Source organism: Drosophila mauritiana, chromosome 3R, assembly GCF_004382145.1.
Source record: "Drosophila mauritiana strain mau12 chromosome 3R, ASM438214v1, whole genome shotgun sequence".
In the NCBI taxonomy this organism is placed as follows: Eukaryota; Metazoa; Arthropoda; class Insecta; order Diptera; family Drosophilidae; genus Drosophila; species Drosophila mauritiana.
This window is the reverse complement of record NC_046670.1, coordinates 15,913,280-16,149,585: the sequence shown is the minus strand read 5'-3', so window position 1 is coordinate 16,149,585 and position 236,306 is coordinate 15,913,280. Positions and strand designations below refer to the sequence as shown.

At 42.9% G+C, this 236,306-nt stretch overlaps 38 protein-coding genes and 1 long non-coding RNA gene across 65 annotated transcripts; 16 read left to right on the top strand and 23 right to left on the bottom strand.

Annotated features, from left to right (window-relative positions):
• Nucleotides 1–10,853: 10,853 nt before the first annotated feature.
• On the bottom strand, nucleotides 10,854–11,528 carry LOC117144144 (mitochondrial import receptor subunit TOM20 homolog). The gene has a single exon (XM_033309172.1). It carries the CDS (start codon nucleotides 11,422–11,424, stop codon nucleotides 10,981–10,983), a length of 444 nt encoding a protein of 147 aa, XP_033165063.1. The 5' UTR covers nucleotides 11,425–11,528; the 3' UTR covers nucleotides 10,854–10,980.
• A 1,640-nt stretch (nucleotides 11,529–13,168) lies between these two features.
• LOC117143367 (tachykinin-like peptides receptor 86C) lies at nucleotides 13,169–25,945 on the bottom strand. Of its 2 annotated transcripts, XM_033308043.1 has the most exons (8): nucleotides 25,764–25,945; nucleotides 17,328–17,473; nucleotides 16,915–17,128; nucleotides 16,688–16,822; nucleotides 14,934–15,014; nucleotides 14,454–14,801; nucleotides 14,184–14,302; nucleotides 13,747–14,036 (listed from the first exon to the last, which is right to left on the bottom strand). In XM_033308043.1, exons 1-8 carry the CDS (start codon nucleotides 25,943–25,945, stop codon nucleotides 13,747–13,749), a joined length of 1,515 nt encoding a protein of 504 aa, XP_033163934.1. The 2 variants fall into 2 exon arrangements, with proteins under 2 accessions (XP_033163933.1, XP_033163934.1); XM_033308042.1 differs by having other exon boundaries at nucleotides 13,169–14,302.
• Nucleotides 25,946–29,024: 3,079 nt separating this feature from the next.
• On the bottom strand, nucleotides 29,025–31,362 carry LOC117143869 (synaptic vesicle glycoprotein 2A). 5 transcript variants are annotated; one of them, XM_033308739.1, is made up of 9 exons: nucleotides 30,846–31,362; nucleotides 30,585–30,763; nucleotides 30,345–30,526; nucleotides 30,084–30,283; nucleotides 29,836–30,033; nucleotides 29,700–29,774; nucleotides 29,363–29,485; nucleotides 29,183–29,310; nucleotides 29,025–29,118 (listed from the first exon to the last, which is right to left on the bottom strand). In XM_033308739.1, the coding sequence occupies exons 1-9, from the start codon at nucleotides 31,235–31,237 to the stop codon at nucleotides 29,063–29,065; spliced, it is 1,533 nt and encodes a 510-aa protein (XP_033164630.1). In that variant the 5' UTR covers nucleotides 31,238–31,362; the 3' UTR covers nucleotides 29,025–29,062. The 5 variants fall into 5 exon arrangements, with proteins under 5 accessions (XP_033164630.1, XP_033164626.1, XP_033164625.1 ...); XM_033308735.1 differs by having other exon boundaries at nucleotides 29,363–29,522; nucleotides 29,700–29,814; nucleotides 29,877–30,033; nucleotides 30,846–31,331; XM_033308734.1 differs by having other exon boundaries at nucleotides 29,183–29,522; nucleotides 29,700–29,814; nucleotides 29,877–30,033.
• A 602-nt stretch (nucleotides 31,363–31,964) lies between these two features.
• On the bottom strand, nucleotides 31,965–35,017 carry LOC117145496 (synaptic vesicle glycoprotein 2B). Its single transcript, XM_033311176.1, has 9 exons — nucleotides 34,767–35,017; nucleotides 33,998–34,433; nucleotides 33,764–33,942; nucleotides 33,520–33,701; nucleotides 33,070–33,456; nucleotides 32,696–32,813; nucleotides 32,473–32,632; nucleotides 32,288–32,415; nucleotides 31,965–32,213 (listed from the first exon to the last, which is right to left on the bottom strand). Exons 1-9 carry the CDS (start codon nucleotides 34,810–34,812, stop codon nucleotides 32,158–32,160), a joined length of 1,692 nt encoding a protein of 563 aa, XP_033167067.1. The 5' UTR covers nucleotides 34,813–35,017; the 3' UTR covers nucleotides 31,965–32,157.
• Nucleotides 35,018–35,665: 648 nt separating this feature from the next.
• On the bottom strand, nucleotides 35,666–36,621 carry LOC117145204 (mediator of RNA polymerase II transcription subunit 7). Its single transcript, XM_033310768.1, has 2 exons — nucleotides 36,210–36,621; nucleotides 35,666–36,148 (listed from the first exon to the last, which is right to left on the bottom strand). The coding sequence occupies exons 1-2, from the start codon at nucleotides 36,537–36,539 to the stop codon at nucleotides 35,816–35,818; spliced, it is 663 nt and encodes a 220-aa protein (XP_033166659.1). The 5' UTR covers nucleotides 36,540–36,621; the 3' UTR covers nucleotides 35,666–35,815.
• A 264-nt stretch (nucleotides 36,622–36,885) lies between these two features.
• On the top strand, nucleotides 36,886–42,401 carry LOC117143155. Of its 3 annotated transcripts, none has more exons than XM_033307661.1 (9): nucleotides 36,887–37,221; nucleotides 37,445–37,626; nucleotides 37,876–38,078; nucleotides 38,705–39,627; nucleotides 39,826–40,049; nucleotides 40,119–40,254; nucleotides 40,312–40,862; nucleotides 40,914–41,108; nucleotides 41,181–42,401. In XM_033307661.1, exons 1-9 carry the CDS (start codon nucleotides 37,194–37,196, stop codon nucleotides 41,562–41,564), a joined length of 2,826 nt encoding a protein of 941 aa, XP_033163552.1. In that variant the 5' UTR covers nucleotides 36,887–37,193; the 3' UTR covers nucleotides 41,565–42,401. The 3 variants fall into 3 exon arrangements, with proteins under 3 accessions (XP_033163550.1, XP_033163552.1, XP_033163551.1); XM_033307660.1 differs by having other exon boundaries at nucleotides 39,790–40,049; XM_033307659.1 differs by having other exon boundaries at nucleotides 36,886–37,221; nucleotides 38,705–40,049.
• On the bottom strand, nucleotides 42,274–43,436 carry LOC117143156 (general transcription factor IIF subunit 2). Its single transcript, XM_033307662.1, has 2 exons — nucleotides 42,807–43,436; nucleotides 42,274–42,741 (listed from the first exon to the last, which is right to left on the bottom strand). Exons 1-2 carry the CDS (start codon nucleotides 43,341–43,343, stop codon nucleotides 42,445–42,447), a joined length of 834 nt encoding a protein of 277 aa, XP_033163553.1. The 5' UTR covers nucleotides 43,344–43,436; the 3' UTR covers nucleotides 42,274–42,444.
• Nucleotides 43,437–43,827: 391 nt separating this feature from the next.
• Nucleotides 43,828–52,938, bottom strand: LOC117143671 (protein anoxia up-regulated). Of its 5 annotated transcripts, none has more exons than XM_033308452.1 (7): nucleotides 52,724–52,938; nucleotides 48,741–48,767; nucleotides 47,730–48,221; nucleotides 47,478–47,590; nucleotides 46,951–47,081; nucleotides 44,759–44,960; nucleotides 43,828–44,693 (listed from the first exon to the last, which is right to left on the bottom strand). In XM_033308452.1, the coding sequence occupies exons 1-7, from the start codon at nucleotides 52,796–52,798 to the stop codon at nucleotides 43,877–43,879; spliced, it is 1,857 nt and encodes a 618-aa protein (XP_033164343.1). In that variant the 5' UTR covers nucleotides 52,799–52,938; the 3' UTR covers nucleotides 43,828–43,876. The 5 variants fall into 5 exon arrangements, with proteins under 5 accessions (XP_033164343.1, XP_033164344.1, XP_033164345.1 ...); XM_033308454.1 differs by lacking the exons at nucleotides 43,828–44,693; nucleotides 44,759–44,960 and adding exons at nucleotides 45,888–46,086; nucleotides 46,652–46,819 and having other exon boundaries at nucleotides 52,724–52,937; XM_033308453.1 differs by lacking the exons at nucleotides 46,951–47,081; nucleotides 47,478–47,590; nucleotides 47,730–48,221; nucleotides 48,741–48,767; nucleotides 52,724–52,938 and adding an exon at nucleotides 45,106–46,061.
• A 2,182-nt stretch (nucleotides 52,939–55,120) lies between these two features.
• Nucleotides 55,121–56,312, top strand: LOC117143868. Its single transcript, XM_033308733.1, has 5 exons — nucleotides 55,121–55,302; nucleotides 55,354–55,486; nucleotides 55,562–55,715; nucleotides 55,774–55,960; nucleotides 56,025–56,312. Exons 1-5 carry the CDS (start codon nucleotides 55,208–55,210, stop codon nucleotides 56,236–56,238), a joined length of 783 nt encoding a protein of 260 aa, XP_033164624.1. The 5' UTR covers nucleotides 55,121–55,207; the 3' UTR covers nucleotides 56,239–56,312.
• Nucleotides 56,313–56,326: 14 nt separating this feature from the next.
• LOC117143866 lies at nucleotides 56,327–57,777 on the bottom strand. Its single transcript, XM_033308732.1, has 4 exons — nucleotides 57,644–57,777; nucleotides 57,418–57,573; nucleotides 57,198–57,364; nucleotides 56,327–57,143 (listed from the first exon to the last, which is right to left on the bottom strand). Exons 1-4 carry the CDS (start codon nucleotides 57,775–57,777, stop codon nucleotides 56,476–56,478), a joined length of 1,125 nt encoding a protein of 374 aa, XP_033164623.1. The 3' UTR covers nucleotides 56,327–56,475.
• Nucleotides 57,778–58,106: 329 nt separating this feature from the next.
• Nucleotides 58,107–59,645, bottom strand: LOC117145080 (39S ribosomal protein L37, mitochondrial). The gene is made up of 4 exons (XM_033310597.1): nucleotides 59,384–59,645; nucleotides 58,974–59,321; nucleotides 58,636–58,916; nucleotides 58,107–58,580 (listed from the first exon to the last, which is right to left on the bottom strand). Exons 1-4 carry the CDS (start codon nucleotides 59,557–59,559, stop codon nucleotides 58,156–58,158), a joined length of 1,230 nt encoding a protein of 409 aa, XP_033166488.1. The 5' UTR covers nucleotides 59,560–59,645; the 3' UTR covers nucleotides 58,107–58,155.
• Nucleotides 59,646–59,914: 269 nt separating this feature from the next.
• LOC117146065 (RNA-binding protein 1) lies at nucleotides 59,915–61,936 on the top strand. Of its 2 annotated transcripts, none has more exons than XM_033312005.1 (3): nucleotides 59,915–60,013; nucleotides 60,090–60,456; nucleotides 61,657–61,936. In XM_033312005.1, exons 2-3 carry the CDS (start codon nucleotides 60,140–60,142, stop codon nucleotides 61,745–61,747), a joined length of 408 nt encoding a protein of 135 aa, XP_033167896.1. In that variant the 5' UTR covers nucleotides 59,915–60,013; nucleotides 60,090–60,139; the 3' UTR covers nucleotides 61,748–61,936. The 2 variants fall into 2 exon arrangements, with proteins under 2 accessions (XP_033167896.1, XP_033167895.1); XM_033312004.1 differs by lacking the exon at nucleotides 61,657–61,936 and adding an exon at nucleotides 60,937–61,643.
• A 35-nt stretch (nucleotides 61,937–61,971) lies between these two features.
• Nucleotides 61,972–63,756, bottom strand: LOC117146064 (protein arginine N-methyltransferase 1-B). The gene is made up of 4 exons (XM_033312003.1): nucleotides 63,647–63,756; nucleotides 63,308–63,583; nucleotides 63,012–63,241; nucleotides 61,972–62,881 (listed from the first exon to the last, which is right to left on the bottom strand). The coding sequence occupies exons 1-4, from the start codon at nucleotides 63,647–63,649 to the stop codon at nucleotides 62,260–62,262; spliced, it is 1,131 nt and encodes a 376-aa protein (XP_033167894.1). The 5' UTR covers nucleotides 63,650–63,756; the 3' UTR covers nucleotides 61,972–62,259.
• A 316-nt stretch (nucleotides 63,757–64,072) lies between these two features.
• LOC117146063 (DNA replication licensing factor Mcm5) lies at nucleotides 64,073–66,713 on the top strand. The gene is made up of 4 exons (XM_033312002.1): nucleotides 64,073–64,354; nucleotides 64,409–65,519; nucleotides 65,578–66,399; nucleotides 66,463–66,713. The coding sequence occupies exons 1-4, from the start codon at nucleotides 64,203–64,205 to the stop codon at nucleotides 66,577–66,579; spliced, it is 2,202 nt and encodes a 733-aa protein (XP_033167893.1). The 5' UTR covers nucleotides 64,073–64,202; the 3' UTR covers nucleotides 66,580–66,713.
• A 1,698-nt stretch (nucleotides 66,714–68,411) lies between these two features.
• LOC117146066 (abnormal spindle-like microcephaly-associated protein homolog) lies at nucleotides 68,412–69,150 on the top strand. The gene has a single exon (XM_033312007.1). The coding sequence runs from the start codon at nucleotides 68,553–68,555 to the stop codon at nucleotides 68,967–68,969; it is 417 nt and encodes a 138-aa protein (XP_033167898.1). The 5' UTR covers nucleotides 68,412–68,552; the 3' UTR covers nucleotides 68,970–69,150.
• Nucleotides 69,151–69,583: 433 nt separating this feature from the next.
• Nucleotides 69,584–78,824, bottom strand: LOC117146061 (nucleoporin nup211). Its single transcript, XM_033312001.1, has 18 exons — nucleotides 77,594–78,824; nucleotides 76,776–77,495; nucleotides 76,599–76,715; nucleotides 76,146–76,541; nucleotides 75,993–76,091; nucleotides 75,817–75,939; nucleotides 75,511–75,756; nucleotides 75,359–75,442; nucleotides 74,977–75,297; nucleotides 74,876–74,914; nucleotides 74,359–74,802; nucleotides 74,153–74,299; nucleotides 74,013–74,090; nucleotides 73,802–73,954; nucleotides 73,691–73,744; nucleotides 71,202–71,291; nucleotides 69,877–71,136; nucleotides 69,584–69,805 (listed from the first exon to the last, which is right to left on the bottom strand). The coding sequence occupies exons 1-18, from the start codon at nucleotides 78,798–78,800 to the stop codon at nucleotides 69,654–69,656; spliced, it is 5,730 nt and encodes a 1,909-aa protein (XP_033167892.1). The 5' UTR covers nucleotides 78,801–78,824; the 3' UTR covers nucleotides 69,584–69,653.
• A 300-nt stretch (nucleotides 78,825–79,124) lies between these two features.
• LOC117145664 lies at nucleotides 79,125–82,325 on the bottom strand. 4 transcript variants are annotated; one of them, XM_033311395.1, is made up of 9 exons: nucleotides 82,091–82,325; nucleotides 81,927–82,031; nucleotides 81,729–81,872; nucleotides 81,577–81,679; nucleotides 80,789–80,922; nucleotides 80,442–80,582; nucleotides 80,186–80,386; nucleotides 79,716–80,066; nucleotides 79,125–79,617 (listed from the first exon to the last, which is right to left on the bottom strand). In XM_033311395.1, exons 1-9 carry the CDS (start codon nucleotides 82,289–82,291, stop codon nucleotides 79,240–79,242), a joined length of 1,758 nt encoding a protein of 585 aa, XP_033167286.1. In that variant the 5' UTR covers nucleotides 82,292–82,325; the 3' UTR covers nucleotides 79,125–79,239. The 4 variants fall into 4 exon arrangements, with proteins under 4 accessions (XP_033167286.1, XP_033167287.1, XP_033167289.1 ...); XM_033311396.1 differs by lacking the exons at nucleotides 79,125–79,617; nucleotides 79,716–80,066; nucleotides 80,186–80,386; nucleotides 80,442–80,582 and having other exon boundaries at nucleotides 80,855–81,051; XM_033311398.1 differs by lacking the exons at nucleotides 79,125–79,617; nucleotides 79,716–80,066; nucleotides 80,186–80,386; nucleotides 80,442–80,582 and having other exon boundaries at nucleotides 80,889–81,028.
• Nucleotides 82,326–82,587: 262 nt separating this feature from the next.
• On the top strand, nucleotides 82,588–84,444 carry LOC117144924 (probable tubulin polyglutamylase ttll-15). The gene is made up of 4 exons (XM_033310375.1): nucleotides 82,588–82,745; nucleotides 82,813–83,978; nucleotides 84,035–84,248; nucleotides 84,307–84,444. The coding sequence occupies exons 1-4, from the start codon at nucleotides 82,692–82,694 to the stop codon at nucleotides 84,421–84,423; spliced, it is 1,551 nt and encodes a 516-aa protein (XP_033166266.1). The 5' UTR covers nucleotides 82,588–82,691; the 3' UTR covers nucleotides 84,424–84,444.
• Nucleotides 84,445–94,181: 9,737 nt separating this feature from the next.
• LOC117142454 (cadherin-86C) lies at nucleotides 94,182–116,327 on the top strand. Of its 4 annotated transcripts, none has more exons than XM_033306430.1 (12): nucleotides 94,188–95,081; nucleotides 105,023–105,801; nucleotides 106,355–106,438; nucleotides 106,515–106,640; nucleotides 106,705–106,854; nucleotides 106,911–107,025; nucleotides 108,903–109,095; nucleotides 109,996–111,313; nucleotides 111,377–111,507; nucleotides 112,201–112,291; nucleotides 112,750–112,946; nucleotides 113,015–116,327. In XM_033306430.1, exons 2-12 carry the CDS (start codon nucleotides 105,025–105,027, stop codon nucleotides 115,647–115,649), a joined length of 5,817 nt encoding a protein of 1,938 aa, XP_033162321.1. In that variant the 5' UTR covers nucleotides 94,188–95,081; nucleotides 105,023–105,024; the 3' UTR covers nucleotides 115,650–116,327. The 4 variants fall into 4 exon arrangements, 2 of the variants coding, with proteins under 2 accessions (XP_033162321.1, XP_033162320.1); XM_033306429.1 differs by having other exon boundaries at nucleotides 111,359–111,507; XR_004459563.1 differs by lacking the exon at nucleotides 112,201–112,291 and having other exon boundaries at nucleotides 94,182–95,081; nucleotides 113,015–113,107.
• A 677-nt stretch (nucleotides 116,328–117,004) lies between these two features.
• On the top strand, nucleotides 117,005–118,980 carry LOC117145215 (protein midgut expression 1). Its single transcript, XM_033310782.1, has 4 exons — nucleotides 117,005–117,077; nucleotides 117,143–117,230; nucleotides 118,473–118,676; nucleotides 118,737–118,980. Exons 2-3 carry the CDS (start codon nucleotides 117,196–117,198, stop codon nucleotides 118,663–118,665), a joined length of 228 nt encoding a protein of 75 aa, XP_033166673.1. The 5' UTR covers nucleotides 117,005–117,077; nucleotides 117,143–117,195; the 3' UTR covers nucleotides 118,666–118,676; nucleotides 118,737–118,980.
• Nucleotides 118,981–119,818: 838 nt separating this feature from the next.
• On the top strand, nucleotides 119,819–120,787 carry LOC117144760 (probable histone-lysine N-methyltransferase set-23). The gene is made up of 2 exons (XM_033310119.1): nucleotides 119,819–120,557; nucleotides 120,612–120,787. The coding sequence occupies exons 1-2, from the start codon at nucleotides 119,903–119,905 to the stop codon at nucleotides 120,764–120,766; spliced, it is 810 nt and encodes a 269-aa protein (XP_033166010.1). The 5' UTR covers nucleotides 119,819–119,902; the 3' UTR covers nucleotides 120,767–120,787.
• LOC117144762 (lysophospholipase-like protein 1) lies at nucleotides 120,563–121,604 on the bottom strand. The gene is made up of 2 exons (XM_033310120.1): nucleotides 120,811–121,604; nucleotides 120,563–120,749 (listed from the first exon to the last, which is right to left on the bottom strand). The coding sequence occupies exon 1, from the start codon at nucleotides 121,519–121,521 to the stop codon at nucleotides 120,814–120,816; it is 708 nt and encodes a 235-aa protein (XP_033166011.1). The 5' UTR covers nucleotides 121,522–121,604; the 3' UTR covers nucleotides 120,563–120,749; nucleotides 120,811–120,813.
• A 44-nt stretch (nucleotides 121,605–121,648) lies between these two features.
• Nucleotides 121,649–123,618, top strand: LOC117144763 (thioredoxin domain-containing protein 9). The gene is made up of 3 exons (XM_033310121.1): nucleotides 121,649–121,756; nucleotides 121,956–122,192; nucleotides 122,495–123,618. Exons 2-3 carry the CDS (start codon nucleotides 122,016–122,018, stop codon nucleotides 122,966–122,968), a joined length of 651 nt encoding a protein of 216 aa, XP_033166012.1. The 5' UTR covers nucleotides 121,649–121,756; nucleotides 121,956–122,015; the 3' UTR covers nucleotides 122,969–123,618.
• A 391-nt stretch (nucleotides 123,619–124,009) lies between these two features.
• Nucleotides 124,010–125,239, top strand: LOC117144759. The gene has a single exon (XM_033310118.1). The coding sequence runs from the start codon at nucleotides 124,255–124,257 to the stop codon at nucleotides 125,080–125,082; it is 828 nt and encodes a 275-aa protein (XP_033166009.1). The 5' UTR covers nucleotides 124,010–124,254; the 3' UTR covers nucleotides 125,083–125,239.
• An 86-nt stretch (nucleotides 125,240–125,325) lies between these two features.
• Nucleotides 125,326–127,723, bottom strand: LOC117144755 (thiamine transporter 2). Its single transcript, XM_033310114.1, has 5 exons — nucleotides 126,818–127,723; nucleotides 126,452–126,753; nucleotides 126,063–126,388; nucleotides 125,767–126,008; nucleotides 125,326–125,704 (listed from the first exon to the last, which is right to left on the bottom strand). The coding sequence occupies exons 1-5, from the start codon at nucleotides 127,024–127,026 to the stop codon at nucleotides 125,443–125,445; spliced, it is 1,341 nt and encodes a 446-aa protein (XP_033166005.1). The 5' UTR covers nucleotides 127,027–127,723; the 3' UTR covers nucleotides 125,326–125,442.
• An 83-nt stretch (nucleotides 127,724–127,806) lies between these two features.
• LOC117144756 (thiamine transporter 1) lies at nucleotides 127,807–130,527 on the bottom strand. Its single transcript, XM_033310115.1, has 5 exons — nucleotides 129,735–130,527; nucleotides 129,593–129,675; nucleotides 128,975–129,276; nucleotides 128,357–128,918; nucleotides 127,807–128,302 (listed from the first exon to the last, which is right to left on the bottom strand). The coding sequence occupies exons 1-5, from the start codon at nucleotides 129,858–129,860 to the stop codon at nucleotides 128,041–128,043; spliced, it is 1,335 nt and encodes a 444-aa protein (XP_033166006.1). The 5' UTR covers nucleotides 129,861–130,527; the 3' UTR covers nucleotides 127,807–128,040.
• Nucleotides 130,528–130,623: 96 nt separating this feature from the next.
• Nucleotides 130,624–135,989, bottom strand: LOC117144764 (methionine-R-sulfoxide reductase B1). Of its 4 annotated transcripts, none has more exons than XM_033310126.1 (4): nucleotides 135,798–135,989; nucleotides 134,126–134,293; nucleotides 133,841–134,005; nucleotides 130,624–131,141 (listed from the first exon to the last, which is right to left on the bottom strand). In XM_033310126.1, exons 2-4 carry the CDS (start codon nucleotides 134,235–134,237, stop codon nucleotides 130,918–130,920), a joined length of 501 nt encoding a protein of 166 aa, XP_033166017.1. In that variant the 5' UTR covers nucleotides 134,238–134,293; nucleotides 135,798–135,989; the 3' UTR covers nucleotides 130,624–130,917. The 4 variants fall into 4 exon arrangements, with proteins under 4 accessions (XP_033166017.1, XP_033166013.1, XP_033166015.1 ...); XM_033310122.1 differs by lacking the exon at nucleotides 135,798–135,989 and adding an exon at nucleotides 135,345–135,606; XM_033310124.1 differs by lacking the exon at nucleotides 135,798–135,989 and adding an exon at nucleotides 135,345–135,602 and having other exon boundaries at nucleotides 130,624–131,108.
• A 93-nt stretch (nucleotides 135,990–136,082) lies between these two features.
• Nucleotides 136,083–137,912, top strand: LOC117144758 (tetraspanin-33). The gene is made up of 2 exons (XM_033310117.1): nucleotides 136,083–136,937; nucleotides 136,995–137,912. The coding sequence occupies exons 1-2, from the start codon at nucleotides 136,388–136,390 to the stop codon at nucleotides 137,315–137,317; spliced, it is 873 nt and encodes a 290-aa protein (XP_033166008.1). The 5' UTR covers nucleotides 136,083–136,387; the 3' UTR covers nucleotides 137,318–137,912.
• A 353-nt stretch (nucleotides 137,913–138,265) lies between these two features.
• LOC117144757 (alcohol dehydrogenase class-3) lies at nucleotides 138,266–139,792 on the bottom strand. Its single transcript, XM_033310116.1, has 4 exons — nucleotides 139,669–139,792; nucleotides 139,510–139,599; nucleotides 138,979–139,440; nucleotides 138,266–138,925 (listed from the first exon to the last, which is right to left on the bottom strand). Exons 1-4 carry the CDS (start codon nucleotides 139,687–139,689, stop codon nucleotides 138,359–138,361), a joined length of 1,140 nt encoding a protein of 379 aa, XP_033166007.1. The 5' UTR covers nucleotides 139,690–139,792; the 3' UTR covers nucleotides 138,266–138,358.
• A 431-nt stretch (nucleotides 139,793–140,223) lies between these two features.
• LOC117145143 lies at nucleotides 140,224–143,084 on the top strand. The gene is made up of 2 exons (XM_033310683.1): nucleotides 140,224–140,778; nucleotides 141,039–143,084. The coding sequence occupies exons 1-2, from the start codon at nucleotides 140,632–140,634 to the stop codon at nucleotides 142,167–142,169; spliced, it is 1,278 nt and encodes a 425-aa protein (XP_033166574.1). The 5' UTR covers nucleotides 140,224–140,631; the 3' UTR covers nucleotides 142,170–143,084.
• Nucleotides 143,085–143,851: 767 nt separating this feature from the next.
• Nucleotides 143,852–145,620, top strand: LOC117144888 (sorbitol dehydrogenase). The gene is made up of 6 exons (XM_033310309.1): nucleotides 143,852–143,995; nucleotides 144,047–144,080; nucleotides 144,415–144,884; nucleotides 144,945–145,163; nucleotides 145,223–145,344; nucleotides 145,416–145,620. The coding sequence occupies exons 1-6, from the start codon at nucleotides 143,942–143,944 to the stop codon at nucleotides 145,597–145,599; spliced, it is 1,083 nt and encodes a 360-aa protein (XP_033166200.1). The 5' UTR covers nucleotides 143,852–143,941; the 3' UTR covers nucleotides 145,600–145,620.
• Nucleotides 145,615–146,832, bottom strand: LOC117144889. Its single transcript, XM_033310310.1, has one exon. It carries the CDS (start codon nucleotides 146,751–146,753, stop codon nucleotides 145,884–145,886), a length of 870 nt encoding a protein of 289 aa, XP_033166201.1. The 5' UTR covers nucleotides 146,754–146,832; the 3' UTR covers nucleotides 145,615–145,883.
• A 192-nt stretch (nucleotides 146,833–147,024) lies between these two features.
• LOC117144134 (mitochondrial thiamine pyrophosphate carrier) lies at nucleotides 147,025–149,712 on the bottom strand. 2 transcript variants are annotated; one of them, XM_033309160.1, is made up of 3 exons: nucleotides 149,449–149,712; nucleotides 149,109–149,349; nucleotides 147,025–148,644 (listed from the first exon to the last, which is right to left on the bottom strand). In XM_033309160.1, the coding sequence occupies exon 3, from the start codon at nucleotides 148,540–148,542 to the stop codon at nucleotides 147,544–147,546; it is 999 nt and encodes a 332-aa protein (XP_033165051.1). In that variant the 5' UTR covers nucleotides 148,543–148,644; nucleotides 149,109–149,349; nucleotides 149,449–149,712; the 3' UTR covers nucleotides 147,025–147,543. The 2 variants fall into 2 exon arrangements, with proteins under 2 accessions (XP_033165051.1, XP_033165050.1); XM_033309159.1 differs by having other exon boundaries at nucleotides 149,109–149,712.
• A 248-nt stretch (nucleotides 149,713–149,960) lies between these two features.
• Nucleotides 149,961–152,589, bottom strand: LOC117144133 (arrestin domain-containing protein 2). The gene is made up of 4 exons (XM_033309158.1): nucleotides 152,313–152,589; nucleotides 151,099–151,466; nucleotides 150,508–151,039; nucleotides 149,961–150,447 (listed from the first exon to the last, which is right to left on the bottom strand). The coding sequence occupies exons 1-4, from the start codon at nucleotides 152,425–152,427 to the stop codon at nucleotides 150,089–150,091; spliced, it is 1,374 nt and encodes a 457-aa protein (XP_033165049.1). The 5' UTR covers nucleotides 152,428–152,589; the 3' UTR covers nucleotides 149,961–150,088.
• A 444-nt stretch (nucleotides 152,590–153,033) lies between these two features.
• LOC117142287 (arrestin domain-containing protein 17) lies at nucleotides 153,034–164,151 on the top strand. The gene is made up of 3 exons (XM_033306173.1): nucleotides 153,034–153,578; nucleotides 161,406–162,794; nucleotides 162,876–164,151. Exons 1-3 carry the CDS (start codon nucleotides 153,464–153,466, stop codon nucleotides 162,932–162,934), a joined length of 1,563 nt encoding a protein of 520 aa, XP_033162064.1. The 5' UTR covers nucleotides 153,034–153,463; the 3' UTR covers nucleotides 162,935–164,151.
• Nucleotides 154,921–159,834, bottom strand: LOC117142288 (GTP:AMP phosphotransferase AK3, mitochondrial). Of its 3 annotated transcripts, none has more exons than XM_033306175.1 (2): nucleotides 159,745–159,834; nucleotides 154,921–155,920 (listed from the first exon to the last, which is right to left on the bottom strand). In XM_033306175.1, exon 2 carries the CDS (start codon nucleotides 155,884–155,886, stop codon nucleotides 155,236–155,238), a length of 651 nt encoding a protein of 216 aa, XP_033162066.1. In that variant the 5' UTR covers nucleotides 155,887–155,920; nucleotides 159,745–159,834; the 3' UTR covers nucleotides 154,921–155,235. The 3 variants fall into 3 exon arrangements, with proteins under 3 accessions (XP_033162066.1, XP_033162067.1, XP_033162065.1); XM_033306176.1 differs by lacking the exon at nucleotides 159,745–159,834 and adding an exon at nucleotides 156,638–157,164; XM_033306174.1 differs by lacking the exon at nucleotides 159,745–159,834 and adding an exon at nucleotides 156,631–157,163.
• Nucleotides 157,409–161,184, bottom strand: LOC117142286 (tetratricopeptide repeat protein 14 homolog). 3 transcript variants are annotated; one of them, XM_033306171.1, is made up of 9 exons: nucleotides 161,038–161,184; nucleotides 160,585–160,987; nucleotides 160,306–160,517; nucleotides 160,031–160,242; nucleotides 159,745–159,963; nucleotides 159,174–159,640; nucleotides 158,757–159,054; nucleotides 158,663–158,674; nucleotides 157,578–158,508 (listed from the first exon to the last, which is right to left on the bottom strand). In XM_033306171.1, the coding sequence occupies exons 2-9, from the start codon at nucleotides 160,850–160,852 to the stop codon at nucleotides 157,578–157,580; spliced, it is 2,619 nt and encodes an 872-aa protein (XP_033162062.1). In that variant the 5' UTR covers nucleotides 160,853–160,987; nucleotides 161,038–161,184. The 3 variants fall into 3 exon arrangements, with proteins under 3 accessions (XP_033162060.1, XP_033162062.1, XP_033162063.1); XM_033306169.1 differs by having other exon boundaries at nucleotides 157,409–158,508; nucleotides 160,585–161,183; XM_033306172.1 differs by lacking the exon at nucleotides 158,663–158,674 and having other exon boundaries at nucleotides 160,585–161,183.
• Nucleotides 164,152–188,607: 24,456 nt separating the features above from the next.
• Nucleotides 188,608–194,096, bottom strand: LOC117144716. The gene is made up of 3 exons (XR_004459654.1): nucleotides 193,742–194,096; nucleotides 193,161–193,673; nucleotides 188,608–188,830 (listed from the first exon to the last, which is right to left on the bottom strand). It is a non-coding gene; the product is annotated as an uncharacterized LOC117144716 (long non-coding RNA).
• Nucleotides 194,097–223,512: 29,416 nt separating this feature from the next.
• Nucleotides 223,513–225,064, top strand: LOC117143732 (endonuclease G, mitochondrial). The gene is made up of 3 exons (XM_033308542.1): nucleotides 223,513–223,839; nucleotides 223,892–224,068; nucleotides 224,123–225,064. Exons 1-3 carry the CDS (start codon nucleotides 223,681–223,683, stop codon nucleotides 224,921–224,923), a joined length of 1,137 nt encoding a protein of 378 aa, XP_033164433.1. The 5' UTR covers nucleotides 223,513–223,680; the 3' UTR covers nucleotides 224,924–225,064.
• Nucleotides 225,065–236,306: the final 11,242 nt, after the last annotated feature.

Genomic DNA, 236,306 nt, shown 5'->3' with positions numbered 1-236,306 from the left:
TTTGGTTCACTCTTGTTATTATTTGATACGAATTGTACTCCTCAACGCCTTTGTTTGCAAGTAGACACTTTACGGTCGGGAAGCCAGAAATGTTTGCTATTATTCTGCTGAGCCAAATATAAAACCCTCCGCCGGTATATCCTGTTGAAATCCAGAACAATCTCGGCCTTTATTTTCGGAATAGCTGTGGATTAAATTCCCCTTTTAGCCACAATCTGATTATGGTCCTGTTTTGTTAGACGATTCCTAGAAATACCATAGTTCAAGTGTCGTCGACAACTGTCGGGTCTAATTAAAATGCAAACTTTTTGGTCGAAAGTTCGGCCATGTGAGAAGTGCTTTTGGGACAACTGAAGGCTTAATTAACTGACGATTTGGGTTTTATGGCCTGTGACTTTGACCAAGTTTTGTTGCCCGCCACTAAAAGTTGGCCACAGTGCCTCTGGTTGTTGCTCGGTGGTCATTTATCTTCGGTATACATTTTGGCTTCTCTGACAGACAGCCGCATTAAAGGCAGGAACTTGGCCAAAAGAAAAAGGGCTCATTTGGGCCCATTCAGCTAGACATTGACCAGTCCATTTGGCCATGTCAGTTTATCTGTGTTTGCCCCATCGATCTGGCCATTACATTTGAAGTGTTATGGCTTGGACATCAGCACGTAACACGGGTTCTTTTTGGCCAACTTCGACTTGGGCTATGGCTATCTGCCTATCTGGCTTCAATGGAGTGGAAGCAAACTGGAAAAAATGGCTCAGCAAATTCAATTAAAGAGTGCGTCTAGGAAAGTTAAATTACCATGTTTAAAGAGCTATTTTTTCTCTCTTTTTCTTTCAAGTTACTCTTGCTACTGCAGAACTTAACATCTCGTCTTTTTTTGGCTAATTAAATTTGCAAAAGCTCCTGCTAGGACAACAGTATCCTTTTAGTTTTTAGAGTCCTGGCTCACACTCAATGACCTCTTGGCCGTTCTACTAATTAGTCTAGAAAATGTTTGTTATTTTAAGCTCCTCAGCCAGCTGACCCATGTTTATTATTTAGGAGGGTCTTAGCAGGACAATTTATTTGCCTTTCGTGTTCTAAAGTGCAACAAGTGCTGTTCCGACCTGAAAAATTCAGCCAGAGGCGATGAGAAAACCCCACATTTTGTTGGAATTAGTGGGTGACTGCGAAAGGTCCCTCGGGCCATTTAATACTTTCACGCTTCTCTTTGGCAACTATTTTCCATGGGTTTTTCCTTAAGTCCCAGTGAAAAGCAGGAAAAGGAGAGCGCGTTAATGAAAAATGCCTTAAATAGTAATTATGCTGGGCGAATTCCCGCTTGTGTCTTTTAAAGTTCACAATTTCCCCTTTCCTTGGAAGCCATGACTGCATAAATTTGCAATTTTAGTTCATAATCAATTTGCGTTATCACCAGGGGGAAACATTTACGGAACGTGACTCTTTTCATTTCCCAAAAAGAACTTCACTCCTTTATTAACCGCTTTGATACGCATTGCTCGGTTAGCAATTTCACTTGTCATGTGCGGGAATTATATCATTTAATGCCTTTTATGAAATATCACAAGCTGGCGACACATTTCCGCAGCCGAAAACTGCACCCACATTTGGAGGCACATACAATTCCGATTCGGATCGTTTGCCCTTTTTATGATCCCATCAAAAGGCGCGCAATTAAAGCGCTTATGTGACGGGCTCGAAAAGCGTTGGAAAACCGAGTAGAGTAAAAAAAAGCAGGCTGACATATGAGTGGGCGGTTTTTTCCTGCCCGCTAAGCTCGCAATTTGTCAAATTAAGTTTACGACTCTGTCGCGGCACAAAGCATTCCATTTCAATCACACAAAAACGCAAATTGCGTGTCGAACAAAACGAGACTGGGCCCAACACTTAACCCTTTCCCGCCCAACGGCTTTCACCCCTAACTTGGAAACAGGGAAAAGCAGTTAAAACGCTTAATTTATGCTTTCGGGGTCTCAAAGTGCTCCCCTTTCGAGGGGCCTCGTAAAATATCAGCCAGCTTTCAGCAGGCCGAACAAATTGAATTATGTCGACTTTGCCGGCGATTTGACGGTGTGTCGTCTGGCTGAGAAATTTTGAAAGGGAACTGCCACAGGATGGAAGTGTTCGTAGGTATGCTGCACTGAACAAAATTAAGTATTGAAACTTGAAATTGAAACTAGCATAAGCATAGCAAAGTTTAAAGTAAAATTATAGCGGAAAAGAACACAGAACAGTTGATGTATTATTCAACTAGTTTTTCTTCTTCTGTATAATTCGATGCAATTTCAGTTATTCAATTAATTCTATTAAGATATATATTTATTCTAGCCCTTTTCCTTTTTCTGTATGTATATAGCAAAAAAATTGGTGTCTTTGCCGGGTTTGGTCTCACAGCTCAACGGCTTCCTGTTCAAGTTTTTACGGCAGGACTTTCAAGGCTGCTCCTGTCGCCAGGAACCTTTGTGGGCCAAGTTTGCTTTGTTGAGGTCGCAGCCGGGTTGGAAATGAAAAAAATATATGTTCTGCGTAAAAAAGTTAGGAAAGTTTCTAAAGATTATTAAAATTTGGAAACGGAGGAAATGGCAAAGTGGTAGGGCAGCTAGAAGGACTTTCAATAAAGGCAATTGTCTATAACCTTGAGCAAAATTGATGCAACACTTGTTGAAAGCGCCCACAACATCGCCCCATTAAACTTGGCAAAACACACCTCGAACGTGAGGCAATCTCAGGTGCTTTGTCAATTATTTTCCTGTCCAAGCATATGTACATGCTAGTTAGTATGTACGTAAGTGCGCTGCGTTGCGGTGTGGTTTGTTTTCGATTTGTCACGTTTGCAGCGTAAATTTGCATACTCATGTAAACGAATCTGGGCGGTCCCATCTGGCCCAAATACTACATGCTAATCCCGCAGCAATGTCGCTTCACACACTCAGTTTCTCAGTTCAGGTTCACCTAATTGCCTTTTTGGCCAAATGGCTTAGGCGCAAGTTGTTGATGACGCAGGTGGAGGTCCTGTCTGGGGAAAGAGCATCGTTAATGGGAAAGACGGTGAGTTTACACAACGCCATCATGTATATATTCCACAACATTCTCCTTCCACCGACAACTCAAATGGGCACCGAGCATTAACGACAAAGTTACGCAAAAGTTACAAAACTCTCTGCCGCAAAGAGCTGTAAAATACGATGGGTCTCGTCCCCAGCGAAAATTGCTCGCCCCTGCGGCTTTCTATTTAAATGAAATGTAAAACATGATGACCTGACTACAAAATTTCTCCTGGCTGGGCAAATATTCCAGCTCAATCCCAGCTTACCGCACTCGTTGCTGAAATATTCAAAGTTTTGTGCCAGCCATCATCAATCAAGCGTCAAACGAATCAGGAATGTTGAATATGAGATTTCTAGTTTCGATTTTGTTCAAATTATTTTTCACATTTAACTGAATTCCCTGACCAGACGAGAATAGGACCACCGTCAGAGTATCAAAGCCCAGTTATGGTGAAAATCAAACGAAGTATTTAAACCCAAGGATTTCGATGGTTTCCTTGGTTTCCAACCAAGGATTTAGATTGGAATTAGTGACAGCCACAAAATTGTATGCAATTCATAAAGTGGTTTGCTCACATTTCGAAAGAAGCTACGTTATTTAAAAATCAAAATAAATTGATGTATTTTTGGTAAAATCATAGCTTAAGCACATTTAACGCCAATTTAACAAGTTCGTATAAATAGAAGCTTATAAATTATAACGTCAAATGCATTTTTCATGAAGGACATTTGCTTTGTGTAATCACAACCCACTTACCATTTCCTTTTAATTGTTCGCAAAAGTTTACCCACTCAGTTTATCGCAACTACCACGCATGTATAGAATGTGTGAAAGTGGTGTTCCATTCAAAAAGTTTTTCAAACTTTGTCCACCATCCTCATCTTGGCCCAGTCGCATTGTGATGGCTAATAGCTGGCATCATAAACAACCTCAAATTTGTCCAACGCAATGACAGAGGAAAAACAAACGGCCAAAACTTCCGCACTCACTTAAGCCATGTCATTTCAATTATTTTAGCAACTTTATGATCAACAAGAGCCATAAAAGCGCGTAAGCCGAAAATAAAAATTTCAGTTGTCCCAAGCAAAGGCATTAAACTGCGATGTGAGGATGAAGGAATTCACTAAATAAGTAAACTTAATTTGCCAAATTCCTGCGTTCAAGCCAAGAGGCATTAAAAAACTTGACGGCCCGCTTTTGGGGCGAAAAGCAATTGTTGTTATAAATATTAAATCAACGTTATGCTCGGCTCATAAATTCTCCAAACAGGATGGAGTAATACAAAAGTAAACCGAAATAAAATCAACCGCAGGTCCGTCTCGCGCTGACTTATTTGGCAGACAACATGACGTATACGCCACGTGAACCGCCAGCTTGTCTGCCCACCGCTCACTGCCTATGCCCCATTCAGAGTTCACAATTTGCACTGTGGCCATATTATTTCACCTTTCTTCTGGCATATGCCAGTATTAAAACAATATTCACACGCTGCAATTCGAGGGGCAGAATATTCTGGCTGGCCATGTTAATAATTGATATATGTGCCACCTGCAGGGGCGTCACAAAAAAGAGCCGCATTGTGTGCTAGAAAGCGCTTAATTGCCACATTTTAAAGCTCTGAAAATAGAGAATCCAGGGAACGATATTGGCAATTACGCAAGCCAACGGCCTTTGTCTTTGTCTTCGACATGTGGCTCACGTTTACCGCTTGTAAAAGGACATTGAACATTGAACGTGACCCTTGCAAGCAACTGGTCACCTGGCCGTTGAAATGGCTTATAGAAACCCGTAAGAGGATTGCGCTGAGAGGCCACTGAATATTTAAGAGCGTTCAACTAGCTCAGCATATTTCTGTCTTTCTGTTCTAGTGAAAATTCATATTTATATTCAAAAGTTCAACGTAAGACTTAAACCCTTGATTACAGCGTTTCGCATTTCTTACATTCAAATTATTCAATCTAAGCTTCTTGGCTTTAAAATAAAGTACTGCATAAGCACTTTCGTTTGCCTACCAAATAAACAGGTAAATATTTAATCCGAAAACAAACCTCACGACTGAGCTCCTTTTGCAGCAGTTGTGTAATTAAATGAATGCTCATTTATAGTGCTTGTTTAGCTAATGAATGTATCGTATTACGTTGGTGTGATTTCAAGTTTTAACAAATCACGAGCTGCGCACACGTTCTTATTAGCACAATTACCTAAGCTGCAGCAAATCCTTTTTAAAGTTCAGTGGTTGAAAAAACTTGTTACGAATGCAAATTAAATAGGTGCCATTTAAAATCCGCCATAACAGCCGGTTAAATAATTAACGTGTTACCTAACCTAATCCCTTGGAACATTAATTTTCGTTGTTGTTGGCTGCAATGTAAAACATTGGATAAAATGAGTCGAAATGGCTCTTTAATAGCCGCGCCAATATAAAACCGATTTTGGTTGATTTAGTCGTAAAATGAAATAATACTTTTTAATACTTTCTAATGGGAAAACGACTTGTTGGCGCCTGGAAAAGCTCAAAACTTTTCCATACATTTGTTTACGCCGTCTAGGCCCGAGAATCATAAATATTTATGGGTCGCTATTCGAAATACAGACCTGCGAAGCGATAACATTTGACAGAGCTTATCATGTGACATTATTGTTATTGTTATCTTGTTTATTATGAATAAATATTCGGAATCATTCCCATCTGCCTGTTCATTTGCATTTGAAATTTTCCAAGCCCGCTCTGCGACGAGAAATCTAATATGCCGTGCAGCCTTCATTTCGTATGAAATTCCTTCCATTCAAATGAACTGTAACAGTAGGCGACTTATATTGTTTAGACATCTGCAGAGGTGTAGGTATCCTTGTATCCTGGTATCCTTGGTGTTTGAGCTTGTGATTCGGTGGGTGTTCCAAAGACGCAGATAATGAACTAAGGCACAAAAGCAACCAGCCCTGCCAGCCGCGTCCTTGAAACTTTTTCTTTTGCATGGCAAATTAGAAGGCAAACTGAGTTTATTATTTTGATTAAACTTCTCACACAGCGCCAGACTTTGTGTGGTCGTGAATGATGATAAGGCAGGATCTTTGCTGTGATTTCATTTTAGGCCAAATATTTTTGTAGCTTGAAAATATATTGTGGAAAAGGAACAGATCGAAATCTTTTAAAAAAGCACAAAAGCAAAATTGTAAGTGGAGAAAACATTAGGAAAATATTTAATTTTACTATCTATTATAAAGAAGTACAAGGGAATTGGTTGAAATTGTTATCATTGTCAGTTATCAAATTCGAAGTTAAGACTTTTATTCAGAACCAAAATGCTTTTGAACTTCATTTAATTTACAGTTCAAGGCGATTCTAGCACTCAAGTTTAAATAAAAGTCGCACACCAAATGTTTGCGGAGAATGCCACCCGTTGTCTTGGAATACACGAGCCCTGCAAGTTGAATGTCCTGTTCGTCATTCCACATCTGACTTTTCGGATCCCTGGAGCCGCTGTTAGCCACTACAAACATGCGGGCACATTTTTCAGGACCCACAGGGTTCCAGGCACCCGTACTTTTCAGTCCAGACTACCATGTTGTCAGAGGCAGGGCTACACTTGAAGAAATGGAAATTCCCCTATAAAAAAACACTTTTATTAGTTATATTAAATCACATTTATAATTTGGCAGTCGAATAATTTGATGATATAATTACAAGTAGTCAGTAAAAATCCACGTCAATGATTTTACGTTATATAAATTTCTTTTCATGCATTGCGACCTAAGGGATGACCGCCATTAATCTTCGTGCCACTCCAATTGTCGTTGTGGTGTCCGGCCTCAGGTGCACATCATTTCCCAGCACACGGACTACAAATTGGAGAGTGGTATGTGGAAGTGGCAGCGGAACTGGGCCGGAAGCTCGGCCAGTCAAAGGATCTATTTAGATTGGCCGGCCTCAATTAAAAAAGTTCCGCTGGATTCCAGCAAAGTCTGCCATTCGGCAGCTGAATGAAGCCTTTGCAATACATTTTGACTTCGCCGAATCGAAAGATTCGTACTGGGGCTGGGTAAAAATTGCTTTCCCAGCTGTTGCTCTGTGTGTGGTAAAAGTCTTGTGACGCAAATCCTTTGACGACATTCCCAGCATGGCTCTGGATCCAGGACTTGGGGCTTGTGGCACGAAAATTGTGGGGGGCACAATGAGAGAGCCTTCATGGCAAGTGGTTCCTGGGCGGCTGTGCAAACAGAATGCAATGTGTTGGCAGGACTAGCGTGTAGGACCGCTATTGCTTCGCCATCTGGTTTGGGCTCCCTCTGAAAACACCACACCCGCCCACACCTTAAACATACTTATAAAAGTAACAAAGTGGTAGAAGTAAAGGCAGCCAGTGCATTTCCTTTTTCGAAACTTGCAGACCCTGTCCCAAACAATATATCTGCAGCGTTGCCGCCTGATGTCGGCAGGATTTATATATATACGTATATATTGTATGTGTACGCATTCCTGTTGTTGGCTTTGGCTTAGTGGAAATTGCAGCAATAAAATAGTCCTTCCCCTAATTCCACTTAACAATGATGTGAACCTGTGATAGTCGAGTTGAGTCGAGTGAGTGCAGAAAGACAGTTGTTGAATGCTTGAAAGCCATACATATCCAGTTTATTATTCAGGTAAAAGACCAATATAGGAGATATTCTCGTAGCTTTTGTGTTATGCTCAAGTAAAGTACTCAAATAAAAATGCAATAAGTTGATGTGAAAGCCCGACGGAATACTTAATTAAAGTGACAGCAAATAGAATTCATAAAAAGTTCTCATTCAACGAATTCAGTGCCAGATATTCTTCTATAGTTATTTATCTCTCTGTGTGCTTAAAAAGGGTCCTGTAAGCAATCGTGTTCTGAGTTTAAAAATTCCAATTGTCTGAATGCGATTGAACATTTTGCTTGGCTAACTCGTGCAAGAAAAGTGCTTGTCTTTAAATCTGTTTTCTTGTAGTAAGTCCTTGTATACTCTGTTTTCAAGAAAGCTTACAATAATCTCTTCTCTTCAAGTGTAAGCTGTAAAACTAGCAATATGCACACACAACGGTTGTTTGCATCGCTTCGAACGTGTTGGAAAATCGCTCTAGATTGCCGAGAAGCTCGTGTTCCAATTGTTTGCCGAAAACCTTCTAGCTGCGGGCTCATTTTTTCCTGGCAAACATGGCGTATACGTAATTCATTCGGTGTACTGAACCTACTCTTTACTACATGCATATGGTCGCATTTTTCTGTCCCAATGCTCGCAAAGCAAACATTCAAATGAAATTCAAAATAGCTGAGGGTAAAAATTGTGAAACGTGCGAAAAAATTCCAGGCTATGATATAGAACTTAACACACACACTCACGTAGGCAGACGCAACAACCACTTCCGCTGACAGGAAATGAAAGTCTCCGTGCGTGTGAGCAAGCGTTCTATAGGTGCTTGTTTTGGTAGGAACAGCGGTATTTGTGTGAGTGCCAATGTGACATTGTGTTGCCAAATGGTTTATGAAGTGGGTAACGGGGGCCTTGAATCCTTTTTTGTACCTCTGCCTTCTGTCGTCCTTTTAGCCTTATACGGCTTATGGGAAATTTCTGTTTAGTCAAGCGTAAGGTATGAAAAAATACCGAAAACAAAAAAACAAGAGTAAACACGGTGTTTTCCCCCGTGCCCCAGCAAACTATGCTAAAGCCATTTTCGGAATTGGATTGCTGAGGTTTCACGGCTTACAGGGCGTATACGTGATATATTAGTCACAATGGAAACAGTTGAACCATAAGATTTGACAACATTTTCGTCATCTCCTATCTGGAGAGATGTTTAATGACATTTGCGCGCCATGGAATAATTAGACATCGGCGATAATGACACTTCCCCCTCCCATGCATAAGTCTCCGTGCCACAGTTCCTGGTCGCTGTGGCTGCCCCGAACCAATTAGCCTGTTTGATGTGGCTCCACATCGCAGACTGCCAACACTACACGCACGTTCAAGATATTCATTGCTGTCTCGATTTCCATTTAGACCGAACTACTTTTGCTTAGCAACCCAGTTAGATTAAGTGCAAAAAATTCTGTATTCAAGAAAGCATCTAAAAATAAAATAGTATAATGCTTGTAGTAAAATAATTAATTTATGTCAGTCTCAACGCTTGTGAGCCTAATTAATATCTTTTTACTAATGGTCATCTCATCGAATTCGAAAAGAAATCAGCTGTTAATAACATATACAAGCATGTAACTAAAAGGTACACCAATTAAAAAAATAAATTAATCAATTACATTAATGAAATGCTGACGTTTGCCAAAAAGATTTATATTGATTTTATCCTGCGGAACTTCCGAGGAGAAATACCAAAAGGTCAATTACCTTCTTTTAATTTGCCAATATTCCAAATGAGATGGAATAATTGAGCACTGTTCTCAGCCCAGACATTCTTGCTCAGTATTCTGCCAGGAGATTTCATTGAATTAGCCGTCGCTCTTGGGCAAAATCTTTGATGCCGGACTGCTTCAAAGCAAAAATCATTATAGCCCGATGTTTAGCCTGAAAATTAGTGCCGGGCAACAAAGCTGCCATTCCCCCGTCCGTCTGTCTGTCTATTTTATCTGGTAATTACTGAACAATGGTTGGCAGCAAGGAAAAGCACCGCAAAAGGTCATTATGTAATTACAGTCAATGGGAACCTGAATCGGATGGGAATCAGTTGAACTTTCCACTCATTAAATGCTGACAAAGGGGCGCTAAAAGATTGTTTGCTTTCAGATGGTCCGCCGCTTATTTCAGCCTTAAGCACACTATAAAACGGTTAGGGAAGGGTTTTACAAAACTAGAATTTATATATTTTTATGCAGTGGAATATTTTATATGTATATGCATGTTATATTTCATTTTTTAAACCAAGTTTATGTTCATAAAATCGATGACCTAGGGAAGTGTTGGGCAGAGTTTAAATGTATATGCAGATGAATGACCCTATTGTTCTTCCCTTGTTTAACTTTAACTTCGTGATTTCTCCAGGGTTTCAAAGCAGAATCAAAATGCCTCTAATGGTTAAAACGACAGTTTAAAATGAGAAGACGTTTCGGCCATTTTGGCCAATTGGCGGAACCACAAGACCATCAATCAAATTGTCAAACGTCCGGGTGACAAATTCACGGCTATGCGTTCCCGGCAAATTATGCACACAGACCGCAGAACAACGGCGGGAATTCCCCGAAGCCCAGTTTATTTGCCTGTCATTGTTGGCCAGACACACACATGCCTACACAGATAACTACGCACACATGCAAATGCTGCATAGCCGGAAATGGGATGTCGGATACTTCGTTCGTGCTCACTGAGCATTCAACCCTTGCCAATCGACATCAGATATGCAGTTAGCCGTACATCTCAATTGTCATGCTAATCTCGACTGTCGGATGAAATCCGTGCTGAGAATTGAATTGATAAGCCCAATGATTTTTCAAGCCAGAATGGGTGAGTTAATTGAGACTTGATGACTAGTTAGATCGCTCAAAGAGAAATATTAGTGTTCTTTTAATTTGTAATGTTCATTATTCAGATATAGATTTTGTCAAAATTGCTGAGATGTTTTAAATTCCCTTGACATGGTTACTGCAGCTTTGAAGCAGCTCGTTTGAACTAAGAAATTCCTCTTGCTAAAAATAAAAACAGATAAAATGGCAAAACGTTACGCTCGACATTATAATCGAGGTCGTTAATTTGCCAACTTGGCTAATGGCTGCAAAGTTCCCTCATCCCACAAATTGATTGCCAAGTTGGCCCTGGCAACGAATAAAACGAGATACGAGTATACATTGTACGTATTTGCCCGAGATACGTGAACCAAAGAAATGTATTTCGCCACTTGAGACGCAGCTCTCAAAAAAGTTATCGTTTTGTTCGAGAAAAAACAGAGACCATCAATTTTGGAGTATTTCAAAGGCTACTGGTAGCCTCATCATCCACTAAAAAGGGCAAACAGCGGTGCGAGGCCTCGTAGGCGTTTAACTTGATCAGCATCGCCTTGAAGATATCCACGGGCAAGGTGCTCTGGAGCAACTGCAGCAGTTTTGCCGGCTGGCCGCAGACGAGCATCGCGTTGATTAAATGCTCCACGCCTCCCTCAACATCGCCGTTTGTGATCAGGGTCTCGCCCTTGTGTATCTGGGTCATGAAGTACAATTCGACGTCCCGCTCGCTCATGGGAACCGATGCCGCTGACTTCACGGATGCCAATGAGCGTTGGATCCTGCGGTCGTGCAACTTCTTCTTGAAATCCGGATCACTGCGACGCTGTTTGTCGAAGTACACGCAATAGCCCATGAACAGTATGCCCGATATGGCCGCCAGCACCTTGAAAGTTCCCGTGACTCCAATCATTTTCGAATTTAATTCTTTACGTGTTTCTGTTTCTCCTTGTTGAAAAGTCAAAACCTGGACAACGGGTCACTGACTTGTGTATTGAAGAATGTGTTCAGTAGAAACTGAAGTGATAGGAAATGGCTTGAAAGATAATTCGAAACTAACACGATCTATCAAGCCATCTTCAAAAACAGCATAATCGTCTATTCGAATCAGCTACGAGGGTGCAAAATGATGATATCCTTCTCATAAGGATAGTAATGGGTATCGGATAGTTGACTTGCTCAACTACACTGTCTTCTGTAATCTTTTTTGGTACTTATCCCTCTTTATTAGGGCAATAACAGGCTGCTCTTAAACGCACGTGTATATAGAAATTGATGACCATTTAATTCGATACGATACTTATCAAATGAGCGACCTAATTCGATGTCAGACCACTCCAACTTGCTCTGGCTGTTTGCGGTGTGACCCCAGGACTTGGCCACAGTCTGTTGCCAAGGAAACGATGAACCATATGAACATGGATGGTAATAGAATCTTTTCAACTGATTTTCGGTTTGCCTTTTCAATCGTTAAAGGCTTTTTTGCGGCTGCCATGACAATGGAAAAGGAGTCTGACAAGTGGGGCAACTGCGCAACAAACATCAACTTATTATGCAAATTGTTATTCAGCGAATGGGGCTCTCGCAGTTCCCGTAGCTCCGAAACCATCAAATCCTATTACCTCGAATAAAAAACTCTGGCCATCGATTTCACTGGGAGTTCACTGTGCAACAAGCAATTTAACGCATTAGCGCGACTTTCTCCTTTCTCCCCCGACTGCCAAATCGTGCCAATAAAAATGTAGCTCTCTGTTTGCTGGTGTCTGGTTTTCGGGTTGGATTTTGATTTCGGTTTGCGTTTGGGCTTGAGTTTCGTCTCTATATATCGAATGTCCTGCGTTGAAACTGTTTGTGATTCAATTAGATAGTTGAATGTTTCCCAAGAGGATTGTGATGGGGTTAGGTTCTGTTACTGGTTAGAATTTCAATTACACTCTGTAATCGCTTACCATTATGCGAATATATGTTCCGCCTTGAAGCTCGGCTTCTGTTTGCTTTTGGGTGTATAAAAGCGAAATCCTTTAAAATTGAACTACTGAAAAGAAGGTGAAAGGGATGACGCGGGAAAAAGACTGAAGATTATATGATTTGAGAGTATTTGAAAGGATTCGCTTTTTGCGAATTTGCATTGAAGGGACCTCCTTCTGCCATCGCCACCCAGTTTTTGGCCATATTTGAGTAATAACTACACCCACATTAGTATGAATTCGTGCATGGCCAACTGGGTTGAATGGAAGTGGACTCTCAGCTTTGCATAAATAATGCGACTGGCAACATAATGGAATGCAAATTCCCTTTTGGGATTGCTCTAATGATATTAGCAGCACACTTTTGCAGCCAAATTAGTATTTATTCAAGCAAATTAATCCCAGCTTTGTGCTCATTGCCAATTTCCATCTAAAATATTTACCTAACCCTTGAGCTGAATGGCAAGCCCTGAGGTCATCTTTATACGGGCTGTTAACAATTGAGGACAGTCCTGTTTACTGAGCATGCCTCAATTGTCTCTAATTGACAAACGATAACTAAATATTGTCTTGACTTGCCACTTTATAACAATTTAATATATGTACTATGTCAACAGCTGACCACAATTTGCTCTTCAGTTAATTGGGTGCGAATAAAACAACTTAAAGTGAGAAATTCCATGACTCGTGTAATTCTTTTACTCAAATAGCACAACATATACGCAGATGCATTTATCAGTTATACACAGAATGTATTTACAAACTTGGCTTAGCCTAGATGTTTACAACAGTTAAAACTTACAGCTCTTCGATGGTTAAAGTGTCGATAGATTCTTCTATACAAATACATACAAATTCAATTTATTGGTAAGTTTTTCCTTCTCGCTGAAGCATTTTCTTTTGACAACCGGAAATTCGACTTTGACTTCGCAATAGGGTGGCTCGATTTGCAGAAGTGCAATAGAACTTTAAGTGAAATAAGAAATTTATACAGCGGACAGAAGGGGAATAATAATTCATTGGGAACGAAACTACTTTACATAACTAAGCACAGAGGCTAACGATTTAATAGTTAATATTCAGTACTTAAAGTTCCCACTTAAAATCGACCCACCCTGCTATGCAAACATGTTTCATCTCTTTGTGAATGTGAGTATATGTACAGAGTAGAGCAAGCAGTGGCAAATTGCATTTCCCCCGCAGCGAAACGAGGCGAAGGCCAGGAGGATTCACAATCCGTTCCAGTGGCAGGACAAATCGGGATAACATCACAGCTGCTTGGGACTGAGCTCCACGGGATTATTGTCCTCGTCACAGGAGATGTATTTGATTTTCACGCGCTGCCGCTCACCGATACTGTTGTTGATCGAAAGGCACAGCGGCGAACTGGACCCATCCGCCGGCCGTTCCATGATGCACTCGACGGCTGCCCGATTGGTTCCACTTCCGGGCGGCTGCTGCTGCTGTGCACTCCGCTGCTCCCGGCAAGAGCTGGTGACCGGCGCCTGCTGGATCTGCGTCTCCATCGTGCTGCGCTTCCACTGACTCTTTGTCTCCGCTGCGGAAGGTTGCGTGGGATGTGGTGAGTAGTGGGACAAGAGCAACTGGGTCTGAGGCATAGGCTGAGTCTGGGCCAGGACGGCCAAAATAGTTTGGGTGGTCGGGGGGGAGGAGTTGGGGAGCGAGTGGGCGACGGTGTACCCACCTCTTGTGTGCCGGTGCGAGCTGTTCTTGTTCGTCAGCCGGCTCTTCGGCGAGTCGAATCGATGGCGGGTGAGGCCCACGCAACAGCAGCAGATGATCCGCTGGAAGTACATCCGGAACCTAAAAATGAGAATATAAATTTGGAAAATATATTAACATATATATATTCTAGCACATGCGAAGAATTTTTACTACAAATTTCTTTAGTGCCGGAAAGAAGTGACATCACATATCTCTCCCTAATTTCATTTGTTTATTCATTGCCAATTACCTCTTATTCATCCAGTAGTAAATGAGCGGATTGACCATGGCATTGGACATGGCCAGCCAGTAGAAACCGAGATACATGTGCTGCACGTACTTCGTGGATGCCACCTGGTTGTTGTGGTAGGCGTAGATGAAGAACAGGTGATACGGCAGCCAGCAAATGGCGAAGATGGATACGATGGCGATGAACATGCGCACCACCTTCCGCTTCGACTTCATTGACTCCATCTGGCGATCCGTGTTCTCGCCGATCGATCTACTGCCCCACAGGACGCGACCCATGAGGGAGTAGCAAATGAGCATTACAATCATGGGAATTCCGTAGGTCAGAACCAGGATGATCAGGTTGTATCTGCAATTTAATATTTGTAGTATTTGATCAGCTTATCCCATTAGTATGTTATCATCAAGTGTGCTTATAAACATAATGATCATTTTATTATTCTAAAAATTCAAAATTCATTTAGCATTATGTTAAACTTACGCATAATCCGCCATAGAAGTGGGATATCGTCCATCTGGCCACATCATGAAGCAGACTGTCCTCGATTTTCCGTTGTAATAGCTGCAAAAGGCCCATTTCAGTAGGTTAACATGGCCCCAATAAAGAATTCACTTAAATATGCAAATTTCGAAACCTGATAAATCAAAATTTCATAATTTAATTACTCCCCAGATTTCCCTTGAACATAAAAAGCCGTCAGGTTTCACACTTCGCCAGTTTTAAGCACCGAGGAAGTGGCAGAATGGAAGCTGCCTGTTACAAGCATGACAAATTTCACGTTTGGCCCGTCATCAAATTGAAAACTTAATTTGCCAAATTATGAGGTCCTTCATGGCGCAGTATTGTCGAGCACTTAAAAGGGACGTTGTCTCGAGTCCACACAAAAATCCCCTGTACCTGTCTGCTTACCCGTACTTTTCCGACCATTAATAACACGGCTATGGCAACTGGTTGTGGCAGACAGGTCATAATTTGACCAACAATTATGGGGAAAGTGCCCGGGAGCGTTTGTCTGACAAATCACGGGTACCCTTCACACCCAAAATGATTGATTCAAATGGAAAATTGTGGTAAATTATTTGGGGAATTGATTTAAGATCTGCGTGATTTGATTTGTCACGCCCGAATATTAACTTCAAAATGAATATATTTAGTAAAGCTTTTAAAATTGTTATGCAGATCTAGCCAATTGTATATCCTCTTCCAATTACTACTTAGGCTCTCAGGAATTCCAACTTGCTAAGACATTTATTAACGAAATGAATCCCTTTACTTTCTGACATCTATTTTCAGGCTTATCTGAGCTTGACTGGTTTACTTTACATCACTCATACGCCTCGAAGCCTTTTAACTGTCTATATCCCCGGGGGTTTCTTCGAAAACGTTCAGGATATATATATCCTTACAGCCATATATCCTTCATTTTCACTCCCCTTTATATGCTCTTGTCGGAATTTGCCATCGTTCGACTCTCTTGAGCTTCACCTTGGCTATTCTTTATCACATTTTGATATATGAACTTGCCATCTTTATTATGCCTGAAGTCTGTTACCCCGGGAGACCTTTTATCCCGGTTGTGTTGAGAGCCCAAAATAAAAAATGCTTCAATTCTATTAAACAGGACACCCAGACGCTCCAGTTCGGCAGAAATTCACCGACCGAATGTTGCGAATTTGCGTAAAATTCAAATGAAGCCGTCGGAGCTGAGGCGACATGGTGATTTAGATGGATGCGAATGCTTATATCAACATCGAAAATGGCCGACCAAAAATAGGGAGAAATGGATAAAATATGGAAGTAATTCTTGAAGGTGCGCGGAATTTCATTTTATATTTGCTTGGCCTCTCAAATCGATACCTGGAGCTGCGGGAGATGCTACACTACCACTCCACAGGGAGCCTCGCCAACTCGTAAGCCAAGGCTTACAAACTTGTTTATGCATTGCGTTTTGTGTTTCACGCGGAAACAGAAACAAAGGGAAGACTGTGTTTTTGGTAACGAACTTTAAGTACCGTAGAACAAAACCTCTTATTGTATAGTAGGATTTAATTGATTCAATAAATTATACAAACTTTTCCAAATATTTTAAATATCTACATTTTCAGTTAAATGCTAAACTTAATGAGCATTTTCTAGTGACCTCTAAGAAGATTTTAGCTGTGCAATCTGCTAGTCAGAGCACTAATACCCTATCTTGAGAGAAGCCCTCGATTCGGGTCCAATCGCCCACTTACTGCTTGGTCATGATGCTGGAGTAGAGCAGACATGGCGCCGACAGCACACAGCTGAGTGCCCAGATCAGGACCAGGATGATGCGCACCTTCCGACGCGACGTGCGGCGCTTCAGCGGATGCACAATGGCGATGTATCTGCAGGATGGCAGGAAGCGGATGTGCCGACGCACCGATTAGAAGTCGATGGAGGAGAATTGAGGGCAGGAGTTGGGGAAAGCGTAACTCACCTATCGAAACTTATGGCCACGAGCGTGAAGACCGACGTGGAGACCGTGACGTTGGCCACGAAATTGTTGATTGTGCAATAAATCGAACCGAATGGCCAATCTGAGTTCAGCATGAATATAAAGTTGAAGACGCAGTTCAGCGACGACATCAGCAGGTCGGCGATGCTCAGGTTCAGCAGGAAGTAATTTGTGACCGTCCTCATGCTGCGATGTCCTGCAGAGACATTTGGCATAAGAGAAGCAGGGGATTAGAGGGAAAAAATCGGGGAAACGAGAAAATGGGAAATGGCAAAGCAGACACGTGATGGCCAAGACAAAAAATGCTAGAAATTAGAGGGAAGGCTATCGCCAATGCAGCGTATACGTGCTTTTGCAAAGTGCTTTAAATCCGCTTTTTTTTTTTGCAAGCTTACCTGTAACGATCCAGAGAACAATACCATTGCCGGCAATGGCCACAAACATCATCAGACCGAAAATGATGGCCCAAATCGTTTTCTGCTCCCATGGCAACTCGTACGGTCTTGTCGGCGATGGAAACAGACACTCGGTCAGAAAGTCTCTGTGGAATATTGAAAATATCATCAAATTTGTATTGCAAAATTTCGGAAAATATCAAGCCAGAGGCAGTTGGTGTTATTTTGTTTAGGGAGAAGCAATTATGATGGTGTACAAATATTTTCTAAGAAATAAAGTTTTTACTTTTCAGACATTCTATTCACAGAATTTCTAGTATACTAAATCCAGCTCAAAATCTTAATTCAAATTTAATAAGTCTCAGGGATTGGTAATTTATTCCTTAACTTAATGGCATATTTTGCAGAGAGAATGCCTTTGAAGAAATCCCATCTTAAATTTAACTTTTCGCCACCCTTCGGGCAAACAATATTTGGAAATTCAATCACAGACTGCCTGAAACTTTGTGATTTGGCAAACCTCTTCAGAACTGCGTGCTCGTCTTCGCCTTAACAATAACAATAAGAAATCAATGAAGCAAAAGCTTGGCGAAAAATCCTTAAAGGAAACTTGCCACAAAAGAAGCGTCCTTATCGATATGGAAACAGCAGCAGAACTATATAGCAGAAAATATGCTGTAATTTCATTGGACCGACATCCGTCGGCCAAAGGAAACGAGTTGGAGGTGGATCCATGGGGTCTGGATCCATGGAACTGGAACTGGGGATCCGATTATCATATCAGGCATTATGCTAATCATGGCAGCGAAAGACTTGTGATGCGACGAACATGTCGCTAATTATTTCGAGGGCTGTCTTTGTCATTGGTTCGTTGGTTGTGGAGCTTCCTTTTGATTAGCCCGTAGTTGAATGAATGGTAAATCCTATTAATTAGGGGAACCTTGTTCGATTATAGTCATGGCCATCCATATCCACAGACCATGTTCTCTACACTTCCGTAGCCAGTCGGTGGCTTTTGTTTGCGCGCCACAGGGCGTATGAGCAATATCAATGAGCCGTGCCTCGCCCTTTTTTTTCCATTTCTATTTTTACCACCCTGCTCAAAATGCAGCAGACACAATTCCAACGAAAATTCAATAAGCGAATTGTTCACATTCATCCATTTCCACTCCTATTGCCAGTTGTCTCTCGGGCATCAAATTTGCCCACTTTGTCTAACCATGATTGATGCCCTGATTGATTGGTATTGTTCAACCCACAAAATACTTTTGACTAACCCCCACATTAGATTTAAATAATTTGGGTTCCGTGGTCCCAATTAAATGCCCGCAAAACTGATGGAATAGCGTTGCCAAATATTTAGCTCTAAAACTTTTAAATTACCAAAAATTGTTGCATTGTTTTTTCTAGTTTTTTTACATTTGCGTTGCGAATGTTGTCAAACTCTCTGCTTAGTTAGCTGCAGTTTGCCATGTAGAAACATTTGTTCATAACCAATCAACAATATTGAAATTCTGGTCAATAAGCCGTTGAATTGTGAAGTGGCGAAACCCAATTGTGGGAAATATTTTGTATATGTAGCTTTGTATTCACTTACTCCTATTATTTGTACTTAAAGTCTGGATTTTCTTGCTAAGCATATTATAAATTAATTACGTATTTAATTCCGCACACATCGTTTACTAACTAAACTAAATTTAATTAATGAAATTCATTCAGACCGTATGCAACTGAAATGCTTGAGAGCTCTTCACATAATTATCGACCGTTCATATTACAAGTTTGGTTGGCCATAAATCTGCTTACAGATGGCTGAGTTTTTGTTTTTGCGGACTGGCCTGTGATACACGTATCGCATTACATTCGAAGTATTTATTTGCGATTCGACTATCGATTTCCCATTTAATTAGATATTTTGCGATGTGCAGAAGCAAACAAGAACTCCATTAATTACATACACACAAAGCCCATGTAACAATGACTCATAATCAACATTAAATGAACATGATGTAATTCCTGAAAATATAAAATTACGTTATATAAATTTTGGCTAAATTTGTTTACGTGAGCTTCCACTTCCAAATTTTAGATATAATTAGTATGTACAAATTCAAATGGGCTATAATTAGCATTTCATTTATTAAAGAGAAATTATGCACGCATTTTATTGGGTTCAGTGCATGTGAAATTCAAACAGAATTCGCCAATAATTTCAATTTGCATTTGCATTATGCTTCAATTCCGTTAAATATGACAAACAAACGCGCCCACCTTTAATTAAATTTAAACAATTTTCGCTGCATACTTTTTGGAGCTTCCCTACTTTCGCTTGTTTTTTCCAATTATGATAATTGCTGTTGTCTGAGAAACTTTTCACTTTTTACAAATACGGGCGAAAAGTTCCCAGCAGATTTATGGTCTCCTGCCATTGCAGCTGACTTTTAAAGCACCAGGATAACGAAGGACAAAGGAGGCAGTTCCAGCCCCGCCTCGGATGGTGTACATTTTCAGCCTAATTTAAGCAAATTTAACTTGATTAACGTAATTTGTGTTTTTTCCTTTTTGCCCCCGCTTCCTTTAGGGCCACCAAATTAGGTTTACTGCTATTGTAAATCCGTGCTAAACTTCAGTTTGTTCCTGTTATTAAAATAATCATTATTCATGGACGGAAGTGTTTGGCCATCAGAAGTGAACTAATTACATCCGTTGGTAAGATTTTTTACTTTGTACTTCCGTGCACACTTATAATTTTTGTTCCGTTTACTAGAAATTCGCCTAATGACAGCACAATTTTCCCCGGCAATTTTGGCATTATAACTGCTGGAAGTTGGCATCGCTCGACTTTCGTAATATATATTTGGCCCTGAGTATGCAAATTTTCGTTGGTACAAATTCCGCAAATTCCTTAAAAATTGTGCAGAGCATTTGGCAGGCAAGGGAATTCGACTTTTTTTTTATTATTTGATTGCTTCCGCAAAAGTCCCAAAAGTGTCAGCTGCTTTGATTCGTTAAAGTGAAAGAATTTCGAGTGGCTTTTTCACGAATCGCCCAGAATCAATACGTGTGGCAAAATTATTTATTTTCAGCATTTTCGATCTGATTGAATTTGCAGTTGTTTACTTTGTCTCTATGTGAGTGCATTCATCCATTTTTACCATAAACCAGATTTCCGCTCAACTGAATTGGCCTTATGTTTAAATGATGACCTTTACTGGGTGATAAAATGTGGTTATTATCTGAAATCAATGAGCTATTATTGTAATCAATGGAGAACAGATTTTAAATATAATGCATGTGTAATTTGCACTTTAAATTATCATAAAGATTAAAGAAGACTCATTTTTACTCTTAACTAATAATCCTATTATTCAAGTCTAGTTGTTTTATAGGTTTCTACTAAATCACAGCGGTATGAATTGAGTTTTCCCGAGTTAATTAGACACATTAAAGAAATTATCATCGATTATAGTTTACCCTTTCGTAATTTCCTGTTCATGGGGGGCACCAACAAATTGCCCGGTCATTATGTGGCAGTTAGACGAGTTTATCGTCGCACTCAAGAAGGTGAGTTACCCACATTAACTCGACTAATAGTCGTCGACCCCCTTTTAGAGCCTCCTGGGGGTCTCAGCCCCCATGTAACCTCCGTTTGACGTCCTGGCAATTTGCGCACTATGTATTTCCTTGGAGCCGCTTCAGCTAACATGTTTCGCATTCGCATTTCGCTCTTTATTATATTCCACTGAATATTTTATGCATGACGAACCGGGCAATGCAACCCAAATTGGCGGTCTTGCGGCTGCTTTATTTCCCTAGCTATGTATTTTGTGCCTGCTTCTCTGGTTGCCTTGTCTCCGGTTCCCTGGCTCACTGGTTCCATTGGGTGTCCTTTTCGGTTACTGCACTGCTGCGATGGCGGAAAGCAGGGTAGATCAAGGTCCCAAGTACTCAACAAGGACCTCATTGGGCATGCCGCACGCAGGTTGCAAGTTGGCCCACCGTGTGTTTATACTTCTGGGCGATAACTTCTGCTGCCAAAGGCAGTTGCCAAAGTGGGAAAAGTCGGCAAAGTTACGGAACTGCAAGTGTCACGTAGTTTAAAGGCTTTCCGCATAAAGTTGGTGAAATACAAATTAGACGGCGCGACGAAGCGACTTCGAGGGGGCTTATAAGTGCTCGGTAATTGGTTTTCTTCTAAGTAAATACTTTGCAATTCATATTTTGAAACAGAATGTATGAACGCTCACTTTTGGCTGCCCTAAGGCAAAATGTTTTAATGCAAGGCAAGAATATTTGAGGCATGAAACAGTTAAATAGCACGTATATCACTATATCCCCTTTAAGTTCAAATAGAAAACGTTTCCCTCAGTGTTATCCTTGATCATGTGTGTTGTGTCGGAGACAGTAGATAAGTTGGGTCTAATGCTCATCGATGCCTGACAAATGGAGGCTGTCACAGGCACCTTTCCAATCCGCCCCCAAAGTAATCATCGTTGAACGAACAAAAACAATGCGAGCTTAAAGTGGGGCAGCAGTCACTTGAATTTTCGACACGCTTCGCAAATGAGGCCATTTTCAATTTCAGAATTTATGAACGGAGGTGCTTCACATGTCCCTCAATTTCCCGCCAGCCCTTCGACCGAGAGCCCCAGTTTCTGCCACCACACTCTGTATGCTGCAGAAATGAACTTGACAGAGCAATCGGGAGTGTTGATGACGATGGTGGCAGGACAATGCGTAAATGAAACTGTTCATGTTGTTTGCCATCGAGTGGCCATTAAATTTTCATGCCCCTGTCCGAATATCTGTTTCATTGGCCTCGCTTGCCATATTAATGTTGCCATCTCCTCACCCACTGACGGAATATCCGCATCCGCACTGGAAACTTGTTTTATGTTTGGCGAGAAAAAGGTAATTGAAAAATTTGTCATATGCAAATTACTCAGCTTGTACAGATTGCGCTCTTCTCGTCCAGTCCCCTCGAAATGGCCAACATTATTTTTTCGAAATCCATTCCTAGGCTCCATAGCCATTTCTACTGAGCTGCGGCTTAGCCATCGATGAATAGACATAAACAAACTGTTCCCGGCTGCGAGACAAGGAATCATCCTTGTGGGCTTCCTATTCCTCCGTTCCGGACCTAATCCAAACCATTTCTTTCGAATTTCCTTCGAAATGTCACAGTTCGTGGCGTCTCGAAGGGGTTCCTCAGCTAAACAATCTGGCTACATGAGCCACTTCTGTCTCAGCCAGATAAATGACCCAGTTTAGAGGGATTTTGAAACTGGCTGGGTTTTTATCCCCGTAAAATAATAGTAAATAAAGAGGAAAAGTCGCAAAAATCGTATAAAAATCATACTATCATAATTTTACTGTAACCTAACCTTTTAATAAGTACTCTACTATTAATACACCTTTAGTACAGTAAAATTAATAAAATTACGGAAAATTTTAAAACATTTTCCCATAGACTGCAGCTATATGATATTTTTTTTTAAGCACCATCTACTCTAATTTTGGTAAAGCATTCGAAATTCGATGCTCGCCAATATCGATGAACACTTCTTGTTTTTATGTGGCCCATTCATTCTGATTGGATTTGAGTCTGGCCATAAAAATGCCATGGCCCCGATGGACACCAACAGCAGCTACAGCCGTCAGGATGTGCACTAATGTCGTGTGTCCTTTGTTGTGCTGTGCTGTTATCGTTGGGCAAGTATCAAAATCAATAAGCGTACGAAACGCCATAAACATCAAATTCGAAAGGATGCGATCTCTTTAAATCGACTCAAGCAAGCCATTCCATCGGTTTGTTATATACTATGACATTGCGTATACGCAGCGTGGTCCGCCAACGCGCACTGAAGTGTATGGACAATGTGGGCAAATCCCATACGCGTTTCGAAGGCGAAGCTGTCAAGTTCCTTCCATCAATAATCCATGGGAAATGTCCGAAACATTTGCTCTGATTGAAGCAAACATAATGAGCTTAACCCGAGACAAACGCCAGGCAATTCACCTGCTCAAATGCCCGCGCATAAACAAAGGAAATGCACAGTAAACAATTTGGTTGCACCAAATTAAATTAAATTTTTAAATTAGTGGAGAATGTGTTCTTGGTAGCAGTAGTCGTTAAAATATTTTACTTTGAATTTTTAAATTTGAATGTATCCACCATGTTCAATAAATAGGGTCATGCCTTACCCCTTTTTCTAGCTGTGCACATTTCCACTTTCACTTACTTTCTCTTTCACAAAGAGCATTAAACCTCGAGGCTTAGGGACCAAATATAGAACATCGAACAACAATTGGAAGTTCGTTTTGTTTGTGTCAAAGTTTTTCGAGGATTTAGTTTGGGTGGCCAGCAGAGAGCTTTGCATTTGTCGGAATTTAATTATTTTTTCACTATTTTCCCCCTTTCGAGTAGTTTGTCACCTAAAAGAGGATGTTGGGGTGGAAAGCAATTAGTAAGCTTGTGTGTGAATGACTACTTTCAGCTTATTGTGGCACTGGGCTATTCTAGACTAAAAGGAAGCAATTACAATGGAGTTTGCAGGGGGGAAAATAACTTTAAATAGCAAATTATGGTTGGGAAACCACGACCAACTTCATGCTAAAATATAAAATATTTCTGCTAGACTGCATTTTCCCCAGTTATAACATTAACTTTAAGGCAGCCCCCGAGTAACTTTGTTCTCTAAAACATAACCAGTAATCAAAAGAATTACTCTCGAGCCCACACCTACTATGTTATATATTTATTAGTTGTCAGTCAATTCGCAGAAATCGTTTTAACTGAAACACAAAGCGCCCGCTTAAAGTGCAAAGTTAGAGGAGAAATTTTGGTATATAGGTATATTTTCATGGAATTTGAATACAGGTGTTTTAACTAAGCACTATTATTTTCATTGTCAAACATGTCATAACTTTTAAATCGATACATAAACTTTTCCCACTAACTTTTATATATAAACCAGTTTGTACAGTAACTTCATCTCCTCTTGAATTTTCCGCCAAAAACAATTAAAGGATATCCAGCGAAAACAAAAGCCCCTGTAAAGAGGCTGAAAAACAGTTTAAGCGCTTAATTAACCAGTTCCAAAAATGACCGAAATCCATCACTGGTATAATTAAGGCGAAGTCGAGTGAATATTTATCCGCCGGCTGGAACTTTCAACGATTGCCCTTATTTTTTATTATTTTGTTATGGCGCAAACTTTTGAGTTATTACGCAATAGTCGCAATTGCGGCAAGTCATTAATTTAACTTTGTGGTTAGCTTTCGATACAAATGAAAACGCTGGTATTTATAGTACACGCGGTTTTCTTAGTCAACTTAAAATAATTGCCCTGATTAAAAACATACCAACAGCGCATTCAATTTGGCTTTACCAACTCCTTCAGAGGCTAATCATCAATTCAATTACCACGGACCCAAATTTCTCGTTCATTTGATTATATGCCGAACCTATTTAGCCAAACTGTGATATTTCAACACTGTAAGTGCTTGTCAAACTAAACCAATTAAGTTAAATCTATTATCATAATTTTAATGAAATTGCGCTTATTGGTCGTTACATAATACGTACAAAAAGCTATTAGAGCTGTGGAATCTGTTTTTAATTAAACTGTCATAACCTAATCACCACTTTCGCTTTAAAAACTATGCGCTAAATTAAAAAAATTGAAAACAAGAGTCTTCCGAATAAATAATTATTATTTGCAGCATTCCTTTGTTCTCGCGTTTAAATAAGGGATATGCACTTTGCAGAATACAATTTAATTACACAACGAAACCTATTGCATTAAAGTACGAAACATGCAGCGCATGTAAATTTTAATTGAAAGTCAACTAAAGAATATTGAGTGTGAATACCACGATTTGTTTTCGGTATTTAAGAAATACGCGAACTTAAAGCATTAATGATATAAGCGTGACCTATGGATATATTTTCTAAAGCAATCAGATTAGGCCTAAACAAATGTACACAATTTTCTTACTGCTACCAATGGAAGGGCTTTCAAGATTTTAGACTAAGAATGTTTACTCTTGCAAAACAACACTGAAAGAAATTGTGATCAAGAATAAAAGTATGCAGTAAAATTTAAAAGCTGTGTATCCTAATTTGTATAAGTAACTCCAACTTTTAGTCCGAGTGCACCGATTTAACCGGACGAACGCCAAACACGCTTATCAGCTGCCAGACCCGCGTAACTTTATTCAATTTAAGCCCTCGCCGCGAGTAATCAGTTGGCCCTCATCAGGGAAACCTGGCCGCTTCCGCGAATCGCTCTTAACTCTACCGTTTAATTTGCATAACTTTGTGCGGGGGCTGCTAGAAGATCTCTGCGCAAATAAATAAAGGACGCACGCGAGCGTGGAGTCGGAGTACCTGGAAGGCTAAATAAAAGGACGCAGTACTTCCTGCCCACTCACTTGGCCTCGTTGATGCTCTCGAGATTATCCCGATTGTCGATAATGCTCGACAAGAGGCTGACCACCTCGGTTCTGTTGAGACTGCCCAGGAGCGTGGTGTTCACAATGCTATTCAGCTCGAATCGCCGGACGGCGAGGATGGTGCAGTTGACCAGCAGCTCGGTGTCGACAATCTCCGACATTTTGCCGTCCGTAATCAGGATAGAGGGTGGTTTCCGTAATGATCCCGCTGCACTTATGCCACATTTAATAACGCGGCGCCATAGAAACCATTCTGAGCTCCACGGATTTCTCCCAGAAGCTGACTCTTAATTTCTTCGTAAATGCTGTGCTTTCAGTGGATCCTCTTTTGTGGCGGTTTTTCCAAAGAGTTCTCCGTTTTATGTTCTTTGAACTGCCAGCCACATGCAACACACTTTTAATTTTGGCCTGTGGTCAAGGACGAGTTGGGTTTAACGATGCATGTGGCCATTTGGTCACAAAACTGTCAACCTTGCAGTTAAAAATAAGTTTATGTGTCGAAGTAAATTATCTAAAGTTTAAACGCACACGGATTTTAAGTAAATATGGTTAAATGTATAATTTGGATTACAATAGTTTAATAATTCAGCTTGATATTTGATTCCATAAAAGGGTTGCATTTATTTATATTGTTTCACTTTAATACTTCGTTTAATTGTATTCAACTATTATTCACACTTATCCACAAGATTACGAACTAATAAAAGCTTAATCCGCATTTCGCTTTGATATGAAGCTCCGTTTTTCAGAAACCATTTCTATTTATTCTCCATCAGAACAAAAAATATGCTTTTAATCACTTGTTACTAAAGTTGTCGCACAATTTGATGCTATAAATAGCTTTAAATTGAATTTCTTAAATCACAATACTGCACAAATTTTGCCTCCCACTTGTGTTTACATTACAAACTTTTTGCACACTTTGTAGCCTCTTTTTTTGGCCACTATTTTGCATTGCTCTTTTCGCAGGCTTTAAGCCAGCACAACACCCATACAGTGGCAACAAGCCCACACGCACACACTACGAAAACACCGTTAGTTGGCAACACTCTTATTTTCTTAAAATGGCTCCCGAGTTTCCGCTCGCTCTGCTGCGCACGTCCTTAGCGCTGCAAGTGCCGCCGCCGACTGGTTCGTGAAAATACCAATTCTGCAGGGTTCCTCTGCCGACGTCGTGCTGACAGAGGCTGGCTGGAAACATACCTGTTGAGAGAACCTAGCAACATTACTTTGCTGGCAACATGTTGCAGGATATGTTTTTATAGCATGTAATAAAAAGGTTCAATGTATATCTTATAAGAATATTTGGTATTTTTGTTTTTAAAAAGTAACTAGGGCAAATTTATCCTTTGTCCTTATAACTCTTGTGTGAAAATAGGATTTACCTAAGGCTTCCTAAACTTTCTTGAGTGCTGGCCAAAAGTAAATTATCGAAGGTTTACCAAGTTGTTATTTTCATTGTAGAAACTTCAAAATTCGCTAAAAAACCCCTTGTTCGGCTCACCTGATACCCCAAACTACATAAACATGGTGGGAGGGTGTAAATTTCGGTTCACTTCGTGGTGCTGTGATGAATGACCTGTAAATGATGGCAGGGGACGCGGTTCACACCCCACTTACACAATACCCAACTGCGGAACACCCACACACTTGCGCGAACAAAGAACAATTCAAGGACCGTTCAAATGACCCATTGTGATTGTGTGCGTTTGTTTGTCGTATTTTGTGCTTGCTAATGTCTGCCAATGTTTGTGTCTGCCGCTCCATCTGCCCCGCAAGTCGGCCTTTTTTCGGCCCTATGTGATTATGACTGCCCATTCAGGCGGATCTCCTCCTTCGTCCTTACAGATTCCCCCCAAAAACGTGGCACTATGTACCTCATTTCTGCCCGGGGCACGCACACACTTACAAGCGTATGCATTTCCTTGTTTAGCTTTTTTTACGATCTTGTTTCGTTTAGTTTATAGCTTACATTTGGCCCCGCCCCCAAAAAGAACACATCCTACCATTAGGCCGCCCTAAGCATATTTCAGCCCTGTTTATATTCACGGCGATTTATACATGTTTATTATGATAAATTTATGCGCATTTGTTGTTTGGCCGTTTTTATAGAGCGCACGAGTAGCCAGAGGTATTTTTTTTTCTTTTTACATTTTCAAAATAGAGAGCTTCATAAAAATACGGAGCAGTCTGCAGAAGTTTTGGGGAATACATTTATGCATTAAGCTTTTAGTCAAATTTATCAGCCAGCAGATAGAGTGTGAAAAAGTGTGTTCTAAATTAAAGGCTAAATTTTGATACCCGCTGCATAAATCGCGAAACTGAACTAAATGTTTGTTGCAGTCAGTTCCAAAGTGTAATTAAGTGCATAGTTTCGGGCAAATTTAAATAGTTTCATTTGACTGGTATTTATTGGTTTTGTGGATATTAAAAACAAACCTTATACCTAACATACTACACATTTTAAATTATTCACAACCAAACTGATGCCCAATTGGCTATGAATTTAGAATACCCCTCACGGCACAAGTGCTGAGTAGGAAAAACATACTACAGATGACTCAAGGCAGCACAAACTGCCTTCATAGTCTTGTGTGGGTTGGTTTGACACCATCTATAAATTGAACCGAAATAAGTGCAGCCCGAACTACGGACATGACTCAATATGCAGAGGAACCATATGTGCGATCTGGGAGCCATAGCACCAACAACTGGCAAGGGAAACGCCCCAAGTCAACATGTGTCAATTACCGCTTGACTTTGTTTTGACAGCCAGTGAAATAGGTTAGTTTCCCGAGTCGAGAAGGAAAGTGCCCGGAAATAGGATATTCTCGTTGCCGGTTCTTGGTGCGAAATCAAGTATACGCCGTGTGTGCATCACGGGCAGATTCCCATTGATTCTGTCGCCAGTCGATGGCAACCAACTTTAGTGCTGATTTATGGTTGCGGTGCGGTTAGAAAAATATGCAGGGGAAAAGTTTTCGCCAGACAAAGGGCATGTGCTGGTGGAAATCCTTTTGGCAGCCAGCGAAGCGCGAATCGCGAGTCAGCATTGCATATGCAAATTAATTGGTAACCGCAAAAACATAATTACCGGCAGATATATATGTTTTCCATACCAATCAAAAGGCTTCAAGAAATTAATCAGAACCGTCTGGCATGTGTTTGCCTGTGATTCAAAGGTAATTAAGTTGAACTAACCACACAGTCGACTGTTTGTTATTATTTTTATTCGTTCTCCCAGAATTCATCGACAGGGAGACAATTAATTACAGACATTAGTTCAGCGATTGCTCATCGTCGACTTTAAGGAACAGCGAAAACAGAAAGGCAACTGTGGTAAGGGGATGGGGATTATCTCAGAATTACTTCATCTATTTAAATGTAATACTACGCACTTGACATCAGTGAGCAAAGCCAGAGAAACGGAGCCAAGCAGCTGAGTTGCATGAAAGCCGGCAACAACATATTGCCACTTACAGATCCAAGTCTCCCAAAGGTCATGATCAGCAGCAAAACCATCGTCCTGGCAAATAGAGAAAGATGTTAATCTTGATTTCTTATTATGGATATCAAACCTCATCAGGGTGGGAAATATCACCACAGACATTCCAATGATTGTAGTGGCACAAATGCCCATCATGGTCAGGTAGACGGCGGAAACTATCATCGTCACCAGCGAAGTCTTCACAAAGTACAGGCTGCCCACCAGGAAAATGCAGATGAATAGGAACACCTCTGTCAGGAGCTCACATAAATAAATAATTCAAATGGAGATGCAAATTCGAATTGGAAATGGTTCAAATTGACGTTATTATGAAACGGGCAATAAATCAATGTTATTAGCATAGTTATTAAGGTATTTTATAATTTTTGAGACTCGCTTTGCATCCCAAGTATAAGTACAGTACTCACTCAGTATGTGATTCGAGACAACTCGGAATCTCATTAAGGGAAAAATGATCAGAAAACCGACCAGACCAATTCCAGATACCGTGATGTTATTCAAGTAGCTATCCGGGTCATGATGCTGAACGATGGAAATTATTACCTTAGATTCTGGTAACCCATAACAAGCGATCTCCTACCCACTAGAGCGCACTCCACCCTCTTCTCCTCCTCATCCATGGACTTTGCATTTGCATTGTGTTCCAAAACGGCGCACATGCTCGTATCATTCGCACCCAAAGTGTCCATGGCGTTCATCGTGGCGAAGATCTGTGGCAGCCACAGACGCACCGAGTTGACACTAGGATAATGTGTATGTAAAATGCAAGTACATATACCTAATATACCTACCACATAATCTGGCAGAAATGCAGGCAATAAACCTGCAGTGAAATGGCCAAGTAGGGACTGGAGAACATAGGCTTCAGCTGCTTGAATCCATCGATGAACTTTCTCTTGGCCCGACTAAATCTTTCCTGGAGTGTTGATGGCCGACCAGTACCATCAATATCATCAGACCGATCGGGCGTGGGATCGGTGAGATGTTTTATCTGTTAAATAAATAACAAATTATTTAAAAAATAAGAATATTTATAGAAAAATGGTAAGTACCGGGTAGCTCTCTTTGCTCTTCCGCTTGTTCAGCTTGTAGATGCGCTGCAAGGAGTCCAGAGCCTTCTTATAATTTCCCTGAGACATAAGGAACTTGGGGCTCTCGGGCAGGAAAATGTGCAGGAAACCGCTGAGCAGGCTGGGCGCCGAGCTGACCGCCAGGAAGACCTGCCAGGTGCGAACTGCTGGCAGAAGGTAGAGTTCATAATTTAGGTCAGATGGTGAAGGACTCTCACCCACACTTCATCGAGGAGACCGTGAAAAGGATGGGCACCGGCAGCAGCACGTAGGAGAGCAGGGGCAAAATCATCGATCCAATGGAAACACACAGACCCACAAATAACATGATGTAAGGCCGGTGCTTTTTGCCATGGAACTCGGCCAGGTAGCTGACCACAACCGCAAATGGACCGCAGATGCTAGAATGAAAGTTCATAGCATTAACGATTACATTTTAATAGTAGGCATTAAATTTGGAATGAAAGAAACTAAATCGCTTACATTAAACCATCGAAGAACTTGAAGGCCATCAGTTGGGCAGTATTCTGGCTGAGCGAAGCGCACAGGACGAAGAAGCCATCAAGCCAGCCGCCCGAAATGAGGACGGGTCTGCGTCCAATGGTGTCCGCTATGAATCCCCAGGGCACCGCCGAGATGATCATGCCCGCATAGGTCACCGCATGCAGCATTCCCTTGTCCACGATGCTCAGGTCGAGGTCACACTCGGCGGAGGGCATCACATAGGACAGCGCCGAGGCCGAGAAGACCATCGCCGTGAGGCAGGGCACCGCGCTGCACAGGATGAACACGTTGAAGAGGCCAAAGCCACACTCCGCGATTGCCGTCTCGAAGTCAGCAGGCTCATCGGCATTATCCCTTGCTCGATTCGCCATCTCTACAAACTAAGAAGAATATTTTGTTTGGGGGAGGAGCAGTGAAAATTTTGAAAATTACTAGAAAGACTCCTGGATAGTTACGAAATGGGGAAAGGCAATTCCACATATTGTGGCATATGGGATTTTACAATTTATAAATTCATGGTTCGACTAATCAAATATATGCATTCTTAACTAAGCAAAATTTAATCAAATATTATCATTGTTTCAGTGCATTATCTTGTTCTGTTCCTATTTCTATACAATTTGAGAGATACTTGTGCATTTCCAGAAATAAAAGGCATGCCAGCACTTATAAATAGCAATTCCTGGTATTTTAAGATTAGGAGGCTGCTCCAAAATGACTAAAATTGAGTGCTCATTCGGTGAAAGTTCGTGTTGTTCGGGTTTCACTAATGCACTCAATCTGATAAATAGCACACACTTAAAGGATGCCACGATAAGTCAATTCACGCAGCACTAATTTCCACTTTGCCCTTTTGCATGCTTTGTAAATCCGTTTAATGTTATCTGTAGTGATCATTCACCTGCCAATTCACCTGCCAACACAGCCACCCACCCAACGAAACACCGCCGGATACACTTAATTAGTGCTAATGAGATTTGCATGTCTCAACTTCCGCCGACTTTTGTCCTTGCCCACCAGTGGAGTCCTTTGAGGGATCCGCCGATATGTATTTCGGCTTAAGCACGTAGGAAGTTGAATGGAGCTCTCATAACATCGTAATTTGTACAACAATAAAGATATATTTGGTTTGATTACTTAAGGTAAATATAAATAGTTGTTCAGCGCCTATCTAATCCAGTTGAGTCGTTATCTCTAATTTGTAAAACTAAACAAAAGCTAATGTCGCAAGATCCGATTCTAAGTAAATGGGCATTCCTAGGTCTAGTTTTTATTGTATTATTATTTTCTTCTAAGAAAACGTTGCCTTTGCTGGGTCAGGCAGAAATATTGACAGGATGCCAGATACTGCAATAAAATGAAATAGTAATAATAATATATTAGTAAAATAATTATTAGAGAGCAAACTAACTTCAACTTACATATCAGCACTGAGGAGACCATTATAAATGGTGGCAAACATCCGATTTGAACGAAGACGGGGAAGAGTAAATTTCCGGACAGGGCACCAAAGCGTCCGCACATCATGGCAATGGCAACCACAACGGTTCTGCAAATGTTAACCTATCATTTAATACGATTTCGATGGCATTAATGGAAAACCTACCTCAATTGTGTGGGAAACAGGGCCACCACAGCACCCAAAAGTGAGGAGACAGCAATTCCCGTAATCGTAAGGAAAGTGGCAGACACAATGAGTGTCATTAGACTGCTCACGGAGAAGTAGAGCATCAGGCCAAAGGTTCCCGACAGAAACAATCCGTAAGCTGGAGAGTACGTTATATGTAGTTATATCACCAATAAGATATACAATTTCGGGAGCAACTTACTCATCATGCGTTTTGGACCCAGAGCCCGCACGATTCCACCGGCAAAGAAGTAGCCCACAAAGCCCGTGGCCGAAACAATAATGTTATTCAGATACATGTCCATCGAAATTACCTTGGGCTATAAAAATAAATTAAGGGGCTAATTTTAGAGGCTTTATCAAGAAAGATCACTTCCAGTTTGCATGTAACTATCAAACAAACTTGTATACTACTTCCACATTTATGAACGATTATGGTTATCTTTCGCTTTGTGTGCAGAGATAGCCACGTCACGATCACGATGACGAGGCGTTAAGTGAGCTGCCAGATAAGCGCAATCTGAAGATCCAGACCAGATCTAGATCTGCTATCTCCAAGCACCATCTGATACCTACCTCGGAACAGGCGTCGGCGTAATTCAGAGCTGTCTCAGCCGTCCGATTGACGCTGAACTCGAGGATGGTGCACATGCTGGCATCCAATCCGTCGCCGGCGTGCAGGGCCTCGTACTCCGCCATGGAGGCGAAGAGCTGCGGCAGCCACAGACGGATGGTGTTCATGCCCAGGAAGATGCCGAACTGCATCACATAGCAGCAGATGGCCAAACCCAGCAGGGGCTTCCTGGCCAGCGGCTTCATCTGCTGCAGCCCGGCTCGGAGGCTCTCCGCCAGGGTACGGGACTGTCGCTTGGTTGGCACCTCTCCGGATTTCTCCTCGATGGTGTAGATAACCTCGTTCTGGCCAGCCTTACGATTGGGAGCTTCCTGAATAAGAGCTTTTATCTGTAAGGAAATGATTTCGTATTAAATTTAAACACTGCATCATATGTTAAAATATTTTCATACTGGATAGCTATCCTTGGGCTTGCGAGTGTTGACATGGTATATCTGCTTAAAGGCCTGGAGCGCCTCCTCGTTGCGTCCTTGGGCCATTAAGAACCGCGGACTCTCCGGCATGCTGCAGAAGATCAAACCGCTAATCAAACTGGGAATGCCCAGCACAAACAGGTAAATTTGCCAACTGCGGACTGAAGTAAACGTACATTAAATTAGAATATTCTAAAATTTCAACAAGTACGGCGGTACGTACCTTGCAAGCCCCAGAACTCAAAGTCCCAATCTCTGGGGAAAATTCCCCAGGCCAAAAGAGGTAGCGAAACCGTCGCCGTAGAGGTGACCATGCCCACGATCATCAGAACGGAAGATCGGTGCTTGGGTCCGTGCATTTCAGTCAGATAGGTGAACAGCACAGCTGCCGGCCCATTTACCCTTTGATAAAATATAAATTAAAGTCTAAATTATAAAAAGATTACTCATTACTTACACCAAGCCCCCCAGGAACTTGAACATGACCAGCATACTGAAGTTCTGACTCAAGGCACTGCCAAACACGCACACAGCATCGATCAGATAGCCCCAGTAGAGGATCTTTTTGCGACCCTTCGTATCCGCCAGATAGCCCCAGGCAATGGCCGAGATGGTCATGCCCGCGTAGGCCACAGCATTCAGCACACCTTTGTCCTCCAGCGTCAGGCGAAGATCGCACTCGGCAATTGGCAGGATGTAGGACATTGAGCTGGACTCGAATATGGCGGCACTCTGGGCGGGAATGGAGACGATCAGCAGCATCAGATTGAAGATTCCGAAGCCAGCTCCTTCGATCGCCTTGTCGAAGGTGGCAGGACCTTCTTCCGTGGGCGTAACTTCCGCCTCCGCCGTACTATCTGAATTGCCATCAGCATCCTTGTCAGTTTCTAGTCCTGAATCGATTAAAAGGGTGTTTTAGTACGCACATTAACTTATTCCATGGAGCTATAATTTCATCCCACTAGCACTGAACTTTTCCACACTTGTTTAAGGCAGTTATGACAAATTTCTGGAAACTGAGATTACGACGTATCACATAATTTTACGACTATTTTTCATTGTCATAAAAGGTTACGATTAAATTTGTCACAATAAACACATTTCAGCTAATTTACGGCTGGTTTTTAAATGATACTTTTTAAAAACAATTCACTTTTTAAGGAAGCTTTGTTTTTTTTTTTAAACTTTATCCTAATTGGTTGCAAATTATTTTTTAACCACTTTACCTTTGCTGTTCTCTGGATTCGCTGTTTTAATATTCTTTTCCGACATCTCAGCAATTACTGTTTGCCACCATGGGTTTTCACAATTGGCTTGCTCTTGAAATTGATTGTTCAATTAATACGCTGCGGTTCTTAATTAAAAAGCGCAACCACAAGTTCTTTAAAAAATTAAGCTCAAAGTCACTGAGTTAAGGGTTTTCACAATATTCCTTTTCGACCGACTTGCACACTTGCAATGCTGCACGAGAAATGATCTTCTAGAGCGCATGGCACCTGCTTTTATCGGAGATTACCTCAATAAAAGTGAAGATTCACTTAACTACATCTCTCTTATCGCGGGCTTTACAATCTAAGAAAGCTAATAAACGTATTAAACCATGTTTATTTAGAAAAACACGTTGGATTTTGTAAAGGGAACAGTGAGTTTAAAAATGTTAAGGGAAAACATGATACTCCAGTTATGAATGAAGATCTCTATTGGCTTTTTAATCATGTTTATAAAACAAATTTAGTAGTTTTGATAAAAACCATATATATTCATTAAAACCACCTTGGTATATGTACATTATGAAACGTACTGTACGAGCATATTTCGGCTAGCCACGATGATGCCATGCGGAAGCACCCATAAAAAAGTAAGAAAACGTGTGGTGTTCATGTCTCCTTTGCAATTTTTACAATTAAATATATACATTTATATTGTTCTCCTCATCCTGAAGATATTGTTCTAGATAGATTATTTAATTTATGACATTTGACTAAATTATTACTCCACGCTGACTACGTCATTTCAATGGTGAAATTTGTGGGATGCTTAAAAGTGTGCCTTTATCTCGGATCTTATCTGTGTAAAGCTTATCTCAAAGATGACTTAACACATTGATGCCCAGTGAATGAATTACTCATTAGACGTGCAAGATTCTCATCACACGATTGGGGTTTTATTTCTTACACTAAAAGCAGTTATAAATATGAGGAGCTCTTTTTTCCAAGCCATTCACAATGATTGACACTATTTCCAGCGTCGATGTCCAGTCTTCTGCCAACTCAGCTTACTCGATGGCGTCCACCAGCTTGCACAACATGCGGTCATGCTGGTAACTGGGATCATTCTTGGCCGCCGCATTCGCCTCCAACGGATCCACCTCCGTCTTAATCTTTGCTCCGCCGCTATCGTCGTCATCATCTAGAACCGGCAGAGCTGAGAAGGCGGTATTAACAATCTCGCGCACACGTTCCAAGTGCTTTTGGAAACGGGTGGCGGTCTCCACGCGCTGCCGCTTCTGCATTTCCATCATGACGCGCAGCGTTTCCCTCGCCTGATGTGGGCGAAACTCATTGAGGAGGTGATGCATGTTGACGAACAGCAGACTGATATCGTCAATCTAAGATATCAAATGAGTGTAATACAATAGATGCTACATTTTAATGGGCGAATTGAGTCACCTTTTCCGTGCGCCGCGGGCTGTCAGGATTCAGGATAAGAAAGTCAATGAGATCTAGGAAGTTGACCAAGAGGGAGTGGTTGAGCTTCTTGAGCTCCTTGCGCCGGTCAAAATGAATGGGGATCAGTCGCTTGATGTTCTGGGACTCCAAGCTGCGGATCATCTCGTCGTTGTTGTACTGGATGCCAAACATGCTATATACTTCGTGCTGCGCCGGCGGTGGCGGTGGGCGTGGCGCTCGGTTGCGGCGGATATTCTCGTCCGTGTAATTGGCGATGTACCGCTCCGGCGGCATCGGCAGGCTGGATACCTGGGTCTCCTGGTTGGACATTTTGAGAGAAACAAGTGCGGATATAAAGAAAATAATAAATGATATTTGTTTTGAAGAAGTGATGGCACTTGACACAGGCGAATCACTCACAATAGTGATGACACTATCGCCAAAAAATTGTTTTCCTAAAAATGACCAAAATAAAGGTTTGAAGCAGGACCTAAGCAGAATTTCGTGAATTTTCTATATAGCGTATTATAATATGTTTTGAGATCCTTACAAACAATTTACAATTAAATAAATTAAATTAGATATTCATCGAACTCGAAACAATAAACGTGACCGACTATCGATAACTTAAAGGTGACCATGCCTACACGCGCCCCCTACAGCATTGCCATAGCAATTTTTCTCCGTCTCTTCTCTCATTCGCTTCTCGTCGGCAGAGCACAACAAAATAAGAAATACATATATCTTGTCGTGAATATGAAATTGTCCCTGCACCGATTCGCGCCAATATTCCTGCTCCTGCCAAGGAAATGAAAACAAAACGTAAAACCATAACATAACTGGACCCAACTAAGACAAGCCGTGCCTCCACCATTTTGATTTCCCCACTCGTCGTGCGTGCGTGCTGCGGACTGGTCCATGATGCCAGTAAAATGTGCAAAACCGAACATAAAACAAATTTATCCTATTGTTATCTAGTAAGCCATGGAGCGGGTTTTTCCTGAAGACGCGGGTAAGCATCTATAGCTTAGGTAACCAACCCAGAACAGCCCCAGGCGTGATCTTCGTTTCCCATTGATTAAGTCAGCGCTATTTCCAGTATACCGCGTGTGTTGGTGCTTCTGTGCAATTGTGTGCGTGTGGGGGGAGGGCCGAAATAAACAACAAAGCGGATCTGCGATTGGGTGTGTGGTTTTTGTTTAAACAAATCCATTCGGTTTCTATTCAATTCACAGCCCACTTGAGCGAAGCGAGGAAGCAGATATTGGAAGTAGCCAGGAATCGGCCGGGAACCCAAGTGGCCAAGTGCATCCGCGCCTACGATGAGCAACAGGAGCTCGCCTTGCTAGTTGTCCTCCTGGAAGAGCTCTCCAAGAACACGGACTACTCCACGGATCTACGGATATCACTGGGATATGTGAGTGTTCAAGCCCACTACTATCAAGATAAGCAAAACCGTCGAGGAACAGAAAGATCAAGACAAAAGTGTGACGCAACGTGCGTGGGCTTTACAGTCAAGCCTCGATAACTGGTATTTGAAATGGGTTTCCAAGTCAGAACTCAAAGGCAGAACTCGAAGATCATAATCTTTAAGGAAAATGTATTATTTAATTTACAGTGAACACAAAAGCCTGCAGATCCTCAAATACATTGCTTATCTTTTCAGTATATTGAAGAGCTACTGCGCCACTGCTTGGGACGAAATGATGTCTCCCGAAGATCGGCCATTGTGGCCGCGGGAAGTGCCCTCCAGTACTGCGGCAAGATCTATGGAGACCGAGTGGAGTACTTGTACCAGGTGGTGGAGCACCAGATCGAAGCCCTGCTCACATCGGAGTTGCAGAAGGAGACGCCCAGCGGAAGTGCTGCGTAAGTTTAACTCAGAACTGAAGAGTAAAGAAGATGGAGAAAGACAAAGCCACGTGCTCCCCAATTGTCTGACGGGGCGTCGGCTCTTATCAGTCCAGAATTCCGCTTATCGAGCTTTACTTTACGCCCCCATCTTCGGCTTTGTTTGCGTTAATATCACAGAAGCCGGCTTGCCGTTTAATCACATGTTAATAAATGATGGAGCACGTTTTTGTGCTTCCAAAAACAAATAACAAACTAGAGTATATGAAGAAATGAGTAATAAACCAGACAAGTAAAGAAAAAACGTAGACAGCTAAGATCATTCATAAAAATAACATGAGAGGTATTCAAAGATAGATCACATCCTAAATAAATATTTTTACATTATAAACCTTTAAGTCTTTCAAAACCACTTAAACTCTTTCTTATCAGCCGGCATTAAATAATTTGGCGAGATTATTTGACCTAAATGTTGAAAGTCTAATCAATTTTAAAGATAGCACCAGTATTTTGATTAAACAAGAGATGATTTCATTATATTACATATGTATATTTCGTAATAATCAGTCCCTTTAAAGAAAGACCTTATCCCCTTTTAATCTGCATTTAGCGATATAATAATCGTTTTGCTTTCATATTTACAGACCGGAGAAAAACGAGCGCAGGCCGGAGGAAACGCGCAAACGTCCCGCTAAAAAGCTAACTAACAAGGAAGTTGATCCCTATTTGCTCACGTTGGAACCGAAAAGGTTTAAGACCATGTCGGACGACAAACGCTTTAGCGCGGCGGGCTTTGTAAAGTGCACGAGAAATCGGACGATAGAATACCTTTATCAGGATCACACGCCGCCCAATCTGTGGAAACATGCGCCAATTGTGGATCCTCACAATCCCTACGACCAGGATGAGAAAAAACAGTACAAAATGTTTACGTACCACGTAGAGCATAGATACAATACGCTTCTGCCAGATATTCCCTTTGAAAGGCTGAATCTCATTAAGGAATATGTGCACACAAATCAGGTGAACACCACGGAGATTCTTAATGAGCACATGACCACAAAGGAATATCTGGACGAGTATATTGCGCTGGAGAATCAAATGCTAGCAGCCCGCTATGGAGCCATTGTCACAACGAGAAGAAGATTGTTTGATTCAGTGAGATTAATGGAGGACAATTTGGATGAGGGACTGGCGAATGAAATGTGCATGGACAAGAATCTGACAATGGACACGGACGAAACTGTTCCTATTGACCAATCTTTGGTGGATGAAAACAGCAGGTCCTTAACCACAGCCGACTCCACGATGGACGTCAGTCAGGTGGAGAACTCTACTTTAAACATTAGCGGAGTCGAGGCGACTTTAAGCGTCAGCCAGGCAGAAAACTCCTTAAGCGTTAGCCAAGAAGAGAATCCTCCGCTGAGCAGCACATTAGCCATTAACGAGTCTAGTGTTCTGGACAGCACGAGAGTTGATCCCATTAAAGATCTCACTCTAGAGGAACTGCTGCTAATCGATTCAGGGATCGGTTTGGAAGAGTTTTCCGATATTCAAATGCATACAGGTAAAGCAATGGCATTCCAACGCTCGGCAAGCGTACTAAGGATAAGGGTTTTTTTTAATCCTTTGTTTATGGTTTCAAATACTTACATATTTGTTTTTCTTTACTCTTTTATTTTGGCACTTGTCAAACACTTGCATCCCTGCATTGCATTTGTCACGGCAGGCCAGTCTTTTGATGATGAGGGTGTTGTTCTTTCAGATTTAGAAGATCAACGCCAGTTGTCGCCCATGTTGCAGTTGATTAGCCAATCGGTAGAGCCAAAAACCATTAATATCATTGAGATGGATGCCGATCTTATCATGAATGTTCCAAGGGAGGTAAGCTATCCCATTCTGCTGAATGTTATGGGTCTCCCCATAAAACGCCTGCGTCGGAAATGCATCTTTAAACTTCCACCTGAGTTCGACTTATTCAGGCAAGCAGTAAGTGTTTTAAATAGTTACATCACTGTTGGAAAAAATCTTGACCTGCATCTGTGTTTTATTTTTAAGCGACTTCCTACCAAGCGAGAGGCGCATCCAAAATCCCCAACCACTCCCAGAGCTGTATTGCAAATTGCACGAGAGGCTTCCCTAAATGAAAGAGAAACCGGCTCCCCCAGTAACTTAGAGTTTGATAGGGATTTTAGTAAGTTACTTTGCCACACTTTCTCACGTCGCGTAACTATCTAACATATCTTACCAGATTTTCTGGGTTTCTACCAACGCCGAACCACATTTGACTCGGGCTTCGATATCAACGAGGTGCGTGTCTCAGGTTGTGTCTCCACCATCGGAGAAGTTAAAACTGAGCTTGAAGACGAGCCTGAAGCCAACACCAATAACTTAACTGATGTGAGCGCCAGCGACGCCTTGAATGAGAATGTGAACGCCACAATGGAAAGTGGGCTTGGAGATTCACTAGTGCAGGAATTAAACGCTTCCACAGAACCCAATGCGGAGAACAATACCGCAAATTCATCGCAACTTGAAGTGACTGCAACAGAATCGTCCGGAATGCTAAGCGGACTGGAAACCACAGTGGATTTAGGAATGGAGAGCGCGTTAGTTAGTTCTGTATTGGATTTAAGTACTGAACCGAGTGCAATGGACAGTAATATTCTAAATGTCCCCCAACCTGACAATTCAGACCTAGACATTTCAACTGTGCAGGACCAAGATACCTTACATGACGAAGCAGATGCAAATGATTTGCCTGCTGAAACAGCCAATCCAGGTGTCGACGACAGCTCATTGGTAAATATTGGATATAAAATTAAAAAAAAAATACTAACGTTGTCCATTTAGATCCGGGACTGGCATAGACGATTGGCTCCTGCTTTGGAAGCAGCCCATGAACGGCAGAATTTCAACATTAGGGACTTGGGCACCGAGATCTTGGGCATTTGCAAGGCGGGCAACGGAACAGCCACGTTGGCCGATGTCATGGCTGACAAGGATCCTAGTATCATGTGTCGCTACATGCTGGCTTCCCTGGTACTGGTAAGTGAATGCGTTCAATCTAAATGCTGCCCTCCGATAAGCAATCACTTTTACACTCCATTACATTTGCAGACAAACCACGGAAACGTATCTCTGGATTTTGGAAATCGCGATAAAAGTAAGCCCATCGACATGTCTCAGTTTCGAATGCATTTAAAGAGTATGAAGCGAATGGAAATTAATCCCGAGGACGATGTGGGCAACATAAATGCGGCCCAGACCAAATCGACGCAGAGAAGTAAAGAGCTAAATGATTCAGCTAACAAGCCAGGAACACAAACGACGGCATCTGCAGCCACAAAACGAAAGTCTGCGGAAGCGTCTTTATCCGAGGTGTTTGCTAAAACTGTGCGATTGATACAGCCCATCCCAAAGATGTGGCCGACTCCTTCTGATGCCGACTCGGGGATATCTTCGATGGGCTCCTCATTGGCATCGACAGCCCGCCTGAATTAGTAGCCGTGTTTCGTCTTAAATGTGCTTAGTAGTGCTTTGTAGAAAATATCCATTGCGTCCCGACCCAGTAGTAGTTTTTGTGCCCCCTTATTCGAATCCCATTTTTATGTTTATTATTTTCAGGCCGAGAGATCAATGCCCTTTTCCACGCGGTACAACAAGATCAAGATGCTGCATTAGATATAAGTTCTTGCCAGATTATTTACCCGCAATTGTGTACAAATGTAAGTTTTAGTTACGTATTATTAGGAAGCTTGCAATAGAAAGAATGCTTTAGATTAGGCTTATCGATGTAAGAAACAATATTTCTGTAGAGTAGTAGGCCAGTATTATCTAAGCTCGATTTTCCTTAGCATGAAGACGTTTTTTAGTTTTTGTTTCCTTCATTTTTTCACTTATTACGCTTTTAGTTGCTTTTGAAATTTTCACATTTTTATTAATTTCTATTTCTTTTGAACATTTTTGATTTATTTTACTTTACCTACGAATAGATTTACTTCGTATTATTATTTCTATGATTTCCTAGAAATTTTACACTCCTTTGATTTAGAACAGAAATAGACAAATGATTTTTTTGATTGACGAAGCACGTGTTTTGGAAATCCTTATGAGCTGGTAGTACTAAATTCAAGTACCTGATCTCGTCTGTACAAAAGTATAAACATAAGAACTCTTCGGAAATAAGTCAAAGTTCAAGATAAATTAAGGATAAAGTGTATATATGTATGTATTTACCAGAGTGCAAGCTAGTGTCTATTTACAATCATTTTAAGATATAATGTTTTTTCGTAAGTATAAAGTGTAGTTCTTAAGGAATAAAACGGAACCATGCAATCACTTAATGTGTTTTAATGAAAGTAAGTCGGCGATTCTCGTAATGCTATTCCGAATCGCTGCTGCCTGACTTGTGCTCTTCCTCTTTTTTCTCTTCAGTCTTGTAGTGGCGATATTCCTTCTTGAGCTCCCACATGTTCTTGTGCGGGTTCTTCATGTTGTAATCGCAGACATCCTTGAGAATCTCCTTCAGGTAGCTAATCGGCTGGTTGGTGATCTTGACCAGATCCTTTATGTTATAGTATTGATGCTTCTCGAATGCGTGGAAGAGCATGTCCATCACGGCATTCTTGTCGTCGCGCGCCTTCTTGCCCTCGGCCTTCTTGCGCTCCCGATATTCGATCTGCAGGAATGGAGGAGTTATATATACATATAGATTACTGAAACAGAGTGTATAGTAGTTCTTACGTTGTGTGCATGGTCTTTCACGGGCTTAAAGTTCTGCACGATCTTATCGATGGGTTGCACGCGTCGCTGTGGCTCCGATGCCTTGCGTATGGACTCCAGCTTTAGCTTCATGTAGCAGTTGTCGGCGATGGGTCGGCACTCTAGCTTCTGCACAATCCTGCCCTCCATATACAGCTTTTCGTTATCCGGCTGTGCCGTCGAGGTAGTCGAGTTCTCCTTGCCATCGGACGGTGCCATGTGCGAGAATACGCCGAGCGTCTGCTTTGTGACCTGCGACACGTCCAGAATGTGCTCGGTGGGTATTTTCTCATCGGGATCCAGAGCCAAAACGGCGGGCGTGAGGGAAAGCGAGACCTGGGCCTTTTGGCCAGGTGTCTTGTTTATCCGGAGTTTGCCCACGTCCATGTTCGTCGGCGCCTTCTCCCATTTCTGTGCAATGTACTTGGGCACCTTCACCAGCCACACGCCTCGCCCCGCATTGGACAGGTCCAGGTCCTTGTCGATGATCTGTGTCTTTTCCTTATCCTCCTTCGACATTCTGTTTGCTTTAAATTATTAAATACGAATTTGCAAAGCCACTTGTACCGTTTTCGGCTTTGCTTGTTGTTGTTGTGCCTCAAATTTAGTCCGGTCGAATAAGCAGTTTCGAAAAAATGCTCGTTTAGTATAGCACGGTATTTTTCTTTCGGTATTTATTCGGTATGTTATTGTTTGGCGCAAAGTTTGAAAAGTCAGAAGTGAAGATAACGAAAACAAACTATTTACAAATCTGAATTATATGAAAATCTTATATTTAGCTATGGTAAGGAGGAACTTTAAACCAAAAGAAATAAATTTTATAATGAAATGCTTTAGAAAGAATATGGTATCATAATTTTGATTTATTCAGCAAATTTTATAATGATTAAATTTAGAACACAACATTGTGTTGAATTAAGATGAATATCTGAATTAATGTGATATCTAATCCACCATTAACCCCCCCTTGCCCCATTAAATTGTTTTTCTAATATTTTTATTGTTTTTTTTTTCTTTTAAATTAGGTTGACAGCATGATGATTGTGTAGAATCTATTCCTCCTCCTCTTCCTCGTCCTCCTCTTCCTCATCATCGAGATCCTCCTCGTAGCTATTGCCACCAGTGGGGGTAACATTAGAGCCGAGCTCGATGATCGGTTCCTGTTCCTCAATGGGCGTGACGGGCTCCTCGACCACGGGCTCGCTGGTCTCGTTCTCGTTCTTCTGGATGGCCTGCAGCTCCTGGGCGGCAAGCTCGGATTCCTGGCGGGCGATCTCGGCCAGCTCGGCGGCCTGGCGAGCAAGTTCTCCCTCACTCTCCTTCTCGATCTCCGCCAGGCGCTCCAGCTCCTGCTCACGGACACGCTGCTCCTCCTCCAGACGAGCCTCTTCAGCGACACGAGCCTCTTCGGCGGCCTTTTGCGCAGCTTCTTCGGCGGCACGAGCCTCCTCTACAGCCTTCAGTGCGGCTTCTTCGGCGGCCTTTTGGGCAGCTTCTTCAGCCAGACGAGCCTCTTCGGCTGCCTTTAAAGCAGCTTCTTCAGCAGCCTTTTGGGCAGCTTCCTCGGCGGCTTTTTGGGCTGCAGCCTCCTCTGCTAGACGAGCTTCTTCAGCAGCCTTTTGGGCAGCTTCCTCAGCGGCCTTTTGGGCGGCAGCCTTCTCCGCTAGACGCGCTTCTTCGGCAGCTTTCTGTGCAGCATCTTCAGCTGCTTTTAAGGCAGCTTCTTCGGCAGCTTTTTGGGCGGCGGCTTCGGCCAGGAGAGCCTCTTCGGCAGCGATTTTGGCGGCCTCCTCGGCAGCCTTTTTGGCCTTGGCAGCAGCCTGCTTTTCGGCCTCAGCCGTCAGGCGATCCCTCTCCTCCTTGAGAGCCCTTTGGAAACATTAATGATTTAATGGGAAATGAACTATGAGCTGGTGTAGGGAGTGACAACCCACCTCTCTTCCCTACGCTTGGCTTCATCGGCTTTCTGGGCACGCTTCTTTTCCAAGTCCACCTCGTCGATAGCCTCTTCGTTGACGGTTAGAAGACGCTCCTGGCGCAGACGCTGTTTCTCCTTGGCCTCCACATCGAGGGGATCCTCCAGGGGCCTAGGGGCGGAAAATTTTCTAGATGGACGGTTAGGATCCAACTCGGCATCTGAAATGTAATGCTTGTCAGAAGAGCCTTCGCCACAGTGCTTATGCATTTGTATCTTATTTTTCATTTTACATTAAATATCCTTCACTTTGTTGTTCACTCGGCTAATGTCATTATACATTATACTTATACTTACAATACTTACTCTTAGGATCGGCGATTGTTGGTTTTCTTATAGACGAGGCAAGGAAAATTGCAGATACAGTAGACGCCATTGTTTTAGAGTATTGTGTGGCATTAATGGGAGTTTTTAAAAAGTTCTGGGTGTGAAGAATTGAACCAAAATGTGGTTAATGGGTTAAGCATACATACATATATACATCTCAAAATGCAAAAAGGAGTATATGAGGTAAGCTAAGGTCTTGAAGTGTTGTACTGTGTAAATTTGCGTCAATATCGATGTATTTTATTATAAGTTTGCATCAATCCATTAGTCATCTTTATGTACAAAAATGTGGGCAGATGCAATATCACCTATCAGAATAGTAAAATCGACACTTTCTAATCCATTGAAACCCCATCTGAAATAGACCCGATATGCAGACCTTTTACAAAATACGACCCCACAAGGAAAGAGTTGCGTTTAGATCAGTATTTACAAATTAATATATTGATACATATTTGTAAGTAACTATCCCTAAAATGTGTTTACATATGCATGAACATAACATTGGTTAACAAAATTCGCGCTGACGTCCATATCTTAAATGCCAAAAATTATGCACATGAAATATTTAATAGTTCGTAATCAGTGATCATGAAAATATATAATTTAATAGTCAGCTTCTTACTTAAGTTACAACAAATTGAAAGAGAATGAATAAGTATCTACATTTTGGTGAGTCACATGAAAAATGTTAGTATCACAAGTGATGCGCTGAATTTGTTTAATATTTTTATTTTTTCGATCTTCAAAGCTGTTCTGATCTGATTTGTGTGTAAGTATTAGTCTGAGTAGTGAAAGCGCCAGAGTGTGTCGATATCAAGTGTTCATCTTGTAGATATCGGCTAATTGTCTACCACGCAAAAGAAAGTCTTTTAGATTGGTTTATTTAAGAAAGAGAAGTGTATGTCCATACAAAAATCAGGCATGTTATCATTTAGGCCTCAACTTCAACAGCTTCAACTGGAAAGAATCAATCAATCATAAAACGTATAACGTTAGTGAAATACAATGAACTGAACAATTCAGGATGCAGCAACCAAATATGTAAGTTAGTTACAAATGAATTATTTAATTTATATTCTAAAGCACCGTATTAAAAAACATCTTATCTTGAACTATTAAACGTTGTACGTCGACAATAAATATAAGTGGACAATATACTGAAAGAAAATTATTGGACAAGGGGAGTATGAAGAATTGCGAATCGATCTATAAATTTAATTTGAAGCCCCTGGTGCTCGTAAACATGTAAAGATCAATTGATTAATTATTTTATATTTTGATTGATTTGTGTTTGTGAAGTGAGAAGTGTTTTTTGCAGGTTTATTCATTTTGAATCAGGAAAGTAACAAAAATTGAGCAATTTAAATTTTGTAAAGAGAATAATATAGTGCATATCCTTGTCCTTAAATATGCATCTCGTAATGAATGGTAATCTTTTGGCGCCAACATCTATTACATTTATGTGATACATATATACAGGTGTCATATTCAAGCGCAATGTAAGAACACAAACAGTACTTACCTTCCTTCACAGGATCTTGGGATTTCTTATCATTCTTCCAAGTCGGGTGTCTAAGGTACCAGGACAAGAGGTTAATATCAGTTCGAACTTTGTCCGTATCGTACAACGGACTTCTAACATTATAGGCCTTGTCACCGCAAATCCTTACTGATGCAAGATGACTTTTACCTTTTGTTATTTAATTGTTTAAAGAATGCGATTTAATAACCATTTGCTATACATTTAAGATATCTAACCACATTTGTGAACAGAATACATAGTGCAGTAGTCTAACATTTACGTTTCGAAACACAACTTACCAACATATTTCACTGCTGGCCTGGGGTAGTGCGAAATATTGTGAACTTCCTTGGCAATATGACGGACAGGATTTGTGACACGGGCCACATAGGCATCTAGGGCCAGTTGCGAGGCCGGCTCATAGGTGTAGCTAAAAACATATATACATATATATGCATATATTAAATATAGCAGAAAAATGCTTTATCTAGCAATGTCTACAGAACATAATTAAGGGCATCCAATTATTATTTTTAGCAAATCATATTTATCCCTCATGTCATTGCACTGAAATTATGCAGGCCCACACGTCGTATGCGCAATCTCGACACAAAAATGAAGAGTGGAACGAATGCGATTATTTTCTATGCCAAGGGCCTTCTAGTTTCAAGAATGTGCGCCAAATTGTTGCAATGCACATATATAAACATATATAATTGGATCCATGTAGGTGTTATTGTATGATATCTATTTTTGGTTTCAAAAGTGTCCTCATTGGAATGGAATGTGCTCAGATGCCCATTAGGTGGTAATGACCCCTACTTACCCAGTGACGGGAAAGGGAGTGCAGCTACGTGCACGGCGCACCACGGGAGTGTGCAAGTCACGAATCAGAGATTGCGCGCGGTTGCGAATCCGGCTTGTTTCCTCGGAGAAGGTCTGTAACATCGATTCAAAGTTAATGGGGTGGGGACCAAATCGAAGGAAAAGAAGTCTAGAAGCGAGGGCCCAGAACAACACTACTCCAGGTTCTGTGAGTCTACGAAAGCAACGTGCTAAGTACGCTGGACCAACTTACGGTGAAGGGTTCGGTATTGAGGTAATTGGTCAGGGCGCGGGCACCGTAACCAGGCGGCAGCCTCTTCAGATAGGAGGGCACAGAGCGAACCGGGCTGGTGATGACCCTCACCGGCGAGGAGGTGATCCTCAGCGGCGACAGAGAACTGCGTGGGGCATACACCCGGGTGACCGTGGTCGGGCTGTAGGCGTAGGACGGCGTGTACGTGGTGTACGATGTCGGGATGTAGGTCGAAGTGTAGGTCGATGGCAAGTAGGAGGGGCTGTAGTAGGTCGATGGCGTGGTGTAGGAGTAGGTGGTGCGCTCCGGCGATGAAATCACTCGGGTCGTCGTGCGGACAACGCGAACAGGCGATGGTGAGTGTATGACGCGGGACACCACGCGGGCGGGCGAGGTTACCACGCGGATCGGCGAGGTCACCACCCGGGTTGCGCCGTAGACGCGGCGGGGCACCGAGTAGCTCGAGTAGATGGGGTAACTCGACTTGTACACCTATATGGCAATGGTTTCAACATTAAGACAACATCGAATACGCAAGGTTCGGTAATTATGATTTGATTAGCGGAATGAGAAAGCAGAGAAAATAAATAAGAACATATAACTAGAAACAGAAACGTAAACCATATGTTCATGATCTCTCCATTTAGGGAGTTTTGTCTGCCTAATGATGGATGCTTAGATCAGTTCGATTTTACATCCCAAAAATGATGATTATGAATTGATATTAAATGAAGAATGCATCTTGCTCACTACCTTCCGATTATTTAACTTGAGGTTGTGGGATTTACTCGGAATAATTTCTATTTTGATTAAATGGATTCTCTGGCGCTATAAACTAAATAAGACTATGATGTGAGGGCTTATTACTAACCGAGTCTGCTTTTCCAGTGACGATGATGTGATGGATGTGATTGAACAGTGTGTGATATAAGTCAATAGAAAAGAATAGTAAACCATAGAAAGATGGATGACGAGCGATGTAGGCGATAAGGATGAAAACCAAATACTTACACGAGTTACTTTCTCGACCGAGGGGTACTGAAAGTAATACAAAATAGAGCAGGTCATGTTTTGGTTCAAAAGAGTGGACAACTCTCATATATTTCTTGACAGAAACGGTGTAGATTTCCTTATCCTACTTTGTGTCTTCAGTATGAATATCGTATCGACCTCAATGTATGTTCATTTCAAAAAAATAGAATGCTACGTTCATTTGAGATAAGACCGTGTTTATTTTATTGTATCACAAATATGTTTTAACATGACTTCTTGAAGGTTGCAAATACACACAGAAATTGTTGATCTTGTTCGGTTAATCTAGTCTATATGCGAAACTATTTGGGCATTAGTGGTGATTAGTCCAAGTCAAAACGAAAATACATCATCATCGAAAACATCGTATACAAATATATATAAATGGGCACTCAAGGTTAGCGGGTTAAGTGGATTATTTGCAAAATGTATATATTTATATATATATAGTCAGAACAATGACGTATTAGTGGGCACCATAACATTCAAAGCCGTGGACAGACGACGCCGATCCTTTGACGCAGTGCGTCCCCTACACGTGGTAGGAGAAGTGACGGTACTTGGTGCCGCCGGGCAGGTTGCCGCTGGTGGTCGAGGAATAGCTGTAGCCACCGGGTCCGGCGCCAGTGGTGCTGGTCCGCTCTGTGCTGTAGTTGTACGAGCCGCCGGGACCGCTGCGCGACGTCTTCTCCACGGTCGACGTGTACGTGGAGCGCTCCGGGCGGTACGAGTGCGGGTTGCTCGAGTCGTAGCTGCTCTTCTCCACGGACGACTTCGAGGTGTACGAGTAGTCCGAGGAGGCCCGGCTGCGGTGCGAGCCCGGTCTGTCCGTGCACAGGTCTAAGCGTGGAGTCTATAAATTCCGATTTGATAGTGATATAGAGATAAGGTTTGGTTTGGTTTGGTTTCGGCATTGGCAGCACAAGCATCATTTAAAGGTAAAGGATAAAACTTGCTCCTGCTGCTCCACGAACTGCTGTATGCAAATGGCCAAAGAACGCAAGGCGACTCAATTGGGGAAATTGAAACATGTTCGAACTGTTTTACTTTAGAGTTAAGAGCTTAATGCAACCATCTATGCACACAAATGCTATGAGTCTATGGATGAAACGTTAGATACATGGGTACACAGAGAAAAAAGCACAGACCGTTTGCAGTTGGAATCTCATATGCTAAATTGGAAATATTTCGATTACAACGAATTCTGGATAGAATGGCTAAAAGTTCTTCTTTTTCTCTGTGTAGAGTAACAACTTGTACAGTGTTTAGTGGGTTAACACAAGATTATATGGACTATGGCTAGACTAGATGTAGGCCTATCATTATTTTGAATGCTTTTTCAGTTTTTTTTTGTCTGTTTTAGTTGGTTATGTGTCCTTAGATACGACTAGGTTCGTTCGACTAGGCTTCGATTGGGTTCGGGTTGTCGGTTGGGTGAATAGGGTGATGCTCCCCTAGTAGGAGTACTTGGTGACCATCGCGCCCGACCTCTCGTTGCGGTAGGTCTCCCGGCGAACTGGCAAGGACTCGGAGACGGCGCGGTGCAGTCGCGGCAGCTGGGCGTCCAGACTGTCGCGGAAGGTGCGGCCGGCGGTATTGCCACCCGCCTCCACGGTGTCGATGTGCTGGCGCACCATGCCCAGGATCCGCGTCCGGTTCTTGTCCCGGGTGGAGACGTACGGCTCAATGGGCTCGTAGGCCAGCTTGTAATCGGGCTTGATGGAGGCCCGATTGATCGGATCGAGGATCGACCGCTGGCGCCGCTCGAGATCGGGACGCCGCACTCCGAAGGCGGTCACCGGATCCGAGATGAGCGACGGCCGCGGCACGAACGGAACTTTCTCCCAGTCAATTGGTGTTCTCTTCGTTCTCTGCAAAGCCCAAAAGTCCACAATTTTGTTTTTAATTTCTGGGTCAGCCGGGGATTAAGCTGTGGCTCAGTGGTTAGGTGGTGCAGCGAACGGGGATCTCAACTGGGCGGTGCGGTGGGTCAAAGTCATATGTACGCGTATATACAGTGCGCGGGCGGGGCATTTATATACAGCTTCGTTGGGGCAGTAGTTGAGTTGGGTATCAGATCGTAGTGCTGGGTGGGTCAAGCTGTATCCAGTAACATCGAACATCCTTACATTATGACACAAGATGCATAGTTACACATGTGTCTGAACCCTAGGGTGGACCTCAATCTCTTTTGGTTTGCACAAGCCTTAAACAGATATTACGCATACGCAACGTTGCCGTTGCTTGCACAGTTGGGCTGCCAAAAGCTAGCCTACTTAACAGGTTTGTATTGAAGTACAGTAATGAAAATTTAGATTTTGTTTTTCCAAAAGGTCCACCCTAGTCTAAATACACATATGTATATATGCATATTGATACGACGTAGTGTGGTTGTGAGTAATGTGCAATGGGAGCATTAAGATGGAACACAAACAGCAAACGTATATATATTTACAGCAATTTAGCCAAGTTATTTATCAACTAAGCCAGTTACCCTACATTCTAGCCCTAAATACCAAGAATTAAATCTCAATAAAACGTATTTCATAGATACACATCAAAGTAGATTGCCGTTTTCATTCATCGAATCATCAAGTTATCACTATAAATTATGTACCAAATGTACATATATGCATGGTACACAGAAAGTGTCCAGACAAGATGGATCTCTTGGGGATTCGATGTACATATATATCCTTGCTTTGGATTATCATCACATTGGACAGTCCGAAAAATGGGCTTTTTTTTTTGTTGTACCCTCTAAGCATTTATCTTCTAATTTTCGAATATTTTGCGTTATTTTGTTGTAGTTGCTTGCCATGGCATCGGTTTATTTGAATATATTATGGAAATCGGAAAGATATTTTTAGGACCAGCAAAGAGCGAAATGCGCGCGCATATAGTATTACACATACAAAAAGCAAAACCACGGCCCGTACAAAAACAAATTATCGAGAGAGCTGGCTCCGTATGAGTTTCATCGCGAATTCGCATGTGTTTGGAATTCCACTCGCCCATATATATTCTAAACATTTTTGGGCACCAGACCATTAGACCACCAGACCAGACGGACCTCAGCATTTTGTAAATAATAATAAAATAGATAGAGAAGAAAATGTTCGGCCTCCGCTGAATTCTTGGTTCCCAAAATGTATTTAGCGTTTTATATTTGGGAGATGAGTAAACACGTATATCCGAAAGAGATATGAAGATCATCGCGCAGCAATAAATTTTGCTGAAGATTCAATTCCCACGATCTCGCGAAAATTGCAATCTTTTCACACTCGCATCGTTTTGTCAGAAAATTTTGTCACATATTTATTATTTCGGTCTGGTTTAATTATGGTTAGACGACTGTGCAGGCACATAACTCAGATATATGTAGTATTCAGTACACACAACCATTGTGTGCGAGTTATTAAGTTGTTAGAAATAGGTTTATGTATGAATTACTACACAAATGTTTACACTGAACCTGAAAATGCTATATATGTACAACATGGTCAGAACGTCAAGGTGATCATTAAATATAATATCTCTGAGCACAAGGACATTCCGTTGCGAAGGACCAGCTAGTTAGGTACTGTAAGTTCGATACGATATTCATAATTGGTAGACACTTTACATTCAAACGTGTTTCAATTTCTCAAGTAATCTGCTCGCTTCTCAGAATGAAACCATTGAGTACAGCAAGTGGGACACAAGCGCTTAAAACTGAATTCTTGTGACTACAGATTCGATTAGCCATTAGCTAACTGCTGACAGCTAACAGCTAACAGCTAACTGCTTTCAAATTTGTCAAATTTATCCGCAGCGTTTCTTGCAATCACAGGTTAGTTCTTGAACTGCTTGAGTTTCGAGTTCGGCAACTGTGCGCACAGATATATTTCACAGATTTAAATCGAGGAAAACCACACTACCGTATGTCAAGTAAAGTTCAGATTCTATTTCGATGGGCTTACCGTAACTGCGTAGGAAGTTGTCACCGGCCTCGAGGAGTAGGTTCTGCGGGTCGTAAATCCACTTTCGTAAACCATGTTGCGATTTTTAGATTTGGATGCTTTGAGAGTTTTCAGATAATGAATTGTTCGTTGGATTTTGGTTCGGATATATCGTCGTTGCGTGTTGTTCACTTGACGCCCGTTCGAGTTGATCTGCCTGAGAATCGCACGGAGCACTTGCTTATAATTTTTTGATTTTCAAAATTTTCACAGCCTTCGATCCCGCTCTCTCTCGCACGCTCGGTCCATACCTCTTTCTCTATCCATCTCCCAAATAAACTTATTTTTGGAATTAAGAAACATTGACATCTCTCCTCGCAAAAGAGCGAGCGAATTCTGTTTACATAAAGCCAGCACTTTTCATACAGTTGCGTTCGGAAAGCCTATATACAAATGAAATGTACAGCGTCTAGTGGCTCCCAGGATATAGAGCCCTTTTCAGACGTCACGGATTTCTTCCAGAACTTTTTAGATAAGATTAGAATCTAGATTTAGCATGGGATATGACGCGAATTGATGATGGAGGAAAGTGGCCCTTTTGGCATAGGCTAAATATGGGTCGATAAACATCAAAACATTCTGCGGATTATTTATTTATAAACCTGCTACAAGATTTTCTCAATTTAATGAGCAATTATACTATTTTTAAAATTAAATTGGCATTTAGCAGTTTGATTACATGTAGGCATTAATAATGTTCTAGCTTAATTCGTGTTCCCATCATTCAAAATATCAGCATTCAAATCATCATCGTTGTTTAAAGATTGATTAGCCAAAATTCATAGAATGAGCTGCATAGTCTTGGCATTTTTTGAAACAAATAAGGCGTGAAATTAAAATCCTGAGAGCAATTTATGGTCATTGGTGGGTATCACCTGTGGACCGGACACAGAGCTTTCCACACAAATAGCTGGATATAAATTATTAAGAAAATACAAAAATGAAAATAAGATAAAAATAAATGTTGTTTTCCAACAGTTTGAGGCCAGATTACTCATACCATCTTACAATAAGATCGGAAACATGTATTCGTGAACATATAAATAAACTGCACATCATCCTATACCCACATTTTAAATCGGGTGTGTAGGTGTTTGCTTGTATATAAACAAAACCATGGCAGAAATTCAAAAAAACCAAATTCTTTATGACATTAACCTTAACGAGAGGCAATGAATGACTCGTAATTTCAAGGCTGCCGAAGTCAGCCTAATCGGCGAACAAAAATGTCATTGAGCACTGACTTGGAATTTAGTGTTTGCTTTGTATTAATTAGGTGTGAATAGACATTGAAAAATTAGCAGAAAATAAATTGGCGAAAAGGATTCAATATAGCGAATTCATCAACATATCTTCTGTCTTTAAAATGATAAGATGGCACAACATTTCTGCAACATGTTGATCTTCATAAAAATATTAAGAGATATTACTTTAGGTATGCAACTTAAAAAACTTAACTAATCGTCCATAAAAGTATTCGTATGTGAAATAATTCATTCATTATCTTAATATGAAATGAAATATGGAGGTCATTGTCTGGCGACCCTGGCGATGTTGAATCTTTAGATCTGTAAGATCTTTAAGAGATTATTTTTGAAAATATGCTTTTAAAAATAACAATGTAAGAGACCATATTCAAAAGACTTTAATAATATTATTTCTTGAAATGTTGATTTAATGTTTTATATTACGCTAATTTAGCAAGTTTATACAGCAATATACGTTTAGTTTATAAATATCAATGTAAAAGCCCATATATTTAGGCCCGTTTGAATATATACACGATATAAAACGTGCGGCAAGAAGTCAGTGACTTAATACCAGAAATCTCTTGGTCGGGTGCCCCTCATAATGATGCAAGTGGCGCAGGTGCAAACACTTCCATGTGTCTCCGGTCCCAAGTCGCGATTTTGATCCATTGGAGTACATAGATATACGACTTTTGGTTTCAGATGCATGGCTGCTCAATTTATCCGCCCAGCCAGCGTGGTTGTTTGTTGGTGGCGTCTTCGCCTATTTTTTTTTGTGTCTGCGATAATTTTGTTAAATAATTGAGTATGCAATGAAAATTGTGCATTACAGCGACATAAGTACGATGAATGGTCGTTCATCGGGGGGGTTTACTGTGCGTGTATGGGGACATAAGTGCCTATATGGTTACAAACACCTGTTCACTCGTTTTGCTAGAATGCGTTTCTTTCCTCACTTTTCCCCAAATACTCGCATAAACGGCATTCAAATCCGCACGCTGCTTGACATTTTGTAATTTGAACAAATTGCTCGCATTTTTGGGCAACTCCTATAAATAATGGAGTTGCTGTCGCTGGAAATATTAGTTTGGAGCAGAGCGAACGACGCGTTGGAGCTACGAGCCAAAAACTGCAAAGGACTATTACTAATTTACAAAAAAAAAACCCCAAAAGGATACCCTCTTAAAAGAGCACAATGAACCGAAATTACATTGTCATACTTCAGCTGCTGGGAGTTCTGGTAGTGCTTACCTACGCCAGTGCAATCCCCAAATACGAAGATAGCCATAAGTAAGTGATTTATAGTACTCCATATACGATGCTTATTTGGAATGGCTTCAGGTTCTATGCGGATAAGGCGCGGGATAGATCTTACTATAACGAAAACAAAACCCAGCCCAGTGAACCGCAGACAGCTTCTACGAAGGATAGACTGGAACGCCTGGGCTATACCACTGGCTACGGATCCCTAAATGTACGTGAACTACATCAGAACACCCAACTCGTGGGCTAAACTGCTAACATTGATCTTTGAACTTTAATTATCTAGGGTTATCCGGGCGGTACTGGACTATCCGCCTACAATCCCATAAAACTGGACCTGGGCGGCGTTGTCTTGGGAACTCTCGTGGGCATTGGCGCCATTATACTGATTCCCAAGATTCTTTCCGCTTTCCATGGTGGTTATGGAGGCTACGGCCGCAGTGAGTTGAATGCTTTTAAGGAAATTAAAAAATAAAGTGGATTTTTTTTAATTTTTAGGCGAGGACAGTGACCTAACACCACTGAGCAGCATGATCAATAAGATAGACGATGTTCTGGGCCAGAATAACATTGACTCAACGAGTTGCATGCAACGTGCTGTGTGTGGTTATGTTCGCTCTACGGAGTACAACATGAAGATTGGTTCCTCAGACCAGATGGACGAATTTATTCATATGCTAGCGGAGTGAGTAGAGGCTTTTAACTCCAAGGTACTTAGTAAATACTATTTGCTTTTGATTTGTTTTCAGAAATTCCCTGGTGGATTACCTCCTCGATGGAACGGCTATAAAGGAGGCATTGGAGCATGGAAAGCGAGCCAATGATCGCGCCTGTGAGGAGGTGTACTCCAATTGTCCGCTGGACAGTAAATCAGCTACGGATATTCTAATGAAGCTGATGCCAAAGAAAAACCCACAAGGAAAAGGAAAATCATCTGGAATTTCCCGAGAAAAGAAGGTTTAGTTAATGTTATTCGCTGAAAGTTTAAAAAGATTGTTCTCCATTTGCATACAACCAAATATTTTCCCAACATATAAATAAACTCCATTGTGTTATCTTTATTCAACTAGTTTTTGTGCGTCTATAAGCTTTTCGAAAACAATTAACAAAGCCTTGGGCCATTTACAATATAATTTCATTGGAAAGAAGTTTCAACGATTGATCCAATATTTTGTAAGCATTTGTGATTTTTGAATAGCTCTATTCTGGTGAGGCATTCTTAGCCTCATTGCCGCTTAAAATAATTTGCAATTGCTTTTCCTGCTGTTCAATGAGGGGCAACCACTGCTCCGATGGAGCTATAAACTTGGTCGGTTCAAAGTTGGGTATTTTACCCAGTTTTCCCAAAACAGACCTGCGATGCGCTTGATTCTCAACCATGATGTGTTCCAGTTTGTCTACCAAGTTGTTGGACTCCTTGATCAGGTCATCGATGGACTGCAGCAGGGCGTACCAATCTATTTTCTGGGTGCCGATCAGGGCATTACCCCTCAATCGGAAGGGAAAGGGAACGAAGCTGCGCCAAGGCTTAAACGATTCGATGGTATAGGGTATAAAATGTCGCTCAGATTCCATTTCCACGGCATCGTCATCGAAATGCCAGGATGCCAGAGTAGGAGCCAATATAGAGTTACTCCCACTTCCCCTCAACTGATTCGATTCATCAAAGTTGAGCCTCCGTATTTTGACTATCTGATCACCAAGTCTCTTCTCCACATCAGACATGCCATCACTGTCATCCTCATCTGATTTGGGTAGATAGGAGTTGACCAGATCCTTGTTATAGGCCTTGGGCAGTAGCGTCTGAGTTTGACGCGAAACGGTAGGCACACTGTCGGTCATTTGGGACATGGAATAGGTAAGAACATCTGCAAGTATCTGTGTTACATTTAACCACACAACATATCTAGCCGAAAACTTACACTTTTCATAGCCATCCTTCTTTTTGGAGTACTGTCCATCGGTGAGAATGCCTACGTCCTTGAGCAGAATAAGATCCTTCTGTACTCCGAAACTGACTTCCTTCATGAGCTTCGTCGGCACAAAGTCCGTCTGCAAAGCCACATTAGCCTTGCCAGCTCTTAGTCGTCTGTATGGAAAAGCACTTAATACTATTTAAATTGTATAATTTGGCTTAAAAACCTCGAAGCATCCAGTAACTTGGCCCGAAGCAAGGCGCTCTTATCGGGCTTGGTGAGCGTCGAAACGCTAACTGCTCGCCAAGGAGGTCGCTTGGCCTCATTTTCCTTTTCCTTCTCCGCAGCCAGCTCCTTCATGCGTCTCCAACTGTTTTTGGCTCTAAAGAAAAGGTATTATAATTGTTTAAATAATGTGTAAGGTATTTAAAAAGTTTAGGCCTATTACCCACCTACTCAATGATGCACTACTCGAACGAATGGCTGAATGCGGAGTACCTTGCTGGTCATCCACACTTTGCGTCTCGCTGGTTTCCGATGATGTGCCACTGTTGTTGGAGCTGGTACTCTGCTTTTGCCTACTCATGGTAGCGAGTTTTTGCCTTTTTAAACTTTAAATGTGTGTGGGTGGAGAAAACTTTGCTTGACGTCTCTATTAGCAGTCAATACATCGATGCATAAACAATTCAGTGCATCCTGGTTGCTATGGAGTCGACTAAAAAAGTAAAGGGGTGGGGACTTGGATATCGACCTGTGGATGAAGGGGAATAACAAGGCGCCAAATAATTCAGGCATTCACACCTGGTTAAATCACCCAGTGTTGACACTCTAGCTATATCGCTTTTTGAAGTTTCGTTTTTAGTTAAATAATAGTTAAAGGACCAAGAGATCCCAATAAAACAATTTGTTGAGCCATATACAGACATAACAAAAACATATTTTATTATTCAGTAAGATTTCTATTTTAGGAATTGTTATAGAAAGCATTAAATATGCGGAAGACCTCGCCATTGTAGTTATCCAAATGCGTTCGTCCCCCTTCGTAAGAGCATTCAGCAAACAAATTGTAGTTCTGCCTATGGAACCAATAGTTCTTGGCAGTGCTATTGGCGCCAAGATCGAGGGTATTTAGCTGCAGCACTCCGAAGTGGAACGTCCTACCGTCAGTCTGAACGCTTTGCACAACAATTGGTTTGGGAAGAGCTCCTTCTACGGAATCCCCATGCAGTTGCTTTGCTCGAGCGGCAGCCACAACGAAAGCTTTGATCAGTGTCCTTGCCTGAAGCTGCGAAGTTGTGACCTCGGATCCGTGGGAGTTTTTGACTTGGTGTTTATTAAACACTGTAAAGATGGTGTGCGGGTGGGAGCAGCTGATGTCCGTGCGCAAAGCTAAATGAATAACATTGTTAGTTATGCATCGGGTAGTACTTATTAAATAACTTACGATACAAGTTCTCAGTTCGGTAAATGTGGTACTTCGGAATCGATATAGTACTCTTCATGGGGTAAAGATCAGGCAGATCTCCTTCGAATTTTCCCTTAACACTTTCGATGGCTCGGTTGGCAAATACCACTTTTTCAGCATTGATTGTGAAACCAAGCAGATCCCCGTCTCTGCTTAAGGAAGTCTTAAAAGACGCGTTGTCTATAAGTTTCCTTCGTACAGAGACTGAACGGCCAGCCAGTTTTTCACTTTCATGCAGGAGTTTGTTTACCAACAGTCGACTGAGGAGATATTAATATTTACTTATGTTAGGATACAGTTTAAAGATATGAACTTACTTGACCCTTTCGTGTGATATTCCGTAGGAGCGGGGCAGGTTAAAAGCCGGCCTCTCCGGTAGCCTCACCTTGGGCAGCTTGACTTGCTCTGCATCAAGCACGTGGGATGCCAGAATCGCATGCCGGACACTCTTGTCTACGGAATTTGGCAACTGCTGGTTTGAAATGGCATCCTCGATGTGCTTGGGAAATGTTTGGATCACAATAGAGTTGGTCAGCACCTGGGCCTGCGGCAATCCACCAATTAGCACGCTGTTGTCGGAGTAAGTGTTGCAAACTGTGGGGTGCCAATCAGGGTGCCTGCTGTCCTCGGAAACGGTCTTCTCGCGTGTGCCAACAATGTCCACCCTGAACGTAAGGTCAGATATGTTCACTTATAAAATCATTACATATTTCCCATTGATACTCACAGTTTCCTCTCCACTTTGGCGTTCAAGAGATCCTCGGGATTCTTCACCAGAACACCTAGCTTCAGGAGCTCCGCCGCGGCGCCAGTTTCCTTGGGGACTCGCCTACCCTGGACCAGCCAGTGCTTCTTGAAATGCCAGCCGATGTGCTGGGCACAGAGGGTGTTCGTAAGCCTCATTTCAGTTAGGATTTTCTAATGTTTTCGTTCAATGAAATGGAGCCGGGCGGACTGGTTATGAAACTCAGTGCTGCCAGATGGTGAGAGAACTTCCCTGCCCATTTGCCAATAAATATTAGTGATGTGATTGTTTCAGTCACTGTTCAAGCTGTAAATCGTTACACCGTAATTTATTTATATTATATGTATTCAATTTCTTGTATAAGTCCATATAATTTAACATTTTAAGTGAATGAAATTGCAATAACACATAATTGATGTTTATTCGGCACTTGTAATGGTTAAACATAGAAATATTTAAAAACAAAACATATATCACATATCAGGAACTGGCGATAGCGATGTATCGTTTTTCGGTGCCACCACTAATTCCGCGTCTGGTCACACTTTTCGGTAATTGTAATAAATAAAGGAAAGGCGGAGATCTTTGTTAAATTTTTAACAAAATTAGAAGGTAAGTGTGGGAATTAGTTTATAAAGTATAGCTGCTTGCACGGATAATGTAAGTAACCCGTATATTCGTGTTCTAGCCGCTTGCACACCTCCCGCAATACTCACGATACCGAACCGCCCGACAAAAATGCCGCGATATAGGGAGTGGGACTTGGCCTGCAAGGTGTACGTGGGAAACCTGGGCTCATCGGCGTCCAAGCACGAGATCGAAGGCGCATTTGCCAAATATGGACCCCTGCGAAACGTGTGGGTGGCCCGCAATCCGCCCGGCTTCGCCTTCGTCGAGTTTGAGGATCGCCGTGACGCAGAGGACGCAACGCGTGCCCTGGACGGAACACGCTGCTGCGGCACCAGGATTCGCGTAGAGATGTCTTCGGGTCGCTCGCGCGATCGCCGGCGCGGAGAAGGCGGCAGTAGTGGACGCTCTGGTTCCGGCCGCTACAGGTAATTCCACGACAAAAAAACTGTACTTCTCATGTTACTTGACTCAATGTGTCTCCCAAATGGAATCATGGATCACTTGACTCCAAGAATTGGGTACTTTCTTCAGGTTTCTAAGCATATGATGGCGGTCTAGCCTGTAACCGTCAAAATTAATCAATCCTTATCAAAACGTATACAATTTGTTATCGAAATTTAATTGGAATCATCGCAAAAGCATTAATTGCTAATAGCAAACATGTACATTTTCCCGCCTTTTTCTGCACGTGATAGAACAGCCTTCGAAAAAGGTCAGATTTATCAGTACTTCTTCGCAGGCTGTTTTATTCAGGTCCAACTGACATGGCATCGCTATTCATAACATATCTAATTGAAAATCGACTTGGTACTTTATTCAGTCCAAACCAACAAACTGTATACATATATTATCTACGATCCAATCATTTAGTGGTTGTTAAATGCGAGTTATCGACACTTTTTCAGGATAACTCCTTCGGCTAGAACTACTTCCACTGCTACTTCTTCCTTCTACAACATCAACAATCTACAACAGCAACCATCTTCACAGCCACAGCCAGCAACCTTCAACTTGCAACTCTAAATTAACCATGTTCAGCGTCACAGCCTCACAGAAGTTTTGATTAGCAACCCAAATGATTTCATCCTAGAAGAAGCAATGCAGTCGCCCAAAGAGTTATCTTTTAAAGTTATCCTGCGTATCCTTCAAATAATTGCTTACAATTATTTCTTTAATTTAGTTGCCTATAATATGAGAGTTCGTCCGCTTTCTCAAGTACTTGACTCTGATGTCGTGAAAACTGGCCTTAAGCGCGTTTAACGCTGATGATCACAGCTACTAAAGACCATTTTCTTATTGCATATTTATCCGACAAAGTAGAAAGCTTTAAACTCTAAATATAGGATATCAGTTGGTTCTAAAAGCAAAAGCAGCAATAGCAATAATGCTCTTATCTTAATTGGTCCACAGCTTAATTCATAGAAACAAAACAGTTTGCACAGCTTTCATTTGTGTTTCCCCTGGTATTAGTTTAAGTAACAATTAAGCAGTATTTAACACATCTATTTTGCAGCACTTTGTAAGGCGCGTATGTACATACACTTCTTACCATGCTAAGCTGATTTAATTATTTTTTTTTTAACTTTAAAGTAATCTTTTCTTCTTTACCAATGCGTTTATTTCAGGTCCCGTTCACCACGTCGCTCCCGATCGCCCCGCAGCCGCAGCTTCTCGCGCGATCGTCGAAGTCGCTCGAATTCTCGGGACCGTCATTAATGTTTTCAAAAGGATATCGTTTAAGCAGTGTCGCATCAAAGAACAAGCCGGCCAAGGCCGCATTTTCTGTAGGAATTCCTATGTCGATTGCGATCCAAGTAAATTTACTTCAGATGACAATATAAATCTTTCGATGCATTCTTGAAATTCCTTTTTTTACTAAGAAATAAAGACGCACAATCAGCGAGATTTGATTGGTTTCATATATCATCAAAAGCAGTTTGTTTCCAGCAAAAGGGGACGTGCTTAATGCACTGTTTATTATGTGAGAATTGACGTGCTGCTGTACAACTTGCTTAGAAGTATGTTCGGATAATAATTTAAACAGGCGCACGACCGTAAAATATTATGTATACTAACAAAGGTACACGTTAAACTTAGGAGAAGACGCAACACGAATTCGTTGCACATTTCGCACTGGAATAAACCTTACGTCTAGTCATTGTATGTATCCTCGCTGCAGGGCTCTGAGCCCCATCCCAAATGGCAGATCGGATTGGTTATGGCTGTCCCTAGCGCATGCGGTATGTGTTCGACTCCTGAATCTGAGACAATTCGCCCTTGAAATTAATGTCGATGACGAAGTCCAGGTCACGGTTGTTCCGCTCGTTGGGCTTCATCTGGAACGTGCCAGTGATCTCCTCGTTCTTCTTCGCCGTCATGTGATCATCCAGGTAGAACACGGTTTGCTTCCAGTGCGTGTATGTGGAGTCTGGTGACGTACTGAACCCAAGACGCTTGTGGCACTTGGTGAATTCTATATTGAAGTAGGTGACTAATGCGTGCACGAAGTCATTGCGCTTGATGCATAGGCTGAACTTGGACGAGAAGTTAAGATCGGCCTTTTGCACGGTATACAGATCCACCTCCTTGACCATGCAAGATGTGGATACCACTTGCTTGGGATCGACCACGTCGACCAGTGGCTCGGTCACAGCCACCTTACGAATGCAGCTCATGTCGAAGCCGTAGACATCGTCCCACCAGTTGATCTTTTCGTCCTTGTACTGTCGGTCCTCGATGGCCGTGATATACAGAGTGCCTCTGTCTGGGAACATCATGCCGTCCTTCTTCAGCCACTTGTCCCGAGCGTACAACACTGTATCCAGCATGGACTCGTAGAAGAGGCAGTAACTAAATTAAGGAAAGCAATTAAAATGGTCAGTAATTAGCCTTAACATACGCCAATCTCAGTTATAAATATATTAAATGAAATCTGGTGCGGCAGCTGTTTTTTAAAGCTTCACTACTATTGGAAACGTACCCCATCCACTCGGAAATGATAATGTCCACTCCCTCAATACCATTTGGAAGCTCAATCTCCTCAATCTTGCCCTTGACAACCGTAATCACATCCTGCAGATTGTTGTCCATGACCACTTGGCGGGCAAACTCAATGATGTTGGAGCAGTCGACGGCGATCACCTGAGCAGCGCCGGCTTTGGCAGCGAACATGGAGAGAATGCCGGTGCCGCAACCCACGTCCAGTACGGTCTGCAAAGAGGAGATTCCCCGGTGAGAAGGGCTACGAAATGGGGAAACCCCGGAAGTTATCCCTACCTTGCCCTGAAACAGATGCTTGTTGTGGTACATGGCGTTGCGGTATGTGACGGTGCGCACCTCATCCTTGAGCATCTCCTCGTGGATCCCGAAATGGGCATAGGAGTCAAAGTAATAGTCGCGGGACGTCATTTCGTCGGCGTTGGCATTGGGATTATCACCGGTGGAGCCCTCCGCGGGCAGCTTCTTCGCCACATTGTTTGAGTTCGCATTTGAATTGGGCGTGATGCCGGTCGCCGATTCCACAGCTGCCTCCATGGGGATGTCTGTGCTGGCCTGCGAATCGGGTTCGTCAGCTACTGGCCTTTCGATTGCCGTCACATTTTGACCAAAACTCACCATTTTTTAATTTCTTCGGCGTCTCTTTGGTTTTTCACGTCGAAAAATTGGCGACTAAATGATGGGACTGTTTCTACAGCACGCTAGTTTAAAAGGTCGGTTATCAACACTGTCCCCGCACAAAAGCTGGAAACAAATATCGCCAGCTCGATACTATTGCATTTTTCTGAAATTTTAGTATTTTTCAGCTGAGAAGAATCCGAGTTAGTTCCTTATAATCGTGTAATATAATCTTGGTCATAACATCGATAAGATATAATAAATATATACACGAAGTAAATTATAACTATTGGTTTATCAACTGCTGCAATGTTTCAGTAGTAATCCTTTTTACTGCTAACAAAAATACATAAAACAGGAAACACGTATAATCGATAGTTGTAAATAAGAACCGATAGTTTCACTGGCAAGTGCTCATCCCTAGCGACCGCTTGCCCGGTAATTTTGGCGGCAAAATATTCGCACATCGCATTTACTAAACAACGAAATATAAAGCGGAGCAGAAGTAGCGTCTAATACTCCAGTTCCTCTTTTTAACTTTGTTATCTCTATCAAAATGGAAGGCTTCGACGATGCGGGTGTGTTCTTTTCGGACAATTTCGGCGGAGATAACCAGCAGGATGCGCAAATCAACTTGCAGGCGGTAAAAAAGAAGTACAAGGAGTTTATCCGAACTTTCAACGAGGAGAACTTTTTCTACAAATACCGGTAAGTGGACTATATCCCCTTATCTGAACCCCATTAATGGTAATACCCCTGCAGTGACACCCTGAAGAGGAACTATCTTAATGGCCGCTACTTCTTGGAGATTGAGATGGAGGATTTGGTGGGCTTCGATGAGACTCTGGCTGACAAGCTAAACAAGCAGCCGACGGAGCATTTGGAAATCTTCGAGGAGGCTGCCCGGGAGGTAGCCGACGAGATCACAGCTCCCCGGCCGGAGCACGAGGAGCATATGCACGATATACAGATTCTTCTGAGCTCCAATGCGAATCCCACTAACATACGGCAGTTGAAGTCGGACTGCGTTTCCAAGCTGGTTAAGATCGCCGGAATCATTGTCGCAGCTTCGGGAATCAGTGCCAAGGCCACGCGGATGTCCATCCAGTGCCTGTCCTGCAGCACGGTCATACCGAATCTAAAAGTGAATCCAGGTTTGGAGGGCTACGCCCTACCCAGAAAATGCAACACGGAGCAGGCGGGCAGACCCAAGTGCCCGCTGGACCCCTTCTTCATCATGCCGGACAAGTGCAAGTGCGTCGATTTCCAGACCCTTAAGTTGCAAGAGCTCCCCGACTTTGTGCCACAGGGTGAGATTCCCCGCCACTTGCAGCTCTTTTGCGATCGCTCGCTCTGTGAACGTGTGGTGCCCGGGAATCGCGTGCTTATCCAGGGAATATACTCCATTCGCAAGGTGGGCAAACCCTCTCGTCGGGATGGTCGCGAGAAAGCTGTCGTTGGAGTCCGTGCTCCTTATATGAGGGTAGTGGGCATCACCGTCGACTCAGAGGGTGCGGGTGCCATCTCCCGATACAGTAACATCACATCCGATGAGGAGGAGCACTTCCGGCGAATGGCCGCCTCTGGGGACATCTATGAACGTCTCTCACAGTCGCTGGCGCCCAGCATCTTCGGCTCGAGGGATATCAAGAAGGCTATTACTTGCATGCTCTTTGGCGGGTCTCGTAAGCGTTTACCGGATGGTCTGTGCCGTCGAGGTGATATTAACGTCCTTCTGCTGGGCGATCCTGGTACTGCCAAGTCACAGTTGTTAAAGTTTGTGGAAAAGGTGGCACCCATAGCAGTCTACACTTCGGGCAAAGGCTCCAGTGCGGCCGGTCTCACCGCTTCGGTTATGAAGGATCCTCAGACGGTGAGAAAAAACATTGCACACCTAATCCTTACAAATCAAATGATATATTGTTCTTCAGCGCAACTTTGTCATGGAAGGTGGAGCCATGGTGCTGGCCGATGGAGGCGTGGTTTGTATTGATGAGTTCGACAAAATGCGAGAGGATGATCGTGTGGCCATTCACGAGGCCATGGAACAGCAGACAATATCCATTGCCAAGGCCGGCATCACGACCACCTTGAACTCACGTTGTTCGGTCTTGGCGGCTGCCAACTCCATTTTCGGTCGATGGGACGACACCAAAGGCGAGGAGAACATTGACTTTATGCCCACAATTCTGTCCCGTTTCGACATGATTTTCATTGTAAAGGATATTCACGATGAGTCGCGGGACATTACGCTGGCCAAGCACATCATCAACGTGCATCTGAGCTCTAACAAGTCAGCGCCTTCAGAGCCGGCTGAGGGTGAGATATCGCTGTCGACGTTCAAGAAGTATATTCACTACTGCCGAACTCATTGTGGTCCGCGCCTGAGCGAAGCTGCCGGCGAGAAGCTAAAGAGCCGCTACGTGCTAATGCGCAGTGGAGCCGGACAACAGGAGAAGGCATCTGACAAACGACTGAGCATTCCCATCACTGTGCGCCAGTTGGAGGCTGTCATCCGCATTTCGGAGTCGCTGGCGAAGATTCGCTTGCAACCATTTGCCACAGATGAGCACGTGAACGAAGCACTTCGCCTTTTTCAAGTGTCTACTCTTGATGCTGCGATGACTGGCAGCTTGGCTGGAGCCGAAGGATTTACGACTGAGGAGGACCAGGAGACATTGAACCGCATTGAAAAGCAATTGAAACGTCGCTTTGCAATTGGATCTCAAGTATCGGAGCAGAACATTTTACAGGTAAGCACAGAAATCTTATGAATCAAATGAACAACTTTTACTTACATTGCTTTCTTTTCATAGGACTTTCTGCGTCAGAAATACGAAGAACGCACGGTAATGAAGGTAATTCACACCATGATCCGACGTGGAGAGCTGCAGCACAGGATGCAACGGAAGATGCTCTATCGAATTTGCTAAACACTGTTAATCACTTCATTATTTGTCCATCGTTGAATCATTTCGTCACATTATTTGTATTTCCATTTGTATTATTAAGAGAAAACTACATTCTTTCCCATTATATGAGCCCAATAAACTAAATTAAATCATTATTTTATTCATTCTGCTTGAACTATTTGAACTACAATAATTCAGTGATGTTTTTAGTAGCTAGAAGTTTACAGAATAGATTTCTTTGATACTTTTAATGGGAAATCCTAGGTATTTCAAGTGCATAAGTCAGTCGAGCCGGCAGACTAAATGTTAGATAAATATTTATGATTGTTTACATTCAAAAAATGAGATTATAAGCAATGTCTAATTTCTGTTTGTTGATAATGCTTGGGCGAAACACATAGACCCTTTGGTCGGCCTCCAAATTTTCGCGCAAACCGACAATTTCGCTCTACATTCGACTGTGTTTGCCTACGTCATTCGGACAAATCACAAAAACCAATCATATTGCCTTGGCCACTGGCCAATTTTTTAAAAATATTTTTTCCTCTGTTTGAGAACGTTTATTACTTCCTTTTATACAGAACTCAATTAGTATATTTGCGCATGCACATCTATGTACTTACATACATTTGAAAGCTGAAATGTACTCAAAATGTGCACGAATTTTCAAAAATACGTAAGCGTGTTACGTATGCTTGTTTTTGGCCATTTAAAAACAATGGCAAATATATATATGCATGTAGGCATTCCAAATTTATGAATTTCCGGAAGGAAATCTTTACAATCTTGTTTATCACGGAACATTTGCGGAATGACTGTATTATTTAAAAAGTCCTAACAATAATATTTATTTCTCGCACATTTTTCACAACTGACGCCACTTTGCTGCGTTTTAAGGTCCGAATGACGTCAAGTTGATCTAAAATTTATTGAGGGCGAATTAGAAACATGTTTCTCTAGACGTTTTCGAAAAATTCCAGAAGATCATGGGCCCAATATCAATAAAAAACAGCCAGCCAGGCTATGAAAATAGATATAATTTATTTGTGACGAGAATTTCCATTTAAGTCAACTACCCATTTTAACACATCGACATGTACGTATGCTGTTTGCTCAATTTAATAACATTGTGGTACTTTGAACTTTGCATTCGAACCCAGGGTCAAGATAATTCAAACATCAAACAATAAGAGATTAATTGAAATACATATTCCGATATTGATGCACACGAGTGTACGTATTTTTTCAATTACCTCTGCCTGTGTCTGTTCATCGTTTCCATTAACAAAGCGTTGCACCGATGTTCTTTTCATTGCACATGGATATGCGGCTATAAATCCATGTGTATCTATAAGTTCGCTTTTCACCTAAACCAATTTACTCTGTTTTTTTGTCCACCACCCGCTACGTAGGCCCCTATATTGTAAACATCTGTCCAAAATAGTGATTCCTGCTTGATGGATTATTGTCAACACCAGCTAAGCCCTAATAATATATATTTTGATATATGAGATATATACTGGATATATTACGCAACCGATCACAATTATTATATGTCTGTTAATTAGACTGCACACAATTGGGAGCGCTGGCGAAATTAGATAATTGTTTCCAACGCGTTTGTATACTTTGTGAAACAGAAATTCTTGAACGTCATCAGCATCCGTGGATTCCTTCCCATTCTCGCGGGAGAGCAAACGGATGGGATTCAGTCCGCCGAACCAGAGGTGTAGATACAAAAGGCCCATGTAAGCTATATGTTGGGAGGCGCGAGAGGAAAATCGCTGAGTGGGGCCTTTGTTTTGTGAATGAAAATGAAATTTCTCGCCGTACATATGCCAAGCCTGCGACCGCCGTACGCCAGTACAATTTTAGATCTCGAGCGAGCGAGTTCGTCCGGAACAGAGAGCTGCTACAACCGATGAAAGCCGTATTTGTTGGATAGAAACGCGGACTCAGAGATTGCCATTTTTGTCGCAGTGCACCAGAGGATCATGTACATTTACCCCAGCTCCCCGGAATCAGCATCGTCCTTGCAGTCCGAAGAAAGTGCGGCCATCAAGATTCAGGCCGGATTTCGTGGCTACCGCGTGCGCAAAGAGATCCATCGATCCAGCAAGAACCCCCATCCCAGGCGGAATCAGCGACAGCGTCCGAAGAACAACGCCCTCATGGAAAACCAGGACAATAAGGGAAATCCACGTCCCAGCGGCGAGGATCAGCATACGGGCTCCGAGAATGGTGGCAAATCCGTGGAGGATCGCAGTGCCACCAAGATACAGGCGGGATTCCGGGGATTCCTGGTGCGAAAGAAGCAGAAAATCGCCACCGATGCGGCCGTTAAAATTCAGGCTGGCTTCCGGGGATTCAAAACACGCAAAGAATTGAAACAATGCGAGCCCATTGTGTAATGACTTCCACAACTCTGATTTCTACTGTACATACAAATATGTGTATTCAAATCCTACCGCTTAGTTCAATACGTGTCGTGTAAATAGATTAATATTAACTGATAGCTTCCAGAAGAATAAAATACTCTTACTCAAGAAACCGCAATCTTGAAAGACAGCACTATCCATTAACGAGATCCAATTTGTTTGTGTTTTCTCTAGGCCTATTTTTGGTATACCGTGCTGTATGTATATGGTATGAATACAGTGAATAAACATTTTATTCATCGAACATGTAGCACTTGATGGAAACTTACGAAACGGAAAACACAAAATGATAGTTGTAAAGAATTGTTTTTAGGGAGAACAAAGTGAGAGGCGTGTCTTTTTTTTTTTTGAATAGAACCTATTTAATAGCTGGCTAGCGAATGTATTCATCGGGATTCAGTGCATCGACCCAAGGTGCACACCCAGCCCATAAATCTGTCAAGTGTCAAATCTGTTAGTGTTTAGAGCCAAACTGGCAGCCATCCGCTCATCCGTAGTCTGTTTAAGTTGAATATGTTTAAATTGAGGAAAATTAAATGTTATGATTTACTCCCGGAAATCTTTACGCTTGTTTGATAACAAAAACATTTCAGATTAATACATATATTTTATTTAGATATAGTTCAGCGTTTATACTTATACAATTCGTCGTATACTTTATTTTCTTTTGTTCGCCTCGGCGCTTTTGATGCGTTTTCGCATATGTTTGGGGATTACTCTGAAAACTTCGCAATCGATTTGCACGGGCATTGAGTTCTGCCTCATTTTCAGCCACCTCAATTCCATGTCAGCGCTGGACTTAACCTCGCCTGGTTATTTAAGTTAATTTAAATATTAAAACTTGTTAACCAATTTAAACGATTTACTAATGATTACTTACCAACGGTCTTGCTTCTCTGGGTTTTTGCATTTTTTTGGGCTTTGACCCCACTGACTATCAAACTGTTTTCATCATCCGGAGTGGAATCATTTCGCAGTGCATCCCCGCGCTGCAACTTCTGGCGCCTGGCAGCCAGGTTGCTCTCCAAGCTGATGCCTTCCATTTTCCGGCTTTGACCCTTTCGTTTTCGTGTGTGCATCCGGTATGCGGTTTGTATCTTCTTGGCTGCCTCCTCTTCGATGAATCGTTCTAAGGACTCACTGATCGCATCGTTGCCAAAGGATGCTTTGGTGTCCAAAGTGGATGATTTGGTGCCAGCACTGGCCCGCCGCAACCTTCGCCTGGTAAGGAAACCACGAGCTCCGGCCTGGATCTTCGTGGCCGCCGAAACAATTGTGGATTCCGTTTCAGTGGATGTGCCCATGGCATCCGCCATGGCCGTGTCAATTTCAAAATCCTCGCTACTGACCTTTTTCGGATCAAAGTAATCGGAATCCGTTTCAGACAACGAGTAGGCCATCATCTTCTTTCGAATGTTCTCCGAAGTCTCGTCGTCCAAACAGAAACTGCTCGCACCCATACCATTAGCTCCGTTTTCCATATAACTGAGAGCATCATCGATGGTCACAGATCTGAATAGTCCTCGCGGATCATCTCCTGCGATGGTGTAGTGCCTCATCAAATGCACCCTTCCGGACTCCTCCTCATTGAGCAACTCCTTCTCTTGGTTATTTTCGGACACTGCATCACCAAAGACCACGGAATCGCTTTGAGCAGAGCTCTCCCTAGTTTCGTCCCTCTGCAGCCGGTTGTATACGATGATATCTCCATCCTCGATGTCCAGGCTGGATTGCTCCTGCAGAGAACTAATGGGCCGGATCACGGGCTCATCAAAACTGGGATCTGCTGAGGAAATCTTCTCGTGGGACTTCGAGTCACGAAGCTGGGACATTTTTTCAATTACTTCCTCTGGCTTGGATAACTTAATAGTTGCTTTGTCTATTGTATCTGCAGATAGTGTGTCCAGGCCCGCAGTTTCAGATATAGAAGAATCTGTATTCTCGACTTTTTGACTAGCAATATCCGATTCTGATTCACATTCGGAAACATTAACCAGCGAAGCGGTTCTTTTTATACAAGGTTCCTCAATAACTTCTTCAAGAAGTGTCGCACTTGGAAACGGTCCTAGTCTAGAAGAATATTCAATCTCGTTTTGCAGAAAATCATTGAGCAGTTCTTGAGTTGAGGCGATGTCCAGAGCTAAAGAAAATATAATAATCTCACTTGAGGGATTGACAAACATTAAATGGTTTTTCTCAACTTACACTGTACGAGCCCGCCAAAATCAGATTGCGATAGGAGAAGGGGATCCTCCACTGAATCAAGCCGAGCTTCAGAAGCTTCCGCTAAACCTGCTAAACCAGAAGAGATTGCATTATCCTTTTCGGATGCATCGTCTAGGCAGTCATCGATAATGGTACCAGGATTTAATTTAGATTCAAGCGAGCCATGCGTTCTATCTACTGTTTCAACTGATTCTACTTGCGTGCTGGTGGTTAGCTCGGCTTTACTTGTGGTTGCAATTGCAGCTGGATCCGGATTCGTTTCCACCTCAACAGGTCCTTCAACGACTCCCTGGCTTGGTATTATGCGAGTTGATCCCACAAACCACTCGGACTTCGGTTGGATCTTAGAAGTATCTTCTGCATCTCCGATAGCTTCGTGAATTAAGCTTCGTGATGGTGTTCCAGCAGCTGGATAGTTTGCGGTCTCTATGGCCGTTATGCGGGAACTGGTAATGGAGTCAATGGAGCTATCCTCGAAATGTTCAAGTTTTCTTCTTTCCATATATTGTCTGAACGCTCTTTGTATTATTTGAGCTGCACTTGACTTTTCTACGAGATCATCCTTTAATGGATGAGTGGGACTTGCCTGGGATAGATTCGTCAGTTCAGTTTTCATTTCCTCTGATGGTTTTTCTATCTCTACTAATTTTTCTGTCAGTTCCAATGGCTGTAATTCTTCGATCTCTTTATCAGGCGATTTTGCCGAATTCTTTGGATCTAAATTCACTTTTGAAACGTTTTCTATTTCTCTGAACTCATCCGACATTAATTCTTTTACACTTTTAGGCTCTTCACTTAATTGTGTCAAATTTATTGGTGCTGAAATTGTTTCTACAACCTGTTCTTCATCCCGGCGATTTTCTGTTGGCAATTCCAATGCGTCCAAAGATTTCTCAACTTCTGCAGATACACTTGCTGAATTAACTAGGCTTAAAATGACATTCGGAGGATCTTCTTGTACCTGAGACCCTTCCCTCTTTAATTCTTTTATCTCTTTGGGTTTTTTAGTTAAATCAGATTCGGTTTCGGCTTCCTTTAGAACATCGTTAAGCTCTTCAGGTTGCAAATTGTTTATAATTTCTGGATAATCAGCTACTTCTTGATTGTGAATTGATAATAAGCTATGTTCTTTATTAGAATTAAGTTTATTCCCCATTTCGGCTTCTGCGGCTACTGAAATTCCAGCATCTTGATGTCTTTCTGATTGTAGTTTCAGATACCTTCTATAAGCCCTTTGAATTTTAGAAGCTGCATTATTTTGCACTAGTTCTGTGTCAACTGAAGATTGAGTTTTATTATGTTCCGTGCTGATCTTATTAGAATATTGTTTGAATGCCTTTTGAATAATGAGTGCAGCCATTTCTTGTTTTTGAGTCCTTTGCTTGACCTTTTCAGCGTATCTTCGATAAGCTCTTTGAATCTTCCTCGCAGCAAGACTTTGTTTTGTTTTTTGAGTATCATAAGCTTTCTGCTTAAGGGTATTCCTAACCCACTTTTGAATAACTATTGCAGCTCTGTTTTGGTTTTCAAAATCAGATGCATTGCCAGGCTCACTTTTTAAAGAAGACCTATTCTTGAACCGTTTGTAAGCTCTTTCTATGATTTGCACAGATCTTGTGATATTCAAAATGTCTGTTTTATAAGCTGTCTCAAATTCTTTAATTGAATTTGTAGGAGATTTTGGTTTTACTACATTACTTTCATTTAGATTTAGTTCTGGGGATTGTCCTTGACTGTTAAATTCATTGGTCATCTCATTTTCATTATCGAGTTCCAATATGGTTTGTAGTTTAGTTCCGCCGGTTTGCTGATATTCAGGATCGCCTTCTGAAACTTCAATAATTTCAATTTCCTCCTCGTTGGAATCGATATCTGATTCCGATTGAGTAGCTTCAATATCTTTTACTTCTTTCTTAGCATCTTTACTCTGTTGATTTTGAAATCTTTTCGGTATCTTGTATTTGGGTTTTCCATCATCAGAATCGAATGACACAAAAAATGAAACTGAATTCTTTGGTTTTGGTTTTACAGTTTCCACTATTTCCTTGGGAGTATAGTAACTTGGAGCTCTTTCTGAGATAATCATAGGTTCTTCTACAACAGAAGCTACTTCTTTTCCCGAATCCGGTCTTTTGGTTTCAGCCGGAGCTGGAGGGACCACCGAATCCCTTTCAGCGATCACCTTGGGCTCCACATATATATCATACCAGGCGCCATCGTCGTTGGGAGTCTTGAATGACTTGAGCTGCAACTCAGCTATGGGTGTGGGCACAAGTCGTCCCGATGTTAGGGTGCCAATATCTTTTTCTCTTACACTAGGGCTAGATAACTTCTTGGTGGTCTTTTCAATCTCAATATGGTTAGTAGGTAAATTTTGGGTGCCAATTAATTGATTAGATACAAGCAATGTAGAGTTTCTCTGCTAATTTAAAAACAAATTTAAAACGTTTTCGATTCTGAACTCTTACCAGTAATTACTTCGGGTTTTTGGGGTGAGTCGTCTTCGTCCTTTGCTTCCACAACTATGACAATTTATATTCATTAAAAGTTATTGTGATTGTGCCTAGTTTTTAACTTACTATCTTTTTCCTTGATATCGGGAGATGTAGTTTTGGTAGCTGCGGTTTCGGTTTTACCAAGTTTTGATGGATCATCTAAAGAATCATCTTCGAGCACCAAGTCATCAACATCAGTGGTCTTAATATTTTTAATTACTTCTTCAGACACTGGTTCTACACATATACAATTAAAATTTCTTAAATAATTTTTATTTAAAAGTGATTTTCTTACTTGTGTGATCTATACTATCTTCTTTTTCGATATCTTTGCTTCTTGTATCGCTAGGTTTATTAGATCTATCATATTCACCTGCGTTAATGAAAACAATGTTTTAATATTAAGGAATATTAATATCTATAACGTGTACCTACTGTGTTTTTCATTTGACAAGTTGAATGGTTCCCCCGTTTCCTTGTCGGTACTAACTTCAGCTTGTATGTCCTGCATTTCCTGTGAACTGGGTTTATTTTCTAACTGGTTATTAATAGATTCGTCCTTATTTGTAGCAGGTAAGTCCACTAGGATAAAAATATTAAATTATAATCATAGCATAACAATTGTACTGTAATTTACTTACCAACTGCAATGGCAGCTTTTCCTTTGGACATTTCCTCATCGACTTTTTGGGATTCTTGCATAAGATCTTCTTCTGCGTTTTTATCAAGTGAAGTTGACTTTTCTTTTTCTGATGAAGGCTTTTCATCAAGTGATGTTGACTTTTCTTTTTCTAATGAAGGTTTTTCATCAAGTGAAGTTGACTTTTCTTTTTCTGATAAAGGCTTTTCATCAAGTGAAGTTGAATTTTCTTTTTCTGATGAAGGCGGCTTTTCAAATAAAGTTGACACTTCTGTTTCTGATGATGGTTTTTCATCAAGTGAAGTTGACTTTTCCTTTTCTGATGAACGGTTTTCATCAAGTGAAGTTGACTTTTCTTTTTCTGATAAATGTTTTTCATCAAGTGAAGTTGGCTTTTCTTTTTCTGATGAAGGCGGGTTTTCAAGTGAAGCAGACACTTCGTTTTCTGATAAGTATAAAAAAGTTGTTATTGAACTGAGTGAATTGTAGACATATACATATTTACTATTTTATATTACCTGTCATATCTATTATTTTTTCAATGGCTTTGTTTTCGTCTTCAACATGAAATACAACAATTATGTTTTATTATCTTTGGCAACGGAAAACGTATATATACCTTCTGCATCATCTGAAGATTCCTTCGAATTTTTCATAATTTTGGCATCTTCGGCTTGCACAGACTCAGGTTTGGTTGGAATAGTTTTCTCCTCCGAATGTTTAGATTCAGTTTTCAATTCCTCAATCTCATCTTCGACTTTCTTAGTTTCCAAATTGATTGGAGCCGTTTCTTTATAGGATTCTATGTCATTAGCATAAGCATCGGTGTGTTCACCTATTTCAGCAGCTTCGTTCTCCATTTCTTGATTTTCAACTTGCCTCGTTTCGGAATGTTGTGGTTCTGCTCTTAAACTTTCAGACTCGCCAATTGATATTTCACCTAAATTTTAATATAAGTATCAAAATGAGTTATTCCAAGAACTATAATAAAGGTTAGTTACCATCAATAACAGAGAGTTCTATGCTAGCTGCGGTGTCCTGAATATCACTTTTATTATGTGTTATCTTTTCATTATCATCTAGTCCTTTTTATTTAATAAACAATATTGTAAAGTTATTATTCATCTTTTGTTCGAACTAGAGATTCACTTACCTGGGGATGTAACAGAAATGTGAGAGCCAGATAAATCTTTTTCGTTTTTCAACTCAGTTTGTTCAGTACTGTCATCAACATTTTGTGATTCATTATTAGTTTCTTCGGAATTAGTTTTATCTGTAGATGATCCCTTAGTTTCTGAACTTTCAGATTCTATTGGAGTCACTTTCTCTTGTGACAGCATTTTTATTTTATCCTTTAAGTTTTCTAGCGCTTTTGGGGAGTCATCAGAATGAGGTTTATCTTAAAATTGAACAACAAACAGTTAAAAATAATGATCAAAGATGTTTTGAGCATACTTACCCGATTCTTCTACATTTTTTTTAATTATTTGTTCGGACAAATCCGTTTCGGAATGTATTATATCTCCAAGGACCTCTTTCGTTGTCTCTAATTCATCAATTGAATTTGATTCTTTCATTGCTTCTATAAATTTTTGTCTTGTATGAATAATACTTTACAATATTTTTTTTATTTACCTGGCACCTTAGATTCCTCTGCTAAAATTAAAGTACTATGTTCAACAATTTTATCTTCAAATGGTAAATCCCCCACTCGGTCTTGGCTATTTTCCGATACTAAAGTAAAATGTGTTGGTGAATATATTAAATATAGATCATATTAATTTTTACCAGTTTCGAGCTCTTTGTCCAACGTTAATTCATGATTTGGTAACTCAACGATGTCATCTAATGGCTCTTCATTATTTATCTCTACTTTTTCAGTGCTGCCGGAAACTTCATCATCTTTTGTATTTGGTGTTGTTTTCGGCACATCTTCCACTTCAGATATTATTTCCGATTTTCCATCCAACTCCAGTTTTTGGTCTTCCTGATCAACTGGGTTTTCGGTAATCAACACATCCTGAGAATCCGAATTGGATTGAACATTGTCTTCATCTTCACTACTTCTCTTTTCTCTAATCTTTACATGTGTATCTGAAGACTGGATCTTCTCATTTAAAACTATATTTTGCGTTTCTGGAGATGCTTCCAAATTGTTGTCATCTAAAGTTTTAAAAGGAGTTTCTAAACAAAATTAAATGTAATCTAAACCATTCTGTTATAAATAAATATCTTGTTTACCTTGCTCACAAACTTCTAGATTATGATTGATAAGGATGCTTTTCAAGCTATCTTCTTCTACGTTTGGGATACTTTTAGGCTCTTCTGCTACAGAGATCCCTTCAGTTAGATCGTTAGCTAAATATATAGTTAAAACGTATTAAATCTTAATTACTTACAAATGTAATAAGTACATACCTTTAGAATCATGGGGACTTGCTGATGAATCTTCCAAAATATCTTCAACATGCTCAATTTCAATTGAAACTGTGGGAGTAATTTCGTTTTTAAGTGGAACTTCCTGTAATTGACTTTCAGAATTTTGAATTTTAGGCGGCGGAATTGTTTCATTGGACGAAATAATGGTGTAATCTTTTTCCTCGTTTGTCGGTTCATCGGATGAAGGGATAACCGGTTGCACAATATTTTCTTGAACATCTTCACTTTCTTTTTTGTCAATGTTACTATGAAGTGCGTTGTCTTCTTCGCGACTTTCTTTAAGAAGATCACTGCTAGAGTCTTCAGCTTTAATTGCATCATCAGTTTTTGGATCTAAGTCGTTTGCAAGTGGTTTATCTTTACAGTCCTCATGCGTTTCCTGTTCTGCATCCAAGCTGCTTTTATTAGATTTTAATTGATCTTCGCTTGCCGACTGATAATCTTTACTTTTATTTTCAGCTTTTACCTCGACTTGAGGTATCGTTTCCAGATCTAGACTTGTTTTATTACCAACTATAGATTCCGGTTCAGGATCTTGAATAGTTCTCTTCTCATCAGTAATGATCTCTTCAAGTTTAGCCGGTTGCTCGTTCACCTCTAACTCAACATCGAATTCTTTTGATTCGTTATTCAAATCCTTGATGTTTTGCAAATCTGGTTTGCAAATCATGCTTTCAATTAGGGCGCCGCTAAGAATTTCTGCAAAATTGTCACGTTTTAATAGATTGCAACACGAAAATGAGAAGCAACTTCTGCTTAAGGAAGGAAATTTAATAGGAAAACATTAGCATAATTACCGCTTTTCCGTAAATTAATCGACTTTTGTTCGCCCTTAATGGTTTCCGCAAAATACTCCTTCTCAAGGCCGGCATCAACATTACTGTTCTCCACTTCCTCGTCCTCGTGAATTATTTTTTGATGGACTCGTTCCTCGAAGTTCGCCATTCCCAGTTCGGTGGACTCCGTTGAGAGCAGAGCGGTGGAGACGGATGTGTAAGATCCCGTCTCGGAGGCATTGTCATTGAGTTCCTCGGCCTGATCTGTGCCGGTGGATGTGGTTCTTTTGGCCCTATGTCGTGCCACCATTCGCCGGTAGGCTCTCTGGATTATGATGGCTGCTGTTGCTAAGGACACTGGGCCGTGTTTCAATCGATTTTGCTCCTGCTTCTTTTTCAAATATATGCGATAATGTCGTTGAATGACGACAACGGCTTTCATATAGTCGGCCGCTTTGGGTTTAGCATCGGATTTTTGTGCGTCACGTGAATTTTTAAGTTTTTCCACTCGCTTCTTGGCCAAATGGCGACGCACCTGCCTTTGAATCAGGAGGATGGCCGCCACATACTCCACGCTATTGCATTTATCCTTATCCCGACCTATTTTCCGCTCGTTGAGATATCGCCGAAAATGCCTTTGAATGATGACGACCGATTGTACGTAGGTAATTCTGCTGGAAAATTCTCGCTGATCGGCTTCGGCTAATTTGTTGTCTGTATATACGGATGCAGTGTTTTCCACATCCTTTCTATTCGCACTCAGTACTCGACCGCACTCACAGGTTACTTTCGTTGCAGGAGTTAGGTTCTCTTTGTCCTTCAATGACTTTTCGTAGGACGAGTACTTGCTGTACTCAATTCGACCCGACTTTTCCTTGGACATCCGCTGAAAATACTCCTGTGCGAATATGTATATATTGTCCGGTTTTTCTCTCAAAACTGCTTTTATAAACTGTTTGATTAGGTCGGTGAGTTTTTCTGGTATTATATTAAACACCATGGACAGTGGAACCTGCTGACGTATGCGGTTTTTCATGATGGTTTCGTAAGTTTGCACCGGTTCGTATTTTCGCACCGATTGATGTGATTTTTCACCCACAATCATGTTGAAAAAACTGGCCGAAAAGCCATACAAATCAGCCGGCTTTTCACGTAACACCTCCTTGGTATAGACCTTCATTAGGTCCCGCAGTCCTTCGGGAACTCTTGGTAAACTCGCAGTCGTCATTTTGTTAACTCAGGCAACTTGCATGGGAAAATGTTGAATCAATACTGACCAAACGAAGGTGTCCGAGTGTCAATGGAAACCTCGATGGCTGGCAGTTGCCATGTCAACACCTTGGGTGCCAAAACATATCGCCAGCTGACGTCGCACCAACTTGTTGCTCCCACAAGGAATAATAAATGAAGTATAGGGTTTATTCTGGGATTCTATATATATGACCAGTAATGACCCTTAATAACTGGAGTGTGACGCGGATTCCGAGACTTACCAATAAATATTTCAAGATGTTATTACCTGAACCAAAAATAGCATTTAAATACAGTTTAATTTATCGGGTGTTCTTACATTTTTCAGCTGAACCAAATTGTCATAACTAGCTGATACTTTAGACTCAACTGAAAAATACAGAACCGCCCCTTAATCAACAATTTATTTTCCACAACTAATTGAGATCCTCTGGTGATTCTACAATTCTGCAAATAATGGGAACGTCTTCAATGTTTGTGTTGTCATTGTCGGAGGGCTTCAGGGTCTCGGAAATTATATCGTTTTTGAACTTCTTCCAGTCACAAGCTTTACGATAGTGGGCGAAAAGGGCTTCTCTGGATGGAACCATGACGCCCACATACAACAGTCTGCGCTCCCAGACATTGCCGGGATTTTGTTTCTTCTCCAGCAGGAAAAATCTGGGAAGTATCAGGCATTGAACCGTGCTCCTTGCCATTATCACGCGATTTTCCATTTTCTCGCCCAAGCCGAAAATGCCTCCAAATGTTATGGTACCCACGTCGATGAAATGGCTTTCGATTGTGGGTGTCGTCTGCAAGGAGAATGCCAGAATGGTAAAATATATTCAAAATAGAGTTCACCTTATATTTAAGGAACACTTTTCATGTACTAATTTTCCTAGGCACTTACGGATGAACCACTGCTTGAGGTAAAACTGGGTAGGGATGACGAAAAAATAGAACTCCCATCGTAATCGATTTCCGTAATATTACTCAAAGCAGGACCGAAACGGAAGGATTGCTTAAACTCCATGTCCGTGTAGTCTGAGCCCGATGAATATGATTCGATATCACTTTCATCCTCGCACATTTCCCAAAAATTCTCAAATACATCTTCACTGATCAACCTATTTTCACTGCGCGAAAATACGGACATCGTTGACTTTCGAATCGAACGGCGCCAAGTGAAACGCGATTTTTGTGGCGGCGATTTGATCATGCCGCATCTTTTTTCTATATCTCTTAGATCCATTTTTCGCATCTGTATATTAGTTAAATTAATATTTACATCAAATAAAAAACAAACTACAAATCAAGCAATAACACAGGATAGACTATACCCAAATATTTGCAGTTGCTTACATTTAAAAATGAACTTACCTTGCGGTTGAGAGCACTTTTTTCTCCCGTGGAACTGGAACTTGTACTTGCCACAAGATCAAGAATGTCAATTTTTGACTGATCTTCGTGGGTACTTTGAGAGGAAAATGTGGATCTCACGGCTTTTCTAAACATTTTGGACACATCACCTTCAGCCGCCGGCAAAAGATCATATACCTTTTTACCTCTTTTCATACTAACCTAGAATTGGAGTAAAGGGTTTAAGTAGAAATCAAAGGTTTTCAGAACTGCTGACCTTTATATTCAGACACTGTAGGATCAGACATTCTCCACTGAGCACGAAGTGGACATTGGTCATGGATCCTATATCCTCACAGAATATGGTATCCAGTGGATCGAATTGTTTCAGTCTCCCATATCGGCAAGCTTCCACGATCTACAGTAATGCATTTTGTAGATTGAAAAGAATTTTATTAATGGGACGGTTTTGATATTAGATTGTAAATATTTATAGGAAAGTGTTTCTCTTCATGAATGATTGTTAAGTAATGAATGTTGAAGGCTTAAATTGAGTGAAATGGTTTGTAATGGGACATGATGTTTCTGAGAACTTTGTAGTGTGGAATCCTTTGGCTCTTTTACCTGATCGTCATCGAGAAAGTCAAAGTAGTCCAGTGCCTTGAGGGCCCGCTTCTTCTCGTCCCAAATCTTGGTCATGTAGGCCCCGAGAATCGGTGCAAAATCATAGTCGTACAGCACGAGTAGTTCGCAGTAGGCTGCAAAGTGAATCGTTCAATAGTTGCTGGCGAACTGGCGAATTGGCGACTCCCATCGAATCGGGGCACATGGAATCCATGGAGCTGGGGCCAAGTACTGCTGGTGCTGGTGCTTCTGGTGGCGTGCATCTGTTTTTTATTTATTTTTTTTTAAGATTGCCAGCACGAGGAGTAACAGGCACAACAGCCGAAAAATCAAGCCAATGCGCCAAAGGAAGGCGGGTGTTGTTTTGGGCCAACCTATATATTTGACTGAATAGTTTATACTACTGAATACGAATACCTGGCGGATTCGTGACGGACTCGGGGGGAGGGGGTATTTTGTTATTCATTTTGATTGAATCGAATTAGGACTTAACGTTGTTTATTGCTGATTAAATTGGTGGGTACAGGCAATCGCAAATGAAGCAACAAAACCAAACAAACTCCCAATAAACACAATCGTACAAATCGCGTGCTGGCCCTATGTATTTCCCATTTATTCCGACATGAGCCGCAAATAGTGCCAGTTTACCTAATTCACTTTCTTATCATACTTAAGTGTGATTTAATTGGGAGAGATAAGAATGTTAGCTATGCTGGTGTTAGCTCTCAGAATGAAGAATATAATTAAAAGATATTAAATATGACTTAATAACTCAGTTAAAAACTCACTTGCTGCTCTGAAGGTGTGAGTTCGTTTGATGCCCTGCAAGAGCTCCACATCACCCATCATATCTCCAGCACCAAGGAATCCCACGATCCCTCCTTCTCCCTTCTATCAAATCAAAAGTTAGGTGAATGTATTTATACTAGTCAGCCATTACCTGGTTTTTTTGGTTTTTAATCATATGTACTTCCCCTGTTAGTACAAAAAACACGGTTATAGGAGCATCCGATTGTCTTATGATAATGCGACCAGCGTCCACGGGCATCAAACGGACCACAGGAACTAGTCGAGCTCGAATTTTCTAAAGAAACCAACAGTCAGTTGTTAGCCACCTCATACAAAAAGGGTACTTCACTGGACTGAAGCCTGCCAAACATGTCAACTTAGCAAACAGTTGACATAATTTCCTTCGTTCCGCAATTGTACGAATCACGTGCGGCGTTCGAATCAAAGATTTATCCTGTCATAAAGTAGGTAATTATTTGGTTGTTACATATATTTTGAATAATTATGTTATACCGCTGCAGTTAGGAACCCCGATTTGGATTTTGTGCGCACTCTGGTGGATAAATTCCTCATGACGTTTGAAGTTATCCTTGGGTCACCTTCGTTTTCGCGCCAGGGATCATTTAGGCTCATTATGCGAACCACTTTTTTGAACAAGGCCTTGAGCGATTGAATTCTTTTAGTATCTGCAGTGATTTTTGTGCGCCGTTGCATTTTAACTTTGCAACGAAAAAATAACAAAAAAATAAAAAAAATATATACGAACAAAATGGGTCTTTTAGTTATTTTTGTGTGACATAATATAACAAAATTAATTTTGAAATACCCAGTATCGGGCTCTAAGACCTTTTATTATATGTTTTTAATATTTGTTGAATTTATTTGTAAATATTTTAAATTACCGGTACAAATTTCCCTAACCGTTTCATCAGAGATGTCGTTTTTAAACGCGCGCCACAAAGGGGAAATTTCGAAACAGCTGTCCCGCTGGCGCTTCACTTTGAATGGCAAACGGGAAATTTCGGTTTGGTTGCCGTGGAGATCGCGAACAAAAAAGTCTGTTTTAAATTAGTCGCTTGTATTAGCATTTGAAAATAGCACTCCCGGACGTGGAATGGATGCCAGTGTAGTGGAGAACGCTCCTAATCAAAAGGAGGTAGATAGCAAAGTAAGTTCATCTATTTTTGGTGCATTTTCCATTGATGAGCAACCGAAAACTTTCTCTTTTTCTGTAGATGGCTACAACGGAGGAGTCCGAAAAGCCATCGAACAGCATTGGACTGCTGCCCATTATGATATTTCTGGCGGCGACGGTGGCCACGGCCGTGGTGGTTGAGGTGCTGCCCCATGCCAGCAGAGTCTTCCCCTGGAAGTCAACAGATTCTTCAGAGGATCAACTGCAGCCACCGCCCACATATGCGATCTTTGGGCGAAGTCCCACGGAGGAGCACCTGGTGCATGTGGTCAGTGTGCTGCACAAGTTCGGCTACCAAAGAGTGGGAGTTAACGAGAGCTGGAATCTCTTGTGGGCCCACGACTATCCATTTCTTTCGTTCGCCAATCTCAAGAATCTCGGACAGCATCAGGTGGTGAACCATTACCCGGGCTGCGGTTACCTAACCAACAAGGTGGACCTGTGCACCACCCAGTTGCCCTTTCTACCGCGCGCCTTTCGATTGCCAGCGGAACGGGAGGAGTTCCTGGACTACGCCAGGGAGAATCCCCAGGTACTCTTCGTCCAAAAGCACAACGAGCATCGGCACATTAGGGTGCGCGCTCCCGCTGACATTGCCTTCGGATCGAACGACTCCTTTGTCCAGGAATTCGTTCAGCGACCCTATCTGGTGGATGGCCACAAGTTCGACATCGGCGTCTATGTAGTCATTACCTCGGTTAATCCCTTGCGAGTCTACATCTACACGGGCGACGTTCTGTTCCGGTACTGCCCGGTGAAATACCATCCCTTCGATGCCGAGAATGTGGACAAGTACATTGTGGGGGATGACTACCTGCCCACTTGGGAGGTTCCTTCGCTGCGCAAGTACTACAATCGCTTTGGCGGCAGCATGCGCACCGTTTTTGAAGCCTATGTCCGAGATCAGGGCAAGGATCCCGCCCAGATTTGGCCTCAAGTGGAGCACATAGTACGCACCACGATTGCGGCCAAGGAGAAGGACATCGTTAACATACTGCGCTCCTACAGGACTCACAACTTCTTCGATCTGATGCGATTTGATTTGTTTATTGACGAGGATCTGAAAGTTTTCCTCATGGAGGCCAACATGTCTCCCAATCTTTCTTCGGCCCATTTCAAGCCCAACTCGCTGTTGTACGAGCAAGTTCTATACAGCGTGTTTAATTTGGTTGGGATAAGGCCACTTACATCAACAAGTGGCACATTGTAAGTAATCTTAATTTTATTAAACCCAACGTACTTTAATATGTATATACTTTAAGGCTCGGCGAAAGCAGCGAGATGATCACAGCCGATAAAAACCTGGCCACCGACTTGAACAAATGCGCTGCACACGATTGCGACAAGTCCTGCAACAAGGAGGAGTGCGATCTTTGCCTGCAATGCCTCAGTGGCTCGGAGTACAAGATGCTGCAGCAGGCTCATCAGGAGCACTTGCATCGCGTGGACATGAAGCGCATTTTCCCTAAGCCCATTGTACGTAGTATGTTCGAGAAACTTAGAAATCATTAACTAATATCCTTACTTTATGTAGCACGATCCAACGAGATTCAATGTTATGGCGGAAACTGCAAACATGTCAAAGAAAAACGCCTGGATGACCCGCTGGTTCCACAACAAATGTCAATTTGATGCTGTCTGGTGCAATTAGCTCAATTTAATTATCTTCTTATGTAAATACTTACTGTGACATGGTAACCTCTTATGCTCAGCATTAGTTAATTGGCCACCGATACTTAGTTCTTAATAGATAAAATAGCAAATTGGCTTAATGTTGTAAATGGCCATTTAATAATTAGTATTCAATTGGAATGGAAACCATCTAGACATGTACAAATATAAAACCGTCCTTAAATTATATTAAATTTTAACCTCTTTTAAATTGTTTAAGTCTACATTTCTAGTAAAGATTTCAAATTGACCATGAAAGGTTAATATGTTGTATACCTAAATCATTTATCTCACTATAATCTTACGAAGGGAACTATTATTATAAAAATCTCAATCCCACTTTATTGGGCTTTACGCGATCAACAAGTATGTATGTTACAAAATTACAAGTATATTCGCAAGTGGCACTATTGAACAAGGTCTAAACTATTACGATCATTTAGTGTATTAAGCACCATGTGTCTCTAATTTCGTTTGCCGAATAACTTACTGCTAATGGTCAAACCCGTTCGTTGCGGCAGGTCATTGTCCATTTCATCCGGGTCCAGAGGGCCCGAACCGAGCTGCAGTTGTCGCCAACGTCCTCGACCATGGGTACCTACCCATACCAGCAGTATCGACTGTGGCGACAGAGCGGTGGAAAACAGAACGCTCGCTCAAGCGATGCCGGCTCATTGGTGCTGTGCCTGTGCGATGGAACGGCGTACACTTATTGCAAACCGATAAGACGCGAGATATGTCAATGTCAACATAAACATAAGCAGAGGAATAAATACACATGGGCAGTGGCAATCAATGCCGCTGTGCTCGCAGAGAATCGCGACCTCGTCGCAACCCGGGCCATAATCGGAGCTACACGAGGAAATGTCAGGTTTGATAAAATATTGGCCGGCACACATTCTTACTCAGAGTGGAGAGCCGAAGAGCTCGACCGGCTCAGTCCAGTCCAGTCCGCAGAATAGATGGATGGATGGACGGAGCTGGACTTGGACTTGGACTGAAGTCCCCATCCCCATGCCCATGCCCACATCCAGAGTCGCTGAGCTGATCGGAGCTGAGCTTTTTGTCGAAATGGAGATGAAGACGGCGACGAAGACGCTTTGTCGGCAATTACTTGTGGCGGTGTGAAGCGATGGATTTATTGCCCCAACAGCTAATCAACCAGCTGAATTTATCGCTGACTTCATTCGACATTTAGAGGCTCCATACGCGGTGCATTAGTTGTGATTGCGCCATGGGAAAATACAAGGAATAAAGAGAACAAAAACAATAACAAAAGAAGCCAAATAGGCAGAAGAAAAGGGACACTGATCGACTGATAGGTGCAAATTGCTGTTTGATAAAAAAGTGATTCCCCCGAGTCCAAATCAGTGCAATGGGTATCGGGTTCTGGGAAGCCCCCACCATCCCCCCAATTTACTTGTACTTCGGGTACTTGAAAGACATTGGAGCTTCCGTTTAACGGTTAGATGCCCCCACCCCCCTGGATCCTCTGTGGAATACCAGGCGTAAACAACTTTTTCTCGGTTTTAGGCTGCGGTGCCATCGTTCCGTAATTAATAGCGGCTCATGCGTGGCAATTTAAATAGCCGCTAATTGTAACCACCGTCAAACAAAACCAGTTAAAATGCCAGGAAATGGCCACCGTGCAGAAGGCAGCGCCACATAAGCCATATACCCATACCCATACCCATTGCCATGTAGATGGCCAGAAGCAGCTGCCGCTCGCACTCCTCTGAAATTTGTAATTTTGCTCTTAATGCCGGCGCATATTTCATTTGCATCTCGCAGTCTCGCAGTTGTGGAGCCGAGAAGCCATCTCCAGCTATCCCAGGAGCTAAAGCCAACCAAGATGCTTAGGCACTGGCGCAAATGAAGTACTCTGCAGGATGGTTAATACGCGACCATGGGCGAACTGGTTCATTACATTATAATGCACGATTCTTTTACTCTTTGGCTCATTTTCAAACTTATACTTAACACCAAGCCGGCTTTATATCGCTTTTGGTTTGGTTTTAGTTTTGGCTTTCGGTTTGGATCAGTTCAGTTTTGGTTTCCAGTATGCAAATTCCTTGGATGCAACATCTGTTCTCCTTAAGGTCGTTACCTTCATGACACCACACCGTTAAACGAGAGGAGGCGATCCCGATCCCGATCCCGATGCCATTATTTCTCATGCATACGCTCATTAGCTCGTAATCTGATATGCGTACTTAAGTTTCCATTAAAAAAAGTGATTGCTTTTGAGCAAGTGTTTCCTCGGGAAGTCAGACTTTTTCCACTCATCAGTACTTGTTGTGATAAAAAATAAGAATCTTTCAGATACTCACTTTACCATGCTCAGTACTAGTCCACACATCCTTTTTGACAAAGCCATGATTAAGATCCCATGTCCAAGGTTTCAAATCTAAGGTTTTGGTAATTGGAGATACTCAAGTGAGCGATATAAAAGTAGTTTTAGGATCCCGTTGCCTGGAAATTCATCTTAATGGTATAACAATTCACATTTAGTGCGCACTGTAAAATCAAAGAACATGCTGCATTCACTTAAAGTCATGCAACTTAAGGCTTAATGATGGATTTTTTGTTATAAAATCAACTTTGTTTTAAGTAAGCATCTTGATGCAATTTAACCCCCTGATTGGTTGGAAAACCAGTGATTACTCGGATACTCGCAGTAACGGACGAAATTGGAATTGCTTGCCAGATAAATGTGCGGGATAGGATAGCATTGGATAGGATAGGATAGGATAAGATTGGATGGGATGTTGTCTGATGCGATTGGGTCGATGTGATGATGCATCTTGGCTTTGGAGCAACAGAACAAAAACGAAATAAAACAACAAAGAGCTGCAAGGGACTTTGGAGAGACTATGACTACGACTATCCGGTTTGGTGGCCAAAAAGCGATGCCAAGACCCAAACTAAAAGCCCAGCGGATGGCAAGTTCGCCAGTTTTCAACTATGTAGTGGCAACTGCGATACGATGCGATGCGATGCTCATGGCCTGGATCAATTTCAATGCCTTCTTGCATCCGTTAGGTGACCTCGAGAACTTCAAAGAATTTGAATAGCTATTGAAAATTATGGTGCATGGATGGAATGGCCAGCGGCCAAAGAAAAGTGTTGGAGCTGCCGGTTCCCGGTTCCCAGTTCCCAGTTCCCATATCCCAGTGTCGAGTCTCTGGACTACAGACCAGCCATCCCAGCAACTCCAGATCCTTGTCTTCCTCCACACAGATGCGATGCAAATGCTCGCAGTACGTACATACATATATGTATGCACTCTGGAGTGTATGTACTTACTTGACCCTTGAGTCTTGGGTCTATCTTCTTTTCTTGCCGAGTTGAGATACTTTGCGCTTTAAGTTTATGCAGATAAATGCGAGGACGTCTTTATTCAGACACAAAACAAGGGCAGCAACTTCTGGCGATTTAATATGGAGTGGAATTTTACATATAGGTGATGTTGATTAACATAAAAAAAACAAAATATATATGTTAATAAAATCTGTATTCGCTTTGATTTGAATTCAACTACATTACATTTTTTTTTCTTATTATATTCCAAAATGTACTTAAATCCAAAATGCCCATTTAATACTCCGCACAGGATAAGTGGCAAAAATAGGTCGAGCCCCCAAAATGAAATCGCTTTCGGACGCAATATTGATCTATGTTCATTGCCAGGAGATCGATTAAATATCAGGCGAAAGGGAAAACGCAGCGGTGCCCCCCAATGGCTCCACTTTGGGTTCGATTTGGTTTGGTTTGGCAATCGCCACCCCACTCGGCAGCGGAAAACATGTGCCTATTGACAGAATATTGACAGAAGCTATTTCACTTTTCGGGGTGTGACAGACATGCCGGCGTTGCCTTTGCCCCTGCCACTTGGCCCATACTGTAGTCGTTGCCGTCGACGACTGCAACAGCCCCTCCAAGTGCACTGGAAAAAATGCTATAAAAATCTTACAAAAAATGTTCATTAAATTTGGGATATATCTAAATTTGATATGCCTGGAAAGTTGCGCATTTTAAGGAACTATTTTTTAAGAACTCCGTCGAAAGTACTGACAACCGTATATCCACCATACCCATACATCATGATTCCTTGCTGTGCAGCACCACCCATCCATCCAGCCACCCACCAAGTTGCGGCGAAGTGGAGAAGGAGCACTGGGAGCAGTCCTGGGTAGCTGGGTTTCCGTCTGTGCCAAAAGTTTTGACTGCGATTCAATAAACAAACGGTATTATTAAATAATGCGCTCGTTTTGCAGCGTCGCAAGTTTTGGCCGAGAAATCGGTTCCGCTGCCCGATTTGTCTTATGCAGTGGCGCGAGTGCAAATGGATTAATATCCATATGTGTATATCCCCGTATATATATGCACTTATATATATATATATATGGATACATATGTATAGCCAACGTATAGCCGCCAAATTCGGCGCGGCTCTGAAGTTGAACGGCGCTCCGCTCGGAGGTGTTTTAATGAATGTTGCCAGGATACAGGTGCCAGGTGAGGCCATTTTGTTATTTTTATTTGCATTGACAGTCGGCACTTGAACACCGGAGGAACCAGTGGAACCGGAGGCGTCGGATTCGGGCCGCGAGTATATTGGCCAGTGCTCGAAGGGCTGAAGAACCGATCGGAAATCCCGCCATGCGGACGCCTTTTGCCAACTTTGATTTCAACTTTTCGCCGGGCTGCAAGTGCGAGTGCTCGGAATCGGAGTTCCATATCTATAGCCATAGCCTGGTGACCATTTCGTGCCCCGCCGAATCCTGTCCCGCGCTCCTGGTCGTCATCATCCATGCTATCCACGCGCCGCACGCCCATCCGCGCGTCCTGTCGGCCGTTCTCCATCCTCGAGGTGAGTCCTCAATTGGCTCGAACCCCTTTGGAAATCCAGTGTGCAACAATTTAGATTCGTTTGCATACGCGGCCATGCATGAATAAATCGAAGTGGTGGATGTATGTAAATTTACCTAAGATATTGAGCCATGTGGCTGGGCACGAACCTCCGAGCAGGTGGGGTCTGCCACATCGTATGTGGCACTCAAATTAACGCCCGGGAAATATGTGGCGTGCGACATTGGCACCTCTATTATGAAAACTATTTCGATGCACGATTTGGGGTGAAGCAGATAAGGTGGAAATTGTAGTATCAAAACGCCATTAAACTGAAATTGAAAGTAATGGTGAATTCCAAAGTAAAAGTAAAAAGTATTTCGCTTGAATTTCAAATTTTAATTACTTAGCACTAGCACTTTTTAGCTTGATTTTGGAAAAATGAAAGCAGAAACGTGAAATATATATATTTATAATTAGTAAGAAAAAAATTAACAGTACATTTTGCTAATCGAAAAAGTGAACAAAAGTCTTAAAAATTCATGTTTTTATAGCCTCCTTCCTGTGAAAAGCAGTCAGTATTTCCAAAGTAAAATACTCCGAGCACGGTAAGCTATTAAGTTATTAGAGGCAATAAAAATTAATTAAGATCAGCCATGTTTTTTGCGACCTTGAGAGAAGCTACTATAAAATTTCGAGGAATATAACCACCTATGGTTCGAAAAGACCAAGGGTAAACAGAGGTCCTAGCCCCATAAAATATATCCCCAATCCATGGCTCGTCTCCTAAATAAATTCCAGGCAATTCATAAATCATTTTTTATTGGAAAAATTTAGCTCACTCTGGGTGGCTGACCCCAATTGGGCTATTTCAAAAGTCCGCCCAACCACTTTGCTCGGATTGATGCACGTAAATCCAGTAAAATCTCGCTAAAAGGGAACGACCATTACGGCAGAATTTGGTTTGCAATCTGGGGGTCAGTTGCGTGGATTGCGTGAATGCGAGAATAAAATGTATGAACGCCAATAGGGAATAATTAAGTATTTCAATATTCTTGCCACAATCGGCGGCGGGGAGAGCTGGGCTCGCATGCAAATAAAACCTCAACAAGTCAAACCGGAAACCCAAACATTTCGTTCAGTTTGCCTTTCACCAACCTATGGCAAATAAGCCGAGGTGTAGGTGTGGAAAACACTCCTCGGATTTTGGATTTCGGAATTCGGATCTCGGTCCTCGGGCTGGTCAGGCAACCGAAGGCATGGTGCTCCAGTCCAACCACCTGAGGTTCTATACCCGGTACCCATGCTATATATAAGAACAGGGAAATATGTGTGTGTGTGTGGCTAGGATTCATGCCACCATTCATCCTGTTGTATAAATTAATGGAAAGTCCAGTAGCGTGTTTTGACCATGGCCGGTAACCATGGTGTTAGGGCTATAACGGTGGAAACTAGAGAGAGGTCACTTCGGGAATATGTATGCAAATCGGACTAGGGTGTCCCAATGACATTCGCCGGAGCCACAATTCAAGCGAAAGAGTCATGGATTCAACGAAGCACCTTGTGTAAGAGTATACACTTTGGACCGGACTTTGAATAAATCGCGGCTTAATTCATTAATTCACTCGGACATTCTCGGTGGAAGGTTGTAATTTCGTTCGACCCACGGCTTTCCAGTCGTTCGGTCGGTCGTTTGGGCCGTTCTCATGCAAATCAAATTCAAAGTCCTTTAGACGTGGTCAAGACCCCGAGCCTAACGGTATAGCTCGCGGGTTACCAATATTAACTTCTCGCAGCGAAGACGCGTTTTTCCGTTCCCTTCTGTAATGTGACAAGTGTTAACTGATTATACAACTAATCAATACATCATTAACTTGCCAAATAAAATCGTGTCGAAAAAGTATTAGAGTATAATTCCTAATAACATAATTGCGTCCCAATACGCTGGTTTAAATCCACGCATGTGAAATTACTTTGGGTCAATAAACTTGATTCGAAAACACGACAAGGCTGTCAGAAGAGCGAAAAATCGGCCACATGGTCTCGAACATTTTCAACAAAAGCCAGATTAATTATTTTCAGGCGGTGAACTCTTTCCCTTCGCATCGCCTCGTTCTATTGATTACCCTAAAAATAATTTGAGAAAGTGGAGACGGTGCGATAGCGATAACTGCTGGGTGCCTTGGATCCCATCCCGGGGTTGTTGTACCACCGAATTTGGTTTTAGCCCTCTGCTAAAGTCATTGTTAGCCCAGATAAGCCATCTGGCCAGAACTGGCTGCCTAAATAGAGCATCAGCCAAGTAAAGTATGTGTGTATGTAGTACGTACGGTCGAGTACGTGTGAAAACTTTCAATTCACTTGGCTGGCTAGGCTAGTGGTAACGTCTGGAATGGTGTCTTCGGTGTCTTAAGTTCTCCGATTCCCAAGAATCACTCAGAAAAGCGCCTGATAAGGGGCAATAAAACGAAATTGCACCATTGCAGGGTCTAACAATTCGATGCCACATGTTGCAGGCTGTCAAAGTTGCGCTGCCAAAGTGCATCGCGTGATTTGTGCTATATCTAAACTTCCATGCGGATAAAGTTAACATGACAGTGAAAGCCCCAAAACTTATGGCAAATATTGAATTCTGAATAACAACATGACATTTGTTTTACTGCTGTCGTGTATCTCTAAAGCGCAGCGTTTAAAACGAAATCGGGTTTAAATTAAGTGAAATGCTCTGCAAAAAGGATAATGAAGCGCAGCAAATCGGAAATTAACTGAAGGAATCTAACCAAAATGAGGTAATTACTATTTTCGTGTTGAACCGCACTGGAAAATCCAATTGCACTTGAAAATTGTGTTTGTGTGTGTGTACTACTTAGTACATATATTTAGGCTTGCTTAAGTATGCATGGTAATGGTAATGGTAATGGTTATTTGACGTGTCCGATTGGATAGCTAACCCTAGACTCCTTCGGCCCCTCTGTATTTGTTTTGGCCGCCTGGTCACAAGGTCAGGCCGTCGTCATCATCAAAATTAATATATCTGTAGGTCAAAAAGGTTAGGTGCCGTTAAGTTGGTGTGTTCAAGGTAAGGCCTAATCGAAGGCCCATAAACCAGGCTCAACTGGTGGATGCGATTTAGGGCGTAGCCGGGCCAATGGCATTCCGATAAACCATCGTCCTCATTATTGGGTTGACCCCATTCAAGGAGCCTGGGATGTGGAAGAGTCAGGATAGGAGCGACTTCGTCAACCCAAGACGTGACTAACAGCCGCCAAAAAAAAAATAAAAAGAAGCAAAATAGATGCCTGGAAAAGTGTGTCACCACGTGGGCCCCTTGGCCAAATCTCAAGTTTTTCCAACTGCAGCCGTAGCAAAAGTTGTAAAGAAACCTCCATGCGCACGGAGGTTAATATGAGAAATGGGTTCAACATCTGCTGCTCCGAGTTCTTGTCTTGGGTTTTGGGCCTGGGATTCGGCGGTAAACTCGTTTAGGTTGCCGCCCTCATTGTGTTCGTTTTTCCTTCATTTTTGGCCCCATGTATAAATATCCTATAGACAGCAGACAGCGGCACTGGTCTGGTATTGGTATAGGAAAAATATTTTAATGTACCTACGATAGGCTGCTCCGGCGCTCTGCCGGCTGCATTAGATGCAGGTCACAAGATAAATAGCACAGAACACGATTACACATATTGAACAAGCTGAAAACATGATCGAATTACTGCAATTTCGTGTGTAGCATTTTCCGGGCCGACGCCACCAGGAAAATCCAAACCGAAAAACATTGGTTCTCTAAATGTTTTAATTTGCTGGCCGCTAAGAGGGGGGTGCGGTCTTTTGACCAAATTAATTAAACATACACAAGTCATTAATCGAAAACATGTCGGTTTTGAATATTAGCATAGTCACGGTCTCAGTTTCGAGCACAATTAAAAACAATGACCTTTACAATATGTTCCTGTCGACAAGAAAACAAATCCAAATTACATATTTCGAAAGATAACTAGATATTAAATGCAGTCAGCATTACATAATTCAGGCACATCTAGGTAATCTACTTTTAAGACCCTTTCGGAAACTACTAAAAATATTTAAAGTAGGTAATAAGAAATATTACCACCACCTGATGGAAAGCCCGTTGTGAAGCCGATATTACAAGTAAACAACAAAATATTTTATGCGTTCTGCGATACCTCTAAGGAGCTGAAATAGATAAATATATACTGCAACCCTTTCGAAATTTTAAATGAAGCATAAATATAGGTAGGCAACTAACGCACTAAAAGATTTAAATGTGGCACTATTGTTTGCCTGCTGAAGCGCCAAATTCATTAAGTGCTTTGATTTTCAGCTTGAAAAGGCGACAATAAAATCGTCGAAATAAGCAGCGATATATAACATGCAATAATGGCTTCATGTCTCAATTGAAATCAGCGAAAATCGCTAACAAATTACCTATTGTATAAGCCGTGCAAATTTGTGGCCAATAGTTGAATAATTGAATAAAACGCCATTTGCATGTGCGAACGCAACCGAATACAAGAGCTGCAGGATTAATTGCGGACTCGTCCGCTTCCGATAGTTCTCAGGCTTGTTTATTATTGGGAATATATCAAGGTTCATTGGAGTGGAGTGGTGTGGAGTGGAGTGGAGCAGAGTGGTTGTTGTACCTACCGGCGAGCGAAACGGGTTTGCTGCTCCCACAAAAACAAGAGTGGGTATTGCCATTGCCTTGCTTTCGGTTCCAGAGAGAGGAAAGAGATTGAGAGAGAGAGAGAGCGAGAAACCGGCTTTCTGCGTCTCGGAAGACTCGCGCTCTGGCTTTCTGCGGAGAATTCTTCGCGTCCAGATAAGCTCCACTAGTCCAGCACTCTTTCCGGACCATTGGCGTCGGCAGTAGCACTTTGTCGTCGGCGCGCTTTGCAACACACCCGGATCGGATCGGAATCGAAATTGGATCGCCTCGACTATGCCATACTATACTATGCTATACCATGTCTAGCTGCGATTAAATCGTGATCGCGATCGCCATCGGTATTGGAATTGCAATTGAAATCGGGACTCGGGGAGACCGAGATTGTGGAGCTGCTGGTCAGGCAGTATAATTGCAGCAATTTAATGTGGACGCTGAACCGCTGACGCTGCTGTACGTAAATACTTTTGATGTTTCTGCAATCGGAGACTCCAGCACGGCGAACAAAAGAACGTTTAGCAAATTCGCCAAGTTCCCAAAATAAATGAGCTTCGGTGTTGAGTTACGCAAAGAATGGTTTCCTAGTAGTGACTGACAGGTCTGCCCGATCGGTATCCCCATTAATTTCGTATCTGACCGATCTGATCGACTTTGATCTAATCCGAAGGCAAGGTCGTTCGAGGTTCATTCAAGCGAAGTCCCAAATTGGTTATCTGAGCCGCTTAGAAAACACGGTTAGGTTTCAGTTTCGGTTTTCAATCGGTTTCTTTGGGCTTCTCGACTCTTCAGATTGAATTTATTGAAAACGTGCTGGACGCGGAAGGATAGTTGGTGAAAAAACGCTCAGAAATGTGCCTTTAAATCAGTGGCCAAAAAGTGATGCAGTCAATTTAAGACACAGTCTATTAATATTCAGTGCGGGTCCAAAAATGTCAATCACCTGATTACAAACGACAAACAAAAGCAGTGAAGTGCTCGAATTCGGGTTGCATAAATAAGGCGACCGACCACATGGAAAGTTGAAATTAAAAGTCAGACTGTGAAGATACGACGATTTTTCACCGGAGTTCACAACGCAGCACTTTTTAACCATTCAAAAGGTATAATTGAACTAGTTTGTATGTACATATTTAATCAACTTATGTCTGATGTGCGAGGGAGAAAATTAAATATATAAATCAAGTCTATGCAGACGAGATAAATAACAAATAAAACAAAGTTCAAGTCAAAACCAACTCTCCCTTGCCATATTAGGTAATCTAAAAAGTTGTAAGTCATAAAAATAAACTATTGAAAAATAATTTAAGTTTTATTGACGCTGTATGTATGTATTAACATTTATGCATTCTATAAATATTCACATTCTTTAAGTTCTCTATTAACTATTACTATGAAACTTAAATGCCGTCTGTCGATATTTAATCATTATGTCTCTATTTCGAAAAATTTAATTACTGATCTTTTGTTAAGTAGCAATCGATTTCAACAGAGCCCGTAAATTTGACAATCTATCCAACCTTCCTTCTGAAATCTCAGATATCGTCGGATGATTTTCCGGTAAACACCTACTTTGGAGGTAATTTGTGGGATGATCCCCCATAAATACTCGAAACATCAAACCATATGGTGAATCTAATCAAATCGGTCGCTCGGTCGGTCCATGTTGATGGATTACATAACGATGTACATTCGTCTGCAGCCAGCGAGTAAGTTGACTGCTGCTGCAGGAACTAGCCAAGTTGCTTTATATATATACAGATACATATCTGTATATATCGAGCCACACGAACATGGCTAACAGCTACCAGCTACCAACGCAAAAGCAAACAGAGACTCCAACTCAAACGCAAAGGCAAACTACATACCTGGCCACTTACCTGAGCGGCAGCAACAACACCGGAGCGACCTTGCCTGACCCACTTTACTCGGGGCAGTGCCAAAATTGACAGCTTTGCGGCATTTTAAAATTTATGCTGCAGAATTATCCATAATGGCAGTGCTGTGTGCTGTGTGTCTTATATGCCGTCCCGTGCGTGCCTGAGCATCGAAAACGTACATATATTCGTGCCTCGTTTGGCTCTGGGTTCTCGAAAGTTTAACTTTTTCCCGGCCATCGATCTGCCGCTTGCTTTCATTTATAAAAAATCCGACACGCCGCTGAGGGGTGCAGTCGGTTTGGGTCGACGGTCTATGATTTATTTCGTTTATGGTTATTCTTTTTTATGCAACGCGTCGAACCGGGCATATTTATTAATTTGGGGGCAGGCTGTTGGCCTCAACTAAAACGGCAAATTAGACTACTGGAAAGCCATGCGTCGATCGCTGCAACCCGATTAACAGCGCCCGGAGACGCTTAAAGTGAATTACAGCGACCGCACATCGGCATGGGCATCGAAAAATCGCGTTCGTTGCCTGAGTCTTTCGATTGCCGCGAGGCAACGGGACGCACATCCACGTACCTCAACTCGTAATGGCGACTAGTTCTCGCCGGTTGCCCAACGCAGTGTGGCGTCATTAAAGTGTCGTTCAACCGAGGTTTTAAAAACACAATTCGGAGTCTGAAGCCTTTTGGCCCGACCGCATGCAAAATGAAGAACAATAACTGCGCGAAGGCACATAAAGACATTTATTTATGCTCGACGCCCACAATGTCGCCGCTGCAGTCTGGCTTTTTGGCCCGCTCTTCATTTCCCATGCCGCGCAGCTCTTGGCCAAAACACTAGCACTACACTACCCTCTTGGCCAACTCTCAGCGCGTCCCATTTGCCAAAGTGGAAATAAATTTTTGCTTTATTGAGGAGAGCAATTATGGCCTACAACGACGCGGCGATTCCTTACAACGACTGCAAATAGATTTTCTGTTCTTCAAAATAGCCCTAGCCTCCACTCCATTCCCAATTCCAATCTTGTTCTTTAAGCACTGAAAGAAACTAGCGTTTAATTAAACGATTCGAAACACTTCAATTTGGTTTGTATGCGATAGTCCGAAAAGATATATGTTCCATAAAGACATTCAACTGACAATTAATGGGAACTAATATCATTGATATAAATTCACGTTAAGTGACAGAAATGGAAAATTGAAGGAATAAATGAATAGTAGGTGGCATTAAGATATGAGAGTAGTCACTTTTATTGTCGATTTGCATATGATTTTTGCCGAGTGTCTTAATGCCGTAGGCCCCTGATCCGCCAGCAAGCCATCAGTCACAGTCTTTGTCTGGCCGTCTGCGAGGCTTCCTTCATCCGATGACGGTTGGTAATCCAGACTGAGGAGCAGACTGAGCTGAAGGCTGGCCAACGGCAAAGGCGTTCTTTAATTTTTTTTTTTTAGTATTACGTACCATCCCAGTTGAATGGATGGTGTCCTATGGAGCGTTGGAGCCTGGATGTTGCCGTTGATGCGGCTTAACTGCAATCCAAACAAGCATTAGAAGACGACGGGATGGGTATTTAAACCGCGCTGGCAATGCGAAAATAAATGTAAATCAACTCGCCAAAGAGTGCCTGAGTGCATTTTCTTATAAAAGTTCACATAAATTAAGCCAATTAATTTCGTGTCTGCCAGCGTTCCGTGGCTGGGTGCCGATAAAGTCGAGATTCAATTTGAGTACTCAACACGCTGCCGGCTGGAGGATCGCATCCGATTGCCGATCGCTATGCCCCGGGTGGAATAGGAGTCGACTCGGGATCTCTGGAGCCCTGCGACCATGGTCGTAGTCGAAGCTAAGACCATCTCGGTATCTGTCTTCGCTGTCAATCCCACGCACCATTTTATGACGCTGCTCGCTGGTATTGCTGTTATTGCATTCATTGGGGTCTTTTATTTACATTTTTATTTTATTTTTTCGCTGCGTTTGCTAGGGTTTGTAGGAACCGTGGCCCGAAAACAAAGCGGCAGCATGACGGATCCAAAAAAAAAATATAAAAAAGGTAGTAGAGTCGACAGGCGAGACGAACCGAGCCAGGCAAAGCCGGGCAATAGAAGAAGGCGCGGGCGATGACGCTGTAGATGTTTGTGGGGTTTCTTAATATTTATCAGACGATGATGGCGATGGCGATGGCTAGATGGGAGCCGAAAGCCGAAAGCCCAAAGCCTAAGATTCCAGATCCAAAACTGGAGATGCAAGACGTCGGCGTTGGCGTTGGCACCCCGACTAATCGAATGGTCTGCGGTCCAGCCCCCGTGGTCGGGTCCACATCCGAGTTGGATCTGGGGAGTTGTTGAGGTCCCTTTGGATACCAAAAGAAAACATTGTTTGTGCTCCTCATTTACAATTGACTGTGAACTGTGGGCCAAGTTTCTCACTCAATAGTTGGGAGCCTGCAGCTGAACCTTGTCTAGGCCGCCGCAGTGCGTTTCTTTGTTAATTATAGGAAAATGACTGAAACAAAGGCGAACAAAAAATAAAAAAACGTTGGCTGCCAACTGCTTGGAATTGTTGAGATGAAAGGAAAACATCACAGTCGGCCCCGACGATAATTAGAAAATCTGGGGAAACGGCCATAGTTCAACAAAAAAAAAGTTTTTAGTCATCCATAACACGTACAAGCCGTCAGCCAAGCCATACAAACTTGACATTCAAAGATAATAGTGATAAGTGCCAGTGTTATTACGCCAAATTAGTTGTATTTCAAATGTGGCCCTTAGTAATTATCACATTAACAGCGCACATAGAATTGTTTTATTTTATTTTTTAAAATAAATGAAAGGCTTGCCTTCGAGACACTTTAAAGCACACACATTATTGTCTCGCCCTCCGTTGGTATTTGCCAAGAATTCACAAGTACAATGAAAATTCTTAGAAAGCACCAAGGTATTTGAGTCAACATTGATTTGCTGATAGGAAACCAGTTATAGCTTGGGAAATAATGGCATTTCGTATGGTAAAAGTGCAATAAGCCATCCATCATACGAGTATTAACTTTTACAGTTATCCAACCACATAACAGTATAGATTTAAATCTAGAAATTATTTCTCCACAGATAAATCCAAAATATATATATTTATAGATAGGCTTTAATTGTGCGCTTGATGCTTAGCCCATCGATATGACTTACCCATGGGCGATTGAATAATCAGTGGTCGCCGAGCACTTTATGGACCGCAATTAAAATACGGGAATAATATATTAAAAATGCTGCCGTTCTCAGACATGCAGCAGTAGTTATCCCTGTTGTTTCCATTTTGCTAAGCTATATCGCCTTTATGCGTATTTATTTTACCCAGCGAGGCGCACCCAGAAACACGCCTGCAGCTGCGGCAATAAAAACTTTATAGATGCAGATATGTACGTACACTGCAAAAATTGACTGCAAATACATGCATAAATATCTGTGTGTTTGCTGACGAGCTGACAGACAGACAAAAGCCCAAAGACGGAAAGGAACGGCCGGCGGCTTTTGGGTTCGGGTTTGGGCCCAGTCACTGTTCCAGCAACAGCTCCAGCTCCAGCTCCAGACTTTAGACCACAGAGCCAGCTTAGACCCAGCTCCAAAGCCCCTATCCCCCTATCCCCACATTCCCCAATCCGCCCTGGTCTGAGCCCCACCCCCTGAAGTCCGAACAGGAAAGGATAGACGGGGCTTCTAGCTTGGTGAAGGACGGTCGACGGTCGCATGGGGGACACGAACGAGCCACGAAATAAACGTTGATTACGAGTCTGCGCCGCTAGCTGCCTTCGCCGTCTACTCGCGGCTGCACTGAGAAAAAATGTTTGCACTTCGAACATTTCAAGGGAAGCTTGATACTGTTCAAAATCATTTACAATGCTGAAAGTTAGGTCTAGTCATTTATTCTCTTCTTAAATCATGTGAACTATGTATTATGGTCTTCATTTTTAATACCACAAATTCTAGAATCATAGATAACTATGCTTGTATTATTGTATTATTTCATTTCCAATTTGTTTTACTTCATTTGGTCAACATATTCCAGTTCTAGCTCATTTAACCTTGCAAATTTCTCGCAGTGCAGCAGTTTGTTGCTGCCCGCTGTCTGGCTGCGAGCTCTATTGTCGTGAAGCAGATTAGTTTGCCATCAGGTTCAACTTTATTTGCAACACAAATTTTCATTCTACTTGTGTGCAGCCACGGCGCAGTCGCAGCCAGTTGCAGCCCAGCCCGACTTCGAAAACCAAGCCAAATCCAAAAAATAAAACAGAAAAAACAGAAAAAACTATTGCAAAAAAGAGACAAAAGTGCAGAGCTCACGAAGCTGCGTGCCGTGGAAGTTGCAGTTGGATTTTGAACCGGAGCCAGGCCAGCCCGAAAAATTGAACAACGCCCAAAATCTTGTTTTGCTCCAGAGTGAACTCACGAGCTTTGGCTGAGGCGCGCCCGATTTTGGAGTGGGGATATACTCGTACCATGGTCCAAAGACTATAGACCATAGACTATAGCCCGTAGACCGCAGACTAGACCAGCGACTAGACCGCAGACTTGGCCCAAAAGCAGGAAGACATTGATCATCGGCAGCGGGTCGAAGTTTACATACCCTTCACTCGCGACACAATAATAAATGCAGTTGGCCAAATTTTCCGACAGCTGTGGCGATTGCAAGCCAATAAAAACGAAACTGTTTCATAAACTTGAGGAACGTAGGCAAGCAATATAGTTTTTCTTTTACCAGCTTCCTGATTAAAGCGAACGTTTTTAATGTTCCTTTTTTATCGCTGGCAATATCCTTTATTGTAATTTTGTCTATAAACGAAACCTTAAATTATCAGGAAATCGAAATGGGAAAGCTACTTTCTGTTTTTTTTTTTTTTCAAAGAAGATAAGGCACAAGTTATATTTTTATTTGATGATAGGCATTATTTCTAACGAAAGTTTCAAGAAAAATTGTCATAAAATGAATAATAATAGTTATTAATCCTCTGCTTACGAAGACTACGATTTTATCTTTTTTTAAATAAAATATTAGAAATGTCTATAGCTACAATAGTTCCTAATGAATCATCTAAGTACGACAATTTAACTTAATTTAAAATACCTTCACTTAGCAACCTAAATAGCTAAGTGCTACCTAAAGCAGCTGTTTATTTCTTTAAACAATGCCTCTATTTAGGCCATCAATTGATAAACAAGGCTACGGTGACTCTGGCATTAATGTGCCCAAGTGTTCCCCATTTCAAAGGCATTTCTGAGCGGCACAAATGAAGCCATTTTGGGTGGTAATAAATTCAACTGACTCATACTCCTTTCTGCGAAGAAATGTTGTCTTGCCTGAATCCGTGGCGTTATGTGAACGATTGTTTAATCCTATATATAGATGGTGCAGAAGTAGCAGATAGCAAATAGCAAATAGCGAAACATCAAGGCGTTGGCTGCCGATCCAGCTCCAGCTCCAGCTCCAGATGGAGATGGCGATGGCGATGGAGAGACCCAAGACCGGGCCAACTTCATTGCCAGTGGTAGATTCAGTTGACCAGTTAGTCAGTTAGCCATTTAGCCAGTAAGCCAGAGCCAGGCAAGCTGTCTGACCGCTCCGATCCGGCTGGAACACATATATACATATGTATATATATGTGTTAAGAGAAATTCGGTCAAATGGCACAAATATTGTGTGCCGTGTGTTACAATTGTTGCGCAACAGCAGCCGGGAAACTGCGAACTGGGAACTTGGATGTGGACTTCGATGTTGGATGTGGATTTGGAACCGTACTGGGCCTGGCGATATACTTGCAAATTGAATGCATTATCGGGCCAGCCGGGCGGCCAGTGGTGTGCATACTATGCACATATAACACAGATTCATTATACTTTAGCCTTTCTAAGCCAAATGCGGGCAGCAGCCGCCGCGGCAGCGGCAGCCACAAAATATATTGCAACACGCTGGCGACCAAAAGCGAGGGTGTCGGGTGGCCATAGCCTCGCCTCCAAACTGCAAGCTCCATGCTGCATGCTCCAAACAGCAGACTGTAAACTCCAAGTGGGGCTGCCTGGGATCCGACTGACATAACTGGTCATTGGCTTGTGGCTAAGGACTCGACGATGCCACTTAGATGCAGCTGCACAAACTGGAAATTGGCAAATACAGCTAGCACGAACGGCCGTTCGGCGGACGGGACGGACAAGAAACCGGATTGCCAATAGCTCACCGCCGAGCTGTTCGCAAAAAAGTCTGAGCTCGCAATTTAAGCAGCCGACGTTCGGTTCGGGCCAAAAGGAGCAGCACTGAGAGAAAAATATACCAACTACAACTACCAAACTGTGCATTTCTCTATATGAAAGTTAAAGTAGCTAGGTTTCAGATGTGGCAAGACTATGTAATTTAACTTCCAATAAGATGCATATATCCTAACTATATCCTTCTCCCCATGCTCCACATTTTCTCGCAGTGTATAACCACTGCTGCTCTTGGCCAGTTTTGTAATTACGTGCAGCACACACGTGAACGCTAAGGGCCAGCAAATGCGGCCAGCAAATGGTCCCAGTCCCAGTCCCAGTTTCAGTGCCAGGATTTGGTCAATGATTCGCCTGCTCGGCGGCTACTGTCTGCCGGCTTCTCCGATTCTCCTGTAATCGAGCATCCAGAATGGTCGTTTTTTTATCCAACCTTCTTGCTTTTGTGTACAGAGATTGCCACTGGATGTCGGAGCCGGAGACCCTCAATTTGCTCAACTGCTGGTCAACCTGGCACTCGGATGAGTGAAAAAAAAGAGCGAAATAAAAGCTCTACACTGTCATTTCAACACCGTTTAATGTCCGCTGTCATTTGTGTCAGCGTTACGGTCCGAGTTTTATCATCTTTCACGTTGTGTGTGTACTTACCAATTTGAGCAATTTGGGCTAAGAAAACCGAAAGCCGTCGCGATCTATTTCTCGATTTCCTTCGCTGGCCGCTGTCTTTTCATCTCCACCCAAGAAGCCATCAGTCAGCTATTAAGTGAAAAAAAAAAAAAAACTGAGCAAAAAGCGAGAAGAAACACATTCCCTAAGGTTTATGGAATTTTCATTAGAATAACGAGATTGTAGTGCTGTTCAGCAGCAAGTAGACCATAAAGAATGGCTATACTTTTACCAAAGCCTCGGAGAAATGCGTCTAAAGTACCGCTTGTAATTGTCGCACATGATTAAACGTAATGAAATTTTTTCGCGTTTAGACAGACGAGACGTGACCGCTTGAATGACCGCGTTACCAATTCTGAAACCCGGCTTTGTGATGATGACCGATATGATGGCTCAAGAGCGAAACTCTTTAGCCAAGACACATCGTAGCCCAATTATCAGCTATACATGGTGTTCTTTGGGCCGAGAGGCACATACTCATGTACTTAAAAACGAGTGCTACCTGTCATCCAGCCATATAGTCCCCATCTTACCCTCTGAATCGGATGAATCGACATTTCATCTGGCGTCTTAATTGCGCCAAGTTACATAAAGGTCATCAAGAGCTTTTCGGCTATTTGCTGCTGGTTATTTTATGAGATGATAACGATCTCAACACGCATAATAACTTGGCTCAAACAAAACGAAAGTTATTATGTTGTCACATTAGTTATAAATTGTTAAATACCTATTAATTCGGCACAGATTAGTAGATCTGCATTTTCGGCAAATAAGCTTTAATTGCTAGCGTAATATGCGATATGATTTTAATACGTGTGAAAACCGCAAGGAATTACGCAATTGACCCCCAACTATGACTATTTTCTCTGATAGGTGAGAAAGTAATGCCCTTTTACAACAATTTGGAAAGTAATGCAAGTGCGGCCAATAAAACATTAGTTGAAAAGCCTTTTCACGAATCGATTTATGACGGCTATTCTTTAGGCGAAACAAAAGCAATTAGGACAGCTATAACCTTTTCAAGTGTTAAGTTCATAATTTATGCCCATTTCAACATATTGCCAAAACGCTTTCAGCTCTTAGCTTTTCGGCTCACTGCTCATTTCTCTTGCTCACAGTTGAACAAACGTATATGGCACCGAAAAAGTGAAATAAAAAAACATAAAACATAAGTACAAGCGGCGGAAAAACATTGACCAACTGGACTTAATCGTTGTGAAAAGCCGTTTGCTCGGGGAGCACGATTGCATAAAGCCAAAGTATCCGAGTATTTTGTTAATTAATAATATTACAACTCGGCCTGATGTTTGAGTAGTTTGTTCAGCCAGGGTGCCAAAAACAGAGCGTCGTGTTTGCGACAAATAAGCAGTCGTAGATCTCTTAATTGCATTATTTATCAGCCGCGGACCAGCTCCACTTCCACTGCGGTTAAGCCATACAAATTGGCCTCATCTGTTGGTCATGGCTACATGGCTCTACATGGCTTAAGGAAAAATGAAAGTGCTGCAGTATTAATTATGAAATCTAATTCGATTTCCAAGCACTGCCCAGACCGCCCCGAATGGAAAATGAAAGTAGATGGTCGCTTGGTTGGTCGGTCGGTCGATCGGTTGGTTGGTCAGTCAACCACTTTTGTGGAGCGACCACCGGACGCCGAGTTAAACCTTAATACATAGTTCACACTTGCACACACCCGGAGCGAGCCAACTGCAATCCAGTCCCGACTTGGTGCTTGGGATTCGTCTTGGCCCACAAAAGTTATGCATTTGGGACGATGATTCGGCGCGGTTTGGACCGTGGTCAGCGCATTGCACAACCACGTTCGCTTCCCAATCCCAAGACACAACCTTTTGGAAATCCGTAGATGCAGATCGGGTGCTCTGATAGCACCATTTAATTGATCCACGATGATGCATTACAAGTCGTTTCTAAATTGGCTCTCTAATTGAATTGCCTTTAATTTCCGAGTTAACACTATTCATTTGATACGCATTGCGTTATAATTGAAATTAACAAGGTTACCATCTCAAAAGCAGGGAATATTCAATTTGGATTTTTCTGGGCTTAAATAATATACCATTTCATAACTGATTTAATTTGTAGAGCAACGGAAGTAGAGCTCTCTTTGTTGGGTGAACTAATCAAAAACTGATTAATTCACTTATTTGCTACCCAAGTTTAAGTCCCTTATATTCAATGTTTTAGCTTGTACTAATCCTTAAATTTTGACCATCTCTCTGTTTCCAGAAATGGCTTCCACAAGTAGCAGTCAGCCGGAGAAGAACCGATCACATGTCCCGCTTTGCCGCCTGGGAACAGAGCCTGTCAGTCGCACGAGTGCCGCTGAGGAGCCCAGTGGGCAGAGGGAATGCTACTACTACACCCCAGCTACCTCCCCGCACCACCACCATCACCATCATCACCAGCACCACCATCACCATCGCCTGAAGCAGCACCACCGGCATCATCATCATCAGCATCAGCATCATCATCAACAGCAGCACAATCATCAGAACCAGCAGATGCAGCACCACTGGCCATCGCGACTGGGTCCAATTGGTCCCTGGTTGGGCGCAATGACCGCCTATCGACTGCTGACAATCAGCCTCCTAATTGGCATTCTGTGTCCACATCACGTCCAGGGAGCGGACCCAAAGTTCGATCCGACCACGCGCATGCGCCTGGTTCTTGTGCCGGCGGACGCACAGGTCAACTCGGTAATCTACAGGTTGCGTGCCACCGACGAGGAGTTCGACTATCCGCTGACCTTCGAGTTCGTGGGCGATGCCAGCGCCTCCACCGTCAAGGTGGAATCGCTTCCCTGCACCAAGTACAATTCCGTGTGCCAGGCGAATATCGTTCTCCAGCGACGACTGGAGCCGGGCAGATACTATGACTTCCAGGTATCGGTGAAGGACACCAAGGGCGGGATGACCACGCAACTCTGCTCAATTACGGCCACCAATTTCACCACGCCGCACGACCTCATCTTCCCGCATAAGCCCGGCATCATAATGATACCCGAGGTGAGAACACTACACCCATCCATCCACATGTGGATGTGGCCACGGCCAGAACGTTTCAATTACCAATTACACGTAACGCCCGTGAAGAGATCCGTCTAGAGGAGCTGGGGCACTTGGAAAAAGTTCTATTATAGAGGTATTAGGATTAAAGGGAGTCAAGGGGCAGCAGAAAAGGGAGTAATGAAATGGCTTAGCTACGTATCTTAGATTTATATAAAAGAGATTTAATCTTTTACATTTTTATTTTCTTATTACTATTTGGCATTTAGATACTATTTTCGATAGTAGGTTATCTTAAAATTCTTTGCCGTGCCAAGTCAACGAATTTTCTTCAAGTGTAGCCACTTTAATGAAGCAGTAATCAGATAAGCCATTAGAAGCACGTCTCCCAATGGAGAAGATGCTATTCGTTTTTCATAAGCGATGCTCGTACACGATAATCATTGTTATGGTGCAAAATTACAAGCGGATTCGGACAGGGTCAAATGTGTAATTTACTCCAACCGAAATATCATCAAAAGTTATAAGCCCCAACCCCGATTTATCTTTAAAGGATGCTAAACGCGGCACGGAATTGGATTACGTAATTGCGCGCAAGAATCCACTGTTCCAGAAACCAGTCTACCTCGAGTTATGGGTAAGTTGGAAGATGGCCATGGAGACCCCTAACCCAACGGAGCTTATGATTTATGGATCGTACTTTTCGCCAACAGGGTTCTCCGCTGTTTGCCATAAGACAAAAAATCGTATCTTCCGAGACCACAGAAGGCACCGTTTTCCTCCTGGGACCATTAGACTTTGAGAAGCAAGCCATGTACCATCTAACGATACTAGCCAATGTGAGTATTTATATATTTAAGATTAATCATAGCTATAAATGAAAATATACCATTTTGCCCGAAGGATGCTTATGCTGAGCCTGGTCAGGATAGTCGCAATATAGCGGGCATGGAGATAGTGGTTATCGTGCAGGATGTTCAAGATCAGCCGCCAGTGTTCACATCTGCTCCCCCAGTGACCAAACTGCCACCGGGAATACTGCCAGGCGATAAGGTATATCTTTTCCATATCTCTTAGGAACATAAATTCCAATATCTCTGCTCGCTCAGATATTGCAAGTCCATGCCGAGGATGGTGACAAGGGGAATCCCCGGGAGGTTCGCTACGGCTTGGTATCCGAGAACAATCCGTTCACCTCGTTTTTCGACATCAACGAAACAAGCGGTAAGTAAAGGACGTACTCTATGCGGAAGCACACTTAGTTTTCAAGGTCCGAACATTTATCAAGGAGATAACACACTTTAATTCCTCTTGTGATGGTCATCGTTGCTAGAACGCCTATATAATGGTTACTCTTACCAACGGCCACTGTAATAAAATAAGATAACATCTTCATGGGACACTGATAGTGCATAGATAGTGGAACATTTTTGTCTTAGCGTTGCAAACTCGGATGCATCGCATCGCAGATTCCCATGGATGGGGAGGGGCGAGCTTTTGCAAATATAGTCGCAGGAAGCAAGAAAAATGGTCTGCGCATGGGCAGCGGACTTAAAAATATTGACCACAAGTAAAGCAAGCAAAATAAATTGGACGAAAATCAGAAACCACAATAGCAGCAACAAATGCCAGGCATAAGCGAGAGGAAAATAGCCGCAGAACAACGTCAGGTAACCGATATTAACATAACTACCAGGTGGTGCAGTGGTGCAGTGGTGCAGCGGTGGAGTGGTACGAGTACTGCAAGCAACACGGCAACCCGCTTTGTCGTCAGACTCGTTAGATAGAAACCCATCTTCACCCCGCCTTCGAATCCCCAATCCCCCAGTCCCCCATTCTCCGATTCTCCGATTCTCCGATTCCAGGCAACTTCCTCCGACGTCAACGGCAATACCCGTTCGTTGCGGCCAAGTTCTGTGCCGCAATTTGGCCCAAACCCAAACCACCACAGAGACTTCCTTGTTTCGTGCTAGTCTCGTCTCGTTGGCAGTAGCACTTTGATGACTTTGGCTATAAGGCCGAGCCGCTCGCTCTTGCCCCACCACCACCATCGAGTATAATGGCCAGGCTGTCTCCACCTCCACCTCCTCCTCCTCCTCTTCCTTCTCCTCATGCAACTCCCCCTCCCCCAATCAACCCACAATTTCTTTTAGCCATGTGCAGTGGGAAGCACTCTTGCCACGAAGATTCACAGTTTGCTGGCTCTAGCCAAATGAATTTCAAATTGGAATCCCTTTGGGGCAAAACAATTAACAGCGTTGTGGTCGATATTCCCACTGCCCGGATTTATTAGCAGTGTTGCAGCTATTTTTAGGCTCGCAGACACGAAGTATACTAATTATTTAACGGCAACGACGCATAACTAAATATGTTGCCTCTTTTATACAAGGTATGCACTTCGAGTTGCTAAGCTATTCAAATTATGGATGGCCCGGCTAATCAGCCAATTCTGGATTCTGAGAACCTCTGAGAACCTCGGCTGTGGCGCCAGCTAATCCGCCGAAAGTTTATGGGTGGGAATCTTCTCTTCTCGAGCTGCACAGAATCTTTTTGCATATTACCCAACGACCACCACCGGGGAAAAGTACAAAAAAAAAAGTGTTCAATAAAAAATTGGGAAAAAAGCATAATCAACGTGCACTGAACTTGGCGTGGGAACTACCAACTTTATGCACCATTTATCAGGTTTTCTGATGACGGCTGTGGTGCAAAAAGAAAAACGCTGCTGGGCCCACAGGCAGATTGTGAGCATTTACAGCTGGCTGCAGCTTTCAGTTTTTCCAGTACGCAAATCACACCGGAAAAAAGTGCAAAAAACTAGACTGAAGTTCCCATAGTTGACCTTTCTAATTGCCTCGAGATGTGACTGATGGGTCTCAGATAATTCTCTGCAGAAAAATGTGTTCAAATAAGACTACTTTAGTAAGCAGCAGCTTGATTAGTACTAGTTTGCAATGCTATTATTTTATGTTATGATTTCCTTTGATTAATTGGAATTTGAGTATTCATTTTCAGGAACTCCATGCAATTAATCTTAAATATAGCTAACCCTTCGAACCTGTGCATTAAATCAATCAACGCTTCGGCTATTTGCATTGCAGGCGAGATCTTCCTGATGCGACCCCTCGAGGACATTGCCTTCATCACGCATGTGGGTGATCCGGTGCTGCTCACCGTAATTGCGGAAGAGGTTAAGGTGGGTCGTGACGAGCCGCCCGCACTGGCCTCCACGGTCCAATTGGCGTTCTTTCTGCCCGATCGCACCAATTCGCCGCCGTACTTCGAGAACGATCAGTAAGTACCAGCAGGTTCCCATCGCAGCAGCCGGGGGGCATACTACAAAAAAAAGAAAAGAAAACAGACTTTGCTAGGGCAAACCTGCTCAACCACTATGAGTCCCGGGTCCCGAATCTCTGGTCCCTGCTCCCTGCTCCCTGTTGCCTGTATCCCTGCTCCCTCCAAGTGCAATTGGGCGAAGTAGGAGTGATGTTGCTTATCCCAAAACAAAGACCGAAAAGACACCACTGAGCTGCGACCAACACAAACAACAAATTTTAACCGCGTCCATTAGCATAAAGTCCTAAAATTCTTGGCATAGGCAACCACGACGATGACGGCGACAAGGCGACGACTTAGAAGACGACCAAGTCGAAGACGAGGACTATAAACTCTTCTGCTGAAATCAGCGACTGCAGCATCCATTTATGCGCACTAACTTTGAACTCCAGTCGGTCCCAGCCGAATTCCCGACAAACTGGTAACAGCCAACTGCCAGTCCGGCTGCAGTCAGAGAAATGGGCGATCTTCAATCAAGAATGCTCTTCAAACTGAAGATTGAAACTGATCGATTTAAACATCAGTTCTTTAGAACTTAGCTTAAGTCTGGCTTGTTGGTTGATTCTAATTGGATCTGTTTGTTAAATATAATATATATAGTATTTATTGGGATTGTTTTAAAGACCACTTTTATAGGTGGCAAATAATTTCTTCCAACCTTGATCTGTCCATATAATATATATACCTTAGTAAGATGAGCCATGACGTGGCTAGTCCCCAGCTTTTTGACGAGTGTAGAAGTAGCTTGTCGCACGCCTTTACAACAGTGTACAGGCGTTCACGAAGTTCTTTCCCCATGCTAATCTCTGGCTCACGACTTTTCTTCTCCTCTGCTCCTCCGCTCCGCCTTTCCCGCAGCTATGTCTCGAGGGTGGACGAGAACGCCCCACAAGGCACCGCACTGACGTTCGTTGATCCCTACGTGCCGCGGGTCTATGACGATGATACGGGCAAGAACGGCGTCTTCTCGCTGACGCTGCTCAACAACAACGGCACGTTCGAGATCAGCCCCAATGTGGCGGAACGAAGTGCCGGGTTCCTTATCCGGGTGCGCGACAACTCCATGCTGGACTACGAGCAGCAGCAGTCGGTGCAGTTCCAAATCCTGGCCCAGGAACTCGGTCCGGCGACCAATCTCTCGGCTCTGGTCAACGTTACGGTGTACATCAACGATGTGAACGACAATGCCCCGGTTTTTGAGCAGCCAGCTTATTCCGTAGAGCTTCCCGAGAACATGACGGCGGGCACAAAGGTGGTCCAAGTGCTCGCCACCGATCCGGATTCCGGATTGGGCGGCAAAGTGCGCTATACGGCTATTCTAGGCTATCTGAACACCTCACTGAATCTGGACGCGGAGACGGGACTGATCACGGTGTCCACCAACAAGCATGGCTTCGATCGGGAAGTGATGCCCGAGTACCATCTCTATGTGGAGGCCAGGGACATGGATGGCGAGGGAAATCGAGCTCAGGTGCCATTAATAATCAAACTAATAGATGTCAACGATGAAACGCCCATCTTCGATAAGGATCTTTACGAGTTTATACTCACACACGATCTGATGGGCTTCACGACCACTGCTGTTATCCATGCGGAGGACAAGGACGCCACAGCTCCCAATAACGAGGTGCGCTACGAGATCATCAATGGCAACTACGACAATCAGTTTGTTCTGGACAAGGTGACCGGTGAGCTGACCGTTAGGGAGAAGATCCACCTGCGCTCCAAGAAGAATGCCAAGACGAGAAGACGTCGACAGGCGGGATCGGATGATGAGGATACGGATATATTCATCCTGACAGCCCGGGCCTATGATCTGGGAGTACCGGTGCGATTCTCTACCACCACGATTCGTGTTTATCCACCGGAGAGCCGGAAGCGCACTGTCAAGTTTGTGGTGCCAGGACACAATCCGGACAAGGCCAAAACCGAAGAAACCTTGTCGGCCCTCTCAGGCGGCAAGGTGTACATCCATAATATCCGACCCCTGAGACCCGATGAGCCGGGTGCCAAGGATATACCAGCGGGAAATCCGGGAATCAAGGAGCGAAGCGTAGTGACGGCCACCGTGATCTACGATAGCTCCTCCGTGGTGGACATATCGGAGATCCAGCAACGGTTGTCCCATCACAACAACTCGTATGCCATTATGCCGCAGGACACCTCCAGCACAGACGTAAGTGGATCCTGGAGGATCGGGTTGCTTAATTGCCTTTAATAGACTCTCACTCCCCTGCAGACGCAGTACAAGGCCGAGAACAAGGTGCTCTTCTGGTTGCTCATCCTGTTGGCCACCCTGGTGGCCCTGACCATCCTGATCCTGCTGCTCTGCTGCATCTGCTCCTGGTGTCCACTTTACGGAGCGGCGACGTGAGTACCAAAAAAAATTATTCAATTGGGGATGGGTTCAGTACACGTTCGTAAAAATTCCTCCAGGGAAACAAATAATATTTGGAAAAATCATATTAAAATACACAAGCTTCATTTAATTATCATCAATTATCATCTAAACTTTTAAGCATAGAATATATTTTCCAAAGATTATTTAACTATCTCGGTATGAAAACTACTTAGTCTCCCCACTGTTATATGCCAAACTACGCAATTTCACTTGGGGGCAGTGATAAAAGCTAAGATGGAAATTATGTAATTGTAAATATTGCACGTTTGGAGTGCATAAAAACTCGTTACGAATGCACTTATAAAAAGCGTTATTGCCAATTAGTTGTAATAATCTTTATTAAAAGGCGACTTTCTAATGCTAAATTGATCATGAGTGAGCCGAACTGTAAAGTTAATACTGGCAAATATTTGACTGCCATATGCAAAGTGGTCAAATATTTAAGATGCCTAATAAATGTTGAATTTTTAAGCATGCTACTGCATTCTTAACATAACGACATTAGTATAAGAACTGAGTCAAATGGATATTATCATAACAAACTGGTTTCAATTCCAAAGCCGATGAACAAGTATCTTAAGAACTCTGGAATAATTTACACATAATCAACCACACATCACAACCATTCTATCCATGTATAATCTTTTATTTTTCTCTTGTAGCAAAAGAATAGTTAATATCAGTAGAACTGAAGACGATGTGCATCTAGTGCATAGGGAAATGGCAAATGGAAAACAAACAAAATCTGTTCAGGTAGATTTTGAACTTTTTCGAATTCAATTGTAGTAGTAAATTGTAATGCAAACGCACTTACCAAATTCCAAATTGCAAAAGCTATCAATCTTAAGTTTTTCATTTTTGATTTCCTTATCGACTACGAAATTTGTTTCACTTTGCAAAATTTGCACAACTCATAATGGATGCGGAAGTATATCTAACATGTGCAAAAACTAACACCAGGATGCATTTCACAAAGCAGTTTAAAGTAAATAACATTGGATTTTATGAATATTTGTTTAAAATTTAAAATTTTATGTTCATTTGAACTTAATTATTGTTTTTACATTTCTTTCAAAAGGCAACTGCTTAGTGAAAAGTTCTCAAGATTCATTGCTTCACATGCATATTAAAATTCCTTAGATATACTTCGCTTTTTCGGATTAGTATAAACTCATAAGCCTATGCAAACTGAATTCCTAACCCACTTGCAGGTCGCAGAGTGGATGGGAAGACGCGATGCCTGGTCAGCGGAGAAACCTCCAGATACCCGAACGAAGCCCACCCGCTGGGAGTTCCACGATGGACGTGAACAGCTTGACGAAGACGTAGGAAGGAGCCAGGATATCGGCGAAGGCGATCGGCGACACATCCAATCCGCCGAGGAGCAGCAGCGACGTGTTCGCATCAAGTAGGATTATAAACCAGGGCTCAAAACCAAACAGAACTTAACCTTTTCCTTTTCCACTCACCCTGCAGGCATAACCGCACAGCCAAAGACGACCTTCATCTTAATTTCCATAACTCTAGGACTAATCTGATCAACGACCGCGACGTATACATGGAGGATGTGATTGAGAACCGCGATCTGGCGGGCGATAGGGAGCACATCACCCGGACCCGGGTGAACAGGCAGGAGTACGCCCGGAGGAAGCAGTACGACTCGGAAGTGCGCCACATCGACGATGATTCCATGCGAAGGCACGAGATTGATCGAGGGAGTGACATCGACTTTAATACCGCCCACAATAGTCTCAAAAGCAAAAGGGAGCTGTTCATCAAGGATGGCAACGTGGAGATTCTTCAGCTGATGACCAGAGATAAGACTAGGGATGGCCTAAACCTGGACGATGACAACATCTATGTGAATGTCCCGATGAAACCGGCGGGTAATCTCTCCCATCCGCAGTTGCTAATGGTCGACAACTCCGGCAAGGAGATCCTGATGCGCAGGTTCATCGAAGAGCAGCCGGATGGCAAGCAGATCATCAGAGAGCATTATCAGATAGTTCCGGGCGCTACCTATATACAATCCATGCCCAATGAGGTTCAGCAGGGATCGACCCTAAAAGGAGATACATTCCCGCTGGGTAAATCGGGACCAAATAGCATAGTTTACTCCCAACTGGAGCCGGAGGTGAAGGTCATCCACACGCAGCCGGTGCAAGCAGGCGAAGGTGTTTCCCTGGATCAGCAGATGCAGCCAGCTGTCTCCAATCAGTCACTTACCCACGAACTGGAGCACTCACTCAAGCAGCAGAATGCACTCCTCCGACAGATTTTGATGGAAAAGGAGAAGTTGGAGAATGCGTACACCCAACACGAAGTGGCATTGGAAACGCAGAGTCTTCCCGGCCAGTCCATGGCCATAGGAACTCAGACGGATTGCGATGCTGGCACTCAGACAGAGGGATTCGATGGCGTTTTGGATCCCGAAATTTCACTGGCGAAACCATCTCGCCGAAGAGCCCGCAGCGAAAACGACGAGTCCATGTCGGAAGACGGATACGAGTACGTGCGCTTCAATCCGCCAAATAGTCCCGAAGGAGTCTACTGGATCAAGAGAAGGAGGACGAAAAAACGGCCAAGGCAGCCTCGCAAGAGGATCGTAATGGTGGAGGAGGTGAAACGCAAGATTCGGACTCCCATCAAAGAAGAAGAGGAAGTTCAGGAGAGGAAGAAACGTGTGCCACCCAAGAAACCTCTAAGGGAGACCAAAACGAGTATCCTGCGCAAGCAGTTGAGTGACGAAAGTCGGAAGGACCAATCCCGAAACAGGGAAAGCGAAACAGGCTATCGCCACAGATCCGAATCGGATTCCCATAACCGCGATATGTTTATGGAGATAAGCGACTCCATGGACGAACTGGCCAGTCCGGGATCGCACAGCATTCGGAAAATACAGGTAGAGAAGTACTACAAGCACTCCGATGCCGACTTCGATGAGGATGATACGGAGTACTCTATCGATTCGGATGGGGACGAGATTGTGATCAGAACCAATTATCCTAGTCGAGCGCAGGAGAACGAAAGGTACCGAAGGCAAGAAAAAACCTATGTGGAGCCGGAAAACCCAGTAGATCGCAAAAGGCCTCCAAGAAAGTCGTCACCAACGGATTCCCAGCCAGAAGCCATGCCGCGACTATCAAGGCGCGATAGCTCCAAAAGGGGTTCCAGGAAGCAGACATCCTCAGAGCCGCCAGATAACCGAGTGTCCATCTCAAAGTACGAGTCCACGGTGACTGAGAACGGTAGGAAGCTCATGTCCACCTCCACGGAAATAGTTGGCTCCAAGCGATCCCTAACCGATCGCAGTTACCAGAGTGAAACAGAGCTGGCGGGCCTCGAACTCGAAGAACGCAATGTACCCAAGTACATGGAGTGGTACTACAACAAAAAGAAGTCATCTGTTAGTGGACGCACCTCCACCGAGTCATCAAAGTCACAGCCATCCAGCAAGAAGAAGGTGGGAGCTGCGGAGAAGCGGGTTTCGAAAACCAGAATCACGGCGCAACCCAAGGACGTTGAGGAATATGATGAGACTGGTGGCCGGTACAAGCCGGAACCAGCGCCCAGGAAATCTCCACCAAAAGGCAGTCGACTGCTGAAGGAGGACCGAGCCCTAAACAAGCAGCACAAACCAAAAATCGAGACTGACACGAATCACCCACTGCTCCAGCACTCGGAGCACCGTTTCGAAAGGGAGAACGCCCTAGAGGTCCCAGCTGCTCCCACCAAGCTGCCCCACTACATGTATCCCGAGACTCCGCCACATGCAGCTGCCGGCGGAAAGGAATCCAAGTCCGGCAGAGAGTCCAAGACCAGCAAGGAGGCCAAGCCCAAGCCCTCACCCATCCGAGAAAACGAAGTAAAGGTGTCCAACTCAAAGATCTACGTGGAGCATCGCGGAACGGGGCATCCTACACAGAAGCAGCTAAACGCATCCACACTGGAGGATGATCACGATTCCGGAATAGCGATGAACTCACTGCTCAACAGCCTGGGACGTCGCAATCCCATTGCCGAGAAGAAGAGCGTCTTCTCCATCGCCTACGACGATGTCAGCCGGGTGAAGAAGATCAACTCGGGCGGAGAGTCGCCGCAGTACTCGTAGGTCGATCCATTCCAAGCCCCTACAAAAGAAAGGAACAATCATATGTGATAGCCTCAAAGGCTCCCTACCTGCGAATCATCGAACCAACACTATCTGCAATACTGTATCATATACACCAAAAGCCAGCATGTTACTCCATATTCGTAGTCTACGGGATGTTGAGATATGTTCAATTCGTTTCCGTGCACCGAAAATACGTTAGGATCGGGATCCGGATACGGATCCGGTTAGCCGATTTCATTTTACTCATAAGCCGACAGATGTAGTTCAAAGTTTTATATCTAACGTTATGCCTAGATAAGTGGTATGATATGGATGAGAACGATTGCTACTTGTCCAATCTCGAGGTCTTGTCGCTCGATTTGTACCACAAATGTATTCAACTCTATCCTATATGCATTAACTACTCTACTATGTATGACCAAAATTGTTAAGAATATTTATGTGGATAGTGTCTAATGGATCTGTGTACATATATACGTTTGTAGCTATAGCCCAGAAGTCATAACCAAGTGCTTTCCTACCAGAAACTTGTGCAAATGTGTATGTACGTAAGTTAGTGTATATTTTGCAGTCGAATAAACAGATGCCTGCCATATTGAAAACACTTGCGAATATAATCTAATAAATCGAAAGCAAGTTTTTGTAAATACTTTAATTAAATTTAAATAAATCCAATTAATCCAAAAATTGTATTTTTATCAAGGGAATGGAACGGTAAATTTAGTGCGCCATTATGTTAAAAACACTTATACTTGATCCGCTTTTGATGCTGAAGGGCAACGACATATGTATGCGCCTAGGGTTAATTTTAAATTTTTTTTATATTGTTTACGCTCTCTTGAACTTCTCACCCCGAATCGTTAGGCATTTGTATAAGAAGTTTGTACAGCTCATACTTTTCACATCAAGTACTTCTTCTCAAGGGCAAGCAAAAATCAAAGATATTCTTTCATTAGATACTTCTCTTCTACTGAATCGAACAATTGGGAGACAGTTGTAAGATGCTTGCAACACGACTTCAAACAAAATTCACATCATTAAGTTGAATTAAAGAATCATGAAAGCCAATTTCCAATCCACTTAAGTTTTTATTTAAAAAAATACATAAATTACCCTTGATTCTAAAAACTGGTAACGCTGCTATAGAAATCTTCACAAACTCCAGATTTGGCTGAAAGAATATGTATTTAATTTCAATATAATGCATTTTTGTATAATAATTTGATGACATTTAATTATATAATATTTTAATTTGTTTTAATTTATTAATATTTTGATTAATATTGAAGACGAACTAATCGACCTCGCGCCACTGTGCGACGTCGAACATGTATGACAGAGAAGTTTTCGAACCACATAAACTCATTCTCATTCTCTTTGGGTTAGTTAAACAAATTTAGTCGACAAAGGCGGTTGATTTTGATTGTAAGCTCGATATATCTTTCTGATCTCAGACGGGTGTAATGGTCTTAATAATTATTTAATTGCAGAACCAAATTGTTTATATTCATCTGAAATCGTCTGAACTAAAAACGAGAACAACATGTGCAAGTGTCTGGCCGGAAATGTTGCCTGCTGGTAAGTTGGAATAATTAGATTAGCATTGTAAGGCTCTAGCATCTTGTAAGTTGGAGATAAGTGAGTTTTTGTTAAGTGCAAGAAGTCTTCTATAAGTGGGCAAGCATTTAGTTCTGGCATGGATTATAAATAGATCGCGAACTATGAGTAAGACGGCAAATAAGATAAGAAAGTGTGCAACCACCTGATAGCTCAGTTTTCATTATTTACATACTTAAATGTATGATTCCCATGAAAACATTTATATTCCCAGAAAGCTCTCACAAGGGAGCTGTTTTAACTATACTATTTATATACAGAATGAGAGCAGTGTAATTTTAAAGCGGAAGCCGAGTTCAGAGAAAACTGGAAATCGCCTGTGCGAATTTTCGCTTGCAACTCTTATACATACAGGTTTTCATATCGAAACTGAACAATAAACAGTGAGAGCAGGTAAACAAACCACACGAGAATCCGTACCCAGACACATTCTACCTGAAAGTAGCAGTATCCACTTTCGATGGTATATCATCATCGCATCCGTACAAACATTCAGCTGGCAGAATGAATTACTTAATTGTCCATGGTTCCATACGCATATTTGTTGTGAAATATGTATATATGTACATGACATGCAACATGGTAGCCACAAGAAGACTACTTATTATTATTCCAGCTCACGCTTCCTAAGGCACTCGTTTATATGTTAGCGCACATAGTGTATACATATTTATTTGTTCATATTCGCGCACACTGACCAGAATTGAAGAACCGCGTTTTGCGTATCTATGAGATACAAACGAAAAAATGTGGTCATGTCGAGCATTTCGTACTACTACTGTGCGACGCATTAGTTTCCCCTTATGTACCATCTGGCACCAGAAAGTCCTGGCTCCATCGAGGCGCGACGGAATTATTCCTTAAATACATATCTACCCTCAGGAATCTCCATATCCCGCCCCATTCGGTTTTAGCCAACAACCGGCAGCACGGCGCCGGTTTCGCATTTCCGTTGGAATGCCAGCTCTTGGCCCTCAAAACGTAGTTGTTAACTCACTGATGGGGTGGAAATTTATCTACTACTGTAATTTGGGGTGCATTTTTATTGGACAACTTTTCATGCGTAATTAATTCCAAAGTATTGCATCATTTCTATGAGAAATGTACTTTGTCCCGTTCTTTGGGGATAATGCGAGTAATTATAATGAAAACATGTATGATAACCAATTTAATAATCAAATAATAACTTATTTACATTTCTAGCTGCTTCAACTGTGCACTTAGTGTGCTTATTTCCATCATCAGTGGATTTCTGGTGATCGGCATCGTGGTCGGATTGGCCATCTACTTCATTGCCTACTACGAAAAGGAGGATGATGTTACCAAGATTACCAATAAAGTAACCGAAAATATCCAGTCGGGATATGATAAAATAAAGGATGCCCTAAGCAAATAAAATCGACTATGGTAAGAAGATATCAAATTGTAATAGAAGAACATTAAGCATTCAATAAACTACAATTTCAGATTAGTACACAGCGAAAAATTATCCACGCTTTGCATAATTCCATTCATCCAGATTAATTGCCACCTATTTACAGAAACAAACACCGCTGGAGCCTTTTAGAAGAGGATAATTGTTAAACTGTTTCAGTATCAGTACAAATAAATATTACACCTTCAAAATATTATTGTGAATCTCCAGCTAATGTAAAAGATGTTTTAACGCAAAAGATTTTATAAATAAATATTTATGATGTTCAAAGACAGATTATACTACTTTACAAAATGAAATAAAAAGAAAATGTTTTGACATTAATATAGCAATGCTACTCAATGTGGGCCTATTTCATTATTAATGGGTATTTACATAAAAACTAAGGTATTTTTCTTCACGTTTTTGGTTATAAACGTTTTTATTATGACATAAAAATGAAAAAAAAAAATGTTGGGTGATGGGGGAAATAAAGCCTTCTGGAAATTACATTTTAAATGATTACAAACAACCGGAAGTGCTCTTAAAACTTCCTTAGAAACTAGAATCTGTGTTACGCTAAAATTTGATAAACAGCTTATACGAAAAAGTAACACGAAAATAGGAAAAAATAAATAATCGCACTGGCATAAATACCCATACTTTCTTATGTGCAAGTACCATGGCCTTGCCAATGCGAAAGATGCCCCTCCGCCCAGCGTCCAATGCCCAATAAAATCGATATATTCAGAACCATTTCGAAGCCATCGACTCGATGAACTTCTACCAGGCTCCCATAAAGTTCAGACGTGCTGCCAATCGTTCGACAACTTCGATTGGATCCAAATCAGCCCCTTCATCGCTCCGAAATGGAAACCCAACACGCTGGGCGAGGAGTGGGAAATCCACCACGGTGGAGCGGTGGCAACTCACCATGCAGGGGAAATCTGAAATATGGGCGCTCATCATAGGGCAGATACCCTCCGCAAAAAGTCTGGTAACGCTAAAAGCAAAACGGTCGAATAGGAACTACAAGCATATATGGGTGTCATAATATATATAGAATTTTGTTTTGAAAAGTTTTTTATTTAAATTAGGGAAAATTTTTAAATTCAGAGTGTGACCGAGGCATTAAAGTGGAATATTCTTCAGTAAGCGCAACATCCATAAAATGGGCAATCAAGTATCGTACTAGAATGTAATGTAAACAAACTTTGTAATGGACGAATCTGAACCAGCTCCGAATGACGACTATGAGCACCCAGATGGACTCGAATACATATTGGAATCTGTTTTGATGCCTAGCGATGGAAGCAAAGAATTCAAATGTTTGGCGGACGAGTACAATTCTGTTCTTTTGAATCCCTGTCACTGCAAAGGAGCCTGCGAAAACAGCGAAGTCTGTCCACACGGAGGCCAATATGAGTTCACAGGAGATGGCAGGGAATTAATTCTTCGGAATTCCGCAAATCCTGTCATTGAGTGCAATGACATGTGCAAATGCTGTAGAAACACCTGCTCCAATCGGCTAGTGTACTCAGGCCCGAGGAAACATTTGGAAATATTCGATTCGCCTGAGTGCGGATCCAAAGGACTACGGACTACAGTGAAAATTCCAAAAGGAGGATACATTTGCGAGTATGCTGGAGAACTTTTAACGGTTCCAGAGGCAAAACGACGCTTGTATGTTAATGAAAAACTTGGCCTGATGAACTATGTCCTGGTTCTTAATGAATACACCAGCGACAGGAAGCAACAGGTGACCATCGTTGATCCATCAAGACGTGGAAACATCGGACGCTACCTGAACCACAGCTGCGAACCGAATTGTCATATAGCAGCTGTACGAATAGACTGTCCCATACCAAAAATAGGCAAGTTTTATTGCTGATTCTGATACGACTTCTCTCGTCATGTATAATTTTTAGGTATTTTCGCAGCAAGGGATATTGCGGCCAAGGAGGAGTTATGCTTTCATTATGGCGGAGAAGGGCAGTATAAAAAGGTGACAGATGGAAAGACTTGCCTCTGTGGTGCTTCAAAATGCACGGGTTTCATGCCAAATACTGAAATAGAAGAATAAATAATTTATTATTAAAGTTTACTTAAGTAAATGTAAATACTTGCCACTCAGAGTTTGTTCTGCACATGGTTTTCCAGCGGAGGCAGTTTTTCATGAATCCATTGCTGCAGATCCGTGATTGAGGCAGTTTTCAGTTCGTGCAGTGTGTTCCTCAATGGATGAAATGTGCCCTTGACACCCAGTTTCGTTAGGTTCTCGAAGGTTTCCAGACCCCAGTCCTTGGGTACCAGAGTATCGCGTTCACCGTGATACATTCGCAGCTCGGGGAAAGATTCGGCTTTGCCGTTGGCAAGGGAATCGTAGACAACGGACCCGCGGTTCAGGAACGAGGAATGTGCGAATACGCCGGCCAAGCTGCGTCTCAAATGGTAGCCCGTGTGCAGAGCCAATGCTCCGCCCATCGAGAATCCGCCTACAATGATCCGGTTTAGCGGTATGCCGCTGGCCACCTCCTCATCGATCAGCTGATTGACTGCATCATAACACTGGGACATGCTCTTCTTGCTTTCCGATGCGGCAATGTTCACGGACTTGCGGTCGAACCACACGTTGGATAGTTCCCCGTCCAGCGGGGTGTACTTCTGCTTGGGAGCCGTGGGATATATAATCTTTATGTGCGGGTACTCCAGATTCCGGCCGATGAGGAAGCGCACCCATTCCATAACATTGGGTCCGGTGTCGCCAGATCCGTGGAAGAATATCACGGATGCAGTGTGTTTGCCAGTGGCATTGACCGTTGTCAAGGCTGGTTTCATCTTTAATTCACCTTTGATCAACTAAATATATTGCACTATCGGAATAACCATCAAAGGGCGGCAGTGTGGCCAGTCGTTAGTACGAAAACAGCTGATGGGAAATAATACTGTCATGTCATTTTCAACATTAAGGAGGCTTTTGTATTTTCCTATGTAAAGTCCAACGGTCACACGGATCCACACGTCTAAATAAACTTTAAAGGAGCAAAATCAATGAAATAAGTGAAAATAAAAGGTGAGTACCGTCTAAATAATCGATTTGTGGGCACCTTCATCGAGATGCGCTGCACTTTCCCCGAAACATGCCTTACTTAACTGAATTTTCCACAAAACATGACGCATCTGCGGCTCCATGACTACGCCTTTCCATTTGTGCCGGATCCACACGCACACACCCACAACCATCGACGCCAACACGAACACACCACACGCAGAGTGCGAATAACGGAGAAACATCAAGACACACAGAGGAGCAGCAACTGGAAGACGACAACATGGCCAACATCCTGGAGAACCAACTGTTCACGGCGGCCAAGACAATCGAGCAGCAGCTGGACCAGCAGATCGACCGCCTGGACAACCTCGATTCGGATGACCTGAAGACCCTGAGGGAGCAGCGGCTCCGCGAAATGAAGGACCTGAACAACAAGAAGCAGGAGTGGCTCAGAAACGTAGGTGGTCTTCTCTTGCAACACTCAACTATTGAAGATTCTTCGAGATTGTTCTCTAAGTGGTATATGACCAAATGCTATTCAAAATACGACTTTTATGAAATCCACGACTCTTGCTTCGATTAATTAAGTTAATTATTCATACGGGGTAACAAATTAGGCTCAAATACTCAAAATACATGCTCAAATACAAGCCTAATTAGCTCAAAATTTAAATAGATATGTAAAAATTAACTTTCAAAGAAAACCTTGTTAGCGCAACAATCTCATTAATCCCCAAACTAATTGTTAATCTTTTCCAGGGTCATGGCACCTACACCGAGCTGGCCGACGAAAAAGAGTTCTTCGAGATGTCGAAAAAGTCGCCCAACATTGTTTGCCACTTTTACCGCGACAGCACCGAGCGCTGTAAGATCGTGGACATGCACCTGAAGATCCTCGCGGCCAAGCACGTGGAGGCCAAGTTCTGCAAGGTGAATGCCGAAAAGACTCCATTCCTCACCCAGCGACTGCGCATCAAGGTGATACCCACCATCGCCTTGGTGAAGGACAGCAAGACCAAGGACTTCATTGTCGGATTCACCGATCTGGGCAACTGCGACGACTTCGCCACCGAGATGCTGGAGTGGCGCATCGCCCACTCGGGGGCCATTGACTACAAGGGCGACCTGATGCAGCCACCAGATGTGAAACGCAAGCCATTCATCAACCGCCCACAGAAGACAATACGTGGAGGCTACGACTCGGATGACTCCGATATCGATCTGGATGACTAACTACGGGCAGTCCATCCCACACTCTCGATTACCCAAGCTCCAGCTTTCGTTCCACACTCCCACACAAGAAACACTCAAAAGCGATGGAGTAACAAAAACGGACACACACAAATCAAAACCTAGCACATGGATCTAAACCAATTAGGCGTACTCTAGCGTTATTTATTTAATTATACGATTCCGATCCCTCTGCTACGGTCCCATCGCCACCTAGCATAAGTGGCTTATTCGGTTGCCTTCCCCCCCGATTATGTGCTTTAATATCTATCAGTTCAATCAGCTGCCTCGAAGGCTGAGCCACTCTAGCGAGCTTAAGCGTACTAAAAATTTGATCTTGATCTATGGTATTTGCAATTCCAAATGAATGTGCACCCTTCGCGTATATATGTTAAGTTGAGCATAGTTTTACAAACTGCCCTCGCCCTCCAGAAAACGGTGTACGTAAAACAAGAAACTAACACACACAGAGCATAAAAGACAAGCAACAAAATATCTGGCATATATATTTTTAAAATTTCGATAAAAGGTGTATTGCATTTCCTACAGTAGAGGTAACTAACACTTACATATGTACAAGTTTTTATATTTATTTTTGTAATTCTACAAAGCATCAAAGGAAATCAACGATTAAATAGCATGTTCAAAACAAAGCAAACGTACTTAATTGCAAGCGTCTTGGTAATTGGTTGTAAACTTAAATGGTTCCCACACAGGTTTTTTGCATTTCAGATCGTATTCTTGGTAATATTTTATTTAAATCATACACGCGAACGGCTGGATTTTAATAAAATATGGATTTTAAACCAATTGCATATCAAAATTGTGGCATTGAAAAAAAGACTAGATTTTTTTACGATTTTTTTTTATTTTCAGCATTTTTCGATATTATTAAACTTTACTTGGAAAACACAGAACTGATCATCCAGTTAAATAGATATCTTGAAATAATAGTTTTGAATAAACTACGCCGCATTTTAAGTGATGGTATTTCCCCGAACAGCTGATCTTGAAATTCCGAAAATCCTCCCTTAAGACAAGGGTTGCCAGTCTTGACGCAGACGAATAACGGAATGGCCGCCAAAGACAAAAAGGGACGCCAACTGAATTTACCTGAAATGACGCCGTAATCCCGCCAATTGCAGCTTGCTCGCCATAAAACTAAGGTCCAGACTAGCGTCAAAATCAGTGCAGAAACTTTTACCTGCCAGGTGCATAAAACGCCTATAAAGGATTCGAATTACCATCATTGGTATTGTGAAACTCGAGGTGTACAGAAGTGATTCGAAATGGTTCTCGCTCCCGAAGTTCGAGGTATTGTGAAGGCGCTGAAAGGCTCGAACAGCTGTGAGGAGATAGCCCAGATCCTGGAGTGCGACGTGGAGAGCGTGATTAGCTGCATCCGTGAGTGTGAGCTGCTCGAGGGGAAGACTGCCACGCTGAGATTGCCGCAGAGAACGAAAACAGCGGTGCCCGTGGCGGTTGCGCAGGAGGAGGAAAAGAAACGCGAGGTGGGCAGACCCAAAGTCCTGGAGAACCGCCAAATGGTCGAGCAAATGCTGAGCGACAATCCGCACTACACCTCCATCGATGTGCAGCGAGAGCTGGCCCGACACGGCATAGAGGTTAGCCGCAGGACCTTGCAGCGCAGGATCAGCGAGATTCGCTCCAAAGGCCCACGGCCACCGAGAGGATCGCCACAGCCGCAGGAGCCCAGCACTTTCGGCCTCAGTGAGGGGGCAAAAAAAAGGAGGTTGGCCTGGGCCACCGCCCATCAGGATTGGACCGTGCGCGACTGGCGCAACATCTTCAACATGGACGATCTTAAGTTCGTCGACGAATCATCGCCGCCAAAGGAGATCTTCCTTGACTCGCTGATGGGACCGGAGGGCAGTGTCTGCAATGACCTCAATCTCCTCGAGCAATTGATGGCCATCATCCAGCCGAGGATCCAGAATCAGGCGCCCAAGAATGTCAGCGAGTTTCGAGCCGTCTTGTACGACGTCTGGCACAGCGACCAGGATATGGTGGACAAAATTGAGATGCTCTACGAGTCGATGACGTGGCGCGTTTCGGCGGTCCTCCGCAACGGCGGGGATCAGACCGAGTTCTGCTAGCCAAGCTGTGGATTCAAGTCGCACTCTGATTCTTGAATGTTGTATTGAAAATAACGACGTTCATGATATTGTTTAATTTGACATATTAAGTTTGTAGTGGCCATACTATGTACATGGTACACTCTGATTAAATTAGGATTAATTTTCTTCATTTTTTGAAACAACTATAAAAAACATATACATTTTAATAAAGTGTAAAACAATATAATAGCAACGATGTTTTAATAGCTTGGAAAATAGTTCTTATAACTAATAATGTTGCAGAATACAAGTCTAATTTTTATTTCATTAAACCAACATTATGTATGCATAACAATTCTATCTGATAAATGAACACTTTTTCGTCATTAGAGTATGTTGTTAATTTGCCTCCTGAATTGCTTTTGGTTTCTTCGAAATTGACCATATGTATTGCAATATCACAGCAATGGAATATACTACTCCAATAACTATAAAATAGAATGCGTAGACGGAAAACTGTTGAAAAACATTCAAATTCAGATTGGCCTTTTCCGAGACAACGACAAATGTGAGGATGCACTGCAGCAGGAGTCCCACGAACGTGTTGAAACCAAACACCAGAGCAAAGCTATCCTCCTCCAAGCTGCTGGCCAACTCCGAGCTATAAAGATAAGGGGTTCTGGTAATTTCCACCTGTAGGATCAAGGACTAAGGACTCCTTACCTGGCCACTGTTATGGTGAAGGCAAATAGGCCTCCATAAAGCACATAGCCAAGATACGACAGGTATATATCAGCGGTCCAGCAGGAAAGCAGCACACAGCCGCCTTCCAGGACCGACAGCAAAGCCATCGAGAGCAGGCTGCTCCTGGTGCTCAGACGTCCAGCATGGAAGTAACCGGCGAGAAGGGCGAACACAGCACTCAAAAGCGTCAGCGCCACGTCCACAGCTCCATTCCAGGCTATCTTCAGGGGAAATCTCAAGGATGAGAAAGCCATTGATCATTGAAACTCACTCACTGTTGGTTCGTTCTCGAAAGACTTCCATACCACCTGCATATAGGTGGTGATTTGCAGAAAGCCAGCCAAACTGATGGCATACCACAAGCTCCATTGTATCACCAAGGCATTGGTGTAGGCACTACGGAAGTGAAACCAAAGGAGCTGCCACGCTGGTACCTTCTTTTCTTGGTTCGCTTCCTCGGTACTGGGTTGCTCTGAACCCTTCTCCAGGTTACTGCCCTCCACTTTGGTTCCACCTTCTATGGCCTCGCTTCGATTGTGAAAGTACAAACTCTTCTCCACCTTTGGCAAAAAGAATGCCCAGAGTAGCGCCGCAACTTGAGCTGTGGTGAAGTGGAATCATTAGTTAACTGCCTATAGAATCTCTTTGCTAACTGGGAACCCACAGCTGACGGAGATGTAAAACAGTTGCTTGTAGTTCATCCACTTCATTCCAATGACCAGCTGAGCCAGGATTCCCGCAACTAGCTTGCCCACGAACATGGCCGCCCGGGTGTGCGAGGTCACCCTGGGATAGTACTGTTTGTCCACCTTGGCGTAGATGTACGAGTAGTAGGCCACCTCGCCCGCCTGGTAGAAGCCATAGAAAACCTCCACCGCCTGCAGGCCGCTCAAAGTGGTCGTCCAGATCAGCGTGCCCCAGATGCAGATGCCTGTAATGGCATTGGCGATAATCACGGGCTTGTATCTGCAACGCAAACGGAGGTTTATTGCTGGCTAATAAAGATTGCATTCATGCATGGGCTGTATACCTGAGCAGGTCCGTAATGAGGAAGACGAAGATTAGGAGCGCCAGGTAGGAGTATGTACCCACCGGGTAGACGGATCGGTTGACTTCGTCCTGGGTGACGTGATACCACTCGCCCATCAGGATCTCCGCGTGGTATGGCTCCGAGGGTCGAAGTTCCCGGAGAAACCCGAATATGCATAGCAGGCACGATATCTTCAGCCACGACTCCATCCCGTTACGGCTGTCGGCTTGAATCTAATCGCGATCTTAACGCTAACCAGCGATCCCACCGACTATATGTACATATGTCTGGCAGCGTGGAGCTTCGACCAGCTATTATAATAATTGCACATTCTTCCAAGGGGTTAGCAGGCTAGTGCCGAGTATAGAGATTTACCTTCGACGCTTGTAATCAGCGCTGGCCCATTCGCGATTTACGATCCAAGTGTTCTCCGATTTGGTGCAGGCCAGCGGAGCAGAGAGGTAATGGAATATCCGGGAAGTTTCCGCTTACAGCGAGCAGCATGGGCACGATCGCGATTAACTTGCTCTCGCCTGATGCGGTTCCCACTTCGAGTTGGCCATACCAGCCATTACCAGCTAATTAGCCCATTAGCAGGGCACTTAAATGGATCTATTTTGCACTGAATTTCTCAGAGAGCCTTAGACACTTGTTTATTAATGTTTCTGTAATCTATTAATGCAAAATATCAACACTGATAAGTTAATAATCAGCGATAGCCGCTTTAAAAGTGCAAAAGAAATTGTTCCGGGTATAGTATCAACAGCGCGGGTATTCCGACTATAAACATGTGTGGTCTCAAATAAATAAATGAAATCTATAACAATTGTTGTCATTTTTGGCTCATAATGATTTATAATATGTATTATAACTTATACGCTTGCTTTTAAATTCGATTACTCTGCTATCAGGAATCAGTGCTCTTCTATAAATTAAACGTAATTAGTTCGACAATCGTCAGATAATATTAGTAAAACACACAATGATTCTACATTAAAACTCAGTATCTTTATTCCTGCACACTTGAGACTGATTGTGCGCTCTATAAATGGAAATATCTGCTAAATACTAAGAATCGCCAACAGATTGCAAATAAAAAGATGACTTAAATATTCTGGGAATACAATCGACCATCGCACGAATACCATCTTATAGTAGTTCACGCATAGGAACAAGTCTTTCTTGAAGTACCGACCTTAAGTACTATCTAAATGCATCAGGACTCAATCGAGTGAGTTTTCCAACCTTTCAACGTCGGTGTTGCGGCACATTAAGTACTCAATCAGCACGGATAACAGATACAAGACGCCGACGCCAATAAAATAGAACGCATACGCCGTGTATTGGCCAGCGGGATCGAGCTCAAATCCAGTGTCCGTCACAAAGATCATCGTTAACAGCGACTGGAAAATGAGGGCCACAAAGGTGTTCACACCAAAGACTAGTCCGAAGCTTTCCTCCTCCAGATTTCTGGCCACTTCAGCACTGCAAAAATAATGTTAAAATATATATGGAGTATGTGAAAATCATGAGACTTACCTCGCTACCGTGATGGTAAAGCCGTAGAGGGCGCCGAAAAGCACGAATCCCGTATACGACCAGTAGATGTCCTGTGTCCAGCAACAGATCATTACACATCCACCCTCCACGACGGACAAAAGGCCCAGGATCAGTAGAGATGTTCTCGGTCTGAGCCTCCCGGTGTGCAGATAACCGGCAGCCAACGCACTTAGTGCAGCCAGAGCTGTCAGGATGGCATCAACGGCGCCGTTCCACGCAATCACAGGTTCAGGCTCGATCACTTTCCACAGAACCTGAACGTAGTAAGTGACCTGCAGGTAACCAGCCAGTCCAATGGCGTACCAAAGACTCCACTGGACGACTCGCGGATTGGTGTATGCGTTGCGGAAATGTAGCCAAAGGAGGCTCAGTGCTCCGGGATGCTTCGGAGTACTCTCCTGCTGCTGATCCATCTCTTCCAGGTTTCCCTCCCCGGGCAGCTGGGTCTGCGGCTCCGTAATGGACAACTGCTCCCGATGAAAGTAAAGACTCCTATCTACGCGGGGAAGGCCAAAGGCCCAAAGCATGGCTATAATCTGAGCTGTAGAATAAAAGCATAATAAATGACTTTAATGTTGTTCTAGTTGATGTACGTACTGCCCAGCGTTATATAGTTGAGCTCCTTGTAGTTCATCAGCTCCAGATTGAGCATCAGTTGGGAAGTGATCCCGGAAACCAGTTTGCCTGCAAACATAGCTGCTCGGGTGTGGGAGGTCACTCTGGCATAGTACTTCTTGTCCACTTTGGCATAGATGTACGTATAGTAGGCCACCTCGGCGGCCATGTAAGTGCCGTAGAAGAACTCCAGGATCTGAAGCGACAGCACGCTGGTGGTCCAGATGAGCATACTCCATATTATCACACCCGCGGCTCCAATTGTGATGATCAGCGGCTTGTATCTGAAACATAATACATATAGTTAGTATAAAATTATGCCTCTTTTCGTTCGCACAGCTATTAATTGCAAAGCTATCAAATTGCCCAGTCGAATTTAATTTGCTGAATCACAATACATTTTTGACTGGCGAAGGCAAAAGTTTGACTTTGGAGTAGGTCACATTATGGTTACAAATATAATGACTCTGGTTGCGTATTTGATTACGAACAATTTTTGTTATAAAAAATATAAATATGAAATTGGTTGTTAGCAAGTTAGCCCAAGTTTAGTTTAAGAAAATACATTTGAAAGGTAAATAATGTTCAGCGCATAGTTACCTGAGAAAATCTGTTATCAGGAAGACAAAGACCAACTGCACCAGGTAGGAATAGGTGCCCACTGGGTAAACATCGTGCGTTAGCTGGAATAACAACAAATGTGATATTCCCTGAAATGGATACATGGTGGGATGCCACTCACCTGCTGCTCCGTGATATTCCGCCAGGGACCCAGCAGGTACTCCGTGACGTAGGGCTCCGACGGACGGATCTCGCGGATGCAGCCGAAGACGCAGAGGAGGCAGGAGATCTTTAGCCACTCCTTCATTTTCGAAATTTCGTAACGGTCACTGACGTAACGTGCGCTACGCAACGAGATTCAGCGGCGCGAGATCTTACGTGAAGCGCTGAAATGGGATGCCGTTAGCTGGGCCCTTCTGCATCTGGACAGGTGAAGCTCAATATATTGCCTAGATTCACGGGCAATCTGGTGTATCAGGCCATGGTCGTCGTCGTCGGGTGCTCAAATCTAATCTCTTCGCGACGCGAATCCGAAATTATCACTTCGACGTGCCCGAATTGTATTTACACTGAAATCGCTGTTAGATAATTGCGAATTTACAATGCGGTCTGTCACTCTGGCTACGCCGGTTTGAAAGTCACAAACGAACAATCGCATGTAGAACGTACAGGTGGGTGGTCCAGTTTAAGAACTCTCCAGTCACCCTACCTACACACGTGCCGCACTTCAAAAACAAATGATCGCATACTCAGCCCATTCGCTGTTATCGATTTGTCGCCAGCACATCACTTCGGGCTAATAAACATTTAAATTCACCTTATAAGGCGGCTGCAATTAAAATCAATTGACTTCCGAGCCATAAATAAATTCGATTTCATGTTGTTGCGTCGCCGGTCGTTACGTCACGTCAACAACAACTGCGGCGCAGCATCTGTTTTGCGCAAACACGGGAAGACAACTGACGTAGTTGGCAACGCGGCTCAGCTGTTTCGTTCTCACCTGGTCGCCACTTACACCTACGTTCAAATTAATAGTGACGACTGCAAAAACACAACACTTGCAACACAGGTTTATTGTAAAAAACACACGTTTATTTAGCGCGCTCAGTTTAAAATTAGTACTGTGTTGAATGTGTGGGGATACAGAGTATTCGGTACTTGGGCTTGTATAAATTAACAAACAAATTTCGAACCAAAACATTAGCTATTTACACAAACAGAGGGGCACAGGTAGAATTTGAAGGGGCGATTGACTTGACTACGAGCTAAAATTGGCCACGTTTGCGGAAAGTTAAATAGTACACGTAGAAAAATTTCTTAACAGCAACTCCTCCTCCTCCGTTGGCGGCTGATCCTCGGCATTCTCACTGCTGGGCAATGGGCGCCGCGGTGGGCGTGGCCACGGCCGGGGACGTGGTGGCGGGATCCGCATTCACGAACTCAATGGAGGCGGAATTGATGCAGTAGCGCTTGCGGGTCGGCTTCGGACCATCCTCGAAGACGTGACCCATGTGGGCGTTGCAGCGGGCGCAGCGGACCTCGGTGCGTATACGTTCTGGATGTGCGATTAGTAGTAAAATATTGCCCCCTATTTAGTTTGTATTTTGCCATTTCGTGGGATTAATTGGACACGTTTTGATTGTTGTTGTTTTTTTTGTTGTTGTGTAGCGCATTTTGTTGACATTTTTTTTACAATAGAATTTTTTTTATTTTTTTTGATCGTTTTGCAAGGTTAATTCAAAGTTTTTCGTTGTAAACAAATCAAACAGAAAGAGAAAATTGATTGCGAAATGGGTGATAAATGAGAAGCAGAGAAAGAATCACAGAAAAGAGCGAAGAAATAACGGCAATAAATGGGAGTGCAAATCGGAGAGCGAAGAACGAGGCGAAGGAGGAGGTGCAGCAGAGAGAGAGAGCGATAATTAACATTGGGTGGCAGGTGAAACAATATGAAATGAAGTCACATAAATTGGCGAATCAGGAATATAGATGATTTTCCGAACGATTTGGCGTACATATTATTTTGGTTAATTAAGCATTTCATGTGTCGTGTTTTCGAGTGTTATAATTTCGGCGATGAGTTAAATGTTTTCGTGTTGTTGGTTAGCAAAACAAACCCCCAAAAAACGTTTACAGGCGTTGTACATTTAGTTTTTTTTTTGTTTTTGAAGCGAGTTAAAAAAAGAGAAATAGAAAATATACGAAAATACACATTATTGGATTGCTTAAAACACTCTATATAGTTTATGGATATAATGTTGGTTAAAGTATTCGGGTTATGTTATTCAAATCAAAACCATTGAACGTGAGTAAAAAGCAACAAACTAAAACGTAAATCGAAATCATAAAAATAACCAAATACATCACCGGAAAATAATACACTTATGCGGAAATATTTAAAAATAAAAGCACCATACACATACAGACACACACATAATGGCCCTGGCCCAAAAATAAAGCCAATCGACCTTGTATATAATGATCTGGTATGTGGAAAAAGCTCGATGATCTATGTAGATTCAAAACCGAAATATTTATGAAAATTGCACTTAACCGAAAGGAAAACATATAAACCAATTAAAGGAAACCTCGTCTGATCCCCAATACATGGTAACCTTGCGCAAACATAACTTTTTGCTAAGCACGTAAGCTCCTACGAAATGGGTTAATTTTTATTAACGTACAATATATCCTATAGATACGATGGGTATGCAAGGGGAGATACTTTTGAGAAGTAGAGTTCATCTACACAGTGAGTGATTGTAAACCGAAAAGAGTGCACAAACCAAGGCAAGGAACTTTAGACTCCCCTTTCCGTTCATAAAACTTTCATAAACTTTATAAAGTTATAATATAGAGATATAGATTTGAAACCGAAACATACATAGGGTAAGTAGGGAAAGTATATAGCAAATGGAATCTGCTGGGCTGATCTACAATACTAATCTCTCACTCCTCGTTCCGCGATACATTTCCAAACATCGTTCTTGTGTATAAGCTATGTGTTTCTTGTTCGTTAAACAGTTTTGCATAATAAACGCCTATAAAATAGCTAAATATCTTTCTTTGCTGGGCCTGCAGCCCTCTATAGACCCGGAGTAGCATCTACCGCTGGTCTATATGGGGCTACTCCTCCGGGTGTAATGGTATTCCTTGTGGTTAACAGGCAGATCGGTCATTATTTCTTGGACGAGGCCGTCGGTGGATCCGCCTTCGATGGCGTCGCACTCTTCACGAAATCGATGGACGCGGAGTTGATGCAGAAGCGGCGATGCTTGGGCGGAGGTCCATCGTCGAAGACGTGGCCCATGTGGGCGGAGCATCGGGAGCAGCGCACCTCGGTGCGCACCATGCCTAGCGTTTTCGAAATGACTACTGTTGGTTTAATCGGTTTACAAGTGATACTCGTGGGTGATATTCGGGTGGAATCGATATGGCATTAGTTGTATTTCATGTGTTTTTGTTTTTAGTTTTATTTTAGAAAGAAAGAAATGTTGAGAAAGTCAGGCGGGATAGAAGAGGGGGATAAGAGAACACAATACTCGGTTAGGAATCAATTTTAGTCGCTTCTTCTCGCTTTGTTGCGCATTCAGGTGCTGCAACGGCAGCAGGAACACTCACTAGTCACAAATCACCGGCACAAGACTAAACACAGTAACAACAACAACGGCAAGGCCAACGGCACAACTACAGTGAACTCTGGGCAGTGGAACAGTTTTGGGGTCGGGGTTCAAGATCAGATTTAAAACACGAAACAAAGCAACAAACAAGGCAACACAAACAGCACAGACTTTAAATGAATAATGCTAGCTACTCGGTTTATAGGGTTCAATTGAGCCATTAACTAATAAGCCTCTTCTTAAAAACTTCCTACTTAATGATTTATACTTTATGGCTTATACACACCATAATCTTTAGAAATGTAAAACAATCAAGCTGAAGGTCATACCAAAATATAAAATATTCTATGCTTAGATTCATATAACTCTGCAATTAATCGTTATCAAGGCTTCTTTATAAACTTGGTAAATATTGACCTGATTTACTTAATACTACTTGTTGATATTATGATTGCTCTTATTCACACATGACAACTAGGCGAATTTTTACTCTAGTCTGGGTTATATTGTCTCCTAGGATAAACGCAAATGAAATTCTCAACTGTTGGGTGCGGCAACGGAACAGCAACTCAAATAAAAACAGAACTCAAAACGCTTTGCAGTAATCAACAGCTAAGAGTGCCGAGCAAGGTCTTGGCCAAAAGTGGGCCGCCTGGCTAATACGCACCTGGTATGCTGGCGTCGCGGTGCAGCGTGACCTTGCCCTTGTCTAGGACATCGTTGAAGGCCGGCCATCCGCATCCCGAGTCGTACTTGGTGTCCGAGCTGAACAGATCCTGGTGGCACACGATGCACTGGTACACGCCCTTCTCGTAGTGCTTGTTGTAGCAACCTGTGGACATTATTGCATTCCATCATTTGTTACTTGGGATTATGAAGGATTTCGAAAGCAGTTTGTTCGAGGATTGGTGTTCCGTCTTTATGGCTGCATGTCTAGTAAGGAGAGACCCACCTGTGAAGGGTCGCTCGGTGCCTGCCTCCTGGGTAACCTGATACTGCACCGGGGTGAGGCGCTTGCGCAGCTCCTCCTTGTTCACCGTAACCTTCTCGCTCTTGTTGTCCATAGTGGCTGCTGGTCCGGAATACCTTTTGTCCGGATTGTCGCTGTATTGGCGTGAATCTGGAATGCAATACAATACTTTGGTATTTGGTTTGCGGTCTGGTCGGGTTGAGTGTGCTTTTCGGTTCGCCAGCAGTTGGGTAATGGAAACTGAGTAGGGGATTTCGTCAAGCTACTGTAAGATTTCCCTCATAATCTGCCCACTTATCGGTGGGACTTTCAACGGAACCTTGGGCCATCTCAACTTGCTTATTTGAATCCGGCCATATGTTGATAAGAAGCTTGGTCGTATCAGCCATGAGTTGCGGAAAATACTTTCTCGAAACTTATAATCATCTTGTTTTCTTAAGAAAACGACTGATAAAGAAGGGATGTGGCTTTACATACCATACCGTATCATTTATACGGTATATGCAGAAAAGTTTGGGCATTTTATGAAGCCAATTTGATTAGAAATATATATGCATAAATATTCTTATTTCATTATTAATCAGAGGCTATAAATAGCGTACAAAATATAGAAAATACGTATAGCTTGGCCAATCAATTTGTTAATGTTTAGCTTTGTTAAGTTCCCCCATTTATTCAGCACACTCTTGAAAACTCGAAATCGAAGTTGTGCATCCAGGGAATTAGTAACACCAATTTTGTATACAAACTTGCCAGCTAATTAATGGAGGTGTAAACAGATTTGTTAAGTGCGGCCATCAAATGGAGTGGAGAAACGCGCATTGGGCCAAAAATAGTTTTATGCCTTTATGCTGCCCGCCCGCCGGCAATCAAGCGGAGTGGCGCCCAAAGCCAAACGAAGGCGAAGGAAAAGCCGAAAAACGAAAATCGAAAAGCGGAGGTGGAGCAGTCACCTTTTATTTTCGGTTTTTCCGAGTGCAACAATAGAAAAGGCAGCCAAGTGTGTCGCGGGCAATTGAAGACAATGAATTCATTGCGAGCAAAGTCAGAAAATAGCGGCGAAATTGCGTTCATATAGAATGCAAATGTATAAAATCAACTCAAATTGTGTCTAAAATTAGCCGATGGCCAATCGATGAGCATGGGCGAACACGCCCACAGGTAATTCAAACTATACCTGCGACTTTTCAGTGCAACTCACCTGAGAAAAAGCGTGGAATGGCGAGTATTCGAGTGCGCCGCAGTGCGTGGCGAGCAGAAAGTGCCAACATTTTGTGGCTAATTTCAGGTGACAACTGCACTTGGCACTGCCTGGTTATTTAATCAGGAAAATGAGCGAAGCAAGGAGGAAAAGTCAATGTTTTGTCCACTGCGCACTGCCCACGCGAGCGAACTAACTAATATTTATGCAATTCGCGTTGCCACTTCCGTCTACATTTCCCACATTTTCCGTTCTATTTTCGTGCGCTTTTCTGCTTTTGAGCGCTTGGCGAGGAGAAAGCGCAGTGCAGAGAAAGTCGCAACTCAATTAGGGAAAATGCGCTCGGAATTGTGCTTCAATGTCAACAGCGGGGAACCGAAAAAAAAAACACTTAATTTTGCCACACTTAAATGGTGCGTCCTTGGGTTTTCTCTAAGCTGGAAATCTACTCACCTGCTGAATAGCGCTCTAAATGGTGCTGATTCTATTTTTGGCCTTTTGTTTATGAATGCGCCAAACGCGGGCGAAAACAAGCGTGCGTCGCAATGTTACGCAGCGGTGGAAAATTAAAAACTAATACAAAAAAAGCTGCTTGGGAAAACAGCTGCACGCGATGAAAATCAAACACCTGGCTGGCTCGCGTTGCCAATCGAATGCTGGATGGTGGGCAACAAGGCAGTACGGTCACGCGAACAGCTGACTGGCCGTGCTGCCAACCGCTGCCTAAGTGGGCTGCACGTCTGGCAACGCTGGGCACTTTGTTATTTTTTGTGGCTCCATAAATTTGCTTATCAGTCATAAAATTTAAGCTAGTGCATTAATTCATCATACTCGCTGCGGGGAAGCACCAGAATTGCACCGACCACTGCCGCACTTCGAAACTATTGCAAATCAGCCGTGCAGGCCGCAGAAGAGACCACACGCAAAGAGGGCGTCAACAAAAAGAAAAAACCGTGGGGGAGGAAACCTGGGCAAAAATACCAGCAAAAGTAATACTCATCAAAATACTCGGCTGAAAACACGTCTTGCACATTTGCGTGGCCATGAGCAACCACAGATACCATCAGGGGGGCAACTACATGCACCCGCGGATCTCCTATCCGCACCACTTCAGCTACGTTTCCTCTTGCGTCAAGTACATGATCTTCCTGCTGAACTTCCTCTTCTGGCTCTTCGGCGGCCTGCTCCTGGCCATCGGCGTGTACGCCTTCATGGACAAACTGAAGGACGGCAACGGCTGGCTGCGCTTGGACACCGTCTACGATGTGATCTTCAACATCTCCCTGGTGATGATCATCGCCGGAGTCATCGTCTTCACGGTCAGCTTCGCCGGCTGTTTGGGTGCGCTGCGCGAGAACACCTGGCTGCTAAAGTTGTACTCCATGTGCCTGCTTCTCTTCTTCATACTCGAGATGTCGCTGGCCATCATCTGCTTCGTTTTCCCGCAGTACATGAACTCCTTCCTCGAGTACCAGTTCACAGACAAAATCATTCACTCGTACCGCGACGACTCCGACCTGCAGAACTTCATCGACTTTGCCCAGCAGGAGTTTAAGTGCTGCGGCCTGAGCAACGCAGGCTACCAGGATTGGAGTGAGTAGTTGATTCTTAAGCCACAAACGAAATAATTCCATGTCCGTATGCATACAGGCAAGAACGAGTACTTCAACTGCTCATCGCCGTCGGTGGAGAGATGTGGAGTGCCCTACAGCTGCTGTATTAATGCCACCGATATCAGCTCCGGCCTGGTGAACATCATGTGTGGCTATGGCGTGCAGGAGCACTCAGTGGCCGCCGCCAGCAAGCGCATCTGGACCAGCGGCTGCATCGAGATCGTGCGCGTATGGGTCGAGAGGAATCTGTATGTGATTGCCGGCGTTGCCCTGGGCATAGCCCTGCTGCAGTTGTTCGTCATCTATCTGGCCAAGACCCTGGAGGGACAGATCGACCTGCAGAAGTCGCGCTGGTCGTGAGTGCAATGCCACCATCCGTACCTTTACGGATATCCGCCCTGCGAAGACGACCCGTATTACAATTCGCGGATGTGAGGCGGTCTTTTTTGGTCCTGCCCGTGCTCAAATAGTTTCAAACCGAATCCCACTCCTAGAATAATCCATAGCTCCCTATATACCATCTCTTGTGTTTTCGATAGATTTAAGTTCTAATGTCCCACAAAAATAGTATTTCAATAGTATCATACTCTCCTAGGCTTAGGAAAAAGTATTTATATTCCTTTGTGTTCGTTCGCAGAGTGAAGCTCTGTATGTTTTTTAAACGTCAGCGTATTCTTAGTCACAAGTAAAGTCGAACAAATCTAAAGTTTTACTCATATACGTATGCAATATCAGACTATTTAAAAGACACTTGTATATAAGCTAGCGAGTTCCATAAGAAATATGCATTTAAAATGACTTATATGTAACGACGAAACCAAAACTGCATGCATGTTTGTTAAATTGAAAAACATACTAGATACATAGATACAAGACTTATTATCATTTTTAAGTATCTGTGCGCGTGTTTGTCTGCAAACGTTGTTGTAGTGCGTATTTAAATACAGGCATTCTATACGTGTAATCGTGACTTTTTATATGGGGGATATAGCACAAAGTACCTGGCTTATCGCTCCATTTGGTTATTCCAATCTTGTTCTTACGATTGATCTATAATCTACAATTTTCGGCGCCTTGGAGGATGTCCGGCACTGAGTTTAGTTTGGGTCATCAGATAACTCTATCAATCTATACCAAAGTTGCGAAATTCTACAAAAATACATACGTATTAAGTAACCGCAATCTCGAACAATTCCAAGTTGTTGAACTTTGAGCCTAAGTGGGCCAGTGCAGATAAGCAAATAATCTAAGCAATTATGAGGAGTATGCGCGACGGGGACAGTAATCCGACCCCCAATGAAGATAGTCTTACATATACACTGGGTGTTTATTATTATAAGCAATCACATGCAATTGCCAACTTGTATAAAAAGTGAAAAGCAAAGAATTGTTATCTCATGCTTAGTACTTGATAATGGATCGGATGCTCTCGCCCTTGTGCATCAGGTCGAATGCCTCGTTGATCTGCGACAGCGGCAGCTCGTGGGTGATGAACTCGTCCACCAGCAGATCCTTCTTCAGGTAGTCCTCCACCAATTTGGGAACATCCGAAACGGAGCGCCAGCCTCCGAAGGCGGAACCCTTCCACACGCGACCCACGACCAGCTGGAAGGGTCGCGTGGAGATCTCCTGGCCAGCGCCGGCCACTCCAATCACCACCGAGGTGCCCCAGCCCTTGTGCGTGGCCTCCAAGGCGGAGCGCATGGTGTTCACATTGCCAATGCATTCGAAGGTGTAATCGAATCCACCATCGGTCAGATCGATCAGGTAGTTCTGGATCGAACCCTTGTCGGCCACATCCTTGGGGTTGACAAAGTCGGTGAATCCAAACTTCTTGGCCAGCTCAAACTTGTCGGGATTGATGTCAATGCCGTAGATCTTGCCGGCGCCAGCCTTCTTGCAGCCCAAGCCCACGGCCAAGCCAACAGCTCCTAAGCCCCAAACTGCGCAAGTGCTACCGGGTTCCACCTGAAATGAGGCGTTGGTAAGTCAGTGATGTGGTGAAAGTTCCACAAACCCACCTTGGCAGTGTTGAGGGCGGCTCCGTAGCCTGTGGAAATGCCGCAGCCCAGCAGGCAGACCTTCTCCAGCGGCGCCTTCTCGTTGATCTTTGTCAGCGAAATGTCGGCAACCACGGTGTACTCTGCGAAGGTGGAGGTGCCCATGAAGTGGAACAACTGCTGTCCCTTGCAGCTGAGACGGGAGGTGCCCTCGGGCATGACTCCAGCGCCCTGGGTAAGTCGGATCTTCTGGCAGAGATTCGTCTTGCCGCTCTTGCAGAACTTGCACTCGTTGCACTGGGGGATGTAGAGAGCGATGACATGGTCGCCAGCCTTGAAGTTGGTCACGCCCTCGCCGACACTCTCCACGATTCCGGCGCCCTCGTGGCCCAGCACCACTGGGAACAGGCCCTCCGGATCGGCACCGCTCAGGGTGAAGGCGTCCGTGTGGCAGACGCCCGTGGCCGTGATCTTGATGCGCACCTTTTGGAGTCATGCAGTATGGTAATTAGTTAAACCTGTAACGTATCTCACTTTCCGAACTGAACTAACCTCATGAGCCTTGGGCGGCGCCACCTCGATATCCTCGATGACCAGCGGCTTCTTTGCCTCCCAAGCGACGGCGGCCTTGCATGTGATTACCTGCGATTGATTGTTGATTGACAGCCTGGGTGTGTTTCTGCTAATTAAAATTCCAGTTGTTGCACTCACCTTGCCCTTGGTAGCAGACATCTTTGTAGTATAGTTTAGTGGAGAGTTTAGCGACAAGATCCAATTGGCGAATGGAGAACGAATGGAAAATGAATGACGACAAGGAAGAGGAGGCGGGAAAAGGCCGGTTGGCGCAGTGTGACCGGACAGCGATCGATAAGAAAACCCTGAAAGCTCACCTGCACTTAGGAACTATTTATTTGGCTTATGCGGCTACATTAACGTGTATTTGTATTTTTCCTATACGATTTTAAAAATACTTCTTTGAAACAAATTAAAAAGATATAATTTCAGTATATGTGAAAAAAAGTTAATAAAAATTACAACTATTTTAAAAATTTGTTAACTTTTATGTTTATTTTTCTTAAACTTCTTTATTTCAATGCACAACATAACGAAAGAACTATAGAATATATAGCCTCTGCAGGATCACTTTACTTTTTGTACTTTTTGGTCACACCTGCATATAGAATCGCAGCCAACTTTGCGTTGCTCAAGTCAGCTGTTCTCGTTGAAAGTAGACTGTTATTCCTTAAACCGTTACAAGAGCTAAAAACAAAAGCTACTCACTAAACAAACTAAAAATATTGTTAAGTGACAAATTGTGTATTTATAAGCACTACATAACCTAAACAGTATAATTTTGCTATTGAAATACCTGCATTTTAAAAAGTTAAACATGCCGCCCGCGCAGGCGCCAAGTTTTTTGTAAACATTGCCGCCCAACCCAAAATGCAACAACAGCAGCCCCCTAAAAACGCCAATGAACGCAAAATCGGCACAAGGACGTGCCAGCCGCCCAGGAAAAATCAATAACAACACAGCCGCGAAGCGACAAAGGCCGGAAGTGCACTTTTTGCATTACTGGGCGTTAAGTAACGTCACAGCGAACGAAAAAATTTGTCTGCTCCCAGCGAAGGTGATGTAGTTTTTTGCGCCAAAGCCAAGTGGAAAATTCGGAAAATGGTGGGCAAAGGCTCGAGCGGCCTGGGCGGAGACACCAGTACGGGCAGCAAGGAACGCCCTGTTTTCATTCCGCCCCGGAAACGTCAACAAACCAAGTCGGAGGCCAAGAAGCAGAACTATGTGGATCACATCGTCAGTGTGCAGGTGAAAATAATATAATTATATACAAAAATAACTAAAAGAGTGCTTCAATAACTATCAATTCATGTTCTACGCTTTATAAGCCCCATATTTGGCTTATTATAAGTGCATCTTTAAGATATAAAAGTCGCGAATTCTTCAGTTCTAACTTTTACTATTGAATTCAAGTTAATTATGACGAAATCATTACGATCATCACACATTGATTTATGTTTTTGTGGTTATAAGGGTTATTGATCAACTTTTGATTGCTTCTCCTCCAGCAAAATCGGCCCAAGTTGTCGCCCTCCAATCCGGGACTTGAGGAGGAGCTCCGCAAGTCCAAGCTGATCATCAAGAACAAGCAGCCGCTGCCGCAGCTGCCGGGAGAGCTGGGTGTGCCCAGTGCCCACGACACCCTGGCTAGCACACACTCGGCCAGCTCGACGCAGCACAGCCAGAAGTCAGCCAGATCGAACAGTAATCTCAACGAGCTGCAGAACTTCGAATCCATATCGCAGGGCACCAAGTCGACGTCGCAGCGGCACGAGAGCAGCACGGTGACTCCCAGCAGCTGTTGCTATTCGGAGAGTAGCCTGGACGCCAAGTTGAGCAAGTCGCAGGACTGCCTGAGCAACCGGTCGTCCTCCAAGAAGCGGGTCAACATCCGGACAAGCGATCTGCCCGGCCAGGGGCGCAATCAGCGCTCCTCACCGGAGATCGCTAACTACGAGGATCTGGAGTCCGGCGAAACGAGTGTGCTGAACAACTACGACCAAAGTCTAGAGCGGGGCTATCAGGCGCGCAAGGAGGGCGGCGGCAACTACCTGACCATGACGGGCACCATTAAGCGGGGTCGCAAGAAGGGCCAGTCCGTGGACCTACAGATCAACATCAGTCGCGAGGAGCTGGAGCAGCTGAACGCCCATGCGATGGCCAGCGACACCCAGAAGGGTGGCAATTTGTGCTGCACCTGCAGCTGTGGCACCGGCCTCCACATCCTGCTCATCTCGCTGTTTTGCCTGCCGTTCGTGACCGTCGTTTCGGCGGTGTACTCCTTCTACATTGGAACGCTCACCTGGTACAATATGTTCAACTATTACTGCGAGGAGAGGACGTACCTGCACAAGATCCTGGTGACGCCGCTGCTGTTCGTGATCTATCCGCTGGCCATTGTGCTGTGCACCTTCGGACTGGGCATCTACTCGGGATTGCGGCAGCTGAGTCTGCAGTACAGTAGTTGGGTGAACGACATCACGGATATCGAGAAGGGATTCTACGGCTGGTTGTGCGGATTCCTGCGCATGCCCGACTGCAGTCCCTACGAGGTCGTCATCCTGACCGACATTTGTGTGGCGCCGCAGGATCCTCAGCGGCTGCACATCAACAAACCGCGCCAGGAACTATCCATGTAGGATGTGAGGATGTGGGGTGTTCCTGGTTCCAGTTTCGTTTCGACCATAAGTGTGATATAAAAAACGTAATTACATACGCAGATCGACACATTAAGTTTCCTTTGGCCAAATTTGTTCCTTTCAACTTGACATGATCGCATGTCTCTGCAATAGCAGCTTTAGTGAATGGAAATACAGTATATATATATATATATATAGATATCAAAGCCACAACATACATAATCCAAGCCCTAGAAAGTCTTAAGTTACTAGAGATCTAACACTCGCACAGCGTCTATAAAGCCAGAAAACTTCTAAATAGATCGGTAGTCCGAATTTCAAATAATCTTGCAAGTGTCAGTCAAAAGTGAAAACTGCTCAGTAGTTAGAGGTTCAAATTAATTTTTTGTCTGATCAGAAGTGATGGGGAAACCCCATTAAACCAATTTATTGTAATTTCGAAAATAGTTCAACAATTAACTGCTTGCTTATCTCAAATCCATCCACTATAATTTATGACAATTTGCAAGGTTATCAAAACAAAAAAAGAAGACAGTAAACTGTTGTAGTTGGGCACTAGCCAGCAAACTTGAAACTCAGCTTTCCTTTCTATAACTCCAAGCCAAATTTAAAACTGTTTACGGAACGTATAGCATTTACAGAATATGATGCATTTATCTTCAAAATGAACTAAAACCAAATAAAACAGCCAACTTAATGCGCAGTTGACGTGATGGAAACTTTTTCTTAGTTTTAAGCAAACATTTTTTATTTCTACGTCAATAAAAAACCGCAGCAAAGCCACACGGACATTTATACACATACTTATATAAGCAAACGTTTTTAAAATAGAAATTCTATATGTTAAGAACCCGAATATCAAACACTTATTGAAATGAATATATTAGCCAGAGAAATAAAGCCAATAAAACCGTATAGCAAACACAAGCAAACTTGTTAATCTTATTGCGTTCTTAAATGGGAAAAGCTACACATTATTCTATTTGCATAAATATTTGTACATATTTCTATTTCAATTAACTGCCAGCAGCGCAAGCCTATAAATCAAGTGATAACGTATCGTTTTGGGTACGTTTGTGTACACTTGCCAAATTTGTATTAAAATACTATTTAAAATAGAAATATTTTTTTTGTTCTTATTTATTTTTATTCTCTTTTCATTTTAATTTGCTTACCCATAATCGAACGACATACTATTATGAATTTATTATGTTAATAAAATATTTTCAGTGTATTTTAGAAGAAAGGCTCGAACAGAACGGCGGAGCTTTTTCTCCGTTTTGTTTTTGCCGGCGAAACGCCCACACGGCACATGTAAACACATGGAGTAAATACAAAACAGCTGTTTTCGCGGTTGGTCGTAGCAAGTGAGAGAACGAACAGCAACAAATTACAGGCGAGAGCGAATAAAATGAACTTGAGGGGCTCGTCTTACTAGACAATAACTGTAATTTAAGCAGAAGGCAGAAATATAAGTACCGCTATTCCGGCAAACATCTAATGTGAGAAACAAAGTTAGATGATAACATTGTTTAACTTCTGCACTTCACAGCCAATATAACCGATAATAACTGTATTCCGGTCTAAGCAAACACACACATAAATAGGCAAATTTAGAAAAATATATTATATACATAAATACATATATGTATAAACTTACTTGCCAGCACAGCATATCGGGCAGATCGGATACTGAATTCAGTGCTAAATCGGCTTTCAAAGCGAACGGTTGTGCAACGGAAAGTGGAAATACTAGAAATCAAGCGGTAATCATGGCAACAGACAATTTAACAGCTGTTCTCCACGGCATCGAGGACCTGCGATTGGTAAGTTGAAGCCGGAAATAAAACAAGCGACTGCTAATTCACTTCCTGCAGGAGCAACGCCCAATTCCGGAAATCGCCGACGATGGTAAGGGATTCATACACTTATAAAAAATCACGATGTATACGCATTTTGTTAAGTTTGAACTAGAGAAAAACTACAATAAAAATCTAATTTCCAAAAATATTATTTAATCATAGTTATTAAAGTAATAAAATGTAGTGATTTCCTGAGTTATAAATGGCTATAATAATTGATAATAATAATAACTTTTGACAGCACAGATTAATAAATTATCATGAATTCAGATATTTAGATATTTTAGATCCTTGTTATATCGTATGTCCTAATTGTTATTGCCTAGGATTTGATTTATGGATACATGCAACTAATTGCTTTCGTATTGCCTTCTCCTGCTCAGAGGTTCTCCTGGCCATGGACAGCGTGGGCATCTGCGGATCCGACGTGCACTACCTTGCCCACGGACGCATCGGTGACTTTGTGCTGACCAAGCCGATGATCATTGGCCACGAGGCAGCCGGCGTGGTGGCCAAGCTGGGCAAGAATGTGACCACCCTCAAGGTGGGCGACCGCGTGGCCATTGAGCCGGGAGTGCCCTGCCGCTACTGCGATCACTGCAAACAGGGGCAATACAACCTGTGCGCCGACATGGTCTTCTGCGCTACACCTCCGTACGATGGAAACCTGACCAGGTACTACAAACACGCAGCCGACTTCTGCTTCAAGCTGCCGGATCACGTCAGCATGGAGGAGGGAGCCCTGCTGGAGCCACTGTCCGTGGGAGTTCACGCCTGCCGTCGCGCAGGAGTCGGTCTGGGCTCAAAGGTGCTCATTCTGGGCGCTGGTCCAATTGGTTTGGTTACCCTGCTGGTAAGAAAGTCGATTAATATGTCACCAACTTAAATAGGTTGAACTCTTTTACCCACCTAGGCTGCCCAAGCCATGGGTGCCTCTGAGATTCTCATCACCGATCTGGTGCAGCATCGTTTGGATGTTGCCAAGGAGCTGGGCGCCACACACACGTTGCTCCTGCAGCGGGATCAGCCCGCCGAGGAGACCGTCAAGGTTGTTCACCAGACGATGAGCGAGGTGCCGGACAAGTCCATCGACTGCTGTGGAGCCGAGAGCAGTGCCCGCCTGGCCATCTTTGTAAGTGGATCAGTATTGCGTATGGGTGGATTACCAGTCACTAACCACTTTCCTTTCAGGCCACTCGCTCCGGCGGAGTAGTAGTGGTTGTGGGCATGGGAGCGCCCGAGGTCAAGCTGCCCCTGATCAACGCTTTGGCACGTGAGATCGACATTCGTGGCGTCTTCCGCTACTGCAATGAGTAAGTTATCGGTAGATTCGGCGGGGCAACATCGTGGGTCAAATCAACTACTGATAACTCCGCATCTCTAGCTATTCCGCCGCTTTGGCTCTGGTGGCTTCGGGCAAGGTGAACGTGAAGCGTCTAGTGACGCACCACTACGACATCACGGAGACGGCTGAGGCGTTTGAGACCTCCCGCCGCGGCACCGGAGGCGCTATCAAGGTCATGATCCACGTCCAGCCGCGGGACGCGAACAACAAAGTCAAGTTCTGAATACAAACTCTTATCTATAAACCAAATAGTTCTTATTTTTGGTGTCTTGGAGCAATTCCAAGCTTGGTTTGTTATCGCCTTCAGGTTTTTCGTCTATATTTAGGTTGGCTGCTGACTTATGCACCTACATGTGGACATGTAGATAAGTATCTTTAGTAAATGGGTAAATATTGGTAACCATGTTATATTTTTACATTTGATTTTTGTATGGTAATACTTTTCCGATGGCTTGAAAAACCATCTTATCCTAAAAATAAGTTATAGATTATAGTTAGGGTCGAGATCTAAAACAAATACTGTATGTACTCCACGGCTTGCTCCGGTGCTCTGGGCTCCCCCTCGGCATCGAAGTCAATCAGCTCCGGCTGCCTGTTCCGGGCAATGTATCGCAGGTAGCCACGTGTGCTCTCCATTCGCACTGACAACTTGATGTCCCAGCCGTCGCGACGTGGCGATGTGAAGATGGTGGAGCCGTGGCAGTTGACCATCTGCAGCCAGCGGGTGAAGCCCACGCCCAGGTAGTTAGACGCCTTGTCCACGATCAAAATGGGCAGATCCTCGCTGGCCAGCAGGCGGATCAGCTTGCGCAGCATCCTCTTCTGAATGGGCCAGTAGTAGCAGGCAGGATCATATAGCATCACCAGCATATCGCTGCTGCTCTCTTCCCGCAGCTCGAAGTAATTCATTGGCTTGGAGTCCAGCGATGGAGTGGCGCCCAGGACTACGGCACGGAACAGCTGATCCCCCAGCAGCTGGTCGCAAAACTCCCTCAGGTACTTGGCGCTGACCAGCTTGTGCATATCGTACACTCGGCCCTCGCAGTCCTTGCCATAGATTCGCGGTGGCAATCCCTTCCTGTAGCTGCCAAAGTCGTCGGGATTTAGGTTCGAATTGAACTCCGCGATGTTGGAGATGTCACGCAATCCAAACAATATTCGACCGACGTACTCTTGTGCCAACTCATCGAGCAGCCTTATCCACTTGTCCAAGGTGTCTCCGTGCCGGTTCTTAACAAAGTGAAACGCCACCACCGTTGGCCCATCAAATGTGAATCTCCCTCTCGGCGATTTCCTCTCCGCTTCCGTTACTGGTGGTAGCCACAGAACCCATGGAATGGAGTTGTTGTCAATGGTGTCGGTCTTCACAAGAGCCATTTTCTCCGGACGGGAAATCGCTCAAGTAACTGTATCGTTGTTCCGAGAGATACATTTCCTTTTATACACTGCATCATCGTTTCAATTTCACAACCAAAAAAGCTCACAGCAGCGAGCTTTTCTTAACATTGATTATGTTTGGAGTTTAACAGCTGCAGTTCAATAACATGTTTTCATGTTATTTCAATTGGAAACACCTTTAAGCTGAAAATATGAATAATTAAATCTTATTGGCAGGGACAATCCTCATTAAAAATAAAAGGTTTTTCACTGCTGTGATGTAGTCAATTTTATTAAATTCCCTGAATACTTAGGTGTAATTAATTAATTAAATATCAAATGAACTGCCAGCGCAGTCGTTTCGTTTGCGAATCAAACAAAAGATAAATAAAAATTTGAATGTGTCTGAGAAGTGAGGTGCTCTGCCGCATAATGAACTACAATCTATAACTTAACTGGTGCGCCAACTATTTTTGTGTGTACTAAAGCGCTGACCAAGTCGATTGGTCTAAGATAAACAGAACCCCCAGAAAAGATACGCACAACCGAAAACTAATCAACAGAGTTAGCCTAAGTCTTAGTATTATTTACGCGCTGCGGTAAATACAGAGGTGGTCAAAAGTATTTACACAACGAGCTTTTTTTTCAATTGTCAACTAATTGAAAAAAAAGCTCGTTGTGTAAATACTTTTGACCACCTCTGTAGATATAAAAATAGAAAATACAGTGTAGATTCCGTTTGGGCGCACAATGGCTTTGTGCCGCCATTAACCCCGACTCCAAGTCCGACCTAGAAGCGCACCTGCTTGAGCTTATCGTAAATGCTGAAGTACAGGGCCGTCGTCATGCTTGACTTAAGGAGTGTGGGGGCCACGCCCTTGTACAAGCCCCTAACGCCCTCTTGGCGCACGGTCAGCCGCAAACAGTCCCAGACTCCGTGGCACTGCAGCGTCTGTCCGAAGGTCTGGCGATTCGACTCGAAGCCCTGGATCTGCAGTCGCTTCTTGATCAGATCGAAGGGATACACGATCGTCTTGGAGAGCATGCCCGAGGAGGCGCCCAGTCCCAGCAGCGTCCACGTGGGCAGTTGGCTGCGATCGCTCACCTCCAAGAAGGCGCACGCCCAGTCGCTAAACAGGCGGTAGGCCATGAAATTGGTGCCCATCAGCGGCGTTATTTGCAGCAGGGCGGAGGAGAGACCGCGGTACATGCCGCGAGGACCCTCCTGGCGGACAATCGCCGACACAGCCCTTGTTGCATTCCTGTATCCCTTGCTGGTGTCCTGGGCAATCAGACGAGTGCGGATGACGTCCAGCGGCGTGGATATGATCACTGCTGCTCCTCCGGCCGCAGCGCCGCACAGGAAGTTCGAAAGATGCTGATGATCCGCCAGATAGCTGGTCTGTTTGGCCCTCAGACTGAGCTGCTCGTACGTCCAGAACTGGCAAATGCCGTACATTATGCTCAGCACCTGGGCAGGATTGTGCCCCTTCCAGAAGGCCAACAGACCCTCCTCGCGATATATGGTTTTCACCGCCTGTCCGATGGATGTGTATTTGGAGGTAAGGGCTCCTGGTCCCTCCTTGGCGGCGTTCTTGCCCAGCGGCTCCACCTGCAGCTGGAAGCGGATCTTGAGCACGTCCAGCGGTTGGCAGGTGGAGCGAGTAATGGCCGCCGAAAGTCCACCGGCCAGCATTTGATGCAGCTGCTCCCGCGTACTGTGCTTGCGTCGCGGAACGGGAGCTGTGGCTGTGGTCGCCTCGGTAGTGGAGCCTGTGGTTACCGCCATGTCTGCGTCGGAGCTACCTTTGGTTTCGCTTTTCGTGTGCGTATGTTTGCTCGTGCGGATTTCACTTTTATTGCTGCGACTGCCAACTTTTCAATGGCATTTCTGAAAATAAAGAAACGCAGACAGGTGGATACGTTATTACAGTCGGAACTCTTTAGCTGCTACACCTAACTCGGACTTAGCATCTCCCATGAGGTTGGATCTTATAGGTATAGCTTATATAGTCTCAAAAAGAATTTGTTTTAATGGTTATTTGTAGTTTACTTGACTCTTGTGAAATTCAAGGCAGATGCTGTGAAAAAGAAAGCTTAAGATTGTTTCTTGATAGAAAAAAGAGCCGAATATATGATATGCTGTACTGTGCTATCAGAGATGGAGTTTCCGAAAATCCGACTTAGCTAAGCTTGCCTGTAGCTTTCATTCAAAACGTTTTAGAGGTGCGGCAGGGCGCAAACTTCGACTTGTTTACACATTCATCAAAGTCGATGGACAAATTGGTGTGTACAAGTGCGTAGACAGGAATTGGGAAATAGTAGGAGTGGAATTCATCTGAGGATGGGACTTACAAGTGTCATGCTCCACGGAGCGTGCGTATGTCTCTGCGATTACTTCACTATTATCTCCGTATGTTATGGCCAATTGCCCGCCAATTCGCAGAGCTCCCAAGTTGACTCCAGGTTCAAACGGCCGTTCATTGATTGACAATAGCTCGGTAGGTATTCGGGTTTATCAGCGATTTCACTTTTTCCCGCTTTTGTTGTTCGATGTCTCGGCGACCGTTGTCCAGTTCCCAAAATTCCGATGCTGCTGCTCAGATAAAGAGACAAAGGCATTGGCAGCACGCTCGATGGTGATGATGATGATGTTGCTGAATGTCTAGGGCAGCGCACTTCAATCTCAGCTCACCTGGAGCAGATGCGTCCGTTCGCGGGCAGAGTGCAGCAGTAACTGCGGCGGCGACGCTTCTTCATTACAGGCGGCGGCCCGTGGATTGCGTCAAAACTTTCTTTTCGCCAGATTTGTAATAGCGCCGCCGTTGAGATGCCGTTGCAGTTGTGCGGCGATCCAATCCCCTGCTGCCGCTGTCCAAGTTGGCCGCTTCCCACTTCCACAAACTGGTTTTCCCAATTCAAGCCGCGCTGCTTCAATCCTCTACGCAACAACAACAAAACAAACCGAGTTACGTCGCCAAGTGCACGGAATCAGCTGTTCGAGCCGCTGGCGATGAGCTTTCAGCGAACAGCGATGCCCACTCTCGGCTATCGCGGTTAACAACAATAGCTAGAAAATAGCTAGCATCTAACTTTCATTTTTAGGATTTTCCTAATTGGGAGCATATATATTTTTTAATAGTAGGCATAGTTCCTGAAACCAGATCACTGTGTTTATACTCGAGTTGATTGAAAGACCATTTAGGATTAAGATATTCCTAACTATCGATATTACTATAGCTGTCACGTGCACAGCGTTGCCACTTATGCGGGCTTTTTTTGTATATTTAAAAATGGCTTAAAGTGTAGAATACAAAATGGTTAAGTTGTGGTCCCTATTTCCACCCAATGCCGCCAGTGGAGGAAGCAGCTGGAGCACTAGGCGTGGGTTTATAGTCAGGTGGTACACTGAATCCAAGCACCTCAAAATTACCGCCTGGCGGAGAAGCAACAGGTATGTTGGTCGGATATGGTGGCGATTTTTGTGCGGCTGGCGACACAGGATTTGGTGTGAATTTCACAGGAGTAGCAGGATGCGCATCCTCTGCCTTGGGATAAAGACTGGGAAAATTAGCTGCCCCGTTGGAGCCATTGGTTCCAGGCTTTCCATCAAATGGGTAGACGGGATATCTTGGCTTAAAGGTGTTGGACTCGAATTGCTCTTCGCTGACGTCCTCCTGAAAGTTGGGTGAGCCTAAGCCGGAGAAACGTTGATTAATATTAATAATTTATAATACTTAAATGCAAAACGAACCTGGATGAGAGGCACCACTCGGCTGGGACTTCTCCGCCCCGGGTCCCTTGTCATCAGCACTTCCCAGCAGCGGCACTGTGCCAATGGTTATTGGAAAGTCCATTACCAAGTCACCACCACCGTGCAGCTTGAAGGTCTTGGCGATGAAGCGCAGTGTGTAGCTAACTCGAATGGGATCCTTTTCGCTTTGCGTGGATGGAGTAGTTGGCGGCACCGTGAGGAACTCATCGAACTTGGCCTTGTTGTGCTTCAGCACCTCACCGCAGTGCTTGTCCGCCACCCGAGATTCGGTGACCTTCAGCTGCTCCTTTGCGCCCGATGAGTTCGCTCGATACGAGACGTTCTTGAGCAGACGCACCTTCACGTCCATGCACTGGACATCCGACTGGTTGTCCAACACCAGATGGAAATGAATCTTCTGGCCGGGCACGTAGGCAGAATAAGAGGTGCTCACGTCCATGATCATCGGCTTGTGGGCACCGAAAATGGAGCCCCACCAGAAGCTCTTCGACTCCAAGCGTTGCAGGGGTTCCTAAGGGAAGTGCGCTGCATAAGGTTATCCACTTAAGAAGAAGAACCAAAACTACATACCTTATATTCCAGCCGCTTATTAAGATCGTGTGGCAGGATGACCGTAAAGCACTGCTTAAAGGTGTTGTTGTAGCGAACCGCGCGATCGATGGTCAGGGTCACCTCGTGTTTAATCTGACCATGAGCACCATTGAAGGAGGTGGGTGCGTTGGGCGGAATTGTAGCCCGGAAGGGGAAGACATACTTGCCGGTGGGCAACTCCAGCTGGGAGCCACCGGCCTGTCCATAAACCGGCTGATCAGTGCTGTAGTAGACCTCGGTGGTGGTGTGGGTCACCAGGGTCTTGGTCGTCTTCCCATCCTCGCCCACACGCTCCTCGCTTTCCTGCCAGCGCGTCTCGCCGTATCCATTTATGGTTATAAAGATCGCTGCAATTGGGTTAATTTGTCTGTACTGCCGGGTATGTAATTCAATTATGCATTTAGTTTAATTGCCGTTGACCTTGGACCTTTTGTGTGTTTCGGATGTAGAATTGTATTGGAAAATGGCTCAGCTCCAAACAACTGCCTTTGTTAATTAACTAACAATAATTCCGGGAATAATTTAATCATAAGCATAAAAAAAAACGACCTAATACTACCTAATAAAGTTCACCTAATAAAGTTCACCGTCCAAATAAAGCGCTGCTGAAGCTCGACTTTTTGATACCCTAGGAATTATTTGATTATTTGAATTATAATGGAGTTTTGTTTTATGATAATGCGGATAAGGCCGACTTAGCTTGCTAATGGGTTTTGTATCAATCTATATCTGTATGAATTACCCCTAATTGACCCAAAATGCTACCTATACACTACAATTTAAAGGTATTGGCACGAACGAGCTGACCAGTAACTGAATCAAATATCTAATAATACAAACACAGCGTACGCAATTTCAAAACAAAACTAGTTTTTACGCCGCTTCAGATATCAGATATCCGAAGCCAGCCAAGCGGCCACATGTGTGTTGTATATAAACTTTATGTATACATATATGTACACTTGTATATACAATAAACATTTTTCAAGCAGATCTACCGGCAACATTAACAATAAAGCAGCGCACAACAAAGCATCAACAATATTAATGACGACGCGACTACGCAACAAAAGTGGATGAGAACGGTATGGGAATCAGAATTTGAATGGGGATGGAGGGGGATGACGTCATGGTTTCGAGTCCATTAGAATATGTATGTACTGCGTCTTCTTCCGCATGTCGGTGCCACTTACATCGAATCGTCTTGGGGCGCTCCGTAATCAGTTCCGCCGTGCCGGAGATTAGCTGACCGGCTTGATAGACCCCCAGGGGATTGCTGTCGAAGACGAAGTTCACCTTGCTGCTCATCCTGTGCAGAATTGACTCCTTGGCGACGGTGTCAGGCGGTATCAAGTTCCGTTGTTTGTTTTATTGATAGTTGGTGTGAGAGGTTGGGATTCGATGGATTTGAGGGTTCCGGCAACTCAGCTCGCGAGCACCGAACGCGAGCAGCTCTGGCTTAATACTGAATTCTCAAAAGTCGATGGTGAACCGAGAAGCAATTTTTTGTGCCTGTGAGTGTGCAGATTACAAGAAGAAGAAGCGAAGGAAAAAACGGGGAAGCACACGGAAAACCGTATGGAGCATTAAGCCTGCTAAGCCAACTAAAGCTTAATCTTAATAAAATATGTATGTATGCTTTAATCATCGCTGATATTTAAGCGGAGCGTTTTGTTAAACAGAGAGTTTCTTTTTCTCTTTTCAAACATCAAACCCTAAAAAAAGATCAGCACTACCAAGCATTTCAGAACTATATGCAAACTATTTACAACTGAAAACGGTGCATTTGAAAAACACATTTAAAAATACCGATTCAAAAGTCTGCAAATTAACCGCTTCAACTAGACAACCGCCAGGTGGCAGCACCGCGCAACAGCTGTTCCTGCTATCGGACCGCCGCTCTCCCGTTTATCGAAAGAGAGAGCTGCAGCTACAACAAAAAAGCGTAACTCTCGGATCTCGTAAATTTATAAGAAATTTAATTATTCAACCCGCCAGTGGACGACAGCAATCGAATTAAATTAGCCCGGGGTGTGCGACCATCACTTGTGGGCCATTGCGAATTGATGGATATCGAGATTCCCCAAGAATTGGCCACAATCAGCGCGAAAAAGCTCCCACTCACCGCGCGGTGTGTGTAGTAAAATCAAATCGTAAATCGTGAGGCGAGTGCGTGTGGTGGTGCTACTATTCTGCATATACTTTAGGGTGGTGCGGGCCGTGGTGCTGCAGTGCATCCACGTACGTTTCTATGTGGCGGCATTTTGATGACGAAATTATTTTTGGATAAGTGCGTGAGGAAAGTGGCCAAATCGGAGGAGTCATCACCATCAACGCCAGCAGAATGGAAAGCGAGCGGCTGCGAATCACGCTGGACAGTGCGGATCGGGTTTACTTTGCGGGCGACATAATTCGCGGGGAGATCTGGATGAACGTCAACAAGCGCACCAAAATACGCGGTAAGTGCCAGTCGAGCATAACTTGCCGCTTCCTGGACTGCACATTTCAAAGCCCGGCTTGCATCATCCCGTGACTCAGGCCGCTGTAGACACGCAGAAAAATAATATCAGATATGAGTTTGCAAGCCATTCGCACATACATTTCAAAACCCTATATTTCACGTTAGGCTCTTAGTTTATGCTTATGGCTCTTAGTTTATGCTTATGGTTATTTACAGACTATAGATCGTGTATCGTGTACCAAAAAAATTTTGTTTTAATCGAGTAATCTAATATTAACAAAGATGGTTTTCTGCACAACTTGCCATCATGTACTCCACAAATAGAAATGTGTTTTTTTCTGTTTTGTCAGCGGTTTGCAACCCATTGTCCGCCCGATGGCCAGCTGGACTTTCGTTGCGGCCCCATTCGCATAAACAAAGAACTCCATCAGTTAACAAAGCACAGCGGCCATTTTATGGGGCTTCCTCCCCTCCCTCCCTCAGCTGCACCACAATTTCGAGATTCTTGCTCGCAAATTCCTCCAATTGCCTTCGGCGCTCGCCTTTCATTCATCGATAAGCTTTCAATTGCCGCCCGTTGCATTTGCAATTGAATTTCTTTTCGTTCTTCACGATTCTTGAGTACTGGCATTTGTTTCAGGAAATGCCAAGCCAAACGAATCGCGCGGGTGCGAGCGGGAGGGATAGAGGGTGGGGGCATGTGCGAAGAGCGGAGCACTCAGTTGGCGTGCCGAAAATGCCGTAATATGGGGCCAAGCGCAAGTCGGGTCTAAATGAGAGAGAGAGGTGAGAGGGCGCTCTCAGCACAGTGGAGGCCACAAAGGTGTTCATATAGATATTATTTTTAATTCTCCAGAAATAAGATTCCTAGTAATGGTATATTAGGTAGTATAGTATTTATCAAGGAAAACAACTATCTCCAAATTATTATGAAGTTACCTTTAAAACAATAAGTGGCTTATTGAATGTTATATAAATGATTTAAACAATTTTAAACCTGACCTAATTGTGCGCCCTTGCCTGTCAACAAAGCGCCTCTCTGTTGTGATTTGCCACTATACAGGTGTGCGTGAGAACAGCAGCTGGTCCGTGCATGTGTGAGTAAGAGAGCGCGAGACTAAACGGGAGCGCCACACTATCCCATATCTTTTAGAGTTTAATGCGCTACGCCATAAAAAGAAGGGCATTTGGGTGACATCAGGTGAAGCCATAGGTGTTGGCTTCACACATGGGGCCAAGTGTTTGTGGACATTGCCTAAAAATAGATCGACGGCTGTCCGTTAACTGCCCCAAAAGTCAAAGTCGGCTGTTATGGCGTTATCAGCGCAAATATATATATATATGTATGTATATAACAAACGCGATTTATTATCAGAGCACAGAATACCAGTACAAAAATATGTTTATACAAAAAAGGGGGGAGCTGCAAGACATGCTCATGAGGGGAATGATATCTGTGGAAGAAGGAATACATGACAGCTGCTACTGTGTAAGGCTTCGCAATTACATTAATTATACGCTTGTTCCTCTTAAACAAACATATTTCATACGTATTCATTTATATATATGTATATCTAAATATATTATGCACTTAATTGAACACAGCAGTTTATCGTTAGTTTGTGCACATTGGATGTAATTTCGGGGTTGTTCAATTACGCATTTATGCGGTCGTTGAGGAAAAGCTCCATCATCGGCCAGATCTCCTTAGTCTTTTTTCCCTTGAAAGTGGCGACCAGGCCCTGCTTTTCGTACCAGGCTATTACCGGGTTCATCACCTCATCGTAGAGCTCCAGTCGCTTGGCCACCACATGGGGTTTATCGTCTTCGCGTTGCATCAGCGGCTCCCCCGTCACATCATCTTTGCCAGGCACTTTGGGATTCTTGAAGCCTATATTGTACACCCTGCCGGAGGGCGCATGGATCCAGCGATTCTTGACCCGGTCGATAATCACACTGTGTGGAACGTCCAGCGTGATCACGGCATCGATTTGCTCGCGCGCAGACAGTGCCTCAGCCTGGGCAATATTGCGCGGGAATCCGTCCAAGATGTACGACCTGTTGCCTACCTCGGTTATCCGGGCCAGCATAGTCTTGGTCACAATCGCGTCGGGCACCAGTTTACCTTCAGCAATGTACTGCTTGGCCTTCTTTCCCAGTTCCGTGTTTTTTATGATGTTCTGGCGCAGAATGTCGCCCGTGGAGATGTGCACGCATCCATGGTTCTTGCAGATCAATTCCGAAATAGTTCCTTTGCCCGAGCCGGGGGCTCCGATTATCACAGCGCGAAAGATTTTCGTATACATGTCTAAGCTTCTAGTTCTTTAACCTCTCCTTGAGCTGCAAGAAAAAAATTGAATAGGTAATTGGATAAATTTAATATGATATGATATAAAATGAGATTTCGGTTTATCTATTTAATAAGAGCTGTTTTTATATTTTGATTTAGGGTCAATAACTCATAATCTTGGCAGTAAAACCAAAATTATTCCAGTTGACCATATTCGACTACTCTTATGGGCGATAAGATTATCAAGCACGCCACAATTGTTTGATACAGAGGTGATGAAGGTTATAGTTTTCGCTATAGCTTATGTGTTTTATGACTAATCACGGGAATCTAATTCAATTGTGAGCACACACTGCAATGAAGAAGATTGGGTAAATATAACACTAAATCACTTGTCAGCTGTTGTCCCCGTGAACCAACATGCCGCTTGGCAACAAGTGTAGCGCACACACTTCAAAGAGCGCCACCAGCAACAACAACAACCAGCAAGAGACAAGCGTGGCTTTTCAGCCTTATGTTCTTTGTCTTCATGTATAACCAGATATTGTTGTCGCCTCGCTTATCGTCCAAAGTCCGCACGGAAAATTATAGAGAATATATGTGCACATGTATATATGTACGTGTTTAGTGTTAATGTCGCGCGTGTTGCGTTGTTTTTCTGCAATTCTGCATTTCTGCACTGCACGCGACCTTGCACTTTTACTGGCTTTCATTGTTATATAAATTAGCAGCTGGTAAAACCACCTCCTTTCACACTTACACGGCACCTTGGCTTCTGGGAAAAAATTCGGGTGTCCGCCGACGTATCTCGGTAGCAATTCTCGTCCGCGTACTAATTTGTGCGATAACTTGTCGCCGTAAGTATTCTAATTCCGTGTCCGCAGCTGCGGCGTCCGAAGTTTGTTTTTTCTTATTTTTTGTTTGTTCCGCTTCTGCCGGCTGGCGAATATCAAATGAAACAAGTCGTTATCTTTCGTGTTTGCTTGATGCTTGTTGTTTAGCTTCCAGACTTGCCTCTCTCGCTTTAGCTCTCTCTTAGGAGCCCCAACTAACACTAACAGCCGGGTGTTCGTCCCCTCTTTAACCACTTTCTCTCTTACTCTCCGTCTCTCACTGCGAAAATGCAGCGTGAAGTGTTGATAAGGGGCACGGCGGGGGGATACACTCTCCGGGATATTCCGCTCTCTATTGGGGCTCTCTTACACTCTCACTACGCGTTGGACTTAGTTCCTTCCATGTACAATATCTATGATATCTGAAATACAAAAATGACACACTAGCTTGTTTAGTTTTGAATACACTTATCCTAACGATTAATTTTGCCTAGGTATTCGATTCATATACTTACATGTGTAATTTATTTTTATTCATATACTTACATGTGTAATTTATTTTTATTCATATACTTACATGTGTAATTTATTTTTAACTAAAAAATATTTTTATGTTTGTACGCTATATTAAAAATTTAAATACCGACAATTTCCTGATTTTACTTTACGCTACGTGTTGTCTGAAAGGAACCAATAATCGATTGATTTTTATAGTTTGTAATAAATTCGCTTCGCAAGCTTCTTTATTTAGTGACCAAAGAACAATTCCCAAAGGGAGCGTTTTACAAATTTGAATATCAAATCAAATGTACCCTATCAGCTAAAAGGAAACTTAAGACTGGTAGGCGAGGCCCTGTTCACGGCGAGGCCCTGTTCACGCCCTTTCTTCTCGTCCAGATCTATCGTCAGCAAAACCCTTTTTCGGCGGAGTAGCTGCCCTCTCATCGTTGCCATTTGGCTCCACGGTGCGGGATACACTGTGTTTATGCGGATTGTACCAGGAGTACCTGCTGCGATTCACGGAGCCACGATCCCTCGGCATGTAGCGAGACTGAAAGCGTCGAGGACTTCGACTGCGTGAGCGGGAGCGACTGCGGGATCGGCTGCGTCGGTAGCGGGAAGCCGGCGATGGTGTGCGACGGGGCACAAATGGTGAAGGCGATCGGCGTTTCAAAATGGGCGATGGAGACCGCCGACGATGAAAGGAGCGCGAACGGCGTGTTCGGCGATTACGGTAGCGTCCAATCACAAAGCGATTTCCGTAACTGCGTGGCGAGGGGCTACGCGAACGGGAGTAGCTACGACGGCGACGCGACCGTGATCGGCTAATCGATCTGGACCTCGAGTCAGAACGCCGGCTCCTGAGCGGCGAACGCGTGCTCCTTCCAAGCCGACGATTCCGTGAGCGACTTCGCGAGCGGCTTCTACTCCTACTCCGACTGCGGGAGCTGCTGCTCCGTCCTTCCTTGAGTGGCTCCGCTGGCGCTGCAAGACGCAGCATGCCCAGCTTGTCCATCTGCAGCGGTCGTTTCTTGATCTGAAAGGAGAGCTTGGGTGCCGGCTCCGGATGTTTCATTTGCCCCAGAAACTTGGGCGCTGGTGGTGGCTGGGCTCCTCCGAAGCCAACAACGGAGGCCGCATGACGCGATGTGCTGGGTCCCATGTTGTCAAAAGTTGACATTCTGGATGGGTCTACTGTTTTTTTCATTGGTGGCGGCGGAGGTGGTGACTCTTTTCCTCCATCTTTTAGATAGCTCTTGATCTTGGCCTTGAGTTCCTCATCGTTCCTGGTGCTGTTCATGAGCCTAAAAGAAACGCAAACTGTGGCATTAACTGCGTATTGTAAAATATTCAACAGCATTGACACCAAAACCGCATTGTGCACCCCGGATTGTAAGGAATATCGTTTAGGATGCAATTGCAGTTCGGATGTCAAGCTAAATAATTCCTGGTACATACTTGTTGTCTTGTCTATCACAGTTGGTTAAGCAGGGAGAATCTCAAGAAAATGTATTCTTATTGTGCATTGAGCATCTTTTGCTGCAAAACTCACCTGAGGGCCTCCTGGAAGTCAATCTTCTTAAGCAATTCAATGGGATCCTCCGTTTCGGACTTGGTCCTGGACCTCCTTCGCTCCTTCTTGTCCTTTTTCTTCTTTCCCTTCTTCTTGGCCTTCTTGTGTTTGCTTGCCTCCCTCAAAAGCTTCCGCACACTCGACACGGTCTCGTCGTCGTCCAGACGAAACTCATTTGCCTTATGGGCATCAATGACGGCCAACTTTTCGTCTCCCGATTGCTTTAGCTTGTGTTGGGCATAAAAGGGCTGACTAATGTTTGACTTGGCCTTTCCAGCTAGAATTGGGAATAAGTTATCGGTTTGAAGAGCTCATGAGGGAATAATAAACGGTGGATCAGTGCTTAGCTAGCTGCAAGAACCCTCCTTGCACTGACCTCACACAGCATGTACTCACCCGAATCTTCGCATTCACTATCACTGGCACTCGATGAGGAGGACTCGTCTGAGGAGTGGCCACCGGTCATGTTGAACGGCTCAGTGCTTATTCTACGCTTACCGTCTCCACTTCGATGCAGTGCGTCCAAGGACTGGCGTGCCTCTTCGTGCAGCGGCAGCAGATTTAGGCAATCGCTATAGGCCTTAACTGCTTCAGCTATGCGATTCTCCTCTTCGTAGCTGCGACCCAAAGCCACCAGCGTTTCGCCCATGTACTTGCGCGCGTTCACGTGATACTTGTTCAGGTGCAGAGCCTTCTCAAAGTCCTGCAGCCCTTTAAGAAAGCTGCCGCGATTCGCGTAGAGGGCACCGCGTGCCACCAGCGCCTCAACATTGCGCGGATCAATGTTTAAGGCCTTGTTCAGGCACTGAAAGGCCTCGACCTGTTGGCCGTTCTTAAAGTGTTCGATGCCATCAGCCACGGAGCTGATCAGCGGCCAATCAATGAAGGTGGGTGTTGGGTGCGATAGGGTGTGCGAATGATGGAATGACAAACACTCTCAAGGCTTAAGGTCAGTATATAGACTTACCGGAAGGCCCACTGGGAGGCCTGCTTCTGCCGCAGCTCCGCGGCGCTCTCCTCGTCCGGGAATCCCGCCCTTAGATATGACATCAGTGACAGATTCTCGTTTGGCTGCAGTCCGTTCAATTGGAACAGCAAATCGTAGTTGGGATTTTCAAACTCTAAGGCTTTGTTTAGCTCATCCTCGTAATGAGACGCAGATGGATGATCCACGTTATGGATTTTACTGCAAGAGAAACATTCGTTAAACATAATTTAAGATATGCATTAAAAAACGATAAACGATTCTTTACCTATAATACTTGGGCAACTCCTTAAAGTCACAGAGACCAAACTTTAAATCCGGCACCTTGTTGAACATGCCTATCATGTTCAAAGAGAGACGCTCGGTATCCGCGGATATGTTGTTGATCTCACAGCGCAAGATGTCATTCTGGACGAAGCTGCGCGGATTGCCCTGCTTGTCTAGGGACACGGGACCCCAGAAGTCCTGCAAGATCACGGCCTACGACGAAATAGATATGCTTAGTATGCGAAATATGACACAGATAGAGGTGTTGGCTGTTACCTTTATGGGAATGTCAGCCAAGTAGGCGTGTTTGGGCTCAGCAGTGCAGAGTGGCTTCACTATGAGCCGGTTGCCGCTGGCCAGCCTTGTCACCTGCGTGTAGATGATGTCGCCCTGCTTCAGCGCGGACAGTCGGTGCGCCCATCCCTTGCGTTTGTCCTTCACATTGAGGAAGAACTCGAAGGGGGCCATCTGCGTCATGTATGTGTTGCCTGCAAGGAACATAGCACTGGAGTTATCCACTGACTATCCATATACAGTCATAGGCTCTAAACCCACCTTGTGCCAGCAGGGAATCCTCCATGACATTGGCCACCAGCGTGCGATCATACAAATCGGTGGCCTTCCTGGCCAGAAACTGATGCATCTTCAATCGCTTGGCCCGCTCCTGGAAGGTGAAGTACTTCTGCCGCTCCTGGTAGACCCCATAGTTCACCTGGGTGAGGCCCATCAGTCGCAGGTCGTCCACGCCGCGCTCGTCGTCCCAGATCTTTTGGAGCGGCTGGCCGTGGTAGCTAAGGGCCTGGCCGATATAATCGAAGTTCATCTTGGCAGCGCGCACCTCTTCGCTTCACAACATTTAAAGATCAAGGATTTTTAAAGGGCAAAGGGAACGGGATGCGGCAAAATCCACACTCGCTTTAATTGGGCGAGAAAATGTCGGCACCGGTTTTGCGTCGAACTAAACGCAAATTAGATTTCCAGTCACTCGAGGCAGGTGGAGCAGCTCACCCTTTCGGTTCTCCTTAACCGCTACACAATGAATGGTATTTTTAGGAGTATAACAGGCATTAACGAAAGGATTTTCTGATTGAATTTCTGGCAAGATGTGAAAAGTACGTGAAAATATTAATATGTCCGTCTTTGCTAACACTTATAATACCATACGGCGTCTGAAAAAATGTGCAGAAAATGCAGCCACACTGCTACCGATAATATCGAGGCTTCGCAACCTTGCTGTTGTGGTGGTTGCACTCGCTAGTGAAATGGATGGCAACGCTAGCATGGATGAAAACTTTGCTAATTTAAATTTTAAGCCGTTTGCAATGAATTTGCAATGATATAAATTTGTTTTTAATAAACTTAATTTTTTTTTTCAGCCATCAAGGTGCAGGTCACCGGCAAGGGCAAATGCAAATGGATGGAGATCCTGCGCAAGAACTCGAACAACAACGAGTACTCCCGCAGCCTGTTCTACACCAGCAAGGAGGTGTATGAGCACAGCGAGACGCCTCTGCCGGATTTCGAGCCGCGTGGCCTGGAACTTTCGGCTGGGGAGCATACGTTCATCTTCGAGGTAGCGCTGGGTCGCCAGCTACCTTCGACTTTCAAGGGCAGCTATGGCGCTATCAAGTACAAGATGCGCGTGCTCATCCAGCGACCGTGGACCTTCGACGAGCGCCACACGATTCCGTTCACCGTGGTGAAGAACATGCCGCTCCAGCCGATGCAACGAAGCATACCCAGTTCGCTGGAGAAGCAGGTGACCAAGACGATCAGTTTGTTTGGCACTAGACCGATCACCCTGCTGGCCCTTCTGCCCGAGGATTTTGCGGTGCGCGGAGAGCCGCTTAGGATTTGCGCCACTGTGATCAACAACAGCACCACCGCCGTGGAGAAGCTGCGCTTCACCGTCCTGCAGTACGTGACCTACTACAGCCATGTGCCACTGAGGGTGCAGAAGGTGGAGTGCATCGCGGTGGCCACCAAGGAGACGGGCTCGGTGCAGAAGAAGACCGAGCGAAGCTTTGCGCACGAGCTGCTGCTGCCCGATGGAGCTCAGCCGACGGATGAACAGATGAGCGGCGTCATCACCATTGTATACGAGCTGCGTGTGGAGGCGGTGCTGCGTGGATTCTTTAAGAACTTGATCCTTAATCTGCCCTTCAAGGTGTACTCGCAGGATCCATCGAATAGGCAGAGTTCGCTGCGGCCACCGCCACCGCCACGGCCAAACGATGGACCACCTGGTCCGGATCTGGGCTCCGGCAATCTGTTTGAGCCCGCCCTGCCGGTCTACCCCTCACTGGACTCTTCCATTGGCTCGCCCTCGCACTCCTCGCAGTTTAGCGAGTGCAGCTCCATCAACTCGATAACCTCGGACTCATCGGCGGCCACTCTGAGTCCCGCCGTGGGCGCTGGAACCGGTGGCATGGATATGTCCTACACTTCGGGCTCCCAGTCCTCGCAGTATGGTAGTCCCTTGGCCAGGGCCAGCTTGCGCAGCTCCAACGTGCCCTACATGCCCTACTCGTCCAGTCCGCTTATGGTGCAGTCGTATCCGCCACCCCACCTGCCCGCCTACCCGCTCCCGGAGTCGCCGCAGTACTCGCTCCTTGCGCTCACACCTCCGCCGGCCGGAGTGGTCGCCGCTCCGCCAACAGGCGGTGGAGCAGCAGGAGGAGCTCCGGCCTATAGCCAACTGCCATCCACCTCGGCCTCAGCATCGTTCCTGCAGCCTCGCCAGGCGCCTGGAGCCCATGAGCTGCGTAAGTTGGGATATTCGACATTACAATTGTATCAAACAATAATTTAATGTCGTTAAATATTCTCTTATATTTATTTCTCAGCACCTTCCTACGAAGAGCTCTTCGGCTTGGCCAACGCCCCTCCGGGAACTCCAAAGTGAGGAGTGATAGGCAGTCCTGAGCAGCCACCCAGTTACGTCCAAGCTTTGCCTAGACATAGAGCTTCAGGTTTACTTTATAGTGTTATAGAGCATCAGAATATCGAATATATCCTAGACGACCGCCTACGCTACGAGCACAAACCATATGCAAATTGTGCACAAATCAAGTTATACGCTGATATATCAATTTTATTTTCACCTTTGATTGCACTATGATTAGTTGAAACTAAGTTCGGATAGGGCAAATCGGTTTCCAGTCTGATATTAATTTGCACTTTTTGTATACACATTGATATTGCAATACTTTTTGTTCAACTGTATTTTTTTCGACAAAAATCACAATTGTTTTTGTTCCCTTGTCCCTCATAACTTGAATTTAAATAGCCAGAAAATATTGAAATTTATTATATACTTGCGAAGTATATCGAATCCTAAGCGAAAACTATTTTGCAAATTATCTTTTACTAGGAATACACATTTATATTCGAACAAATTCAAAATTAGTTTAAAATGAGATATAAAATTGCTAAACGAATTATTTAGGTAAAAACGAACAATCAAGAGAATTTAACTTTGGAAGTCTGTCTTCGTTTGAACTTTATTAGCTTAGACAGCCAAAACTTGCGCATTTCTGAGAATTGAATCTTGCGAATTACTCAAAGACTCATGAGTATTTATGTCACCACTCACTATACTCGAAACATATGGTATATCCTGCCCGCCTATTTATCTTCCATTTCTTATTTATATACGTCCGCCTGTCCAAAGATTCTGATGAAAACGGTTTATAGATATACTGTCTCAATGAAATTCTATACCAAAACAGGTCACTAACATTACTATTTATTTCTCTCACTGCATTACGTGTTTAGCATTTAAGTACTTAAGCACAAATCGAATATGTTGAAGGATGTTTTGGTTCTTCCAAGATGCGAAGAATCAATGAATCAATAAGCTTTAGTGCCTCTGTATGATGAACAAATCGAATGGTTATCGTTAAACAAACACATACAAATGTATCGACGAACAATTTTTATACAAATATTACTGATAATCATCGTTTGGAAGCAATGTCAACTTTTAGTTTTAAGCGCACGAAAGTATATTATGTACGATCAAACGATTTCGTTAAGGTGCTTTACAAATCACTATTTTTGGATACCAATTTTTTGTTTTCCCTTTGATTTACACATACGAAAAACTGAATAAAATGTTAATATAATTACAAAAACTATTCACTTATATAATTTGTATACCTCTATATATCCTAAGCTGTTTGGAAACGCCCTAAAATGGGGATTGTTAAAGCAGGTCATGTAACTTCCATCCAGCCCCTCAAAAAACCGTGCTCCTTGTACGTGCTAAATTACAATTTGAAGTGCTCGAAGGAAAGTGCGTTGCCGTCGCCCACGCAGCTACCTCTGTCTGCTGGACCTGTTCGGCTGGACAGGTGGATAGCCAGGCCATGTGAGGGGCCACCAGGTGAACTGGGGGCACGTGTGCGGCTTTTGTAACAAGTAACGGAAGTGTTAAGTCAGGTGTAATTGTTTTCTTTCATATTTTTTTCCAGCTGCCGCTGACGAGGGCGACAATTTAGTTTGCCCAACGGCGCTGGGGGAATCAGAGTAACCATAAATTATACTCCACATTGCGATGGGGCTGGCTGCCTTCTGGTGCTTCTGGGGCTTCTGGTGCGCCGCATGAAAGGCATACATAAACAAAATTGTTAAATAATAGCGACATTTAGCGGAAGTGTAGTGCCTGCCGCATTCTGCAAACTTCAGCACGCGCGACAAACGATCGCGGTCCTTATGATTTTGCACGATTCACTCCCTCGCGTTTCCATTTCGTCAAATTATAGAGGTGCTAGAAGCAAACTCAGCTCACCCCATTTTCCGTGTACTTAATGTCTTAATCGCTCTTGGGTTCAACTTCTATTTGACTTTCCAGCACGGGGGTTGGAAGGTTAATGATTTGTTGACCATTTCAGGGGGGCGGGATAGTGCAATTTGAGGCTTTGCTTTTCGCCATTGAACGTGCTGCTAACTGATATTAAGTATGCGCCATGTGTGACAGTGTCTTTGCCATGAAAACGGATTTAGATTGATAGACACGCACGTGAATGGCTGTAATTTAAGATTGTGTATTCAGTAGGCGGACTGAAAGAGTTTTTAAAGTAATTACTAAAGTAATATTTCTTTGTTCGCTTGTCAGAACTGATACTTCTTAAGATTTTAGTAAAGGCGTTCGCTAATCCCATTTCCCATTCATGAATATCACAAGTCTTTAGCCGTACTCAAAATGTAACCACCGAAAACTTTCGACCCATATGGTAAAAACGGACAATGATTGAGTTTTTATTAAAACTCGAGCACACATGCCGGCACATCCGTAGCCCATCCTGGAGTCCAAGAACCAAAGCCATCTGCGTCACCGAATGACTGGGAATTAGTTTATTCCACTGTCCGTCGAGACAGAAAGGCAGGGGAAATCGAGGGAAGCCAAAAGAGCATGTTAAAGAAGGCCGGGCACATGGCCTAATGCCAAATAACCAAATCAAAACTAATCAAGCAGAAGTTACTGCAACTGCCGCACAGCAGGTGGCATCCGATTTTCCAGGGAAACCTGCCCCCCACATCCGGATGGGGGTGTGGATGTGGGATTGGGTGTGCTGGCCACAGTGAAAATGGTTTTAAATTGCTGCCTGATTGTCTTTCAAGTTGGCCCCACACTTGTGGCGCTTTGGCTCCTTTGCTTTTTATCGCAGCAACCTTCTCTCTGTGACTGTGACTGAAATTTAATCAAGCGTTGAAATTTTTGCACGTACGTATTTCTATTTCTATTTCTATCATATTCAATGGCCGGTCCAATTTCTGGCTCTGGTCACATGTGTGACTCTCCGTCCGACGTGGTCACAGTGGGTTACTTTCTCCCCTTTCCAACTCAAACTCGAAACCCACATCCCCATACGCGCTGATTTCTCCCCACTTGTGTGAATGCTCCCGCAACGAGCTCTGCGTCCGATTTTGGGGCAACAGTTGCCAAAGACTGTGACCTCCTTGGCCCCCTGCCACATCCAAGTGTACGTATTTTTTTTAGCTGGCCGCTTTATTAAGCTTTTTTGTTGCCTGGCAGTCAGCTGTGACGGATTCGAGGAGCTGAAGTTTGTTTTCGTTTGGGGTCCTTGTGCGGGGATCCCCTGGAAGAGCGGTTAGTCATGCGAAAATTAGCGGGGAAAATGTTTTTAAATGAAAGAGAGGAGAAAGTTCAGCATAAGTAGCACATTACAGTCGAGTGCCTCGACTATCAGATACCTGATCGATTTAAAAACAATAAATATGCCTTCATAAATATATATTTTGCCGCTCGAATTAGCTTCCGATTAAAATGTTAAAATCGGAACCCAGGGAACACCACGTGGAGGCCGTTGAGTTACAACGGGGTCGTTTAAACCAAAATATATTTTTTGGCGACCTACGAGTCGACTTGAGTTTCCAAACTTCTTGAAAGTTTGAGAACTCCATGTTCCCCAAAAATTTTGTTTGTCCGTATCTTACGGAGGCATACTTACTGTCATTTTAGCTTTATTAGTATTTGAGCCTTTTAGTAAAAAGAAATTAATAATTAATCAAATAAAAATAAGGTAGTATGTTATATGTAAATATTAATTATAAATAGTTAAATAAACATAGTTATTATAGACTTGATTATTGATTCTGATCTAGAATATATATACTTTATATCGGAAACGCTTCCTATAGTTACCACTTTACTAGTAATTGGTAAGATAATATCAATTTCACCCATGATATATGTCCGCATATTCGTTTATGTGAACTTTATATTTCATTAGCTTAGTAATTTCACACGTAACCATAAACGTGTGATTTCTATTATTATAATATTAATAAAGCTGCAGAATCATTTTCGGAGCTACTTATTGCCCCAACAAATATTTATTGGAACGTAGCTGAATTTCATTTATTTACCACCGCAGCAGCAACATCTTGACTTGGTTTTAATATCAATTTGACACAGTTGTTGGCCGCCACGTGCTGCTCATTTTTCTGTGCAGTTTGATTGCAGGACCGCCCCGCCCATTCAGGATGCCCCACTTCCCTCCCACCAGCCATGGCCATTCAGGGGCAGCAGCAGCACCACCACCACCACACAATATGTTGCAATTTCTGTTAATTTCGTTATTGAGACACGTTCGCACGAACTGCGGGCGGGCACAGCTTTTCGCTCGAATTCCCACTGCGGTGACGGAGAGATGAACTGCAGCTGTCCGGCGGACGCAGAAGAATTTTGCAGTGGGATTGGGCTTGGGATCGGGATCGGATTTACCCATGGCCCAGCTAAAACCAACTGATTGATGCCGGCGGAGCGAAGTTTATCCACTGGCCGATTGGCAAAAGAAGCCACAGCAAAAGCTTGCGGTGTGTGTGTGTGCATATAATTTGATATGCCGGCAAGCTAAAAAGTGGCCAAGAAAGAAATCGCCAACAACACGGCCAATTTCCAATGGCCAGTTGGGTCAGAGGCCACAACAAAGAGCTTGGCTCTTGAGCAATTTATGAGAGGAGAGCTTAAGCAGCCGAATCATCTGGCTGTTGGCCAATTAATATGGCCTGTTATGAACCGGGCTAAGTTCATTTAAGTGTGAAATACTTAAAAAGCATTCGATGGCCTGTGGCTATATGTACATTTTAGCTCCATGTGTGTGTGTGTGTTTTTCTTTTTTCTGAGGGTGGTCGGTATTTCCTAACTGTTTTCAATCAATTTCCCAGCTGACTTTTAATTGACAATTAAAACACTTTTGGCTGCGACTAGCATAACATTTTCTTTGATGATGTAACGCGGCAAATAAACAAATGCGGCACTTTTTGCGCACTTTCGACAGCTGTGTGTGTGCGCTCAGTCAATAAATATGCAATTAATGTGCAAAAATCAACATAATCAAATTACGACCGTTTGATTGGTTAAATTGAATTTATAATGACGGCCGAACCGTTTTCGCTGTTGGATAATCAGTTTAGCATTGTAATGCCAGAAAGTATCTGTGGCTCAATTCAAATTGTTCGCTAAACCAGAAACACGCATAAAAACATTGGCCAGCGAGAATGTATGCAAATAGGTAAAACATTTATTTGCATTAACACTTTAATCTGTGACAGGGCTGATTTTATACGCTCAATTGAATTAAAGATATTTGCTGAAAACAATTTTCAGCAAAAAAAAAAAAAAAAAGGAAAAGCAAATTGCAATATTTATGTAATGAATGTCTCGTTTTCCCCGCAATCCAATTCGAATTTATTGCACTTAACTTGTGCAAAATGTTAACATTTAATCAAATCAAAACAAGCTAACCAACCCATATCTCTCGATAAGGCTGCAAAAAACGCAATAAATATTTGATTGGTTTTTATGACGGAAAAAAAGCGAAAAATGCATATAAAAGTAAATAAAAACATACGCATATAATTAGTAGCGAGCTAAAAGTTGGATTTGACCAGCGAAATTAAACGATGAAATGGAACTGAAATGGAATAAAATCAATTTTGCACTGGGAATGAAAACGAATCAAATGTCATAATCAAAAAGTTACAGCAAGTAAAAATTTTTCCAATTTTTAACTAACTAATGCTAAATTTGTATGTAATTAACAAATATAAACTTACCCCCGTTAAATTTCTGTGTAGATCAGTGAATTATATGAATATTCAAATTGTTTTTAAATGTCAGTCCGTTTAACTTGTCTGCTCAACGCAGAATAGCAAATATTTAACAACAAATACTTTATATTAAAAATGTGTATAATATCGTTAGATGCATTTGCAGAAGCTGCTGCAAATAATTGGGATGACTAGGAATTCCTCACCAGCGGCAGGACGAAAAACGATGGTGAATTTCAAGAGATGCAAAAGACAAGTAAATCAAATTAGATTGGAATGCTCCGGTATGCCAGGCAGGGACAAAATACTTTTCGACCATCCAAAGCAGTGGGTCCAAGAACCTGTCGGCCACATTCCTGTGGTTGTTGCCACTCCAAAGTGTCCTTGCCGGCCAAATATCCAAATTAATAATGGCTATACAAATACTCACAGTGCTGGGCGAAAGTTAACCGACGGTAGCAGTTGATTAGTCTGCCATGACAATGCCAAGGATTTTTCACATTCCATGTGCAAATTGATTCAATTATTGGCATTTAATTAAATGCAAATAGAAGCTGCCCACCTGCCCGCCCCCCTCGCTGTGCTTCCCCCTTCTGCGACCACCGGTTTAAAGAACTTCATTAAAATGCCAGCCCACGACGAAGCGGAGCTCGAAACCAAAACCAAATATTTCGTTCATTTCATTTTGTCAAATTTAAATGCCCCTTGACAAAAGCTTGGTCTGCTTACCCCTCACACGAATCGAATGCCATAGATATGCACTGAAAAAAACAAGGTCTCAGATGCATTATAAAGTTGTTCATACTCTTGAAATTCTAGATAGTTGCCAATGTTAAATCTAAATATATTAGTATAAAATATATTAGAATGATATTAAATTATATATATGCTTATGGGTAACTATAAGATTAGGATAATAAAAGTATATTTTTCATTTAATCCAAATTACTATTTATATGTAAAAATGTTTTTTTTTTCACCGTGTAGTTCTTGGCCCATGTAATTGTTGTCTGTCTGGAGCAGCCCTGCAGTTATTTGCATTCAAATCGCAATTTTTGTCTCATTAGAAAGTGAGCGGGGAGCAGGGAGTAGGGGGTAGGGAGTGGGGAGTAGGGGATCAGGGGAAATGCGATGAGCCAGGGGTAAGAGCTCGGCCATCACATTCAGACATTGTCAGCGTGGTGAACGACGCTTAAGTGTCCCAAAGTTGTGCCGGCCACAGAGCTAAATGAATGCTAACAAGTCGAGTCAGCCGGGAAGGAGAGGGGAGGGGGAGTCGGAGGGGTTTTAGGTTGCCATGGGGGTAGACTACAGCGATTGAAAGGGGGGTTGGGAGCTCCACAGTGGAGAGTGACAAGCCAGTCGTTATCGCCCCAGGGCTTTAGTTTAATTTCACTTCAATTTTCATTGTACAATTTTCGCATTTTTCGATATGTTTCCAAGGATTTCGAGGGAGGGGGAGAGGAAACTTTTTTGGGGGGGTTAGCTGGTTGGCTGGTTGGCCGGGCTAAGGGTTGCTGCTTTGCAAACTGATATTGCCTTTTAAGTAAATCAATATCAAATGCCTGGGATTTAAGTTTGCCAAGTCACAGTGAAAAGGAGCAGACAATTTTGGTCAGGGAGTTCATACTCTTACGCAAGCTATTATTGATAGATATAATCAGGAATGATATCACATTTAGATACTAGTAAATACTTCGCATATTTTCAGAAGGGTTACTTGAACTTTAAACAAAATCTATGCTTATAAACTAAGCTAGCTTATTATGACATCTAAGTATCTTTAAATCTTATAGTTCAGTCAGATAGTATGTAAAATAAGTTCGATTTAAGCCCCATTTTTTTTTAAGAATTTATAATGTATATTAATCCCTCCATATATTTAGTTATTCCCTGATGCTGCTTGTGCTTTTAAATCTCTATTAGATTGCTTATACCCTATCGACAAATGATAAAATAAAGCACCTAAAACGACTTATGCCGCTGGCTTCATCAAGCAAATTTTGCGATGATGAATGGAAAAAAAAAATCGTTCAATTTCTTAGGATTTTTTGTTCTTGCCTTACTGTATCTACGTGGGAGTATACTTTATGTGAGCGTTTTTAATTTTGCAAAGTGAAAAGCAAATTTGTCACATTTTCCCAGGCGCTTTTCACATTCTGTTATTGGATTGAGCCGCATTTGATGAGGCTGCGGTTTCCGAGGGTCGAGCGCCAAGGAGTGGGATCAAGTTGTGGCGGGGTTAATGTTAATGCTAATAAATTATACGACAGCCTTCAAATTGAAATCCAGCGCAGACAACTCAAACGAATTTAATTGAAAAACTGTTTTTCGCCGCTCCTCGCGTTTTGCATATAAATCAGTGAAAACGAGGGGCGGCGCCCGCTGCAACAGTTCCCCCCCAACCCATGGGGGCCATGCCCCAAGTGAATGGTTGGGTATTTGCGCCCCCTCCCCTTTCATTTCATTTCATACCATGCCATCCTATGCCATGCCATCCAATCCAATCCGATTCAAATCCCGATGTCCAGGGCAAAATCGCGGCTAGTTAGACGCTCGAAGCTCACAAGCTCGCATATTCTGCATTTGGGCAAACAAACGCGACTCGCACAGGTCACTGCGTATCCAGAGCGAACCGTGCAGTGCACTGAAAAAAAATTGAACCAACTTGCCAGTGCAGTGATGAATTATAGAATAGGTAACTTTATTCGTAGGTGGTTCAACTAAAATCAGCTAAAAATCAGGCTAGCGCATATTAATATTTTAAATGTCTCTCCTAAGTCAAACTTAATTGTTCCAAGTGTACTTGCGTTAGTGCTTTAGTGTGCGCTTGGGCGTGTGTGTGTGTGTGTGAAGCGAGTGCCACGCCCCGTTCATGTAAAGTTGCCGGGCTCTTTCAATTAGTAATTTGTCAGCTGAATTCGGTGCTCAGGCCATGCAAATTATTCTCTAAAACTATATGTATGGTATGTATAAATTTATACAAAAATCCTCACTACGCTGCGTCTATACAAATCTGTTGTAATTCAATTATAAACTAGAAAAACGGAAATAAAAATATATAGGCACACATATAAACATTTCCATAAACCAAATGTCCCCGTGCCTGATAGTGAAATTTGTATTTATTTTTGTTTTTTTTTTAACAGAGTTATAGCTGCAGATGCATGAACAAGTCAAATATGCAGGGATTTAATTAAAAACCCTCCGCAAAGCTGCGATTTTTTAATTTTGTGCCAGGATATTGTATAAACTGGCATGACTGCTGACTTTAGTCAATTTCTGTTTATAAGCTTTTCATTTCACTTGAAAAAGGCTGTTAAAGAAAATATTATTTAGTGATATTTTCTAATTTAAGTGCTAGAAATATTCTACGAATGAAAATTCGAAATGACCATATGATTATTTGAGATGACGATTGGGGTGCCCAAATTCCGTTTAGTTATAGCTTTGACTTTAATTTTAGTATGTGTTAAGACTTAAGACCCCCTGGAGTTCTTGTTTTATTTACTTAGCTTTGACTTCAATGTTGTTCTATGACTTCACCCCAGTGCGTTCTACTTTATTTTCATGCCAATTTGTGGAACATTAGCAGCCTGACTTATTTATAACTTTTAGTTGGCAATGGCAATAGCTGAATTGCCGCTGGGTTGGCAATAATGCATATGCAACTCCATTGCTGTGTAGGCTTATAGGCGGGCGTATCCGAGTGGAAGGGGGCGTGGCACCCACCTGCCAGTAGTCAAACAATATAGCGACGGAAGTAGCAAATAAAATTCAAATTTGTGCCAAAGAGTTTCGTGGCAAGAGAATTCACTATTTTCCGCCGTTCCCATGAGTTGATTTCAAAACGCTAATGTGTTCCCTGTGTGTATAGGTGTGTGTGTGTGGGTAGGTGCCACTGTGTGTGTGTGCAAAAGCGCTTTATGGGACTTCAACGTGTGTTGGCGGTAATAAATTTCTCTCCATCTCTCTTTCACTGCCTCCACACCATTTGGGATTCCTTCCGTGCCTGTGTGTGTGTGTGTGTGCCTGCCATGTTGGAGTGCAATATTATTATGCTAATTATCTTTTTGATATTTCAATTGAAATTACAATGCACCTGCCGAGACTGCTGCGCCTACGATGTGTGGAAACTAAATCGGAACTCCTGGATTTTATTTAAAATTCATACTTTTAAAATGTCCCAAATAACAATCTGAGTTTTTAAGTAGCAGCGTCTAATGTGATCAAATTTATAAGTGAAATCCCACAACTATTTGTATGGTGGGTCACCTTTAATGGCGTGCTAAATAATTAAAAACTTATTGAATTTTGGTCAAAGGACATTACCAACGGAAAGTGGAGCCGTTTAAATGGGCTCACCAATACGAATCAGTTGGGACTTTGGCAACCGAAATCGGGTCCGACTTTAATGGCACAAACGCAGCTGCTTATTAACAATAATTTCCCCAAATGTGCGGTTACGTTTAAGCCAACAAACAACGCCAAAAACGCCGGGCAGTAATAAAGCTCACTCGCGCCTCTCTGTGTGGGTATTTACAATTATTAACGTGTATGACACAAACGCACACACAGACAGACAGAAGCACACACACACACACACAAACACAGATAGGAATGTTTGGATGCCGGGAAGGATGAGCAAACATGAAGTGGTGGGCCAATACAACACGGCTTACACATATTCCCTCCGTTGCGAATGTGGCAACAAACAAGGCCAACAAATGTGCGAATGGGTGTGGTGGTAATAAGGCAATGTGTGTGTGTGCGGTCCACATGAATAATGATAAATGGGTAAGTGCTCGGAATTTCCTGCTGTTGCTTTGGGCCTTTTGTTGGGCAATTAAATTAAACTTAACACTGCCAGTGGTCCAAACTGTATCCAAAAGATACCCGGCGCAGCAGTAGCAGCTGCTGGAGCAGATGGCGTGGGCGGGGGCGTGGGCATGGGCGTGGCATTGGCCATCAGCAGTTAACGCAGCTAATTATAAGTATAGACTGGCTTAACGACGCTCCAGAGAGCGGATGGCTCAATTACATTTCAATAATAAATATCGGTGGCAAAATGCTGTTGTTTTTTTTTTATCCCACGTCCTGTGCCATGTTAATTACACTGCGGCTTGGCCAGCATATGAACAGTACATTTCAATTGGCCGAGTTTTGGGCAGCTGATTGCTTCATTGGTTTGGAAAGTAAAGTTCTTAAATAAAGCTAGATCAAATAAAACTTAAAGTCATTCATATTTCACACGCTCAACAATGAAGGCGCCTGCAATTAGATGTAAATGCTGCAGTACTAAAAGCCTAATAAACTGAAGGCTAACTATGGTGAGCATTAGTGTTAACTTATTTGGGGAACGAGTGCAGCTCGCTCCCGCTTTATGTTTGGCAATAAAAGAGCACTCGACTCGGTGGTTGGGCTAGTTTTACGATCAGCATAGAGGTATAGAGGTATGGAGTATGCTAAACAGCAGATCGTTAAGGCGCCATCGCCGTGAAGGTAGGTGCACTTTGTGGGAGTAGTCCATTGCACATGCAGGGGAGCCCAGGCCAAGGAGAACTTTACGGTTTTTGGCACGAAACACGGCACTCGTAATAATCATAAGTAATCTAAATTCACAGTTATGTATTGTCTGCCATCCGCACACATACAGAGCGGCACCAATACCAACACACGGACCACCTTTTCGCCTCGTCTGAGTGCAATTGTAAAGTGCAGGGTTTTATAGCATACTTTTTTGGGCCCGTCTTCGTGCCCGACTTGTTTTTTGGTTACTTGCCATTTTTACTTCTGGCCAAAACACAAAAGTGTAATTTACATTTATGCTGATGATAATGATAATTGCCATTGTTGATTCGATGCGATCCTGCGCCGGCACAGCACTGCAGTTTTTCTTTGTTGTCCTGCCGGCGTTCTTGTTTTTAATTAATTAATTTCAATTTTATTATGTAGCTATTTTTAACCATTATTATTTCATTGCAATTCAGCCGCAACGTTTTTTAAACCAACGCTTTTTGTGTTTGTTTATTTTCTGTTCGAGCTCGACATATGTGTTTATTTTTCCGGTTTCCGTTGTTGGTCTCGTCTCTTTTTATTTTTATCAAATTGATATGCGTAAAATTTGCTGCATCAACTGCAACAAGATTGATTTAATTGGGGATTTCTGATTTGTTAAGTGCATCAGGTGCTGTCCCAGCGATTTTCCATTCAGCCAGACACTTCGGTTGGCTAAAAGTGCGAAAGGGTATCTGGGAATCGCATTCACAGCGCATTATTCTCCACGCCACCATGCAGGAGTCTTTTCAATTTTTCATGAATTTTGATTTGCCATAGAATCTCTCTTTACGCATTATTCTTAATTATAATACATGCGAGCACAAACACAAAGCCCGTCGCCACTGATGTTTTCTGGCTGAAAAAGTATCATAATTTATGCAGTTTGTTATGACAACTTTAATATGATTTAAGCGGACAAGAATTGTGAAAGCTCCTGCAGACTCCGCTCACCTTTCGCTGACATTTATTATATGGCAAAGTGCAGTTGGAAAACAAGTTGCAGGCCAAATAAATTGAGGCGCATTAAATTAAGTTGCTCCAAAGAAGTCCCAAATAAATAGTTGCCAATTTATCGGGCATGGAAATAAATAATGCATTCGGTTTAGACTAAACCGGAGGCTCTGGAGCGGCTCAAAGGAGCGAGCGGGACTAGGGCGCAGGATCTGATGAAGTTCTAGCCACTTTGAGTGCCACAATGCAGCAGCAGCCAAAACCGAAGTTAAACAAGCAAATTAACATTTTAAACACACTGCCAAAACGAATCCATGCAGCACACAATTCCATGTTCATTTACTGCTGCCGCCGCCTTTGCCCTTCAGCCCTTCAGCTCTTCGGCTCTTGTGAGCTTTTGTTTGAGTTTGTTTTGCCACTGCATCTGTATCTGCTTCTGTATTTGCAACTGCAACCGTTACTGCATTTGTATCTGCATCTAAGCCCTGTCTGTGTCTGTGATTGTTTCTGTTTCTGTTTCCCTTGCCAGTCAAAGGGTCTCGTTAAAGGCAGGCGGCTAAAATATTTGCTTAGTTTTAACGTTAATGGAAATTTAATGCAGTCATATAAATCTTTGGCTGTCAGTTGGTGCAGGTCTATAAATTCGCAGGTGCAAGCGAATTGGGCCAACGAAATTCGACAGAATATAGAGTTTATTGGCTTAATTGTTCTTCAATATTCCGACGAATTTTATAGAAGTTTTATATTGCGCATACGCCGTGTGGCCTCAGTAAAGTAGAATTCAACCGCTCTTATTTGTTTACTTTAAAACAATGGAGCGCTGAGAAACTTAACTTGGTAAATATTGAATGTACAGATTTCGCATACGCAATGATGTACCTTTGGATCCTGCCCACTTTACCGACTGCTTCTTTCTACCAACATAATTAAAATTGCGGTTGAATTATATATTGCACCTGTGGCGGTCGACCGCAGCTATGTCCTCCGAGCTCGGCAAACGATGCGCACATTGCCCGCGTGAAGTCCTGCGGTTTTTCCACGGCACTTTAAAATCCCCACCCACCCATTGCAGGCGCACAAGGCTGGGGCGAAAAACAACAAGTTAAAGTTGTCTGCCAGCTCCATTTTGGGCGTATAAATTTTAAGTGCAACACATTAACAGGACCTGCAAGTTGCAACCCGCAGCGCAGCGGCATGCATCTAGCACGCAGCTGCCACAGCTCTTAGTGCCACTTGCAACATATGGCAGTCGTGTTATAATTGCCACAGCCTCAGGCGAAGTGCCAAAGGTGCTCTCCGCCCGGAGTCTTGCGAAACTTCACCAAAAATTACTTTCCATAAAGCAAATGAGCCCGGCCCTGCAACGCATGGCCTTTTTATTTTCGCCTTAGTTTTAAAGCCAACTTTCCTGCTGTGGCCGTTAAAATGGCATCCTTATTTGGCTCGCTTAAACCTGAGCAAGTTCAGGCCACGCCCACTGGTGACTTACATTGCACCGAACAATTGTCGTAGCTAGAAATACTCTTCAAGAGGGAATACTGTACTTCTGAATACAAAATAGTTTAGAAACATTAACTCAAAACAGATCGAGACTTCTAATGGAATTAGATTAACTTAAAATGATTGAAAGAAATTCTTCTGTCTATAAGTTTGCATTTTTTTGAGTAGTTTTAAGAAAAATTCATTAAATTTGTTAAGAAAAGAAACTGGAACTTAACCATCATAAATTTTCAAATAATTCCCAACACTTTTAATATATTTTAAAGGGCATTTTTCATCCGCTCTTCTTTCAGGACGTCCTTGCACTGTCGTGCTACTGGCTTACTTTCTTCTGCTTTTTTTCCAGCTGTAATAATGGCGAGCCCGTCTGGACAACATAATCACGGGTTTAATGCATATAATTTTCTGCATGAACTGGCCCGAAACCACCCACCTAAATATCCATGACCAAAGCTGTTCATAGTCATTAGTTGCTTGCTCCGCTCCGCTCTCTCTGTTCTGTGCTGTTTGCCATGAATAATGACTTGCCACTTGATATTGTTAGCAAATAGCGAAAATTATTAATGTGCTCGATGGGGGTGCAAGTTGAGGAGGGCGGTGGGCGTGGCATTTAGGCCTTCGCTAAAGGTCAACCAAAGCTGTGGCTTTATGGTCGACTTCGGCTGAATCCGTTTGTAGAGCCAAATGCACTCAGACGGTGGAAATCCACTACTCCATAGGTGAATGATTAAGCTGGCCTTGTGAAACTTTGTATATTTTCCATTGAATGCCGCCGAGTAGCAGCATTGTCCTTATCAAACAGAGGTGGCCAGCTCCGCAGGACATAAATCAACTGCAGTGATACGCGGTTGCCATAAACTTTTGATTGATTTTTTGTCACTTGCAGGGCGAAGGCAAAAGAGTGTATATTACGACTCAATGGGGCCAACTGATTGTTTATAAATAAATACCATAAACAAAAGGCCATAAAAAAGCCAGACGGCCGAAAATTGAAATGAATTTTAAAAAGCGATGAAAGAGAAAATCGAAATCGGAGTCATCGGCGGGGTATCTATATTAAAAATGCATTATGAAAAACACGTCTGTTTGTTTCTCCGACGGATGGAATAAAATGCCGTAAAAAATGGAGGATTATATGGCCCGCATGAATGTACCAATGCATATACTGGAAAAAAGACATTGTATAAGGTAAGTTAAATACATTTATGTTTAAACAATCCCTGAGTGCGCTGCTAAATGAAAGTCTATATGAATATAGATATAGATGCAAAAAAAGTTCTCAATTTTAATTTCTTTTTGATCTAGAGTTTTCTTGAGTGTAAAGCGCATATGTCGGCATACATATAAATATACATACGCTCAATGCAGCATTCAATTGCAGCTGGAAATAAACATGCATCAAGCCAACTGCACGCACCGCCGTAAACATGTCGCCTGAGCAACGATTACGGGCTCCGAGTTCCGAGTTCCCAGTTCCGGGATTCGGGGTGTGGGTAAGGGGCTACGGGTTACGGCAGCCGGCATTCTCCGGTAGCCAGGACACGCCACCCGAAACCAGGACGACATGCCACTCATTTCAAGTGGCCAAAACCCATCGCCAGCCACCCACAACTCACCCACTCACGCGTCACTGCATTCAACAAGCAATTGAATAACAACATTTCCATTTAACGCGCTTCTCCGTATGCCGATTAAATTAAAGCTACATACTGTGCGGATTTCCATGGTTGGGATAGCTGAAAGGAAAGCGGAAAAGCGAAAGCCCAGCAGGTGTTATCGTAAATTGGTCTAGTTTTGCCTAAATGCATTAATCTGCCAGCAGCTGGCTGACTTTTGTGTGAGCAGAATACTCGAAAGCTGTGACATTTTAGATTTGAATTTACAGGTATGCATTTTGCACTTTTGAGGGAAAGTGAATTCAGTGCACCGAAAAATCGTAGAGTAAGATCTTTGACACTGGTTAATCGGCTCAATAAAACATTAACAACCATTAGTCGCACAATTGGCATAATAGGTGAGATAAAAAATTAAGCCGCCTTAATTAATATTAGCTTATTAACTCACAGCAAGTGCATAAAAACAAAGTCAAAAGAAAATCATTAGTATTGAGTTAAACCCCCTTTTGTTGTTTCTAGCAATGCATACATAATCAATAATGAGCCTTGACACTCGAACATTTTTTGCGCGATCTTCAAATATTTAATGCGCTCGCATGGAAATCACATACAAAGCCAGGGGAAAAAGTTCGAATAAATCGCTCTTTGTTTGCAGCCGGCAAATAAATACATAAATATGCAGCTTACGAGTGCAACAAGCAGCGGACATTGCGCGGCGATATGCCACTTTTTTCTGGCTGGATATAGAAATGTAAATACAATTTATGCATAAATGTGTGCTACGCCTCGATGGCGAAACACTTTTGATTTACAACACTGTGTGCAAAAAGTATTCGCATGGCATGACAATACCCGCTTTTTGCTCAGATCTTTCGATTTCAATGTCATTTTGGTAGCGCAAAAAAATATTGCATTTTTGCAGCTTATCAATTTTATTCATTTTTCAGTATCGCCGATTCGTTTGGAAGGGATGGCTCTCGGGATTACGGCCCACGACATCGGGCTCAAAAATTGAAATAAAATGCTTGGTTTTTTCTAGTTACGTTTTTTGCCAAAGCCACCTGAACTTTTAATTGATATTGAACATTTAGCTTTGTGATTAGCGAGTTTGCAGGGGATTGTCAGTGCAAGTTTGTTGGCTATCGAGCTGAAAGCTAATACTACTTATTGTTACTTTCAACATTCAAAATATATCAAAGAATATGGAGTTAAATATGCATGTTCGTGTATTTTCACAAGTGATTTATTTTCTAAAATTTAATAATAGCTGAGAGCTTAAAATTAAAATTGTTTATTGGGTTCTTCAATTACAAGAGCTTGTAGCCGATTTAAGCCCACTCAGAATAAAATTATGCTTACACATGTAATTCAAAGCAAATCAAATTAATTATCTGCCACAATGCAAAGCGCTCGCCAAACAGACAAATCAAATGCCCATAGAATGTGCATTATGCATGCCCATATAAACTGCAATTAAATCGAATTAAAATTACGAAAACTTTGGCCTGGGTCGGTGTCGTGTCGGGTTATATCATGGCAGCATCCACTTGAGCTCCACCAAATGTTCATTTATATAATTAAATTCAATGAGCTGCCCAACCGAATATTCCGATTGCATAACAACAGACTGCCCGCGTCCGCATGCTTTTGAATACAAATATGTACACACTATATGTATATGCATACTTATTTGGCCAGGATTATTTACAGTTTACATTTAGCCGGATTTTTATGAACCACAAATGATCGGCAAACTAATTTCGGAGCGAATTTTCATCGCTTCCGTTGCGCCGGTGGAAAAGGCTGAGTGCAAGGTATATATTCCGAAAATTAACATTATTCGGCTAGCAATTTATAATCATAATAAAACTGCACAGTGAAATTCGCTCATTGGTGTGCATTATCCTGCACCTGTTTGTGGTTCACGATTTAATTCGGGCGGTGGATGAGGGGGGTCAGCATTTCTGTTCTTTACTGCCAAATTAGTCGGAAAAGTGGTGTTAGCATGGCTCGTTGGCATTCATGTGCACCGCAAATTTGGGGGTTTGTTTAAATCATGGATCTATAGATCACTCAAAGAAATCTGCTGAATGATTGGTACAAACTATTGGAGGTAGGAATACAGGTATAATACCTATAAATGTATAATAAGTTGTGCTTTATATAAGTTATTATATACTCCCTTTAACTTTATAGAAAATATGCTTATATATATTTCGCATGATTTATCGCTTGGAATTCACTTCCCACTATCTTCTTCCCTTTCTGCAGATTCCGATTGCAATTTGCTGTGGCCATGCATAATTCATGCATAATTATTGCAAGCAAACAATGCGTTGGGGTTCAGTTGAGTTCAGTTCGGTTATTTTGACCCGTACTCCCTGGCAAAAACACATATGCAAATCGGTGTTTAGGCCATTTCATCGCGAGAAGGCAGCCTGGTTGTGTGTGTGTTTCGGTGGTCGCAACAAATTGACTTGCCATTAAATATTATTATCAATTCGCCACACATTTTTGCTAATTTTCATTTAATTGCATATTAATTTTTGTGCGCTGGCGTTTGGCCCAGATGCTGTTGGCATGCTTTTAGCCAATCTCTATTCCAGCCACGCCACCACTCTCACGGCCACACTTTTCACTTGCCACTTGCCACTCGAGAGAGTCCAGTAAAACACTTTTGCTTTCAGTGCCTGGCTGGCAGAAGTTTCCGCTGCCGGTGATTAATGTGCCGCAATAATGTTCGGGCCAGCTTTAAACCATGGCCAAGAGATACGGCTTGGCCAGCTACCCAGCTAGCCATCTAGTCAGCTCACACATGCCATGCCCTTCCGCACCATTTACAAGACCTTCGAGATCCGCTGCACCTTTCTTCTTGGCTTTCTTTCGGGCTGGCAAATATTTTTGTCTGCTCGCAAAATATTTAACACAATGGCCGTTAATGGCTGTGGTCAGCTAGGGATTTTCCTGCATTCGCTATTTTTCCAGCTCTTCAATTTCGCTGCTCGGATATATGTATATATATTTTTTTTCTATTTTAAACATAACAAGCGATAAATTAACCGAGGCCTGACGGCCAAAAGCTCTTTGCCGGCCCCACTAATTGCGAGTGCTGGCCATATAAATATAAAGTCCCATGGCCGCAGATTTTAAAGTGCTCGTCTTAAAATAGGCTACAGATTTTGCCACCATTCGCCTCCCCCGACCCACTCGTTTTTTCCCCCAGTGTATGCTCTCTTGCACCACATTAATTAATTATGTTATTATGCACGCAAAGTTGGCTGTGCGCGGGGGTGTGGCGAGAGGGGTGCTCTAGAGGTAGGGTAAAAGTTTGCTGTGTGCAACAAAATATTGAAAATTAAGACCCAGCCAAAGTCTTCTCTGCACCGCCTTCCCTTCATAAAGGTGTCTATTAGCGGGCGGCTCACACACTCCAGCAACCTGGCGAAGACAAGGATTTTTATACGCCAAAGTTTCGCCTCATGAGTTTGAAGCTTTTGTGTTCACACATTTTAAGCGTTTTTATAGACACTTTATGCTGGCTGCTGCAACGCGGCGTATGCGTAATGTGGCAAGTTTTAATGATTTATGCGGCAGGGTATTATGCGTTCATAAAAAGAAGTGCAAATGGGATAATATAATGCGTTAAGTAGATGTTCTCCTTTTGAGGGCGGATAGAGACACAAAGCGGAGTGGTTCCTATAAATTGATATAAATATATGTGTATGCTTGAGTATCTGCTAGATATATTTACTCTAAAATCAAAATGATTTACTTCTATACGTTTTGGTGGCTCTCTTGAATGATGGCATTTCAGTGGTGCTACTGTGGTTTTCTTGAGGGTGTGAGGTTTGCTAATGGTAAGCGCTGACTGGCGTTTACCTTCGGCGACAGGATTCGAGGACCAACAATTGTCGATAAATCATTACAATGGCAAATGCTTGTTTGTTTGTATGCGTAAATAGGTAGTGTTTGCACGGGCACTCCTCACACCAATGCAAACAACACCACCACACCAGCACACGCACCACCTACACCATCGCAATCGCACCACCGACTGACACTTGAATAAACATAAATGCAAGACGTTTATGTTAAAAGCACCCAACGGGGGCACTTATCAAGCACCGAACGTTGTCAGCTAAGGATTCAGTTCTAACTTCAGAGCCCGTTCCCTTATCCTGCCACGCCCACTGCCACTCCCCCCACTTCCGTACCCCCTCCACAGTTGCCCCCTTTTGGCCGGAGGCTGTCGGCATGAGTGATTGCTGCTGCTGCTGCATATGTGTGCATGTGAGTGTGTGTTTGCGTGTGAGTGGGTGCGTGAGTGTTGGGCTTCTCCACTTGCTGTCATATGATACTTTGACAGCTACGTTTTTCCATTTCCCATTGCCACACGGAGAAAAAAGTGCACATAAAAACTTCAAATGAGTTATCAGAGTAGATGTCTAGATTTCAAATTACTTACATTAAATTTATACTAACCAAATCCGCACTTTCTATGTTACCACAGAGGTATTAAGGATATCCTTCATTTTCGTCCGTGTAGACTGGAATATAAAGCGAATTTCTTGGGGATATACGATACTCGCACAACATGACAATGCCAGTTTCAGCGACCGAGTCCCAGTCACACCGTCTGGAATTGCCGGGGGCATTATGTAAATTTGCCAAAGTGAATGTGCCACCCCTCGGCAGAACAGTATCTTTCTGACTCCAACTCTGGGGCCCTTTGATTTGGCTTCAAACAGGTGGGCGCCACAATTACTAAATGTTGCTGCAGCAGCTTTTAAATCAAATGAATATTTATTAAAGCACTGCAGCAAGGCAAAGGCAACAGCAGCGGCAAGGAAAAGCAAAAGCACAGAGGAGCCCAAAGCGTTGAAACCGTAAAAGACGTGGGCACTGTGGCTCAACGCGTTTATGCCTCAATAAGCTCATGATTAATAGCCCGTCCCGTTGGCTTTGTAATGAGCAAAAGGCGAACGAACCAGGCAAGCGAGCTGCAAACGAATCAGCCAAAGGAAAAGCTGGAAAATCCAAGGGGTTGGGGAACTCCACTTCGGCATTTTTTTCCCCCTTTTGCGGAACTTTATAAAAAAAATCCTCGGCTAAGAGTATAAGATGAAATGTGTGTGGGATACAAAATTCGATGGGGAAAAGAACGATGAACCGAACGGGGCAACTTAAATTCAAAAAGAGCATTTACTCAGAATAAAATGGTCTTCAATTAGTGTGTGATGCCATATAATAAATTATGTCAAAGTAAACAGCTTTACGGACAATTATGCAGTTAACATATTCTTATTTGTTTTGTAATATAGGAAACTGGAAAAATCTAAGATTTAATGACTCTTGTCACCAATCGATTGGTTTTCCAAACCATCCGATGATTTTCATTCACAAACTGCGAAGCACTTTCCGCATGCCACTCGTCCTTCCAAATGAGGCACATGGCTGTGGGGCAACGGATATTTTTCCGCTGAAGAGCGCGGTGCTTAGAGGGACTAATGCAAATATTGGAGGAGTCATCCTGGGCGCCAACGTCAACTTCAGCGTTATAGCCATCTCATTGGCATCGTCGCCGCAAATCTTGACACGCCTGGATGGGGGAAATAGTGGCCGAGATCCGGGAGCCGGGATCTGGGGATCTGGTATTTGGGATCGGTTGTGTTGCGTACACCTTAATGCTTTTACCATTACCATATGGAATATGGCATCCGCCGGGCCGACTTTTGTTTGTTTTCGTTTGCTTGTTGATTTTGCGTTTTTGGGTTTCTGGTTTTTGTTTGCTTTGCTGTGGGTGCGGTTCCCAGCTCTCAGCCTTCAGTCCTCAGCTCTCAGTTTTCCAAACGAGTCGCTGACAGCAGTTAATGTTACGTGTAAATGCGCATTTCCGCTTCCTGTCGCGCTGTTTCACCCCTTATAAACCACCTTTAACACCCACACAAGCACGGTAACCAATACATGTGGCATTTGTTGGTTTGTCGAAAAGCCAACTGTTTGACAGGAAGTTGAGCCAAGGAGTTTTACGGCCTGTTTGCAGTTCACTTGAGCAATAACAGAGCGCAAGGTGTGCATAATGAGGGTGGAAAAAGGTTCACTTTTTTAAAAAGAGATATGAGTAAAAGAGGTGTACAAAAATATTTATAATTATATTTATAATTCTAAAATATAAACATATGGTAGCTCCTTTTTCCTTTTAAGCTGGTTAAAATTTCTATTCATGTGGGCACTGCTTACAAAAATTATGTTGGTTGAATGATACTACTGATATTTATCTGAATTTTTTTTGGACTTGTAATATTATCAATTTCTTATAACTTATAGCCATTCTTTGGGCTTCTTCAGAGACTTTCTGTGATTGTTCGCTCTTCAGTTCATCATCTTTTATTGGTTTCGTCAAAGGCTTATTGGCATTTCCAATTGATATGATCTGGCTTTCTTTAGCTTCTCCTTATGCTTTCTTCTCTCTGGTTTTCCCAGTCTCGTTTCAGTAATGATTTTAAATTTTCTGTAAAAGCCCTGGGGCGATAGCGCTTTTCTGTTTTACTGCATTTGTGACATACACTGTCATGTCCTTACACTCTGTCTATATCCCCATTTTTATCCTGTATCCCGGACATCGTTGCTTTCATTAGCAGCTACCACTTTTTCAGTTGCCTTCCCTTTGGCTTTATTTGTTGTTGCATTTGTTGTTGTTGTTGTTGCTTTTGAGCACTTCCTGTGCTTGAAATTGAATTACAATGTTGTCGCTGCAGTTGCCCCATTCTCGTCCTTTTGGTCCTTTTCGTCCTTATCCGTTCACCCCACTTGTTGTCCCTGCACATTTTTTTGTGTGTAATCAAATTGCAGACAATTTTTTCCCCTTCTCTTTCGGTTAGTTTTTCGTGGGCTTGTCAAGCCATTTAATTTGCTTTTTATAAAAGTTCGCTTGGCTAAATGATGGCCGCCTACCATGTTTTTTTTTCGCTTAACTTTGCAACGTGGTGTGAACAGTGATTTTGTTGCTATTGCACAAATTGCACTGACTGCGTGGATCGTGTTGTTGTTGCAGTTGCCACTGCAGTTGCTAAAGTTTCATTTGGGGCGCAAAATAAGTTATTAATTGAGTTATTAGTTCCGAATAGCCGTGCACCTTTTTTTCAATAGGTTGTGTTTGGAAATTGGCAAGAGTTACTTTTTAATAAAAGTGCAATTATGCCAAAGAGTACAAAATGAAATGGGAAATAGGATCCGTAAATCGTTTTGTATATTGAATAATTATTATGTTATTAATTGCGTCTATGCAGTCAAACTGGTTAAGCATATTTTAATAATCCTACTGATTCCATTATAAGATACAAAACAATATAAGTTGCATAGAAATTAGTAAGTATTTGTTTCCTAAATCACAGAATGTATGGCTAATTACGAATCTTCATCCCCAATCATCAAATACATCCGATTATTCATATTCTTAGCCGTCATTGCTCGGCTCAATGCATTCATGAATTTCAATTGCTGGTGGCACAGGTCGTTCGAAAAAGAAACTTAGTTGCTCTGGCCAAACATTTAGCCGCATGCAAATAAGAGCAAATGAACAGAAAAGCGAATAAATGGAAAACTCATCGCTTTCGAGATCCGCAAGCTGCGTTCGCTATCGATAAATCTTCACGCAGCACCGGCAGCGGCAGAAGGTGGCGGAAAATGGGTTTGGTGGAAAATCGAGGAGGCCAGCAAGCAGTGTGGATGGGCGATGGAAAAGCGAACCGTGCACTTTTCATTTGTTATTGGCGCAATGTGCGCGTAAATCGCGATTTCAATGGCTAAATATTGATTGAACGAGTGAACTCAATATGCATGCCAGCCATACCCAACTAAATATGCATCCCATCTATCTCTGGGCATCATCTATATCCCAGCCCAACCGTTGGCCCATCTATCCATCTATCTGTGCGTTTCAGTTGCAGTCGTCTGTCGGGAACTGTTCCTGTTAGTTAGTTGCCAACTGCAGAAGGGCGTGCTGCATATTTGTTTGCTACAGGCTGACGCACTCACACAGATGCACCTTACCCACACACACGCACAGTTAGCAGACACACACACACACACTCACCCACGCATACCACTGCACCCACACGCACTGACAGAGTTGCATTTTGGGCCAGGTTATTGCTATGAAAATCGCTTTAAGCTGCCAAATGCAAACTGCATTTTCGGACTACGAACGCGGAGCCAAGCGACAATGAGGGGTTACGGGGGGCGATGGAGATGGAGAATGGAGGGAATGGGGATGGAGGCTTTGGGGTTGGCCAGCACGAGCACCTTTAAACGCCGGCTCAGAATCATGTTACCTGCACGTTTTGGCCATCTATCCAAAAGCGCTAAAACCTATCGCAGCCACACCACTCACTTTAGAAAATATTTGATTTCAAAACATAATAATAGTAAATTAACTCAAGAAATTAACACTCTTTATATGATATTGATACTGATACTGATAGATAGATCTAAATCTTAAAATAAGGTATTAAAATTGTAGGTGTATCATATATGTATATATAAAACAAATTATATTCCTCTATGCTTTACCTGAGGGGTAAATATAAATGCTCATTTTCTTATTGCTTATTTTAAACCGATTTGATAAGCTATTTCGCAGTTCACAAGTTCTACAAGGATTGATATAAGTTTGCCTTCTTCCAAACTGTTTTTTCAGTGCGTGACCTATGCAGGCTGCCTACTTTTGGCCGCATGCTTTCGTGTTATTGTAGAAGCGAGCGATTTATTGAAATGCGCACACAGACACACTACATTGAAAGGGTGTGCGTGTGTGCTTGTGTGAGGCCTTTTAAACAACGTTCGGCAGGCTCGTCGCTTGAGCTTCAATTGATGCTGTGGTCACGCTTTATTTTCATTGCAAGCCCCACGAGTTGGGGGCACTCGCCGCCCGTAACCGAAACCTACCCCCGTAGGCACCCTTCGAACAAACTGGGGTTTTCAGCGGCTCTGCATGCTGCCCACTGTTTTCAGCTCCTGTCAGATGTCTCGGATGTGGCGGCCTTATTAGCCCCGCCCCATAAACGCAGCTAAACAGCAATTACTTAAGCTTTGTGAGCGCACCGAAGCGAATCGAAATGGACAGCACCAGAACCGGACAAAGTTGGACTGAATGCCATCATTTGGGGCATCTCCAGAGTGTAACAAACAAATGGCGATTTCGTTGAACTCCACAAATGACGCTGTCAGCCAAACAATGCCATCCATCATACATGGGCATACGCTAAAGTGCATTAAACTGACATCAGCAGTCGGTTTATGTAAAATGCTGGCCAGGAAACGTATACTTTCCATTGTTTCCCATTTTACTGAATTTAATTGAAAGTGTCTAGGCACCCGGTTGTTTTTTTGCTCGAACCACAAAACCACAAACCCACACTCTTGACATTATTTTTCGTACTTTTTAAGTTTTACTTTCGCTGTGTGGGTGTCTAGAGCGAGAGGGCGAGAGGGCGAGAGACACTGGGAAATAGAGAGGGAGAGGAATATGTAAAATAAATACAAATATCACGCATCGCTATGTTTTACAACCTGACATCATACGTACACATGCATGCGGATTTTGTATATGTTTTTATCGCTGGTTCTTGATACTTTTTTGTGGTTTTAGAATTTTATAGTAACCCATCGTGCTTCGTCCCTTTCTCATCCGAACGCCCTCTCCCTCGCACTTTCGGCATTTGGTGCCTCTATCGGAGACATGCAGAACGTTCAGATTTCATATGCAACTTAAATATTTACATTGTAACGAACACACTCATAGAGCGTTGTCCACCCCAACACACTCTGTCTACTATTTTGACCGGCATGCTCAGGGAAAATGGGCGTGGGTTTTGTGTTGAGATGAACAAGAGTGTTACAGCTACAATATTGTAGACAGAGATACGGTAGATTCAAAAAAGATAACCAAACGGTTAAGAAGCGGACAAGAAAGTGTACCTATTGAAGATAAGGTCCAGATGTTATTGGCCTTATTCTATACCCACCCTACCTGTGAAATCCATTCGGACTCCACCCTAATACAACCACTGCTTCACATACCCTTTGGTGCCCAACAAGACGTCAGATTAATTCATTTTGGACCCCATATAATTGTAGATAAAGATAATGTTCCGATACATTTTCCTAAACCTAATCCTTAAACTAAAAATTACGTTATTTACGTTAAGGAAATCTCTTATTGAGTAATTTTGCTTATCAACAATAAAATAAAGGAAAAATAATTAAAATAGGAATGCAAATATTGGTATTTAAGTTTACATTCTACTTTTGTCTGATTGGCTTACTTTACATTAGATTTATGTATGATTAACGAATATTTAAACTTATTTAAATTAAGAGATCTATATATACTATTAATTAAGGCAAGGTATTTTAAAGCATACTATTTAGGAATGTCTGACTTTTTACATATATATGTTTATTGTTTTTGTTCAGTACTCACGCACTTTCCATCGATGTCAGCAGGCCTGATGACTGTTGATGATTTGCTGTAGATATTAATATAAATCGGGAAAGTCACATATATATATTTGTCAGATCTCCCACAAGTTCAGCTAAATTAGAATCATAGAAATTTATAAGTAAATATTTTAGGTAAAATTAAAAGAAATATGAAAAACTATTCTAAAGGTACTTAAGACTGGACACGATCAATCGTGTTGCGGCTGCTTCAGGTTCGCAGCATACGCAGCGACAAGGCCAGCAGCCAGGGGCGCGTGTTGTGCACAAATATTCAGAATGCGCACGGATGAAGAAGAAGACACCAGGCTTAATTTGACACTTGTGCATAAAATGGATGCACGGCGATCTGCTTCCTGCTTGCGGCGATGAAGAGTAGAAAAAAGAACGCCAACTCTGGGGGGGTGTTGACCAGCGATCTGTCGGCAGAAGAGCACAAGCCCAGCTTTGCGCTGCCCGCGGTGGGTGCCCCTGATGCAAGCAGTTGAAAATCTTTCTGCGATCGATGAAACCACAGTAAGTTTCACGCGTGGTCAAAAGTTAAGGGCGAAAAACAATACAAACCGCCTTGGCGACGCAGCCACTAAGACTTCTGCCTCCAAATGTGGGACCGGCAGCGGCGCAGTTGAAGTAAACTATCTTTTGGCAGTATTTGTAACTCTTATCAAAATCACACGATGCTCTTGGATTTTTATTCATGAATTTTGCACAAAGTTAAACTTCACTCGATGACGCCTTCACGAAAAGAGAACGGAAATAAGCAGATCATGTGTGACCGTAGCTTGCTACAATCCTACTTGGGAATTTTGTAGTATTTTTATAGGGCAATATTCAATTTTGCCAGGATCTGAGTTTGGCTAAAATGGTTCGTCACCAAATAAGTGCGGTAGCACATATAAGGTTGCCATTTGGCTCGACTCCCACAACCACAGATTTGATTTTTAGTCCCTGTGACTAACAATAAAAACTGAAAAAGGAGTCAAAAGCAATTACCAAATGTCCTTGGCATGAAATCTACCAATTTCCTTGCCGTTCATGTCCTCTAAGAGATATATTGATTGACCAATCCTTTCTTTGACTCGGGCCTTAACACCGACAGGAGCGAGTTTCGCGTTAAAATTATTCGCTGCATTACTTAGCACGAAATTTCTTTTAACAACTTCTTGACCAACCTCAAAAGATCTGGGTCGTGCTCTGAGATTGTAAGACTTTTGGTTTGTCTCATAAGCCTTATTCAAATGTTTGGCAATGTTGGAGCGAATTCTTTGAAATTCGTCAGTCCTTGATAATTTTACGTCACCTTCTGCGAGTAAATTAAGTTTGCGCAACAGTTTGTAGTCATTACCGTGGGATATCATGTGTTTACCGAAAACCTGATAAGGCGATATACCAACAGATTGGTGAATCGATACGATTGCAAAGTTTGGAAGTTTAGAAGTTTGGGTTAATGTTACGTCAGGTTGAGTTGAAGGCAGAATGGAATGAACATCATTTGCCACAGAATTTGGTTCTGTTTGTATTTTCGAGGCTAACGGCGGACATTCATTTTGTTGGCATAACGAATGCCCTGCTGAGAGTTTTCCGATGCCGATTTACATTTTGCGCAGTTGGGCTTATACACCTCCGGTGTTCCGCAACCATAACAAAAAATACGGCGTGTCTTAAGGCAATTCTGGTAACCGTGACCTGATTCATCGCAGTTCCAGCACTTAATTTTCTCAGGAGTCCTAACAACACAAATCTCGTCCTCAAAATCCTGTTCTTCCTCAGACTGATCTTCGGAATCATCTTCCTGCAGAATTGCGTTAACAAAACGCTTGCTTGTGTTCGGACGTTGGATTGGCTTTGTCCGGGTGCTTCGAAAGAAATCTTCGTGACGATGACATTCCTTACGCAATGTTGCTAAGTTTGGTGTGTCTATGTGCAGTAATTCGTGCTTGATCTCCGGTTTGAGATTATGACGAACTTCTACAGTAATCTCACTGTCCTGCATTGGTTCACGAAGGGAATCTGCTATGGAAAGCATTGCATCCAAAAAATCATCAAAATTTTCTGTGCTACCCTGTTTGCGGCGACGCATAGCAATTTTAATTTCACGATCAGATCTCTGATCTTGATACCTTTCCTTTAAACGCCTGCATAACACGTTCCAATTCATGTTATCCACCGATCTGTGAACACGCCAATAAAATGCTAAGGCCGGTCCTGCAAACAGTAAATTAGCGAAATGGGAAAGAAGTTCGAAGTTTCCGTTCAGGCTTTGCGAAGTGAGACAATTTACGCGGTAAATAAAATCCTCAATGGCAATGTCGTTGGCTGAACCGCTGAATTTAATACGCCAATTTGATATAATATTGGAAATCCTATCAGGTCTATCCAAAGAAAGATCACTTCGATCGCTACGAAAGTCTGGTGAAGTCCTAACATGTGAATTGTTATTTCTCTCTGAGTTTATTTCGGGAACGTCTCGACCGAAATTATTTTGTACGTCTTGCCGCAGCTCACTCTGTCCATTATTTACAAATGTGGATTTATTCAATTGAGTGAACGCCATAGTTATTTGTTCTGTCACTGATTGTAGCATGCTTGCTTGAAAGGCCTGCATTGAACTTTGGACTATTTGCTGAACACGGTCTTCTGTCACAACTCTGGAATCTGAACTATCCCCGCTACGAATTTCCTGTTGGGAATTTGAATCAGACTTCTCATGCTGTTTGGCTGTATTCCGAGAACCTGAACGGGTCATCATCTTGTTACCTTGAGATTTACTTGACAAAGGCAAATGAGATCCTAACTCGGATTGAGAACATGGCTGGCCACATATGGGGCATTTGTCATGGTTCTGAAGGTAATTGTCCAGGCAATGTTTGTGAAAAGAATGTTTACAACGGGTTTCAACCAAATCTAGATTACGTACTGGCCCGTTGCAGATGGTGCATGTCACCGACGCATCAGTATCTACGTCAACTAAATTTTCATTACTTCTCATCATCATTTTCGAAGCTTCTAGAAGAATATATAAAGTCTAAAAATTCCTCTCGTTAGAATAAGAAAAATAAGCGATAAGATCAAACGATCAATAGTAGGAAAAAACGGTAAGATCCAACGATCAAAGACGAGCGAAAAAGGATAATGAGTAAGCGCTAAGATCCAACGATCAACGCTAAGCGACAAAAAGATACAAGTTAAGCGACCAAAAATAATATCTGCGGGTCTTACCCTGAGTAGCAAAGCAGTAGGTTGTATAATTCAATAGGTACGAAAAGCTAACGGAGTGTGCATACAGAGTTGTAAAATAAATGTCATTTATTTATTTATGAATTCTTACCACTTAGAAGAGTAACTAGCCGAATCTATCCAGCTAGAAAAATCTCGATCCTAAATGATAAGGAAGTAATTTTTGAATAGTGAAATCCTGGTATAGAACCGACTTTAAATCAGAACTATAATTCCTAAGAATCAATTACTCAAATTAGAATGTTGTTTTTTAACCATAATGTTCGGTTATTACCGAACTGATAGAAAAAAAAAACATATAAAAGCATAACATTTCCTCCGGTATGGCTCCGGAACTCTCCAGAGACCATAAATTCCAGGACGGAATATGAAATACCTAACTGAAACTAAAAGTGGATGGATTGTTTATTAACGGGAAGCTCGGTTGTCAAACGACAAGTACCTAATCAGGCATCGGGCTGCCCTACGTTTGGGCGCCAATTATAACTGTAACGAACACACTCATAGAGCGTTGTCCACCCCAACACACTCTGTCTACTATTTTGACCGGCATGCTCAGGGAAAATGGGCGTGGGTTTTGTGTTGAGATGAACAAGAGTGTTACAGCTACAATATTGTAGACAGAGATACGGTAGATTCAAAAAAGATAACCAAACGGTTAAGAAGCGGACAAGAAAGTGTACCTATTGAAGATAAGGTCCAGATGTTATTGGCCTTATTCTATACCCACCCTACCTGTGAAATCCATTCGGACTCCACCCTAATACAACCACTGCTTCACATACCCTTTGGTGCCCAACAAGACGTCAGATTAATTCATTTTGGACCCCATATAATTGTAGATAAAGATAATGTTCCGATACATTTTCCTAAACCTAATCCTTAAACTAAAAATTACGTTATTTACGTTAAGGAAATCTCTTATTGAGTAATTTTGCTTATCAACAATAAAATAAAGGAAAAATAATTAAAATAGGAATGCAAATATTGGTATTTAAGTTTACATTCTACTTTTGTCTGATTGGCTTACTTTACATTAGATTTATGTATGATTAACGAATATTTGAACTTATTTAAATTAAGAGATCTATATATACTATTAATTAAGGCAAGGTATTTTAAAGCATACTATTTAGGAATGTCTGACTTTTTACATATATATGTTTATTGTTTTTGTTCAGTACTCACGCACTTTCCATCGATGTCAGCAGGCCTGATGACTGTTGATGATTTGCTGTAGATATTAATATAAATCGGGAAAGTCACATATATATATTTGTCAGATCTCCCACAAGTTCAGCTAAATTAGAATCATAGAAATTTATAAGTAAATATTTTAGGTAAAATTAAAAGAAATATGAAAAACTATTCTAAAGGTACTTAAGACTGGACACGATCAATCGTGTTGCGGCTGCTTCAGGTTCGCAGCATACGCAGCGACAAGGCCAGCAGCCAGGGGCGCGTGTTGTGCACAAATATTCAGAATGCGCACGGATGAAGAAGAAGACACCAGGCTTAATTTGACACTTGTGCATAAAATGGATGCACGGCGATCTGCTTCCTGCTTGCGGCGATGAAGAGTAGAAAAAAGAACGCCAACTCTGGGGGGGTGTTGACCAGCGATCTGTCGGCAGAAGAGCACAAGCCCAGCTTTGCGCTGCCCGCGGTGGGTGCCCCTGATGCAAGCAGTTGAAAATCTTTCTGCGATCGATGAAACCACAGTAAGTTTCACGCGTGGTCAAAAGTTAAGGGCGAAAAACAATACAAACCGCCTTGGCGACGCAGCCACTAAGACTTCTGCCTCCAAATGTGGGACCGGCAGCGGCGCAGTTGAAGTAAACTATCTTTTGGCAGTATTTGTAACTCTTATCAAAATCACACGATGCTCTTGGATTTTTATTCATGAATTTTGCACAAAGTTAAACTTCACTCGATGACGCCTTCACGAAAAGAGAACGGAAATAAGCAGATCATGTGTGACCGTAGCTTGCTACAATCCTACTTGGGAATTTTGTAGTATTTTTATAGGGCAATATTCAATTTTGCCAGGATCTGAGTTTGGCTAAAATGGTTCGTCACCAAATAAGTGCGGTAGCACATATAAGGTTGCCATTTGGCTCGACTCCCACAACATTTGACTTAAATATGCGTATTTTCGCATAAATTACAAAATATTTCACATTCCATTTTATTCGTGCACCATGCGATATATTTGTCATATCCACATATACGACTGTATATCCCGGCTAGAGCAAATTTTATGACATTGTTGTAATAAAATTTATTTGGTTTTTCTTATAGCTTCTGTCCCCCAATCCCCCCACCCATCGCACTTTCTCGTTTTGCAGTTAGTAATACGCTTTTTATACGGACCAGATTTTTGGACATAAACCCTAATGGTAAATGCTCAGAAAGGGAGAGGGTTTAAAGTACCTAGACATCCGCACCCCATCGACAAACCATCGCAGGATTAAGCTGAAAACTCTTTGACCAAGTCTAAAGTTACCACCGGTGAAGCCAAGCAAATGAAAATGATTTTGTTGTGCTCAAATCTGGATAAGAAATGAAATGGAAAACCCCATAAGCTAGCCCCTGGGTGTGTTGGTCTCAATAACAAATAGCTGGGTTTTTATCGAGTATTCAGTGTAATGATCATTGCTTGAAACACATAAGCAAAGGACACCGAACTCATTTAAATACTTGGAACTAATAGGTGTATTATTATATAGAAATAAATTTAAAATTCTTAGTTATTATCCTTCTTTAAAATGATACAGCTTTTGACTCAAATGATTACCAATTATTTGACCGAAAACCATTAAATAATGAAGTCTTGGTTGATTCTAAACCGATTACCATTAATATGAAGCTGCCAAAACTTTTCTTGCTGCCGAGAAAGAGCGCGGCTAAAACCTCAAATAGAAATGCATTTTTAGAAATTTAGCATTGAAATAAACGCTCTACTCACGCAAACAGAGACACCACATAAGCATACATTGAGTGCGGCTGAGATGGCGAATCAGGGAGCGACAGAGACAGCCAGCTGGGCGCTAAGCCAAATAAAGCTTTCGCTAAAAATCAAACAAAACGAATCGGGATGCGATTCGGCACGGAAATTGGAGGGGTGCGGCGAGCTGGGAAAAAGGAAAAGCGAAATTGAATCGTTTTGTGCGATGCAAATGCAAGGCGCATTGGGGATCACGACCTGTACGCGGTGGTCCCCATCCAACATCTCTACACTGAGCAACAAAATGTTGAGTAATACCTAAAATTATGATTTATTGATAAATATAATTAACTGGGAAAATCCAATTCTTAACTTTAAGTAGAAAACTATTAGGAAAATCCGAAAAGATTTTTTCATCCTTTTATTTGGCAGTTTAATTTTGTCTCAGTGTAGTGCAGACCCTAAAGAGCTCGCTATGCACAATTGCGGTTGCCACAAGCGGCTGTCTGAATGCCGGCAACGCATTGAATTTGACTTTTATGCGATCCATCGGGCTCCCAGCTATGCAGCAATGCAGCCACCTTTCTCGCAATTAACTTTTCATTGCCTAGTAGGGTAAACACAATTAGGGGCCACCCCCAAAACTAAAAAAAAAAAACATCGAATAGTAAAAAGACAAAAGGCAGGGGAAACTTTGACAATTATTTTACGGCGACTATAGAGCGAATGCAAAAAGGCCAAAGTTAATATTTGGCCAACTGGACAATGGTCCAGTTCAGTTTTACTTCATCCCCATCCCCACCCACCGGAAAAACCCCTTTTTTCGGGGACACCAGCCCACCGGCTGACTTTCCAGTTTCGTGGGACACATGGCTTCGGAGCGAACTAGAGTAATGTCGTGGGAGCAAAAGATAAATAACACTTAAGGCAGCGATGGGCGGGGCCAAGGGATATGGTGTGGGGGCGTGGCAGGCGGCTTGGGTTTGGGGGTAGAAACAATTTGCCGTTTGTGCTTTGAAAAATGCATGAGCCAAAGTAAATGGAAAAAGTTCAACGAGCAAGCCAAACACAAAAGCAACACAAAAAACAACAAGCCCAGCCAAACGAGAAGGAGAGGGAGAAGGATATATAGAGGGAGAGAGGGACACGGACCAAGTCGCAGATCGCCAGGCAATAGTTTTTCTTTTCCTCTACCGCCGCCTTTCCTGCCCACGAAATATTGCGGTCTGCTTTTAGGCGCAATTTGACATTTTTTTTTACCCAGCAAAGGACTTCTCTGATACCCTACGAAAATGTACTCGTGAATGGAAAGCCAAATATGAAAAATTATTTAAAGATGTAAACCTTTTAAATGCATATTTCTTGATTTCACCTTTCGATTTACAAAGCAATATAGCTAAAGCAACAATTTTTAAATGCGAATTGATTGATTATTGTTTTCATTAAGAGTAGTATAGTTACCATTTCGACTTAAACCACCGACCATGCCTTCTCGCCTTTTGTCTTATTTTTCATTGGCCCCGGTTTTTAGCAGCTTTATTTATTTGTCGCTTTATTTTCTGACAAGAAATATAGACAATATTATACCCCCGCACACACACACACACACATAAGCACTCAAAGGACCTGCGGAGGGTCAGAGGCCCAGTGCAGACATGACAGGACATGTCGGCGCTGACACTTAACATGCCCGTAGACAGTTATTAGGGTCATTGCAGGAGCAAAACCAACACAGGCGCACGATAGTCGTCCACAAGATAAGTTTTTTGTTGTTTGCCGGCTGTTTGCTGGCGTGTGTGCGTTTTAGAGTTTCAGGCCTGCTCGAAAGTATGCTACAATTTATAGAGCCTCCTTTCCCAGAGCCCAAATGTATATATCGACTTTATAGTGGCTTCTCTTTGGGGGATTGCTGTAGCTGCTCCTTTTTTCTTTTCCCTCGTTGTTGTTGTTGTTGTTTTTTTCCGGCTTGCAGGCTAGGGGATGCAGTGAAGTGTCTTTGTCAATGGCGTCAGGGGAGAATTTACATATGACACTCACTGGTATCTGTGTGCGTGGCTAAGGGAGGGGGAAGTGTGGGTTTTGGGGCCTGGAATGTGTGTATTTAGTGCTCTTTTGTGCACACACACACACTCACACGAACAAGCCTTTGTGTTATTTTTAGTAAATTGTATTATAGTTTTAGTGCTCCCAGCTTGACATTGTTATTTTTTTTTTACGTAAACTGGCTCTTCCCTTTTCAAAGCTATTTTGATGTTGCAATTTCACGCTTTGCCAACTTTGTCGACTCCAGGGGCAGTAGGCGAAACTCTGCTCTCGATCCAATCCTCGCAGGATGCTACTTTTAGTCTGGTCAGTTGCTTGGGGTTAGGCTAAAAAATTAGTTCATTTTGTTGGATTTTATATCTGGTTTTTTTGACTGAAAAGTGGACCTCATTTGGGAAAAACACGCGCCGCAAATAGGCTGGCAAATTGGAGGCCAAAAACAAATGGGTTAGGTTATAACTAGAGACATTTCTATTAGGTTCTATTGAAATGGAATATCCCTGTCGAAGATATTTTAATTAAAAGTAATACAGTTTCGAAATGTGCATACTTAAAACTTTCGAGCGAAGTTCTGAAAAACTGCTTGTTCATAACTCATAAAATTTTACCCGCGTGCCGTACACATTCTGAATGTTTTATTAGATTTGGGTGGAGTGAAAGTTTAGCAGACAAATTCACCTCCGAAAGAGGATATATGTGCAAATGTGTATCCCTATCAGGACCAACCAAGTTCTGTGGCCAACTTTAGCTTATTTGCCAACTTTTGTTATTTTGTCCAGAGAGATATTGGCTAGCGAATGGCAACCAACACCTTCTCGTTGGTGGGCTAAAGCCAGTTACTTCGAGGTGCAGCAATTGGAATTCATTTGCCAACAAAAATACAACTTTTACATTTAACTGAGTAAATTTTCCAACATTTACGTTGCCTTCTCGCTAACCGTTTTTTGCCCGGGCTGAATTTGTTTATTTGGCGTCGTATTTGTTGCAAGTTTCAACTGTCAAACACAACATCAATTTGTTCAAAAAATAAGCAACGCCAACTTTCTCGCCCCCACATCCACCAATAAACTGTTTTTCCCTTTTCCCATTTGCATAAGTGTTCGTGTGCTTCACTCTTTGTTTGTATGTGTGTTTGTGTGTGGGTGTGGGGGTGCAAACAACAATACAACATTAAAAAGTCACATTGCTGCTGATTTATTTTGTAATTCAAAGCAAACTTTCCGCCGCGGGCAAAAACGTGCGAGACAATCGGCAGCATTTATGAGCCGTAGCCTGAGCGGGGGGTGGGGGGATAGGGTTAAGATGAAGGGAATAAAATCATTAAAAGAACAATATATTTAACTAAGTTATGTGGATTACCTTGGAAGTATGTATTGTGTGCTATAACGCTTATACTGGAACTCGTATGAGTTTTAGTATTAATCTTATTCCATCAAGAATGGCTTATAGTTCAACAAAGTATTTTTATAATTTATGAATCGCAATCAATAATACTGATACCTTACATTACGGAATGAGATCTTCTCTCCTTTTGACATAATGTATTATTATCAATTAATACCGTTTCGAGTGAAATTTTATTAAAAGTCCTGCGAGTTCTGACCCTCGGCTTAAACTTGGAACTTGGCGTACACACTTCGGGAAACTATTGCGCAAATTAAGAAAAATACCCAATGCGGTTATCATTTTTTCCCCACCCTCCGCCTCTTTTTCCGCTTAGTTTTTGGCTTTTCCCCTGCGGCTTGGGCAGTGCAAAGTTTTTTTTTTTGTGTTTCGCTTCCTTTTTGGCCACAAGTTGCACGCTTGTTTGGCCAAGTTGAGATCCCGGGAGGGCGGCAGTGGATGCTCCACCGAAGTTGTGCACAATTTTCTAATTAAATTCATTTGAGACCCTCACGCACTCTGCGGGGCCAGCGAGCAGCTGCCGCGTGCCTTGCATTCGCGATGGACGAACTCTTTTCGGACTGACTGTACGGGCTGCACTCTGGCGAATGACCGATGTGCTGCGGAGCTTCCCTCAGACCGCACTGGCATTGCGATTTTCCTCCGCCGGCACAATTTGCAATCGGATAAGGAATGGGGAAATGTCTCTTTTGCTAGCAGAGCCACAAAAAAGGTTGAATAGCTTAAAACCATTAATTTTTTACAACAGAATAAGACAGATTTACTTTTCTAAATATATCATAATGTTATATTCCCTTTTAAAGCTTTATATTTCTGGGTCAAATTACCTTGTATATTGTCTTTCTGTGCTCAGTGTACTAATGCAGCCCACTTTTGGCCTCACCCCACGCGTTGTCTGCGGCTGCTGCTGCTGTCTGCTTATGCGGCATCGATGACATTGTGTGTAGCATAAAGTAATTTCCGTCTTGCACAAGCAGTGCTTCCGGTGCGGCAAACGTGCGCCGATTCGAGTCCTGACACTTGCTGCATGTGTGAGTGCGAACGTGTGTGTGTGTATGTGTTTGTGTGAGCCTGCTGATGTAGGTGCGGCAGTGTGTGTGAGCCATCTCATTCTGGGCGTTCTTCTTCTTCAGCTGCTGCTGCTTGCCATCATCATTTTTTCCCCTGCTTGCACACACGCTAACATGGAAATAATCAAAATGTCGCATTGAGATTGAAAATCACTGCATTTGCCAACACTTCCGCTCAAGTGATGAGCCAGTTGTTGCCCTTCTGCTCGAGTGTGAGTGTATGGGAGTGTGAGTGTGTGCGTGTCCCCAGCAGGCTGTCTGTATATGTAAGTGTGTGAGTGTGTTATCAGCCAAATTGACAATAAGTTGCTGTTAAAGACAGCCGTAAGAGAAATGTGCCATGTAAGCAATTTTGATGACTGCTTTTTGCTCGTTGACATTGGATTTTGGCTTAGCTTCGATTTTCTCTTAGCTGAGCTTAAAGGCGTGGTCGGTGGGCGGGGCTGGTACACTCAGTCGGCCCACGGAAAAGTGATGATCGAGCTGTGAGCGATGACACGTGGCGATTAGTTTGGTAGTTAGGCAATGAAGCAGCAGGATTTAACCATTGTTAACCAATCGATTATATTTATAGAATTTATTAAATGTTGCATTATCTTTTAGCTTTAAATATCTTAAGCTCATGTTTCAATATTTTCAAGGCGTAAGATGCATTTGTAATCAAATTCCATAAATGGTTGACCAAATCTGCCGCTCAGTAATGTTTTTAAAGAGAATTTCACAACTAAAATTCGTAAGCAAACAATGCTAGCAAAAAAAAAACTTCCATAATAGTGGCACTAATGATAAAATAACAAGGCGAAAAGGCCAAAATCAACGTTTTTGGGGGCAGCAACTTCCTCGTCCGATGGCTAATGCAAAGTTCCCAGTTGCTTGTTCAACTGCTTAACATATTACGCATACGCCTAGTTGGCCCCGGGCATTAAGTATACGACCCAGCATCAGCACACAAGGGGTGGTGCGCGCGGGGGAGGGGACGTGGTGAGCGTGGGCAAAGCAGAAATAATATGGCCAACTAAAAGCCCAACACCCGTCAGCAGAATCAGCAACAACTGGCGGGCAGCTACTTACTTAAAAAGCATTGAGCCTAAGTAAACTTTTACGCCAATCCCCCACGCCCACGCTGACTGCACTTAAAGCGGCTGAAACCGCCGCAAGATGATCGTGGGGTTGGTGAAGGTTGGGCTGGGGTTGTGGTGGAGATGACAAGGACACTGCTCGGACCAAGGACACTGTGCTTGGAGAGCTTAATGCAAGCCAAATGATGTACAAACAGGCATGGGGCGGTGTGGTGGTGGCGCGGTGACTCACGCTTTTGCTGTTGCTTTCGGGGGCATTAAAGTTATGCCAACTGCAAGTGAGAGTTACGCAGGAAAACTATCGGAGGGTCGCATGGCAAAATATTGACAGGCTCCTTGGGCTGGCGGCAGGAAAAGCGGTAGAGCAGGAAAGCCTCGTACTGCCAGTGGCAAGCGGCTTATAAATTAATGCAAAACAGATTGCCAAGCGCTGAGGGCGACACTTTGCACCTTTTTCGTCGCCGGCTTCGTCTTCCGTGTTTTCCGTTTCATTTTTTTACATTTTCTCTGCCGGCTCTTAAATATTTACTCAGCTAGGAAAAACTACCCACCGACCGTCGTTTAAATTGCACGCCCCGAGGTGGGCTCCCAACACCTGAGTTGGGCTGCCTGTGACAACTGCTGGTCCGCCCCTGATGAGGGTAACTGCTGGGCTCCTGGCGGTTATCTTGAAGGCTTGATCTGCTAGCGACCGACCAGCCGCTCTCGATTCCAGTATTTTCATTTTCAATTTGAATTTTTATGGCCGTCGCCTTGTAAAAAGAAAATATCCTGACCGTGCGCTGCCCCTTCGCTCGCAAATGTTTGTCGCTTTATTAGTTTATCACAACTTAAGCATCTCCTGGGAAGCGGAAGCAGCAGCAGATGTTCCAGTGCCCATTGTCCTTCATCAGTGCCGTTGCTTCCGTTTCCTGCGACTCTTTTTTTCTTGGCCAACATCTTAGACTCCATCTCAATCCAGTTGGCCAGCTCGCTTTCTTTCGCACTTTCCACTTATTGTTTCGCCACCTCCTCTTTATATTCACTCACATATTTTTTCCTCTCGCGCGACATTCTATAAATTAATCAGACGGAGTGCTCTTAGCTCCGCCAGGAGCCAGAAGCCCGGAGCAGCCAGCGAGGAGCTCTTCCTGGCCAGCCTCCCGCTGGCAACTCAATCGCGATAAAGCCCCAGGTGAATTATAGTTATTTGATTTTGTTTTGGTGATTTGTTTGCTTGAGTTTCAGTTCTTTAAAGCCCCGACACCTAATTGAATTGCCCTCGAGTTTTAGTGTAAGTTTTCCATTCCGTTCGAGTTTCCCTCTCCCTTCGTCCAGTCCAGGATAACAAGAGACGGATGGGGCGGGGGTAAAAGAAATAATAGTGCCCAAATTATGTGGCATGCATAAATTTTGCTGGCCAGGAAGCCGCTGACTCGTGCTGCTTATCGTCACGAAAACCAAAACGAAAACTTTGCATGTGTTAGGGATTGTGAGAATGCTCACTGTGTGTGTGTGTCAGTGAGTGTGCGTGTGTGTGTTGCAGGAAACTCCATTAGGTTTTGAAACAAGAAGGATTCGTTATCGGGCTTTGAATTGAAGTGTGAATACACTTGCTTTATTTCTTCTTCTCTAGTTTTCGTGCAGAGCTGGAACGCAACTTTTTGACATTATTAAAAATTGTATTGAAGTCTCCTGATATGTTATGAAATTAAAATGGAGTTCATCGATTAAAATAATACATAATTGTGATCAATTTCAATTGTAAAATTTCTCTGAATATATATATTTCAAAACCCATGACTTAGTCACCTGGATCACCTTTAAGAAAGCGTATCAAGACAGAGAATCTTGTGCTTGGAAAACCAGCCTGGCCCAGAAGGAGCAAGTGAGAGGGCACGATGAGAAAAAGGCAGGGAGTGAGTGAGATGGCAGGCTCACTCCTGGCAGAATGGCAGTCAAATCTGTGCATACAAGTTGGCGGGATTGAAAGTGCATAAAGTTGAGTTTATTGTCGGCTAAAGTATATGCTTTATGCTCCATGCTTTATAGTGGTAATGCTCTCGCTCGCACTCCCGTTTTGCACAAATACACTCACACTCATTCTCATACTCACACTTATACATACTTATACTCACACCGACTCACATGCACAAATCTTTATCTGGCGGGCCAAGAAATTATGACGGAAATCTAAAAAGTTGTGCATTAAAACTTGTTTGTGGTCGACTTTGCTCCCGACTGGAGTCATAAATATGAAAAGCAAGAAAGGCAAAGAAAAAACGTTGTTGCTTAAATGGATAGCAATTATATGGGGATTTTCTGCCTGGCCCACAAAGCACTCACCTTTGGATTTGGAGAGCAAAACTTTTCAGAGTGGGTACATTCCTGTTGCAGGTGCACGTGTGCGTTTAATGTCTGCCGCACTTTTTCAATTGTTTTTCGAATAAGTTTGCTTTTAACTATGTGCCGAGGTAGGCAAATATTTTAAGTGAAGAATTTTCCCAAACGGTTTGATAAAGTTTTAATTTTCCTCGATGAATTTCCCAACTCGTTTATATTGTTTGCCATTTAAAGTCTCAGTCTCTGCCATAAAAATATAAAAAAACGAAGATAGAACCCTTGCCATTCAGGGCAACTGAATTGAAGCCATAACAAAATCCAATGACCATACAATAGGAATAGAAATGCTTGGTGACAGCTTCACCTGCAGATTTAGCTTTAGTCCGAAGTCCTGACTTTTCCGACTTTCCATGACTTTCCCGGCTTTCCCGACTTTGGCCTTAGCTTTGGATTCTTGGATTCCCGGGCTTAACTTCGGCTTCTGCAACGACCGCAGCACAAAAATATTTTCAATTATGAGGAACTCTAGAATTTTTGAATTAAGCTGCTTACTGCGGGGGGCGGCGATGGGGAACTTGGCCAACTCAAAATGGAATTTCTTGGCAGCAACAAAAAATAAGTACGAAAAAAGATTGTCTGCAATAGTTTTCGACACTACTGCTGCTGTTGTTGTTGTTGTTCTTGTTGTTTGGTGGGTAGTAAAAGTGTCGGACATAAAGGTAAAAGCATTAAAGTTATATGCGATTTAAACTAACAATTTCTGCCGATGTCGCCTCAGATGTTTATGTTGTTGTTGCTGCTTCTGTAAAGAAGTGGGCGGCACTTTTATGTGATGCGACCCAACACCACCCACCACCACCACCCGACTTGCACCGCCCACAACGTGTCCGCGCGCCATAAAAATTTGCAACAGCTGCACCACTGCACCACCGCCTCGGGAATAGAGAGTGGTTTTGGGTTTTGGTTGTGGGAGTGGGGAATTGGACTAAGAATGGGTCCGAGCGCTACCTTGACAGTAGTGAGCCAAAAAGGATTTCAGTTTTTTCCACCGGCTTTCCATACCCTGCAGCTTAACTGCCAAAGTGGGTAGATAGGGTTTCAGAAGAATGTAGATGTATCATATCTGATATATACTCTATTTTGTCTACGTGTAACTATTTCAATTGCAATGTTACCCCAATCTTTTCTCACTCTTCGGAAAAATACTTGGGTGACCATTAGTTTTCCTGACACCTTTTCATGAGTTTAAAAACTTATAGCAAGTTGTAAGTACACAGCGCATTCACAGCCCTGTAGAGCATACATTCCGTCACAAAGCTCTCAGGTTTTAGCCGCAACTTGCAGATCTTAGCCGGCTTTTGTTTTTGCGGTTGCTTTTGTCCAATAATTTGGTCTATCTAATGGCAGTCCCGAATGCAGTTTGCAACGTATCTACCAGTTGGCAAATAGCCTTAGACGCCCGGCCCCCCAAAAGTCTGTGCATAAAATAACAATATAATGCAATGGCCAGAGTGCCAACTGGAAGCCAAGACGATGGGGCGGCTGGTATAAGCAAGGATTGGCAACTGAGTGCTGGCCAAGAAAGCGGGAGTATTGTACTTTGGGCGACTTACTTTTGCCCGGAGGATGTCAAGTTTTTAGTCCTTTATTTTTGTGGGAGGGTGTTTTATTTGCTTGAGGGAGCTTTGCCGCACTGCTTAAGTTGGTTTTGCCTGTGGTCAGCTTTGATGTTAATTTTTGGACAGCTGATTCGGTTTGGCCCTGGGCCTGATCTCTATCTATACATATGCGTATCTGTGCCAGTGAAGTCATAAAACACGAAGCTGAGTTGGCCATTTACTTAATTAGTTTCTTTTGGCCGGAGCTTTAAATCGCATCATTTATAAGTTATACAGATATATATTTATATATACATTTCGAGCGGGGGCCAAAACGGCTCTTGAATTTTTTGGCAGCCGAAACCTTGTGGCTGCTTTGGACGGGCCAATTACGATAATTGTCGCGTTCATTTTTCATTTGACAACGTGCGACAGTTACAGTTTCAGTTTGCCAGTAACCAGTAACCAGTTACTTGCCTTGACAACTCGCGCGTTGCCAACAAAAATAAAGAAATAAAATGAAAGGAAAGGCAAGGAAAGGGGGCTGTGGGAGTGGCTTTTGTAATAATTCAATGAGCGCTGCTTCATTTGTCACATTGCTCATACGCCATGTGCAACGGAAACGGAAACCTCGGCGACCAAGTGAAAGTATTCATTATACTTACATTACTTCCCCAGCTTCCTTTACTTCGCCTTCGTCCTTCAACAACCGCTCTCCCTCCCCCTCCCCTTCCTCCCATTTTCTTGGTCGTCATTTCGGTTCTCGCCCTTTTCAGGCGAGCTTTTGCCATTATAATAAATATTTGATTATATATTTTTGCAAGGACCTTAAATCGGCACGGTGTGGTGCGGTAAATCGGGTTGAGCAGCATGTAAGCGAGAAATTGGCACACCTGCTCAGGGTTGCCAGGTTGGCCAGGCTGGCCGGGATTGCGACGCTTTGATGGAATGGAGTACAGTTGACCCAGTTGTCCGGCAGCTCACAGCTCAGCTCGGTTCCGTTCAGTTCAGTAGGGTTCTTAGTCCGTCCGGACGAGACGAGATGAGATGAAGTTGGCACGGTGCAAGGAATGAGCAAATTGAATGACCCCTGCTCCACTCCAACTCCACTTGAGCAGTTCAATGCACCTTGGCTCTGGCTCAGAATTTGCGGGTTGCTCTTAAAGTTCAGCAAATATGTTGTTTCCGTAATAAAATATGCATACTCAAAACTGGTATACATATTTTTGATGAAGCTAATAATACTTCGTCGGTATTGGGAATACTTTCAATATTATTCTAGACAATTCAATTCAATATGTGCCTGATAGCACAATTATATAGCACAACCAAACTTTGCTCCCCACCCATTCAATAGATGGTACTACATCTTGGGTCTAACTGAACATGCTCCGACTCCTGTCAATGTATTTTAAAAGACAACAAGGGGCGGCCATTGGCCCAGGCTCTCGAACTCTCTGATCAGAGGCACAGGCAGCTGGACGAATTTGCAAGAGTGCAACGTTATCTGCATGAGTAATTTGAAAGTTGCCAACCCCCTGCAGTTGCAGTTGCAGTGGCTGTTGTGTTTCCGTTGATGTTGCTGCCGTGTTGCAATGGATGTTGCTGCTACTGCTGCTGTTGCTCTGCCTAATCTCAATGCAATCACTCACAGCAGCAAACAGGGAAAGGACTACGACGTCGTCCAGGACATGGGAAAGGATGGCCAAGTTGCCCCTGCTGGTCGTAGGCTGTTCGGTTTCACACTTGGCTGTGGACCGAGAGCAACAAAGTGGCCGCTTGAGTTCGGTTTAAGTGCTGCCTGCTCTTATCCAATCCTCCAATGCCACCTCCCTCCCTGCCTTTCCTGCTGGCCAAATCCCTTTTCCTGCTACCCTATTCGAAGTCCCCTATCCATCGCACATCCTGTTGCTGTTGGTGTCAATCACTTGGCAATTTACAAAATGCACTTTTAACCCCCGAAAAAAATGTGGGCTTGAAAGCGAATGAAGCTCAGTTTGGAATGTCCTGCGGCTGACGTTGCCTTCGTATGATGAATGCCGTGCTTGTTTGGGGTTTTGTGTAAGGTTATTGTCTGCCATCCTCTAAAACCTACTCCTCCTACTCAGCTGGGCCAGCACTCCATTTCACTATCACTTCACCGCTGACAAGGAACGAGAGTCGAGGTGTCGTGTTGAGGTTCTGACACGGATTGTCATTGGAGGAGTGCACGGGGAGAAACCAGACTTCAATGTTCAATATTGTGTTAGTGGACAGATGTCATTTAAGGAAGTTAGGGAAAACATTTAAATATTCCTGTTTCGCATTTTACTTCCACTTCTCAATCGTTTGATTTGCCATCAATAACAAGTAATAATAATGATATAAACGACTGAATGAAAATATTAGTATCTGTGATTGCTATTACAAATGTCTGCAAATATGCAAGAATTATAGAATAATTAATTATTTCAAATTTAGTTTTCTTCATTGTAGTTTCCATCAGCTGGCTGAAAGTGAGTGACTGTCAAAGTCTAGACGATCGCAGCTTAGACAAGGACCTCAAACACCTTTCTAGCCCTCAAGTGGGCTCGCCAGAGCGGAAGTGCCTCCAAATCGGGCTTAGATCCCCAGATTAGTGGCCCACCCCTCGACCCTCGTATGCATTCCACCCCCTATTTGCGGGGGTGGCCATATTAATGTGCCAACAGCTCTCTCGGCTTCGTGAACACACTACACTCGCACAACAATTCACTGCTGGGGCGTTGGCATGTAGTTTAAAGTTTGGCGCGTCTCCTGACACTTAGACAGCAACAACTCATCAACGTCAGGAGCAGCAAAAACACTAGCTGGCTTTTGGAAAAAAAAGGGGAAAAACTGCAAAAAGCATGGCTAAAACTCAAAAACAACTAAACGAGCACTTGGCAAAAACTGTGAAACAATATTAGTGATAGTCTGGCTGGGTTACATTTCATTCCATTCCACATGTGTGAATTAAGCGTCAATCACAGTGAACGCCACAGAAGCGGAATGAGCGGGGCGGAAAAACAAAAACGGGGATAAGCTGCTAAAATATTTTCATTCTGACTTTTGGGCTCGTTGACAATTGGTTTGCTGCTATTGCAGGGGGATTTAGTCGGGATTCATGCTTAAGCGCTCAACTTTTACCTCAGCTAATGCGGATTTTGTTTAGAGTAGGAAATGCAATGGCGATTTTTATAGAATTGATTCTTTTTAAAACTAAAATATATGGAAAAAAGTCATTGGAATAAAATATGTTATTTGTCAGTTGAATTCTATAAGATCAAACTTTTACATGGTATTTTATCACTAAAAATCTATAATTAGCTAGTTTTATTAAATTGATTTAATATCTGTTCATTATTTTTTACTATATAGATTTGAGTAATGTTCAGCAAGAGTTAAATGTATTCAATGCCCGTTGGACTTGTCCCCAGTAAATGAAATTAATCATGTAATCAAAGCTCCCATCGCGCTGATAGTGATTCCCTTTTCCTTTTGGCCACGATAGCCGGTGGGGTTGCCTTTGACGCGACTGGGGGTCTGTCTGTTGACAGCCGGGTCCTGAAGTCTCAGAGTCTCTGAGTCTTGGGGTCTCGACTGGGTTGTCAAGTTATTTGACTTCTAGTCGGGGGAACTGGCCCCCGGTTATGGCCTCCACTGGTTGCCCGGGGGTCCGCAGTTGAGCTCTTGGCTCTTGGGGAGTTGCTGCCTTAGTTTGGGACATTCTATTGTCTTTTCCTTTCCTTGTGCGCTGTCATTAAGTTTTATTTAATTCCGCGTCCTTGTTGACTCGTCGGTGGCTCCTGGTAGTTTTTATTGTTGCGACAGTTTTTGCTAACAAATTGCTTGGCGTCAAGTGTCGTGTAATTACGACGAACGGAGCGACGCGGCCCACATGTGCCAAAATGTTGTTATTAGATTGTTGCCGGCAAGTCGCTGGGGAAAGTTGCATTTAATTTTTTCTACTCCGCTGCCTTTGGCCCACAAATTGATGCCATAATAATAGCTGGCCCCCGTTTGTGGCTGCTAATGATGCCGAACTGGCAAACTGGCCAACTGGCCAACTGGACAAACTGACCAACTGGCCAACTGTGGCCCCAATGCCAGCTGCTAATTATGCGTGGGTTGCCCTTTGACCGGACCCATGGGGGCGGAATGGTCGATGATGGACGATGATCGGAGTGAATCGAGGTCAGAGCGCCAAAAGAAAGTTTCGATTCCCTAGCAATTAAATCAGCTAACAGTTTTATGGGGCCAAACGTGGAAAAGCTGAAGAGAAAAAGTGAAAAAAAACGCGCGTTCAGCAATCATTTTGCATTGGCGATGTGATAGAAAGTCAATATAAGAGTATTTAAAATTGATTGAATTGGGTTACCGGCTATCGAATAAGTTGGTAGAATTCCTAGAACAAATTGGTAGAATTTCCCCACAACAAATTAAAGTTAGTGACTTTTAAAGTTGTGACGAACCCAAACTTTGTTAGTTGGCTACCGTATATGACTAAATTTTGCAAACCACTGTTTTTCACAATTCTTTCCACCTGACTGCCGGTGCAAATGTCTACCCCGCAATAATTTCTTTGGGAATTCCACCCACTTTTTTGGGCATCCCAGCACGACTGCTGCCAACATCATATCCAATTAACATCATTTGCTGGCCGCAGTGGACAACTGTGGCGGTGAGAGCATTTGGCTGGCCATAATTAAAACCAACTGCAATGAAAAAAGGTGAGCCGGCTGGCCAAACCAGAGTACAGATACAAATGCTGCTGCAGTCCTTGCCAGTGTCCTGCGTCCTTCGACCGCCGCTCAGTGTCCTGTTGGCCCGGCTAAATTGTTTGCCCTTCGCTGGCCGCATAATTACGGAGTTTCGGACAGAGGCCGCGTGTCAGGCGCCATGGCGACATTTTAAAATTGGCGCATAAAATGTCAATTTGATGTCATTGGATCAACTTAAATGCGCTGCTAGTCCGGCTAGTCCTTCCATCGCAACGGAGCCTGCCGGCCGTTGGTCCTGGCAGGTTAATTTTGGCATCGCATAACACCCCGATGCACAGCAAAAATTTCAATTAATTTTCACTATTTTCATTATATTTATATTATACTCGTATATTACTTTAGCCCATGTATGTATGATTGCAGTGTTTATTTGCCGGGACTGCATTTTCGTATTATTTATTTGTATTTTTACACAAATGTAGTTTGGCTTAAATTCTTTCTCCCTCTGCAGCTATTCACATGACTCGACGAACATTCACCCCCTCCAAAAACGCCAACTATGTGTGTCATGTTATGTTGCAGGCCACGTTGCCCCATGAATTTCGGCGAGGACAGGGCATTTGGGGGCGGTGTGCGCTGCTGTCCTGTTGACATTGATGTTGTCATGTTGTGTTGGGCGTGGCCTTTCGGCCAGCTCGGCAAATACCTGTTTATGTTATGCCTGGCACATCAGGGCATCATCCCTACCCCATTCCCCCGTTGGTGCCCAGTATCCACTGTCCATTGCCCACTGCCCAGTTTCCACTGTCCAATGTCCGCCGTCCGGTGCTCAGTGCCCAGAGAGCTGTTTCCAGCGTCAAGCCGGAGCAGATTAGTTTGCTTAAATTGATGGCAACTTAGCGCTAATAACAATGCGCCGCCATGTGTTTGCGGCTCTTCACTGAGAAGTAGATGTATCCAATGGACAAGAACATGTTATTGCAAATATATACCACAAATCAGTAAACATGAATCATACGCTTAATACGGAAATCATTTAAACATATAAATACGTAATTATTCATGTAATTTTCACAAAAAGAAAAGTTAAAAGGAAAGAGATAGACGTTTTTAGGAATCCTTGCATCAGGGATTCTTTGTGTGACCAGATTCACACTTTGTGGTTCTGATTTAACCAAATTTTTTTGCGTGCCACCAATGCAGTTTAATGAAGGTCTCGTTTTGTGACACATCTCACCATTTATTTCCCACAGTGCATTGTGGCTGTATGCCTTAAGGCAATGCTAAGTGGGTCACCGAGTGGGCGGCGGCTGGTGGATTTCGGTGCATTAATGATGAAGTGGGGCCGCTGAGTGGTCATCGGTGTGTGGCTTAATTAAATGATCTGGCAGGTGCATTAATCAATTTTTTCAATCCTCTGTCGTACGGATGTGGCATAAAGTTTGCTTATTTCCCTAGCGAAATCGCCAGCTTCACCTGCCCAAGACACATACATTATTTACCATTCTTATGGCGCCTTTTTTGGCATAACTTTTGCTCACTTTAAATAAATCAACGCTGGCCCGGCCAGACACGGCAACTCCCACTTTAGGAGTAACTTTTTAAGGGACGCGTGTGTGCTCGTTTTGAAATATGAGCAACCTACTGGGGGATGACCGCGCTGTAAAGTATGCAACAGTTGATGGGGAGTTTCCAGCGCAGGACACGAAGCTATTGGCTTCTAGTAATATATGACTGTGGGCCGGAGAGGACGTACTCTACGGATGAAGCTGGTTGAAAAATGGATGCCACCAAAATCAGGTCAAGCAATGAGATTCAGATCCTTACGTATAGGTAAGTGCTTTTACTCAATCTATTTTAATATTTATTTATTCAAAGTTCTTGTAACTTATATCTTGAAAGATATAAAGGATTCGCTTCGTCATAATGAATTCTTGGCTAAAACTGTAATCGCTTTAAGGGATTAACAATGCTTGATATATAAATTAAATCACACAGATAATGGTTTCACTTCTGCGAAATTTGAAACTCCGCTTTAAATTTTATCCAATATAAATTCCATTTCCGTCAATCCTTCGCCATCAATTAACGCAAATATTTTAATTAGTTTCCAATTCAGATATTTTCAGTGCCCAACTTCCTCGAGTCTAAGCCACAAAAAAGGAAGCGGAAAATCTGGTGACAGCTGATTTACTCAGACCCAACTCGTTTTAATTTATTTTTAGAAAATTCACGGCGAAATTATGCAAGGCTTGTTGAAAATATTCATTAAGTGCTCGCTGCTCATCAGAAATTTAGAGGCGACCGGTTGAAATCAAAACCCCTTGTAAAATTCTGGGCAAAAATAAATGAAGCAGAGAATCTGGCCGAAACTATAAGTATTTTAAGAATGTCATTTTGCCGGTGACGATGAAAACTTTCCCTTCTGACCCGAAAACGTTGGACAGTAGGAGCAGATTATAAACCGTTGGAGGTTCGTGTTTATTATAGGTTTGACTCCTGCACCTCGTTCAGCTTTTCACAAACACTTTGAAAAATACTTAATACTTTATAATACGAATATTTGTATATAATAAATGGATAATATGGACTTAGAAGGTAGGATAATGTAGATACTAATGTAGATATGGTATACATTTTCTTTATGTGTAGCTAGCTTTCTCTCTCGCCTTTTATTTTATCTCTCTTCATCTCTTTAGTTTCGGCTTTCTGGGGTGAGGAACAACTTTTCATTTTTGTCTCGGGCGCACAGTTTGACACCCGGTGTCAAATGATGTGTCAAAATGTGCACAATTTACCGTATGCCGGTCCTGCTAAAAGCTACCTGATGAGCAGGTGGGCAGTGGGTGGTTGCTGTGGGCTGCTGTTTGGTGGATTTTATCTGGGCCGCCCTGAGCCAGCACTGTGGGGTTAAGTGTGTGCGGGATTAATAGCCGGCACACGGCTGTGGAGTGTCTCTGGATTTGACTCCTCTACCTGTCACCTGGTCTCCTCCTGATCCTTCATCCGCCCCGCCAGCATCCACTTCCACAGACACTTGGGCCTCTGTCAACGTGTTTCTTTGGGGGTCATAAATGTTATGGCAACTTTAATGGGGCATCCGTTTATCCAGCACGTGTAATTGCCGTACAATTTTTCTTATGTGTGCGATATCTCTCGGCACTCAACCGGATCTTTTTACCCTAAACCCCTCCTTCCAATAGCTCCTCGCTTCTATTATAATTTATGCTTAGCTATTTGGGAAAATTAAAACGCACACGGTACATTTTTAAATGCATACACGTGCATGCTGCCGGCACTCAGCACCCTGTTTTCGACGCGTTTTGAGTTTCTCGCACCTTTGTGTTTTGCGCCAACGTCAATTTTTCACATAAAGTTTGTCAAACGCTTGACTTGCATATAAATGAGTTGGCCGGAACCGGAAAATGGAAAGCGGAGCCACTGGGAAAGCCCCTCGAAGGTGGCGACCCAGGTGAGGGCTCCCAAAAGCATTCGAGTTGTCAACTCTTTCAACGTGCATTACATTTTGAGCTTGAGAACCGAACTGGCGATGGTAGTTGGCTGGGAAACATGCGAGCGAAAAAAATAATTTCCTTTGCGTAATATATGCTGTATGAGCTCCGCTTTCCTTTCAATTTCTTTTCGCTTCCGTGTTTTGTTTTTCCACGGCACAAAAAACGCGCTCATGGTGGGAGGTGTGAAAAATGTATGCCGGCAAATATGGCAGTTCGGTTTGTTGGAAATTTCTGTGCGGTTTTTGGAGGAAATGAAAAACTCAACGGGAAACAAATTAAAAATGAAAACAAAAATCGAAGTCTTTGGAAATAGTTACTATCAAGGCAATAATTATTTATTTGCTTTTTTTTCCATTGGTAATAATAGTTGAGCCAATGAATTGAGATTTCTGTTTATGTACTCTTCTTTCATTAAGTAAAGATTACAATTATTATTATTGTATCATAGTCACAGATACTAAAGATTTTCATTTTGCATACGTTTTTAAGTCAATCGGAAGACCGAAAATGTTCCCTACAGTAGGACATCGTTTTGGAACGTTAAAAGCTACGCCCAAAGTGAATAATACTCCCACGACGTGCTGTCATTTCCAACTAAAATAAAAATAAAAACAGGAATACGTATAAGTACGTATAGCACTGGGGCATTATTCATAAATAGTACGCATATTACAGACAGTCACTAGATGGCTGAAGGAAATGAGATGGAGATGGAGATGGATATGGAGGTACTGGATCCGCTTCCTGCATTTGTAAGCGATCAACTTTGACGTGCACTTATGAAACAAATTGGCGTTTTTCGCTGCGAAGCACAGGCAACACTCGCTACGTGCAGCTATGTTTGCATAAATATGTTATACAGCCATTAAATTAAATTTTCGCACATTAAGTATACGCCATGTGGATGCTAAGTCTGCAAGGCAGAAACGTATTTACCAGCAAGTGCATTGAATCTAGAACTGAAAGACGCAGATGGCTTAGAGGATGCAGTAACACCCTGATCAAAGCCTGAATCCATCCCATTTGTCATCAATCAAAGTTAAATCTCACCGTTTATGATTTGTGTCATTGCCAAAAAAACGACAGACGAGAGGAAATATAAAACTCCAGCAGATAAATAAATAAGCCTCCGAAAAATATCGGGTAAATGTGCGTAAAAATTGTGGTTGCGGCTCCTCCATTTGTGATTTTTATTTCGATGTGTGTGTGACGGCTGTGCAAATTATCAATAAATAAATAAAATTACCCACGCTTTTGCCTAATGTTTGGATTTCAAGTTGATGTCTGGCGTTTGATTGGTTTTGCTTTCACTCCCAGCCTCCTTTTTATGGCATTCAATGCGATGAACACATGATGATAAGTGCTGGCGGGGTTTGAGTATTCTGTCCCACATTTGATGCCCGATTTTTGGATTTGGATTGAAATGTAATTGGGTAATTATCACAGAGATTGAGGCGTCTTATTTCAAGTGGAAAATGTTCAGAGGAACCTTTTTCTGTTGCCTAAAAAATCAATACAGGCTGCGTTTTTGTTTTGTAATCGATTGAATATCACAACACTTCTTTTATGGAATTTAAAAAGAACATACTCTATAAAATATTCACATACTAAATACTATTCAAATCAACTTGTTTTGTTTGCTATAAATTTGGAATCTCTTGTTGGCTTTAAACATAAATCTCATTCGTTTTTAATTGAGAGATATAAAGTGCTATTTAAATAGGTCTGTTGCTTATATAATTGACCAGTAGCGCATATCATTTTCCTCAAATAATATTCAAACTACTTTATATAATCCTCCGTTTTAAGCTTCTAAACGTAAAGTCGATTGAAGACTGTATATGTTATTCTTGATTCGGCATCTTGGATTCTCTAGAGTAGGCATATTAATTGCTCATAAGCAGCTTGGCAATGGTCCAATGGATGAGGACAAACTCCTGAGCGTCCCAAAGTTGTTTATTATTCAATGTCACTTGCCACTAAGCAATTACGCGTTCTTGTGACCCCATAAACACCAAAAGGCTTAGACAACACAAGCCCACATATTTCGTATTTTCAGGCAGCCAGACTACACCTGTCAGCAAGTTTGCTTTTTTATGCCCCATGTCTGGAGTTTGTGTGCGTAGGGGAGTGTGTCTCTGTCAGCCGACTGAGATTTCATGACTTCAACGCAGGCTTTTCAATTTTCTTCAAGCGTTTGGAGCGAGCGAGTGGGGCAAAAAAAAAAATGTTATCAAAATTTATTGAGCGCTGTCATGAAGCTGTCAAAGTCGATATCAAAAACATTTGATTTTTGACTTTATTTTGGCAGCCCGAAAAGCAACAAGCAGTCCCAGTCCCAGTCCCACGACCCGAGGCCAAAGCCCAGCCCAATTTCAGAGTCCACAACTCAGCCCCAGTCGAAGTCCCAATCCTGCCCCAAAATCACCCACCGACGCACATTATAGCCGCGACCGTGTGTGATTCCCCCTTTGTTGGCGTCTCGGCGAAAAGAAAGAAATAATCATAATAAAAAAGCCCATAAAAGAAGCCGTGAGCCATGCAGCCATCTCAAAAATGTTCATGCTCTCCCAGGGCGCTGGCACATTGATAAATTAATGATTGCCAAGCTGGAAAAGTCGGTTGAAGCGAAGGAAAGGCGAGTATATAGCAAATGAGGTGCAGACGATGGGGTTGAAAAAGGTGAGCCTGCGAATGGTTGGGTTTTATGGGAAATCAATCCTAATGTATGCATAAGTTGTTCGAAGTTCCTCTTTTAATAACATTGATGTATGATGCGGAAGTTTAAGAGGGTTCCACTTGGAGGGGGGGGTTTATTCAGCACTGTTCTTGGATGTTGATAAATAGAAAATTATATTTATAAATATATTTCTCATTTCTTGTAAGCAGCTACTTTCGAATCTCTTGAGTGTTACAATATTAATAAGTTTCTCAAAATATATCTGGTAATAAAATCAAAGGGTAAAATGCAATCAAATATTTTTGCTATTTCGATATGTTTCTATATTTTTCAATAAGAAAGTATAGGTTAATTTTTATATATGTGATTTTCCTGCTTGTGTTTCCTTGATACTTTCTTGGTTTTCTTGAGATTTTCCCGGACCCTCGAACTAATGAATATTAATCGTCGCCTGACTGACTCACTGAATGAACGCCCACGTCTGGCCAATCGCACCTGTGTCTATATATCAAGAGTGAAAGCCACTTGTCTTATCAGCAGGGTCGACTGCGAGTTCCGATGAGTTGAGTGGGACTATTAACAAAACAAATATAGTTTCTGCATGAGAGGTCCACCGGCATTTGTCGGCTTGCGGGAAATTTCTATGGTTTTTTGCGGCTTTGCCACTTGAAACGCTGAACATGGCGGATTAATGTCATTTATCACGCGCTCGCGTTGCGGTAAAAGGGGATTTCGGATGGGACTTTGGGCCATGGTTAGCATTGGCATTAGCAGGCATTTGAAATGTACAAAATAAATAAGGGACTGCTCGCAGAATCGCAAGCCTACACACTCCGATACAGTTTAAGCCGTCAATGTTGCTGGCTTTGTTCGCTCGGTTTTGCTTTGTTGCCGCAGAAAAGGATAATGACAAATAATCAAGGATAAACGTTTTTGATTGATCTTTAATGGCAGCCACCCAGCACACATCCCCAGTTCGCTTTGACATCCGCCACCGAATGTAAATCATATTAACTTAAATGTACCATAAAACAAACCAACGAGCCCATGTGGATTGGGTTGGTTTGCTTCAAAAAAAAAAAAAAAAAAAGAAAAGGAGAATACACTGGGATGGAGTGCGTGCCCAGGACACTTATTCTCTGGGCCACACACACGGGCTTATGAGCTTGCCACATTCTTTTGCAATTGTACTTTGTAGCGGAAAATGCTTTTCAATATATCAAAGGGAACGGGCATATAAATAACAAGCTCACGCAAAACGGCTAATGAAGAAGCCGACTGCTGAATTCTCTTCTAAAAAATGTTCTTTAAGTATAACTAAATATTAAACTATACGTAAGTTAAGGAATTTTGTAGAAGAATTCGAACTTGTTAAATATTTTTAATCTTATTAGCGCTGTTTTTACTCAATTGCCGTATCATTTTTAAGTTTAGCATACCCACTTAATGCCCTAATTGGACGCATAAGAACTGAACCCCAGTTAGCAGGCTCGTCTGCCGAGCCCTTAATGTTACCAAGAATCTGTTGGCAAAATAGTATCTAGCTGAAATTCACGGAAAAGCCAATTGGAGAAATTGTAAGGGGGGAAATTGTGAGTGGGGGCAGGATGTGAAGTGAAAAAGGGAAGTCAGAGCCGTAAAGATGGGCCATTCAAAGACGGCGAAATAAAGCAATTAAGCGGCTTACAAATGCCAGCCATTGCAGCATGTAGCCGAGTGTGGGTATCTGAATATCCCAGGACCCAGCACAGATACAGATACTCACACACACATGTGCAGAGCACAGACAGTTGGTGCAAACAACTCTGACAAGACTGAAATGAGAATGAAGAAAACATCAGAAAATTAATTTACATGTGCGATTCATCAATCAGCCCCAGCCCAGAGTCCAGTTCAGCTGAAGATGCGCAGTTTTCCCCCACTTTTTTTTCTTGGCCAAAAGTCATAAGCGGACATATGTGTGAGTGCCACTGGACTGGTGTGCGTGCGAGTGTGCATGTGTGTTTGTGCAGCAGGCCGTGCGTTGATTGATGATAAATACTCCAGTCGGCGGACGGAAGGATCGCACTGGCCCGCTTGAGATAAAGCGTTCAAATGCGCCGCATATTAAATGATGCAACATGAAAAGTGAAAGGGAAATTCTGGGGGGCGCTAGCAAGAGGATAAAAAGACAAGTACACTGAAAGAAAAATAAATCAATAGTATAAAGCAGAATTAGCGTATTTATGTTATTTGATTTGATTTGACACCAAATAATAAATTCTTTTTAAGGTAACAAATCGTAAGAATATTTTATATATATCTTACAATTTCTAAAGGAATTTTCCATTGCGTTGTATTTTTGTGCAGTGTAGCCCTTGCGAGTTGCTGTTTATTTTATTATTATGTAATGCTTTATCCCCGTTTTCCCATACCAAAACCTTTGGCAATCGTTATAAATGACCATTTGCGAGGGTCCTTTGGCTAGTTCCCATTTTTATTCCCGTTTGTGAACCCCCATCCCGCCCACCTGTTCCGCCACTCGTCCTTGTCAGGCTTTTGTATTGTTTGCTTGCGATAACATTTATGCCATTACGTAAATATATAAATAAATCAGTATTAGTTGAACTTCAGTTTGTCGCTATACAAGGCTTAGTGCATGGAATTGTGTGAGTATCTACGCGCTTGTGTGTGTGTGAAAACATTTAATATTTCATTGTGTGTTTAGGGTGGGAAGTAAAAAATATTATGTGGCTCGCTATTGGCGATTGGTTTATGTACATACATTAATTGTGGGTCAAGCGGTGTTGAATTTTGGGGAGTATTTCCCTGTATGTTGCAAAAAGATGAATAGCAAAGCTGGGCAGCCGAAAAAACTAGTACTAGTAGTTATATTTAAACCATATTTACATCGCTTTAAGCATGCATTATTTTCTACGTTTTAAAGCCCCATATGTTGACAAAGTCACGCACAAGAGAAATATAAACAATGAGAACTTATTTAATTCATTTTCTCATTTGTATAATGCGTCTGCCGAGCTAAACAATTTGCAACCAAAATACCCAAAGGACTCGTCTGGGAAGGTGTTGCGCCTTTTAGGCGCCCCCTTCGAGTGACCCCAACCCCCATCGGAGCCCCTTAAAGGTCACAGACATTTCAAGCATTTTGTCGTCGCGACAATTTTCAGTCGCTGGGCTTGTTGTTGTTGGTATTGTTGTTTATAAGCGGCGGCGCACCCAATTCAGCAATTCACATGCATGCAGCGAACCCAGCGGAAACCCCTGTCTGTACCCCTTTTCCCGTTTTCCCATTTTCCCTTTTTCCCTTTTCCAGCTTTCCCCTCTTCAGACATCGTTGTTTGACGCGGTTTTTCGCGATGTATTGTTTCCTTTGCTTGTCAACGACAGTTGGCAAATTTCTGTCATATTGGCATGTGGGGAGCAATTCTACAGGGGTTCAAAGTAACACAAAGCTACAGTGAATTTATAACAAATAAATTACAAATATAGCAGATATAGATGATATACAAAATATAACATATAAAAAAGAAGATATCAAAATAAAGTGTTATAATAAAGATGGTATTTAGTAAACTAAACTTAAAAACTAAACTAAACTTTGAAATAAGTTTCCCTGTGTAAGTTCAGTGTATAAGACAAAAGAAGTAAAAGCATTTGATGACTAAGAGTTTGTTTTCAGTGTATCATATACCCGTATCGCAAACTCTCATTTGCATGACCCTCCTCTTCGAAACTCCTCCAAACCGTTTGCCATTCATAAATTCAGTGTTCCTGCCATCGCTTCGGGGCTTCTAATAATAGTCACCCCACCGCAGTGCCACCTGTACTGTCTGCAGCCGCTATGCGCCCCACTGTGCTGCATGCGAGGCGGGCACAACAAGTTAATTACGGAGGCATGCAACTCACAGTTGCCGCCATAAATTGTGCGGGCTTGGGGGACCCAACTTGATGTGCAGCGTTTAATGAGTGTGCAAATGTTGGCCAGGAAAGCGGGATAAATTAGGAGGGGGCGGGGCACCTCCCAAGAGGTGTGTCTTTAAAGTTTCCTGCTGGCGAAACTATTCGATTGACAAAGTTGTGCAGATTCTTGGCCAACTTAAATTGTTAAACTCTTTACTTTTCGAAAGTTTAGAGAACTAGCGATAGAGATTCTTGCCAAAAGAATTTGCGCTTGGGGAATATTCATATATTTTTAGAGCATCGATACGGGGCTCATTAATTGAGAATATAATCCTTAAAATATAAATTTGAGAAAAGCAGCACAACAAACATTTCAAAAATTCAACATTAAAGTATTTTCATATTTCGGATTTCCGAAATTCCTTTCCTGCCTCCTCGTATCCCCTTGCGATCCTTTTTATGCTTCTATTAATTGCGTATACGCACAGTTAGCCCATCGCCGGGAGAGCTTTTAATCCTGCCACGTGGCACGTGGCCTTCGGCCGTCCGACTGATGAGGTGTTCAAATCCAAATCCGTCCAGCAGCCGGGGCAAGGAAATTGAATAATTTAAACGGATAGACTACGACCGCCCTTTGGTGCAGGGGAGATGACATAGCTGGGGTTATAACTATAAGCTATTGCTTGCCCCCGGCTGCTGAATATTCATTAGGTTTTTGGGCAAATTACTTGCAAGCATGCGATACAGTAAAAAAGTGCAACAAGGCCGCAATGAACTGGGCGAGGGAAATTAGCGTAAAATCCGACCGAAACTGAACCATAAACAAAAACTCAACTCGCAGTTCCCGGACCCGCATTTATTTGTATATGTGTATGTTGTACTACTATATATGTATATGAGGGCAAAAAGTTGCGAGTGTTTGTCATGTGCCAACACTTCCAACTGCTTTGGTTTTTGTGCTAGTCTGTGTGTGTGTTTGTGTGTGCGAGGGTAGAGCAGACTAATTTGCGCATAATTAAATATAAATTGTATGCGTCATTGTTTGTTTTGCGACAAGCATTGGGCGTAAATATATTAAAGAAATTGCTGCTCCTCCAGCACGTTACGTATACGCCATGTATGCCGCCGCGCAACTGCAGTGCACTGCAGTTTTGTTTTACTTGGCACCGCTGTTTTAACCCCGTTTTTTGTCCTTTTTGCCACCGGCAAGTGACAGGTTGCAGCCAAAGGCAGCAGATGAGGGACAAGTGGGTGGCTGAGGATTCGAGTTCAAGGGGCATCAGAGCAGGAATTGCAACGTTTTGGCAACAGCACAAAGAAAATGTAATTACTTACGCTCTTGAGCAGACGCCGGCGACGACAACAACTTGCTGCCACTTCCTCATGCTGCTGCCTCACCAACCCCACCATACCCACCATACCCACCACCCAATGCCCGGCACCCAACTGTTGTTGTCGCGTCAACAGCAATTTATTTGAGTGTGAAAAAGATGAATTAATTTTACAGCATTGTGCAGCACAATTAAAAATTATTTGCTCTCCTCCCCCTCAGCCCCTCCGCAAGTGTGCCTTGCTTTTGGGCCCAATGTCAGAACTGGCCCGGAGCTTAATTGCTGCAAAGTTGTTGTGGCTTAGCCGGTTGGGCGTGGCAGTGGGCGTGCACTTGGGGGTGGTCTTCGGGGGAGTTTGGCAATGCCATTGTCTACACAGTAACAATTTTCAAGATAACTACTACAATTTATATCCATTTGATCAGGGGAACTAGAAAAATCGTATATATTATAAAGACACATGTTTACTATTTCACATAATTTAAAATAATATTTTCCTCTGTCAAGTTAGCTATTAAAACATTATTAAATGAAATTCCTATATTTACGTCAGCTCTATAAGGATTTTCCAAACCATCTAGTTCTTGGAACTTTCATATTTTAATATCAAAACGCGTAAAAAATTGGTCAATATTTTTCTCAGTGTGGACTATATTCTGTCCTGCAGCAATTTATGTTTTCGGCCTGGTCCACCGATTCGGGTTTCAGCTTTTTTCGGACCCCCTTTCGCCCTCTCCCTCTGGCCTGTAGTGCCATCCCGCTTGCTCTGCCATTGTTTTGGCCTTTGTTTGTGGTTGATGATGAGAAAAGTTTTTGCCTGGCAGGCAGGCAGGCAGCTGAAGTGTTGGCGACGTTGACGGCGAATGTTGGGCATGTTTTATGCATTTTCTTATGACTTTACTTTTGGCGTAGATTTGTGCGTGGTGCCCCCACCACCAGCCTCCGAACCTACACTTCTTACCCCCGCCCAGTGAGTGTGAATTATTATGTACATTTCAAATGTGCAACAACAATAACGAGGAACAACTAAAAGCGATGCCGTAAATTTGTTTTCCTGGCAAGTGGACAAAGACCTCAGGGACAGAGTGAGTCCTGGCCAAAGGAAGAAGAGCCGGGGGCCTAGGAGGTGGAGTGGGTCGTGGAGGAGGGGTTGTCAGTCAGAAGATGTACCCGATCATATAAAAACTATGACCTGCTTACGCGATGCTGTAAAGTTTTTTCGGTAGGCGTTCTCGCCGGTACATTTGTCATTTTGGCCGAGCAAAATGAACCCTCGTTGGGCGGGGCAAATAACTTAATTAAAGTAAATGTGTTGCGGGACATAAGAAGTTGTAATTAGTTGGGCGTGGCTTTCAACAGTATTTACCATCAGCATGGACCATAACTTTCGAAAAAGGAGGCAAACTCTTAGCAGAAGCAGCCCATTATGCAGATGATTATGGAAAACAAATAAAGTAGATGCCACCACATAACAAAATGAATAAACAATTAAAAAGGCTATTAGAATTTAATTTGTGTATTAATGAAGACCACATAGAGTCTATATATTGTATCCAATAGTGACAAAGTGCACTCTAAACAAAATGGATTTCGCGCTAAACTGCATTAATCAAACTATTCGCTCTAAACTTTTCCAAAGATTTTATCGTGCAATCTGAAAATATTGCCTCTGTTCGCACTGCAGTTGAAGAGATGATGAGTGCCAAGTAATTTATTTTCCTCACCAACTGTCTGATATTTCTTGGTGGCACTGCAGGTTTTGCTTTTGTTTTTCCACTTTTCTTCCATTTTTGTTACGTTTTGCTTGTTGTCTGCTCGAGCTGACTTCCATTGCACTTTGGAAAGAAGTTTTGAAAAACAGGATTTAACAACGGAAAATTACATTTAGCACAGGACGCGACATGCTGCCTCTTCCTGTTTCCTTCCAAGGAAAAAGGAAAGGGGCAAGCGCAACAAATGGAGATGGGTCGAGAGGGGAATGGGAAGAGGGGAAAGGGACTGGTCAAGGAGGCATGAATAAATGAAATGCGCTAACTTTTCTGGGCCTCAAACAAAGGCGAACTAAACGCGGATGTAAACGTGCACTTTTCCCCTTCCGACGCCCCGAAAAGTTTCCCCATGGGAAGTGTAGGAATAAAAACTTGAAATTCACTTCCGTTTCCGCTTCCAAGGCTGATTGAGCTCTTTAATAATGCAACCGTGCGCTGCTGCTCCTTGGCGAAAATGTTAATTGACAACGAAAAGTCGGGGAGCTCGGCTCGCAAATCGCAATGCCGCTGTGGAAAGATTGTTGCTGTTAATAGTTTTGAAAACTTTTCAAAATTAATGAATCAGCCATGACGCGCACACTCGCACACACATTAACCCCTAAATGACGTCATAAAAACATCGTCTGGGGCAGGATGCCGCTTTGGGGACTCATATCGAGGCATTACAACATTGTAAAACATGAAAATGTTATCATTATAAAGTAGAAAAACGTCGCGAAAGGGAGCGGAAAACTCTAGCTTTTCTTGTGGGTGTTAAGGGATGGGAAAATGGGGTTTCAGATTCTGACATGAATTAGCACAATCCATTTTCCTTAGGCAGACAACTTTCTTGAGCTGCTCAATGTAGATGTCTTCCATATAAGTGAGAAGTAACTTTAAAATACATTAAACTTGCTGACATATATGGCAAGTCATTAAGTTCACATTACTCATAATATTTAAAAGTATGTAGTGTTAAAGTGTAAATATGCAAGGCTCACTTGAACAGTTAAAGTAAATGAAAGTTGTAGTAGGAACATTTTAATGCTACAAAAGACTTTACTAAAGGGACTTCTTGTTTAATTTTAGGCATTTATTACATTTTCCCAGCAAGATGTCTCGAAAAGAAAATTCAAGCTAGTTTGAACACTTTTGCTTAAACTGTCAAAATTGTGAAAAAATATATATTTCGTGAATATACCCATTTAGTGATAATAAAATGTTACACATATACTTTCGGCGAAATTCAATTCAGTAAATTTGTTTAATATGTCTATTTTAATTTATGTGCAGTCCAAAATTTTGGTTTTAAAAGTACAGTTTTATACACCTTAACTTAAGCATTCGGCAATGTTAACTTATGTAGCCGTAGCATTGTGTGCAGTAACGGGAGCATCCTGTTTTATCATCGGAGCTCTGGTACAACAACATCTTTCATTTAGACAAATCAAATCTGTCATGCTTACTGATCCGTATGTCTATCAATGCCGACAACCAATTTATAGGGCAGTAAGTCATTAATTATATATTAATTAAGCTTTTATAAGCACTTATATTTTAGTTGGCAATGTTTGGGCGTTCGTCTAAAAAGTCAAGTACAAGTTCAGAATCTAGTAAGCCAACAAGTATTGGAGACGAGTCTGGGACTACCAATCGTTATTCAGAAAGACAAGATTCTGGTAGTGTATCCATATTCGAACACTTTGTACTGTGGGGTCGGAGGAAGGCGCATAACGCAGTGAGTCGAAAATTAAATGCGGCGAGAATTGTTTCTGACTTGGGATCGTTTAAGATTTCGAAGATGAGATTATCTGTCGGCCCAGATGGATGCCCACATGAGAGTATTGAACATGTGGCTGATATTATGAAGTATGGATTTCCGGGCATGGATGAAATACACGTCTATAAAAGCTTCGTACTCTCATACGATCGTCGCAATCGTATTGCCCATTGGGTATGTGAACACGTCAAAAGCGACTGCGTACAGGAGAGGGATGAAAAGACATTGAATAAGCCAAGTGCATACATAACAGACAATACAATACCAACGATATTTAGTGCAAATATGCGGGACTTCAAAAATTCCGATTGGGTTGGTGGTCACTTGGCCTCCCCTCAAAACTACAAATGCGATGCGCTCAAGTTTTTGGAGGCCTACAAGTTTACCAACATAGTGCCCATTAATCGTGGGCTAAAAAATCATATTTGGTACCGTCTGGAAAGCTATGTTAGAGACAAGGCGATCGAATTCGATTCAGTTTATGTTTATACCGGTCCTCTGTTTATGCCCCAAAGGATAACGTTCAGGAACTGGTCTGTTCGTTACCATGTAATGGGCATGAACACGGTTGCTGTTCCAACGCACTTCTTCAAAATTATCGTAAGGGAGGATGAGTTTAATAGGGATTTGCCCATTATGGAAGGTTATGTTGTGCCCAATGCATATGTCGACAAGGATATGGATCTGCGCTCGTTTTTAGCCGATGTTCGTGATATTGAACACTTCGCAGGACTTAAATTCTGTGATGGCCAGCAGCGGGATCAACTTGAACTGCCTGTAAAACCGCCATCGATGACGGATTTCCAGAACTGACTAAAGTGGTCACGTATTACAACGTTTTTTATAAATAAATAACACCTTTTGCCAAATTTTTTACCATCTACCTATTACCAATTTTCCTTTTAAAAAAATGTAATAAATCCTGGCGGTTTTTAAGACCGATTTTATGATGTAATTAAGTTGGTAAATCAAAGAAAGTTCTTTCCAATGGGGTGTGTACATAATGTCTAGCTAAACGTTGTTTTGCTTTACAAGCCGCCCCCTTTTCCCCATTCACAAGCTACCCCAGTAGTTGTTGTTGCTGCTCATGTGCTAAGCAAAACAAATGAGTTAAAGGGTTTTTACTTGCTAACTGGTAGCGCCACCCCGTCGCCAAGCAACCAAGCAGCCAAACCACCAAACCAACTCATTGTGCATGGTCTGGTGGGCAGCTGCTGGGCCCCTTGGCTTTATGGGGGACCATGGCGGAGCTGCTGGAGCCGCTGGAGAAGCCGTAGAAGCCGGCATAATGGCCCCAACATAATGTGCACATTAGTGTTCGCACATTTATAGATGTGTCTATGGGTGTGTGTGTGCTGCATGTTTACGGCTGTCTCTCAGTGTGCGCGCAAAGGATGTGCGACCCAAGGAGGTGGCAGGAGTGAAAAAATCACAGAAAAATATGTGGCACAGAATCACGGCACATGTGCAACAGCAAAAGCAACAGCAACATTGGAAGCAACATAAGCTTCCATAGCATCCGCAGCATTTGTGAGCTAATGACATTATAAACATGAAAACTCCATTAATATTTTTTTGCTGTTGATTATGATGTTTCTGCTACTTTTTATGGTCGGTGTTACTCCTTTTTTCCAGCAGATGGTGCTGCTTCTGCTTATGCTGCTGCTGCTGCACCGCCGCCAACAGAAATTTTCACTCTTTTAGTCTGATTTTCCATTCGTCGTCGTTTACATTTTTTATTTCCCTTACAACATAAGCATATGAATAGGCCAGGGATTGGGCGGGGAGAAGAGCCACCATTTCTCACACTTTGCCTTGGTTTTTCCATAATTTATTTGATTTATTTGCACGCACGGCACGCGGCTGCCTGACAAGTAACTTGCCCAAGTAACTTGGTCTCCTCCACCTATGTACGTAAGTATGTACCTTCGGGCTGAGGAAAGCTCTAAAAGTATTTTGATGCTTGACAATTTTTTCAAATTAAAGAACAGCAAGAAAGGCAGCAGCATCTCGCCTTAGCTCACTTACTCGGCCAGGTGGACAGGTGGCCAGGACCTTGCCACCGGCTGGTTGAAGTTGGTTGGGTGGCGCCACTGCTCCACTTGCCCCATCATGCGATGCAAAGAGAGCTGCATATAAGATGACAGTTTCTGAGGAGTTGAGAGTGTGTGTGGGCCAATGGCTAAGAATGTGATCAATATTGGCCGCCTTCCAGATTATGACTTACTGTATGGAAAATTTGAAAAAAGAAGATTGCTCTTCTTGAAGAACCTGTAGAACCTATCGATTCATCTGAAAAAAATTCACCTGAACTAAGCTAAAGATAGTGAAATAACAAAATAGATAGATGCATTTCGATGCTCTTAGTTAATTCTATTAAGGAGTATTTTCCAATGCTGCGTTTAAGCTAGTATTTCCTTTATGATTAACTGACAGCATTTATTCTTAAAAGCCTAGCTAACTTATGCAAAAACTATTTATCTTTGACTGAATATACTTGCCCACTGAATTTTTATCGTCGGTGGGTCGAGTGGCAATTTCATTTAATTTTTATTGGACTTCGCCGCTAAGGTCCTTTCAGTCTCCGAAACTTGGCCGTCTCTTTCTAGTGCACATGCAATAAGTTGCACTCCATTAAGCGGTTTTTAATATAAAAGTGCTGGCAGGAAAAGCGGGCAATCGTCGGAGATCTTTGGGCTGAAAGCAGTTACATTTTCATTGGGGGTATATTTTTTTTTCTATTTCTGTTTTCAAAGGCAGCCAGCCCTTGGCGGAAAGGCAAAACTGCCTTGGCGTCGTCGATAATGGCAATTGAGTGTTGCATTTGCTTTGATTTGCTTCTTGCCTTGGATTGGACTTGGATTGCAATGTAGTTACGATGGCTTGGCTCTTCACTGGGTCCTCCTATTCGGCGGGGTGCATTTCGCATTTGGCATTTTGTTTTTATGCCCGCTAAGCTTTTGTTTGCCTTCGCCATGCTCCGCTTGGCTTGGTTCCCTTGGTTGTAAATGCAGTTGCAGTTGCAGCTACATCTGCAGCTGCTTCTGTTAGCGGCTTACGCCGGTTGCGATGCCCCGATTGGCTACACACTCACCGCATCCGACCTCCCATACCCTTTGGGGCAACCCCCATTGGCAGCGTTTGAGAAATGTTATAGCGGCTTAGGGATTTGCGGTTTTGTGTTATTGCTGCTGCCACAACCGCTGAGTGCCTTTGGGCGACGACTGGCGCCCTGCTTTTGTCAATTTGCTTGGCGCTTTCGTTGCGATTTGGCGCTGGCAAAGCCACATTGCACATTGCACATACGCACTGTTGCCGCAGGACGGCCACAGTCCCAAATGAATTCGATTTCCGCCAATGGCTGATGCACTTACTCTCCAACGGATCGCTCACGGAAAAAAGGGTTTCATTCATGGAATTAATCAAGTCGGGCTTTATTCTAAATTGATTGAGCTGCTGAAGATTGTTCTGCCTATTGAAGCTTTGGATATACAAAAAGTATTTAGTTAATTAAGGCAGATGGGAACTTTAATACATGTATTCGTAAATAAGTCAGTTCTTGTTCCTTGCTACATACATACTAAATGCAAATATAGATACTTTGATCATCTCTTAATACACATGCCTTAATTCCTTAAATTTCAATGATATTTATATACTTCTATGGGGAATGCATGAGTCATAACTTTTTGCTGGTTTCAGCTGGCAGTGGCAAGGAAAATTCAATCAATGCCGCAACAAAGCTGAGGAAGCCTGGCAGTGGCCCAGAAGCCACTGGAATCGCAGCGACCCTCCTTTTCAGTTGTCCCGCCCAGCAGGTCACTTATATTTCAGCACTAAATGCTGCACAACACAATTCATTTTTGTGCAATTTCCCGCTGTGTTGCAAGCTGACACTCACCCACACCAGCGCATACGTGCAACACCCATATAGCACCCATATAGCTTTTATTTTTGGTATTTCTTTCCTTTTTTTTTTTGTGCTGACCGCCTTTCTGGCTTTGGCCAGTTTTGAGCTGCAGCAATAGCTGCTTGAGCTGCGGTTAGCTTTGCTTTTTGGCTTTTTTATGGCGGGCTGCGCTTTAGATTTTTGGATTTTTTATATGCCGCCCTCCTCGTTGGCCGTATTCAGTTTGGTTGTTTTGTTATATATATTTACAGAGCTTATCTTTGACCACACGTATGTTGGCAGAGCAAAATTGTTTTTGAAATTGAAAAATTGCAATACAAGCTGGCTGGGCCGGGACTGGGGGTCCGGTGGGGTCTGGTCTGGTGGTAGTGGTGAATGTACTGGGGACGCTGTAATACAAAATAATGCGAACTGAACCCCTCTCCGTGACCCCTGACCCCTGGGCAGAGCACTCCACTCTTGGCCAAAAGCGCGGCATTTTTCTTTTGGCTTTTAGTTTTGCCTTGCGCCCATTTTTTGTATAGCTCGCTGCCGCTTGCTTTTATTTTCTTTGTTTAGCATTTTCATTTTTTCGTTTTTCCAGCATTTTTTGTTGTATTTTTTTAGCAGTTTTCCTTTCTGTTTTGCTATGAAATATGCAGTCAGGAGCGAAGAGCACAGTAAGAAAAAATGCTTTGTACGCTGGCATCTTTTTTCTACATATATATTTTGGGTTTTCTTTATTTGTATACGTTTTCTTTTTTCAAGGATGCTGCAGGTGCTTTGGGTGCATCTGTCCAGAAGTTATGCACATATTTAAATAAAGTACTTCGAATAAAAGGAGATAGAATAATAAATAAATGATGGCCGGGACACACATAATATTACGATTATTATTATAGCCTGGTTGGTTACATGTTGTCGCTATGCCAACTGCTGTTAGGATAGAACTTAAACTAATTAGCATATTTGCCTTGTGGGCAATTCATTAACTCTTTTTCAAGCCCCAATCAAAGTCTGTTTGATTAATCTTTTGCCAAATCGAAAGCCCACCATATCCAATCACCAAGGCAAGCCAATAATGGCCGAATAAAATTTGGCAAATTTCTGGACACGTTTTGGTGTAAACATGGGCACGAACATTTTGTCAGGCCTCGCCGACCGAAAATGGCAAATAAAATCAGCAAATAAATGAAAAGCCTGACAATTTGTTGATGGTTTTTCGATGCCGAGCGGCGTTTTGGGCTTAGATGAAAATTAATTTTCAATGTTTTCCCGCATCTCCATCTCCGGCCATGTGTGTGAGCGGTGTTTTGGTTGAAAATGAAATAATTTTAATTACGTTTGGCTGCATGCGAAAATTGGGAAAATTTCGCGCTGCCCGCTGCCGCTGTGAGTCGGTCATAATTATGCAATGCTGCAGTGCGAGAATTTTAAAGCCGCATTGGCCTAAACCAATGCGAATAAGGCTCTAAGCCCCGACATTTTAGCAAATTGTTACACGAATGACGCGGCGCGGGGTCAAAGGCGACAAAGCATAACGGAATTAATTGTGCGCATTAAAAGGGATTGCACAAACATTAAAAAGGGATTTCTGAAAACGCATTCAAATGCCAGAGACAAACCAAACCAAATGCGATAATGAGCAATTCACTTGCATAATGCCCGTTCGCGGTTTGCAATACCTCATAAAAAATTGAACACAACAATGTGGCCGCGCAGTGCTGCATATATATATATATATATATACTATTTAGCCGCATAAATATCTAAATCAATTGAAGGGAAGTGTTATTGATTATCATTCACTTGCACGCTTGTTTGCCATGGTTAAGCGTTTGTGGGCTGCACGGCTTAAATAAATAACTTGCGTTTATTGTTTTAGACGAATTAAGCCTCTTTAAATTATGGGCTTGAAGGGTGTCAGAAATTGCAATCATTTGGTGCCAAGTAAACACACTAAATTTACTTGCATAAAAGCATGCTAAAATATGCCCCATTCTGTTAAACAAACACCGACTTAATATATTTAGTTAACAGTATTATGTTTTGTGGTGACAAGCAAAGCCTGGGAATAAAAGAAAAAATTTCTATCTCAACTTTAAACACTTAAATGTAAGTAGGTCGCATTTCTAGTTGAAGCTTATTGAGATAATTTGGCAAACTGTTGCAATCTAAAGATCATTACCAGTCCTTCCAACCATTTAACACATGAATCTATGGCTCCGATTTCGGTTTTGATGGCCGCACCCACTTAGATTCAGTTTCAGATTCAGTTTCGATGGCGATTCGAACAGCTCACCCAGGCAAACAATCGGCGATGGTTAGCCGGGCCATGTATTTGATTAAGTGCCAGTTGAAAATTGAATGATTGTACTTCGATACAAGGAGCGCCTGCGATACGAATCGCAGTATCTGGTGGATGCACGCTGACAACGTCCGTGGCTTCGTATAATTGCATGTCGGCATCCGATGCCTCTGGATATGCAACAGTTATCTTACCCTAGCCTGGTGAATACCATTTCTCCAAAGCCGGTCATAATGGTTTTGCCATAGGTATAAGTAGGGTTTCAGGTGTCTAAGGCTTAAAGGTGTCTGCATGTAAAATGTACGCCTTTGAAAAGGTATTATAGTCAGCTTTAAAAAACTTTTAAAAACATTTCTAAGCTGAAGTGTCTGGAGTTGAATGTGACTTTTGTATGCCATAGAATCACGCTCTTTGAAAGGGTAACTCATGGTGGTAACGCATTTCTGCCAACGATCTGGAGAAACCACCATGCGTTTTCATAGTACTTTCGCATTCTGTCCAGTCGAAGCGACAAGGGGCAAACGATGAATGCGTGGCATTTAAAACAATATAAACGTCGGCCGAGCACGAAGACGACGGCAGTTGGGGGATCCTGGATGCCAGGCGATGGCATGGGGATAGGTCCTGGCCATCCAGACTATCCGTATCCTTTGCACGGCCAGAAGCATGACCACCAATTAACGCAAGGCGATGCTTCCTTTTCCGCTGGCAGCATAATGTGCGCGCACACGTCTGTCTCCGTCTCTTTCGCCGCTTCTATGCCCTTCTCTTTTCGTCTGCGTGGGTGCATTGTGGTTTTCCCGCACACACACATGTGCGTGTGTGTAGACGGCGGTGCATTGTGTGTTTTCACAGGAGAATGCAATTTAAATTGCATTAAAATTGATTGAATTCATGGGGCGCAGTAGCCTGGGCCGCTTTTCCCAACGCTGACTGCATGCCAGCAGGCCGGGCGTCCTGTCAATGGATCTCGGGATTGCCCTTTGCCCCGGCATCACTCCTCCAGCTCCTTGCTCCTGCGTCCTTCGAGTGGGTGGTGTTTGTTTTGTGCGCCGTTGAGTGGGCAGCTTGCTTTAAAAGTTGTTTATACACAGACATCTCAGCATTTCACTCTACGCACACATGGCCCCAATTTAAAAGGACTCATGAATTGCCTTACTTTGGCTTACGATAGTGTTTGTTTTGTTAACGCATATATACTTTATTAAAAATTATAAATTTAATGTCATAAATCTCTGGGCTGTGAAAGCGTTCACAATAATACCCAATATCGATTTATATGTTTAAAGCAAACATAAATGATAGTCCATTATAGAGTTATTACCAACAATAAAGATTTCATGGCTAAAAGCAGACACCTGTGAGCCCTAGAAAATGATATTAAACCATTTGCACCTCTACGCGATGGGTGTATTAGAAAGGACTTTATATCGCTTATTGCACGATGGTTTCTTTGTGGGAAAATGCCATTGTGCTGGCCGGCACTTGTCCATCACAATTCCATTAGCGGCTGGTTAAAGTGAACGACCATAATTTGCGTGTGTGTCACAATTACACAATTATAGCAATCTGGCCGACACGAAGACGGCTCCCAGGACTCGAACAAAAGCGTACTATACAATATTTATTTTCCCACGATTATTTCGCCAGTCAGTCAGCACACCCCACCCCCTTCAGCTCGCCGCATTTTCCTGATGCTGATTCTTCGGCGGTGGACTTCTTTTTGTGTGCGGCTTTTAATAAATGCATGTCATGTGCACGGCGGTGGCAACAAAAAAATAAACAAAAAAGAGGAGAAAAAACACTAACGGCTCGTTGACCGCAGAACTCAACAAAGGTAGCAATTTAAATGGCCAAAAGGATGGGGACCACTGATGCACTACGAAATAAAATCGCAATAAATATAAGCGAAGCTGACATAAATGCGCTATTTTAGTCTGATTAAACAAAGGCCGCAATTAATTTGCCAGCATTGAGGCGATTATAGGGCCTTGCCGATCGGGGATCGGGATTGGGAATGGGATTGGAATGGGGATTGGTATTGGTATCCGGGCTGCAATGACCAATGGTAAATGGCCAATGAGCATATGCATTTATTTTCAATTTTCCGCGGCAGTTGCAGCGCTCAGATGCTGTTGCAGCGCAACAATTAATGCGCATTAATGAATTATTAATTTGTGTACGCGTCGCCGTCGCCCCCAAAAGTATGCAATTAAATTCTATTTGTTAATTTATGGCCGCATCCAAATATGCATTGATTATGCAAATGGAATTGGTCTGGCCAACAGCTCTGGTTTCAGACTCTGGGCCCTGATTCTCATTCTGATTCTGATTCCGATTCAGATTCAGATTCTGATTCTCGTTCGGATTCGGATACTGGCCCTGGGAATGCCGGCTTTAATCAGAGCGGATTTCACCTGTTTTTTTTAGCCGCATTCGGTTGCGTTTTATCTCAGTCGCTTTGTTTAATTCATGATCACTTTTTGCAGCGAAACAAATTGTTAATGTTTAATTGCATTTTTGATATTTGCCTTGGCCCGCTTGAGTCGGCTCTTCGTCCGAAACGACGTAGCACTTAATTTATTATAATTAGAGTTAATCTTACGTTTAATTACATTTAATTGCCTTTGCACTGGCGCCCAAAAAGCAGGCGGAGGTGCGCCAGTGATTTAATGTAATGAATAAACAGGCAGCTCCACTGAGCACGGAGCCGCCTAACTGGGCGACAATTGGACAATTTAACAGAAGGTGACAGCTGTGGGTGTAGACAGGCCCGAGGAGATAAGATAAGAGATTGTAGATGTTATCGATTACTCGGCCAGAGGCCACCCGAGTGGGTGGATAAGCTGCAGGTAAAATCAGGTGGGTGGACTCAATTAGAAAGGTAATGGGTCTGCAGCAAAAGGGGCCTCACTAAACGTGCTGAGAAATGATTACACATACATCAAGAACTGTTAGTGTGGGAAAAGCAAAAGAGGTGACTGCAAAGGACGTAAGTTAATTATATTAATTATAAATTATAAATGGCAATAAGTAAGATATATACTTTAAAAAAAAAAACCCATTCGTTGTCTCCAATTTTCAGGTGAATCAATCTACTGGAGGCAAAAAATCACTGTATTTCGGAAAGTATGGCAATTATATTAAATGGTTTTTACTTTCTATATCGATATTATCAACGTAATGACATTAAGCATAGACGAAAATATACCTAATGAATAAATAAAGAATATAATGTCGATGAAAGATTATTTTCTTGTAAGAAATGAATGAAGTTGAATAGGAGTTATGTGTGTACTAAATTTTTATGTCTAGATGTGACTCTCATTTGATTCAGAATTCAGATCGATAAAACCATCTTTAAAGTGTGTCAGCCTGGGAATAGGGGGAACCGCCTTTGGGAAGAGTACATGGATCTCCCAGAGCGTGGCTTTCAGCTTTTAACGCCATTTTTATAATCTTGGCAAGTTGGAAACTTTTCGGGCGCGTCGTCTTCTTCTAAGCTTGCACCCACGCAAGTGCAACATCGATAAGTTTTCGTTGTAGTTCGCTGGTCTGGTCTTTCCCTATCCACGACTCCACATCCCCACCTTCCCGATTTCTCGATTTCCCGCAGCCAGCCCACTTCCGGTTTCGTCCTTTTGGATATCCTGTCACCGCGGCGAAAAGAGGGGCCGGTGGGCGAAAGTGTCCATTAAGCTCAGCCATTCGGTTGGCAAGCTTTTTGGCCAGCCAAGTGCTGGCGGTGCTAAAACATCTGTACCGTGTGCGCCGTGGCGTGTCCGATGGCCAGGTGAGCTTGCTCCGCCGTGGAGATGCATGTGTATCTATGCATCCGTAATTCACATGCTCACAATTTGAAATTGTAAATTTTGTGTCTTGTTAGTTGGGGAGCTGGGCAAATTGGGGGACTGAGGACGAGGACCTGAGGACGTGGGGACTGGCGACTGGAGACTGCGGACTGGGTAAACGTGAAGCGAAATAAAACAACGAACAAAATCAACAAACATAAGGTAAAGTGCTGATTTGTTGCTGTTGTTTTATACGCTCACTCCCTTTCTCGCTTTTTCTCGACTGCTCGTTGTTTTCATTGTTTGTCGAGTAAAACTGTTACTTGTTTTTTCAGGCTGCCATTTTTGCTTATTTTAGACCGCACATATTCTCACACAGACGAGCACACGTGAAAACAAAACACAAACACAGAGATACATTTGTAGTGCAGGTAGCAAAAGAATAATGTGGCGTAGATACCTCCTACGCCCAAGACGTTCCCATTTCCATTTTCAACTTCAACTTGAACTCTAACAGGATGCTGGATATGGCAAACTGAATACGGGATGCTCGCAATTTATGCCCACTGTATTTGTTTATACAAATTTAATGAATACACACTGTGTGGCAGCCAGGCAGACATACCATTGTATTGTTGAATCTATGTAAGTACATATATGTGCCCAAATATATATCCGGAACCCTAGGCGTCGTCTATACTTTATGCTTCTTTTCGAGGCGTGCGTTTTGCATACGGCGGAATATTCGGGGTGCTGGGTAATACACAGCCTGCAAGGCATCCTGTAAAATGTTGGAGTGATGTGAAGGTGCAAGCTGCCGGGCAGTAGTTGCATTAAACAATTCACGTGCCCCAACAATGTCTGGAGATGGCTGCCTCACGATGAAATAGGTGAAAGTTTCGCTTATCCAACTGAATTGCTCCTCCTACTTAATAGTTTTCCCATATGCGCATATTAAAGCTGATTTCCCCATTGAATGGCCAGTAATCTGTTTTTTTCTAAGCACATTAGTAAAAAACTCAAAGCACAAAGAGTATTTATTTGTATAATATTATAACTTTATTTCTTAAGTTCGTAGCATTCGAAATAAATAGTCCTTTGTTGTTCGCAACTTAGCCGAAAATGTATTTCACAGCAAAAGTGTTCTCAAGAAGACGAGCAACAACAAATCGTTCGCCCTGTCTAACTATTTTTAATTTTCCAAACACGTTTTCTTGGTGGAAAAATCCTTTAAAAAATAAAACAAGAAACCGAGAAAACAAATAGAAAGTCGTGGCTAGCAAGAGAAAAAAATTGTTGCAACTAGTGTAGTTTGTTTATGTTAAATGCGCGGCATTCATGTCGCACACACACATGAGCTTGTGAGCTTGTGAGTGTGTGTTGAGGGAAAATGGCAACAGTGTTTGCAATGGTGTGGGTGTGCCAAAACTTTAGCTTAGCTTAACGCGTGTCCTTGTGCGCTCGTCACAGTTTGTAGTTGTAGTTGTTACTTTAAACATAGACCGCAGGCAAGAGAATTGAAGAGGGTGAAAAGCGGGGAGGGATCTAGAAAAAACCCACGGGGGCGGAAAGTGCACTGAAGGGGCAAAGGAGGGGCCATGTGACTGACAGCACACTGCGAAGAGAAAACTTTGCGTTTTGCCTAAGTGACGACGTGCGACAAGCGGCGGCAGTTGGCCAAAAAAGAACTGGACAACACTGCAAAAAATTTACTTAACAGATATATACATATTCCATATAATCTTAAAACCTTAAAACTTAATCTTATAACCTTAAAAATCACTAAGAAAAATCTCAAGAGATTCAATAAACAATAGAATAACTCCATATAGAAAAGATTAATAACATTGATTATTATCAGCTAGGTCAGCATCGCCAATTCGAAATCAACAATTTTAATGACATTTTGTCCTCAGCTAGTTGTCATATTTTTCTGAGTGGAAAACATTGTTGTCCCACACACTTGCTACTTGCAACTGTGTTTGTCCACCTCCTGCCAGGACTTTTAATATTTAAGGAAGCCTGGTCCTGGCCAGGAGGCTCCCTTCGTCCATCGTCGATCGTCCGTCTGCCGCTGCTGCGTTTGCTTGCCTCACTGGCTGCCAACAGCAAGAAAGCAGTGGCAAAAGCAGCAACAGCAGCAACATCGACTCACACACACAGCAAAATGTGTTGAAAGTTTTTGTTGCAAGGACTTGGTTACACCTC

Excerpts from the sequence above, each read along its gene's own strand:
- LOC117144758 (XM_033310117.1), top strand. The coding sequence starts at position 136,388 with ATGAGCAACCACAGATACCATCAGGGGGGCAACTACATGCACCCGCGG. Across the intron at positions 136,938-136,994 it reads CGCAGGCTACCAGGATTGGA|GCAAGAACGAGTACTTCAAC; the intron begins GTGAGTAGTTGA and ends GTATGCATACAG.
- LOC117144759 (XM_033310118.1), top strand. The coding sequence starts at position 124,255 with ATGGTTCTCGCTCCCGAAGTTCGAGGTATTGTGAAGGCGCTGAAAGGC.
- LOC117144144 (XM_033309172.1), bottom strand. The coding sequence starts at position 11,424 with ATGATTGGAGTCACGGGAACTTTCAAGGTGCTGGCGGCCATATCGGGC.
- LOC117144134 (XM_033309159.1), bottom strand. The coding sequence starts at position 148,542 with ATGGCGGTAACCACAGGCTCCACTACCGAGGCGACCACAGCCACAGCT.
- LOC117146064 (XM_033312003.1), bottom strand. Across the intron at positions 63,242-63,307 it reads AGCATCTGTTTCAGGGCAAG|ACCGTACTGGACGTGGGTTG; the intron begins GTAGGGATAACT and ends TCCTCTTTGCAG. Across the intron at positions 62,882-63,011 it reads ATCATTTCCGAGTGGATGGG|TTACTGCCTCTTCTACGAGT; the intron begins GTACGTTTCCAA and ends TCCTTAATTTAG.
- LOC117146061 (XM_033312001.1), bottom strand. The coding sequence starts at position 78,800 with ATGACGACTGCGAGTTTACCAAGAGTTCCCGAAGGACTGCGGGACCTA. Across the intron at positions 75,940-75,992 it reads AGAGGAATCTAAGGTGCCAG|AAGCAATGAAAGAATCAAAT; the intron begins GTAAATAAAAAA and ends AAAAATTTATAG. Across the intron at positions 69,806-69,876 it reads CCAGAGAAGCAAGACCGTTG|GCGAGGTTAAGTCCAGCGCT; the intron begins GTAAGTAATCAT and ends TTAAATAACCAG.
- LOC117145664 (XM_033311395.1), bottom strand. The coding sequence starts at position 82,291 with ATGCAACGGCGCACAAAAATCACTGCAGATACTAAAAGAATTCAATCG. Across the intron at positions 80,583-80,788 it reads ACTTTCTCGATGACGATCAG|ATCGTGGAAGCTTGCCGATA; the intron begins GTAAAAGAGCCA and ends GCATTACTGTAG. Across the intron at positions 80,067-80,185 it reads AAAGTGCTCTCAACCGCAAG|ATGCGAAAAATGGATCTAAG; the intron begins GTAAGTTCATTT and ends ACTAATATACAG.
- LOC117144760 (XM_033310119.1), top strand. The coding sequence starts at position 119,903 with ATGGACGAATCTGAACCAGCTCCGAATGACGACTATGAGCACCCAGAT. Across the intron at positions 120,558-120,611 it reads CTGTCCCATACCAAAAATAG|GTATTTTCGCAGCAAGGGAT; the intron begins GCAAGTTTTATT and ends TATAATTTTTAG.
- LOC117144888 (XM_033310309.1), top strand. The coding sequence starts at position 143,942 with ATGGCAACAGACAATTTAACAGCTGTTCTCCACGGCATCGAGGACCTG. Across the intron at positions 143,996-144,046 it reads GCATCGAGGACCTGCGATTG|GAGCAACGCCCAATTCCGGA; the intron begins GTAAGTTGAAGC and ends CACTTCCTGCAG. Across the intron at positions 144,081-144,414 it reads TCCGGAAATCGCCGACGATG|AGGTTCTCCTGGCCATGGAC; the intron begins GTAAGGGATTCA and ends TCTCCTGCTCAG.
- LOC117146065 (XM_033312004.1), top strand. The coding sequence starts at position 60,140 with ATGCCGCGATATAGGGAGTGGGACTTGGCCTGCAAGGTGTACGTGGGA. Across the intron at positions 60,457-60,936 it reads TCTGGTTCCGGCCGCTACAG|GATAACTCCTTCGGCTAGAA; the intron begins GTAATTCCACGA and ends ACACTTTTTCAG.
- LOC117145143 (XM_033310683.1), top strand. The coding sequence starts at position 140,632 with ATGGTGGGCAAAGGCTCGAGCGGCCTGGGCGGAGACACCAGTACGGGC. Across the intron at positions 140,779-141,038 it reads ATCACATCGTCAGTGTGCAG|CAAAATCGGCCCAAGTTGTC; the intron begins GTGAAAATAATA and ends CTTCTCCTCCAG.
- LOC117144889 (XM_033310310.1), bottom strand. The coding sequence starts at position 146,753 with ATGGCTCTTGTGAAGACCGACACCATTGACAACAACTCCATTCCATGG.
- LOC117144757 (XM_033310116.1), bottom strand. The coding sequence starts at position 139,689 with ATGTCTGCTACCAAGGGCAAG. Across the intron at positions 139,441-139,509 it reads CGCCGCCCAAGGCTCATGAG|GTGCGCATCAAGATCACGGC; the intron begins GTTAGTTCAGTT and ends TGACTCCAAAAG. Across the intron at positions 138,926-138,978 it reads CCGCCCTCAACACTGCCAAG|GTGGAACCCGGTAGCACTTG; the intron begins GTGGGTTTGTGG and ends GCCTCATTTCAG.
- LOC117142287 (XM_033306173.1), top strand. The coding sequence starts at position 153,464 with ATGGAAAGCGAGCGGCTGCGAATCACGCTGGACAGTGCGGATCGGGTT. Across the intron at positions 153,579-161,405 it reads CAAGCGCACCAAAATACGCG|CCATCAAGGTGCAGGTCACC; the intron begins GTAAGTGCCAGT and ends TTTTTTTTTCAG. Across the intron at positions 162,795-162,875 it reads GCCTGGAGCCCATGAGCTGC|CACCTTCCTACGAAGAGCTC; the intron begins GTAAGTTGGGAT and ends TTTATTTCTCAG.
- LOC117144762 (XM_033310120.1), bottom strand. The coding sequence starts at position 121,521 with ATGAAACCAGCCTTGACAACGGTCAATGCCACTGGCAAACACACTGCA.
- LOC117146063 (XM_033312002.1), top strand. The coding sequence starts at position 64,203 with ATGGAAGGCTTCGACGATGCGGGTGTGTTCTTTTCGGACAATTTCGGC. Across the intron at positions 64,355-64,408 it reads AACTTTTTCTACAAATACCG|TGACACCCTGAAGAGGAACT; the intron begins GTAAGTGGACTA and ends ATACCCCTGCAG. Across the intron at positions 65,520-65,577 it reads TTATGAAGGATCCTCAGACG|CGCAACTTTGTCATGGAAGG; the intron begins GTGAGAAAAAAC and ends ATTGTTCTTCAG.
- LOC117144764 (XM_033310122.1), bottom strand. The coding sequence starts at position 135,414 with ATGTTGGCACTTTCTGCTCGCCACGCACTGCGGCGCACTCGAATACTC. Across the intron at positions 134,294-135,344 it reads CATTCCACGCTTTTTCTCAG|ATTCACGCCAATACAGCGAC; the intron begins GTGAGTTGCACT and ends ATTGCATTCCAG. Across the intron at positions 134,006-134,125 it reads CACCGAGCGACCCTTCACAG|GTTGCTACAACAAGCACTAC; the intron begins GTGGGTCTCTCC and ends TAATGTCCACAG.
- LOC117143367 (XM_033308042.1), bottom strand. The coding sequence starts at position 25,945 with ATGTCGGAGATTGTCGACACCGAGCTGCTGGTCAACTGCACCATCCTC. Across the intron at positions 17,474-25,763 it reads GAGAGCATCAACGAGGCCAA|AGACTTTCTGACCGAGTGTC; the intron begins GTGAGTGGGCAG and ends AATATTCCACAG. Across the intron at positions 15,015-16,687 it reads TCCAGCATCATGACCAAGCA|CTATTACAACGGAAAATCGA; the intron begins GTAAGTGGGCGA and ends GGCCTTTTGCAG.
- LOC117144763 (XM_033310121.1), top strand. The coding sequence starts at position 122,016 with ATGGCCAACATCCTGGAGAACCAACTGTTCACGGCGGCCAAGACAATC. Across the intron at positions 122,193-122,494 it reads AGCAGGAGTGGCTCAGAAAC|GGTCATGGCACCTACACCGA; the intron begins GTAGGTGGTCTT and ends AATCTTTTCCAG.
- LOC117145215 (XM_033310782.1), top strand. The coding sequence starts at position 117,196 with ATGTGCAAGTGTCTGGCCGGAAATGTTGCCTGCTG. Across the intron at positions 117,231-118,472 it reads GCCGGAAATGTTGCCTGCTG|CTGCTTCAACTGTGCACTTA; the intron begins GTAAGTTGGAAT and ends TTACATTTCTAG.
- LOC117143868 (XM_033308733.1), top strand. The coding sequence starts at position 55,208 with ATGAACCGAAATTACATTGTCATACTTCAGCTGCTGGGAGTTCTGGTA. Across the intron at positions 55,303-55,353 it reads AAATACGAAGATAGCCATAA|GTTCTATGCGGATAAGGCGC; the intron begins GTAAGTGATTTA and ends GAATGGCTTCAG. Across the intron at positions 55,961-56,024 it reads TTTATTCATATGCTAGCGGA|AAATTCCCTGGTGGATTACC; the intron begins GTGAGTAGAGGC and ends ATTTGTTTTCAG.
- LOC117146066 (XM_033312007.1), top strand. The coding sequence starts at position 68,553 with ATGTACATTTACCCCAGCTCCCCGGAATCAGCATCGTCCTTGCAGTCC.
- LOC117143732 (XM_033308542.1), top strand. The coding sequence starts at position 223,681 with ATGTTAACTTATGTAGCCGTAGCATTGTGTGCAGTAACGGGAGCATCC. Across the intron at positions 223,840-223,891 it reads GACAACCAATTTATAGGGCA|TTGGCAATGTTTGGGCGTTC; the intron begins GTAAGTCATTAA and ends CTTATATTTTAG. Across the intron at positions 224,069-224,122 it reads GGAGGAAGGCGCATAACGCA|ATTTCGAAGATGAGATTATC; the intron begins GTGAGTCGAAAA and ends GGATCGTTTAAG.
- LOC117142288 (XM_033306175.1), bottom strand. The coding sequence starts at position 155,886 with ATGTATACGAAAATCTTTCGCGCTGTGATAATCGGAGCCCCCGGCTCG.
- LOC117144756 (XM_033310115.1), bottom strand. The coding sequence starts at position 129,860 with ATGAAGGAGTGGCTAAAGATCTCCTGCCTCCTCTGCGTCTTCGGCTGC. Across the intron at positions 129,277-129,592 it reads CTGATAACAGATTTTCTCAG|ATACAAGCCGCTGATCATCA; the intron begins GTAACTATGCGC and ends ATTATGTTTCAG. Across the intron at positions 128,303-128,356 it reads TTTACCATCACGGTAGCGAG|TGCTGAAGTGGCCAGAAATC; the intron begins GTAAGTCTCATG and ends TTATTTTTGCAG.
- LOC117144924 (XM_033310375.1), top strand. The coding sequence starts at position 82,692 with ATGGATGCCAGTGTAGTGGAGAACGCTCCTAATCAAAAGGAGGTAGAT. Across the intron at positions 83,979-84,034 it reads ACATCAACAAGTGGCACATT|GCTCGGCGAAAGCAGCGAGA; the intron begins GTAAGTAATCTT and ends ATATACTTTAAG. Across the intron at positions 84,249-84,306 it reads GCATTTTCCCTAAGCCCATT|CACGATCCAACGAGATTCAA; the intron begins GTACGTAGTATG and ends TACTTTATGTAG.
- LOC117143155 (XM_033307659.1), top strand. The coding sequence starts at position 37,194 with ATGGAGCGGGTTTTTCCTGAAGACGCGG. Across the intron at positions 37,222-37,444 it reads GGTTTTTCCTGAAGACGCGG|CCCACTTGAGCGAAGCGAGG; the intron begins GTAAGCATCTAT and ends TTCAATTCACAG. Across the intron at positions 40,863-40,913 it reads GTGTCGACGACAGCTCATTG|ATCCGGGACTGGCATAGACG; the intron begins GTAAATATTGGA and ends TTGTCCATTTAG.
- LOC117143671 (XM_033308452.1), bottom strand. The coding sequence starts at position 52,798 with ATGGTTTACGAAAGTGGATTTACGACCCGCAGAACCTACTCCTCGAGG. Across the intron at positions 47,082-47,477 it reads ACTCCCTTTCCCGTCACTGG|CTACACCTATGAGCCGGCCT; the intron begins GTAAGTAGGGGT and ends ATATGTTTTTAG. Across the intron at positions 44,694-44,758 it reads GCCAAGCGTAGGGAAGAGAG|GGCTCTCAAGGAGGAGAGGG; the intron begins GTGGGTTGTCAC and ends ATGTTTCCAAAG.
- LOC117143866 (XM_033308732.1), bottom strand. The coding sequence starts at position 57,777 with ATGAGTAGGCAAAAGCAGAGTACCAGCTCCAACAACAGTGGCACATCA. Across the intron at positions 57,365-57,417 it reads AAGTTACTGGATGCTTCGAG|ACGACTAAGAGCTGGCAAGG; the intron begins GTTTTTAAGCCA and ends TTTTCCATACAG. Across the intron at positions 57,144-57,197 it reads GAAGGATGGCTATGAAAAGT|ATGTTCTTACCTATTCCATG; the intron begins GTAAGTTTTCGG and ends AGATACTTGCAG.
- LOC117145204 (XM_033310768.1), bottom strand. The coding sequence starts at position 36,539 with ATGTCCAACCAGGAGACCCAGGTATCCAGCCTGCCGATGCCGCCGGAG. Across the intron at positions 36,149-36,209 it reads GCCCGCGGCGCACGGAAAAG|ATTGACGATATCAGTCTGCT; the intron begins GTGACTCAATTC and ends TTGATATCTTAG.
- LOC117142454 (XM_033306429.1), top strand. The coding sequence starts at position 105,025 with ATGGCTTCCACAAGTAGCAGTCAGCCGGAGAAGAACCGATCACATGTC. Across the intron at positions 105,802-106,354 it reads GCATCATAATGATACCCGAG|GATGCTAAACGCGGCACGGA; the intron begins GTGAGAACACTA and ends TTATCTTTAAAG. Across the intron at positions 106,855-106,910 it reads GAATACTGCCAGGCGATAAG|ATATTGCAAGTCCATGCCGA; the intron begins GTATATCTTTTC and ends CTGCTCGCTCAG.
- LOC117143156 (XM_033307662.1), bottom strand. The coding sequence starts at position 43,343 with ATGTCGAAGGAGGATAAGGAAAAGACACAGATCATCGACAAGGACCTG. Across the intron at positions 42,742-42,806 it reads TGAAAGACCATGCACACAAC|ATCGAATATCGGGAGCGCAA; the intron begins GTAAGAACTACT and ends CCATTCCTGCAG.
- LOC117144133 (XM_033309158.1), bottom strand. The coding sequence starts at position 152,427 with ATGAGCAGCAAGGTGAACTTCGTCTTCGACAGCAATCCCCTGGGGGTC. Across the intron at positions 151,467-152,312 it reads GCGCCCCAAGACGATTCGAT|CGATCTTTATAACCATAAAT; the intron begins GTAAGTGGCACC and ends ACCCAATTGCAG. Across the intron at positions 151,040-151,098 it reads ATAAGCGGCTGGAATATAAG|GAACCCCTGCAACGCTTGGA; the intron begins GTATGTAGTTTT and ends CACTTCCCTTAG.
- LOC117144755 (XM_033310114.1), bottom strand. The coding sequence starts at position 127,026 with ATGGAGTCGTGGCTGAAGATATCGTGCCTGCTATGCATATTCGGGTTT. Across the intron at positions 126,754-126,817 it reads CTCATTACGGACCTGCTCAG|ATACAAGCCCGTGATTATCG; the intron begins GTATACAGCCCA and ends TTTGCGTTGCAG. Across the intron at positions 125,705-125,766 it reads TTCACCATAACAGTGGCCAG|CTCGGAGTTGGCCAGCAGCT; the intron begins GTAAGGAGTCCT and ends TTATCTTTATAG.
- LOC117142286 (XM_033306171.1), bottom strand. The coding sequence starts at position 160,852 with ATGAACTTCGATTATATCGGCCAGGCCCTTAGCTACCACGGCCAGCCG. Across the intron at positions 159,964-160,030 it reads GAGTTGCCCAAGTATTATAG|TAAAATCCATAACGTGGATC; the intron begins GTAAAGAATCGT and ends TTTCTCTTGCAG. Across the intron at positions 159,641-159,744 it reads GCCTCCCAGTGGGCCTTCCG|CTCCGTGGCTGATGGCATCG; the intron begins GTAAGTCTATAT and ends GCCGCTGATCAG.
- LOC117143869 (XM_033308734.1), bottom strand. The coding sequence starts at position 31,237 with ATGGCGAATCGAGCAAGGGATAATGCCGATGAGCCTGCTGACTTCGAG. Across the intron at positions 30,764-30,845 it reads AAGTTCTTCGATGGTTTAAT|CATCTGCGGTCCATTTGCGG; the intron begins GTAAGCGATTTA and ends CTTTCATTCTAG. Across the intron at positions 30,284-30,344 it reads AGAGCAAAGAGAGCTACCCG|ATAAAACATCTCACCGATCC; the intron begins GTACTTACCATT and ends TTTATTTAACAG.
- LOC117145080 (XM_033310597.1), bottom strand. The coding sequence starts at position 59,559 with ATGAGGCTTACGAACACCCTCTGTGCCCAGCACATCGGCTGGCATTTC. Across the intron at positions 59,322-59,383 it reads GCCAAAGTGGAGAGGAAACT|GGTGGACATTGTTGGCACAC; the intron begins GTGAGTATCAAT and ends CCTTACGTTCAG. Across the intron at positions 58,917-58,973 it reads ATATCACACGAAAGGGTCAA|TCGACTGTTGGTAAACAAAC; the intron begins GTAAGTTCATAT and ends ATATCTCCTCAG.
- LOC117145496 (XM_033311176.1), bottom strand. The coding sequence starts at position 34,812 with ATGTCGGAAAAGAATATTAAAACAGCGAATCCAGAGAACAGCAAAG. Across the intron at positions 32,633-32,695 it reads GGGTCCAAAACGCATGATGA|CTTACGGATTGTTTCTGTCG; the intron begins GTAAGTTGCTCC and ends CGTACTCTCCAG. Across the intron at positions 32,416-32,472 it reads CTGTTTCCCACACAATTGAG|AACCGTTGTGGTTGCCATTG; the intron begins GTAGGTTTTCCA and ends TAACATTTGCAG.